The 288,358-nt window shown below is 43.0% G+C and overlaps 1 protein-coding gene across 3 annotated transcripts; it reads left to right on the top strand.

Moving 5' to 3' along the window:
- Positions 1–100,188: 100,188 nt before the first annotated feature.
- Positions 100,189–286,371, top strand: F13A1 (coagulation factor XIII A chain). Of its 3 annotated transcripts, XM_044294621.1 has the most exons (16): positions 100,189–100,335; positions 124,659–124,823; positions 126,749–126,937; positions 177,293–177,544; positions 180,153–180,271; positions 191,257–191,364; positions 195,335–195,509; positions 209,400–209,538; positions 214,004–214,107; positions 220,786–220,874; positions 225,304–225,457; positions 242,823–243,110; positions 257,464–257,624; positions 274,571–274,707; positions 285,022–285,194; positions 285,670–286,371. In XM_044294621.1, exons 2-15 carry the CDS (start codon positions 124,670–124,672, stop codon positions 285,170–285,172), a joined length of 2,220 nt encoding a protein of 739 aa, XP_044150556.1. In that variant the 5' UTR covers positions 100,189–100,335; positions 124,659–124,669; the 3' UTR covers positions 285,173–285,194; positions 285,670–286,371. The 3 variants fall into 3 exon arrangements, with proteins under 3 accessions (XP_044150556.1, XP_044150554.1, XP_044150555.1); XM_044294619.1 differs by having other exon boundaries at positions 285,022–286,371; XM_044294620.1 differs by having other exon boundaries at positions 100,230–100,370; positions 285,022–286,371.
- Positions 286,372–288,358: the final 1,987 nt, after the last annotated feature.

Raw genomic sequence — 288,358 nt, 5'->3', positions numbered from 1 at the left:
CCATCGACAGCCACCCTCCGGATCCAGCCTCAGGGAATGCCTAGACCGACAGGTGTCTGACTACATCGGGTTAACGGCCGATGTGGATGTTCTGAGAAGCGAGTAACCCCTGGACTACTGGGTGTGCAGGCTTGACCTGTGGCCAGAGCTGGCACAAGTTTCCATGGAACTGTTGGCTTGCCCCTCGTCCAGTGTCCTGCCCGAAAGGATGTTCAGCGCAGCAGGGGAAATTGTGACCGATAAGCGCACTTGCCTAGCTCAAGACAGTGTGGACTACCTCACATTTCTAAAAATTAATGAGGCATGGATCACGGAGGAATTCAACACCTGTGATGACCATGTTTAATTGAATTTCCTCATGACAGCCCACAAATATCCGCCACCACCCAGAACAAATAATGGTCCCTGTCTTAGGTAAATATAGTGGCATAAAAGGCCTTTTCTGTCCGGTGAATGCCTAATGTTTGGGACCTCGGAGGAATTTAACACCTGTGACAACCACGTGTTATCGAATTTCAACTATTATCATTTGTTTTTTTTTCAAGAGGGGGGATTTCGTTAGCCATGTTTTTAATCCAATTTTATATTTTTTGTTCTTTTAAACATATGTATTTGACATCTATTTGTACTGGCCTGCAGTAAAATGTATATCTAATGACTGTCTAATATATCTCCAGCCACATAATTACTTGTTCTTTTCTGTCCGTGTGAATGCCTAATGTTTGGGGCCTGTACTACACTGGCCTGCAGTAAAATTGATATTGAATGTCCGTCTAATATACCTCCAGCCACATAATCACTTGATCGTTTATGTACGTTGAATGCTTAATTTTTGGGGCCTGTAATCTAACTGGCCAACAGTAATATTGTTATATGGTGCCCGCCTAATGTACCTCCAGCCACATTATCTATTGTTCTTTTCTGTCCGGTGAATGCCTAATGTTTGGGGCCTGTACTACACTGGCCTCCACTAAAATTGATATTGAATGACCTTTTAATATACCCCCAGCCACATAATTACTTGTTCTTTTCTGTCCAGTGAATGCCTAATGTTTAGGACCTCGGAGGAATTCAACACCTGTTGATGACGACCACGTGTTATTGAATTTCAACTATTATCTTTTTTTTTTTTCCTTCCTAACCTATGTTATTTAACCCCAACATGAAGATGCGAAAAGAAGATAGATATTTCTAGATAACGTTACTTAGTTGTGAGAAGTTGGCATCATATGGTGATATCCTGAGTGATAAAATTCCACACATTCTTCTAAATGGGTACATTATGAAATACATCTATATTACAAGGTAATTTAAAACTACAGTAAAGGAGTTGTCCAGGATTTTGATACTGATGTCCTATCCTCAGCATAGGTCATCACTATCAGATTGACTTGGGTCTTACTCCTGACATCCCTGCCAATCTGCTGTTTGAAAAGGCTGCATCGCTCTCGTTCATTTGTCAAATTATTTAGATGCAGCTCAGTATCATTCACGTAAATGGGTCTGAGCTGCAATGCCAAGCACAGCTGCTATCCAATGGACAGCACTGTTCTTGGTAAGGTGAGAGCACCGTGGCCTCCTCAAACAGCTGATCGGGGGAGGCATTCCCAATAAAACATACATACTTACAGAATAAACTGAGGAAGCAATCTCATTGCATTTTAGCCTTCTACAGGACATTGCATCAGGGGTATACCTGAAAATGATATTCAGGGATATATACCCCAACTGGTAATGGGTTAAATGGAGTTCAAATTATTCATCTTTGGACTCTATTTGACCTGTTTTCCATCCAGCATTTTTGTCAAACAGAATAGCATGGTAGACTGTTCTATTCTGCATGGCAAAAAAGCTAGAAAGGAATGGAAAATAGGTCAAACAAAGTACAACGATGAATCCTTTGAACTTTGTCTAACCCATTAAAGTCAATGTACCTGTTGTGGTATAATTCTGGATACTGTTTTCAGATATTTAGATGCATACACTTGATGGAAAACCATGTGGAGGGCTAAAATGCAATGTGAATGCAGCCTAAGCCAGAGTCAAACACTCATTGTTCACGCCCCTATGCTACTGGGTTATTGTACTTTTAAGTATGACACACTGCAGTCAGAAGATGCATAAAATAATAAGGAAATATTGAGATGTTTAGTTAGAATAGACGCAGAGGAAATACACACAATTAACCATACTGTAGATTGTTGCACAGTGGAGATATGGATAAATAACTCAGACACTAAGCGGACGCCTGTACAATTAACACCTTATATACAGTCACATGCTTTCTAAGCCATAGACTATATAGAGTTCAAGTTAAAAGGAATGTGTCATCAGAAGATCTGTTATTAAAATCAATTTATTTTTATTTTTATCAAATCTCTTTTTATTTTCATTTTCAAAAGTGCACCAATTCTTACAATACACCATAAGAATTACAGTGGTTATAAACAAGAGATTTCAAATAAGTGATAGAGACAAAAACCACGTCTTGTGAAAATGGGAAGAAAGGTGGGAAAGGTAAGGTCCGGTGGGGGGGGGGGGAGGGAGGGAATGGGAGTAGAGAAGGAAAGGGAGTTAAAGGACGGAATGGAGGGAACATTTGATGACATCATAAAAAGAAAAAAAAATGCAGTACAAACATGTAGTATTACTGGTCCAAAATGTAAGCATTAATGCTCTACTAAAACAATGACCGCAGATTAAATGTAGAAAGGCAATTCCGATACTACTGCAAACATCTAATCAAATCAATTAGAATCCAATAGAATCAAATAAAATCAAATAAAATATTACCCTCTACGGGCAACATAAACGAAGGAAATATGCTTGGAACCCCACAAGCGATTGGGTCAGCAATAGGACCAAGCAAACATTCTGGTACAGCATTGAAGGGTCGAGTTGAATAATCTACCAGTTGCATAAATAGTGATAAAGCCTATCACATGAACATAAAGTTTTCTAGAAAACATTGTGCTGGACTATAGTTGACTAGGGGGGATTTCGATATAACTTCCAAGGTTTCCATAACCTAGTAAATTTTTCATGGGATCTGTTTGACCAGCTTACTAACTCCTCTATTAAGTAAATTTGGTCAACTTTTGTGTGCCATTGTTCTAATGTAGGGGACAGGGGACTAAGCCATTGAAGTGGGATTAAGAGCCTCGCCGCCTGGATCAATAAAGTGGCCAAATCACTTGAAGAAGGGTACCATTTGTCATCTGGTAGCCATAGGAGTACAGATTGGGGAGAGAAGTTCAGGTCAGAATGACATATTTTATTAATTTCCCTTCCAATTAGGTCCCAGAACTGACGAATCTGGGGACAGTGCCAAAATATATGACCCAGGGAACCCGTGTGGGCCGAACATCTCCAGCACACATCCAACTGAGAAAGACCCATTAAAAATAGTTTCTGCGGATCATTATACCACCTTGTTACTGTCTTATACGAGTGCTCCTGGATTTTTGCGCATCTCGAAAAACCATGAGCGTTTCGTTGGATGTGTATAATATCTTGATCGGAAATAGATATGTTGAGGTCTATTTCCCAGGATCTGATATAGGAGGGGACAACTGAATCCCTAGGGGTGATCAATGCTTTGTACAGGGTAGATATACAACGCTTCGGGCAGGAGTCAAGTGTGGTTAATCTTTTGAACCACGTGGGGTCTGTCTGGATCTTAGTGTTAGACAGTAAGGCCTTGAGGGAGTTCTGAAGCTTCTGATTAGCAATAAAGTTGCTAACAGGAATGACATGGGAACAAAAGTTTGGAATATTATCAGCTGAACCAATCTCCATCAGCAAGGAAGAGATCGGGACATCTTTCAGACCTTTCCAAAAATTGGGTAATTCCTGGGGGTATTTATTTAAGAAATAGGGTATAAACTTTGCAGGCAGGGTCTTAGGGGGGAGGAGAATATCCCCAATGTTGTGTGTAAAGACCTTATGGTCTGGTATACACCTCTCGTGAGGTTTTGTGGGATAGAAGAGGAAGTGTTCAATCCCCACAAACCCGCCACTTGAGCGTCCAACAGTAGGTCTGATTTAATATCCGATCCCAATATCTTATATTTAGATATGCACAACTGTAACCACCTTTTAAGTTGGATCGCATTGTAATATTGCTCCACATCCGGGAGGCCGAAACCACCGTGAGCTCTACTCCTTGCAAGTTTGAGGAAGGAAATCCTAGGCTTCTTACCTCTCCAAAGAAAATTCGTAAGGATACGTCTGATCAGTTTGAAGAAAGACTTTGGGAGAAATATAGGCACCATTTGTAATAGGTACGTTATTTTGGGTATAATATAAGTTTGTAAGAGATTTTTTTTTTCTACCTATCCAGGACAACCACGGCAGAGCAAGAGTACTATAAAGTTTTTTTTTTTAATAGAATTTCGCTGATTTTTGTTTTGACATTTCTTGTTACTGTCTATATTAAAAAATATCTAAAAGTTTTTTGGGGAGGCGCGGCAGCATGACGTAGGCAACGTGCGTGCAGCGGTCCGCCCTACCCCCAACGCCGGCTCCAGCTCTGACCCTCGATGCCGCCGCTAAGACACCGCTAAGCCCACCTTCCTTCTGTTGGATTCCGGACGCCGGGCTCTAAAGTACTTTACCGCTTTGCCACGCCGGCTCGGCCCTAGGCTGCACAGGGCACCGCGGCTACGCTTATTGAGCTGATACCTGATGCTGTCGTCCGGGTCCTTACCTGCTCCACGCTGCTCCAGGCTCTACATGCTCTCCATACCTGACGCTGCCGTCCGGGTCCCTACCTGTTCCATGCTGCTCCAGGCTCCACACGTTCCCCTTGTGCTGTGAAATCGAACAGTGAGTGATTGGTCGTCATCCCTGTCCCTCTGTCTCTGGGTACCTTGAGTGTCTTTGTGCCACTACCTTGGTGCGGCCGTTTGCAGAGTGTTTGTTTGTTTGTGTCCTGCTTTGCCCACCAGGGTTTGCTCTGCCTGCTGGGTAGTTGTGGGGAGTGGGGGAGTTGGCGGACTATGAAAAAGGTAGCTATTCGCTACTAATACTGCTGCCACGTCAATTCTCCTTCTTTCTCACTCTAAGCCGCTCTACAGATCGCAGTGGACGCCTTTGTGAAGCCACTTTGATTGCGATAAAGTCAAGAGGCATTACCCTGGATGCTATATGAGTAGATATTAACGTCATCTCCGTACTGTTTCTGGACTATGTACTGCACTGGATGATTTATATATTGAAAACCGCTCTGTCATCTCTTTGAGCTCCGGATACCCGAGTATATAAGATCCATTTAGCTGTTGGAGGACCGTTGAAGATCGTAGGCAGACTGTGCCAAGAGAGGGGAGGGGAAAAAAAAAAAAAAAAAAAAAAAAAAGGGAAAATGGCCCCCAAAATTCCCAATAGAAAATCTATTGGCACATCATCTCCCAAAGGGGGCACTGTAAGGACACAGTTAGATAAATATCTCAAATCACCACCCCCACCAACTAAAACGAGGAGTAACCAGAAACAAACACTACAAACGGAGGATTATGAAGAGAGTGGGAACTCTCTAAACAGGGCGGGAGAAAGTCAGCCATCTGAAGCAGATAACCAGATGAACAATATCGATCGCAAATTAGCGGGCATACTGGAGGCAGTTAGAACAACCAATCAATCATTAAACACGTTGACAACGACGGTGGCAGCAGTACAGACCGATATCTCAGTAATTCGAGACGACCTAAATAAAATGAGGCAACGTGTTAAGGAGTATGTAACCCTGACTACAGAGCTACAAAAAGAATCCACCCAGGTTAAAAAAAGGATAGAAATATTAGAAAGCGACAATAAGGCACTAAAGGGGAAAATGGCAGATCTGGAGGACAGATCCCGGAGAGATAATCTCAAAATGGTGGGCTTTCCGGAGGGAGTGGAAAAAGACGACCCCAGGGGCTTTATCCAAAAATGGCTATCAGATAATGTAACAACAGCAGAGGCAGCGGTAACACCAATAGTGGAGAGAGCACATCGCATCCCAACCAGAAAACCCCCACCAGGGTCAGCATCAAGGCCATTATTAATTAAGATGACCTCCTCGAGAGAGCGGGATTATATCCTTAGGTGGAAAAGAGAGATACAAACGGTGAAATATAGCGACTCCAATATAGAGATATACCCGGACTTTTCGAAGGTCACGCAAGATAAAAGAAGGGAATACAAAGATGTGAAAAAGAGACTGATACAAGCGCAAGTGAAATACTCCATGCTGTACCCCGCGAAACTACGGGTTGTATATAAAGAGGCCGTTCTTTTTTTTGTTAACCCAAATGACGCAACTGATTGGATGGACTCAAAGGGAATTAAATAATAAGCCGGTGATGCATCGAGAGGAAGCTGGGGGGGTCGACGGTGTGGGGGAGGAGGGAGGATAGTCTATGGTCAGAGTCCTATGAGTCACAGTTTGCGACTCGATGGACAGAATGGGTGGGGGGTTTGGGGAGGTGGGAGGGTCGGGGGGTCGGGGCTTTGGGGGGGGGGGGTTGGAGGAGGGGATTTCTTTCCGCGGGGGTCTGTCGTGGTGTTGAGGATATGTTGTTGGTGGCTCCCCTGCCCTTCCGCTCAGTGTTGCTATATTCTCTAAAATGTCTAGTATATTGACATGGAATATCCGCGGTTTCGCGGATAAAATTAAGAGGTGCGCAGTGTTCGATTTAGTCTCTAGACACTTACCAGCGATAGTGGCCCTGTTAGAAACACACCTTACAGGTGAGAAGGTAGCAACTCTGGGCGGAAGGAGATGGGCCTCTCATGAATATCACTCCTGCCACTCTATATACTCCAGGGGAATTAGTGTGTATGTTCATAGACAGGTAGACTATGACCCAATAGAACAGCTAATTGATCAAGAAGGCCGGTACATCTTTTTGCACTGCTATTGGCAGGGGCAAAGGATAATCATAGCATTTATATACATCCCGCCCCCCTTTACTACTACTGTATTATGTAAATTGATGGAATACATTGCAGCACGAGAGGAGTGCCCGGTGCTGGTGATGGGCGATTTCAACTCGGTCATGGACATCAAAAAAGATAGGATTTCCACCATAACTAATTATGAATCAAATCTGGGATCAAGTACAGTGCTATCTAGAATCTGTACGGAGATGGCACTGGTCGATATCTGGCGATCTCTCTACGGAAATAAGCAGGTATTTTCTTGCTTTAGTAACACATATAGGTCCATGTCTCGAGTTGATCTGGCACTCGCCAGCCCCGGGCTCATTAATAGGGTTAAAAAAATGAATTACGAATGTCATGGCATCTCTGACCATAGCCCGGTCATGGTAATACTGGACAGCCCTAAGAAACCAAACCAAAATAGAATCTTTAAACTCAACCCCCACTGGATGACATTGATAAGAGATCTAGATAAGATTAATGAAGAAATAAAACTCTTTTGGAGGGAGAATGTTAATTCAACACATATCCATATGGTTTGGGACTCGCTTAAGGCATACCTCCGGGGTATATATTCACATGAAATCAGGAAACAGAAAAATCTTTTCGCCCAAACCCAAAAAGAAATAGAAGGGAGGCTCAACCAGATAATGAATGAGATTATCTCTGTAAATACCATAGAAAAACAACTCCAACTTAAAAAGGTACAGGAGGAATATAAACAAAATTTATACAAAAAAGCACAAAATAAAATGTTCTTTTCAGGATTGAGGAGTTTTAGCGAGTCCGGCAAGCCAAGCAGATTATTATCTATGATAGTAAAAAATCAAAGGGGAGGTCCCAATATCACTGGAATTAGGACAGAGGCAGGGAACATCCTACGAGACCCTGATGACATCCTAAAGGAATTCACTAGGTATTTTTCTATATTATATCAAGCCGGGTCCCAAAATCAGGGAGGAAAAATAGATCAATATCTGGATAACATTGATATCCCTGAATTTGACCAACAAGACATTGACTGGTTAAATAGACCTATACAACTGACCGAGCTACAGACTACGTTGTACTCCATCAAGGGCAATACATCCCCAGGGGTGGACGGTTTCCCATTTGAAGTATATCGGCAACATGAGGGAACGATCCTTCCCCCAATGTTGGAGGTACTAAATCAATCTTGGACAATAGGTTCCCTACCCCCCTCATGGATGGAAGCCACCATCACATTGATCCCCAAAAAGGGGAAGGATCCGCTGTTAGCTGCTTCCTATCGCCCCATCTCCCTGTTGAACACAGATTATAAAATTCTTGCCAAATTGTTAGCCAACAGATTAAAAACTGTCATACATAAAGTTGTCCATGTAGACCAAACCGGGTTCATTCCCAAAAGAAATATACAGGACAATATAAGGCGGGCGCTCTTGAACATCCAGACGGGGGATGGGGGGGACTGCTCCATCCTGTCCCTTGATGCAGCTAAGGCCTTTGACAGGGTGGAGTGGCCCTTCCTTTGGAAAGTATTATCACGGGTGAGGATAGGCGAGTATTTCTCCAGATGGGTTCGCATTCTGTACCAAAACCCGGTATCGAGGGTCCGAATTAATGGTGAGTACTCTGCCCCCTTTCCCCTGACCCGAGGAACACGCCAGGGCTGCCCCCTTTCCCCTTTGCTCTTCTCGCTATTCCTGGAGCCAATTGCATGTAAAATTAGAACAGATGAGGAAATATCTGGCTTCGGGTGCGAGGGGGAAGCTGACAAAATCAGTCTATATGCGGACGATATGCTGCTCTTTTTGGGAAAGGGGTATATAAACTTGCCCAGGGTTATGGACAGTCTGGATGAGTTTGGATCACTATCTGGATACGACATAAATTGGGAAAAATCTAAATTTCTCCCATTGAGACGCCCGGTTCCACGGGGCCACAATTTTCGGGTTAGTATATTGACCCCAGCAGACTCCCTAATGTACCTGGGTATCCAGATAGGGACCAAACTGGAACACTATCTGAAACTGAACATACTCCCAATAATAGATAAAGTTAGGGAAAAAATTAGAACATGGCTAAAGCTCCCTCTGTCACAAATTAACCGAATAGCGCTTATTAAAATGACATTATTACCAATGTTACTGTATGTCTTTAATGCCAGTCCAATCACGATAGAAGACAAATTTTTCAATAAGTTGGAGACCCTCTTTAATGAATTGATTTGGGGCCGCAAACGAGTCAGAATTAAGATTCAGTATCTGTATAAAGAAGAGGGTGGAATGTCCATCCCTTTCTTAAAAGGATATTATTTAGCTGCCCAACTGAGATGGTGTGTGAGGAATCGGAGGAATAAATGCATCTGTCTTCTTTTTGGGGAGCATTGTAGACCATGGTCGGATCTTTTTCATATTCTTGAAACTGGTATTTTTAAGAAGAAAACAATAACAAATCCGTTTTGCAGAATGCTCGGGTATATCTGGCAACAAATTAGAGATATGGTGGGTGTATCTGAAGCAGTTCAGTACACCCCACTGTGGGGGAATGCACACTTACCACAAGTTATGCAACTAGGTCACGTTGAATATTGGGAAAAAAATGGGATATATTTAATTGCACAATTTTTTCATCAGGGACTGATTAAGCCCTTAAATGAAATATTACCAGACATTACATTAGGATTTACTGATAAATTTCGATATGAACAAGTACGTCACGCTATACAATACACGGAGAATAAGAATTATCTGAAGATAGTAAGGAATACTTTTTTAGATTTTTGTCTAGATACGACATTTAACACTTCCATATCACATATATACGCTAAGTTAAAATATGAACACACAAAATTGATCACATTTAGGGGCGAAGCTAAATGGGAAAGAGACCTACATAGAGGGGAACCTATTATTTGGAATACTGTGTATAGAAACATTAAAAGATCGACCGTCTCACCCGCTCATGCATGGATTCTTTTGAAAATTATACACCGTCTCTATTATACACCAGCATTACTGCATACCATTTATAAAGATAGGAAACAGAACTGCTATAAATGTAACAAAGACAGAGGAGACTATAAACATCTGTTGTGGGAATGCCCAGGGATAAATGAATATTGGATAAAAATATTTCGGAAATTGCAGGACCACTCCCCAATGAAATACCAGGCATGCATTGATTATGCCATTTTGGGTACACTCCCAAAGACAGATGAAAATAAAACAGAGCAGATACTGTGGTTTCGGGGCATTGCCCTAGCTAAAATAATAATTGTGAAACATTGGGGCACCATGAAGTACCCCAGTTTTCAGGAGTGGCTGGAGTGGATGAACAGAGTTAGGCAGTATGAATACACTCTAGCCCAAACAGCATGGAAAAAGGCAACCTGGCTGCGTATCTGGGGTAACTGGAAATAATGACAGTTTACGTGGGTACGGCGGCTTTGTGGAGGAGAAGAGGGGGTCACCGGCAATCGGAAATAATAATAATATTAAAGATGCAGATACGGCAGCCCCGTGGAAAGAAAAAGGAAAGGAAAAGGGGGGGAATGGAGGGAGGGATAGGGGGGGTTTATAATTAAAATGGAAACTTAATACAGGTCTAGATGAAACTATTACTGTACTCTCACTTTATCGTTGTTATATTGAAATAGAAGATTGCTGTATATAATTTTTTTTTGGGAAAAAAAAAAAAAAAAAAAAAAAAAAAAAAATCTAAAAACATGCAGTTTTCACACTGGCCACTAGGCCTAATAATATCTTGAGACTTTCTGTTCTGTACATGTAATTTTTCAGTAGCCATCGCATTATCACTGTAGGCAGAATTACATTGACAGCATGTATAGAAAAAAATGCCATACTGCAGAAGTCAATGAGGTCCTCTCTGTCCATTGTGTCTATAGCCCATTTGGCTGCTTTAAAAGAACAGAAAGTCTTAACATATTTTAGGTCTAGTGGCCAGTGTTAAAATTGCATGATTTTAGGTTTTCTTTTTGAAATGATGGTGACTGGAAAATTTACTATTTTTTTTTTACTAAAAATGAAATAAAAAAATAACTAAAAAAATGTTGAACTCGAAAACTTGATTCAAACCATAAGGTAATTTTCTGATGATACATTTCCATTTTAATGTCATTGTCACTGATCAAGCCCACTAAAAATAAAGTTCTTATAAGTTTATTCATATCAGGGTTTTATATTGCTTTTGTAGGATTTTATGTTTGCAAACATTCTTTGTTATCTCTCTTTATAAAATACACTTTTAACAAGATATGGTGCTTCTAAAAGACAGGGGATAGTAGAGTCATTCTCATTTTTCCAGTGATGTGGTGTAGATAATTGGATTCATGTTTCTGTCTTTTTCCCCTCATACAAAGTAATATAGCATGTGTTATTTTACCTGTGAAGAATTTATTTTTTGGTTTATTACGGCACTTCTAACTTAAAACTAAGAGCTGCATTTCATGTTCTTTACAATGTTCCAAACTACTAGAGGGCACAACCTTCCCGTTAAGTCTAGTTCCTTTTTACAGTTGTTGCTGACAGGCTTTCTGGATGCACTGTGTTTCTCTCGAAGCACTAAATGGTAAAGGTAGGTACCATGGGGGTCATTCACTATGCTGAAATACGCCTAAGTTAGGCGTATTTCAGTCGCAGATAAAGGCGCACTGGTTAGTTGCACCGCTATCTGCGACCTTGCCCCGCTCATGCCAGGTCTAAAATTGTGGATGTGGCGTGGGCAGGTAAGGGGACAGGCCATTTTCTACACCTGTTTTAGGAGTCTAAAAAGGTCTAAAAGTTGATTAAATCTGTATTAGTCCCTAAAATACTGTATTATATGTCGGTATTGCCCGTGCACCTGCCAAAAGTTTTCTTTGTCCAACTGAGACAATGTTTTTCGAGATTCCTTTGGAAAAAGGCCAGGCCCCGTATCCCTCATTCAATAATGATACAGCCAAACAAGCTAGGGGGAATGGGTCTTCCGGATATGGCAGAATATTACAGGGCTATTCAGGGAGTGAGATGTTTGGAATGGATTAGGAACCCAGAGAACAGATTGGATATTTTGGCAGATGCAGGGGACTCGAGACTTCATCTGAGATCCTTACTTCTCTTGCCTCCTAAAGATATGTCCCAACAGACCAAGTCACTTAGCAGCATGACCAGAAATACGTTGAAGTTATGGCATTCTGAGCTTTCCAGGGTGCTGCTCTCGGACCGCGAGGTGTCACCTGTGACTCAGGTGAGGGATGTTCTGTGGAGCTCTGGGGGAAATTTTGGTTCTACCTTACCAGGGGGAACTAGGGATATGTCCATTCAATTAGTAGATTTACTGGATCCTTCGGGATTTCTAAAAGACGGGTGGGACGAGCATCCTAAACTGCGAACGTTGTCCTTTATTCATAAACTATACATTAAGCAATATCTGGGGAAAAAGAAACTCTCTCCAGCTGCTTCCGTGACACTGTTTGAGAAGATGGCACTTTCCAAGGTGCCCCCTAGGAAAAAAGTGGCACAGCTATATTCGGTGCTTGTTTCCCAGACCAGACCTGACACATACAGCTTCGTACGTAAGTGGGAAAAGGAACTGGGAGTTCAATTCTCAGATAGGGAGGTGGCGCAAATATGCTCTAATACCCCCAGGGTATCTAGATGTGTGAAACTGCAGGAAAACCTTTACAAGGTCATCACTAGGTGGTATTACACGCCCCAGAAATTGCACATTATGTATCCGAATTGTGACTCTAAGTGCTGGCGGTGTCTAAAAGAAGAGGGCTCCATGCTGCATATATGGTGGTCATGCCCTATCATATCTGAGTATTGGAGGCAGGTCTGTTCAATCTGTTCTCAGATCAGTGGGGTACAGTTTGCGCCCACAGCTGAGGGTTGTTTACTGGGACTGATAGGAAAAGTTGGAGGGAACAGATACACCATATCCTTACTGAGCCATTTACTCGCGGCTGCGAGAGTTCTGATAGCATTCATGTGGAAAAATAGTAGGGCCCCACCCATCTCCCAGTGGATTGCAAAGTGTGATGCAATATACAGATTGGAACAGATTGCAGGGTGGGAAACCAAAAGGACTCAAGTATTTGAAGCCACATGGTCTTCGTGGAAAAAATATAGAGGTTTCTCATCATGAAGTGGATGGGTTTTAGGGGTCATTGACATAGGGAAAGTAGGATCCCCCCCCCTCCCCTCCCCTCCTCCATCCCTTCCTCCCTCTTTTATATTCTTATAATTTTTTCCTCTTCCTCACTATTGCTGGTACTTGAAAATGTTTGTATTCCACACTGACTGTAATGGAAATAAGTACCCTGTTGTGGGGTTGATGTATCTTATGTGTCATCTGCTTGAGATTCAGAATAAAGAATTTTCAAAACCAAAAAAAATAAAAAAAATAAATAAATAAAAAGGTCTAAAAGTAAGACTTCTCAAAAGCTGTCTTACATTTAGAACTGGCATTGGATGTGCCGAAGTTATAGAGAGGCCTGCGCCTCTTTATAACTTTGGCAGATCCACCACCAGTTTACGGGTTTATTAAGACCGGTGTATAGAATGTGCCCCCATATGCTCATCCACAAGTCCAGGTTTGCACCTCTCCATCTAGTTGCCTGGGTATCAGACCAGATCTTTCTCTAGTGTTCTTATAACTGCCTGTGATATTAGAAAAATCAGACTACATTCCTGTTCTCTAATGTTTAATTAAAATTAAGATGAGCAAATTAATTCTACTGAGTTGGAGTTCATCCCAAATTTCTTGTGATTGGTTTTGACAGAGAGACACATATGACAGTTCTCTGTGTGAGATGTGGAAGCCAGTTCTTCTTCCAAAAGCATAAGAGTACTCTGAATGACTCCAGAGAAAAATTCCCTGGGGGTTCTCTTTTTTTATTAGGAAACCACCACCGCCTATCTGGCTTAGTGTTCTTTTCAAGGTATGCAAATTAGCTTTCCTTCCAAAAAGAAAAGAACACTGAGTCTATCTGATGCAACATCTGTAAGATATGCTAATTTGCATATATTTTCCCCAGGAACTCAGAGCAATGTTGCCTGGCATACAATACTCATAATTAGAGTTGAGCGAACACCTGGATGTTCGGGTTCGAGAAGTTCGGCCGAACATCCCGGAAATGTTCGGGTTCGGGATCCGAACCCGATCCGAACTTCGTCCCGAACCCGAACCCCATTGAAGTCAATGGGGACCCGAACTTTTCGGCACTAAAAAGGCTGTAAAACAGCCCAGGAAAGAGCTAGAGGGCTGCAAAAGGCAGCAACATCTAGGTAAATCCCCTGCAAACAAATGTGGATAGGGAAATGAATTAAAATAAAAATTAAATAAATAAAAATTAACCAAAATCAATTGGAGAGAGGTTCCATAGCAGAGAATCTGGCTTCCCGTCACCCACCACTGGAACAGTCCATTCTCAGATATTTAGGCCCCGGCACCCAGGCAGAGGAGAGAGGTCCCGTAACAGAGAATCTGTCTTCATGTCAGCAGAGAATTAGTCTGCATGTCATAGCAGAGAATGAGGCTTCACGTCAGCCACCACTGCAACAGTCCATTGGCATATATTTAGGCCCAGCACCCAGGCAGAGGAGGGAGGTCCCGTAACAGAGAATCTGTCTTCATGTCAGCAGAGAATTAGTCTGCATGTCATAGCAGAGAATGAGGCTTCACGTCAGCCACCACTGCAACAGTCCATTGGCATATATTTAGGCCCAGCACACACACAGGCAGAGGAGAGAGGTCCCGTAACAGAGAATCTGGCTTCATGTCAGCAGAGAATCAGTCTGCATGTCATAGCAGAGAATGAGGCTTCACGTCAGCCACCACTGCAACAGTCCATTGGCATATATTTAGGCCCAGCACACACACAGGCAGAGGAGAGAGGTCCCGTAACAGAGGATCTGGCTTCATGTCAGCAGAGAATCAGTCTGCATGTCATAGCAGAGAATCAGGCTTCACGTCAGCCACCACTGCAACAGTCCATTGTCATAAATTTAGGCCCAGCACCCAGGCAGAGGAGAGAGGTCCCGTAACAGACAATCTGGCTTCATGTCAGCAGAGAATTAGTCTGCATGTCATAGCAGAGAATGAGGCTTCACGTCAGCCACCACTGCAACAGTCCATTGGCATATATTTAGGCCTAGCACACAGGCAGAGGAGAGAGGTCCCGTAACAGACAATCTGGCTTCATGTCAGCAGAGAATCAGTCTGCATGTCATAGCAGAGAATGAGGCTTCACGTCACCCACCACTGCAACAGTCCATTGGCATATATTTAGGCCTAGCACACAGGCAGAGCAGAGAGGTCCCGTAACAGACAATCTGGCTTCATGACAGCAGAGAATCAGTCTGCATGTCATAGCAGAGAATGAGGCTTCACGTCACCCACCACTGCAACAGTCCATTGGCATATATTTAGGCCTAGCACACAGGCAGAGCAGAGAGGTCCCGTAACAGACGATCTGGCTTCATGTCAGCAGAGAATCAGTCTGCATGTCATAGCAGAGAATGAGGCTTCACGTCAGCCACCACTGCAACAGTCCATTGGCATATATTTAGGCCTAGCACACAGGCAGAGGAGAGAGGTCCCGTAACAGACAATCTGGCTTCATGTCAGCAGAGAATCAGTCTGCATGTCATAGCAGAGAATGAGGCTTCACGTCAGCCACCACTGCAACAGTCCATTGGCATATATTTAGGCCCAGCACCCAGGCAGAGGAGGGAGGTCCCGTAACAGACAATCTGGCTTCATGTCAGCAGAGAATCAGTCTGCATGTCATAGCAGAGAATGAGGCTTCACGTCACCCACCACTGCAACAGTCCATTGGCATATATTTAGGCCCAGCACCCAGGCAGAGGAGGGAGGTCCCGTAACAGAGAATCTGTCTTCATGTCAGCAGAGAATTAGTCTGCATGTCATAGCAGAGAATGAGGCTTCACGTCAGCCACCACTGCAACAGTCCATTGGCATATATTTAGGCCCAGCACCCAGGCAGAGGAGGGAGGTCCCGTAACAGAGAATCTGTCTTCATGTCAGCAGAGAATTAGTCTGCATGTCATAGCAGAGAATGAGGCTTCACGTCAGCCACCACTGCAACAGTCCATTGGCATATATTTAGGCCCAGCACACACACAGGCAGAGGAGAGAGGTCCCGTAACAGACAATCTGGCTTCATGTCAGCAGAGAATTAGTCTGCATGTCATAGCAGAGAATGAGGCTTCACGTCAGCCACCACTGCAACAGTCCATTGGCATATATTTAGGCCCAGCACACACACAGGCAGAGGAGAGAGGTCCCGTAACAGAGAATCTGTCTTCATGTCAGCAGAGAATTAGTCTGCATGTCATAGCAGAGAATGAGGCTTCACGTCAGCCACCACTGCAACAGTCCATTGGCATATATTTAGGCCCAGCACACACACAGGCAGAGGAGAGAGGTCCCGTAACAGACAATCTGGCTTCATGTCAGCAGAGAATTAGTCTGCATGTCATAGCAGAGAATGAGGCTTCACGTCAGCCACCACTGCAACAGTCCATTGGCATATATTTAGGCCCAGCACACACACAGGCAGAGGAGAGAGGTCCCGTAACAGAGAATCTGTCTTCATGTCAGCAGAGAATTAGTCTGCATGTCATAGCAGAGAATCAGGCTTCACGTCACCCACCACTGCAACAGTCCATTAGCATATATTTAGGCCCAGCACCCAGGCAGAGGAGGGAGGTCCCGTAACAGAGAATCTGTCTTCATGTCAGCAGAGAATTAGTCTGCATGTCATAGCAGAGAATGAGGCTTCACGTCACCCACCACTGCAACAGTCCATTGGCATATATTTAGGCCTAGCACACAGGCAGAGGAGAGGTTCATTCAACTTTGGGTAGCCTCGCAATATAATGGTAAAATGAAAATAAAAATAGGATTGAATGAGGAAGTGCCCTGGAGTCCAATAATATATGGTTATGGGGAGGTAGTTAATGTCTAATCTGGACAAGGGACGGACAGGTCCTGTGGGATCCATGCCTGGTTCATTTTTATGAACGTCAGCTTGTCCACATTGGCTGTAGACAGGCGGCTGCGTTTGTCTGTAATGACGCCCCCTGCCGTGCTGAATACACGTTCAGACAAAACGCTGGCTGCCGGGCAGGCCAGCACCTCCAAGGCATAAAAGGCTAGCTCTGGCCACGTGGACAATTTAGAGACCCAGAAGTTGAATGGGGCCGAACCATCAGTCAGTACGTGGAGGGGTGTGCACACGTACTGTTCCACCATGTTAGTGAAATGTTGCCTCCTGCTAACACGTTGCGTATCAGGTGGTGGTGCAGTTAGCTGTGGCGTGTTGACAAAAGTTTTCCACATCTCTGCCATGCTAACCCTGCCCTCAGAGGAGCTGGCCGTGACACAGCTGCCTTGGCGACCTCTTGCTCCTCCTCTGCCTTGGCCTTGGGCTTCCACTTGTTCCCCTGTGACATTTGGGAATGCTCTCAGTAGCGCGTCTACCAACGTGCGCTTGTACTCGCGCATCTTCCTATCACGCTCCAGTGCAGGAAGTAAGGTGGGCACATTGTCTTTGTAGCGTGGATCCAGCAGGGTGGCAACCCAGTAGTCCGCACAGGTTAAAATGTGGGCAACTCTGCTGTCGTTGCGCAGGCACTGCAGCATGTAGTCGCTCATGTGTGCCAGGCTGCCCAGGGGTAAGGACAAGCTGTCCTCTGTGGGAGGCGTATCGTCATCGTCCTGCCTTTCCCCCCAGCCACGCACCAGTGATGGACCCGAGCTGCGTTGGGTGCCACCCCGCTGTGACCATGCTTCATCCTCATCCTCCTCCACCTCCTCCTCATCCTCGTCCTCCTCGTCCTCCAGTAGTGGGCCCTGGCTGGCCACATTTGTACCTGGCCTCTGCTGTTGCCAAAAACCTCCCTCTGAGTCACTTCGAAGAGACTGGCCTGAAAGTGCTAAAAATGACCCCTCTTCCTCCTCCTCCTCCTCCTCCTGGGCCACCTCCTCTTCCATCATCGCCCTAAGTGTTTTCTCAAGGAGACATAGAAGTGGTATTGTAACGCTGATAACGGTGTCATCGCCACTGGCCATGTTGGTGGAGTACTCGAAACAGCGCAACAGGGCACACAGGTCTCGCATGGAGGCCCAGTCATTGGTGGTGAAGTGGTGCTGTTCTGTAGTGCGACTGACCCGTGCGTGCTGCAGCTGAAACTCCACTATGGCCTGCTGCTGCTCGCACAGTCTGTCCAGCATGTGCAAGGTGGAGTTCCACCTGGTGGGCACGTCGCATATGAGGCGGTGAGCGGGAAGGCCGAAGTTACGCTGTAGCGCAGACAGGCGAGCAGCAGCAGGATGTGAACGCCAGAAGCGCGAACAGACGGCCCGCACTTTATGCAGCAGCTCTGACATGTCGGGGTAGTTGTGAATGAACTTCTGCACCACCAAATTCAGCACATGCGCCAAGCAAGGGATGTGCGTCAAATTGGCTAGTCCCAGAGCTGCAACGAGATTTCGCCCATTATCACACACCACCAGGCCGGGCTTGAGGCTCACCGGCAGCAACCACTCGTCGGTCTGTTGTTCTATACCCCGCCACAACTCCTGTGCGGTGTGGGGCCTGTCCCCCAAACATATGAGTTTCAGAATGGCCTGCTGACGTTTACCCCGGGCTGTGCTGAAGTTGGTGGTGAAGGTGTGTGGCTGACTGGATGAGCAGGTGGAAGAAGAGGAGGAGGAAGCCGAGAAGGAGGAGGTGGCAACAGGAGGCAAAGAATGTTGCCCTGCGATCCTTGGCGGCGGAAGGACGTGCGCCAAACAGCTCTCCGCCTGGGGCCCAGCTGCCACTACATTTACCCAGTGTGCAGTTAGGGAGATATAGCGTCCCTGGCCGTGCTTACTGGTCCACGTATCTGTGGTTAGGTGGACCTTGCCACAGATGGCGTTGCGCAGTGCACACTTGATTTTATCGGATACTTGGTTGTGCAGGGAAGGCACGGCTCTCTTGGAGAAGTAGTGCCGGCTGGGAACAACATACTGTGGGACAGCAAGCGACATGAGCTGTTTGAAGCTGTCTGTGTCCACCAGCCTAAATGACAGCATTTCATAGGCCAGTAGTTTAGAAATGCTGGCATTCAGGGCCAGGGATCGAGGGTGGCTAGGTGGGAATTTACGCTTTCTATCAAATGTTTGTGAGATGGAGAGCTGAACGCTGGCGTGTGACATGGTTGAGACGCTTGGTGACGGAGGTGGTGGTGGTGGTGTTGGTGGTACATCCCCTGTTTGCTGGGCGGCAGGTGCCAACGTTCCTCCAGAGGCGGAGGAAGAGGCCGAGGCGGCAGCAGCAGAAGAGGCCGAGGCGGCAGCAGCAGAAGAGGTAGCAGGGGGAGCCTGAGTGACTTCCTTGGTTTTAAGGTGTTTACTCCACTGCAGTTCATGCTTTGCATGCAGGTGCCTGGTCATGCAGGTTGTGCTCAGGTTCAGAACGTTAATGCCTCGCTTCAGGCTCTGATGGCACAGCGTGCAAACCACTCGGGTCTTGTCGTCAGCACATTGTTTGAAGAAGTGCCATGCCAGGGAACTCCTTGAAGCTGCCTTTGGGGTGCTCGGTCCCAGATGGCGGCGGTCAGTAGCAGGCGGAGTCTCTTGGCGGCGGGTGTTCTGCTTTTGCCCACTGCTCCCTCTTTTGCTACGCTGTTGGCTCGGTCTCACCACTGCCTCTTCCTCCGAACTGTGAAAGTCAGTGGCACGACCTTCATTCCATGTGGGGTCTAGGACCTCATCGTCCCCTGCATCGTCTTCCACCCAGTCTTGATCCCTGACCTCCTGTTCAGTCTGCACACTGCAGAAAGACGCAGCAGTTGGCACCTGTGTTTCGTCATCATCAGAGACATGCTGAGGTGGTATTCCCATGTCCTCATCATCAGGAAACATAAGTGGTTGTGCGTCAGTGCATTCTATGTCTTTCACCGCTGGGGAAGGGCTAGGTGGATGCCCTTGGGAAACCCTGCCAGCGGAGTCTTCAAACAGCATAAGAGAGGGACAGATTTAGCGGGATATAAATTTGAGGCCTAGTATTTAGGCGCTGGGTGACAGGTATGGGTTTAGTGCCAGAATTAAACTTGGAAATACACAGTAGCGGGTGTGTGTGAAGTTATTCTGAATGACCCAATGTGCACCTTGAATATTATATACCCTTTTAGGGATAGATTTCAAATAGCTCTGATATAGCAGAAACCACTAAATTATGAAATTGCTAAATTGGGAATTGTATTTCAACCCAGAACAAGAAATGTGCTTGAACGGACACTAAATAACTCGCCCAGCTACAGCACTAAGGACAGATTTAGCGGGATATAAATTTGAGGCCTAGTATTTAGGCGCTGGGTGACAGGTATGGGTTTAGTGCCAGAATTAGACTTGGAAATACACAGTAGCGGGTGTGTGTGAAGTTATTCTGAATGACCCAATGTGCACCTTGAATATTATATACCCTTTTAGGGATAGATTTCAAATAGCTCTGATATAGCAGAAACCACTAAATTATGAAATTGCTAAATTGGGAATTGTATTTCAACCCAGAACAAGAAATGTGCTTGAACGGACACTAAATAACTCGCCCAGCTACAGCACTAGGGACAGATTTAGCTGGATATAAATTTGAGGCCTAGTATTTAGGCGCTGGGTGACAGGTATGGGTTTAGTGCCAGAATTAGACTTGGAAATACACAGTAGCGGGTGTGTGTGAAGTTATTCTGAATGACCCAATGTGCACCTTGAATATTATATACCCTTTTAGGGATAGATTTCAAATAGCTCTGATATAGCAGAAACCACTAAATTATGAAATTGCTAAATTGGGAATTGTATTTCAACCCAGAACAAGAAATGTGCTTGAACGGACACTAAATAACTCGCCCAGCTACAGCACTAAGGACAGATTTAGCGGGATATAAATTTGAGGCCTAGTATTTAGGCGCTGGGTGACCGGTATGGATTTAGTGACAGAATTAGACTGGGATATGGCCAAAAAATAAACAGACTATTGCTGGTTAAATGCACTTGGTGTGACAGCTTCACCCTGATGTAGGCTTTAGCCAAAAAACAACCACACCATTGAGGGTTAAATGCACTTGGTGACAGGCGCAGCTTGCCCCTGATTTAGTATATGGCCAAAAAATGAACAGACTATTGCTGGTTAAATGCACTTGGTGTGACAGCTTCACCCTGATGTAGGCTTTAGCCAAAAAACAACCACACCATTGAGGGTTAAATGCACTTGGTGACAGGCGCAGCTTGCCCCTGATTTTGTATATGGCCAAAAAATGAACAGACTATTGCTGGTTAAATGCACTTGGTGTGACAGCTTCACCCTGATGTAGGCTTTAGCCAAAAATCAACCACACCATTGAGGGTTAAATGCACTTGGTCGCAGCTTGTGCTGGCGCACCACAAGACACAAAATGGCCGCCGATCACCCCAGAAAAATGTGACTGACAAACGGTCTGGGCAGCCTAAAAACAGTGAGCAATTGAGGATCAGCAGCTCAATGATCCACAGCTGCAGATCGATCAGTTAATCAAGTCCTTTGGAGGAGTTAATCTGCCTAATCTCGCCCTACTGTCGCAGCCGCAACCTCTCCCTACGCTAATCAGAGCAGAGTGACGGGCGGCGCTATGTGACTCCAGCTTAAATAGAGGCTGGGTCACATGGTGCTCTGGCCAATCACAGCCATGCCAATAGTAGGCATGGCTGTGATGGCCTCTTGGGGCAAGTAGTATGACGCTTGTTGATTGGCTGCTTTGCAGCCTTTCAAAAAGCGCCAAGAAAGCGTCACAAAAGCGCGAAGAAAGCGACGAACACCGAACCCGAACCCGGACTTTTACGAAAATGTCCGGGTTCGGGTCCGTGTCACGGACACCCCAAAATTCGGTACGAACCCGAACTATACAGTTCGAGTTCGCTCATCCCTACTCATAATGCATATTAAGAAGTCTCTAAGCCTAATGATGGTGGTCTCCTTAATGAGAAAGAGTACTGTTGAGGAAGGGTTGAGACGTATGCATATATATCCATGCATACCCGCAAACACGTGCGGGCATGTATGGTATATATGCATACATTAACCAATGCACCATGGGATGATGTGCGCAGATATTGCCCAGCATCTGCGCACGTCTGCCCATGGTGATCCCCAGGGGCTCATGGTGGCCCCTGTGGGAAATATGTGCCCCCTTATAATGTAGGGGCCTTGGGCCCCCTTATATAGTAGGGGCCTTGTGCCCCCTCATATAATCACGTGCCCCCTTTCCGTGTCACTAATATTAATGTATACATGTGTATGGATGTGCCCCAAGCATCCATACGCATGTATATTATATATATCTTTCCCCCCCTCCTACACCTGAAACCAGGTGCATCGGTGTGAATGTGCCCCAAGCATTTGCACCGATGCAATCTGGCTAATTACATCAGAATGACCAGACAAGGGTCCGGTCATCCTGATGGATACAAAGAGCTCAGAATCAACAGAATCTGAGCCCTTTGTTGTAATTGTCTCCAGCGCCGCTGGAGATAATTACGCATGATAGAAGAAGGGGAGAAGCCTTCCCTCCTCCTATTATGCGCATTCCGACAGTGCCATTACTATCGCACTGTCCGGAATGCTAAGTGCAGCAGGCGGGAGATCAAAGGCATCTCCCGCCTGTCTGCAGCGTGTCCCCGATGTGCTGGCCGGCGCAGTGACGTCATATCACTGCGCCGGCCCATGTGGATGATGGGGGCGCGCGCCACCCCCTGGTGGGCGGCGCGGCGTGGGGCGGGAGTGCGGGCGGCTGGGTTTAAATATCTGGCAGCCCGGCACACAAGTTAGTTAGGGTTAGGACCAGACCCCCACCTGAGAGGAGCGCGTCCTGCGCTCCAGAAGAACCGGGACCCCCCCCCCTTCCCCTTACCAAGAGTGAGAGCAACAGACGCTGAGCCCAACCGGACCCCGCTCAGCCTGACCGGAGCCCTGTCGCCCCCACCTAAGAGGAGAGCGCATCGCGCTCAGGAAGAGGACCCCTGTCGCATCCCCAGAGGAGAGTGCGATCGGCGCTCAAGACGGAGCGCCCCCCCCCCCCCCTGGCTGGACTAAGTATCACCCCACTTAATCCCCTATTATCCCCTTGTTACCCCTGATTTACCACTCCTGATCTCTACCCCACTATCCCACCAACGAACCCCCACTTCTCCCCATTGACCACTACCATATAACCCCTGGTTATTCCTCAACCCCTTCCCTGCCAGAACCCCAGCTCCCCTGCTGGTATTTTGTGTCCCTGCCCCTGATTTAACCCTTTTCCTGCCAGGCCTTCCCCTGCTGGGTCACTGATACCCCTGAATCGCCCCCTTCCTGCATCCCCTGGTTAACCCCTGCTCTGTTGAGCATGCAGCTGCTCTACAAACAATCTTACATGGCCTGCAGGTATTAACCCCTGTAGAGCCATTGTTGTGTTTAACCCTCTTGTAACCCTGTAGGGACAGTGAGTAGACAGACGGGTGGGTTATTGTCAATATACTTGTATGTGTGTATTGTATAGTTAGTTTGTGGGTGGAATTTGGGAACGTGTAGTGTAGTTATTGTATATGTGTAGTGCTGTGTATTGTTAGTGTATTGCGTGCTTAGTGTGTTAAATAAATACCGGCAAAAGGGCCAACAAGTGCTAAGCATCTCTGGGAACTCCTTCAAGACTGTTGGAAGACCATTTCAGGTGACTACCTCTTGAAGCTCATCAAGAGAATGCCAAGAGTGTGCAAAGCAGTAATCAAAGCAAAAGGTGACTACTTTGAAGAACCTAGAATATGACATATTTTCAGTTGTTTCACACTTTTTTGTTATGTATATAATTCCACATGTGTTAATTCATAGTTTTGATGCCTTCAGTGTGAATCTACAATTTTCATAGTCATGAAAATAAAGAAAACTCTTTGAATGAGAAGGTGTGTCCAAACTTTTGGTCTGTACTGTACATCTGGGAAACTTTGTCATAAGTCTTATATACTGCCAGAGACGGCCTGGCCATATATCCTACCAGTGGGCTGATGCCCAGGGGGTCATCGGTGCCATTCTCATGGCTGCTGGCCAGGTACATAATGATCAGATGTTCTCAGCCTTAATTAATGATAGGAGCATAAGGTTCAACTATATCACCATGCTTAGTATGGTCACTTTATGCTACATTGTGTTATTTGGTTTTTCTGGGGTGGCATTTTGTGGTACGTACACTAAAATATTACTGCCCCCACCTACTTTTGTTGTCCCTGCCTACTTGTGTTTCTCCACCTTCTATCAATTTGGACTCACCTACAACTTGGGCGCAATTTTAGTTATTTTTTTCCAGGGCCACTTTAAGTTCTCAGTCTGCCCCTATACACAGCTTATATTGTTATATTGAAAATGTTCTAAAACCTGCTTATAGCTTGTCTTTAGTAACAGAATAACTGAATAACTCGCTACCTCAGCCTATATGGGGTTTTCAAATTACGGATAAAGAGAGAACCATGAGTTGCTGACTGGGTAACTGTTCTCAAGCTTTAGACCAGGAGGGGCTCACCCACTCAGCACAGTTTTAAGCTGGCCAGACACATTCAGCTGATAGCTCTCTCCAGACTCGCCTATACACATAAACATTCAATCTGATGATTGTATATGTGTTGTCACTAGGGAGATAGAGGTGTTGCCAGACACCTCTGGCAGCTTATCTTCTGACATCACCTGTCTGGGAGAAAGTTGGGAGCTCTCTAGTAGGTATGACCACAAGTCTTGATGTGGACATGATGCAGTTAGGAACCATGGCATCTCATTTTCTAAGAGAAGTCAGTGGGAAAATATGTTTCTGAGATAGACCTGGCATCAAGTTGTGATGACTGCACATAGACATGTCCTGTTGCTTGTGGCTGCTGACTGCATGAGATATACAGTTGAGTAGCTGCTTGCGGAATATTATAATGGGGAGAATAAAATAGCAGGCTATATCTTTCTACAAAAGCAGAATACAACCTATTTAACCAATGGTACTAACATCCCTTAGAAATCCAAATAAATATTAACAGAAATATTTCTCTATAATTTTCTGGAACAATGGTGTAACTTGATTTGATATATAGATTTTACAATATAAAATCCACCAAAGCATTATAATATTCAGTCTGTATGATTTATTATTAAGGATGCACAACCCACTAGATTGTATTATAATAGATAGATGATATTAGCAGAGCTGTCCATCACCAGCAATAGTAATATACCAACACACTAATAATTATTAGTGTGTTGGTATATTACTATTGCTGGTGATGGACAGCCCTGCTAATATCATCTAAATTGCATTTTCTGTACTTATACAGTGCAGAACGTTGGCCTTTGTCCAATTATGCCAAATGTCTGCAATCTAAGCAGGCTAAAGGTAAGTATGCAAATTGACAGGAAAATAAGAATGAAACTTTATTATGTGTATGTTTAGCTTTTTGCACGTAAAACAAGATATTCACTGTTTTCCTTTGGTTCTATTTGTATGAATTGTAATTCTCTCATGAATATTTCAAGACTTTTGCTTTTCTATATCAGCTTGTTAAAAATGTTTTTACTTGACACAATAGCAATTATTTTTGTTTGGAAATGACTCTTTTTACATTTTTGCGTCTTTAGATAATGCATTATTGAAAAAGATGAAATCAAGATTAGGTATCTCTGTATGCTTGTAAAAAGATAACAATAACCTTTTTGTGTGACTTCTTCTTTGTTACCCCCCCCCCCCCTTGTGGTTACTTAATTTCCCTTTTACTTTGGTGTTTTGTTCGATGGGCCACTGAAACTGAGGCTGGCGTTGGGCATTTACAGAATGGAGAAGGCTATTGTCAATGTAGGCTCTATAGATAGGCCATACATTTTTTGCCCTAAAAGAAAATTTCAGTCAAAAATAAAACATTAGCTGTCAGATGGTGTTCAATGTGTTCCCTACTTTTACACTTTAAAGGCTCGTGCTTCTGGACCAATCATTTGTTGTTGCTACAAATACTCACCTTTTTTTTTGGGGGGGGGGGGGGGGGCAAGTAGTTGAAAAGCTGTATGTGAATGGGGTATTCCAGTTTCATGATACTGATGACCTATCCTCAGGATAGGTCGTCAATGTTAGATTGATGTGGGTCTGACTCTCAGCACCCTCATGATCATGTGTTTGAAGGGGCCACGGCACTTGTGCACTGCGTCCTCTTCAATGCCATCTACATTGTGGTGGTGGTGCAGTGTAATTACAGCTTTCTCTCCCATTCACTTGAATGTAGACAACATGCAGGTAAACAATGAAGAGGACCAGCGCTTACACAAGGGCCATGGACTATTCAAGCATCTGATAGGCAAGGGTGCTGATGATCTGAAATTGATGCCCAATTCGGAGGATAGGCCACCATTAGTGTTGAGCAAAACAAGGTTAACCAAGTGGAATTCAATCCAAATGTCAGGAAAAATTTGATTTGTAGGGGCACTACAGGAGGGCAATTATAAATACTGGGGGCATTAAACATACTAGGGGCATTACTGGGGCATTACAAATACTGGGGGCACTACAGTGGACCATTATAAATACTGGGGGTAATACAGGGGGCAATTATAAATACTGTTATGGGGGAGGGGGCCAAATAATTTGGCAGGCGGGGTGGGGGACCATTTCAGTTTACACCTCCGGTGGCAGAAACATGTGCTCTGGCCACAACTTTCAACTGTATCTGTATCCTAACTGCAGACATAACTTTGCTTGGGGCCTCAGAAATGCCAAGTCTGCCTATGCTCAACTCCCATTCATTTAAATAGGAGTTCAAACTACAATACCAAAGAATGGCCACTACTAGGTGTATGAAGCTGTGATGTTCCGGCTCCATACACGTCTTACTTTATGAAATTGCAACTGCAGGTAACAGTTAATTGGTTGGGATACCAGGTGTTCAACCCTCACAGATCTGATATTGATGGCCTATCCTACAGAGAAGTCCAAAAAAAGGGCGATGGCAGCATCTCCAATCCAACGAGGTTTATTCACAAGTGGTGCATGAGACAGTACAAAAGGTCCAAGAATGCAACGTTTCGGCTACATGGTAGCCTTTTTCAAGCATGAAAAAGGCTACCATGTGGCCGAAACATTGCATTCTTGGACCTTTTGTACTGTCTCATGCACCACTTGTGAATAAACCTTGTTGGATTGGAAATGCTGCCATCGCCTTATTTTGGACTTTATCATACTTACCCCTATGGATCTCGGGCCTTAGATTGGCTGATACATTCCTAGAGTTCCATACAAAGGTACTGTTGTGCTGCTCTACATATATAATTTTTCTACCCTACGGAGAAATCATTAATATCTAAGTCCTGAAAAACACCCTGAATTGTTTTTCCCCTCTCCTCATACTCACCCAACTTGCTACCACGACAATCTAATGCTGGGTGGTGATATTATCTCTATCAATCCCCTTAAATGTCACATTTGCTATTGGCTGTGGCATCTAGGACTTAAATGATCAGGATCTGGGTTATCTCTGATGTCAGCAGGGTGTCAGTCCACAATGTAAATTTACGTCATGAATAAAAAACTTAGATAACCCCAATAGGCAGGCCACAGATATAGGATAGGATAGCTATTGGACAAACAGTTGAGATTTCAATAGGGACACACACCTTTGTGTAATGAATGGATTGTAACTAGTGATGAGCGAGCATGCTCGGCCGAATACCTGTTCGGCTCAAGCATCGCTATGCTCGGCACATGGTGATACTCGGCCGAGTACCACATGTGCTCGAGCTCCATGCTCGAGTCTTCTTCCTGCACTTTTGCAGCTGCTAAGCAGCCAAAAAACATGCAGGTAAGTACTGCCATCACTGTAATGCCAGTAGCCATGTTGGCTACTGGCATTACAGTGATTGGCTGGCTGGAACGCGTCATCGCACCCGATCACGCTGGTTCGGCTCATTGTGAGTCAGGGAGAGCTGCGCTTAGGAAGAGACAGATAGGGTAGGAAGATTGTGATTGCAAAATATATTCCAGTGAATAATGTTTCAAAGACCGTTTTAAGGACTATTGTTTGTAGTGGCAGCAATTCAATTGTGCGAAATAGCGATTCTTTTGCTATATAGAAGGTGTCTGCAGTGACTTGTGACATCTGTGCAGCAATACCTTCTGTGTGTCAGGGGCAGAGTTAGGAAGAATATTAGTGAAAACAATAATTTTTTTCCCATAATCTATCCACATTTTTGCCGTCAATGGTGTAATCCATGAATTGTCTGATCTGCTCTTCAATACCTTGTGTGGTTGTCAGGCCCAGATATAGGGAAAAAATAAAAATACAGAAAACTATTTTTCTTCCATAATCTGTCCACATTTTTGCTGTCAACGGTGTAATCCGTGAATTGTGTGATCTGCGCTTCAACACCTTGTGTGGTTGTCAGGCCCAGATATAGGGAAAAAATGTAAATACAGAAAACAATTTTTCTCCCATAATCTGTACACATTTTTGCTGTCAATGGTGTAATCCGTGAATTGTGTGATCTGCACTTCAACACCTTGTGTGGTTGTCAGGCCCAGATATAGGGAAAAAATTATAATACAGAAAACACTTTTTTTTCCCCCATAATCTATCCACATTTTTGCTGTCAACGGTGTAAGGCCTCATGCACACGACCGTTGTGTGCATCCGTGTCCGTTGTTCTGTTTTCCGTGATTTTCTGAGGACCCATTGACTTTCACTGGGTCCGTGAAAAACTCGGAAAACGCACAGTTGTTCATCCGCGTCCGTGATCCGTGTTTCCTGTCCGTCAAAAAAATAAGAGCTGTCCTATTTTTTTGACGGACAATGGTTCATGGACCCATTCAAGTCAATGGGTCAGTGAAAAAACACGGATGCACACAAGATTGTCATCCGTGTCCGTGATCCGTGTCCGTAGGCTACTTTCATACAGACGGATGACAGGGGGCTGTGATCCGCACATTGGTGACCAGTGTGCGGCCTCCCCCCGGCCCCCCCTCCCTCCCTCTATTGTATTAATTTCATTGGTGGCCTGTGTGCGGCCTCCCCTTCCCCCCGATCAATGGTGGCAGCGGAGAGTTCCGATCGGAGTCCCAGTTTAATCGCTGGGGCTCCAATCGGTAACCATGGCAACCAGGATGCTACTGCAGTCCTGGTTGCCATGGTTACTTAGCAATATTAGAAGCATCATACTTACCTGCTGTGCTGTCTGTGACCAGCCGGGCGCTCCTCCTACTGGTAAGTGACAGATCATTAAGCAATGCGCCGCACAGACCTGTCACTTACCAGTAGGAGGAGCGCCCGGCCGGTCACAGACAGCGCAGCAGGTAAGTATGATGCTTCTAATATTGCTAAGTAACCATGGCAACCAGGACTGCAGTAGCGTCCTGGCTGCCATGGTTACCGATCGGAGCCCCAGCGATTAAACTGGGACTCCGATCGGAACTCTCCGCTGCCACCAATGATAGGGGGAGGGGGGAGAGAGGGGAGGCCGCACACTGGCCACCAATAAAATTAATACAATAGAGGGAGGGAGGGAGGGGGGGCCAGCGGGGGGCCGCACACTGGCCACTAATGAAATTAATACAATAGAGGGAGGGAGGGGGGGCCGCACTGGCCACCAATGAAATTAAAACTGGGGAGGGAGGGGGGTCTGCCCCCTGCTGCCTGGCAGCCCCTGATCTCTTACAGGGGGCTATGATACGCACAATTAACCCCTCAGGTGCCGCACCTGAGGGGTTAATTGTGCGGATCACAGCCCCCTGTAAGAGATCGGGTGCTGCCAGGCAGCAGGGGGCAGTCATGTGCACAGTTTGAAGTATATTCTAACTTGAAGCGTCCCCATCACTATGGGAGCGCCTCTGTGTTAGAATATACTGTCGGATCTGAGTTTCCACGATCTAACTCAAATCCGATGGTATATTCTAACATAGAGACGCTTCTCCGATCTGATAGTATAATAGGGACTCCTGACTTTACATTGAAAGTCAATGGGGGACAGACTTGTTTGCAATTGCACCATATTGTGTCAACGTCAAACGGATCCGTCCCTATTGACTTGCATTGTAAGTCAGGACGGATCCGTTTGGCTCCGCACGGCCAGGCGGACACCAAAACGACTTTTTCATTCATGTCCGTGGATCCTCCAAAAATCAAGGAAGACCAACGGAAGAAAAAACGGACACGGATCACGGAACTACGGAACCCATTTTTGCGGACCGCAAAAAAAAACGGTCGTGTGCATGAGGCCTAATCCGTGAATTGTGTTTCACGGATTCGATACCTTGTGTGGTTGTCAGGCCCAGATATAGTGAAAAATATAAATATAAACTACATCAGAAAACAATGTCTGTATCGCAGATTCCAATAATCTGGGCCTAAAATAGTGTCCATATTCTGTTGTGTTCTGTGACATATACAGTACTCCATCCGAAAACTGTTTCTTTAGTGTAAATTTAAATAATCAGGGGCCAGTCCTCATCTACTGTATCTGTAGTGTGTGCGTGTAATACACATCCATAAATCCATAACATATACAGTACTCCATCCGAAAACAGTTTCTTTAGCGTAAATTGAAATAATCTGGGCCTAATCTAGTGTCCATATTGTGTGGCTTTCTGTGACATATACAGTACGCCATCCGAAAACTGTTTCTTTAGTGTAAATTTAAATAATCTGGGCCTAATCTAGTGTACATAGTGTGTGGCTTTCTGTGACATACACAGTACGCCATCCGAAAACTGTTTATTTAGGGCAAATTTAACTAATCTGGGTCTAATATAGTGTCCATATTCTGAGTGTTTCTGTGACATATACTATCCTGCATCCAAAAACTGAGTTTGTATTACAAATTCCAAAAATCTGGGCCTAATCTATGGTCCATAGTGTGGGGCTTTCTGTTACATATAGAGTAATCCATCTGAAAACTGTTTCTTTAGGGCAAATTTCAATAATCTGGGCCTAATATAGTGCCCATAATATGTGTGTTTCTGTGACATATACTATCCTGCATCCGAAAACAGTTTCTTCAGAGCAAATTCAAATAATCTGGGTGAAGGATGTGAAGGAAAGACAGCTCCCTTCGACTGAGGTGGTGGAGCCTTGACTGCAGGAAAAGGGGTGCTGCACCACTACATTGGAGCCACGGTTCTCCCAGGCCACTCTATGGTGGCGCTGCTGTCCCAATGTAGGGGAGGAGAGGAACACCAAAATGACAACAGAAGGAAAATGACCCTAAACTAGGCTTCACGGCTAGGGAAAGGAAAAGGTCACCACCTAGGAAAACCCTAAACCTAGCCGTGACACCTGTCAGTATGAAAAGACCTTGAAGGTGGGAATATTCATACACCATATACCTAGGCCCTAGATACCCTGAAAATCCCTAGGTGTAGTGACAGGGTCTGAGACCACTGGTTCCTTCCCAAATGAATAAACCAGCGTCTCCCTGAGGCCTAGGAAACAATGAGCAAAAGGGGAAAACAAAATACAAAGGGGAGAACACTTATCTTCAATAGAAAATGGATGACCAGGAACTCAGAAGAGGACAAAACACCAGTTCTTCCAACTCCAGGCAGATAATATTAACCGCATGGTAGGAAGTCCATACTAAATAGAGGAATAGTAATGACCACAAGTTACACCTGAAACAAGAGGTGAGGTCATACCAACAACAGCACTGCAAAGTGAAACCGAGAGGCTGTCAGATAACCTCACGTGATGCAAGTCTCTCAGATCTTCTAATTTCTGTCATGGGAGGGATTGTGACAGCTGCATGTGTTGACGCAGGGTGGTGGTGCCAACATTGGCACCCTCCCCACTCTTCACCTTCTGCCCACAAATTTGGCAAATGGCCATGTCCACCACCTCCAGCGGCTTAACAAAAAATTGCCACACCACTGAGTATGCCATTTTTCCCCCAACTGTATGCGCTGACTGCCTGCTCCTGCTTCCTCCGTGAACCCCTGCACCGCTACTTTCAGGGCATGTAGGCTAACGTGAAGCGTGTGGTCTTCTCTAGGCACGTTTGGGTCCCGATCTCTCACTGCTGACACCCTGCTGGCTCACGGCCACGCTGCCACCTTGCTGGCTCAGCTGCTGCCTCACACACAAGCTGCCACTCTATTCTGATGATGATGATGATGAATCCCTCTCTTCACCCAGCTCCCAAGTGCGATCAGCTACATCATAATCCACTACTGTCTGAATGTCACTGATGTCACCCTCAACGGTCTCAGGAGCCTGACTGCTCGCAACACCAGCTCCCATGAGACTCTCATCAGCACTACTTGCCAGATCTTGGCTGGGCAGTAGCTGCTGACTGTGCTCTAGAAGTTCGTCCTCGCTCAGGGTTCTCGCTGCGACTTCTGCTGCCACCCCCTCTTCTTCTGCTATTTCTGTCTGCACCACAAACGCTTTGCCCACTGCTCATTCCTTTTGAAGGGCCTGCCACTTGTCTGTCTGACATACTGTAAAATAAATTAATTAAATTAAATTAAAAGTATATTAATAAACCCCAAAAATGGCTGTATAACAATGTAAGTTCGCCGCAGAACGGCTAATAGATGTACTTAGATTTCATATAAATACACCCCAAAACAGGCTGTATCCCAAAAAAAGTTTCACCATAGAACCGCTAGTAGACATACCGTACTTAGATTTCATATACATACACCCCAAAACAGGCTGTATCCCAACAGAACGGCCGGCTAATAAACAATTCAGAAGTCCCTATGGAAAAAACTCAGCATTCACTGGGCAATTTGCGCAAAACAGGCTATATCCCAAAAAATTGTCATCACAGAATGGCGAATGGACGTACTTATAGTTCCTATAAATACACCTCAAAAATGGCTGTATAACAATGTAAGTTTACCGCAGAATGGCTAATAAGATGGGCTCATATTTTCTATAGATAACCCAACAAAATGGCTGTATAACAATGTAAATTCACTGCAGAACGGCTAATAAGACATACTTGTTTTTACTATAAATAAACCTATAAAATGGCTGTATAAAAATGTAAGTTCACCCCAGAACAACTAATAAGATGTACTTGTTTTTACTATAAATAAACCTTTAAAAGTGGCTGTATAACAATTTAAGTACACCGCAGAAAGGCTAATAGATGTACTTAAAATTTCACCACAGAACGGCTAATAAACGATTCAGCCGTCCCTATGGAAGAAACTCAGCATTCACTGGGCAATTTGCGCAAAACAGCCTGTATCCCATTAGACAACAATCCTTTATGTATTTAAAAGTTTCTATCATATCCCCTCTGTCTCGTCTTTCTTCCAAGCTCTTCCTAACAATGTAAGTTCACTGCAGAATGGCTAATAAGACGCACTTGTATTTACTATAAATAAACCCCCACAATGGCTGTATAACAATGTAAGTTTACCGCAGAACGGTTGATAAGACGTGCTTATATTTCCTATAAATAAACCCCAAAAATGGCTGTATAACAATGTAAGTTTACCGCAGAATGGCTAATAAGACGTATGTACATTTCCTATTAATACACCACAAAAATGTCTGTATAACAATGTAAGTTCACAGCAGAACGGCTAACAAGACGTAGTTAGATTCCCTATTACTACTCCCCAAAACTGGTTGTATCACACAGCACTTTCACCTAAATAACAAGAAAGATTTGCTGTAATTACTAAGCTATTATATAGTGCAATTTGGATCCCCAATTAGTGCAGCAAGGTGTTATAGTAATCACTCCTGTTACCCAGGCTTTACACTCCCCTATTGGACCCTGCTCTCTCCATATAGTGTGGATAATGCCTCCCTATCCTTTCCCTACACTTTTAATCATCTTTCCCTGAACTTCAAAATACATTTTTTTGCAGAATAAAGTCTTTCTTAACACTGTCCCTAGCTCTTGTCACGTCTCTTCCTGCACTAAGTACACTGGAAAATGGCAGAATCCAAGATGGCTGAGCCACAGGGGCTGGCTGGCTGCTGATTATCTGCATGCATAGCATTGTGGGTGATCCCTCATTGCCAGAGTTCTTAGCTCCATGTTCTAACATGTGCAGCAGCCAGTTTAGGAAAAAATGTGATTCATTAACACGAAGTGTGAGTAGATTCGACTATTCGACTTTGCTGTGAATATAATTTTTCCAGAAATTCGGATCGAATTCTACTTCGTCAACTTCAATTCGCTCATCTCTATTCATATTGTCCCCACACCTAACCAGCCAAACCCCATACCAGCAACTGTTTGAAGGTGCTGAGCGGCCATTAACAATGAAGACGGACTATACAGTGCTGTCTTCATTATTAAATGAAAGGCAGCTGTGGGCTAATTAGCTGAGCAGTTCTTTACTGCAGCATGGTCACAACCTGCCCACAGCATGGCCGCTCTGTGTGGCGATTCGTGATGAATTTATTCGTAACAAATAAAATTTCTTGGCCAACTTTGGCAAAGTTGCCAAATCAAATTTTTCAAAACTTCACTCATCTCTAACAGCAATGCTTCCTAATGTCTACAGTTATCCTATTAAACCTGTTAGGTCCTGCATGTGCAATGATAACAATTAGTTAAAAGTAGACTTGCTCATGTCTTGTATACACAGAGGAAAGGCCTTCAGAATCATTTCCTCTTGTGCTCCAACCCTGACTGCAGCTATGTATAGAAGTTTCAGTAATTGTATTTGAAGCCAGAAGAAGACATAGTACAGTATTTAGGCCATTATGCTATGTCAGATAGACCTGCTCTGTTCACCAAGCCATCTTTCATGTGGGCACGCAAATGAAGAATTAGACAACAGGCTTCTTCAGAGTCAGACAGCCCTGCAGATAAGAGACTCTCATGGAGCTGTGTATTACGCTATCTGTTCTGCACACTGCAAATCACCGGCTAATAAACTACTCGAGGAGAGAAAGGCCTCTCAATTATGTAACTTCTTCTGCTGCTGATGCATATATCTCCACGACTGAATTAATTTCACATGGTTAAGTCTCTGTGGAACTAAGAAGATGAGAAATGATTCTACATTATAGCTATAACCACGGAATGATTATAAATTATAAAGAAACAATTAGAAGCATATTTTGTGATTCACCACCTAAGAATGCTTCCTGACAAATTGATGTAGATGGCCACATTAAAAATATTTTCATACTAAATGCCATAATAAGTCATTGTAAGAAATACATTTTTCAAAATATACTATATATTAAGGTCTGCCTTAAAATTTTACTTTGATGCCTCTGGCAAATTTCCCTAGCTTCTAATGCCTCTACACACTTCCTCCTTTCACTAGTTTTTTAAGTCATGATTGAGTCACACTTGTTACATGGGATTGTTTTAAGCATTCATCAGGCAGCTCCTTGCAGGTTCTTATAAGAACTAAAGGTGTTGTCCTATGAAGACAATTTATCCTTTATCCACATCCATGGGATGGTGAATAAGTGACCGGCAGTCCGATTGCTGGGGCCCCCTGCTGATCATGAGAATGGAGCCTGTGTTCCCCATTTGAAAGGAGCAGCAGGCACAAGTGTGTCCACTGTAACATTAAACTTTATGGGATTGTCAGAGATAGCCGAGTACAAGTTCTTGGCTATATCCAGCAAACCCATAGAGCTGAATGGAGGAGCAGGGTTCATGGGCAACTGCCACTCCGTTCAAATGGGAGAGCATAGAAACATAGAATGTGTCGGCAGATAAGAACCATTTGGCCCATCTAGTCTGCCCAATATACTGAATACTATGAATAGCCCCTGGCCCTATCTTATATAAAGGATGGCCTTATGCCTATCCCATGCATGCTTAAACTCCTCCACTGTATTTGCAGCTACCACTTATGCAGGAAGGCTATTCCATGCATCCACTACTCTCAGTAAAGTAATACTTCCTAATATTACTTTTAAACCTTTGCCCCTCTAATTTAAAACTGTGTCCTCTTGTAGCAGTTTTTCTTCAAAATATTCTCTGCTCTTTTACCTTGTTGATTCCCTTTATGTATTTAAAAGTTTCTATCATATCCCCTCTGTCTCGTCTTTCTTCCAAGCTATACATGTTAAGGTCCTTTAATCTTTCCTGGTAAGTTTTATCCTGCAATCCATGTACCAGTTTAGTAGCTCTTCTCTGAACTCTCTCCAAAGTATCAATATCCTTCTGGAGATATGGTCTCCAGTACTGAGCACAATACTCCAAATGAGGTCTCACTAGTGCGCTGTAGAGCGGCATGAGCACCTCCCTCTTTCTACTGGTAATTCCTCTCCTTATACACCCAAGCATTCTGCTAGCATTTCCTGCTGCTCTATGACATTCTCTGCCTACCTTTAAGTCGCCTGAAATAATGACCCCCTAAATCCCTTTCCTCAGATACTGAGGTTAGGACTGTATCACTGATTTTATATTCTGCTCTTGGGTTTTTACGCCCCAGGTGCATTATCTTGCATTTATAAACATTAAATTTTAGTTGCCAGATTTTTGACCATTCCTCTAGTTTTCCTAAATCCTTTTCCATTTGGTGTATACCTCCAGGAACATCAACCCTGTTACAAATCTTTGTGTCATCAGCAAAAAGACATACCTTACCATCGAGGCCTTCTGCAATTTTGCTGATAAAGATATTAAACAGAACAGATCCCTGAGGTACCCCACTGGTAACAAGACCATAGTCTGAATATACTCCATTCACTACAACCCTCTGTTGTCTGTCCCTCAGCCACTGCCTAATCCATTCAACAATATGGGAGTCCAAGCCCAAAGACTGCAATTTATTGATAAGCCTTCTATGTGGGACAGTATCAAAAGCCTTACTAAGGTCCAGATAAGCGATGTCTACTGCACCTCCGCTATCTATTATTTTAGTCACCCAATCAAAAAAATCTGATTAGTTTGACATGATCTCCCTGAAGTAAACCCATGCTGTTTTTCATCTTTCAATCCATGGGATTTTAGATGTTCCACAATCCTCTCCTTAAGTATGGTTTCCATTAATTTCCCCACTATTGATGTCAGGCTTACTGGCCTATAGTTGCCCGATTCCTCCCTACTACCTTTCTTGTGTATGGGCACAACATTTGCTAATTTCCAATCTTCTGGGACGACTCCTGTTACCAGTGATTGGTTAAATAAATCTGTTAATGGTTTTGCTAGTTCACCGCTGAGCTCTTTTAATAGCTTTGGGTGTATCCCATCAGGCCCCTGTGACTTATTTGTATTAATTTTAGACAGCTGACTTAGAACCTCTTCCTCTGTAAAGACATGCATCAAAATATTCATTAGTCTTCTTTCCTAACTGAGGTCTTTTTCCTTCATTTTCCTTGAACAGAAGTATTCATTGAGGCAGTCAGCTAGTTTTTTATCTTCTTCCATATACCTTACTCCTTTTGTTTTTAATTTTGTAATTCCTTGTTTTAGTTTCTTTTTTTCATTTATGTATCTGAAGAATGTCTTATCGCCTTTTTTCCCTGACTGGGCTAATTTATCTTCTGCCTGTGGTTTGGAAGCTCTTATAACTTGTTTGGCCTCTCTCTGCCTAATCTTATAAATTTGCCTGTCATCCTCGTTTTTTTATTTTTTTTATAATTCCTAAATGCTATCTATTTGATTTTGGCCACTTCTGCTGAGTACCACAGTGATCTCTTCCTTTTTTTTTGCTTTTACTGACAAGCCTGATGCAATTTTCGGTTGCCTTCAATAGTGCCACTTTTAAGTAGTCCCATTTCTCCTGGACTCCAATGAAGCTGTTCCAATCTGATAGGGACTCGTATACCACTAATGTAATTTTAGAAAAGTCAGTTTTTCTAAAATCTTAAACTTTTGTTTTTGTGTGGTGTGACTCAGTCACTGTACTTATAGTAAACCACACTGACTGGTGATCACTAGATCCCAAGCTTTCCCCTACAGTAATATCAGATATCAAATTCCCATTTGTGAATACTAAATCTAAAATGGCCTATTTCCAGGTTGGCTCCTCAACTACTTGCTGTAGAGATAATCCCAGTAGTGAATTTAGAATATCTGTACTCCTGGCAGAACTAGCTATTTTGGTTTTCCAGTTTACATCAGGAAGATTGAAGTCTCCCATAATGATAACTTCCCCCTTCAATGTCATTTTAGCTATTTCCTCAACTAGTAGATCATCTAATTCTTTGACTTGGCTAGGTGGTCTATATATCACACCTACACGAGTTACCTTATGATTATTAAGCTGCAAGGTAATACAAACTGACTCTAAATTGTTCTCGCTAACGTGTATCAAATTAGATTTTATGCTATCTTTCACATACAGGGCCACCCCTCCCCCTTCTTGCCTTCTTTGTCTTTCCTGTATAGAGAGAAGCCTGGTATCGTTATATCCCAGTCATTACTCCCATTGAACGACGTCTCAGTAACAGCCACTAAATCTATATTCTCAGATTCTATTATAGCCTCAAGTTCATTGATCTCATTCCCTAAACTGCGAGCATTTGTAGACAAGAATCTGAGCTTGTCATTTCTTAACCTTTGTGCTACTGGCATCTTCTGGCATTGTTCCGGGGGGCAGTTGGACTGCTGGATTATCACTCTTTTGCCCCCATTTCCTATTTTAAATGCTCCTTAGTAGAGTTGAGCGAACACCTGGATGTTCGGGTTCGAGAAGTTCGGCCGAACTTCCCGGAAATGTTCGGGTTCGGGATCCGAACCCGATCCGAACTTCATCCCGAACCCGAACCCCATTGAAGTCAATGGGGACCCGAACTTTTCGGCACTAAACGGCTGTAAAACAGCCCAGGAAAGGGCTAGAGGGCTGCAAAAGGCAGCAACATGTAGGTAAATCCCCTGCAAACAAATGTGGATAGGGAAATGAATTAAAATAAAAATTAAATAAATAAAAATTAACCAAAATCAATTGGAGAGAGGTCCCATAGCAGAGAATCTGGCTTCCTGTCACCCACCACTGGAACAGTCCATTCTCAGATATTTAGGCCCCGGCACCCAGGCAGAGGAGAGAGGTCCCGTAACAGAGAATCTGGCTTCATGTCAGCAGAGAATCAGTCTTCATATCATACTAGAGAATCAGGCTTCACGTCACCCACCACTGCAACAGTCCATTTTCATAAATTTAGGCCCAGCACCCAGGCAGAGGAGAGAGGTCCCGTAACAGAGGATCTGGCTTCATGTCAGCAGAGAATCAGTCTGCATGTCATAGCAGAGAATCAGGCTTCACGTCAGCCACCACTGCAACAGTCCATTGTCATAAATTTAGGCCCAGCACCCAGGCAGAGGAGAGAGGTCCCGTAACAGACAAACTGGCTTCATGTCAGCAGAGAATCAGTCTTCATGTCATAGGAGAGAATCAGGCTTCATGTCACCCACCACTGTAAGAGTCCATTTTCATAAATTTAGGCCCAGCACCCAGGCAGAGGAGAGAGGTCCCGTAACAGAGGATCTGGCTTCATGTCAGCAGAGAATCAGTCTGCATGTCATAGCAGAGAATCAGGCTTCACGTCACCCACCACTGCAACAGTCCATTGTCATAAATTTAGGCCCAGCACCCAGGCAGAGGAGAGAGGTCCCGTAACAGACAATCTGGCTTCATGTCAGCAGAGAATTAGTCTGCATGTCATAGCAGAGAATGAGGCTTCACGTCAGCCACCACTGCAACAGTCCATTGGCATATATTTAGGCCCAGCACCCAGGCAGAGGAGAGAGGTCCCGTAACAGAGGATCTGGCTTCATGTCAGCAGAGAATCAGTCTGCATGTCATAGCAGAGAATCAGGCTTCACGTCACCCACCACTGCAACAGTCCATTGTCATAAATTTAGGCCCAGCACACAGGCAGAGGAGAGAGGTCCCGTAACAGAGGATCTGGCTTCATGTCAGCAGAGAATTAGTCTGCATGTCATAGCAGAGAATGAGGCTTCACGTCAGCCACCACTGCAACAGTCCATTGGCATATATTTAGGCCCAGCACCCAGGCAGAGGAGAGAGGTCCCGTAACAGACAATCTGGCTTCATGTCAGCAGAGAATCAGTCTTCATGTCATAGCAGAGAATCAGGCTTCATGTCACCCACCACTGTAATAGTCCATTTTCATAAATTTAGGCCCATCACCCAGGCAGAGGAGAGAGGTCCCGTAACAGAGGATCTGGCTTCATGTCAGCAGAGAATCAGTCTGCATGTCATAGCAGAGAATCAGGCTTCACGTCACCCACCACTGCAACAGTCCATTGTCATAAATTTAGGCCCAGCACCCAGGCAGAGGAGAGAGGTCCCGTAACAGACAATCTGGCTTCATGTCAGCAGAGAATTAGTCTGCATGTCATAGCAGAGAATGAGGCTTCACGTCAGCCACCACTGCAACAGTCCATTGGCATAAATTTAGGCCCAGCACCCAGGCAGAGGAGAGAGGTCCCGTAACAGACAATCTGGCTTCATGTCAGCAAAGAATTAGTCTGCATGTCATAGCAGAGAATGAGGCTTCACGTCAGCCACCACTGCAACAGTCCATTGGCATATATTTAGGCCCAGCACCCAGGCAGAGGAGAGAGGTCCCGTAACAGACAATCTGGCTTCATGTCAGCAGAGAATAAGTCTTCATGTCATAGCAGAGAATCAGGCTTCATGTCACCCACCACTGTAAGAGTCCATTTTCATAAATTTAGGCCCAGCACCCAGGCAGAGGAGAGAGGTCCCGTAACAGAGGATCTGGCTTCATGTCAGCAGAGAATAAGTCTGCATGTCATAGCAGAGAATCAGGCTTCACGTCACCCACCACTGCAACAGTCCATTGTCATAAATTTAAGCCCAGCACCCAGGCAGAGGAGAGAGGTCCCGTAACAGACAATCTGGCTTCATGTCAGCAGAGAATTAGTCTGCATGTCATAGCAGAGAATGAGGCTTCACGTCAGCCACCACTGCAACAGTCCATTGGCATATATTTAGGCCCAGCACCCAGGCAGAGGAGAGAGGTCCCGTAACAGAGGATCTGGCTTCATGTCAGCAGAGAATCAGTCTGCATGTCATAGCAGAGAATCAGGCTTCACGTCAGCCACCAGTGCAACAGTCCATTGGCATATATTTAGGCCCAGCACACAGGCAGAGGAGAGAGGTCCCGTAACAGAGGATCTGGCTTCATGTCAGCAGAGAATTAGTCTGCATGTCATAGCAGAGAATGAGGCTTCACGTCAGCCACCACTGCAACAGTCCATTGGCATATATTTAGGCCCAGCACCCAGGCAGAGGACAGAGGTCCCGTAACAGACAATCTGGCTTCATGTCAGCAGAGAATCAGTCTGCATGTCATAGCAGAAAATCAGGCTTCACGTCAGCCACCACTGCAACAGTCCATTGTCAGATATTTAGGCCCAGCACCCAGGCAGAGGAGAGAGGTCCCGTAACAGAGGATCTGGCTTCATGTCAGCAGAGAATTAGTCTGCATGTCATAGCAGAGAATCAGGCTTCACGTCACCCAACATTGGAACAGTCCATTGGCATATATTTAGGCCCTGGCACCCAGACAGAGGAGAGGTTCATTCAACTTTGGGTAGCCTCGCAATATAATGGTAAAATGAAAATAAAAATAGGATTGAATGAGGAAGTGCCCTGGAGTCCAATAATATATGGTTAAGGGGAGGTAGTTAATGTCTAATCTGGACAAGGGACGGACAGGTCCTGTGGGATCCATGCCTGGTTCATTTTTATGAACGTCAGCTTGTCCACATTGGCTGTAGACAGGCGGCTGCGTTTGTCTGTAATGACGCCCCCTGCCGTGCTGAATACACGTTCAGACAAAACGCTGGCTGCCGGGCAGGCCAGCACCTCCAAGGCATAAAAGGCTAGCTCTGGCCACGTGGACAATTTAGAGACCCAGAAGTTGAATGGGGCCGAACCATCAGTCAGTACGTGGAGGGGTGTGCACACGTACTGTTCCACCATGTTAGTGCAATGTTGCCTCCTGCTAACACGTTGCGTTTCAGGTGGTGGTGCAGTTAGCTGTGGCGTGTTGACAAAAGTTTTCCACATCTCTGCCATGCTAACCCTGCCCTCAGAGGAGCTGGCCGTGACACAGCTGCCTTGGCGACCTCTTGCTCCTCCTCTGCCTTGGCCTTGGGCTTCCACTTGTTCCCCTGTGACATTTGGGAATGCTCTCAGTAGCGCGTCTACCAACGTGCGCTTGTACTCGCGCATCTTCCTATCACGCTCCAGTGCAGGAAGTAAGGTGGGCACATTGTCTTTGTAGCGTGGATCCAGCAGGGTGGCAACCCAGTAGTCCGCACAGGTTAAAATGTGGGCAACTCTGCTGTCGTTGCGCAGGCACTGCAGCATGTAGTCACTCATGTGTGCCAGGCTGCCCAGGGGTAAGGACAAGCTGTCCTCTGTGGGAGGCGTATTGTCATCGTCCTGCCTTTCCCCCCAGCCACGCACCAGTGATGGACCCGAGCTGCGTTGGGTGCCACCCCGTTGTGACCATGCTTCATCCTCATCCTCCTCCACCTCCTCCTCATCCTCGTCCTCCTCGTCCTCCAGTAGTGGGCCCTGGCTGGCCACATTTGTACCTGGCCTCTGCTGTTGCCAAAAACCTCCCTCTGAGTCACTTCGAAGAGACTGGCCTGAAAGTGCTAAAAATGACCCCTCTTCCTCCTCCTCCTCCTGGGCCACCTCCTCTTCCATCATCGCCCTAAGTGTTTTCTCAAGGAGACATAGAAGTGGTATTGTAACGCTGATAACGGCGTCATCGCTACTGGCCATGTTGGTGGAGTACTCGAAACAGCGCAACAGGGCACACAGGTCTCGCATGGAGGCCCAGTCATTGGTGGTGAAGTGGTGCTGTTCTGTAGTGCGACTGACCCGTGCGTGCTGCAGCTGAAACTCCACTATGGCCTGCTGCTGCTCGCACAGTCTGTCCAGCATGTGCAAGGTGGAGTTCCACCTGGTGGGCACGTCGCATATGAGGCGGTGAGCGGGAAGGCCGAAGTTACGCTGTAGCGCAGACAGGCGAGCAGCAGCAGGATGTGAACGCCGGAAGCGCGAACAGACGGCCCGCACTTTATGCAGCAGCTCTGACATGTCGGGGTAGTTGTGAATGAACTTCTGCACCACCAAATTCAGCACATGCGCCAAGCAAGGGATGTGCGTCAAATTGGCTAGTCCCAGAGCTGCAACGAGATTTCGCCCATTATCACACACCACCAGGCCGGGCTTGAGGCTCACCGGCAGCAACCACTCGTCGGTCTGTTGTTCTATACCCCGCCACAACTCCTGTGCGGTGTGGGGCCTGTCCCCCAAACATATGAGTTTCAGAATGGCCTGCTGACGTTTACCCCGGGCTGTGCTGAAGTTGGTGGTGAAGGTGTGTGGCTGACTGGATGAGCAGGTGGAAGAAGAGGAGGAGGAAGCCGAGAAGGAGGAGGTGGCAACAGGAGGCAAAGAATGTTGCCCTGCGATCCTTGGCGGCGGAAGGACGTGCGCCAAACAGCTCTCCGCCTGGGGCCCAGCTGCCACTACATTTACCCAGTGTGCAGTTAGGGAGATATATAGCGTCCCTGGCCGTGCTTACTGGTACACGTATCTGTGGTTAGGTGGACCTTGCTACAGATGGCGTTGCGCAGTGCACACTTGATTTTATCAGATACTTGGTTGAGCAGGGAAGGCACGGCTCTCTTGGAGAAGTAGTGGCGGCTGGGAACAACATACTGTGGGACAGCAAGCGACATGAGCTGTTTGAAGCTGTCTGTGTCCACCAGCCTAAATGACAGCATTTCATAGGCCAGTAGTTTAGAAATGCTGGCATTCAGGGCCAGGGATCGAGGGTGGCTAGGTGGGAATTTACGCTTTCTCTCAAATGTTTGTGAGATGGAGAGCTGAACGCTGGCGTGTGACATGGTTGAGACGCTTGGTGACGGAGGTGGTGGTGGTGTTGGTGGTACATCCCCTGTTTGCTGGGCGGCAGGTGCCAACGTTCCTCCAGAGGCGGAGGAAGAGGCCGAGGCGGCAGCAGCAGAATAGGCCGAGGCGGCAGCAGCAGAAGAGGTAGCAGGGGGAGCCTGATTGACTTCCTTGGTTTTAAGGTGTTTACTCCACTGCAGTTCATGCTTGGCATGCTGGTGCCTGGTCATGCAGGTTGTGCTCAGGTTCAGAACGTTAATGCCTCGCTTCAGGCTCTGATGGCACAGCGTGCAAACCACTCGGGTCTTGTCGTCAGCACATTGTTTGAAGAAGTGCCATGCCAGGGAACTCCTTGAAGCTGCCTTTGGGGTGCTCGGTCCCAGATGGCGGCGGTCAGTAGCAGGCGGAGTCTCTTGGCGGCGGGTGTTCTGCTTTTGCCCACTGCTCCCTCTTTTGCTACGCTGTTGGCTCGGTCTCACCACTGCCTCTTCCTCCGAACTGTGAAAGTCAGTGGCACGACCTTCATTCCATGTGGGGTCTAGGACCTCATCGTCCCCTGCATCGTCTTCCACCCAGTCTTGATCCCTGACCTCCTGTTCAGTCTGCACACTGCAGAAAGACGCAGCAGTTGGCACCTGTGTTTCGTCATCATCAGAGACATGCTGAGGTGGTATTCCCATGTCCTCATCATCAGGAAACATAAGTGGTTGTGCGTCAGTGCATTCTATGTCTTTCACCGCTGGGGAAGGGCTAGGTGGATGCCCTTGGGAAACCCTGCCTGCGGAGTCTTCAAACAGCATAAGAGACTGCTGCATAACTTGAGGCTCAGACAGTTTCCCTGGTATGCATGGGGGTGATGTGACAGACTGATGGGGTTGGTTTTCAGGCGCCATCTGTGCGCTTTCTGCAGAAGACTGGGTGGGAGATAATGTGAACGTGCTGGATCCACTGTCGGCCACCCAATTGACTAATGCCTGTACCTGCTCAGGCCTTACCATCCTTAGAACGGCATTGGGCCCCACCATATATCGCTGTAAATTCTGGCGGCTACTGGGACCTGAGGTAGTTGGTACACTAGGACGTGTGGATGTGGCAGAACGGCCACGTCCTCTCCCAGCACCAGAGGGTCCACTAACACCACCACGACCATGTCCACGTCCGCGTCCCTTACTAGATGTTTTCCTCATTGTTATGGTTCACCACAACAACAAAAATATTATTTGGCCCAATGTATTGTATTCAAATTCAGCGGGATATAAATTTGAGGCCAAGTATTTAGGCGCTGGGTGACCGGTATGGATTTAGTGACAGAATTAGACTTGGAAATGCACAGTAGCGTGTGTGTGAAGTTATTCTGAATGACCCTATGTGCACCTTGAATATTATATACCCTTTTAGGGATAGATTTCAAATAGCTCTGATATAGCAGAAACCACTAAATTATGAAATTGCTAAATTGGGAATTGTATTTAAACCCAGAACAAAAAATGTGCTTTGACGGACACTAAATAACTTTCCCATCCACAACAGGACAGCGGTAACGAGAGATTTAGCGGGATATAAATTTGAGGCCTAGTATTTAGGCGCTGGATGATGAACGGTATGGATTTAGTGACAGAATTAGACTTGGAAATGCACAGTAGCGTGTGTGTGAAGTTATTCTGAATGACCCTATGTGCACCTTGAATATTATATACCCTTTTAGGGATAGATTTCAAATAGCTCTGATATAGCAGAAACCACTAAATTATGAAATTGCTAAATTGGGAATTGTATTTCAACCCAGAACAAAAAATGTGCTTTGACGGACACTTAATAACTTTCCCAGCCACAACAGTACAGCGGTAACGAGAGATTTAGCGGGATATAAATTTGAGGCCTAGTATTTAGGCGCTGGGTGACCGGTATGGATTTACTAACAGAATTAGACTTGGAAATGCACAGTAGCGTGTGTGTGAAGTTATTCTGAATGACCCTATGTGCACCTTGAATATTATATACCCTTTTAGGGATAGATTTCAAATAGCTCTGATATAGCAGAAACCACTAAATTATGAAATTGCTAAATTGGGAATTGTATTTCAACCCAGAACAAAAAATGTGCTTTGACGGACACTAAATAACTTTCCCAGCCACAACAGTACAGCGGTAACGAGAGATTTAGCGGGATATAAATTTGAGGCCTAGTATTTAGGCGCTGGGTGACCGGTATGGATTTACTAACAGAATTAGACTTTGAAATGCACAGTAGCGTGTGTGTGAAGTTATTCTGAATGACCCTATGTGCACCTTGAATATTATATACCCTTTTAGGGATAGATTTCAAATAGCTCTGATATAGCAGAAACCACTAAATTATGAAATTGCTAAATTGGGAATTGTATTTCAACCCAGAACAAAAAATGTGCTTTGATGGACACTAAATAACTTTCCCAGCCACAACAGTACAGCGGTAACGAGAGATTTAGCGGGATATAAATTTGAGGCCTAGTATTTAGGTGCTGGGTGACCGGTATGGATTTAGTGACAGAATTAGACTTGGAAATGCACAGTAGCGTGTGTGTGAAGTTATTCTGAATGACCCTATGTGCACCTTGAATATTATATACCCTTTTAGGGATAGATTTCAAATAGCTCTGATATAGCAGAAACCACTAAATTATGAAATTGCTAAATTGGGAATTGTATTTCAACCCAGAACAAAAAATGTGCTTTGACGGACACTAAATAACTTTCCCAGCCACAACAGTACAGCGGTAACGAGAGATTTAGCGGGATATAAATTTGAGGCCTAGTATTTAGGCGCTGGGTGACCGGTATGGATTTACTAACAGAATTAGACTTGGAAATGCACAGTAGCGTGTGTGTGAAGTTATTCTGAATGACCCTATGTGCACCTTGAATATTATATACCCTTTTAGGGATAGATTTCAAATAGCTCTGATATAGCAGAAACCACTAAATTATGAAATTGCTAAATTGGGAATTGTATTTCAACCCAGAACAAAAAATGTGCTTTGACGGACACTAAATAACTTTCCCATCCACAACAGGACAGCGGTAACGAGAGATTTAGCGGGATATAAATTTGAGGCCTAGTATTTAGGCGCTGGGTGAACCGGTATGGATTTACTAACAGAATTAGACTTGGAAATGCACAGTAGCGTGTGTGTGAAGTTATTCTGAATGACCCTATGTGCACCTTGAATATTATATACCCTTTTAGGGATAGATTTCAAATAGCTCTGATATAGCAGAAACCACTAAATTATGAAATTGCTAAATTGGGAATTGTATTTCAACCCAGAACAAAAAATGTGCTTTGACGGACACTAAATAACTTTCCCATCCACAACAGGACAGCGGTAACGAGAGATTTAGCGGGATATAAATTTGAGGCCTAGTATTTAGGCGCTGGGTGACCGGTATGGATTTACTAACAGAATTAGACTTGGAAATGCACAGTAGCGTGTGTGTGAAGTTATTCTGAATGACCCTATGTGCACCTTGAATATTATATACCCTTTTAGGGATAGATTTCAAATAGCTCTGATATAGCAGAAACCACTAAATTATGAAATTGCTAAATTGGGAATTGTATTTCAACCCAGAACAAAAAATGTGCTTTGACGGACACTAAATAACTTTCTTATCCACAACAGGACAGCGGTAACGAGAGATTTAGCGGGATATAAATTTGAGGCCTAGTATTTAGGCGCTGGATGACCGGTATGGATTTAGTGACAGAATTAGACTTGGAAATGCACAGTAGCGTGTGTGTGAAGTTATTCTGAATGACCCTATGTGCACCTTGAATATTATATACCCTTTTAGGGATAGATTTCAAATAGCTCTGATATAGCAGAAACCACTAAATTATGAAATTGCTAAATTGGGAATTGTATTTCAACCCAGAACAAAAAATGTGCTTTGACGGACACTAAATAACTTTCCCAGCCACAACAGTACAGCGGTAACGAGAGATTTAGCGGGATATAAATTTGAGGCCTAGTATTTAGGCGCTGGGTGACCGGTATGGATTTACTAACAGAATTAGACTTGGAAATGCACAGTAGTGTGTGTGTGAAGTTATTCTGAATGACCCTATGTGCACCTTGAATATTATATACCCTTTTAGGGATAGATTTCAAATAGATCTGATATAGCAGAAACCACTAAATTATGAAATTGCTAAATTGGGAATTGTATTTCAACCCAGAACAAAAAATGTGCTTTGACGGACACTAAATAACTTTCCCAGCCACAACAGTACAGCGGTAACGAGAGATTTAGCGGGATATAAATTTGAGGCCTAGTATTTAGGCGCTGGGTGACCGGTATGGATTTACTAACAGAATTAGACTTGGAAATGCACAGTAGCGTGTGTGTGAAGTTATTCTGAATGACCCTATGTGCACCTTGAATATTATATACCCTTTTAGGGATAGATTTCAAATAGCTCTGATATAGCAGAAACCACTAAATTATGAAATTGCTAAATTGGGAATTGTATTTCAACCCAGAACAAAAAATGTGCTTTGACGGACACTAAATAACTTTCCCAGCCACAACAGTACAGCGGTAACGAGAGATTTAGCGGGATATAAATTTGAGGCCTAGTATTTAGGCGCTGGGTGACCGGTATGGATTTAGTGACAGAATTAGACTTGGAAATGCACAGTAGCGTGTGTGTGAAGTTTTTCTGAATGACCCTATGTGCACCTTGAATATTATATACCCTTTTAGGGATAGATTTCAAATAGCTCTGATATAGCAGAAACCACTAGATTATGAAATTGCTAAATTGGGAATTGTATTTCAACCCAGAACAAAAAATGTGCTTTGACGGACACTAAATAACTTTCCCAGCCACAACAGTACAGCGGTAACGAGAGATTTAGCGGGATATAAATTTGAGGCCTAGTATTTAGGCGCTGGGTGACCGGTATGGATTTACTAACAGAATTAGACTTGGAAATGCACAGTAGCGTGTGTGTGAAGTTATTCTGAATGACCCTATGTGCACCTTGAATATTATATACCCTTTTAGGGATAGATTTCAAATAGCTCTGATATAGCAGAAACCACTAAATTATGAAATTGCTAAATTGGGAATTGTATTTCAACCCAGAACAAAAAATGTGCTTTGACGGACACTAAATAACTTTCCCAGCCACAACAGTACAGCGGTAACGAGAGATTTAGCGGGATATAAATTTGAGGCCTAGTATTTAGGCGCTGGGTGACCGGTATGGATTTACTAACAGAATTAGACTTGGAAATGCACAGTAGCGTGTGTGTGAAGTTATTCTGAATGACCCTATGTGCACCTTGAATATTATATACCCTTTTAGGGATAGATTTCAAATAGCTCTGATATAGCAGAAACCACTAAATTATGAAATTGCTAAATTGGGAATTGTATTTCAATCCAGAACAAAAAATGTGCTTTAACGGACACTAAATAATTTTCCCATCCACAACAGGACAGCGGTAACGAGATTTAGCGGGATATAAATTTGAGGCCTAGTATTTAGGCGCTGGATGACCGGTATGGATTTAGTGACAGAATTAGACTTGGAAATGCACAGTAGCGTGTGTGTGAAGTTATTCTGAATGACCCTATGTGCACCTTGAATATTATATACCCTTTTAGGGATAGATTTCAAATAGCTCTGATATAGCAGAAACCACTAAATTATGAAATTGCTAAATTGGGAATTGTATTTCAACCCAGAACAAAAAATGTGCTTTGACGGACACCAAATAACTTTCCCAGCCACAACAGTACAGCGGTAATGAGAGATTTAGCGGGATATAAATTTGAGGCCTAGTATTTAGGCGCTGGGTGACCGGTATGGATTTACTAACAGAATTAGACTTGGAAATGCACAGTAGCGTGTGTGTGAAGTTATTCTGAATGACCCTATGTGCACCTTGAATATTATATACCCTTTTAGGGATAGATTTCAAATAGCTCTCATATAGCAGAAACCACTAAATTATGAAATTGCTAAATTGGGAATTGTATTTCAACCCAGAACAAAAAATGTGCTTTGACGGACACTAAATAACTTTCCCAGCCACAACAGTACAGCGGTAACGAGAGATTTAGCGGGATATAAATTTGAGGCCTAGTATTTAGGCGCTGGGTGACCGGTATGGATTTACTAACAGAATTAGACTTGGAAATGCACAGTAGCGTGTGTGTGTGAAGTTATTCTGAATGACCCTATGTGCACCTTGAATATTATATACCCTTTTAGGGATAGATTTCAAATAGCTCTGATATAGCAGAAACCACTAAATTATGAAATTGCTAAATTGGGAATTGTATTTCAATCCAGAACAAAAAATGTGCTTTAACGGACACTAAATAATTTTCCCATCCACAACAGGACAGCGGTAACGAGAGATTTAGCGGGATATAAATTTGAGGCCTAGTATTTAGGCGCTGGATGACCGGTATGGATTTAGTGACAGAATTAGACTTGGAAATGCACAGTAGCGTGTGTGTGAAGTTATTCTGAATGACCCTATGTGCACCTTGAATATTATATACCCTTTTAGGGATAGATTTCAAATAGCTCTGATATAGCAGAAACCACTAAATTATGAAATTGCTAAATTGGGAATTGTATTTCAACCCAGAACAAAAAATGTGCTTTGACGGACACCAAATAACTTTCCCAGCCACAACAGTACAGCGGTAATGAGAGATTTAGCGGGATATAAATTTGAGGCCTAGTATTTAGGCGCTGGGTGACCGGTATGGATTTACTAACAGAATTAGACTTGGAAATGCACAGTAGCGTGTGTGTGAAGTTATTCTGAATGACCCTATGTGCACCTTGAATATTATATACCCTTTTAGGGATAGATTTCAAATAGCTCTGATATAGCAGAAACCACTAAATTATGAAATTGCTAAATTGGGAATTGTATTTCAACCCAGAACAAAAAATGTGCTTTGACGGACACTAAATAACTTTCCCAGCCACAACAGTACAGCGGTAACGAGAGATTTAGCGGGATATAAATTTGAGGCCTAGTATTTAGGCGCTGGGTGACCGGTATGGATTTACTAACAGAATTAGACTTGGAAATGCACAGTAGCGTGTGTGTAAAGTTATTCTGAATGACCCTATGTGCACCTTGAATATTATATACCCTTTTAGGGATAGATTTCAAATAGCTCTGATATAGCAGAAACCACTAAATTATGAAATTGCTAAATTGGGAATTGTATTTCAACCCAGAACAAAAAATGTGCTTTGACGGACACTAAATAACTTTCCCATCCACAACAGGACAGCGGTAACGAGAGATTTAGCGGGATATAAATTTGAGGCCTAGTATTTAGGCGCTGGGTGACCGGTATGGATTTACTAACAGAATTAGACTTGGAAATGCACAGTAGCGTGTGTGTGAAAATATTCTGAATGACCCTATGTGCACCTTGAATATTATATACCCTTTTAGGGATAGATTTCAAATAGCTCTGATATAGCAGAAACCACTAAATTATGAAATTGCTAAATTGGGAATTGTATTTCAACCCAGAACAAAAAATGTGCTTTGACGGACACTAAATAACTTTCCCAGCCACAACAGTACAGCGGTAACGAGAGATTTAGCGGGATATAAATTTGAGGCCTAGTATTTAGGCGCTGGGTGACCGGTATGGATTTACTATCAGAATTAGACTTGGAAATGCACAGTAGCGTGTGTGTGAAGTTATTCTGAATGACCCTATGTGCACCTTGAATATTATATACCCTTTTAGGGATAGATTTCAAATAGCTCTGATATAGCAGAAACCACTAAATTATGAAATTGCTAAATTGGGAATTGTATTTCAACCCTGAACAAAAAATGTGCTTTGACGGACACTAAATAACTTGCCCAGCCACAACAGTACAGCGGTAACGAGAGATTTAGCGGGATATAAATTTGAGGCCTAGTATTTAGGCGCTGGGTGACCGGTATGGATTTGGTGACAGAATTAGACTGGGATATGGCCAAAAAATAACCACACTATTGCTGGTTAAATGCACTTGGTGTGACAGCTTGACCAACCACACTACTGAGGGTTAAATGCACTTGGTGACGGGCGCAGCTTGCCCCTGATGTAGTATATATATGGCCAAAAAATGAACAGACAATTGCTGGTTAAATGCACTTGGTGGGACAGCTTCACCCTGATGTAGGCTTTAGCCAAAAAACAACCACACCATTGAGGGTTAAATGCACTTGGTGACAGGCGCAGCTTGCCCCTGATGTAGTATATGGATAAAAAATGAACAGACTATTGCTGGTTAAATGCACTTGGTGACGGGCGCAGCTTGCCCCTGATGTAGTATATGGCCAAAAAATGAACAGACTATTGCTGGTTAAATGCACTTGGTGTGACAGCTTCACCCTGATGTAGGCTTTAGCCAAAAAACAACCACACCATTGAGGGTTAAATGCACTTGGTGACGGGCGCAGCTTGCCCCTGATGTAGTATATGGCCAAAAAATGAACAGACTATTGCTGGTTAAATGCACTTGGCGTCACAGCTTGACCAACCACACTACTGAGGGTAAAATGCACTTGGTGACGGGCGCAGCTTGCCCCTGATGTAGTATATGGCCAAAAAATGAACAGACTATTGCTGGTAAATGCACTTGGTGACGGGCGCAGCTTGCCCCTGATTTAGTATATGGCCAAAAAATGAACAGACTATTGCTGGTTAAACGCACTTGGTGTGATAGCTTGACCAACCACACTACTGAGGGTTAAATGCACTTGGTGACGGGCGCAGCTTGCCCCTGATGTAGTATATGGCCAAAAAATAAACAGACTATTGCTGGTTAAATGCACTTGGTGTGACAGCTTCACCCTGATGTAGGCTTTAGCCAAAAAACAACCACACCATTGAGGGTTAAATGCACTTGGTGACAGGCGCAGCTTGCCCCTGATGTAGTATATGGCCAAAAAATAAACAGACTATTGCTGGTTAAATGCACTTGGTATGACAGCTTCACCCTGATGTAGGCTTTAGCCAAAAAACAACCACACCATTGAGGGTTAAATGCACTTGGTCGCAGCTTGGATGCACTTGGTCGCAGCACCGCACAAGACACAAAATGGCCGCCGATCACCCCAGAAAAAAGTGACTGACAAACGGTCTGGGCAGCCTAAAAACAGTGAGCAATTGAGTATCAGCAGCTCAATGACCCACAGCTGCAGATCGATCAATTAATCAAGTGCTTTGGAGGAGTTAATCAGCCTAATCTCGCCCTACTGTCGCAGCCGCAACCTCTCCCTACGCTAATCAGAGCAGAGTGACGGGCGGCGCTATGTGACTCCAGCTTAAATAGAGGCTGGGTCACATGGTGCTCTGGCCAATCACAGCCATGCCAATAGTAGGCATGGCTGTGACGGCCTCTTGGGCCAAGTAGTATGACGCTTGTTGATTGGCTGCTTTGCAGCCTTTCAAAAAGCGCCAAGAAAGCGTCACAAAAGCGCCAAGAAAGCGACGAACACCGAACCCGAACCCCAAAATTCGGTACGAACCCGAACTATACAGTTCGAGTTCGCTCATCCCTACTCCTTAGCAAATACTTGGAACTGTTCACCGAGGACATTCGTTCCCTTGAGAGAAAGATGCAAACCATCTTTCTTGTACAGTCCTTTTCTATTCCAACAAGAGCTCACATGAGACACAAAGCCAAACCCTTGGTTCAGACACCATTCACCAAGCCATACATTGAATTCCTTAATGCGCATCTTCCTGTCATGCTTAAGGTTATGCATAGGCAAAACTGCAGAGAATGAAACAGTTGATGCAACCTCTCGTATATCCTTTCCAAGTGTGTGAAAAGCTTCTTTCACCTTTGAAACCTCATTGCAAGCCAGATTATTTGTCCCAAGATGGACAATAACATTCACCTCCCTTTCCTGCTTTGCTTGCCTAACAATATTAAGGATCCATCGTCTATCCCTGCTAGCGGTAGCACCAGGGAGACATCTCACAACACCATTCTCCTCAAACTTCACACCTCTTATGATGGAATCGCCCACCAACAGCTGCTTACTATCAGTCCTCACCTTCTCCTTTTTGTCTTTGGCAGCAGTCTTGCATACTTTAGGCATGGGAGATGATTGTTCCTCACCCACAGTGCTTGAGCCATCCTCCATGTTGCTCTTGCACTCTGAAAGTGCTGCAAATGAATTATGGAGAGCCACAGACTGTGGGACATGTCTTCTATCCACAACTCTCAGTCTACCAGAACCTGCAGTAACCCATCTTCCATTTCTAGGAGCATTGCAACGTTCTCAGCCTGAGTTTGTTTAACGGTTAATTTACAAATCTCCGATTTCAAAAAGGCAATTTCCTGCTGCATTATGGAGAGCTGTCTACAGATCAGACAGTATTCAAACCTCCGAAGAGTGGAACCTGAAATGAAAGCACAACAATTCCTGCACAGAACAGGTCTGCCACCTCCAGATTACCTCCTAAGTATCTCCAATGCACTTATAAAAATCAGCACTTGAAAAATTCAGCAAGCTATAATTAGGCAATCTAATACTATGTTGCTATATATTGTATACACACACTCCCACAAAAGCTCCTCCCCAACAGCAATTTAACACCTTACTCGCCTATGCTCATTTGCAATCAGACAATAGTGATGACCTGTCTAACAAATTCCTTACCTGTTTTAAAACACAGTGTCTGAGTATCCACCAGAAACACCACTGAAGTTCTGCTACAGTGGAAAAGCTCTGAGTTAGACTAAGTTAGTCTCCTGAATATCTCTAATGCACTTATAAAAATCAGCACTTGAAAAATTCAGCAAGCTATAATTAGGCAAGCTAATACTATGTTGCTATATATACACACACTCCCACAAAAGCTCCCCCCCAACAGCAATTTAACACCTTACTCGCCTATGCTCATTTGCAATCAGACTATAGTGATAACCTGTCTAACAAATTCCTTACCTGTTTTGAAACACAGCCCACACTGTGGATAAGCCATTTAAGAAGATTAATTCCTAGCTGATGGCTACTGACATACACTCATATACTCATGAGTGCATATACTAATGCACTCATATGCTATCAGACTTGATTATAGTAAAGATCAAAGGTTTGAGCAGCTCTCACCTGCCGAGGATTCCACTGTGTAGCACGGAACGACTCCTTCACCCGGTTCAGGAGAAATACGGAAGTATGAAGAAAAAAGGGGTTTTGTCCAGCTTGTAGTTGTGGTAATCCAAAGGCTTTATTCAATAATCACATAGGTATAAAATCCAGGTACAAGAAAGCAGGTCTACATGTTTCGGGCACAATTAAATTTTAGCCCTTACTCATGACAAATTTCAAATACACTGTGAGTTGTTCTTATAGAGAGGAGGGGGAGGCTCCCACACCTTAAGCAATCAGGCTGAGAGTCAATCCCTCCTCTCCACAAGTGTGCACATAGATAAAAACATACCAAAATTAATCAATATAGTCTATATAAAACAAAAGTTTAAAGGAATAGAACAAAACGGAGAAGGAAGGAAGAGGAAGAAAAGAGAAAAAATTAAATAAATAAACAAAAAGCTGGATATACAATTAATACCGTAGAATGAGATACAGCCTTTTATTTAGGCCTTATGGTTGGCGACTTTCTAATCGGAAAATCCAATAAGATTCTCTATTTAAGAGTTTCCTTTTTCTGTCACCACCTCTTATTGGTTTTTTAACCTTTTCAATACCCTGTACTGACATATAGGAGACATCACCACCATGTATTATAGAAAAATGAAGGCTTGCCGCAGATATATTGCGGCTCTCATGGTGCGGTATGTCTGATATATGTTTTCTGATGCATGTTTTTATTGCATTAGTCGTACATCCTACATATTGCAACTTGCACCTTGTGCATGTTATCCAATAAATTGCATAGGTAGTATTGCAGTTAAGGAAAGATTGTATTTTAAAAACCTGGCCATTAACGCTGGACTCAAAACTTTGACAGATTTTCATATGTCTACAGCAAGTGCAAATGGAATGACCACATTTATAATTCCCTTTTGTTGACAACCAGGTATTCTGAAGTGTACGGGACTTATCATTTTTGAAGAGAGATGGACTCACAGAGCTGGCTATGGTAGGTGTCTTTCTGGCTGCACATTTTATGCCTTTTTGTGCCATTACTGCCCATTGTTTGTCACACGCTAGCACTGGGATTATCTAGGGTACAATCACAAAGGTCAGGTTTCCTGATGCGGGTTTAGAAGCCAAATCCAGGAGTGGATCTAAAAGGAAAGAAAGTATAAAGGACAGATGCAACTTCTCCCCTCCTGTCTTTGGTTTCCAAAACTGCATCAGAAAACTTGAACCTGTCACTGTACCCTGATTGTGGCACTGATAAAAACAGTGAAATACATTTTTAAGTAAACCGATATGCTGCAAAATCTGTTCTGAGACAGCAGTGTCATTGCTGTGCTCTGTGCTTTGCTGTGTCATTACATTAGTTAGTTAGTTAGTTAGTTAGTTAGTTAGTTAGTTAGTTAGTTAGCTTATATATATAATACAGATAGTAAGTGGGCGATAGTCAGTGTAGGTTAGATAGTGATATAATGTAGCTGATTCTACAGCAGGTTCTGCTGTCCATACATAAATGCTACAGATATAGTCCGATATCACAAGTTCACAACAATACTTAGTGCACCAATCAGTAATATGTAGTAATACCTGCTAAAATGTGAAGTTGCACATATTGCGCCAAAATATTATTATTGATTGCCGATTTGAGCAATCGCAAATATATTGGAGCACTCATTCTGCATATAAAGCTATTGTAATGTTCTGCTGTGCCAACCATTTTCTTCAGTCTCAGGAAACTTCAAGCAACTTGAAAAATGTAGCAAAAGTGACCCATACCTGTATTGCATGTACAATATGCGCATATTACATTGCCAATTTTTGCAATCAAGAAAATAATTGCGAATTTGAGAATTTGCGAATTTATGATGAATATTTACCCAAATATTTGTGAAATATCGCGCTTTTGAATATTGTCCCTGCCACTCATAACTACCTGGCAGCAGGTGTGTGGCATCAGGGGGTGGCAGCATCTGAATAGTAGCTGAAGCAGGTAGTCAAAAGAAACAGGTATCTTTCGACAAAGTTTAGATGCGGCACCCTGGATGATCTAGTCTAATGTATCAGGCACTGGTGTGTGGAAATCCTGGCTGATCCACGCCTGATTCATCTTCACAAAGGTCAGTTTCTCCACATTTTGAGTGGACAGACGAGTTCTCCTTGGGGTAACTATGGCCCCCGCCGCACTAAACACCCACTCTGATGCCACACTCCTGGCAAGCCAGAAAGGCTTGTCCAGGTCAAACTCGGCTAGTTGCAGCTACAAATCGAGTTTGGCTTCCCAGCAGTCCAGGGGATCTTTGATGTGGGGTGGCAGGATGCATTCCAAGTATGCCACAACCTGCTGTTTCAGGTTCTGATCTATGTCTACCTGCTGCTGCTGGTGAGTAGTTTCTTCAGTAGGACGGTGAAGAAAGCTGCTCATCAGCGACTCTAGACTTAAGTTGCTGCTGATGGAGCTGGTACTGCTCTTGCCCCCCCCCCCCCCACCCCCAGCAGCCATGGCATTAGAACATGAGCGCAGAGGGCCCCCACCAGTCAGACCTGCATGAGGATGGGCGATGGCGCACATAGGCAGTGGCCAACTGACTACATTGGATGTCTCGATAGTAGTTCAGTTTTTCCTCCCTCTCATCGGGTGTAAAAAAAGGCCCCCATTTTGGACCAGTAGCGAGGGTCTAACATGGTGGAGAGCCAGTAATCATCCCTCTGCCGAATATTGGAAATTCAGCTGTCACTACGTAAGCCACTGAGCATGCATCAGGCCATTTGTATAAGTGACTCAGAGGAACTCCCGGCCTTCACTGCATACTGCCACGGTGTGTCTGGGTCCTCTGACTCCTCTTCCTGATCACCCTGTAGCTCCTATGGCTGCTCCTGCTCCTTCTCTCCTGTCACCTGTGTAGAAAACGACCCATTTCTCTATGCCTTGCTTGTGCTCGAATGTCCTCCTCTTCCTCTAGTTCAGCCCCCACAAGGCTTATGTGGCCGTGAGATCTAGGTGCCACGTCTCCTGTCCCCTGGCCAGCCAGATTTAGCAGCACCTGTTCCAGGACATGTATCAGTGGTATGATGTTCATCCTGTAGTAATGGTGACTGACAAATAAAGTGACCTCCTCAAAGGGCCCGAGCAACCGGCAGGTGTCACCCATGAGCTGCCACTAGCTAACATCGAAGTTACACAGGGGAGTACCTCTGTCTGCCTGTATAATCAAGAATCATTTATGGCCTATCTCTGTTTATATAATTGGTCCAACAAATGGAGGGTGGAATTCCAATGGGTGGAAACGTTGCATATCATCCTATGTTAGAGGACGCCATTTTGCCTTTGCAGCTCAAGGAGGGTGAAGGATGGTGTACTGCGGTGTGCAAGTGGCTGAAGTGCATGCAAAGTTTCCTGGCTATTTTCAGGATGTCTTGCAGATGGTGGAAGACTTTACAACCAGCATAAACACGTGCGCCATGCAGGGCGCCTGGCTCAGCCCTCCTTGATGCAGCGCTGACACCATGTTCTTTTCGTTGGTCAGTTGCCATGGTTACAATTTTGAGATGTTGAGGAGAAAGCCAGGATTCGATTTCTTGATGAAGGACAAGGAGCGGTTCCTCCCATGTGTGACTCCGTTCGCCCAGGCAAACTAGGTGCAGAACAGCTTGACACCACCGTGCCCTGCACATGTGGTATGCTGGAGGAGCACTGTGAATTGTCCCTGCAGTGGAGGCTGAGGTCACGGTGGAGGATGAGGAGGCAGAGGCAGACATTGTTGCACTACCAACACCATTAAAGCGTGGAGGTGAAAGCAGTGTCAAATGGCCAAGTTGCTGGTGTGGCTGGGCAGGAACCACATTTACCCAGTGGGCCATAAAGGACATATACAATACAGACCAAAAGTTTGGACACACCTTCTCATTCAAAGAGTTTTCTTTATTTTCATGACTATGAAAATTGTAGATTCACACTGAAGGCATCAAAACTATGAATTAACACATATGCAAAAATATACATAATAAAAAAGTGTGAAACAACTGAGTGCACCCGTGGCCGTTGTGCCGTTAGACGTTTTTTTCTGCGGCTCCATTGACTTTCAATGGGGCTGTTGAAAACTCGGCTTGTGCACCGTTTTTACACCGCGCCCGTGACCCGTGTTTCTAGGCCGTGAAAAAAATATGACCTGTCCTATTTTTTTCACGGCCAACGGTTCACGGGCCCATTCAAGTCAATGGGTCCGTGAAAATCACGGATGCACCCAAGATTGTCATCCGTGTCCGTGATCCGTGTCCGTGATCCGTGTCCGTTTTTTCCTATCATTTCAATGGCAAACTTGACTTAGAATTTTATTTCATTTTTCATGTCCGTGGATCCTCCAAAAATCACGGCAGACCCACGGAAGAAAAAACGGGCACGGATCACGGTACAACGGAACCACGTTTTGCGGGACGTTAAAAAAAACGGTCGTGTGCATGAGGCCTTATGGCAAGAAAAAAGCAGCTAAGTAAAGAAAAACGAGTGGCCATCATTACTTTAAGAAATTAAGGTCAGTCAGTCCGAAAAATTGGGAAAACTTTGAAAGTGTCCTCAAGTGCAGTCACAAAAACCATCAAGCGCTACAAAGAAACTGGCTCACATACGGACCGCCCCAGGAAAGGAAGACCAAGAGTCACCTCTGCTGCGGAAGATAAGTTCATCCGAGTCACCAGCCTCAGAAATCGCAGGTTAACAGCAGCTCAGATTAGAGACTAGGTTAATGCCACACAGAGTTCTAGCAGCAGACACATCTCTAGAACAACTGTTAAGAGGAGACTGTGTGAATCAGGCCTTCATGGTAGAATATCTTCTAGGAAACCACTGCTAAGGACAGGCAATAAGCAGAAGAGACTTGTTTGGGCTAAAGAACACAAGCAATGGACATTAGACCAGTGGAAATCTGTGCTTTGGTCTGATGAGTCCAAATTTGAGATCTTTGGTTCCAACCACCGTGTCTCTGTGCAACGCAGAAAAGGTGAACGGATGGACTCTACGTGCCTGGTTCCCACCGTGAAGCATGGAGGAGGAGGTGTGATGGTGTGGGGGTGCTTTGCTGGTGACACTGTTGGGGATTTATTCAAAATTGAAGGCATACTGAACCAGCATGGCTACCACAGCATCTTGCAGCGGCATGCTATTCCATCCGGTTTGCATTTAGTTGGACCATCATTTATTTTTCAACAGGACCTCCAGGCTGTGTAAGGGCTATTTGACCATGAAGGAGAGTGATAGGGTGCTGCGCCAGATGACCTGGCCTCCACAGTCACCGGACCTGAACCCAATCGAGATGGTTTGGGGTGAGCTGGACCGCAGAGTGAAGGCAAAAGGGCCAACAACTGCTAAGCATCTCTGGGAACTTGTTCAAGACTGTTGGAAGACCATTTCAGGTGACTACCTCTTGAAGCTCATCAAGAGAATGCCAAGAGTGTACAAAGCAGTAATCAAAGCAAAAGGTGGCTACTTTGAAGAACCTAGAATATTACATATTTTCAGTTGTTTCACACTTTTTTGTTATGTATATAATTCCATATGTGTTAATTCATAGTTTTGATGCCTTCAGTGTGAATCTACAATTTTCATAGTCATGAAAATAAAGAAAACTCTTTGAATGAGAAGGTGTGTCCAAACTTTTGGTCTGTACTGTATTGTCCTTGACTGTAGTTACAGCTCTACATGTCGGCGCTCCCGTGAACTTTAGCGGATACCGACAGGCTTAAGGACTGGCCCGCTTTCTGTTCAACATATGTGTGCTAAAGACTGGCACTCAATTATGTGGATCACATAGAACGCGGCAATTTATTGCAGTAATAATTAAAACACATATATCAGTATACAATAAAATACAATAATAAAAATACAATTAAATAATACAAATAATCGCAGATTGTATGCACACTGGCGCAAGCTGCATGGGGTGCATATATGTCTGGTCCTTCAGCTGGTTGGCTTATAGAATCACATAAAGTTCATAGAGAATACATCCAGGTATAGGACTGGAAGGATTAGGCTTGTATATATCAGTTATGCGAATGTCACTGCGTACCCTTGATGGTATTCCCTAGAATAGGGACAACACGGACGATGAATATAGTCGAGGGCGAGACCTTAATATGCCGGTTTGTATAGTTATTGAGTGTAGTTGGTGGATAGGGCGTGAAATAGTTCCTTACCCCTGTTGCATCAGGAACGCCACTAAGATTTCCACTCACCACCTCGTACCGGCGTCTTCTCCTCCCGCTTGGCGTCCTCGTCCGAGACTTCCGCGTCACGTGATATCTGTCTCGTGGGACTTGCCTGTTTGGTCCGGTCTTTCGTAAGAATATCGATTTGAAAGATTTATATGGAGCGCTCCGCAAGTAATGTAGTCCTCAGTCCTGTGCACTAGATCCGGATCTTTCTTTATGGGGGTGAACTCTTCCAGACGCGTTTCAGGGACCTCTCTCCCCTTCCTCAGTGGCTCAACCCCCATTGGAATGTTACTTCCTTTTATAGTTCAAATGGATTTGACGAAAATCTGGACAGGAATCCGCTTTTTTCAATTTCCTGAACATCAATGCGTTTTGTGTGCGGTTTTTCCTGTCTTTCTGCGTTTTTTACATATTCTTTCCATCTATTTGCAATTAGATCATATACTAAAGGAGACATCTCTGCGGTATTGCTATCTCATAAGACATTAAAAAGATACACTAAAAAGATATATATCAGTATATAGACATATACAAATAGCTATATAATTATTCCAAAAGTGGGCCTGGGTATAATGCCCATATATAATTTTAGATCCACATTCTCATAAATACATCTGCGATAAAGGGTATAAAAGATTTATATCATACAACAATACAAATGTATAATATTTAAAAATTCTAAAAAAGACAAAAATATAAACCAATAAAAGTTACTGCCAATAATCGATTATAGATGGAGATGAGGTGTCCTACAACAAAAGGACAGGAGTCATGGCATAATTCAATCTATCTTGTCTCTTATTTGCAATCTTTCTAATTCTATCGTAGGAGAGGGGGGATGGGCCCGCCTCCAAGGGGGAATCAGAGTGCCAGTAAATGGCCGATATGTGTGGCCACTGATATGTGTGCTAGTTACATATGTGTGCTGGGCTTGGAAAGGGAGGGACTGCAGCACCAGCAACTTGGCTAGGAGCACGTTCAGCTTCTGCGTCGTTGGATGAGTGCACGCATACTGCTGTCTTTTTGCAATCGCTTCGGTGATCCTTTGCTGATGAAATGAGGAGGAGGAACAGGAGCATCAGGACCAGTAGATGATGGGAAGAAAAGACAGCTCCCTTTGGCTGAGGTGGTGGAGCCCTGACTGCAGGAAAAGGGGTGCGGGCCACTTGGTGATGCAGCGGTTGCTTCGGCAGGCTGCACCACTACATCGGAGCCACGGTTCTCCCAGGCCACTCTATGGTGATGCTGCATGTGTTGACGCAGGGCGGTGGTGCCAACATTGGCACCCTGGCCACGCTTCACCTTCTGCCTGCAAATTTGCCAAATGGCCATGTTCACCTCCCTCGGCAGCACAACAAACAATTGCCACACCACCGAGTATGCCATTTGTCCCCCAACACTATGTGCTGACTGCCTGCTATCGTTTCCTCCGTGAACCCCTGCACTGCTACTTTCCGGGCAGGTAGGCTCCTGTTAAGAGAATAGTCTTCACTGGGCACGTTTGGCTCCCGACCACCCACTGCTGCCACCCTGCTGACTCACAGCCACGCTACCACCTTGCTGGCTCAGCCACTGCGTCACACGCAAGCTGCAACCCTATTTTTCTGATGATGATGATGAAGTCCCTTCTTCACCCGACTTCCAAGTGTTATTGGCTACATCATCATCATCCGCTACTGTCTGCACATCACTGATGTCCCCCTCAAAGGTATAAGGGTCAGGAGTAGAGTTGAGCGAACACCTGGATGTTCGGGTTCGAGAAGTTCGGCCGAACATCCCGGAAATGTTCGGGTTCGGGATCCGAACCCGATCCGAACTTCGTCCCGAACCCGAACCCCATTGAAGTCAATGGGGACCCGAACTTTTCGGCACTAAAAAGGCTGTAAAACAGCCCAGGAAAGAGCTAGAGGGCTGCAAAAGGCAGCAACATGTAGGTAAATCCCCTGCAAACAAATGTGGATAGGGAAATGAATTAAAATAAAAATTAAATAAATAAAAATTAACCAAAATCAATTGGAGAGAGGTTCCATAGCAGAGAATCTGGCTTCCCGTCACCCACCACTGGAACAGTCCATTCTCAGATATTTAGGCCCCGGCACCCAGGCAGAGGAGAGAGGTCCCGTAACAGAGAATCTGTCTTCATGTCAGCAGAGAATTAGTCTGCATGTCATAGCAGAGAATGAGGCTTCACGTCAGCCACCACTGCAACAGTCCATTGGCATATATTTAGGCCCAGCACCCAGGCAGAGGAGGGAGGTCCCGTAACAGAGAATCTGTCTTCATGTCAGCAGAGAATTAGTCTGCATGTCATAGCAGAGAATGAGGCTTCACGTCAGCCACCACTGCAACAGTCCATTGGCATATATTTAGGCCCAGCACACACACAGGCAGAGGAGAGAGGTCCCGTAACAGAGAATCTGGCTTCATGTCAGCAGAGAATCAGTCTGCATGTCATAGCAGAGAATGAGGCTTCACGTCAGCCACCACTGCAACAGTCCATTGGCATATATTTAGGCCCAGCACACACACAGGCAGAGGAGAGAGGTCCCGTAACAGAGGATCTGGCTTCATGTCAGCAGAGAATCAGTCTGCATGTCATAGCAGAGAATCAGGCTTCACGTCAGCCACCACTGCAACAGTCCATTGTCATAAATTTAGGCCCAGCACCCAGGCAGAGGAGAGAGGTCCCGTAACAGACAATCTGGCTTCATGTCAGCAGAGAATTAGTCTGCATGTCATAGCAGAGAATGAGGCTTCACGTCAGCCACCACTGCAACAGTCCATTGGCATATATTTAGGCCTAGCACACAGGCAGAGGAGAGAGGTCCCGTAACAGACAATCTGGCTTCATGTCAGCAGAGAATCAGTCTGCATGTCATAGCAGAGAATGAGCCTTCACGTCAGCCACCACTGCAACAGTCCATTGGCATATATTTAGGCCCAGCACCCAGGCAGAGGAGGGAGGTCCCGTAACAGACAATCTGGCTTCATGTCAGCAGAGAATCAGTCTGCATGTCATAGCAGAGAATGAGGCTTCACGTCACCCACCACTGCAACAGTCCATTGGCATATATTTAGGCCCAGCACCCAGGCAGAGGAGGGAGGTCCCGTAACAGAGAATCTGTCTTCATGTCAGCAGAGAATTAGTCTGCATGTCATAGCAGAGAATGAGGCTTCACGTCAGCCACCACTGCAACAGTCCATTGGCATATATTTAGGCCCAGCACCCAGGCAGAGGAGGGAGGTCCCGTAACAGAGAATCTGTCTTCATGTCAGCAGAGAATTAGTCTGCATGTCATAGCAGAGAATGAGGCTTCACGTCAGCCACCACTGCAACAGTCCATTGGCATATATTTAGGCCCAGCACACACACAGGCAGAGGAGAGAGGTCCCGTAACAGACAATCTGGCTTCATGTCAGCAGAGAATTAGTCTGCATGTCATAGCAGAGAATGAGGCTTCACGTCAGCCACCACTGCAACAGTCCATTGGCATATATTTAGGCCCAGCACACACACAGGCAGAGGAGAGAGGTCCCGTAACAGAGAATCTGTCTTCATGTCAGCAGAGAATTAGTCTGCATGTCATAGCAGAGAATGAGGCTTCACGTCAGCCACCACTGCAACAGTCCATTGGCATATATTTAGGCCCAGCACACACACAGGCAGAGGAGAGAGGTCCCGTAACAGACAATCTGGCTTCATGTCAGCAGAGAATTAGTCTGCATGTCATAGCAGAGAATGAGGCTTCACGTCAGCCACCACTGCAACAGTCCATTGGCATATATTTAGGCCCAGCACACACACAGGCAGAGGAGAGAGGTCCCGTAACAGAGAATCTGTCTTCATGTCAGCAGAGAATTAGTCTGCATGTCATAGCAGAGAATCAGGCTTCACGTCACCCACCACTGCAAATGTCCATTGGCATATATTTAGGCCCAGCACCCAGGCAGAGGAGGGAGGTCCCGTAACAGAGAATCTGTCTTCATGTCAGCAGAGAATTAGTCTGCATGTCATAGCAGAGAATGAGGCTTCACGTCACCCACCACTGCAACAGTCCATTGGCATATATTTAGGCCTAGCACACAGGCAGAGGAGAGGTTCATTCAACTTTGGGTAGCCTCGCAATATAATGGTAAAATGAAAATAAAAATAGGATTGAATGAGGAAGTGCCCTGGAGTCCAATAATATATGGTTATGGGGAGGTAGTTAATGTCTAATCTGGACAAGGGACGGACAGGTCCTGTGGGATCCATGCCTGGTTCATTTTTATGAACGTCAGCTTGTCCACATTGGCTGTAGACAGGCGGCTGCGTTTGTCTGTAATGACGCCCCCTGCCGTGCTGAATACACGTTCAGACAAAACGCTGGCTGCCGGGCAGGCCAGCACCTCCAAGGCATAAAAGGCTAGCTCTGGCCACGTGGACAATTTAGAGACCCAGAAGTTGAATGGGGCCGAACCATCAGTCAGTACGTGGAGGGGTGTGCACACGTACTGTTCCACCATGTTAGTGAAATGTTGCCTCCTGCTAACACGTTGCGTATCAGGTGGTGGTGCAGTTAGCTGTGGCGTGTTGACAAAAGTTTTCCACATCTCTGCCATGCTAACCCTGCCCTCAGAGGAGCTGGCCGTGACACAGCTGCCTTGGCGACCTCTTGCTCCTCCTCTGCCTTGGCCTTGGGCTTCCACTTGTTCCCCTGTGACATTTGGGAATGCTCTCAGTAGCGCGTCTACCAACGTGCGCTTGTACTCGCGCATCTTCCTATCACGCTCCAGTGCAGGAAGTAAGGTGGGCACATTGTCTTTGTAGCGTGGATCCAGCAGGGTGGCAACCCAGTAGTCCGCACAGGTTAAAATGTGGGCAACTCTGCTGTCGTTGCGCAGGCACTGCAGCATGTAGTCGCTCATGTGTGCCAGGCTGCCCAGGGGTAAGGACAAGCTGTCCTCTGTGGGAGGCGTATCGTCATCGTCCTGCCTTTCCCCCCAGCCACGCACCAGTGATGGACCCGAGCTGCGTTGGGTGCCACCCCGCTGTGACCATGCTTCATCCTCATCCTCCTCCACCTCCTCCTCATCCTCGTCCTCCTCGTCCTCCAGTAGTGGGCCCTGGCTGGCCACATTTGTACCTGGCCTCTGCTGTTGCCAAAAACCTCCCTCTGAGTCACTTCGAAGAGACTGGCCTGAAAGTGCTAAAAATGACCCCTCTTCCTCCTCCTCCTCCTCCTCCTGGGCCACCTCCTCTTCCATCATCGCCCTAAGTGTTTTCTCAAGGAGACATAGAAGTGGTATTGTAACGCTGATAACGGTGTCATCGCCACTGGCCATGTTGGTGGAGTACTCGAAACAGCGCAACAGGGCACACAGGTCTCGCATGGAGGCCCAGTCATTGGTGGTGAAGTGGTGCTGTTCTGTAGTGCGACTGACCCGTGCGTGCTGCAGCTGAAACTCCACTATGGCCTGCTGCTGCTCGCACAGTCTGTCCAGCATGTGCAAGGTGGAGTTCCACCTGGTGGGCACGTCGCATATGAGGCGGTGAGCGGGAAGGCCGAAGTTACGCTGTAGCGCAGACAGGCGAGCAGCAGCAGGATGTGAACGCCGGAAGCGCGAACAGACGGCCCGCACTTTATGCAGCAGCTCTGACATGTCGGGGTAGTTGTGAATGAACTTCTGCACCACCAAATTCAGCACATGCGCCAAGCAAGGGATGTGCGTCAAATTGGCTAGTCCCAGAGCTGCAACGAGATTTCGCCCATTATCACACACCACCAGGCCGGGCTTGAGGCTCACCGGCAGCAACCACTCGTCGGTCTGTTGTTCTATACCCCGCCACAACTCCTGTGCGGTGTGGGGCCTGTCCCCCAAACATATGAGTTTCAGAATGGCCTGCTGACGTTTACCCCGGGCTGTGCTGAAGTTGGTGGTGAAGGTGTGTGGCTGACTGGATGAGCAGGTGGAAGAAGAGGAGGAGGAAGCCGAGAAGGAGGAGGTGGCAACAGGAGGCAAAGAATGTTGCCCTGCGATCCTTGGCGGCGGAAGGACGTGCGCCAAACAGCTCTCCGCCTGGGGCCCAGCTGCCACTACATTTACCCAGTGTGCAGTTAGGGAGATATAGCGTCCCTGGCCGTGCTTACTGGTCCACGTATCTGTGGTTAGGTGGACCTTGCCACAGATGGCGTTGCGCAGTGCACACTTGATTTTATCGGATACTTGGTTGTGCAGGGAAGGCACGGCTCTCTTGGAGAAGTAGTGCCGGCTGGGAACAACATACTGTGGGACAGCAAGCGACATGAGCTGTTTGAAGCTGTCTGTGTCCACCAGCCTAAATGACAGCATTTCATAGGCCAGTAGTTTAGAAATGCTGGCATTCAGGGCCAGGGATCGAGGGTGGCTAGGTGGGAATTTACGCTTTCTATCAAATGTTTGTGAGATGGAGAGCTGAACGCTGGCGTGTGACATGGTTGAGACGCTTGGTGACGGAGGTGGTGGTGGTGGTGTTGGTGGTACATCCCCTGTTTGCTGGGCGGCAGGTGCCAACGTTCCTCCAGAGGCGGAGGAAGAGGCCGAGGCGGCAGCAGCAGAATAGGCCGAGGCGGCAGCAGCAGAAGAGGTAGCAGGGGGAGCCTGAGTGACTTCCTTGGTTTTAAGGTGTTTACTCCACTGCAGTTCATGCTTTGCATGCAGGTGCCTGGTCATGCAGGTTGTGCTCAGGTTCAGAAAGTTAATGCCTCGCTTCAGGCTCTGATGGCACAGCGTGCAAACCACTCGGGTCTTGTCGTCAGCACATTGTTTGAAGAAGTGCCATGCCAGGGAACTCCTTGAAGCTGCCTTTGGGGTGCTCGGTCCCAGATGGCGGCGGTCAGTAGCAGGCGGAGTCTCTTGGCGGCGGGTGTTCTGCTTTTGCCCACTGCTCCCTCTTTTGCTACGCTGTTGGCTCGGTCTCACCACTGCCTCTTCCTCCGAACTGTGAAAGTCAGTGGCACGACCTTCATTCCATGTGGGGTCTAGGACCTCATCGTCCCCTGCATCGTCTTCCACCCAGTCTTGATCCCTGACCTCCTGTTCAGTCTGCACACTGCAGAAAGACGCAGCAGTTGGCACCTGTGTTTCGTCATCATCAGAGACATGCTGAGGTGGTATTCCCATGTCCTCATCATCAGGAAACATAAGTGGTTGTGCGTCAGTGCATTCTATGTCTTTCACCGCTGGGGAAGGGCTAGGTGGATGCCCTTGGGAAACCCTGCCAGCGGAGTCTTCAAACAGCATAAGAGACTGCTGCATAACTTGAGGCTGAGACAGTTTCCCTGGTATGCATGGGGGTGATGTGACAGACTGATGGGGTTGGTTTTCAGGCGCCATCTGTGCGCTTTCTGCAGAAGACTGGGTGGGAGATAATGTGAACGTGCTGGATCCACTGTCGGCCACCCAATTGACTAATGCCTGTACCTGCTCAGGCCTTACCATCCTTAGAACGGCATTGGGCCCCACCATATATCGCTGTAAATTCTGGCGGCTACTGGGACCTGAGGTAGTTGGTACACTAGGACGTGTGGATGTGGCAGAACGGCCACGTCCTCTCCCAGCACCAGAGGGTCCACTAACACCACCACGACCATGTCCACGTCCGCGTCCCTTACTAGATGTTTTTCTCATTGTTATGGTTCACCACAACAACAAATATATTATTTGGCCCAATGTATTGTATTCAAATTCAGCGGGATATAAATTTGAGGCCTAGTATTTAGGCGCTGGGTGACCGGTATGGATTTAGTGACAGAATTAGACTTGGAAATGCACAGAAGCGTGTGTGTGAAGTTATTCTGAATGACCCTATGTGCACCTTCAATATGATCTACCCTTTTAGGGATAGATTTCAAATAGCTCTGATATAGCAGAAACGACTAAATTATGAAATTGCTAAATTGGGAATTGTATTTCAACCCAGAACAAAAAATGTGCTTTGACGGACACTAAATAACTTTCCCAGCCACAACAGGACAGCGGTAACGAGAGATTTAGCGGGATATAAATTTGAGGCCTAGTATTTAGGCGCTGGGTGACAGGTATGGGTTTAGTGACAGAATTAGATTTGGAAATGCACAGTAGCGGGTGTGTGAAGTTATTCTGAATGACCCTATGTGCACCTTGAATATTATATACCCTTTTAGGGATAGATTTCAAATAGCTCTGATATAGCAGAAACCACTAAATTATGAAATTGCTAAATTGGGAATTGTATTTCAACCCAGAACAAGAAATGTGCTTGAACGGACACTAAATAACTCGCCCAGCTACAGCACTAAGGACAGATTTAGCGGGATATAAATTTGAGGCCTAGTATTTAGGCGCTGGGTGACAGGTATGGGTTTAGTGCCAGAATTAGACTTGGAAATACACAGTAGCGGGTGTGTGTGAAGTTATTCTGAATGACCCAATGTGCACCTTGAATATTATATACCCTTTTAGGGATAGATTTCAAATAGCTCTGATATAGCAGAAACCACTAAATTATGAAATTGCTAAATTGGGAATTGTATTTCAACCCAGAACAAGAAATGTGCTTGAACGGACACTAAATAACTCGCCCAGCTACAGCACTAGGGACAGATTTAGCGGGATATAAATTTGAGGCCTAGTATTTAGGCGCTGGGTGACAGGTATGGGTTTAGTGCCAGAATTAGACTTGGAAATACACAGTAGCGGGTGTGTGTGAAGTTATTCTGAATGACCCAATGTGCACCTTGAATATTATATACCCTTTTAGGGATAGATTTCAAATAGCTCTGATATAGCAGAAACCACTAAATTATGAAATTGCTAAATTGGGAATTGTATTTCAACCCAGAACAAGAAATGTGCTTGAACGGACACTAAATAACTCGCCCAGCTACAGCACTAAGGACAGATTTAGCGGGATATAAATTTGAGGCCTAGTATTTAGGCGCTGGGTGACAGGTATGGGTTTAGTGCCAGAATTAGACTTGGAAATACACAGTAGCGGGTGTGTGTGAAGTTATTCTGAATGACCCAATGTGCACCTTGAATATTATATACCCTTTTAGGGATAGATTTCAAATAGCTCTGATATAGCAGAAACCACTAAATTATGAAATTGCTAAATTGGGAATTGTATTTCAACCCAGAACAAGAAATGTGCTTGAACGGACACTAAATAACTCGCCCAGCTACAGCACTAAGGACAGATTTAGCGGGATATAAATTTGAGGCCTAGTATTTAGGCGCTGGGTGACAGGTATGGGTTTAGTGCCAGAATTAGACTTGGAAATACACAGTAGCGGGTGTGTGTGAAGTTATTCTGAATGACCCAATGTGCACCTTGAATATTATATACCCTTTTAGGGATAGATTTCAAATAGCTCTGATATAGCAGAAACCACTAAATTATGAAATTGCTAAATTGGGAATTGTATTTCAACCCAGAACAAGAAATGTGCTTGAACGGACACTAAATAACTCGCCCAGCTACAGCACTAGGGACAGATTTAGCGGGATATAAATTTGAGGCCTAGTATTTAGGCGCTGGGTGACAGGTATGGGTTTAGTGCCAGAATTAGACTTGGAAATACACAGTAGCGGGTGTGTGTGAAGTTATTCTGAATGACCCAATGTGCACCTTGAATATTATATACCCTTTTAGGGATAGATTTCAAATAGCTCTGATATAGCAGAAACCACTAAATTATGAAATTGCTAAATTGGGAATTGTATTTCAACCCAGAACAAGAAATGTGCTTGAACGGACACTAAATAACTCGCCCAGCTACAGCACTAAGGACAGATTTAGCGGGATATAAATTTGAGGCCTAGTATTTAGGCGCTGGGTGACAGGTATGGGTTTAGTGCCAGAATTAGACTTGGAAATACACAGTAGCGGGTGTGTGTGAAGTTATTCTGAATGACCCAATGTGCACCTTGAATATTATATACCCTTTTAGGGATAGATTTCAAATAGCTCTGATATAGCAGAAACCACTAAATTATGAAATTGCTAAATTGGGAATTGTATTTCAACCCAGAACAAGAAATGTGCTTGAACGGACACTAAATAACTCGCCCAGCTACAGCACTAAGGACAGATTTAGCGGGATATAAATTTGAGGCCTAGTATTTAGGCGCTGGGTGACAGGTATGGGTTTAGTGCCAGAATTAGACTTGGAAATACACAGTAGCGGGTGTGTGTGAAGTTATTCTGAATGACCCAATGTGCACCTTGAATATTATATACCCTTTTAGGGATAGATTTCAAATAGCTCTGATATAGCAGAAACCACTAAATTATGAAATTGCTAAATTGGGAATTGTATTTCAACCCAGAACAAGAAATGTGCTTGAACGGACACTAAATAACTCGCCCAGCTACAGCACTAAGGACAGATTTAGCGGGATATAAATTTGAGGCCTAGTATTTAGGCGCTGGGTGACAGGTATGGGTTTAGTGCCAGAATTAGACTTGGAAATACACAGTAGCGGGTGTGTGTGAAGTTATTCTGAATGACCCAATGTGCACCTTGAATATTATATACCCTTTTAGGGATAGATTTCAAATAGCTCTGATATAGCAGAAACCACTAAATTATGAAATTGCTAAATTGGGAATTGTATTTCAACCCAGAACAAGAAATGTGCTTGAACGGACACTAAATAACTCGCCCAGCTACAGCACTAGGGACAGATTTAGCTGGATATAAATTTGAGGCCTAGTATTTAGGCGCTGGGTGACAGGTATGGGTTTAGTGCCAGAATTAGACTTGGAAATACACAGTAGCGGGTGTGTGTGAAGTTATTCTGAATGACCCAATGTGCACCTTGAATATTATATACCCTTTTAGGGATAGATTTCAAATAGCTCTGATATAGCAGAAACCACTAAATTATGAAATTGCTAAATTGGGAATTGTATTTCAACCCAGAACAAGAAATGTGCTTGAACGGACACTAAATAACTCGCCCAGCTACAGCACTAAGGACAGATTTAGCGGGATATAAATTTGAGGCCTAGTATTTAGGCGCTGGGTGACCGGTATGGATTTAGTGACAGAATTAGACTGGGATATGGCCAAAAAATAAACAGACTATTGCTGGTTAAATGCACTTGGTGTGACAGCTTCACCCTGATGTAGGCTTTAGCCAAAAAACAACCACACCATTGAGGGTTAAATGCACTTGGTGACAGGCGCAGCTTGCCCCTGATTTAGTATATGGCCAAAAAATGAACAGACTATTGCTGGTTAAATGCACTTGGTGTGACAGCTTCACCCTGATGTAGGCTTTAGCCAAAAAACAACCACACCATTGAGGGTTAAATGCACTTGGTGACAGGCGCAGCTTGCCCCTGATTTTGTATATGGCCAAAAAATGAACAGACTATTGCTGGTTAAATGCACTTGGTGTGACAGCTTCACCCTGATGTAGGCTTTAGCCAAAAAACAACCACACCATTGAGGGTTAAATGCACTTGGTCGCAGCTTGTGCTGGCGCACCACAAGACACAAAATGGCCGCCGATCACCCCAGAAAAATGTGACTGACAAACGGTCTGGGCAGCCTAAAAACAGTGAGCAATTGAGGATCAGCAGCTCAATGATCCACAGCTGCAGATCGATCAGTTAATCAAGTCCTTTGGAGGAGTTAATCTGCCTAATCTCGCCCTACTGTCGCAGCCGCAACCTCTCCCTACGCTAATCAGAGCAGAGTGACGGGCGGCGCTATGTGACTCCAGCTTAAATAGAGGCTGGGTCACATGGTGCTCTGGCCAATCACAGCCATGCCAATAGTAGGCATGGCTGTGATGGCCTCTTGGGGCAAGTAGTATGACGCTTGTTGATTGGCTGCTTTGCAGCCTTTCAAAAAGCGCCAAGAAAGCGTCACAAAAGCGCGAAGAAAGCGACGAACACCGAACCCGAACCCGGACTTTTACGAAAATGTCCGGGTTCGGGTCCGTGTCACGGACACCCCAAAATTCGGTACGAACCCGAACTATACAGTTCGAGTTCGCTCATCCCTAGTCAGGAGCATGATCGTTCGCAACACCAGCTACCACGAGACTCTCATCATCACTATTTTTCCTATTAATACACCCCAAAAAAGGCTGTAGTACAATGGAACTTCACCGCAGAACGGCAAATAAAATGTACTCCCCCCCCCCCTATTAATACACCCAAAAAAAGTCTGTAGTACAATGTAACTATACCGCAGAACGGAAAATAACACATAGTTTTAGTTCTCCTATTAATACACCCCCCAAAAAACTGTAGAACAATGTAAATTCACCGCAGAACGGCTAATAGGACCTATATTTCCTATTAAAACACCCCGTAAATGTCTGTATAGCAATGCAACTTTACCGCAGAAGGGCAGATAAGACATACTTTTTTCCCTTATTAATATACCCCAAAAAAGGTTGTAGTACAATGTAACTTCATCCTAGAAAGGCAAATAAGACGTACCTTTTTTCCCCTATTAATACACCCCCCAAAAAAATGTAGAACAATGTAAATTCACCGCAGAACGGCTTATAGGACGTACATGTATTTTCAATTAATACACCCCATAAATGCCTGTATAGCAATGTAACTTGTAACCGCAGAACAACAAATAAGACGTATTTTTTTTCCCTATTAATGCACCCAAAAAAGGCTATGGTACAAGTAACTTCACCACAGAATGGCATAAAAGATGCATTTTTTTCCTATTAATACACCCAAAACAAAGTAGAACAATGTAAATTGACTTCAGAACGGCTAATAGGATGTACGTATATTTCCTATTAATGCACCCTGTAAATGGCTGTATAGCAATGTAACTTCACCGCAGAACGGCAAATAATACATATTTTTTCCCCCTATTAACATACCCCAAAAAAAGCTGTAGTATAAATGAAACTTCACAGCAGAACGGCAAATAACACATTTTTTTCCTATTAATACACCCCCCAAAAAACTGTAGAACAATGTAAATTCACAGCAGAATGCTTAATAGGATGTACGTATATTTCCTATTAATACACCCCGTAAATGGTTGTATAGCAATGTAACTTCACAGCAGAATGGCAAATAAGATATTTTTTTTCTCCCTATTAATACACCCAAAAAAAGCTGTAGTATAATGTAAATTCACAGCAAAACGGCAAATAAGACATATTTTTTTTCCTATTAATACACCCCAAGAAAACTGTAGAACAATGTAAATTCACAGCAGAACGACTAATAGGACGTACGTATATTTCCTATTAATCTACGTAAATGGCTGTATAGCAATGTAACTTCACCGCAGAACGGCAAATAAGACGTATTTTTTCCTATCAATACACCCCCAAAAAAACTGTAGAACAATGTAAATTCACCGCAGAACGGCTAATAGGATGTACGTATATTTCCTATATATATAATTTTTATTTTCTCTATTAATACATCCGAAAAAAAGCTGTAGAACAATGTAAATTCACCGCAGAACGGCTAATAGGACCTATGTATATTTCCTATTAATACACCCTGTAAATGGCTATATAGCAATGTAAATTCACAGCAGAATGCTTAATAGGACGTACGTATATTTCCTATTAATACACCCCTAAAAAAACTGTCGAACAATGTAAATTCACAGCAGAACGACTAATAGGACGTACGTATATTTCCTATTAATCTACGTAAATGGCTGTAACAATGTAACTTCACCGCAGAACGGCAAATAAGACGTATTTTTTTCTATCAATACACCCCAAAAAAACTGTAGAACAATGTAAATTCACCGCAGAACGGCTAATAGGATGTACGTATATTTCCTATATATGTAATTTTTTTTTCTCTATTAATACATCTGAAAAAAAGCTGTAGAACAATGTAAATTCACCGCAGAACGGCTAATAGGACCTATGTATATTTCCTATTAATACACCCTGTAAATGGCTATATAGCAATGTAAATTCACAGCAGAATGCTTAATAGGACGTACGTATATTTCCTATTAATACACCCCCAAAAAAACTGTCGAACAATGTAAATTTACTGCAGAATGGTTAATAGGACGTACGTATATTTCCTATTAATACATGAATACACCCTGTAAATGCCTGTATAGCAATGTAAATTTACCGCAGAACAGTTAATAGGAAGTACGTATATTTCCTATTAATATACCTGGAAATGGCTGTATCACACAGCACTTGCATCCCAATTAAAATTACTGAGCTATCATATAGTGCAAACCTAAAAGCATATATAGTGCATTTAGGTAGTCCAGCATTTGTTTGCAGTTTAGCTGCGTTAGCACAAACGCCATTGGAACAAATCATTTCTACTGGTGTGATATACCAGTTGCCCCCCCAAAAAACTGATTGCCCTGGGGTGTTATATACCAATTATATACTTTCTATATAGTGCAGTTGGGTAGTGCAGCATTTTTTTGTGGTTTAGCTGCGTTACCTCAGCTACAGATAGTGACAAACGACATTGGAACAAATAATTTCTACTGGTGTGATATACCAGTTGCCCACCCAAAAAAGTAAAAAAGTGAGCTACAGTAAAATTGTTATTCAGTGAACGCATAATGTACCTAGAGCCACATAATCCCAATTTGTTTTATGTTAGGCCCGTACTCCTGTGCCCTAAAATAAAAAATTTCTAGGCTCCAACAGGGCACATTTCAGAGAATTTAAGACGCATAACAATGTCCCCTGATTAAGATACATATTTTTGGTTGGAATTTTTGTCATTGATCCCCCTCTAGTATGTTACTGTCCATGTTGTGGGACTACAGTTATGTGTACACTTCTGGTGGCTGCACATATGAGCTGAAGGTTTTTCAGGTTCTCCTGCCATTAAAGTGAATGGGGCCCGCCATGAACTTGCGGTTCGCGAACCGTCCTGGCCGATGTTCGTCCATCACTGATTCTCATGATATAGAATGTAGTCTTTCCAGAAGACATGCCTCCATAATTATAACTAGAGTTGTATAACTACAGCTAAAATTGATTGTGGTTTATAAGTAACACTTTAAATACTGAACCCTGGAAGATTATATTTCATATTACTATATACGTTCCTATATTACTATATACGTCCTACACCTGTATTTATTTTCTCTAGGGAAGTCACAGTTAGTTTTCCTTTCTCTTTTGTGTGGTTTATGCTCAATATCTGTGTTTGCACACAGCTTTCTTTTTTTGTCTGATCGGTGAGGTGGCTGTTTGCTCTAGATTAGGAAACATTTGCTATCATTTCCTATCAACTTTCACTTGTCACTTCCTTTCTTCCTTCCTTTTTTGCAGACCAATCCTCTCAAATAAGAGAGCTTATATACATAGGAAATAATGGAATTAAAAACACATCACATAATATCTGGTGTAGATCATAATTCTATATGCCCCCCTTGTACTGCCAAACAGCTGTGGCCTGTAGAGGCATGGACTCCTTAAGACCATAAGATCTCTCCTGCTGTCCTGTTGTCTGGCACCAATATGTTAAGGCAAATATTTAACGCCAACAGATCTGTCAAATACTCAATCACATTGACTGGAATTTCAAGACCAAGTCAACATCTTGGGCTCTTTGTTATGTTCCTCAAACCATTCCTCAACAGTGTGGAAGGGCACATTATACTGCTAGAATTGCTCCATTAGGAATTACTGTTACCACAATGAGGTGTACTTGGTCTGCAGCAATGTTTAATTGTGTATAACATGACAGCCACGTGAATGGCAGGACCCAAGATTTACCAGTAGAACATTGCTCAGAGTATTCATACTGCTTCCATTTCCCATAGTGCATCTGGCACCATCTCTTCCCAAAGTAAGCGATGCACAAGCACGCAGCCATCGATATGATGAGAGATGAGTAAAGTATTAAAAAAATTGATTTGGCTGCTTCACCAAATTTTTAAAAAAAATTTACTTTTTGACTAGAGTTGAGCGAACACCTGGATGTTCGGGTTCGAGAAGTTCGGCCGAACTTCCCGGAAATGTTCGGGTTCGGGATCCGAACCCGATCCGAACTTCGTCCCGAACCCCATTGAAGTCAATGGGGACCCAAACTTTTCGGCACTAAAACGGCTGTAAAACAGCCCAGGAAAGGGCTAGAGGGCTGCAAAAGGCAGCAACATGTAGGTAAATCCCCTGCAAACAAATGTGGACAGGGAAATGAATTAAAATAAAAATTAAATAAATGAAAATTAACCAAAATCAATTGGAGAGAGGTCCCATAGCAGAGAATCTGGCTTCCCGTCAACCACCACTGGAACAGTCCATTCTCAGATATTTAGGCCCCGGCACCCAGGCAGAGGAGAGAGGTCCCGTCACAGAGAATCTGGCTTCATGTCAGCAGAGAATCAGTCTTCATATCATAGCAGAGAATCAGGCTTCACGTCACCCACCACTGCAACAGTCCATTTTCATAAATTTAGGCCCAGCACCCAGGCAGAGGAGAGAGGTCCCGTAACAGAGGATCTGGCTTCATGTCAGCAGAGAATCAGTCTGCATGTCATAGCAGAGAATCAGGCTTCACGTCAGCCACCACTGCAACAGTCCATTGTCATAAATTTAGGCCCAGCACCCAGGCAGAGGAGAGAGGTCCCGTAACAGACAATCTGGCTTCATGTCAGCAGAGAATCAGTCTTCATATCATAGCAGAGAATCAGGCTTCACGTCAGCCACCAGTGCAACAGTCCATTGGCATATATTTAGGCCCAGCACCCAGGCAGAGGAGAGAGGTCCCGTAACAGAGGATCTGGCTTCATGTCAGCAGAGAATCAGTCTGCATGTCAAAGCAGAGAATCAGGCTTCAGGTCAGCCACCACTGCAACAGTCCATTGGCATATATTTAGGCCCAGCACACAGGCAGAGGAGAGAGGTCCCGTAACAGAGGATCTGGCTTCATGTCAGCAGAGAATTAGTCTGCATGTCATAGCAGAGAATGAGGCTTCACGTCAGCCACCACTGCAACAGTCCATTGGCATATATTTAGGCCCAGCACCCAGGCAGAGGAGAGAGGTCCCGTAACAGACAATCTGGCTTCATGTCAGCAGAGAATCAGTCTTCATGTCATAGCAGAGAATCAGGCTTCACGTCACCCACCACTGCAACAGTCCATTGTCATAAATTTAGGCCCAGCACCCAGGCAGAGGAGAGAGGTCCCGTAACAGACAATCTGGCTTCATGTCAGCAGAGAATCAGTCTTCATGTCATAGCAGAGAATCAGGCTTCACGTCACCCACCACTGTAAGAGTCCATTTTCATAAATTTAGGCCCAGCACCCAGGCAGAAGAGAGAGGTCCCGTAACAGAGGATCTGGCTTCATGTCAGCAGAGAATCAGTCTGCATGTCATAGCAGAGAATCAGGCTTCACGTCACCCACCACTGCAACAGTCCATTGTCATAAATTTAGGCCCAGCACCCAGGCAGAGGAGAGAGGTCCCGTAACAGACAATCTGGCTTCATGTCAGCAGAGAATTAGTCTGCATGTCATAGCAGAGAATGAGGCTTCACGTCAGCCACCACTGCAACAGTCCATTGGCATATATTTAGGCCCAGCACCCAGGCAGAGGAGAGAGGTCCCGTAACAGACAATCTGGCTTCATGTCAGCAGAGAATCAGTCTTCATGTCATAGCAGAGAATCAGGCTTCATGTCACCCACCACTGCAACAGTCCATTGTCATAAATTTGGGCCCAGCACCCAGGCAGAGGAGAGAGGTCCCGTAACAGAGGATCTGGCTTCATGTCAGCAGAGAATCAGTCTGCATGTCATAGCAGAGAATCAGGCTTCACGTCACCTAACATTGGAACAGTCCATTGGCATATATTTAGGCCCCGGCACCCAGGCAGAGGAGAGGTTCATTCAACTTTGGGTAGCCTCGCAATATAATGGTAAAATGAAAATAAAAATAGGATTGAATGAGGAAGTGCCCTGGAGTCCAATAATATATGTTTAAGGGGAGGTAGTTAATGTCTAATCTGGACAAGGGACGGACAGATCCTGTGGGATCCATGCCTGGTTCATTTTTATGAACGTCAGCTTGTCCACATTGGCTGTAGACAGGCGGCTGCGTTTGTCTGTAATGACGCACCCTGCCGTGCTGAATACACGTTCAGACAAAACGCTGGCCGCCGGGCAGGCCAGCACCTCCAAGGGATAAAAGGCTAGCTCTGGCCACGTGGACAATTTAGAGACCCAGAAGTTGAATGGGGCCGAACCATCAGTCAGTACGTGGAGGGGTGTGCACATGTACTGTTCCACCATGTTAGTGAAATGTTGCCTCCTGCTAACACGTTGCGTATCAGGTGGTGGTGCAGTTAGCTGTGGCGTGTTGACAAAAGTTTTCCACATCTCTGCCATGCTAACCCTGCCCTCAGAGGAGCTGGCCGTGACACAGCTGCCTTGGCGACCTCTTGCTCCTCCTCTGCCTTGGCCTTGGGCTTCCACTTGTTCCCCTGTGTCATTTGGGAATGCTCTCAGTAGCGCGTCTACCAACGTGCGCTTGTACTCGCGCATCTTCCTATCACGCTCCAGTGCAGGAAGTAAGGTGGGCACATTGTCTTTGTAGCGTGGATCCAGCAGGGTGGCAACCCAGTAGTCCGCACAGGTTAAAATGTGGGCAACTCTGCTGTCGTTGCGCAGGCACTGCAGCATGTAGTCGCTCATGTGTGCCAGGCTGCCCAGGGGTAAGGACAAGCTGTCCTCTGTGGGAGGCGTATCGTCATTGTCCTGCCTTTCCCCCCAGCCACGCACCAGTGATGGACCCGAGCTGCGTTGGGTGCCACCCCGCTGTGACCATGCTTCATCCTCATCCTCCTCCACCTCCTCCTCATCCTCGTCCTCCTCGTCCTCCAGTAGTGGGCCCTGGCTGGCCACATTTGTACCTGGCCTCTGCTGTTGCCAAAAACCTCCCTCTGAGTCACTTCGAAGAGACTGGCCTGAAAGTGCTAAAAATGACCCCTCTTCCTCCTCCTCCTCCTCCTCCTGGGCCACCTCCTCTTCCATCATCGCCCTAAGTGTTTTCTCAAGGAGACATAGAAGTGGTATTGTAACGCTGATAACGGCGTCATCGCCACTGGCCATGTTGGTGGAGTACTCGAAACAGCGCAACAGGGCACACAGGTCTCGCATGGAGGCCCAGTCATTGGTGGTGAAGTGGTGCTGTTCTGTAGTGCGACTGACCCGTGCGTGCTGCAGCTGAAACTCCACTATGGCCTGCTGCTGCTTGCACAGTCTGTCCAGCATGTGCAAGGTGGAGTTCCACCTGGTGGGCACGTCGCATATGAGGCGGTGAGCGGGAAGGCCGAAGTTACGCTGTAGCGCAGACAGGCGAGCAGCAGCAGGATGTGAACGCCGGAAGCGCGAACAGACGGCCCGCACTTTATGCAGCAGCTCTGACATGTCGGGGTAGTTGTGAATGAACTTCTGCACCACCAAATTCAGCACATGCGCCAAGCAAGGGATGTGCGTCAAATTGGCTAGTCCCAGAGCTGCAACGAGATTTCGCCCATTATCACACACCACCAGGCCGGGCTTGAGGCTCACCGGCAGCAACCACTCGTCGGTCTGTTGTTCTATACCCCGCCACAACTCCTGTGCGGTGTGGGGCCTGTCCCCCAAACATATGAGTTTCAGAATGGCCTGCTGACGTTTACCCCGGGCTGTGCTGAAGTTGGTGGTGAAGGTGTGTGGCTGACTGGATGAGCAGGTGGAAGAAGAGGAGGAGGAAGCCGAGAAGGAGGAGGTGGCAACAGGAGGCAAAGAATGTTGCCCTGCGATCCTTGGCGGCGGAAGGACGTGCGCCAAACAGCTCTCCGCCTGGGGCCCAGCTGCCACTACATTTACCCAGTGTGCAGTTAGGGAGATATAGCGTCCCTGGCCGTGCTTACTGGTCCACGTATCTGTGGTTAGGTGGACCTTGCTACAGATGGCGTTGCGCAGTGCACACTTGATTTTATCGGATACTTGGTTGAGCAGGGAAGGCACGGCTCTCTTGGAGAAGTAGTGGCGGCTGGGAACAACATACTGTGGGACAGCAAGCGACATGAGCTGTTTGAAGCTGTCTGTGTCCACCAGCCTAAATGACAGCATTTCATAGGCCAGTAGTTTAGAAATGCTGGCATTCAGGGCCAGGGATCGAGGGTGGCTAGGTGGGAATTTACGCTTTCTCTCAAATGTTTGTGAGATGGAGAGCTGAACGCTGGCGTGTGACATGGTTGAGACGCTTGGTGACGGAGGTGGTGGTGGTGTTGGTGGTACATCCCCTGTTTGCTGGGCGGCAGGTGCCAACGTTCCTCCAGAGGCGGAGGAAGAGGCCGAGGCGGCAGCAGCAGAAGAGGCAGAGGCGGCAGCAGCAGAAGAGGTAGCAGGGGGAGCCTGAGTGACTTCCTTGGTTTTAAGGTGTTTACTCCACTGCAGTTCATGCTTTGCATGCTGGTGCCTGGTCATGCAGGTTGTGCTCAGGTTCAGAACGTTAATGCCTCGATTCAGGCTCTGATGGCACAGCGTGCAAACCACTCAGGTCTTGTCGTCAGCACATTGTTTGAAGAAGTGCCATGCCAGGGAACTCCTTGAAGCTGCCTTTGGGGTGCTCGGTCCCAGATGGCGGCGGTCAGTAGCAGGCGGAGTCTCTTGGCGGCGGGTGTTCTGCTTTTGCCCACTGCTCCCTCTTTTGCTACGCTGTTGGCTCGGTCTCACCACTGCCTCTTCCTCCGAACTGTGAAAGTCAGTGGCACGACCTTCATTCCATGTGGGGTCTAGGACCTCATCGTCCCCTGCATCGTCTTCCACCCAGTCTTGATCCCTGACCTCCTGTTCAGTCTGCACACTGCAAAAAGACGCAGCAGTTGGCACCTGTGTTTCGTCATCATCAGAGACATGCTGAGGTGGTATTCCCATGTCCTCATCATCAGGAAACATAAGTGGTTGTGCGTCAGTGCATTCTATGTCTTTCACCGCTGGGGAAGGGCTAGGTGGATGCCCTTGGGAAACCCTGCCAGCGGAGTCTTCAAACAGCATAAGAGACTGCTGCATAACTTGAGGCTGAGACAGTTTCCCTGGTATGCATGGGGGTGATGTGACAGACTGATGGGGTTGGTTTTCAGGCGCCATCTGTGCGCTTTCTGCAGAAGACTGGGTGGGAGATAATGTGAACGTGCTGGATCCACTGTCGGCCACCCAATTGACTAATGCCTGTACCTGCTCAGGCCTTACCATCCTTAGAACAGCATTGGGCCCCACCAAATATCGCTGTAAATTCTGGCGGCTACTGGGACCTGAGGTAGTTGGTACACTAGGACGTGTGGATGTGGCAGAACGGCCATGTCCTCTCCCAGCACCAGAGGGTCCACTAACACCACCACGACCATGTCCACGTCCGCGTCCCTTACTAGATGTTTTCCTCATTGTTATGGTTCACCACAACAACAAAAATATTATTTGGCCCAATGTATTGTATTTAAATTCAGCGGGATATAAATTTGAGGCCTAGTATTTAGGCGCTGGGTGACCGGTATGGATTTACTAACAGAATTAGACTTGGAAATGCACAGTAGCGTGTGTGTGAAGTTATTCTGAATGACCTTATGTGCACCTTGAATATTATATACCCTTTTAGGGATAGATTTCAAATAGCTCTGATATAGCAGAAACCACTAAATTATGAAATTGCTAAATTGGGAATTGTATTTCAACCCAGAACAAAAAATGTGCTTTGACGGACACTAAATAACTTTCCCATCCACAACAGTACAGCGGTAACGAGAGATTTAGCGGGATATAAATTTGAGGCCTAGTATTTAGGCGCTGGGTGACCGGTATGGATTTAGTGACAGAATTAGACTGGGATATGGCCAAAAAATAACCACACTATTGCTGGTTAAATGCACTTGGTGTGACAGCTTGACCAACCACACTACTGAGGGTTAAATGCACTTGGTGACGGGCGCAGCTTGCCCCTGATGTAGTATATGGCCAAAAAATAAACAGACTATTGCTGGTTAAATGCACTTGGTGTGACAGCTTCACCCTGATGTAGGCTTTAGCCAAAAAACAACCACACCATTGAGGGTTAAATGCACTTGGTGACAGGCGCAGCTTGCCCCTGATGTAGTATATGGCCAAAAAATGAACAGACTATTGCTGGTTAAATGCACTTGGTGTGATAGCTTGACCAACCACACTACTGAGGGTTAAATGCACTTGGTGACGGGCGCAGCTTGCCCCTGATGTAGTATATGGCCAAAAAATGAACAGACTATTGCTGGTTAAATGCACTTGGTGTCACAGCTTGACCAACCACACTACTGAGGGTTAAATGCACTTGGTGACGGGCGCAGCTTGCCCCTGATGTAGTATATGGCCAAAAAATGAACAGACTATTGCTGGTTAAATGCACTTGGTGACGGGCGCAGCTTGCCCCTGGTTTAGTATATTGCCAAAAAATGAACAGACTATTGCTGGTTAAATGCACTTGGTGTGACAGCTTCACCCTGATGTAGGCTTTAGCCAAAAAACAACCACACCATTGAGGGTTAAATGCACTTGGTGACAGGCGCAGCTTGCCCCTGATGTAGTATATGGCCAAAAAATGAACAGACTATTGCTGGTTAAATGCACTTGGTGTGATAGCTTGACCAACCACACTACTGAGGGTTAAATGCACTTGGTGACGGGCGCAGCTTGCCCCTGATGTAGTATATGGCCAAAAAATGAACAGACTATTGCTGGTTAAATGCACTTGGTGTCACAGCTTGACCAACCACACTACTGAGGGTTAAATGCACTTGGTGACGGGCGCAGCTTGCCCCTGATGTAGTATATGGCCAAAAAATGAACAGACTATTGCTGGTTAAATGCACTTGGTGACGGGCGCAGCTTGCCCCTGATTTAGTATATTGCCAAAAAATGAACAGGCTATTGCTGGTTAAATGCACTTGGTGTGATAGCTTGACCAACCACACTACTGAGGGTTAAATGCACTTGCTGACGGGCGCAGCTTGCACCTGATGTAGTATATGGCCAAAAAATAAACAGACTATTGCTGGTTAAATGCACTTGGTGTGACAGCTTCACCCTGATGTAGGCTTTAGCCAAAAAACAACCACACCATTGAGGGTTAAATGCACTTGGTGACAGGCGCAGCTTGCCCCTGATGTAGTATATGGCCAAAAAATAAACAGACTATTGCTGGTTAAATGCACTTGGTGTGACAGCTTCACCCTGATGTAGGCTTTAGCCAAAAAACAACCACACCATTGAGGGTTAAATGCACTTGGTCGCAGCTTGGATGCACTTGGTCGCAGCACCGCACAAGACACAAAATGGCCGCCGATCACCCCAGAAAAAAGTGACTGACAAACGGTCTGGGCAGCCTAAAAACAGTGAGCAATTGAGTATCAGCAGCTCAATGATCCACAGCTGCAGATCGATCAATTAATCAAGTGCTTTGGAGGAGTTAATCAGCCTAATCTCGCCCTACTGTCGCAGCCGCAACCTCTCCCTACGCTAATCAGAGCAGAGTGACGGGCGGCGCTATGTGACTCCAGCTTAAATAGAGGCTGGGTCACATGGTGCTCTGGCCAATCACAGCCATGCCAATAGTAGGCATGGCTGTGACGGCCTCTTGGGGCAAGTAGTATGACGCTTGTTGATTGGCTGCTTTGCAGCCTTTCAAAAAGCACCAAGAAAGCGTCACAAAAGCGCCAAGAAAGCGACGAACACCGAACCCGAACCCGGACTTTTACGAAAATGTCCGGGTTCGGGTCCGTGTCACGGACACCCCAAAATTCGGTACGAACCCGAACTATACAGTTCGATTTCGCTCATCCCTATTTGTGACGAATTACAGCAAATGGAGATGTAAGTATAATTATTTTTTTTTGTTCGTTTTTTTGCACTGTTTCAAGTAAAATTGTAACAGCAACTGCTGTGCGACGCTGTTCCCCTGCTTACCGCCACGGTCCTGGGTGCAGTGCTCTTCTGTGATCGGTGGCCAGTGCTTCCCAGTTACCGCTGCAGTCTGGGACACTCTGTTTGTGTGAGTGATGCTGCTTCTGAGGATTGGATTACGCTCCACAGCTTCCATTCAGCCCTGGACACAGCATGAGTTTGGCTGCTTTCATGTGTCACTGCTCTAAGGGCGGTACGCATCACTCCCTGGGCTAAGCTGGGTCAGGTGACCTCATTAACCAACCCTGGCTCTCCTACACATACTTAAGGGGCTCAGACCTTTTTCCAGATGCCTGGGTGTCAAGGTCCTAGTATGTTGCTAAAGAGCTTCATAACCACTTGTGTTCCTGACCTATACTTTGTCTCTGGACTCTCCTTATCGTCTGATCCCTGTCTGCTTGCTTTGTCTCTCCCGTTTCTGAACCAGGATTGCCTGACCTGTACCTGTGCTGTCTGCCTGTCTGACTACGCCTCTGCCTCATCCTTCAGTTCATGCTTTTTTGCTCCTGGTAACGACCCTGCCTGCTACCATGCCTGTACTGCTGGTACCTATCTCAGGTATCTTCTGGTCTGCCTGGAATATCTGCTACTGACTCTGGGACTGCTCTGGAGTGGCACCTGGCAACTACCCTAATGGCCCAAGTCTATCCTCACCATCAGGGGCTCTAGCAAAGACTAGGTAGTTGCTTAGTCACGTCCCTCCAGGGTACAGCCAGTCAGTAGCACAGTGGGTTTACATCCGCTGATCCATGACAAAAATGAATTTGCTGCCACAAAGCACAAGGAAATTTGACTTTTCAGGGGATTGAAATTATCCTGAAATTTGGATCGAATTCCACTTCGTCGGGTTTGATTCGCTCAACACTACATATGATGTAAAAAACTAAAGAACAAACAGAACAGAGCACCTTCTTCCATTTCTCCATAATCCAGTTCTGATGCTCATATACTCATTGTAGGTCCTTTCAGTGGTGGGCAGGGGTCAGTTTGGCACTGCCACTACACATCCCATATGCAGCAAGCTGTGATGCACTGTGTTTACTGACATAGCCAATATTAAAGGGGTTGACCACTTTTTGACAAGTTGAGACCGACATATATGTAAGATTTAACTGTATGACATTATATGACTATAGCCTTCGATGGTATTCTGTGCCATGTGCTACATTTTATAAGCTATTTCATGCTTGTTAGGCAAATCTTCTGTGCTGTCCACACAGAGGTTCTGTCCACAAGATGGCTGATGATCAAGGAATTAGTGACCAGACAAACTACTTATATATGATGTCTCCTCTATTCAAATGCACTGCACCTGCACAAAACTCCCTACAGAACAAGTATAGATGGTAGGTGCAGTGCATTTGACTGTAGAAGGTTGAGTAAGATGTCTTGAGTTATTTTTGACCAGTCACATGATCCTCGATCAGCAGCCATTTTATGGACAACAGGATCTCTGTGTGGACAGCACAAAAGACTTAGCAAATAAGTAAGCATACCTTATGAAATATAGAAAATAGTGCAGAATAGCAACAAAAACTATATTAGTAAGTGCCATATCATCTCATTACAAACATGATGATCAACACTAACTAGAAAGTGGCCAACACCTTTAACATTTTCAGCAATCTGTGCTACAGTAGCTCTGAGGGATCAGACCTGACAGGTTAGCTTTTATTCCCCATATACAGTACAGACCAAAAGTTTGGACACACCTTCTCATTCAAAGAGTTTTCTTTATTTTCATGACTATGAAAATTGTAGATTCACACTGAAGGCATCAAAACTATGAATTAACACATGTGGAATTATATACATAACAAAAAAGTGTGAAACAACTGAAAATATGTCATATTCTAGGTTCTTCAAAGTAGCCACCTTTTTCTTTGATTACTGCTTTGCACACTCTTGGCATTCTCTTGATGAGCTTCAAAAGGTAGTCACCTGAAATGGTTTTCACTTCACAGGTGTGCCCTGTCAGGTTTAATAAGTGGGATTTCTTGCCGTATAAATGGGGTTGGGACCATCAGTTGCGTTGTGGAGAAGTCAGGTGGATACACAGATGATAGTCCTACTGAATAGACTGTTAGAATTTGTATTATGGCAAGAAAAAAGCAGCTAAGTAAAGAAAAACGAGTGGCCATCATTACTTTAAGAAATGAAGGTCAGTCAGTCTGAAAAAATTGGGAAAACTTTGAAAGTGTCCCCAAGTGCAGTCACAAAAACCATCAAGCGCTACAAAGAAACTGGCTCACATGTGGACCGCCCCAGAAAAGGAAGACCAAGAGTCACCTCTGCTGCGGAGGATAAGTTCATCCGAGTCACCAGCCTCATAAATCGCAGGTTAACAGGACAATGACCCTAAACACACCTCCAGGCTGTGTAAGGGCTATTTGACCATGAAGGAGAGTGATGGGGTGCTGCGCCAGATGACCTAGCCTCCACAGTCACCGGACCTGAACCCAATCGAGATGGTTTGGGGTGAGCTGGACCGCAGAGTGAAGGCAAAAGGGCCAACAAGTGCTAAGCATCTCTGGGAACTCCTTCAAGACTGTTGGAAGACCATTTCAGGTGACTACCTCTTGAAGCTCATCAAGAGAATGCCAAGAGTGTGCAAAGCAGTAATCAAAGCAAAAGGTGGCTACTTTGAAGAACCTAGAACATGACATATTTTCAGTTGTTTCACACTTTTTTGTTATGTATATAATTCCACATGTGTTAATTCATAGTTTTGATAAGTGTGAATCTACAATTTTCATAGTCATGAAAATAAAGAAAACTCTTTGAATGAGAAGGTGTGTCCAAACTTTTGGTCTGTACTGTACATCTATGAGTCTTGGGCACCCATAACCCTGTCACCAGTTCACCACTTTTGGTAACTACCACTGTATACTGGTAAGCACTGCACAAGACCTACCATTTTGTAGATTTTCTGGCCAAGTCACAATTTGACCCCTGGTTTTAATTGTATGGCTGATTCTGTGTCAAGTGACATTGTCAATACAGTTTTAACTCAGAGTTGCGACATGTAGTTGCATTGGAAGTAAAAATGTGTATTAATAACCACAAGACTTATTGCTCAATGCTTCCTTCTTACACCATCCCTTAAATTGAAAAGCAACATTGAGAAAGGAGGAAATCGTGAGACATTACTGGTTGCTTTTGAAAACCAGAAATTTGTCATTAATCTTTCACATTCAGGAAACAATTGTCACATTTTCTTGTTGACTTTTTCCCTATATTCCTCCGTAATATAAAACATAATTCCAAATGTAATTGTATTATGGTTTTAGTTTCTTACCTACAATGAATACATTGGTGCGCACTGGCTAGCTAGAAATTCCGCAGGAGCAGACAGTAAACTAATATCATTGCAAAAAGTAGCAGCCATGTGTTAAATTGAAAACCGACCAAAAGGAGTGGGTCAATGGAGTACAAAAAACACTTATAGTACCGAGGTAATCCAAAAGTAACATAATTTTATTAGAAAATCACAACAAGACATGATTGACACACGTCACAGAAGAACATTTAACACAGATCACAGTACATGAACATATTAAAAACCAAGAGGACCGATGGTGGACTGCTGGTATATATTTAAAAAGTGCACGTGCAATAATCTCGATTGGTCATCAGTAAAAAGGTGTGTTACACCTAACCACTATGGCTCCAAACTACATAGTACAACCCATATGCATATATTGTACAACAGATACCAAAATTTGGGGGTGGAAATACACACCACAAAAGGCTGACTGAAGCAATATGGTGACTAGAATTATAATAGGCACATAGAAAATACTGACCAACCAGCTTTAGTATACCACACAGGAACACCACCGGTCCGCTCCCCGACGCACGTTTCGCGTTTAGCTTTTTCAAGAGGTACTTGTCCTGCCGCAGAATTTACGATTCCTTATTCCAGTTGTGAAAATGCCAAACAGCTCTATCATTTATTCTGGAGAAAAAAGATTAGCAACACAAACATTTTTCTCACTTTGGTTGTGAAACAGACCTGGGAAGGAGGTCGGCCATTTGGAAACTTAATTAAGGAGTGCCTAATTCAAGAAAAATGTTCAGTATGTAGAATTCTGTTACAGTGTGTGTACCTTTTGACTAGAGATGAGCAAATGTTTCTAAAATTCAATTCGCCAAATTTTATTTTTATTTTTTATTCAGTTTGATCCAACTATATTTGCAGCGAATTACGTAAAAAAATTGCTATTTCCTGGCTGCAGAGAGCCTTTATAGTGGTGTTGAACACTGTGCCTTGCAGTAACAAGCATAGGGAGTCTGCTTTGGTAGTGAAATAATACTGTGAGTCCGTATGACATGCAGATGACATTCGTCGCTCTTAGAATCACTGCACACTTCACTTATTTGGGCAGTCACGGGCCATAACTGACCAAATAACTCAATTATGAACTCAGCCTTACAAGTTAATGTTAGCGCAAAGAAGAAGCGCACTCATTTTACACCATTGCCAGCTGATCCCACATAGATGTCTACAGAACGTGTTCTATTTAACGCTTATACAAGTAGAGCCCCCCTGAGTGGAGAGGGTGTCAGCAGTAAGTTTGTGTTAATGTCACTGATTAATTTGCCCTTCCTCTGATCCATACGAAGAGAAAAAAATATAAAATTGGCAAAAAAGGGAAACTGGACGAATATATTTGGGTAGGGAAATTTTGGAAAGAAAGGAGGGAGGGAAAGTAGATTAGGAAGCGCCAGGGGATGCACCAGATGGTGGTAGTTGATGATGGAAGTAATAAAAGAGGTAGATACAAAAACAAGCAAACAAAACAAACACTAATGCTGGTGGTGAGGCAGCTCCCCAAGCCCCCCAAAAAAGGAGAATCAGAGCACAAAAAAAAGGAGAATCAGTACACAATTGTGGACTGTTAGGCAAATATGAGTGAGAGAATGGTCTCAGGGGGGATCCTGAGATTACCGAGGGGGCTCCACAAGGACAGTTTAGGATGGAGATGAAAAAATGATAATTGTCAACGATTATTGACAATAGAGGGTAAGGCGAGAATCTATAAACCAATCAGGATACTTGGATATAAATAAAAGGAGGTATATATATATTTTTTTATAAAATATATATGAAAACATGCACGTAGTTCCTTCTGTATACACCACTATAAAGCGATCGATGATCGTTGGTGTGTAGAAGGATTTTCATAAAATGGTAAAGGACTTACTTTTCTGGGGAGGGAGGTATAGGATAAACTCAAGACACCTATACCTCAGCCTTCCCCACCCAGGTTGCTTGTAGATGGTAGGTCAGGCTTCTTGGTCCCAAAAGGATGGTACCGAGGCTCCAAGGTAAATTAGAAATCTTTTTAATGACAAATAAAAGCTTGACGCGTTTCGGGGTGAAATCCCCTTTTCAAGAGCAAAGCGACATAACAGAGATAGGTACAATAACATTTATATAGGCATGGAAAAAGCACATGGTCAGCAGTTATCAGATGAGGGGTGGGGGAGGAATTGACATCACTTCCTAGTCATCTTTTTTCCACTTGATGATGCCTGTCTTTACTGTGTGCCATGGTATATCTAATGCCTTGGAAATTCTTTTGTACCCTTCTCCTGACACCTGATACCTTTTAACAATGAGATCCCTCTAATGCTTTGGAAGCTCTCTGTGGACCATGGCTTTTGCTGTGGGATGTGACTAAGAAAATTTCAGGAAAGACCAACTAGAGCAGCTGAACTTTATTTGGGGTTAATCAGAGGCACTTTAAATGATGGCCGGTGTAAGCTGACTCCTATTTAACATGATTTTGAATGTGATTGCTTAATTCTGAACACAGCTGCATCCCTTGTTATAAGAGGGTGCGCACACTTATGCAACCACATTATTTAAGTTTTTTTTTGTTTTCTTCCCTTCACCTAAAAGATTTAACCTCTTAAGGACACATGGCGTACCGGTACGTCATGATGTCCTGGTACTTAAGGACACATGACGTACCGGTACGTCATGTATGGTTCCGATCACCGCCGCGCGGCGGGCGGTGATTGGAACCCGGTGCCTGCTCAGATCATTGAGCAGGCACCTAGGCTAAATGCGCCTGGGGGTCTTGTGACCCCCCCATGTCGGCGATCTCAGAAAACCGCAGGTCAATTCAGACCTGAGGTTTTCTGCGTTTCCGGGTCATTCGGGTCTCTGAAGACCCAATAACCCGGAACAGGATGGTGATGGTGGTGTGATTTCATCCCACCAATCACCATCCAGCGATCCTGAGTGGTGATGGTGACATCACCACTCAGGATCGCTTCTGATTGGTCTGTGGGTGGGCAGATTCAAAAGAGGCAGACGCTCCTCTCCTCCTCCTTTTGTGTTCCAGAGCCGGAGGAGAGAGGAGCTGCCTGCACGTGTCGTCCGTCGGTGCCAGCATCACCCCTGTGCCTCCCAGGTCCCGATCTGTGCCCCAGCACCCTCCATCTGAACTTCAGGTACATAGGGAAAGTAATAGGGAAAGTTTGGGTTAGGCAGGGGAAAAAAAGGGAAAGTTAGCTTTGATTGCATCACCCTAAGTTAGGGGTTCTGGGGTCCACAGCACAGCTGTGTGACCCTAGACCCCCCAGGGGTGCTGCCGCTTCTTGTGTGCGCTGACTGTGGCCGGCACTCTTAGCGTCCGGCCACTGTTAGCGAATCGCACACCCCACTGCTGATCAACTTCGGACGGTTGATCAGCGGTTTTTTTTAAAAAAATAACAATTTTTTTTGCCCTTTTTTAGTTAGTTTTTTTTTTTCTGTTAATTTTAGGGTTAAGTCCACGAACACCCATGCCCCCACACACACGCACACCAAATAAAGATTTCCACACACGCACATACACACGCAGACACACACTCCCCTATGGCCTGTCGGATGTTCTCGGCCGAGGAGGCATACGCCCAGATTGCCTCTGACTCTGAGAGTCCCAGTGAGGACGAGGATGACCCCACATTCCTGTTGTCATCCGCATCCTCCTCATCATCTAGCGATGATGATGAGCCTCCAAGGTGGCGGAGATGCCGCCAGGCGGAGCAAGGGGACCGCCATGTTAGGGACCCTGTGGCCCAGCCTAGTACGAGCAGCTCTGGGGCTCGTACTGGTTTCCCGGCCCACCAGTTAAATCCACCGGAGCACCCTGCCGGTGAACTAGTCTGGTGTAGCCCAGAGCGATACGAGCCCGTGATTCCTGATTTTATAGGCCAATCAGGAATCCAGATTTCCACAGTGGGCTACACTGAATATGACTTTTTTTGTCATTTTTTCAGTGACCCACTGGTAAATCTGATGGTGGAGCAGACGAACCTGTACGCCCAACAGTTCGTTGCTCAACACCCAGGCTCATTTTTGGCCAGGCCCGGTGGATGGACGCCAGTCAGTGCAGCCGAAATGAGGACATTTTGGGGCCTAGTGCTGCATATGGGCCTGGTCAAGAAACCCAGTGTCAGGCTGTACTGGAGTGGGGACGTCCTATACCAGACCCCACTTTACAGTACGGCCATGACACGCTCCCGGTTTGAGGCCATCCGGAAATGTCTGCATTATTCCGATAATGCAGCATGTCCACCCCGAGGTGATCCTGCCCATGACCGTCTGTATAAGATACGGCCGTTCATTGATCACTTTGGGGCCAAATTCATGGAGGCCTATGTACCTGGAAGGGAGGTCGCGGTTGATGAGTCTCTCATTGCGTTCAAGGGGAGACTCATTTTCCGCCAGTATGTGCCCTCCAAGCGGGCGAGGTATGGCGTGAAGCTATACAAAATTTGTGAGTGTACCTCAGGGTACACTTACAAATTTCGTATATACGAGGGGCGAGATTCCCGGATTCAACCCCCAGAATGTCCCCCCACTCTGGGTGTTATCGGGAAACTTGTGTGGGACCTTATGCACCCACTGCTGGATAAGGGTTACCACCTGTACGTGGATAACTTTTATACCAGTATCCCCTTGTTCCAGTCCCTTGCCGCCAGATCCACGTCCGCTTGTGGGACTGTGCAGAAAAATCAACGCGGCCTCCCTGCCGTCCCCCTCCAGGTACCTATCCCCAGGGGTGAGAACCGTGCCCTTACCACTGGAAACCTGTTGCTGGTCAGGTATAAGGACAAGAGGGATGTCCTTATGCTGTCCACAATTCATGGTAACGGCATCACCCCTGTCCCTGTGCGAGGTACCGCGGCAACGGTCCTCAAGCCCGATTGTATCGTCGACTACAATCGGTATATGGGAGGAGTTGATCTCTCTGATCAAGTCCTCAAGCCATATAACGCCATGCGCAAAACCCGGGCATGGTACAAAAAAGTTGCGGTTTACTTGGTACAGGCTGCCATGTACAACTCTTTTGTGCTGTTCCGGAGCGCTGGCAACACAGGGACATTCCTCCAGTTCTATGAGGCAGTCCTCAAGGCCCTGATCTTTTCGGACCGGGAAAGAGCAGGCCGGAGTACCTTGGGAACTGAAGTCACCCGGATCGCCCCTGGCCAACACTTTCCAGGTGTGGTCCCCTATACTGGAAAGAAGGGACGAACCCAAAAAAGGTGCAGAGTGTGTCACAGGAGGGGGATATGGAAGGACACCACAACTCAATGTGACACGTGCCCCAATCTTCCGGGCCTCTGCATTATTGGTTGCTTCAGGGAGTATCACACTTCCATGGAGTACTAAATTTATATCCCAATTTAGCACTGACATCAGATAAAAAAACTGGTTCTCAGACTTGAGACACCCAAAAAAACTTAAATAATTTATTAAAAGTAGACATATTAGGTATCACCGAGTCGGTAATAATCTCCTCTATAAAAATACCCCATGACCTAACCCCCCAGATTAACACGGTCCAGAAAAAAAAAAAAGGTGCAAAAAATATATTTTTTTGTCAACTTACATAACAAAAAGTTTAATAGCAAGCGTTAAAAATGTAATATAGCCCCCAAAATAGTGCCAATAAAACCGTCCGCTCATCCGGGCAAAAAATGAGCACCCACATAAGATAATCGGATAAAGAAAAATAAAGAAAATGACACTTAGACTTTAGAGATACAAAAAAAAAATGTTGGGTATCAAAAAGGATAAAATAGTCAAAAACCTAAATAATTGTAAAAAATAAGTTGACTTATTAGGTATCGCCGCGTCCGTAAGAATATCCTCTATAAAAACATCCCAGGACCTAACCCCCCAGATTAACACGGTAAAAAAAAAACAAAAACTCTTTTTTTGGCACTTTCCCATTTCAATCCATTTTTTTCCGGTAACAAAACAAGGGTTAACAACCAAACAAAAGTTAATATTTATTACCCTGATACTGCAGTTTACAGAAATGCCATATTTGTGGTCATAAACTGCTGTATCAGTAAAAGGGAGGCCGCAAAAGGAAAGGACCGACATGGTTTCTGGAAGGCCGATTTTGATGGCCTTTTTTATTGACACCATGTCCCTTTTGAAGCCCCCCTGATGCCCTCCTAGAGTAGAAACTCCATAAAAGTGAAACCCATCTAAGAAACTACACCCCTCAAGGTATTCAAAACTGATTACACAAACTTTTTTACCCCTTGAGGTGTTCCTTAACAGTTAATGGAAAATGGAGATGAAATTTCAGAATTTCAATTTTTGGTAACCTTGCCTCACAAAAATGTAATGTAGAGCAATCAAAAATCATATGTACCCTAAAAATAGTCCCCCAAAAAAGGCCACCTTATCCCGTAGTTTCCAAAATGGGGTCACTTTTAGGAAGTTTCTACTGTAGGGGTGCATCACAGGGGTTGAAACAGGACACGGTGTAAATAAACCGGTCCATAAAAATCAGCCCTCCAAAAACCAAACGGCGCACCTTTCACTCTATGCCCCGCTGTGTGGCCGTACAGTAGTTTGCGGCCACATATTGGGTGTTTCTGTAAATGACAGAGTCAGGACAATAAAGATACAGTCTTGTTTAGCTGTTAACCCTTGCTTTGTTTGTGGAAAAAATGGGTTAAAATTTAAAATTTGGCAAAAAAATTAAATTTTCAAATTTCATCCCCTTTTGCCAATAACTCTTTTGCAACACCTAAAGGGTTAACGACGTATGTAAAATCAGTTTTGAATACATTGAGGGGTGTAGTTTCTTAGATGGGTTCACTTTTATGGAGTTTCTACTCCAGGGGTGCATCAGGGGGGTTGAAACAGGACACGGTGTAAATAAACCGGTCCATAAAAACAGCCCCCCGAAAACCAAACGGCGCACCTTTCACTCTACGCCCTGCTGTGTGGCCGTACAGTAGTTTATAGCCACATATTGGGTGTTTTTGTAAACGACAGAGTCAGGGCAATAAAGATACAGTCTTGTTTGGCTGTTAATCCTTGCTTTGTTAGTGGAAAAAATGGGTTAAAATGGAAAATTAGGCAAAAAAATGTGTGCAACACCTAAAGGGTTAGCGACGTATGTAAACTCAGTTTTGAATACCTTGAGGGGTGTAGTTTCTTAGATGGGGTCACTTTGATGGATTTTCTACTCCAGGGGTGCATCAGGGCGGCTTCAAATGGGACATGGTGTAAATAAACCAGTCCAGCAAAATCAGCCCTCCAAAAACCAAACGGCGCACCTTTCACTCTACGCCCCGCTGTGTGGCCATACAGTAGTTTACGGCCATATATTGGGTGTTTCTATAATCGGCAGAGTCAGGGCAATAAAGATACAGTTTTGTTTGGCTGTTAACCCTTGCTTTGTTAGTGGGAAAAAATGGGTTAAAATGGAAAATTTGACAAAAAAATGAAATTCTCAAATTTCATCCCCATTTGCCAATAACTCTTGTGAAACACCTAAAGGGTTAACAACGTATGTAAAATCAGTTTTGAATACCTTGAGGGGTGTAGTTTCTTAGATGGGGTAATTTTTGGGTGGTTTCTATTATGTAAGCCTCGCAAAGTGACTTCAGACCTGAACTGGTCCCTAAAAATTGGGTTTTTGTAAATTTCAGAAAAAAATCAAGATTTGCTTCTAAACTTCTAAGCCTTGTAACATCCCCAAAAAATAAAATATCATTCCCAAAATAATTCAAACATGAAGTAGACATATGGGGAATGTAAAGTCATTACAATTTTGGGGGGGTATTACTATGTATTACAGAAGTAGAGAAACTGAAACTTTGAAATTTGCACATTTTTCCAAATTTTGGGTAAATTAGGTATTTTTGGGTGCAAAAAAAATAATTTTTTTTTACTTCATTTTACCAGTGTCATGAAGTACAATATGTGACGAAAAAACAATCTCAGAATGGCCTGGATAAGTCAAAGCGTTTTAAAGTTATCAGCACTTAAAGTGACACTGGTCAGATTTGCAAAAAATGGCCTGGTCCTTAAGGTGAAATAAGGCTGTGTCCCTATGGGGTTAAGATGGAAAAAGTTCTGAAATGATTTATCTTTGTCTCATGTTTTTACATCACAGAAACCTGACATTTTAACAGGGGTGGGTAGACTTTTTTCATTTCCACTGTAAATGTTGTTGTGCCTATCTCTGTTATGTTACTTTGCTCTTGAAAAAGGGATTTCACCCCAAAACGCGTTAAGCTTTTATTTGTCATTAAAAAGACTTCTAATTTACCTTGGAGCCTTGGTATCATCCTTTTGGGACCAAGAAGCCTGACCTACCATCTACAAGCGACCTGGGTGGGGGAAGCTGAGGTATAGGTGTCTTGAGTTTATCTTATACCTCCCTCCCCGGTAAAGTAAGTCCTTTACCATTTTATGAAAATCCTTCTACACACCAACGATCATCGATCGCTTTATAGTGGTGTATAAGGAAGACACTACGTGCATGTTTTGTATATATATATTTTATATATATTTTTTATATATACCTCCTTTTATTTATTCCCAAATATCCTGATTGGTTTATAGATTCTTGCCTTACCCTCAATTGTCAATAATCGTTGACAACTATAATTTTCTAATCTCCATCCTAAACTGTTCTTGTGGCACCCCCTTGGTACTCTCAGGATCACCCTGAAAGAGCACCGCAGACCATTCTCTCACTCATACTTCCTCTGATACATCAGAACAATAACCCACAAAAACTGATCCAGTCTGTAGAGCATACGCCTTCACTCGGTCAGCATTTGCTCAATAATCCATCAGTATTGCTAATGCCCCAAAAAAAACAGGAGTGGATCTAAAACAGAGATGACACGTGAATGGAATATTTGCATGTCTTCTGTGTTTTGTACCCACTGTTGCTTTTGGCTACCAAACCATAAGCCAATTTTGATGCAACCATAAGGCCTTACAGCTGCTACACAGATAGGATCCGTTGTGTGTCTCATTATTCCTTCCTTCTGACAGATCAGAAGAAAGGTGAAATAAATGATGATGTCTGCCAGGCTGAAAGCCAAAATAGTGGCCCAGTCATGAAGTGGGGAGATGCGTTTTTTTAGGACCGCACGTTCCCCACCCAATCAGGAGAAAACCTCTTTAAGCTCAAACCATCCACTTCAATGTATATAGGCAAAACATCAGGTCCCACAAGTATCCTTTTTCACCAGATATTCCTGTGAGATATTAGAAATTGCACTAATAGTGAAGCACTGTGACTCAATGTCACACCCCTGATAAGGCTTGGAGCGAAACCCGGGTCAGTCAGGATCGCTAGACTGGTCTTTATCTTGTTTGCCTGTTTTTTACGTGTGCTTAGTTATGTTGAAGAAAAAGAGGAAAACGAAGAAAGAAAAAATGAGGTGTTTCGATTAACCTGATGTGCCTGTATTATCACCTGCACTCGTGAGTATAATAATACGAGTGTTTGTGAGCATTGTTCGGATAGGGAACGCGCGGTCCTACAAAACACATTGACTGAACTGTGAATTGTGCCCACTTCACCTTTGGTACCTGCAGCGGCAAATGTTTGAGACAATGTACTGAAGTTTTATTTTAAGCCTCATGCACACAGCTGTTGTTTTGGTCCGCATCCGAGCGGCCGTTTTGGCGGCTCCATTCACATGGATGCCGTTGCTCCACTCCGTGGCCCCGCTAAGAAAATATAACATGTTTTTCATGACATTCGGATAGAATTCCACTTCGTTAACTTCAATTTGCTCAACACTAGTATACACAGCTGCAAGTGCATTATGGATTAATCATATATGTAGAAGGATGGTCACATACACAGTCTTTGGACACTATGTGCTGTATAATATTTCCATTATAAGGTATTTTGTACAATCATGTTAATTAACCAATTAATAATTGGTTCACTAGTATCTATACCTCACTTTGGCACATTGCACGAGAAAGGCCTCATTGAGCTGGACTGAAAAAATGTCTGTCTATCTATCTATCTATCGTATAGTACTCCAGACCTGGGGGTACAAAAATATTGTATGTACACTATTGTACACTATATTGTATGTACAAAACAAGCAAAAAAAGATATAATAATGTACATTCCGTAGTAATTCATATAGTCTCAGCCTGATAGAACGTTGAAACAAAAAATAATAAAGTTTATTAAAATTACTTATTAAAAAAAGATTCAGGTATATCAAACAGATTAAAAACCAGGCAAACAGGAGACCTCAATGTAGAGAGGGGTTTGGAATGATTACCATCTACATATAGGATGTCCTGACAAACAGCCTAGAGTTTGCTTGCACAGAGTGTGCTTATTGGGATATCCGCAAACTCAGGCTGTCAATCACACCCACTGGGGGCAGGGACTAATAGTCACAGGCTAGTTCCTCTCATGTATCCATACCCTATACTTGTGTACTTAACGATAGTTGGAAAGAAACACTAGTCTGATTAGTCAAGTCAGTACATAGCAATGGAGCAATACCACTGAATACTAAATCCTATCCTGCCTAGTGAGCTAAATAGCTGAATGTCTAAACGGCACATACACTTAACGCGTTTCTACATGGATTACACACCCCACGTTTCATCAGGAGCGGTCAAAGTTAGACATAAGTGCCAATTGAAACAATATTGCCGCACTGTTGCATGCAAGCATTGGCTCTGTGATGGCATCCCAATAAAGCACACTCGGTGCCAGCAAACTCTAGGCTGTTTGTCAGGACATCCTATATGTAGATGGTAATCATTCCAAACCGCTCTCTACATTGAGGTCTCCTGTTTGACTGGTTTTTAATCTGTTTGATATACCTGAACCCTTTTTTAATAATTTATTTGAATAAACTTTATTATTTATTGTTTCAACATTCTATCAGGCTAAGACTATATACTATATTGTATGTATACTATATTGTATATATAGTGTATGGCTGTTATTTCCAGAAAGATATGGATGGCAAGTAATTGGCAAGGAACAGGGCTAACCACCCTGTTCCTCACCTCTTGGTAGGAGTGAGCTGGTCCTGTTTCCTATGCTATGGAGGGGTGAGGAAGGTCAAGTCAAGCCTCTTGTTCCTGTTACAGATTCTCCAGAGAGATCAACTTACTCTAATCCAAAATGAACTACTGTAACCAGCCTGTACAGTGAACTGCTGCAAGTCGAGGGACTACAGCAAAGACACCCATCACTCAGAGCTTTACTTTGCCATTATGACCCAAGTGCTACAATTGCCGCCATCCAACCTACCTTCATTATCCTTACTAGTGCCAGAGAAGTGTTGCACTTGAAATCTGCTGCTATTAGAAATATTTTATAGTTCTGTTTCAAATTGCATTTAGTAAAAAGACTTTGTTACATTTAATTCTGGGGTCATTCTTCAATACTACAATACTCAATACTTCCATTTTACCAATCCCCAGGGAGCAACAGCCTGAGGGAGTACACCGTGACAAAATACTGTATTAGGGCCACTACCACTCCTATCTCTGCACCGGCTCCTCCAGGGTTCACTGTATATTCTTTCTGTCTTTCTATCGGCTTTTATAAAATAAATGTAAATTAAACAGACAGAATGTAAGGTATTGTTAGAATGGATTCCATGCCAGAGCACTGGATGTGTCCTATTAAACGCAAAGTCTTTAGGAATTTACTTGTGAAACATCAGTTCCTCTGTTTTTTGGCTTAATGATTGTCATCTGTTTCCTTTTTGCAGGCAAGGACCACTTTTGCACAGATAACTTTTTTGAAAGTCCTGCAATGTGATAATAATTAGTCAGCTGGAATGGGTGGAGATGACAGAAAGGAGAAACCAATGAGGGCATTGTTAGAGTTGGGGGTGGAAAGGCATTTTTCACTGAAAAGAGAATTTTACAAGACGGTGCAAATTCTTGTGGGAGAAAAAAACTAAATCAACCAGTGGAAGACAAGGTATTACTACTCTTTTACTACTTTAAACCCTGCAGGTATGAATATCCTTTATGTCCCTTTATTACTAACACTTTTACTAATAGAAATTGTATAATGTCCTTCTTACAGTTAATTAGAAAAACATGAAGGCACCAGGAAGCTTGGTGACCATAGAAAAGCAGAAGGGCACAGGCTAAGTGTATTTATAAAGCTGCTGAACTTAGAGATAACATCTAAACATTCTTCAATTTATAGTAAGGGGTGCAATGTTCCTTAAAAAACACTTCAAGTGCTGCGGATCTTCTTTAATAAAGAGCAAGATGCCTGTCGACCATTGAATGATTGGTATGAAATAACCTGCAGTCTGTAGCATCTGGTGAAATCATATGTTGTTTTGCAGCAGCAGAGACCTAGAACTGTAGCATATACAATGTAGCTGCTGAGGAATCTCTTTTTTTAAAAGATGTCCTGGCTGTCTAGCTCACAGAGCATTGTCTGCTCAATCAACTTCTCAAGTGAGGGCAGTAGAGATGAGCAAATTGATTGTAAATTAACTGGATTTGACCCAAATTTTGTACAATTGCAAGTTGCATCTCCTGAAAAGCTTAGTGACCATTTGTAGCTTGAATGTTTGGTTTATAGGAACATGTTACTGCTGTTTATTACAGGAGTAGATTTTTTCACACCATCTCACATGTTCAGGATAAAAAGGGCAAGAAGCAATTATAAGAAAAGGATAGGAGCAGATGTGTACAGACAGTCTGTTTCAAACGAATGCATTCTGCAACACGTACAGGAAATGTAATGTCAAAATAGTCAAAAATATTTGCATTACTTTATGAGTAGTAAACAGACAGTTGCAGAAAATGTCCGTGGGTTTTGTTAAAGATCCCATGTTTAGAATTTAGTAGCCACACAAAAAAAAAAAAAAAAATTGTTGGTGACTGGACAGTTGTCTTCCACATGCTTATCTTGACAGGCAACATTTCTGCATGCTAATTGTATATCCATACATTCAAGTTACTTGATGCAGTTCTGGAAGCCAAAATCAGGAGTGCATCATAAAAGAAAGGAAAGTATAGAGTAGCAATGAGTGAACCACTTGAGATTCGGTTTGGTTCAAGTACGCCAAATTTTTTATAAAGTTCAGTTCAGACTCAAATCAATGCAGACAAAAACAAAGTTGTTCCAATTGCCCTGAAAATTGGTATACAACACCCTGTGCTGCAGGTTGCCCACCTTGCCCTATAGCCTCTTAAGACTCAGAATTTTAAGGAAAACGTGTTATCTTTTTTCATTTAATTTTTTTTATGATTTGTTTTCTTTTTCCCTCCCTCCATCACCCTCCCCAAGCTCTCGAATGCAATGACAACAATAGTAAATGATGTTTGAGTGACACTGACATACATAGCTACGGGCAAACGCATGTTTTACTACCTTTTTTGTCACCCCCAACATCCTCATAGATTGTAAGCTCTTGCAAGCAGGGCCCTTACTCCTAGTGTTTTAGTTGTGTATTAACCTGTAACTTTGTGGTAACTTGTTTTGTACATGAACCCTCTGAATTGCAAAGCACTGCGGAATATGGTGGTGCTATATAAATAAATATTATTATTATTATTATTGACTGCGTTAACATACAGCACACCTGCCCATGTGTTATGCATTTTCATATTCCAAGGCTTCCAAATATTGTCCCTTATGCGGGCAAATGATGTTTAAACACACATGGTGTAATAGCATAAAAAAATAAAAATAGTTGCTTGGGGGACCAAGCGACCAAAAATGATGCCTTGACAGGGTCAGAATTACTGCCCGTATGACATGCAGAAATGTTGATTGTCAGAAGAAAAAGTGGCTGGTTGTAAACGAGCCTAGAAAAATTCTCCCTTTTTTTTTTTTTTAATAAATCTTGATTAGTTATGACCAAATACATATATAACATATACGCATATTAAAACATATAATAAAAGGGGCATAACATGTTCTAGCAATATATTTATCAATTCCTATAAGCTTCCTATCCGGATGGTTCTTCAGATAGAGCTTGTGATGCATTCTGTCATCCCGATAATAGTATTACATTTACATCCCCCCTAACCCATTCCCACCCTTGTCCCCCTTGTCGTCGCTGGAGCCACAGGAGTCAATCATGACACAGCCTTAGGCCCCATGCACACGGCCGTGTTTCACAGCCGTGTGCGGGCCGTGGAACCGCGGCCTGGATCCCTCCTGAGAGCAGGAGCGCACGGCGTCACTGGTTGCTATGACGCCGTGCGCTCCCTGCTGCCGGCACAGTACAGTAATACACTGGTATAGATCATACCAGTGTATCACTGTATTGCGGCGGCAGCAGGGAGCGCACGGCGTCATAGCAACCAGTGACGCCGTGCGCTCCTGCTCTCAGGAGGGATCCAGGCCGCGGTTCCACGGCCCGCACACGGCTGTGAAACACGGCCGTGTGCATGGGGCCTTAAAACTAGTTATTCCAGACCTGATACCAGGTCTGCATTTGCCCCCTTCCCTGATACCATATTCGCTCGTATTCTCTAGTTTTGTCCATGAACTCCTTCCATTCTTACAATTTGGGGTATTTAACTGAGCCCCAATTCTTTACAATGATAGCCTTGGCCAAAGACAACCTCCTTAACCACAATAATTTATACTTTTGACCTTTCTTTATATTTGGAAAAATACCTAAGATTGCAATTTCTATTTTTGGAGCCAATTTTAAGGAAGAACTACTTCCTAATTTATCACATATCTTTAACCAATACTCTGCAATAATTGGGCATTCCCATATTAAATTGATCCAGCATCTTCACTGTGACATTTAAGACACTTATATTATTTAACCTGATAGATCTTAGATAGGAGCTGGGGAGTATAATATAGACGGTGTATTATCTTAAACTGAATTAATCCGTGTGTGTTTTAAATGGAAGATTTTTTTATATTTTTGAAAATTTCTTCCCTATTACAGCCCAGTTCTTCTTCCCCATTTGGACTCGCTCTTAAATTTGATATTTTTTGATAATTCTTTTATCAATCTGTGATATACTGTATTAGGGAAATTGTAAGTCTAGTCTGTGACACCCTATAACAATAATCTAAAAAAGTTCTAGTAGGCCTGAGGCCTATGCGGTAGTAAAATCCCGGCATAGGCTTGCGCGATGACGTCATCGCCTGTGTCGGGACGCAGCAGCACAGTGAAGTCTGCATGCCTTCCTCTGCGAGCAATCGCCTGGACATAGGCGAGAATTTTTTATTTATTTTTTATTTTTTTTATTTTATGTGCCAACTTTGGGGAACACTGAAGGACATGTGAGGGAAAAATATTATGGACGGGATACTGTGTTAGTGTGGGGGCAAATTATTATGCAAGGGATTACTATGTGGGGGCAGTAATTATGGGAGGGAATAGGGATTACTATGTGGGGGGCAAATTGCTATATGGGGTAGTGGGGGCAGTGCATGGAAAATTACTGTGTGGGGGCAGTGTGGGGGACACTACTGTGTGGGGGCAGTGTGGGGAACACTACTGTATGAGGGTAGTATGGGGGGACATTACTGTATGGGGGCAGTGTGGAGGAAATTACTGCGTAGGGGAAGTGTAGAGGAAATTACTATATGGGGGCAGTATGGGGGAAATTACTGTATGGGGAAGTGTGGGGGAAAGTACTGTATGGGGCAGTGTGAGGGAAACTACTGTATGGGGAAGTGTGGGGGAAATTATTGTATGGGGCAGTGTGGGGGAAATTACTGTGTGGGAGCAGTGTGAAGGAAATTACTATATGGGGGCAGTATGGGGGAAATTACTGTGTGGGGGCAGTGTGGGGGAAAGTACTGTATGGGGGCAGTGTGGGGGAAATTATTGTATGGGGCAGTGTGGGGGAAATTATTGTATGGGGCAGTGTGGGGGAAATTATTGTATGGGGCAGTGTGGGGGAAATTACTGTATGGGGCAGTGTGGGGGAAATTACTGTATGGGGCAGTGTGGGGGAAATTACTATATGGGGCAGTGTGGGGGAAATTACTATATGGGGCAGTGTGGGAGAAATTACTATATAGAGCAGTGCGGGGGAAATTACTGTATGGGGAGGGAGTGGGGCAAATTACTGTATGGGGGAAGTGTGGGGAAAATTACTGTGGGGGCAGTGTGGGGGAAATTACTGTATGGGGCAGTGTTGGGCAAATTACTATATGGGGGCAGTGCGGGGCAAATTACTGTGTTGGGTTAGTGTGGGACAAATTACTATATGGGGCAGTGTGGGGGAAATTACTATATGGGGCAGTGTGGGAGAAATTACTATATAGAGCAGTGCGGGGGAAATTACTGTATGGGGAGGGTGTGGGGCAAATTTCTGTATGGGCGAAGTGTGGGGAAAATTACTGTGGGGGCAGTGTGGGGGAAATTACTGTATGGGGCAGTGTTGGGCAAATTACTATATGGGGGCAGTGTGGGGCAAATTACTGTGTTGGGTTAGTGTGGGACAAATTACTATATGGGGCAGTGTGGGGGAAATTAATGTATGGGGCAGCGGGGGGGGGGCGTTGCTATTGGGGAGGCACTGTAGCGGCAATTCTATTATTTCTGGGGACATTAAACAGGGATTATTGCCTGGAGCACAATATAGGGTGTTATTATTACTGGGGGCACTCTAGGGGACATTATAGCTGCTGTGGACACTATAGGGACATTTTGGGTAATTTATCAAACTGGTGTAAAGTAGAACTGGCTTAGTTGCCCATAGCAGCTAATCATATTCTACCTTTCATTTTTGACAGCTCTTTTGGAAATCCAGTTCTACTTTACACGAGTTTGACAAATGACCCCAATTATGTCTACTGGGGTCACTATTTTTTCAGCAGTATAGTACCTGGAGCATTGGCGGGCACAGTATTGGGGGTGGCAGCAGGATGACACTGTGGGGACACCAGGATGGGGAGGTTGATGGAAAAATTTAGAAATCGAATGTGTCTGTGTCAGGAGATGTCCCTGGATGTAAGAGGTATGTGGTCAAGTATTTGGGGGGGGGGAGGGGCCAGAGAAAGGACCTGCCCTGGGTGCCAAACACCCTAGGCACACCACTGCACTCTATCCATTCCAAGTTCCATTACCGAATTGAAGTCGCCCATCACCATTACTGGACATTCATTCTTCATAGAGATGAAATGTGCCAATTTGCCCATCACATATGACGAGAAGGGGGGCAGAATATAAACAAATGCCAATATGCACCATTCCAACTGCAGTATAGGAAAACATATCTACCTTCCTTATCAATAAGTTGTTCTATTGGGTCGTAATCAATCTGTTTGTGAATATAAACACTAATACCATGGGAGTATGTAGAGAAGTAGGAATGATATTCATATTGAGCCCAATTCTTTTGCATGATCTCAATTTTCTCAGTTGAGATATGGGTTTCCAACAAAGCAACTATTGCGGGTAGATGCTTAATAATCAAATCAAATACTGCTCTTCTTTTTACATTATCAGCAAGTCCATGGACGTTCCAAGTTAGAATCCTGTATGTCATACAAGTTGTAATGAAGAAAACAAAAAGGGAAAAAAAAAGAGAAGGAACGGAAAAGAGAGAATAAAAAAAAGGAGAAAAAGAACTAATCGCCTCACCCGTCCCCGTCTACCACCAACTCCTCAAACCCCCCCCCCCCCCTCTAGATCCTAATATTGATATTGATATTCTCTCCTTTTATACTGGGATTCTTTAGAAAAGTCTCTATATCTCTATTTTTTGCCCATTATATTCTATATTTTGTATTTCTCTTTTGCGTCTTAATATATAGTCCCGATCTTTGGAGCACAACATTTTAATTAGAAACGATCTGGGGGAGCTTCCGGGGGGGGGGGGGTTTCCTATTAGGGATCCGATGATCCCATTCTACCAGCAGGAATGTTGAAGTCAATAATTCTGATCCCAAGCTTTTTTTATACCCCCTCAGGAAAACCCACCAGTCTTAAGTTATATCTTCGCGATCTGTCCTCTAGATCCACAAATTTATCTTTCACTAGTTTACGATCTGAATCTATGTCTTCAGTTCTTTTATTCATTTTGGTTACCTGTTTTTTAAGCTCCACAATGGATAATTCTGTATCCTTAACCCGTAGTCGCATTTTGTTTAATGAAATATCCGTTTGCACTGTAGCTGATAATGTCCCCAGGGATTGATTAGTCATTTTAACAGCTTCTAGGATACTTGCGAGCTTCTGCTCAATGTTGCTCATGTGATTATCGACATCCACATAGCCTCCCACTCCTGTTATCTCTACTTGTGAATCATTTTCCTCACGCCCTTCTGTTGAGGGTTATTGTTTCTCGTCCCCCCCTAAATTTTGCAGGAGGTGGAGATTTGAGGAATCTCTCCATTCTGGTTAAGGGGCTTCGGGCACCACTCCCTCTTGGAGATGTAGCCCCTATAGATTTCCTGTTATGTGTTTTTGGGGGAATTATATAGTCTGGGATACCACACTATACTTCACAGAACCCCTGATCCCTCTATCCAGGCAAACCCTTAAAATGTCAATATAGGGTAACCCAAGGGGTAAGAGAAATCAGAGTCTTTTAACATTCACAGCTAAAGATTCACCGGCTGAAATAACTCAAATATGGGCTAACTGTACTCGTATATCCTCTCAGTTCCTATACAGTTTAGGTAGGGACTCGGGAGATTGCTACAGTCGAACGGATCTCATCAAATATATGGTAATGCATTAGAGGACAATGATTCAAACAATAGCTATGATCTTCTTTAAAGTAATAATCCAATTGTGAGATATAACATATAGTTAGATAGTTCAGTTAATGAAACTTAGTTAATGGATTCTGATAGTAACAGTTAATTGGGTTAGTTAGTGGTTATATCCAGCTTCTTCACCGCATGGATACCCATACATTCAGCTACTATTACTCCCAAATAATTCCAGGGGTTAATTCCGCCTTCAACCAGCACGATTTTCCCCAGTACAGGTATATACCCAGGACAAGTATATGCCCAGGACCTCCCGTTAACGGCAGTTTCACAAACACCTTTCCAGATACCAGCCTCAATAACCCGAACCGAAAATGTTATTATCTCACATGTCCTGCAGCTTCTAAATGAAGGTCGGGCTGCTTCTGGTTGATGCCAGACAGCAGGGGGGGGGGCTGAAGGTTCGTAATTCAATGTGTAGATGCGACACCGAGAGTGCTCGATTCAGGGGCGTTGCTAGGTCAAAACATTCAGGGCCTGGGCCCCTGATGTTTTGTCCCAGGCTCCGAATGTCTTGCCTGCCTGTTAGATATAACTGTATTGCCGTCCTTAGGACAGCAATACAATTGAATTTAATACACTGCAAGAGCTGAAGGACCTGTAATGACCTCACAGGTCATGCGATAAGTTCTAAATGCAGCAGCTAAAAGGACCTGGGATGATGTCATCATCATGTGACCAGAGCAGGAGAGGACGGCTTAGCAGTGAAGAGAAGCCCTGGGAAGAGGCTGAGGTGAGATCTGCTACATGAGGAGAGGTAAGTGTGAGAGGCAGAGCAATGTTGGGAGTTGTAGTTATTTAACTGGGACTGTATGTTAGGGTTGAAGGGAGGGAAATAATTTACATGGGACAGTGAGGTGGAGTGATGTTAAGTACATGGGGCTGAAATTTGGAAGTAGCTGGGGTAGGGTGATGTTATTTATATGGGACTTATGTTGAAGGCAGCTGTGGGAGGGAGTGATATCATTTACATGGGATTGAATGTTAAGGGGTAATGTTATTTACATGGGACTGCATGTTGGAGGTGGCTGGGGAGGGGGTGATTTTATTTACCTGGGACTGTATGTTGAAGGTGTCTGGGGGAGGGAGTGATGTTATTTATATGGGACTGAATATTGAGGAGGTAAAGTTATTAACATGGGACTGTAAGGCGGAGGTGCTGAGGAATTAGAATTTCTGAGGACACTAAAGGGAGGAATATAACTACAGGGGCACTGCAGGGGGCATTATAAATACTTGGGGTGATTCAGGGCGAGCATTATAACAGTAGGGGGCGATATAAATACTGGGGGCAATGTGGGGGCATTTTAAATCCAGGGGACATTAAGCATTCTTATTACTACTGGAGGCTCTATAAATGTCACGGATGGTGTAACAGAAAACAAGAAGTTACAAATAAGGATCTGACTAGATCTCTATGATAGAAAATTGCATGCCCTCGTGCCTCGACTGTATGACACCTGAAAACCCTATAATAGTGAGGGGACACGACCACCGGCTCCCTACACTTAATACGGAGGGAGTCAGGGTCACCTAGGATCAAGCAAACAGGAAAACACAAATAAATGAACAGACTTGTCTGTAGACGCATCAGTTGTAGCATCCAGCATGTACACACTCCAGGAAGTTGTATAAACCGCAAAGTGATGCAGTATGGGAGGGGATTTAAAGGGATGCAATCAGTGCAGCTAGATGACAGCTGAGAGAGGGAAACGAGATGACAAAACGAAGGCAAAACAAAAGAACCTTAAGCAGGAGGTTCTGAAGAACGTCTGTCAGAGCTTCTCAGATGTCTGGCGGTGACAATAAGAGGGATCAATATTATTTGTACTAAGAGCACTATGGGGGCTTATTACTACTGAAGGGTCTGTAGAGAGCTTTATGCCACTGGGGGGACAATAGGGGGCCTTATTTCTACTGGGGGCTCTGTAAGGGCATTATTAATACTGGAGGGCTCTTCTACTAATGGAGGCACTCTTGTGGAGCATTATCACTGTTGGGTCCAGTAGGGGGCAGCATTACTAATGAGAGCATTCTAGAAGGGAATTACTATTGGTGGGACTATGAAGAGTACTGGGGGTATTTAGGATAGTATTTGGGGGTACAGAAAAGTAAGGAAGCTAAGATGTCTGTGCATCACACTCTGCAGAGGCGAGGTGCGTCTGAGAGAAGTGTCCGGATCGAATGGAGAAGATGATGACAGAGAACCTGGGAGGCCCTAGATGTGAGAGGTATGTGCTGCTGTATAGCAAGTACAGAAAAATGTCTTCAGTGCTTGTGCGGTTGTTCAACTTACAGGATTGGGCCATATGCATTGGTGCTTGGGCCCCGGATCTTTTGAGACACTAGCAACGCCCCTGGCTCGATCAATCACTTCGTCTCCTGGCGTTACCGGGTATTGCTGGAACTTCTTCTTATCTTGCGTGGTAAACAGTCTACCCTGTTTTACAATACTCCTCGCGACGTAGGCATTAGCATTAGCAGCATTAGCAGAGTGCAGACCTGCAAACACGGGTGACCAACCGCTCACCTCCCAGTCCGCCAACTGCCACGTTGCGACAAGTGGAAAAAATCTGTGGAAAATCAAAAGAAACAGTGAGGGCAGGCAGGTCAACGCTTGTAGCCCGGCGTGCGTTCCCGCATCTCACACGAGGATGTGCCAGAGTGGGCAAATCGAGGCGGGCCGTGGCATGTCCACGTAACTACATCATGCCGCTACGCCATCTCCATCTCCATCTCCATCACCATCTCCAAAGTTCTCCTGTTTTGATTGGGAGCAGCAGCAGTGTGGTCCGGGTGTCGAAAGGGTACTGTACGGCTGTAGTGGCATGCGGCTTAAATAGTAGCAGCAGCAGAAGCAACATAGCCTGGAGCATGAAAGGTAGTAGGTTGTCTGTCTATGGGTAGTAGTAGTAATAGTAGTAGTGGTAGTAGTGGCAATGCTTTGTATTAATAGCAGTGGCAGTGGGAAATTAGCAGCAAGGAGTAGCAGCAGTTGTATGGTACATGTTTAGAGGCAGGCAGTAGGATGATGGAGGCAGCAGCAGCAGCCTTACGGAAGGTGGTGGTTGCCGACCGCAGCAGTGGCATGATGGAGGCAGCAGCAACAGCTGTACAGAGCATGATAGTCAGCAGGCCGCAGCAGTGGCATGATGGCCATGGTGGTATGTTAGAGGAAGCAGCTGTAGCCGTACAGAACATAATGGTCTGCAGGCTGCAGCAGTGGCGTGATAACGGCAGTGGCATGATGAGTCAGTAGCAGCAGCTGTAGCTGTACAGAACATGATGGTCAGCAGGTTGTAGCAGTGGCATGATGGCTGTGGTAGCATGGTGAAGGCAGTAGCAACAGCTGTAATTGTGAAAAACATGGTGGTTGGCAGGCCACAACAGTGGCATAATGGTGGCGGTGACATAATTAAGTAGGCAGATATGAATACAGTAGTAATTTGGGTGAGATAAAGTTTGGCTCCACAGAGCCAATACATTTTAATGCTGTACGGAAACAGCATTAACATCTAAGTTTTTGAACAAATCACCTTCGGATCTATGCGAAGGTCGATTCTCTGAAGCCTAGTCAGCGGCATCACCAAATCCCAAAGCAGATGTGGCCCTGGGTGTTTTATGGGAGGTACGTCGCCTCTTCCCTTTATTACTGCCACTGCCACCAACACCTCTATCAGACTGTGAGATATCATGGTGTGCTCCTGGGCCCTCTCCCCTGCTCTGCGTTTTCCCTGACTGCCACTGTCACTTGCCGTGGATACAGGTGGCACGATTACCACCACCATCAACACAGATATACATGGGGCCTCCAGCCTCTTCCCCAACCTCCTCCTCAGGGCAGCCCAAATGGTGATAGCTCTCACACAAGTTATCAACAAGGAGACTATCTGCCGTAGGGCATGGTAGGGTTTTTGCAGCTTCTTATGAAAGAGGAAGGCACCCCACTTGGAACGCTGTGACCCATGGTTCCACAGAACGGTGTCACCTCCACGTCATCCTGGTGCTACTGAGAGGAGGACTGAGCCATCCATTTAACAATCTCATCTTCTTTATTCTCAACGATAATGTTGTGCCTTTCTGAAGCCAGCAGGGACAACTACGGCCTACTGCTACTACTATTACTTCTAGACAGATAGCTGGTGCTGCTAATACCCACTTTGTTACCACATGGCTCTGGGTCATTCGTTGGATACCCTTCAAGAGCCGTAACATATTTGGGCCTAACAGATAATGTTATGTGTTACCATGTGTATTTGTGTAGTAATCACGTATATATGCTGGTTTTAATAATTTCCAACAACCCACAAATAAAAATTGATTGGAAATGTGTGGAGACAGAAATAAATGGGAATGGATTTAGGCCTAAATTCTCTTTCACTCACAGATACTTTTGTGTGCTACCCTGTGTATTGGTGTAGTAATCACGTATATACTGGTAATTAAATTGAATATCCCCCCCAAAATAATTTTTGTGTTGAACTGTGTTGAGAAGGAAATAAAAGGAAATGGATGTTTGAGGTCTGATGCTTAATATCATGTTATCACTCATAGATAATTTGGTGAAATACCCTGTGTATTGGTGTAGTGAACACCTATTTGCTAGTTTAATTCAATTGTACAACCCCCAAAAAATTGGAACCATGTTGAGAAGGAAATAAATGGAATAGGATGATTGAAGCCTGACTCTTAAAATCAAGTTATCACTCACAGATTATTTTGTGCGCTGTTCTGCGTATTGGTGTAGTGAACACTTATATGCTGGTTTAATTCAATTGAACAACCCCAAAAAAATTTGAACCATGTTGAGAAGGAAATAAATGGAATAGGATGATTGAGGCCTGACGCTAAATATCACATTATCATTCACAGATAATGTGGTACACTACCATGTGTGTTGGTGTAGTGAACACGTATATGCTGGTTTAATTCAATTGAACAAACCCCCCAACAAAACAAAAAATTGGAACTCTGTGAAGATAGAGAAATAAATGGATTTAGCCTTGATATGTTATCAATCACTGATTTATATGGTTTTTCAAACTATTTTTATTTTTTTTATTAACTATGTGTGATGCTCTGACATGGAGTTTGCACTAGTATTCTATATGCTATGCAAGATTGATTGATGGTAGAACATATGTTGTACAGTTTTACGCTTATTCCATCCCCACCAGCCCAAAAATAGATTTCTGTTAAAATAGGAAAAATGAAAGTATTGTCCTTGCAGGTAGGTGCTTTTCAGGTTTTCCGCAGCTGTAGTTGTGCTAGGAGACAAAGCCAGATTCAGCTCCTCACTTCTCCAGCTTTACCTGCTTGTCCCTATTCTAAACACACAATTCCTCTTGTTTCTAATTCTAGCCTTTCCTTCAATGTCCCTGGCAGTAGAATATGACAAGCTTGATTTATTTTTCACTGTCCCTGACTCTCTAAGATTGTTTTTCTGGCAGACACTGTAAGACCCATTCACCCTCATTCACAGCCCAGCACTGAATGATGTTCTGCTCATTCTGTTAGGGCACTTACCTGCCCGCTGCAGCACTGATTGGCTCATGTCAGACTGGAAGCCAATCAGGGTAATCCCTCCCCCCACACACACACACACACACACACTTCTTCTCAGGGTCATGTAAGCATTCTTCTTCCTCCCTATGAAGGAACTGGTTCACTCGTCTTTAGTATAGAAAACAGATACGACTTTTCTTTTTTGAATTCACTCCTGGTTTTGGCTTCTAAAACTGGATCAGAAAAAAATGACTGTGTGGCCGTACAATCTTTGTTATGTTATTTAAAGGGAATCTGTCACCACTTACCTCCATAATAATCCAAATGAATAGTTGGAGGTACGCTTGTCTACTGATTGAAATGCCTTTAACCCATCCCAAACAGTGCTTGTATTCCAGAGAAATGCATGCTTTTATTATATACAAATGATCTTCTTGGTGCAAAGAGAGTGTTATCGTTGCTCCTTGTTGCAACAAAAGTTCTGCTCCTTGATGGGACCATGCAGTCAGGGCCGGCTCCAGGTTCATGTAGGCCCTTGGGCGATAAAGCCTCAGTGGGCCCCCTTGTGGAATTTTGCACAACACACAACACAGAAAATAAATTCTGCCTGCAGATTACCTTAATAAATGGAAACACCAAATTAGACCCCTAAATTCAGAACCTTATATTCAGACCCTAGATTAGACCCCTAAATTAGTTTAGACCCCAGACTAGATCCTAAATAAAATCTGAGCCCCAGACGGGACTCCTAAATTCGGAACTTAGACCAGAACCCCTAAATTAACTCTTACCCCAGTCTTCTAAATTCAGACCCCCAGACCATGTATAGATAAATTATTCAGACCCCAGACCAAATAAATATAAGTTATTAGGACCCCAGACCAGAATCATACAGGAGTTTGCATGGTGTGTGTGTCTGCTACCAAATACCACGTACTAATGCTACATGGTGTGGTGTTTTGGTGTTTTTGGGGAGGGATCCCCCCCAGCCTCCACTAATAGGAGAATAATAAGCAACAAACATCTTTGTGGGGGAATTCCTTAGAACCCCCCAGGTATAGCTTAGGCTACCACATACTATGTACATATGATACATGTATATGGATGAGGAAAAGAAATGCACAGCAAGCAGTAAAGCAAATATTCCTAAAGGCTCAGTCAGCAGTGAGTCTGTCATTACTGATAACATATCTGCTGACTGAGGCTGGACAAGTGGACATGCTGACTGAACCTTTAGGAATATTTGATTTACTGCTTGCTGCGCATTTCTTTTCCTCATCTATGTACATAGTATGTGGTAGCCTGAGGTATACTGGGGGGGAGGGGTCTGAATTGCCCCACAAAGAGGTTTGTATTTTGTTGCTCATTATTCTCCTATTAGTGGAGTGGAGGCTGGGGGGATCCCTCCCCCCAAAAAAACACCACACCATGCATTAGTCAGTAGCCCCACGGCCACCCCCTCATATTACTGGCACCTGTCTAATCTCCTGGTTTCTTCTTTGGCTCGGCTGCTATGCTGTGCTGTCTTCTGCAGCTGCACTGCTGATCAGCTCCGCTCCGCCCCTGCTGTGATCCGTGACCACGGTACTCCAGTCCTCCTCTGATCTGTCTCGCAGGCCTGGAGATCCTGTGAGATGGCAGCAGCGCAGCAGCAGTAAAGTATGTAAAAATGTTTGGGACCGCGGAAACGAGTGGGCCCCCTAAGGAACAGCACTTGCCCGGGTTTGCCAGGTGCTGACGCCGGCCCTGCATGCAGTGGTTATGTAATGGTGCCTGGTCCTGAACTCTTTTTGTTCACCTCAGGGGTCGACACATGTATAGTACAGGTGTAATGCTTGTGTAATGCCTAGGGGGCATTACCACCTTTGTGTGCCCCCCACTATCTCTTTTTTGGGTGATTTTGTGTCATCTTATACACCAACTTCCATGTCCTGCAATAATGTGTATTTCCTATGTTTTCAAATGTAATGTTCATGTAAGGTGCCTGGTTTACCAGCAGATGGCGGCAATCTTGGCAGAGCTAGTTTGCGTAGAGTGGAACTTGTCTTTCTATTCTAGCACTCTCTAGAGAGGGAGGAGTTCAATGTTAGTGAAAGTCAGTTCAGAGGAGCCCCTGTATGGGGAAGCAGCAGGCCCTAGTCCCTGCTGGATGAGCCTGCAGAAGTTAGTCTCAGAGCATCCCCTCCTTGGGGAAGGCTGTGTGCCAGCCAGCAGAGACTGTCTGCTCTGTTGGGCCCAGAGGCCTAAACTGAGTGCCTCCAAAGTCAGGAAGAAAGAGAAAGACAAAGAGGAAGAGAAAGATACTATCACGATCGGTGTAACTGTCACATACGTGACACGGAGGGAGGAAAAGAGGGAGGCCCTGCCCTAGTGAGAGGGAAGGTGGTGACCCCTGACTCACCTTGCGGCTGGCGCCTGGCTGCCCTGTCGTCCCTAGACGGGTTCCTCACCCGTACGCCGATCACGTGCCTAAAACCCTGGCTTTCCCTAGGATGAGCCCTAGATAGTGAACAGGGCGGTGGGAACACTAGTCCACACCACTAGCTCTAAAGGAAAACACCAAGGGGCGGACAGACAATACAAACTAAACATATAATCCCAGGTGGGCAACAACAGGAGACAACAAAAGCCCAACAGGGATCCGGAGGGTAGCACTCTGGAACAACAACCAGATTCTCAGCTCCAGTGGGTCAGCATAGATGTCCAGGCAGGAAGCTCTATAACTGGCAACAAGAGAAGTGTGAGAGGAGAATATAAGGAGTTTGGGAGTGGCAGACAAGAAACAGCTGAGGAGGAGAAGCTACGGATCCCTGAGTGAGACAAAAAGGATAGCAAGGCAAACACAGAAAACAAACACTAAGAAACACCATGATCTTTAGACATAGAGCGCGCAGCCACCCGCTGCGACTTCCTGACCCCGGGTATAACGGAGTCAGACGTGGCTCTTGACACCCTCGTGACAGTACCCCCCCTTTCACGAGGGGCCTCCGGACACTCAGGACCAGGTCTCTCCGGATGAGAGACATGGAAAGCCTGAATCAACCTGTTGGCGTTTACCTCTGACGCTGGAACCCACATTCTTTCCTCGGGACCGTAACCCCTCCAATGCACCAGATACTGAAGAGAGCGGCGGACCCGACGAGAATCAACAATTCTGGATATTTGAAACTCCAGATTACCATCCACAACAACAGGAGGAGGTGGCAGCGGTGATGGTTCTAGAGGTGGAACATACTTCTTGAGCAACGACTTATGGAAGACGTTATGGATCTTAAAAGTCTGAGGTAGCTCCAGGCGAAAAGCCACAGGGTTAATGACGGCTACAATTTTATAAGGACCAATGAACCTAGGACCCAGTTTCCAAGAGGGAACCTTCAACTTAATATTCCTAGTAGACAACCACACATAGTCATTCACTCCTAGGTCCGGACCTGGCGACCGTTTCTTATCGGCCATGCATTTGTATTTACCACTCATATTTTTCAAGTTAGCTTGCACCTTCTGCCATACCGATGAAAGAGATGAAGAAAACCGTTCCTCTTCGGGAACCCCAGAAGACCCCCCCTCTTTGAAAGTACAAAATTGGGGATGAAAACCGTATGCACCAAGAAATGGTGACTTGCCAGTGGATTCCTGACGGCGATTATTTATGGCAAACTCGGCTAACGGTAAATATGATGACCACACCTCTTGGTTTTCAGACGCAAAACACCTTAAATATGTTTCTAGGTTTTGGTTGGTATGCTCAGTCTGTCCATTCGACTGAGGATGGAAAGCTGAGGAAAAGGATAAGTGTACTCCTAAACGGGTACAAAAAGCTTTCCAAAACTTAGAAATAAACTGGGTTCCCCGATCCGAAACAACATCGGAAGGGACCCCGTGAAGCTTCACGATTTCACTGATAAACACCTGAGCAAGAGTCTTAGCATTAGGAAGTGCGGGTAGCGCAATAAAGTGTACCATTTTGCTAAACCTGTCTACTACTACCAAGATAACTGTTTTACCCGCAGACAAAGGTAAGTCAGTGATGAAATCCATTGATAGATGTGTCCATGGTCTATTGGGGATGAAAAGTGGCAATAAAGACCCTGCTGGACGTGTATGAGAGACTTTCGCGCGTGCACAAGTAGAACAAGTAGACACGAAATCTATTACATCCTGACGCAACCTTGGCCACCAAAAACGACGAGACAATAGCTCCAAGGTTGCTTTACTACCCGGGTGCCCAGCAAGTGCCGAATTATGATGTTCCTTCAATAACTCAAGACGCAGGTTTAACGGTACAAACAATTTCTCTGAGGGGCAAGAGGCCGGGGCGTCCCCCTGGGCCTCTAACACCTTTCCCTCTAGAACAGAGTGTACAGCAGAGACAACCACTCCTCTTTGTAAAATAGGTACCAGATCACTAACATTACCCCCTCCAGGGAAACTACGAGACAATGCGTCTGCCTTGGTATTTTTTGCCCCAGGACGATAGGTGATTACAAAGTTAAATCTGGTAAAGAATAGCGACCACCTAGCTTGTCTAGGGGTGAGACGCTTAGCCGATTCTAGGTACAGAAGGTTTTTGTGATCCGTAATTACCGTGACGGGGTGGATTGCTCCCTCTAAGAAGTGACGCCACTCTTCAAACGCCAGTTTAATCGCCAACAGTTCCCTATTTCCAATATCATAGTTCTTTTCTGCTGCAGATAATTTTTTGGAAAAGAAAGCGCAAGGACGCCATTTGCCAGGAGACGGACCCTGAGACAATACAGCCCCCACTCCCACCTCCGACGCATCAACTTCAACAATAAAAGGCTGGGAGACATCAGGTTGAATTAGGACAGGTGCCGAGGTAAATCTCTCTTTTAGAGAGGAAAATGCAATTTTAGCGGCGTCAGACCATTTAGAAAAATCAGTCCCCTTCCTAGTCATGTCAGTAAGGGGTTTAACGATCACTGAATAATTTTTAATAAACTTTCTGTAGAAATTTGCGAAACCCAAAAACCGTTGTAGAGCTTTAAGGTTCTCAGGAAGATCCCAATCTAAAATTGCCTGGACCTTCCCAGGATCCATACGGAAACCTGAAGCAGATAATAGATATCCCAGGAATTGTATTTCCTGAACGGCGAAGACACATTTTTCAATTTTCGCATATAATTTATTCGTCCGTAGGACCTGCAGTACTTGCCTGACATGTACTTCATGTGTTTTCAGATCAGCCGAATAAATTAAGATATCATCTAGGTATATGACTACAAACCTGCCGATGAGATGACTAAAAATATCATTAACGAAATGTTGGAAGACAGCAGGGGCATTGGTCAGACCGAAAGGCATGACTAAATTTTCGTAATGCCCCTCAGGGGTGTTAAAAGCTGTCTTCCACTCATCCCCTTCCTTGATACGAATCAGATTGTAGGCCCCCCTAAGATCAAGTTTGGAGAACCACCTAGCACCCGCAATCTGATTAAAAAGGTCAGGAATGAGAGGAAGAGGGTATGGGTCTCGGACGGTTATCCGGTTTAGCTCACGGAAATCTAGGCAAGGACGCAGGCCCCCATCTTTCTTTTTAACAAAGAAAAACCCTGCAGCCACGGGTGAAGAAGAGGGTCTGATGTGTCCCTTGGCCAGACTCTCGGAGATATAATCTTTCATGGCTTGTCTCTCGGGACCCGAAAGATTATACAACCTGGACTTGGGTAATTTTGCACCGGGAATCAGGTTAACCGGGCAATCATAAGGACGATGAGGTGGTAGCTTCTGACAACCCTTTTCAGAAAAAACGTCCTCAAAGTCCGAAATAAATGTAGGTAGGGAAGCTATGGAGGCGATTAAGCAATTGTTATTTAAGCAATTCTCTCTGCAATGCTCACTCCACTCCAATATCTCCCTGGCCTGCCAATCCACCACTGGATTGTGCGCTACCAACCAGGGAAGACCCAATACCACAGGAGAGGGAAGGCCCTCCAGAACGTAACATGAAAGACGCTCCTTATGGTGGTCCCCTACCCGAAGATGTAAGTTATGGACAACGTGAGTGAGGTTTCTCTGAGACAGAGGAGCAGAGTCAATAGCGAATATGGGAATGGGTCTCTGCAGCGTACAGAGAGACAAACCCATAGTGCGGGCAAAATGGGCATCTATCAAATTTACCCCTGCACCACTGTCTAGAAAAAAAGAAATAGACTCCGTCTTAACACCAAAAACAATAACCGCTGGCAACACAAATTGAGATGTTCGTATGGAGGAAACGTATACCCCCCGGCTGACATCCTCCGCACAGCCTGGGGTTAGTAGTTTTCCGACGGTCTTTTGTTTTTGGGAAAGGAGGGACAGACATTAATGAAATGACCCTTCCCCCCACAGAAAAAACAAGCCCCCCACCTACGGCAAACCTCAGGAGGACGGACCTGACGAGAAGTTCCTCCTAGCTGCATAGGCTCATCCAAGTCAGTACAGACTAACTGCTGCTTGGGAGAGGTTACCGATTGCTCAGGAATTTTCGATCTCTCCCTAAGACGTCTATCTATCCTGATAGAGAGGGACATAACAGCATCAAGGGAAAGGGGGGTCTCATACAGCGCCAGCGCATCCTTAACCCTTTCAGATAACCCAGAGCAGAACTGACTCCTGAGAGTCGGGTCGTTCCACTGAGTATCCGTAGCCCACCTGCGGAACTCTGAGCAATATTCCTCTGCTGGCCGATCTCCCTGTAGGAGTCTCCGTAACTTCGACTCAGCCAGGGCGACACGGTCAGGGTCATCATATATGAGACCCAAAGCCCCAAAAAATCCCTCCACTGACCGGAGAGCCTGGGAACCAGGGGGTAACGAGAACGCCCAGGATTGCGGGTCCCCCTGAAGCAGGGAAATAACAATCCCCACCCGCTGTTCTTCATTACCTGAGGAGTAAGGGCGCAGCGTAAAATATAATTTGCAGGCCTCACGGAACAACACAAATTTCAGGAAGAACAACCTTGGGTTCTGTAACAACCTGGTTACCCATAGCAACCGCTGGGCTTACGGTCTGCTGCATTTGCTGCTGCTGTTGGAGGACAGACGCCTTCAATCCTGCCACCTCCAAAGACAGGTCTTGAAGCTGTTTTGCCAAAGCAGCAATAGGATCCATATTGGATTCTAAGTAGAGAAAAAAAAAAAATTATATATCTTTTTTTTTTTTTTTCTAAAAAAAAAAATAAGGGCCAGTTATAATATCACGATCGGTGTAACTGTCACATACGTGACACGGAGGGAGGAAAAGAGGGAGGCCCTGCCCTAGTGAGAGGGAAGGTGGTGACCCCTGACTCACCTTGCGGCTGGCGCCTGGCTGCCCTGTCGTCCCTAGACGGGTTCCTCACCCGTACGCCGATCACGTGCCTAAAACCCTGGCTTTCCCTAGGATGAGCCCTAGATAGTGAACAGGGCGGTGGGAACACTAGTCCGCACCACTAGCTCTAAAGAAAAACACCAAGGGGCGGACAGACAATACAAACTAAACATATAATCCCAGGTGGGCAACAACAGGAGACAACAAAAGCCCAACAGGGATCCGGAGGGTAGCACTCTGGAACAACAACCAGATTCTCAGCTCCAGTGGGTCAGCATAGATGTCCAGGCAGGAAGCTCTATAACTGGCAACAAGAGAAGTGTGAGAGGAGAATATAAGGAGTTTGGGAGTGGCAGACAAGAAACAGCTGAGGAGGAGAAGCTACGGATCCCTGAGTGAGACAAAAAGGATAGCAAGGCAAACACAGAAAACAAACACTAAGAAACACCATGATCTTTAGACATAGAGCGCGCAGCCACCCGCTGCGACTTCCTGACCCCGGGTATAACGGAGTCAGACGTGGCTCTTGACACCCTCGTGACAGATACATATCAAGATAAAGACAGAGTCAGACTACAGAAAGCTAAGTTTCAGCCTACAGCAGAAATCAGAAAGGAAAATGTTTCTATTTAATCCAGCCAACATAGCAGAGCTGAAAGAGTACAGATATAGCAGATTGTGTTTGCCTGCCAGAATTAATGCATAAATCTGCTGATAGCCAAGATAAAGTTGGATGATTGTTCCCTGATTAAAGTTTATGCCAAGTAAAGCTGTTAAATACTTCAATAAAAGTCTGGACTCCAATCATTTCTACAAATCCCTCAACTGTTAACCCTATTATTATTGCTGCGGACGACCATGCTTGGGGTTCCCGTATATCCAGGTAGGAGCACCATGACAAGTGCACAGCCACACCTAAAGGGACACTGTAGGCAGCCCTTACACCACTCTGGCATTCCTACACCTGGGTTCCACTATCACCTTCTACTTAGGGGGATTTAGTTCCTCGTTGCTGAAATGCAACTGGTGTCACAACAAACTCTTATAACATCATAGAAGAGACCCCTGGCGCGGGACTAGCCCGCTGCACTTGCCAGGCAGAAGGAGTCTGTACTGCGCTTACGCTGATCCCCAAGGTGAATGCGTAACCACAAGAGTGTCACTCAAAGATGGGGCATGCAGCCACCTATGAAAGAGAGTGGAGTTTTTGTGGGAACATCTGATAATTCAAGACAAGACAAGCACACATCTGACAATTCATTTGGATTACTATGGGGGTATGTGGTGACAGGCTTTTTTCAACCCCTTTGTGTAGCACTGTCTTTCATCCCTAGGTCCTTGATTTTAATCTAAAAAACAAAGTTAGACCATCCCCTCCAAACAATATGAAAAAAAGAGGTTCAAGTGCATGCTTCGATGGCTGCAATGTAAATGCGAACAAGGACTACAAATATCAGCACACTACCATGTGCAAAGACACATGCAAACACTAGAAATGTGAATAAATGTAAACTGCATTACTGTTATAATTACTATACAAAAATGAGAATCTCCTTGGGCACATTTTTTATAAAAAATGTTGTCAGGCCCATCTATGGATGTGGAAGCCTGACTGTGTAGCTGTACCCTTACTGTTAGGTAATTTAAACCACATACCTCCATAATAATCTAAATGAATTATTGGATGGGCGCTTGTCTACTGATTGAAGCGCTTTTCATCCATCCCGATTGGCATCTGCATTACAGATAAATCCTTGCTTTAATTATCTGTAAATGACCTGCTTGGTGCAACAACAGCATCAGTTACATCTCATTGCACCAAAAGCTCTGCTCACTTTCTCTGTTGACCACTCCCCCAAATGTAAGTGACAGGGCCAAGCAGCGATGAGGTAATGACACCTGGCCCTAAGCTCTTGTGCCCGAGTGTTCACCTGAGAGATTGGAGCATGCACATTACAGGCCTAATGCTTATCGGACAGAAGGAGTCTGTACTGTGCATGTGTTGTTCCCCAAGGTGAACGCGCAGCCACAAGAGTTACATCACCACTGCCTGGCCTAGTCACTCTAAGCTACAAGGATGTGGCCAACAGCTAAAGGAAATGGAGTTTTTGGTGCAAAGAAGTGCAAGCCCACTGACAATTCATTTGCATTACTATGAAGATATGTGGCGACAGGTTCTCTTCAAACCCCCTTTGTGTAGCACTATCTTTCTTCCCTAGGTACTTGGCTTTAATCTATTTGCATGGTGTTTCTATGTTTGCTCTGTGCCTACAGTTCCCTGGGTACTTTGTCTAATTTAGTCTAGGGTTCTTAGTGTAATAGTGTACAGTATATTAAAGTGGTATCAAGTGATAGTTTGCGATCACATGCTGATCAAGGTTTAGTCTGACTGCTTGGACACCCGCTCATTACTAGCGTTACTTTGTGCCAATAGTGGCTAATCATTGGGGGATCGTTGTCTGATGCCTTATGGATTTGTAGAATGCAGTGGTACTAGAAAAATCCCTTTCTCTCTGCTCCTCTTTTTTGGATGACCCATTCTAGTAAATAGCTGATCTTATGGCCTTCAAAAAGGAGATGACAAGAACCTTGTGACTGGAGCCAGACTGCATGTGATGCTTAGAAAATGGAAAGAAGCACCAGAATGGCCATCATGTGGGATACTACTGTTCTATTCTGTATTTTTTTATAAGTGATCCCCTTCTTCAAGGTCTATGGCTACTTACTATAGATAAGCAAAACTATTCAAAAATTCTGGAATTTGACATGAATTTTCCAACAAAGTTTGGGTTCAAAAGTGAGGAAGGGAGATAGTGTTCCAGGCAATCTGGGAACTTGTGACTCAGGATAAATGTATTTGGACTTGGATCAAATTGGACAACCAATTTTAAGAAATGTGCTAATTTCTTCTACTTACTGTATGGATAGCATGACCTTTACTCTTTTTATTTATCCCTTTAATGAACAAAGAGCAATTTTCATCTAATTTTTTTTTTTTTCATTTATTAGGGTTAATATGTATGAAAAAAAGTATATTTTTTACATTTACAGTTCTAAATATACAAAATTACACTGAAATATATTATCTTTTTTTTTCAGGAGCTTTAATATGTAATATAAACAGTCTTGGATTACGTGGGGGCAATGGTGACATTTGCTTTACTTATTTTTGTATATAAATTTTGACATAACATGTCCCCCACAAAGTCATAAAAGACCTCCGGGAGACATTCACTGCTGTAATGCCGTGGGGTCCTATGATCAGTTTTGAAGAAAGGCAGGGACACAACAAAGTCTCTTCAACTCTTTATTGCTTGTTCCAGCCAACTTACAGTTCAGTTACAGCCAGATCGCAGCCGGGTCAGGTAATCAGTCCACAGGCCAGTGTTTGCCTCACACGTGCCTTGCAGGGTGTGATCTGCAGCCTCTCATTCAACAGACACACCCTGCTTCCTGCTGCTGACTTTTAAAACACAATCGTGGACATGAGCCACGTATAAACCCTGTGGTGGATAGTGGGGAGTAAGCACCCACCCAGCTCTTTGCTTACTCCCAGTAAAAGCTAGGCCCGAATTAGCTGTTACCAGCTATACTAGGTAACAACAGTGTCCACTATCTATCTTAGTGGACACTCTAGCCTCTGGCTTCCACTCCACCAAGGCCAGGTACCTTGGTGGCATGTCTCAGGTGCACCACAGCAAACCACAATATGTATCTCCTTAATAGGTTTCCTGCACCATTCTGGGAGATACATACGTTCCTTCATTTATGAGGCCTGTCACTGCCTCACACTGTTTACTATTTTTTTTATTTTGCAGCTTTCTTCTGTAGCTGACACATCCATAGGAGCCCCAAGTTACAGGTGAAAACAGTCTCCAGCAGTGACATTAGTCAGTGATGTAGATCTGCCAACACTTAGCAGCTCTACCATACCAGAGCGGACCTGCTGATCACATGATCGCTTGTCTAATAGAGAGCTAAGCTACAGTAGAAACATTAGAAGCAGTTACAAGCCACTTATGTTTTCCCATCATGTTCCCCGGCTATCTCTAACAGTTGGGGACCCAACATTCTGTTGTTACCATGCAGTGGAAATGTATGGTATGTGGTCGTTATCGGGGTACAATATCCTGACTGATACCTTTTATCAATAAGATCCCTCTGATGTTTTGGAAGCTCTCTGTGGACCATGGCTTTTGCTGTGGGATGCGACTAAGAAAATTTCAGGAAAGACCAACTAGAGCAGCTGAACTTTATTTGGGGTTAATCAGAGGCACTAAATGATGGCAGGTGTATGCTGACTCCTATTTAACGTAATTTTGAATGTGATTGCTTAATTCTGAACACAGCTACATCCCCAGTTATAAGAGGGTGTGCACACTTATGCAACCACATTTTAGTTTTTTTTTGTTTTCTTCCCTCTACCTAAAAGATTTCAGTTTGTTTTTCAATTGAGTGGTACAGTTTATAGGTCACATTAAACGTGGAAAAAGTTCTAAAATGATTTATCTTTGTCTCATTTTGTACAGCACAGAAACCTGACATTTTAACAGGGGGGTGTAGACTTTTTATATCCACTGTATATATATATATATATATATATATATATGTAAAAAATAAGGGTTCTGTTTACATCTTGTTTAAATTCCTCTGTAATGTATCCCTAAATTTTAGTTTTCAGTTACATTCCAGAACAATTGATATTAATGAGAGCATTCGTTCATTGTATGATTGTTTGTGCTTTTTTTCATCAGTGTCTGCAATAATGTCAGGGTCAAGGGGGACTAATGTGGAGAAGTCAAAAGCTCCAGCCTATACAGGGAGATTTTCAGTCCCAAGAAATGCATCAAATGCAGAAGAAGATGAAATCCCCCTCATGGAAACTTTTGGGATTGTCCCAAGAACTTTCAACAAGAAAGGTATGAACTTTAAAAAAAAAAAATTATTTTCTTTTTCAAAGAAGACAAGAAAGACAAGTAAATACAGGACACGACAAAGCAAGAGATAGAAATAAAAAAGAGTGATTTGGATATTGCAGTACTTAAAGGGGTTGTCTCACTTCAGTAAGTGGCATTTTTCATGTAGAGAAAGTTAATACAAGCCACTTCCTAATATATTGTTATTATCCATATTGCTTCCTTTGCTGGCTGGATTCATTTTTCCATCACATTATACACTGCTCGTGTCCATGGTTACAAACCACCCTGCAATCCATCAGTGGTGGTTGTGCTTGCACACTATAGGAAAAAGCATCAGCCCCTCTGGTGGCCGGGACCATGGGAGCACACACAGGGTGGTGCTTTTTCCTATATTGTGCAAGCACGACCACCACTGATGGATTGCAGGGTGGTCTGTAACCATGGAAACGAGCAGTGTATAATGTGATGGAAAAATAAATCCAGCCAGCAAAGGAACCAAGTGGCTTGTATTAACTTTCTCGATATGATAAATGCCACTTACTGAAGTGAGACAATCCCTTTAATTAAAAAGAAAATTGTGTTACACAGTACGTAGGTGCAATAAAAGTAAAATTACAAAAAACACAATCGCCACCCACAGATGTAGCAGGGTTAACACTCAAACTCTTAACTCAAATTTCTTAACTCATCATGTTATCTTGAAACAAAAGCCATTGAAAAGCAATTGAAGGTGTTTGCGTAACGCATTCAGTTTAGATAACACATCTCATAAAGTATGAGTGTTAACTCTACTACATCTGTAGGTTAAAGTTATCAGTGGTAACAAAAATCCAATTAAAACTATGAAAATAGATCATGGGTGAATATGATAGAAATGGATAAAGCTGTAGACTATACCAGATAGCAACCTCTTCAGCAAAAGACATCCGTCACATAGGTCTGACTTTTCATACTGTTGACTTTATCATCTAAGAAAGCTATGGTAATGTTCAAAATGTCTAATATAATTTAGTTTTACAAGAGTTTTTTCTCAACTGAATTAACCAGAACTTTCTCAGCTACTTGCAATAATTTACCTTGTGCTGGAGAGGATATGAACCTACACGGGTCCCATAATCACCTCGAAGCATTACATTCAGACCGGTGGTATCTGTGGTGGCGCTCAGCAAACAGGCATCCAGCAGTATATATCCACATTAGAATATTGAAAGATGCTGGATCTTTCAATAACCTATTGTGAATATATATTGTATTAAGTAATGCTGACCATGGGGATAAGCTGATATACAGGTCTGGCTTGAGAATGTTCTGTAACTTTAATTTGGGAGCAGAGAGAGAGGCAGGAGGAGATTAAGCAAAATTAGTCTAATTTAGCTTATCTTGTTTTTCCCCATAAAATATACTTGTAATAGTTACCCTACAAAACATTTATACAGCTGGCAACCACCATAAGAACCAAACGCCTAAAATTACTAGATCACTCTTTCCATTCATCAGGAAAGTACAACATATGACATAGTGATACTAATGGCAGTTACGATATGACATATGTATTCAGAACATTTCTTTGCAGCTAACACACGCTGCAGATGTAATGAGTGATTCATTTAAACTTATTACTGAAGATAATTTGCCTGTAAAATATATTTTTTTATGGGGTTCTAATGTCATCATTCATACTGTATGTGAATATTTGATGAGCTGAATTTTTGGCTTAATATATTACAATAGGTGTCAAGTCTAAATGCAGTTTGGGGCTGTAAGTCTTTGATTTGTGATACTGAACCTCTAAAACTCATCACAATGACTTGACAGCTGCAAGCTGAGGGGTGCATTGTAGCATGGCTCCAAAAATAAAGATATTTGCAGAAATTCATATATTTACATGACCAATTACTACAATCCATTGCACTCTATTTGCATAGATTACCTGGAAGTTCAGAACGTAGAGCTGTTCAAGCAGCAACATGAAAAAAATAAGAAAGAACATCACACGGATAGATACTTTAACAACAAACTCATCATACGGCGTGGACAGACCTTCAATGTTAGAATTGACTTTAATCGTCCATATAATCCAGAGAAAGATCAGTTTTGGCTGGAATATCTTATTGGTGAGTAACCAGTATAAAGATATTTGCTGACATTCATATTTGCTTGCAATTTCTCACTACAGTTGGTTTTGTACTATTTGTGTCATCGTGCTAAGAGTTCTGCCATGGAAAATAATTTATGAAGACAGAGCTATTTTATGTGTTCAACAAGGCCACATTAATGATACCACAATCCATAGGTTGTGCAGTCATTAAGGGGCCCACCTAAACTTTAGAATTTAAAAGGAAGTTATAAAACCATAAACATGTCCAGGATTAGCAACACATGGCTATGTGTGACATTGCGCTCAGCCCAATTCACTTCAACGGAGCTCAGCTGCAATACCGGACACAACCCATGTTCAAGTGGCAGGGGTAAATTTATCATACAGGGAATTCATAGTTATTTTTGCTTTGAGTCTGCGTCGGCATAATCTTCATGCATGCTTAAACATAACACTTGTGTCTAGAGGTGTTACTCCAGTTGTTGTATAACTCTCCCCTACAAGAGTGAGATTACCCCTTTTTTGAGACTTTTAAAAACTCGCAGGTAATAAATCTGGCATATACCTCTTTAACATAGCTAACCATTGCCGCTTTTCCACCCACGTTTTAAAAGTTTCAAGAGTAACGTCAAAACTCAAAGAGTCACAACATTTTTGCGCAAACATGGCATGCACCAAAAATTGCAACAGTTTGATGCCAGTTTTCTGGCATCAGTGGAAAGATGTATTCCACCAAGGGTATTCAACTAATTAGTCTCATTGAGGATCCACCTAGAAGACCTCAATAATGAGAGCTGAGCTCTTCAGGCTTGGTTCCAGCAAGTGACAGCCATAATAATGGTATCAATAATGTTTTGAGGTCCTTGACAGTGAGAGATACTTAAAGAGGATCTATCTCCTCTCCTTCCTAACATGTCTCTTTTAGCAACTACTTGCATATTACGGTGTTCACTTGTTGAGTAGTGATAGAAGAACATCTGCCGGGACGGTTTGCGAACACAAACAAATGTTCGCGAACCACAAGTTCACGGCGGGTCCCATTTATTTTAATGGCAGGCGAACCTGAAAAACCTTCAGCTCATATTTGCAGCCAAGAAATAATTACTAGAAGTGCACAAATAGTCCCACAACAATGGACAGTGACATACCAGACGTTTCGGTCACATCAGACCTTCATCAGCGGTCACATTTTTTATCTGTTCTGAAGGGAAGAATGGGTCATCAGGGCTCGGATGTGCATCCGAGCCCTGATGACCCATTCTTCCCTTCAGAACAGATAAAAAACTTGACCGCTGATAAAGGTCTGATGTGACCGAAACGTCCGGTCTAGATATTCTGTTTGTACCTTGAAGATAAATATTGGGCAATTGGATGCAACTACTGCGAAACTGAATAAATAATTTAATTGCAACACTAAAAATCTGTGTGCCTCAACTTCACTATATGTACATTGGCTGGTTTCAGCTGATGATTGGCACCAGAGTCCATTGAACAGAATGCGGTTCTCCACTTCATCATATACATCATAACAGTGTAAACTTCCATCTAGAAGAGCAATCGAAGAGCAAACCTAAATCATATGGCAGAAATTGGCACACTACTCATAGCATCTGGGGCAATTAGAAGTACAGTACTGAGAGGTTCCACTTTATAGACCATGCAGGGAGTTACAGTATGCCTGATAAGTAAAATTAAGTTGTGTAAGCCTATTATTAGTATACAGTCCTTCCATCTACCTTTGGCCACAGGGCTTGAGTGCTTTTGCATCACATACAGTACTTTATATGTGGTGACATATATACTGGACACCATGCCTGATTTATTGGAGCTTGTAGTCAGTTCGAATAGCTGTGGTGACTACAGCGAGTTGACAGTATAATCTCAAAATTGGTCTCTAAAGGTTTGTTTTATTTGGAGGAAATGATAAAAAGAAACTCCATGGTATGTCATATGTATGTTGAATCTGTTTAAAATTAAGCCATGTCTTTTGCCCCAGTAAGTGTTTCATCTGTGTGATACCTATAGAAATCCAATATTTGTAGCCCTAATGCAGTTCACCTACAACAGTTTTTTTTAGCATGTCAAGGCTTTCTTAATATTGAAGATTTAATTAATGGTTGCCCAAACGTACTTAATTAACAAGGGCAAGGGGTAATCAATCCCACTAATGCTTAAGGACCTACCTCCACATATAAAGTGATGTGAAAAAGTATTTGTCCCTTGTAGATTTTTGTTTTTGTACATTTGTCCCCATGAATTAACTGTGATTAACCACAGCTTTTGGAAAGCTGAGTTCAATTTCACTAGCCACTAGGCCTGTTTACTGTGATTGTGGGGGACTTCAACTACCCAGATACAGACTGGGAAACTGAAAGCTGTACACCACATAAAGAAAACAGGTTCTTGGCAATATCCAAAGACAATTACCTCTCCCAACTGGTTCAGGACATGAACTAGAGGGACGGCCATACTGGACTTATTATTAACCAATGGGCCTGACAGAACAACATACGTGCAGATTGGGGGACACTTGGGAAAAAGTGACCATAAAGTAATAACCTTCCAATTATCATTCAAAAGAGCGTTTCTACAGGGAGAAACAAAAATACCAAACTTAAAAAAAAGGCCAAATTTAGCTAACTAAGAGAGGCCATAGGCCTAACTAACTGGGACAAAGTCCTCAAAAATAAAAATACAGCCACAAAATGGGATATCTTTAAAAACATCTTAAATCTCATTGTGAGAGGTACATACCGTATGGAAATAAAAGGTTAAGGAACAAAAAGAAACCATTGTTGATAAATAGAACTGTAAAGAAAGCAATAAATTAAAAAAAGAAAGCATATAAATCACTAAGCGCAGAAGCACTGAAAAACTATAAGGAAAAAAAATATAACATGTAAAAAACAAATAAAAGCGGCCAAACTAGAGACCGAGAGATTAATTGCCAAAGAGAGAAAAACTAACCCTAAAATGTTTTTTCAATTATATAAATGTTAAAAAGTATAAATCTGAAGGTGTCGGCGCTTTAAAGGGCTTCTGTCACCCCCCAATTTGAATTGCAGACAGGGCCATCCGGAAAAGGGGATCGCTCGCTGGCCCTGTGAATCAACAGAAGGAGGGGGTGTTTTTTTTAAAGGAGGATGCGGCGGCTACCAGCAAGTAGACACCCTACTTGCTGGTAGTGAAGTCATTTGCATATTTTAAAAGCTCGATTTTTTGTGAAACCAAGCCACAAGGTAAGAGCCCTATATAAGGAATAGTCATCCAATAAGGATTTTAATATGCCCAAAAATGAAAAATTAGTAATGAGGGGGGAGTCGCAGAAAGCGACGAGGAGAAAGCAAAGCTGTTAAATATTGTCTTCTCCAATGTATTCAATGAGGAAAATAAACTGTCAGATGAAATGCTGAATGTAAAAATAAATTCCCCATAAAAAGATTAAAATAGACAAATCGCCAGGATCGGATGGCATACACCCCCGTATCCTAAGGGAATTAAGTAATGTCATAGCCAGACCCTTATTTCTGATATTAGTGGACTCTATACTGACATGGAATGTTCCACAGGATTGGCGCATGGCAAATGTGGTGCCAATATTCAAAAAGGGTCCAAAAACAGAGCCTAGAAACTATAGGCCGGTAAGTTTAACATCTGTTGTGGCTAAACTGTTTAAAGGTTTTCTAAGAGATCCTATCTTAGAGCATCTCAACGGAAATAAGAAAATGACATCATATCCGCATGGCTTCATGAGGGATCAGTCATGCCAAACTAATTTAATTAGTTTCTATGAGGAGGTAAGTTCTAGACTTGACAGCGGCGTATCAATGGATGTCGTATATCTGGACTTCTCCAAATTATTTGACACTGTACCACATAAAAGGTTAGTATATAAAATGAGAATGCTCGGACTGGGAGAAAACGTCTGTATGTGGGTAAGTAACTGGCTGAGTAATAGAAAACAGAGGGGGGTTATTAACGGTACACACTCAGATCGGGTCACTGTCACTAGTGGGGTACCTCAGGGGTCAGTATTGGGCCCTATTCTCTTCAATATATTTATTAATGATCTTGTAGAAGGCTTGCATAGTAAAATATCAATTTACTGCAGATGACACTAAACTGTGTAAAATAATTTACACTGAAGAGGACAATATACTGCTACAGAGGGATCTGAACAGATTGGAGGTTTGGGCAAATAAGTGGCAGATGAGGTTTAACACTGACAAATGTAAAGTTATGCACATGGGAAGGAATAATGCAAGTCACCCGTACATACTAAATGGTAAAACACTCGTTAACACTGACATGGAAAAGGATCTAGAAATTTTAATAAACAGCAAACTAAGCTGCAAAAACCAGTGTCAGGCAGCTGCTGCCAAGGCCAATAAGATAATGGGTTGCATCAAAAGGGGCATAGATGCCCGTGATAAGAACATAGTCCTACCACTTTACAAATCGCTAGTCAGACCACACATAGAGTACTGTGTACAGTTCTGGGCTCCTTTGAACACGGCAGACATAGCAGAGCTGGAGAATGTCCAGAGGAGGGCAACTAAAGTAATAACTGGAAAAGGGCAAATACAGTTCCCTGAAAGAGTATCAAAATTAGGGTTATTCACGTTAGAAAAAAGACAACTGAGGGGAGATCTAATTACTATGTATAAATATATCAGGGGTCAGTACAGAGATCTATCCCATCATCTGTTTATCCCCAGGACTGTACTGTGACGAGGGGACACCCTCTGCGTCTGGAGGAAAGAAGGTTTGTACACAAACATAGAAGAGGATTCTTTACTGTAAGATCAGTGAGACTATGGAACTCTCTGCCTGAGGTGGTAATGGTGACTGGTGAGTACAATAAAGGAATTCAAGAGGGGCCTGGATGTATTTCTGGAGTGTAATAATATTACTGATTGCCTGATTGGAGTCAGGAAGGAATTTTTTATTCCCCTAAAGTGGGGAAAATTGGCTTCTACCTCAAAGTTTGTTTTTTTGCCTTCCTCTGGATCAACTTGCAGGATGAAAGGCCGAACTGGATGGACAAATGTCTTTTTTCGGCCTTATCTACTATGTTACTATATTACTACAGCTTCTACTACTGTAGAATAAAAAAAACCTTCCTGAGAACATAAAGTAGGCCCAAAGATCACATCATGCCCTGATTTAAAGATATTCCAGAACATAGGAGAAAGAAAGTCATTGACATCTATCAAGCTGGAAAAAGTTACAAAGCCATTTATTTTGGAGTCCAGTAACCACAGTGAGAACTATTATCCACAAATGGCGAACCTTCCCAGGAGTGGCCTGCCTACAAAAATTACTCCAAGAGCGCATTAATGACTCATCCGGGAGGTCACAAAAGATCCCAGAACAACATCTAAAGCACTGCAGGCCTCACTTGCCTCAGTTATGGTCAGTGTTCATGATTTAACAACAAGAAAGAGACTAGGCAAAAACAGTATCCATGGGAAAATTCCAAGGTGAAAACCACTGTTGATCAAAAAGAACACAAAGACCCGTCTCACATTTGCCAAAAAAAAACATCATGATAATCCCCAAACCTTTTGGGAAAATATTCTGTGGACTGACTAGACAAAAAGTCGAAATTTTTGGAAACTGTGTGGCCCATTACATTTGGCGTAAAACTAAAACAGTATTCCAGAAAATGAACATCATACCGACATCATACAGAGTGTGATGTCTGCTTTGCTGCATCAGGACCTGTATGACTTGCTGTAATTAATAGAACCATGATTTCTGCTCTCTACCAGAAAATCCTGAAGGAGAATGTCCAGCCAGAAGTTTGTGACCTTAAGCTCAAGAGTACTTGGGTACAGATAATGATCTGAAGCACACCAGCAAGTCCACCTCTGAATGGCTGAAAAAAAAAATGAAGGTTTTGGAGTGGCCTAGGCAAAGTCTGCACTTAAATCTGATTGAGATCAGACCTTAAACAGGCTGTTCATGCTCGAAAAACCCTCCAATGTGGCAGAATTAGAACAATTCTGCAAAGAAGAGTGGGCCAAAGTTTCTCCACAGAGATGTGAAAGACTCATTGCTAGTTTTTGCAAATGCTTGATTGCAGTTGTTGCCGCCAAGAGTGGCACAACCAGTCATCAGGTTTAGGGGGCAATTATTTTTTCACATAGGACCAGATTGATTTGGATAGCTTTTTAAATTAAATAATCATTTAAAAACTGCATTTTTGTATTTCCTCAGCTTACCTTTGTCTGATATTCAAATTTGTTTAATAATCTAAAATGTTTAAGTATGACAAATGTGCAAAAACAAAAAAAATCTGCAAAGGGGCGAATACTTTTTCACAGCACTGTACCTGGAGAAAAAAAAAAAAAACTTCTGGGACCTTGATCATACAGAGGACCATAAGTCCAAGTATTTAATTTGTGAGGCTAGATAGTGGTTAAAGAAGTTGAGGAGTGTTAGGCCTTCCAGACTTTGAGCATCTCAAGGTGTTCAAGTTTAATTCCTATACCAGACCACAGGAACAAAACCAGAAGGCTATCCAGTCTATGGAAGAAGGTATACACAAGTGTGTTGGGAAACATATAGCAATTTCCCCATCTTACTATTAAATAAATGCACATATGATTGAGATATCTAATGCATCATGAATCAAAGCTGAAGAAGTGGAATTCGATCCGAATTTCAGAAAAAATTTGATTCTCAACGAATGCAAATTTCCTCGTGCTTTGTGGTAACGAATCACATTTTTCCTAAAATAGTGGCTACACGTGTGATGACTGAGGACATGGGGCAAGGAACTCTGGGAAGGCGGGATCACCCAGATTGACATGCCTGCATGCAGCCAATCAACAGCCAGCCCTGTGATGTCACAGCCCTATAAATACGGCGGCCATTTTAAAGTCAGACATTTTACAGCGTTTAGAAGGCAGGGACAGATATGTGAAGGCGCTAGTGACAGCAATTGGAAAAACCTGATTGTGGTTAAAAAAAAGACAGAAAAAAACTATTAATAAGTGCAGGGAAAGAATATGGAGGAATCATTTCACAGCATCTTAGTGCAGACGTCAGAAGGCATTGATAGGAAAGCAATTTACAAGTGCAGGGAAAGATTATTTGGGGATCCAAATAGCCATTAGACAGCTCTATCATTCCAGCTATTTGTTATTGGGCTGCAAACGCTATGTTGAAAAGCCTTTAGTGGCTTATATCTTAGTATCTTTAGTATCTTATATGAATACTACAAGAAAAATATATACACAATTCACTTCTGCAGTTATTTTTGGTGAAAGCGTATAGTGGCGTATTTTTAGTAAAAAAAAGAAATAAATATTCTCAGTTCACGTCTGCAGTTATTTCTGTTGAAAGCGTATAGCGGCCTATTTCAGTCCAACAAGAAAAATATTTAATATATATACACGCACTGCACTGTTGCAGTTATTTCTGTTGAAAGTGTATAGAGGCGTATTTCAGTAAAAAAAAAAATATATATACACACTGCACTTTTTCAGTTATTTCTGGTGGATAGGGACATATTTCAGTACTGCAAGAAAAATATTTACGCGCTGCATTGTTGCAGTTATTTCTGGTGAAAGTGGATAGGTGCGTATTTCACTAAAAAAGGTAAAATATGTACACACTGGACTGTTGCAGTTATTTCTGGTGAAAGCGTATAGGGGCGCATTTCATTAAAAATAAAAAAATTTATACGCACTGCACTGTTGCAGTTATTTCTGGTGAAAGCACATAGGGGCGTATTTCAGTAAAAAAAGAAAAATATATATGCACTGCACTGTTGCAGTTATTTCTAGTGAAAGAGGATAGGGGTGTATTTCAGTACTACAAGAAAATGTATACGCACTGCACTGTTGCAGTTATTTCTGGTGAAAGCATATAGGGGCGCATTTCATTAAAAATATAAAAATGTATACGCACTGGACTGTTGCAGTTATTTCTGTTAAAAGCGTATAGGGGCGTATTTTAGAAAAATGTATACGCACTTCACTATTTAAGTTTTTCCTGGTCAAAGCGTATAGGGGTACTGTTTCAGTACAACAAGAAAACTATATTCTCATTGCATTTCTGCAGTTAATTCTGGTGAAAGCATATAGTAGCCTCTTTTAGTCTAACAAGAAAAATATATTCTCAGTTCACTTCTGCAGTTATTTCTGTTGAAAGCAGATAGGGGCGTATTTCAGTAAAAAAAATATAAATATGTATGCACTGCATTGTTGCAGTTATTTCGGGTGAAAGCGTATAGGGTCGTATTTCAGTACTACAAGAAAAATATATACGCACTTCACTCTTACATTTTTTTTCTGGTCAAAGCTTATAGTGGCCTATTTCAATCCAAACAGAAAAATATATTCTCAGTTCACTTCTGCAGTTAACTGTGGTGAAAGAGTTTAGTGGCCTATTTCGACATAAAAAGAAAAATATATTTGTCGCTTTTAGGGGTAGTTTAATTTCTGTTTAATTTGTTTAGTTCAGCTACAAGTATGTCAGGCAGAGAAGTGCCAGGCCATGCACAGAGGAGTGGTAGAGGCCTAAATGTTTCTGACGCAAGCAGAGGTTGCAGCAGAGTAAGGGTGCGTGGCAGCAGGAGTCGCAGCGAGAGGCCTGAGCTCCCAGTGTCATCTAGCAGTCTTGTCTTGACTAACAACCAAGTGGTTCTTGATTGGTTAACTCGGTTATCCACGTCATCACAAGGGATATCAGACACCACCAGCCAACAGTTGGTGGGTTCGTCAGACACAACCCTTAGTTGGCATGGTCCGGGAGCAGGCCCTGTACCCTCACAAGTCCTCAACCTGCCTCTGTCCTATTCTGTTCCCTCACCGCAATAAGTACTATATGATGTTGGCTCAGCTCCACTTTTCAGCGGGGAAGGGCTACTAGAGAACAGTCAGCAGCTACTGACCAGCCAAGATCTGTAGGAGACATCCACTGCTTCCTCGGCTAGGCGGGCAAGTAGTGATGAGGAGAGTGGCGCAGGAGCTTCTGTTGTGAAGCGGTGAGGCTCTTGACCCAGAGACCATTGAGAAGGACATCAGTGACGTGCAGACACTACTTGATGATGATGAAGCCGATTGCACTTGGGAGTCGGGTGCAGAAGGGGCTTTGTTATCATCATCAGCATGGCTGTGAGTCAGCAGGGTGGCAGTTGCAGGTAGGGAGCCAAACGTGTCTGGGGTAGACCACCTGCTTCGCAGCCTACCTGCCCTGGAAGTAGTGCTGCAGGGGTTCATGGAGGCAGAGGCGGTAGCAGTCAGTCAGTGTGGACTGTTGGAGTGAAAGTTACCTACTCGGCGGTGTGGCAGTTTTTTTTATTAAACTGCCAGAGGAGGTTAACATGGCCACATGTAGAATATGTGGGCAGAAGGTGAAGCATAGCCAGGGTGCCAATGTTGGCACTACGCCCTGCTGTCAACATATGCAGCGTCGCCATGCAGTGGCCTGGGAGAAACGTGGCTCCTAAGTGGCGTTCCAGCCTGCCACAGCTACCGCTGCATCACCCAGTGGCACACATCCAGTTTCCACCACCTCAGCCGAAGGGAGCTGTCTGTCATTCCCATCTTCTGCTGGTCCAGATGGTCCTGCTCCTACTCCTTGTCAGTCATTCCGTCAGCAATCGATCACCAAAACGATTGCCAAGAGACAGCAGTATGCGTGCACGCATCCAACGGCACAGAAGCTGAACGTGCTCCTGTTCAAGTTGCTGGTGCTGCAGTCCCTCACTTTCCAAGTGGTGGACTCTGCACCTTTCAGAGAACTGATGGCTTGAGCGGAGCTGGAGAGTCCCAAGCCGTCATTTCTTTGCGAAAAAGACAGTACCAGCCCTGCACAAATATGTCGAACAGAAAGTGGGCCAGTCCTTGAGCCTGTCGGTGTCTGCCAAGGTGCATGGCAACGCCGACGTGTGGAGCTGTAACTATGGTCAGGGACAGTACATTTTCTTTACGGCCCACTGGGTAATTGTGGTTCCTGCACAGCCACACCAGCAACTTTGCCAGGTGCCGTCGCTTCCACCTCCACATTGTCACGTCGTTGCAACCTCTGCCTCCTAATCCTCCACCATGTCCTCAGCCTCCACTGCAGGGACAAGTCACAGTGCCACTCCAGCATACCACATGGGCAGAGCACAGCGGTGTCACACTGTTATGCACCTCGTTTCCCTGGGCAAACAGAGTCACACAGGGAGGAACTGCTCCGTGTCCATCAAGAAATCGAATCTTGGCTTTCTCCCTGACAACTGAAAATCGGAACCATGGTGACCGACAACGGGAAGAACATTGTGTTGGCGCTGCATCAAGAAAAGCTGAGCCATGTGCCCTGCATGACACACATGTTCAATCTGGTTGTCAATGCGGTTTCTGAAGTCTTCCACCCATCTGCAAGACATCCAAAAAATTACCAGAAAACTTTGCATGCACTTCAGCAACTCGTACACCGCAAAGCACATCCTCCTTGAGCTGCAGTGGCAGAACGGCATCCCCCAACATAGGCTGATATGCGACAATTCCACCCCTTAGAATTCCACCCTCCATATGTTGGACCGACTATACGAACAGAGAAAGGCCATAAACAATTTCTTGATTATGTAAGCGGATAGGCGTACTCCCCTGTGTAACTTCGATGTCAGCCAGTGGCAGCTCATGCGTGACACCTGTCATTTGCTCAGGCCCTTTGAAGAAGCCACGTTATTTGTCAGTTGCCAGGACTACGGGATGAACGACGTCATTCCACTGCTTCATGTCCTGGAACAGATGCTGGTAAATCTGGCTGGTCAGAGGACTGAAGATGTGGCGCCTACATCTCACGGCCACATGAGCCCTGTGGGGGTTGAACTTGAAGAGGAGGAGGAGAAGAACATTGGAGCACAGGAAATGTGTAGCCAAATGGGTGGATTTTCTACTCAGGTGACAGGAGAGGAGGAGCAGGAGCAGCCATAAGAGGTCCAGGGCGATGAGGAAGATTAGACAGAGGACCCAGACACACCGTAGCAGTATGCAGTAGAGATGGAGGCAGGAAGTCTCTCAGAGTCACTTGAGCAAATGGCTCAATCCATGCTTACTTGCTTGCGTAGTGACAGTTGAATTGTCACCATTCGGCAGAGGGATGACCCTCGCTACCGGTCCAAAATAGGGGCCTTTTTTACACCCACTGAGAGGGAAGACAAACTGAACTACTACAGAGACATTCTGTGTAGTCAGTTGGCCGCTGCCTATCTGCACCATCCTCTCGCAGGTCTGACTGGGGGGCCCTGTGCGCTTACGTTCCACTGCCATGGCTGCTGGGGAGGGGTGCGGTGGCAGGAGCAGTTCCAGCTCCATTAGCAGCAGCCTCAGTCTACAGCTGCTAATGAGTAGCTTTCTTTACACGCATAGTAAAGAAACTACTCACCAGCAGCAGGTAGACCTGAAGCAGGACCTGAACCAGTAGGTGGTGGCATACTTGGACAGCACCCTGCAGATCCGCTGGACTACTAAAAGAGTCTGCCCTGCAAAAGCTGTCCTGCCCGGCCAGTAGTGTGGCATCAAAGTGGGTGTTTAGTGCGGCGGGGCCATAGTTACCCCAAGGAGAACTCGCCTGTCCACCCAAAATGTGGATAGACTGACCTTTGCCAAGATGAATCAGGCGTGGATCAGCCAGGATTTCCAACCACCAATTGCTGATGCATCAGACTAGATCATCCATGGTGCCACACCAACACTTTGAGAAAATAAACTGGTTTCTTCTGACTATCTGCCTCAGCTACTACTCTGATGCAGCCACCCGCCTGATGCCACACATCTGATGCTAAGTGCTCCTTCCTTCAGCCACCTTCATCAGTGGGTACTGGTATTACCACCCACCGCCCCACCTTGTCACCGGGTCACTTTGTGGTCTCCTGATGCAGATGATGCTGCCACCTCCACACTATGTCACCTTGCCACACTGTGGTATCCTCCTGCTGCTGCTGCCATCTCAGCACTATTCACCTTGCCACTCTGCGGTCTCCTGATGCTGCTGCCATATCCAAACTATGTCACCTTGCCACTCTGTGGTCTTCTGATGCTGCTGCCATATCCAAACTATGTCACCTTGCCACTCTGTGGTATCCTGATGCTTCCACCTTATCAATATGTCATGTGGCCACTCTGTGGACTTCTCATGCTGTTCCCACCTTCCCCACTTCATGACTGGGCCACTATTTGGCCTTTTGGCCTGGCTGACATCATGATTTGATCTATCAGAAGGAAGTAAAAATGAGAGGCACAACGGATCCTGTCTGTGTAGCAGCTGTAAGGCCTGTATAGTCCCATCAGAATTGGCTTATGATTTGGTAGCCAAAAGCAGGGGTGGGTCCAAAACACAGAAGACATGAAAATATTCCATTCACGTGTCATCTCTGTTTTGGATCCACTCCTGTTTTGTTTGGCATTAGCAATACTGATTGATTATTGGGCAAATGCTGACCGAGTGAAGGCTTATGCTCCACAGACAGGATACGTTTTTTGTGGGTTATTTTTCTGATGGATCAGAGGAAGGTCAAAATAATCAGTGACGTCTACACAAACTTACTGCTGAAACCCTCTCAACTCTGTCTGGGGGAGCCCTACTTGTATACGTGTTTAATAGAAAAGGTTCTGTAAGGCTGAGTTCATACTTGAGTTATTTGGTCAGTTTTGGCCCCGTGATTTTAAGAGCGACTCCTGTAATCTGCATGTCATACCATCTCACAGTATTATTTCACTACCAAAGCAGACTCCCTATGCATGTAACTACAAGGCACAGTGTTCTACACCACTATAAAGGCTCTCTGCAGCCAGGAAATATTATTTTTTACGTAATTCGCAGCAAATATATTCGCATCGAACCGGCGAATCGAATTTAAAATTTTTTTGCTCATCTCTAATGGCTGTATTTAAAGCAACCCTAGTAACATAGAAACATAGAATGTGTCAGCAGATAAGAACCATTTGTCCCATCTAGTCTGCCCAATATACTGAATACTATGAATAGCCCTTGACCCTATCTTATATGAAGGATGGCCTTACGCCTATCCCATGCATACTTAAACTCCTTCACTGTATTTGCAGCTACCACTTCTGCATGAAGGCTATTCCATGCATCCACTACTCTCTCAGTAAAGTAATGCTTCCTGATATTACTTTTAAACCTTTGCCCCTCTAATTTAAAACGATGTCCTCTTGTAGCAGTTTTTCTTCTTTTAAATATTATCTCCTCTTTTACCTTGTTGATTCCCTTTATGTATTTAAAAGTTTCTATCATATCCCCTCGTCTCGTCTTTCTTCCAAGCTATACATGTTAAGGTCCTTTAATCTTTCCTGGTAAGTTTTATCCTGCAATCCATGTACCAGTTTAGTAGCTCTTCTCTGAACTCTCTCCAAAGTATCAATATCCTTCTGGAGATATGGTCTTCAGTACTGAGCACAATACTCCAAATGAGGTCTAACTAGTGCTCTGTAGAGCGGCATGAGCACCTCCCTCTTTCTACTGGTAATGCCTCTCCCTATATACCCAAGCATTCTGCTAGCATTTCCTGCTGCTCTATAACATTGTCTGCCTACCTTTAAGTCTTCAGAAATAATGACCCCTAAATCCGTTTCCTCAGATACTGAGGTTAGGACTGTATCACTGATTTTATATTCTGCTCTTGGGTTTTTACGCCCCAGGTGCATTATCTTGCACTTATCAACATTACATTTTAGTTGCCAGATTTTTGACCATTCCTCTAGTTTTCCTAAATCCTTTTCCATTTGGTGTATCCCTTCAGTAACATCGACACTGTTACAAATCTTTGTGTCTACAGCAAAAAGACACACCTTACCATCACGGCCTTCTGCAATTTCTCTGATAAAGATATTAAACAATATGGGTCCCAGTACAGATAACTGAGGTACCCCACTGGTGACAAGACCATGGTCTGAATATACTCCATTGACTACAACCCTCTGTTGTCTGTCCTTCAACCACTGCCTAATCCATTCAACAATATGGGAGTCCAAGCCCAAAGACTGCAATTTAATGATAAGCCTTCTATAAGGGACCGTATCAAAAGCCTTACTAAAGTCTAGATAAGCGATGTCTACTGCACCTCCGCCATCTATTATTTTAGTCAACCAATCAAATAAAAAATAAATAAGATTAGTTTGACATGATCTCCCTGAAGTAAACCCATGCTGTTTTTAATCTTTCAATCCATGGGATTTTAGATGCTCCACAATCCTCTCCTTAAGTATGGTTTCCATTAATTTCCCCACTATTGATGTCAGGCTTACTGGCCTATAGTTGCCAGATTCCCCCCTACTACCTTTCTTGTGAATGGGCACAACATTTGCTAATTTCCAATCTTCTGGGACGACTCTTGTTACCAGTGATTGGTTGAATAAATCTGCTAATGGTTCTGTTAGTTCACTGCTAAGCTCTTTTAATAGCCTTGAGTGTATCCCATCAGGCCCCTGTGACTTATTTGTATTAATTTTAGACAGCTGACGTAGAACCTCTATAGTGTTCATATATGGCTTTACAAACTATAAATAAGTCTTAGTCTATTTCTCATTTCTATCCATTTACTTTATAATGCATGGCCAAATGTTCATTTGCCTCTAAATAGGCTTGAGACAGCCTGACCGCTTGTATTTCTTATTCTAGTCCCCATAATGTGTGATAACATAAATCAGAATATGAGATGCTTCTTTTCTACAAGTTCATTTTTGTTTAATCACTAGTGATCACTGTCTTGAGTGCAGAGCTGTCATGTACTGAATTACAAAATCTATATAAAAAATTATGTTTCGTACCGGGCAGTAAAATTGAAGACATTTAATGAAGTTACATAAGTGACTAATGGAGCCCAACAACCTATTCCTACTGAACTAAAGATTAGTAATAATATCCCTGCTGAATATAATAGTCCTAATAATGACAACAAGGAAATTGTGTGATAAGATCTGATAATGTACCCATTAATCTCTGTTCTAATGGTGGGATGCTACAAACATCCATAAATAATAGCTAGTGTTCTTCTGTCTTGAGTTAATGGTATACACAGTATCTGCATAAATCTTAAAAACAGCAGAACACAACTGATTTATAAAGAATGTATGTAGTAGCTTAGCCAGAAAAAAATCATTACAAACCACTTAGTCACTGGTAAATGCAATTGGCTTTTCCAAAATAAATAAATTTGGTATTTGTATTTTCATTTTCTTTTGACTGAAGCAATACTTTTTAATATTATCCATGTGGCCAGAGGAAATTCAATGCAATTTGAGATCAGTAGGTGAATACGGCAAATATTTTAGAGCTGTCCAATCTCCAACATTACTGACCGGCCTGCCATATTCTAGTGAGACCTTGCATTGTCTAAAAATAAATTAACCTGTTGAAGCTGGAGGACACTATGTAAAATGAACAGAACTTTTCTAGTAGCATTGTTTGTGCTGTAAGGAAGACCAGACTACAGCCAAATTGAAATGAAGCTGGCTCTTTGGTTAAGAAACCTAAATTTCAAACACTCTGTGATTTCAATGTGATTTCAATGTGCAGAGAGATTTGGCATTTCTGGGACCCGAAGCAAACTTACAGGGCATTTGAAAAGTTTTTAGACCCTTTTTTTTTTTTACATTTTTAAATGTTGCAGCCTGGTGCTAAATTTAAAAACTAAATCATGTTTTTTCCCCATCAATTTGTATTCAATACCCCATAGTGAGAAAATGAAAACAGAATTTTAGAAATGTTGTCAAATTTATTAAAAAGGAAAAATTTAAATTTCACTTTGACACAAGTATTCAGACCTTTTGGTGTGACCAGTGGCGTACTGCCAGAATAGGCAGACCACACAGTTGCTACGGGGCCCGTGGCACAGGGGGACCCAGAGCGCATGGAAGGCCCCGCCCCTTACATCTACTCTGCACAGACAGTTTATTCATTATAGTTAATATGGGCCGGCAATGAGGCCCACCCACTTCTGTTCCTTCCCACAGCTGTCTGCGCGTGTTCCTGCCCTGTGATCAGATACCCACTCACTTTTAAGTTGCTGTCTGCTGTGGCCAAGACATCTAAGGCAGAATTGGGATGCTGCTTGCTTGCAGCCAGGATGCGCTCCCCGCCCGCCCTGTTATCTCCGCTGGACTGGCGGGTCACATGACAAGCACACTTACCTGCTCACCAAGAGTGCCGCCATTAGGGAGACTTCATGGGAGAGTGCAGAGAGTCTGAGAGCATCTGAGCAGTGAGCAAACCGCATTGCATGCCATCAGTACTACTAGTGCCAGTAAGTTTTGGGGGTAAATAATGATGGGCTGTTGCTTGGACATAACATAAGATGAACTAGAAGATGGTGTCATTTCTGAAGAAACCACAGGATGTTGGCTTGAAATCTGATTGGCTGTTTGTGGCTCCACCCACTTTTTAAAATTTGAACCCAAGTCACCCAATTACTAACTGTGCCAAATTTGAGATTCCTGCCATTAACAGTCAAAGAGCAGCAGTAATTTAAATTTTCCAATATAAAACGAATAGCTGAAATGTGATTAGCTGTTTAGCTGACTTTAAATATTCCTCTCATGATAAATTCCCCTCAATGAATTTGTATGAGTACAAGCGATAGCCATAGCCATAACTTCTCGCCATACAGTGGAAGCGATTACTGCAAGTAAAGCAGCTCTTTACCGCTCCACTGATGAGCAGTCGTTATCGCGAAGGAACTGTCTATAATTGCTTACCGAGTCATCCCATGTAAATGCACCTTTAACCACTTCAGCCCCGCTAGGTGAAACCCCCTTCATGACCAGAGCACTTTTTACACTTCGGCACTACACTACTTTCACCGTTTATCGCTCGGTCATGCAACTTACCACCCAAATGAATTTTACCTCCTTTTCTTCTCACTAATAGAGCTTTCATTTGGTGGTATTTCATTGCTGCTGGCATTTTTACTTTTTTTGTTATTAATCAAAATGTAACGATTTTTTTGCAAAAAAATGACATTTTTCACTTTCAGCTGTAAAATTTTGCAAAAAAAACGACATCCATATATAAATTTTTCGCCAAATTTATTGTTCTACATGTCTTTGATAAAAAAAAAATGTTTGGGCAAAAAAAATAAAATGGTTTGGGTAAAAGTTATAGCATTTACAAACTATGGGACAAAAATGTGAATTTCCGCTTTTTGAAACAGCTCTGACTTTCTGAGCACCTGTCATGATTCCTGAGGTTCTACAATGCCCAAACAGTAGAAAACCCCCACAAATGACCCCATTTCGGAAAGTAGACACCCTAAGGTATTCGCTGATGGGCATAGTGAGTTCATAGAACTTTTTATTTTTTGTCACAAGTTAGCGGAAAATGATGATGATTTTTTTTTTTTTCTTACAAAGTCTTATATTCCACTAACTTGCGACAAAAAATAAAAAATTCTAGGAACTCACCATGCCCCTCACAGAATACCTTGGGGTGTCTTCTTTCCAAAATGGGGTCACTTGTGGGGTAGTTATACTGCCCTGGCAATTTAGGGGCCCAAATGTGTGAGAAGAACTTTGCAATCAAAATGTGTAAAAAATGACCGGTGAAATCCAAAAGGTGCACTTTGGAATATGTGCCCCTTTGCCCACCTTGGCAGCAAAAAAGTGTGACACATCTGGTATCGCCGTACTCAGGAGAAGTTGGGGAATGTGTTTTGGGGTGTCATTTTACATATACCCATGCTGGGTGAGAAAAATATCTTGGTCAAATGCCAACTTTGTATAAAAAAATGGGAAAAGTTGTCTTTTGCCAAGATATTTCTCTCATCCAGCATGGGTATATGTAAAATGACACCCCAAAACACATTCCCCAACTTCTCCTGAGTACGGCGATACCAGATGTGTCACACTTTTTTGCTGCCAAGGTGGGCAAAGGGGCACATATTCCAAAGTGCACCTTTCGGATTTTGCAGGCCATTTTTTACACATTTTGATTGCAAGGTACTTCTCACACATTTGGGCCCCTAAATTGCCAGGGCAGTATAACTACGCCACAAGTGACCCCATTTTGGAAAGAAGACACCCCAAGGTATTCCGTGAGGGGCACTGCGAGTTCCTAGAATTTTTTTTTTTTTGTCACAAGTTAGCGGAAAATGATGATTTGTTTTTTTTTCTCTTTTTTCCTTACAAAGTCTCATATTCCACTAACTTGCAACAAAAGATAAAAAATTCTAGGAACTCGCCATGCCCCTCACGGAATACCTTGGGGTGTCTTCTTTCCAAAATGGGGTCACTTGTGGGGTAGTTATACTGCCCTGGCAATTTAGGGGCCCAAATGTGTGAGAAGTACCTTGCAATCAAAATGTGTAAAAAATGGCCTGCAAAATCCGAAAGGTGCACTTTGGAATATGTGCCCCTTTGCCCACCTTGGCATCAAAAAAGTGTGACACATCTGGTATCGCCGTACTCAGGAGAAGTTGGGGAATGTGTTTTGGGGTGTCATTTTACATATACCCATGCTGGGTGAGAGAAATATCTTGGCAAAAGACAACTTTTCCAATTTTTTTATACAAAGTTGGCATTTGACCAAGATATTTTTCTCACCCAGCATGGGTATATGTAAAATGACACCCCAAAACACATTCCCCAACTTCTCCTGAGTACGGCGATACCAGATGTGTCGCACTTTTTTGCTGCCAAGGTGGGCAAAGGGGCACATATTCCAAAGTGCACCTTTCGGATTTTGCAGGCCATTTTTTACACATTTTGATTGCAAGGTACTTCTCACACATTTGGGCCCCTAAATTGCCAGGGCAGTATAACTACGCCACAAGTGACCCCATTTTGGAAAGAAGACACCCCAAGGTATTCCGTGAGGGGCACTGCGAGTTCCTAGAATTTTTTTTTTTTTGTCACAAGTTAGCGGAAAATGATGATTTGTTTTTTTTTCTCTTTTTTCCTTACAAAGTCTCATATTCCACTAACTTGCAACAAAAGATAAAAAATTCTAGGAACTCGCCATGCCCCTCACGGAATACCTTGGGGTGTCTTCTTTCCAAAATGGGGTCACTTGTGGGGTAGTTATACTGCCCTGGCAATTTAGGGGCCCAAATGTGTGAGAAGTACTTTGCAATCAAAATGTGTAAAAAATGGCCTGCGAAATCCGAAAGGTGCACTTTGGAATATGTGCCCCTTTGCCCACCTTGTCTGCAAAATAGTGTCACACATCTGGTATCGCCGTACTCAGGAGAAGTTGGGGAATGTGTTTTGGGGTGTCATTTTACATATACCCATGCTGGGTGAGAGAAATATCCTGGCAAAAGACAACTTTTCCAATTTTTTTATACAAAGTTGGCATTTGATCAAGATGTTTATCTCACCCAGCATGGGTATATGTAAAATGACACCCCAAAACACATTGCCCAACTTCTCCTGAGTACGGCGATACCAGATGTGTGACACTTTTTTGCAGCCTAGATGCGCAAAGGGGCCCAAATTCCTTTTAGGAGGGCATTTTTAGACATTTGGATCCCAGACTTCTTCTCATGCTTTAGGGCCCCTAAAAAGCCAGGGCAGTATAAATACCCCACATGTGACCCCACTTTGGAAAGAAGACACCCCAAGGTATCCAATGAGGGGCCTGGCAAGTTCATAGAATTTTTTTTTTTTTGCATAAGTTAGCGGAAATTGATTTTTTTTTTTGTTTTTTCTCACAAAGTCTCACTTTCCGCTAACTTAGGACAAAAATTTAAATCTTTCATGGACTCAATATGCCCCTCAGCAAATACCTTGGGGTGTCTTCTTTCCAAAATGGGGTCAGTTGTGGGGTGTTTGTACTGCCCTGGCATTTGAGGGTCTCCGCAATCATTACATGTATGGCCAGCATTAGGAGTTTCTGCTATTCTCCTTATATTGAGCATACAGGTAATGAGATTTTTTTTTCCGTTCAGCCTCTGGGCTGAAAGAAAAAAATGAACGGCACAGATTTCTTCATTCGCATCGATCAATGTGGATGAAAAAATCTCTGCCCAAAAAAAAAAATGGAGGGGAAAGGCGTCTGCCAGGACATAGGAGCTCCGCCCTACATCCATACCCACTTAGCTCGTATGCCCTGGCAAACCAGATTTCTCCATTCACATCAATCGATGTGGATGAATAAATCATTGCCGGGATTTTTTTTTTATATATATATATACAAAGTGTTTGCCAAAGCATAGGAACGCCGCCTCCTCCTCAGCTCGTATGCCTTGGCAAACGTATCTGTCACTGCAGAGGAGAAAATCCCGTCTTGCAGCGCCGCATACACCGACTTGCGTGTAATCTGACAGCAGCGCAATGCTTCTGTCAGAATGCACATCGGTGCTGCAGCTAGTCAATCGGTTGGTCCACCTGGAAGGCCGCAACGCAATAATTTTATTAACTTTGCAACAGAACATATAAACGTTAACTTTTTTAACTGAACATTAACGTGTTTGCTTACTGGTGTGTTTATTTTTTTTATTTTTTTTACCTTTATAGAACAAACCTCTCCTTCCCCATGGGTCAATGTGCAAAGCGCAAATCGCCCAAAGATGTGGCGAAGTGCGTTATGCACTTTGTCCCATGTGAAAGGAGACGTTTGCAGCAGCAGTGAGTGAATGGGCCCTAATAGCCCTGTGTGCCTGTCCTGGTGAGATGATCCCTATGCTAATAGTGTACCTGTGAGTGGTACTTCTGGAAACACTCTCCAAAGCATAGGGCAGGGTGGTCCGGACAGTCAGGACAGAAATAGCGGGTGTCACGCCTTATTCCACTCCTGCTACAGACACAACATCTTTTTCGGGGTGACTGTTGGGTTGAGGTACCAGGAACGACATTGGGGAAATGTCGCTCGTGTAGACGGCTAACTACACTGGTGGTTGGGGCCACGGAACCTCCTGGATACAGGAGGTTCTCGATGATCTCTTCCTGAAATTTGAGGAAGGATCCAGTTCTCCCAGCCTTACTGTAGAGAACAAAACTATTGTACAGAGCCAATTGAATTAAATATACAGACACCTTCTTATACCAGCGTCTGGTGCGTCGGGAAACTAAATACGGAGACAACATCTGGTCATTGAAGTCCACCCCTCCCATGTGGAGGTTATAGTCGTGGACTGAGAGGGGCTTTTCAATGACACGGGTTGCTCGCTCAATTTGTATTGTCGTGTCTGCGTGAATGGAGGAGAGCATGTAAACGTCACGCTTGTCTCTCCATTTCACCGCGAGCAGTTCTTCGTTACACAGTGCGGCCCTCTGCCCCCTTGCAAGACGGGTGCTAACGAGCCATTGGGGGAAGCCCGCGAGACTAGTTTGCGCGGTACCACAGGCGCCAATCCGTTCTAGAAACAAATGCCTAAAGAGGGCCACACTTGTGTAAAAATTGTCCACATAAAGATGGTACCCCTTGCCGAATAAGGGTGACACCAAGTCCCAAACTGTCTTCCCACTGCTCCCCAGGTAGTCAGGGCAACCGACCGGCTCCAGGGTCTGATCTTTTCCCTCATAGACACGAAATTTGTGGGTATAGCCTGTGGCCCTTTCACAGAGCTTATACAATTTGACCCCATACCGGGCGCGCTTGCTTGGGATGTATTGTTTGAAGCCAAGGCGCCCGGTAAAATGTATCAGGGACTCGTCTATGCAGATGTTTAATGAAAGAAATGACTGGGACATAACCATACCAGGGTACTCTTTATACAGAAGAGACAGAGAAGGCAAGAAAGGAGGAGGAGTGGCCCTGTATGTGAAAGATAGCATTAAATCTAACCTAATACAAGTTGGTGAGGCCAACATAGAGTCAGTTTGGGTTACGTTGCAGTTTGCTAATCATGCAGTAACTCGTGTAGGTGTGATATATAGACCACCTGATCAAGTTAAAGAACTAGATGATCTACTAGTTGAAGAAATAGCTAAAATGACAATGAAAGGAGAAGTTATCATTATGGGAGATTTCAATCTTCCAGATATAAACTGGAAAACCAAAATAGCAAGTTCTACCAGGAGTACAGATATTCTAAATTCCCTACTGGGGTTATCCCTACAACAAATGGTTGAGGAGCCAACCCGGAGGGAGGCCATTTTGGATTTGATATTCACAAATGGGGATTCGGTATATGATGTCATTGTAGGCGAAACCTTGGGATCTAGTGATCACCAGTCAGTGTGGTTTAATATAAGAACTGTGAAAGAGTCCCACCACACAAAAACAAAAGTTTTAGATTTTAGAAAAACAGACTTTTCAAAAATGAAATTAGTCATAAATGAGTCCTTATCAGACTGGAACGGATTACATGGAGTCCAGGAGAAATGGGACTACTTAAAAGGTGCATTATTGAAGGCAACAGAAAATTCAATTAGACTTGTCAGTAAAAGCAAAAAAAGGAAGAGACCACTGTGGTACTCGGCAGAAGTGGCCCAAATCATTAAAAATAAAAAGCTAGCATTTTGTAATTATAAAAAAACCCAGAGCAATGAAGATAAGGAAATCTACAAGATTAGGCAGAAAGAGGCCAAGCAAGTTATAAGAACTTCTAAAGCGCAGGCAGAAGAAAAACTAGCTCAGTCTATGAAAAAAGGGGATAAGACATTCTTCAGATATATAAATGAAAAAAGGAAATTAAAACAAGGAATAACTAAATTAAAAACAAAGGACGGAAGGTATGTAGAAGAGAATAAAGGGCTAGCCGACTGCCTTAATGAATACTTCTGTTCAGTTTTTACAAAAGAAAAAGAAGGAGAAGGACCTCCACTAGAAAGGATGACTAATAAATCGTTTGATGCATGTGTCTTTACAGAGGAAGATGTTCTAAGTTTGCTGTCTAAAGTGAAGACAAATAAATCACAGGGGCCTGATGAGATACACCCAAAATTATTAAAAGAGCTTAGTGGTGAGCTGGCAAAACCGTTAACAGATTTATTTAACCAATCATTAGTAACAGGAGTCATCCCGGAAGATTGGAAATTGGCAAATGTCGTGCCCATTCACAAGAAAGGTAGTAGGGAGGAATCGAGCAACTATAGACCAGTGAGTCTGACATCAATAGTAGGCAAATTAATGGAAACCCTATTAAAGGATAGGATTGTGGAACATCTAAAATCCCATGGATTGCAAGATGAAAAACAGCATGGGTTTACTTCAGGGAGATCATGTCAAACAAATCTTATAGATTTTTTTGACTGGGTGACTAAAATAATAGACGGTGGAGGTGCAGTAGACATCGCATATCTAGATTTTAGTAAGGCTTTTGACACTGTCCCACATAGAAGACTTATCAATAAACTGCAGTCATTGAGCATGGACTCCCATATTGTTGAGTGGATTAGGCAGTGGCTGAGTGACAGGCAACAGAGGGTTGTAGTCAATGGAGAACATTCAAAACAAGGTCATGTTACCAGTGGGGTTCCACAGGGATCTGTACTGGGACCAATTTTGTTTAATATCTTCATAAGTGATATTGCAGAAGGCCTCGATGGTAAGGTTTGTCTTTTTGCTGATGACACAAAGATATGTAACAGGGTTGATGTTCCTGGAGGGAAACGCCAAATGGAAAAGGACTTAGGAAAACTAGAAGAATGGTCAGAACTCTGGCAACTGAAATTTAATGTGGATAAGTGCAAGATAATGCACCTGGGGCGTAAAAACCCAAGGGCAGAATATAGAATATTCGACACAGTCCTGACCTCAGTATCTGAGGAAAGGGATTTAGGAGTAATTATTTCAGAAGACTTAAAGGTGGGAAGACAATGTAATAAAGCAGCACGAAATGCAAGCAGAATGCTTGGATGTATAGGGAGAGGTATAAGCAGTAGAAAGAGTGAAGTGCTTATGCCGCTGTACAGAACACTGGTGAGACCTCACTTGGAGTATTGTGCGCAGTACTGGAGGCCATATCTCCAGAAGGATATAGATACTCTAGAGAGAGTTCAGAGAAGAGCTACTAAACTGGTCCATGGATTGCAGGATAAAACTTACCAGGAAAGGTTAAAAGACCTTAATATGTATAGCTTGGAAGAAAGAAGAGACCGAGGGGATATGATAGAAACTTTTAAATACATAAAGGGAATCAACTCGGTAAAGGAGGAGAGCATATTTAAAAGAAGAAAAACTACCACAAGAGGACACAGTTTTAAATTAGAGGGGCAAAGGTTTAAAAGTAATATAAGGAAGTATTACTTTACTGAGAGGGTAGTGGATGCATGGAATAGCCTTCCTGCAGAAGTGGTAGCTGCAAATACAGTGAAGGAGTTTAAGCATGCATGGGATAGGCATAAGGCCATCCTTCATATAAGATAGGGCCGGGGCTATTCATAGGATTCAGATATATTGGGCAGACTAGATGGGCCAAATGGTTCTTATCTGCCGACACATTCTATGTTTCTATGTTTCTATGTTTCTATGCTCTGGGGTATAAATATCTGCAAATTTCTGGTTGAAATGGTCTATGAGGGGCCGAATTTTGTGGAGCCGGTCAAAAGCAGGGTGGCCCCTGGGACGGGAGGCGGTGTTATCACTAAAGTGCAGGAACTGCAGTATGGCCTCAAAACGTGCCCTGGACATGGCAGCAGAGAACATGGGCATGTGATGAATCGGGTTCGTGGACCAATATGACCGCAATTCATGCTTTTTTGTCAGGCCCATGTTGAGGAGGAGGCCCAGAAAAGTTTTAAGTTCGGAAACTTGGACTGGTTTCCACCGGAAAGGCTGGGCATAAAAGCTTCCCGGGTTAGCGGTGATAAATTGTGTGGCATACCTGTTTGTTTCGGCCACAACTATGTCTAAAAGCTCCGCAGTCAAGAACAGCTCAAAAAATCCTAGGGCCGAACCGATCTGAGCTGTCTCAACCCGAACTCCAGACTGGGCAGTGAAAGGGAAAACTACAGGTGCGGCTGAAGTTGGGGACTGCCAATCAGGGTTTGCCAGCACCTCTGGGATTCTAGGGGCTCTACGGGCACGTCTTTGCGGTGGCTGCGACGGGGTCACTACTGCACGTGCCACCGTACCAGCTTCAACTGCCCTTCTGGTGCTCGCTACTTCACCAGGTTGTACGGCAGTGCTGGTACTAGGTCCAGGGAGGGCTGGGCTGCTGGTGTATGACTCACCACGTAATCCGACAGCACCAGCCCCACTCTGCTGCTCTTGAAGCGGATCCTGCGCAACCTGCGGTCTAGCGACACGGGGCCGGGTACGCCTGGTGGTATCAGGGACCTCAGCCTCCTCGTCCGAACTTTGGGTCAGAGAGCCACTGCTTTCTACAGGTTCGTATTCTGACCCGCTGGATTCATCAGATGAGGGTTCCCACTCCTCATCCGACTGGGTCAGAAGCCTGTAGGCCTCTTCAGAAGAATACCCCCTGTTAGACATGTGGGCAACTAAATTTAGGGGTATTCCCTGAGACTACCCAAGAAAAAAAAAGCAAGCCTGTCTTACAAAGGGGAGGCTAGCGAAGTACCGGAGGCCGCTGCGGTTGATAAAAAATATCAAAACTGATTTTTTTATCGCCGCAGTGCGTGTAAAGTGAATGTGCAGTGATCAAAAAAAATTTTTTTTTGTCACTGCGGTGGGGCGGGTGTGGGCGAACGCACGTGTGGGCGACCGATCAGGCCTGATCGGGCAAACACTGCGTTTTGGGTGGAGGGCGAACTAAAGTGACACTAGTACTATTATAGATCTGACCGTGATCAGTTTTGATCACTTCCAGATACTATAAAAGTACAAATGCTGATTAGCGATATGCTAATCAGCGAATAATGGACTGCGGTGCGGTGGGCTGGGCGCTAACTGATCGCTAACTACCTAACCAAGGGACCTAAACTATACCTAAAACCTAACGGTCAATAACAGTGAAAAAAAAAAGTGACAGTTTGCACTGATCACTTTTTTCTTTTCACTTGTGATTGACAGGGGTGATCAAAGGGGTGATCAAAGGGTTAATTGGGGTTCAGGGGGGTGATCAGGGGCTAAAGTGTAGTGTTTGGTGTACTCACTGTGTAGCCTGCTCCTCTGCTGGATCCAACCGACGAAAAGAACCAGCAGAGGAGCAGGCAGCCATATATCAGATCATATTTACTAATATGATCTGCTATCTGGCACTTTGATTGGCTTTTTTAAAAATCAGCAACCTGCCAGCCACGATCATTGGCTGGCAGGTTGCTGACAAAATACTTCTCGACGAAATGCCGGCGCGAACTGCGCACGCGCGGGCGCATACTCGCGTCATCTCGCGTCTCGCGAGATGACGCGTATATGCGTGACTGTGCGCAGCGCTGCCACCTCCGGACCGCACATCTGCGTTAGGCGGTCCGGAGGTGGTTAAGTGCATTTCAACTCCTTTGTGATATAACTAATATAAGTAATTTTAGAAGTAAATCCCCCCCACCTTCGTGTTCTAGCGTTTTTTTTTTTTTTCTTCAATTTAGCAGTATGAGACCTTGAATTTTTCAGGGCAAGCTGCAGCTTTTATAGGAACCATTTTTAGGTAACATATAACTAATGAATAACTTTTATTATTTTCTTGGTAGGGGACGATAATAGCAATTTCAAGATTGTTTTTTGGGATTTCTTTTTACAGCTTTCAATGCGTGGTAAAAATAGCATGATCATTTTATGCTCTGGGTCAATACAATTATGAGGATACCAAATGTACAGTATATCACATAAGTGAGCACACCCCTCACATTTTTGTAAATATTTTATCATATTTTTCATGGGACAACACTAAAGATATGACACTTTGATACAATGTAAAGTACTCTGTGTACAGTTTGTATCCATGTAAATTTGGTGTGCCCTCAAAATAACTCAACACACAGCCATTAATGTCTAAACTGCTGGCAACAAAAGTGAGTACACCCCTAAATGAAAATGGCAAAATTGTGCCCAAAGTGTCAATATTTTGTGTGGCCACCATTATTTTCCAGCACTGCCTTAACTCTCTTGGGCATGGAGTTCACTAGAGCTTCACAGGTTGCCACTGGAATCCTCTTCCACTCCTCCATGTCGACATCACGGAGCTGGTGGATGTTAGAAACCTTGCGCTCCTCTACCTTCCATTTGAGGATGCCCCACAGATGCTCAATAGGGTTTAGGTCGGGAGACATGCTTGGCCAGTTTTGGAGTTGTGTATGGGGTCATCATATTGGAATACTGCCCTGCGGCCCAGTTTTCTAAGTGAGGAGATCATGCTCTTCTTCAATATGTCACAGTACGTGTTGGTATTCATGGTTCCCTCAATCAACTATCGCTCCCCACAGCCGGCAGCACTCATGCAGCCCTAAACTATGACACTCCCACCACCATGCTTGACTGTAGACAGGACACACTTTGTCTTTGTACTTCTTACCTGGTTGCCACCACACACGCTTGACACCATCTGAACCAAATAAGTTTATCTTAGTCCCATCAGACCACAGGACATGGTTCCACTAATCCATGTCCTTAGTCTGCGTGTCTTCAGCAAACTGTTTGCAGGTTTTCTTGTGCATCATCTTTAGAAAAGGCTTATTTCTGGGATAGTGTACAGGATATAGGGTATTATATCTGAAGTGTTGAACAGAAGATCAGTCACTTGCAATATAGACCCCAAGGGGAAAAAAAGGGAAAGAGAGCGCCAATCCCCGTTAAAAGACACAGTGGTTAAGAAATGTAGAGAGTACCACCCAGCGTGATGGTGATGTGATACTCTCTACATCACACTGGGTGATACTCTCTACATTTCTTAACGACTGTGTCTTTCAATAGGGATTGGCGCTCTCTTTCCCTTTTTTTCCCCCTGTGGTCTATATTGCAAGTGACTGACCTTCTGTTCAACACTTCAGATATAATACCCTATACCCTCCTGTACACTATCTTCTCAAGTGTCTGTAGCTACAAACACTTTGTTGAGCTGCCTTCCCCTCTCTTTCTCCACGACCTGAACCACCTCTGTCGGCGCCCAGATCTTTCATTCCTTTGGGATACGCTGTGATCCCTAAGTGTCTGAATTAACTTCTGTTTTTTTCTGTTCTATTTTCCTTCTGGGATGACAGCCATGCAGACCAATTTAATAGAGTGTGCAGTGTATTGTCTAGCACTGACAGGTTGACCCCCCCACCCTTTTAACCTCTGCAGCAATGCTGGCAGCACTTATATATCTATTTTGAAAAAACAACCTCTGGATATGATACTGACCACATGCACTCATGGTCGACCATGGCAAAACCTGTTCTGAGTGGAACCTGTCTTGTTAAACCGCTATGGTCTTGGCCACCGTGCTGCAGCTCAGTTTCAGGGTGATGGCAATCTTCTTATAGCCTAGGCCATCTATATGTAGAGCACCAATTCTTTTTTTTCAGATCCTCAGAGAGTTCTTTTCCAAGAGTGCCATGTTGAACTTCCAGTGACCAGAGTGTTAGAGCGATAACACCAAATTTAACACACCTAACGAGTCACATGACACCAGGGAGGGAAAATGGCTATTTGGACACAATTTGGCCATTTTCACTTAGGGGTGTACTAACTTTTGTTGCCAGCGGTTTAGACATTATTGACTGTGTGTTGAGTTATTTTGAGGGCACACCAAATTTACACTGTTACTAAAGCTGTACACTGACTACTTTACATTGTATCAAAGTGTCATATCTTCAGTGTTGTCCTGTGAAACTATATAATAAAATATTTACAAAAATGTGAGGGGTGTATTCACTTTTGTGAGATGCTGTATATACTTTTTATTACTATAATACTTGCACAATAAAATACCTATTTTTACAAGACAAAAAAAATAAATTATCACCAGATTCTAAGATCCATAACATACTGTGTGAGAGCTTGTTTTTTTATGGGATGATTTGTAGCTTTAACTGATTATTTTTGCTGGGTGATATGAATAGAAAGTGCCATTTCTGGTATTGTTTAGCAGTATTTTTTACTATGTTTCCTGTGATCCAGAAAAAATGTATTAAGATTATAATTAGAGATGAGCGAATATTTTAAAAATTAGATTCGCTGGTTCGCCAAATTTGTGGGAAAAAAATTGGGTTCGATCCAAATATATTTGCGGTGAATTACGTTAAAAAACTGCTATTTCCTGGCTACAGAGAACCTTTATAGTGGTGTAGAACACTGTCCCTTGCAGTCACACGCATAGGGTGTCTGCTTTGGTAGTGAAATAATACTGTGAGTCCGTATGACATGCAGATGACAGGCGTCGCTCTAAGAATCACTGCACACTTCACTTATTTGGGCAGTCACGGGGCCAAAACTTATCAAATAACTGAAATATGAACTCAGCCTTACAGGTCGATGTTAGCGCCAAGAAGAAGCACACTCCTTTTACACCGTCGTCAGATGATTCTACACAGATGTCTAGAGAACCTGTTTTATTAAACGCATATACAAGTAGAGCCCCCCACCCGACAGAGTGGAGAGGGTGTCAGCAGTAAGTTTGTGTTGACGATGATTATTTTGCCCTTCCTCTGATCTGTCAGAACAATAACCCACAAAAAACGGATCCTGTCTGTGGAGCATCCGCCTTCAGATCAGAAGAAGGGTCAAATAAATGATGATGTTAGCCAAGCCAAAAAGGCTAAATAGTGGCCCAGTCATGAAGTGGGGAGGGTGGGAACAGCATGAGAAGTCCACAGAGTAGCCCAATGACAGAGTGTGGAGGTGGCGGCAGCATCAGGAGGCCACAGAGTGGCACAATGACATAGTGTGGAGTTGGCAGCAGCATGAGGACACCACAGAGTTGCAAGGTGACATAGTGTGGAGGTGGCAGCAGCATGAGGAGGCCATTGAGTGTCAAGGCGACATAGTGTGGAGGTGGCAACAGCATCAGAAGACTACAGAGTGGCAAGGTGACATAGTGTGGAGGTGGCAGCAGCATCAGGAGGTGTCACGGTGGGGAGTAGGGGAAACCCCCCACCGTACAATGAGGAGCCAGACTAAAAAAGCAACTAGGCCAGAAGCTGGTATAAGGGAGCGGGTCACCTCCTATTGCTTCCCTAACCCTCGCCTTAACTCCTACGGATATGAGCAGACCTGGATGGTAGGACATCGCATACCCAGGAACCTAGGACCCTGAGTCACCCTGATAATCCCTCAAAAAATAGGGAAAGGGCTGAGACAACCTGTTCTTCCAATACACGGAAGCACAGGAGTCTCAACCAACCTAGAAGCCAGGAAAAAGTATAGACCGCATACAGCTACTGGATAGGCAGGTAAGCACACAGAACACACTTACCTGCCGCAGCCACAACAACTGAAACCCGAGCATGAGTACTGGTGCCCACACACCACACAGGACACAGTTCAAACTACCATACCCAGGTATCCAGCATACCAGTTACTGCCTGGAACCCCATGCAAACGGGATGCATGGTGGCCCCAGGAAGAGCTGCATACAGACTTGTTACGCCCTTCCAGAGGACACACCGATAAACAGGACGATGTCTAGCAAACATGCTGGACAACAAACACCACCAGACATATAACATGAACCAGATATATCACCTACTCATACAAACGACACAACAAATAAAGTAGGGTAGTAAAGGGAAGGAGACACCGGGAAACATTGGGATGACATTGATGTCCCACTAGGAGGCCCTCACACTGGAAGATGGCAAATCCATACCAGCAGCATAACTCCAACACACACCAAGGCTGGAGTACAACTGACTCCTGGCCTCCAGCCACAGGCATAAGAAGCACCTGACCACACCCAGCCAGTTGGTTAACCCCTCATGCACCAGCCAGGGAAGGGACAGGGGAAACAGGAGCAGATCACACACATGCAAATAACCACACATTGCCCATGGCAACGGCATGCACAGCAATGTGTCATGGCGCACCAAACCGAGACAGTGACACAGCTGTGACAGGAGGCCACAGAGTGGCAAGGTGACATAGTGTGGTGGTGGCAGCAGCATGAGGAGACCACAGAGTGGCAAGGTGACATAGTGTGGAGGTGGCAGCAGCATCAGGAGACCAGAGAGTGGCAAGGTGACATAGTGTGGAGGTGGCAGCAGCATCAGGAGGCCACATAGTGGGAAGATGACATAGTGTGGAGGTGGGTGGCAATACCAGTACCCGCTGAAGATGGTGGGTGAAAGAAGGAGCACTTGGCATCACATGTTTGGCATCAGGAAGGTGGCAGCATCAGAATAATAGCTGAGTCAGGTAGCCAGAAGAAACCAGTCTCTTTTGTCAAAGTGTAGGTGTGGCACCATGGATGATCTAGTCTGATGCATCAGGAATTGGTGGGTGGAAATCCTGGCTGATCCACGCCTGATTCATCTTGACAAAGGTCAGTCTCTCCACATTTTGGGTTGACAGGCGAGTTCTTCTTGGGGTAATTGTGGCCCCCACCGCACTAAACACCCACTCTGATGCCACACTACTGGCCAGGCAGGACAGCTTTTCCAGGGCAAACTTGGCCAGTTGCGGCCACAAATCCAGTTTGGCTGCCCAGTAGTCCAGCGGATCTTCAATGACGGCTGGCAGGGTGCACTCCAAGTATGCCACCACCTGCTGGTTCAGGTTCTGCTCCAGGTCTAGATGCTGCTGCTGGTGAGTAGTTTGCTCACTAGGCGGGTGAAGAAAGCTGCTCATCAGCAACTCTAGACTCAGGCTGCTGCTGATGGAGCTGGTACTGCACCTGCCACCCCACCCCTCCCCAGCAATAATGGCAGTGGAACGTGAGCACAGAGGGCCCCCCTGGTCAGACCAGCGAGAGGATGGATGATGGCGCAGATAGGCAGCGGCCAACTGACTACATAGGATGTCTCTATAGTAGTTCAGTTTGTCCTCCCTCTCAGCGGGAGTAAAAAAGGCCCCCATTTTGGATCGGTAGCAAGGGTCCAACAATGTGGAGAGCCAGCAGTCATCCCTCTGCCGAATGGTGACAATTCAGCTGTCACTACACAAGCAAGTGAGCATGAAGCGGGCCATTTGTGCAAGTGACTCGGAGAGATTCCCTGCCTCCATCTCCACTGCATACTGTCACGGTGTGTCTGGGTCCTCTGCCTCATCTTCCTCATCGCCATGTAGCTCCTTTGGCTGCTCCTCCTCTCCTGTCACCTGAGTAGAAAAGCCACCCATTTCGCTACACATTGCTTGTGCTCCAATGTCCTCCTCCAGTTCAGCCTCCACAGGGCTCATGTGGCTGTGAGATCTAGGCGCCAAGTCTCCAGTCCCCTGACCAGTCAGATTTACCAGAAGCTGTTCCAAAACATGAAGCAGTGGAATGACATTGTTCATCCCGTAGTCCTGGCAACTGACACGTGGCCTCCTCAAAGGGCCTGAGCAAACGGCAGGTGTCACGCATGAGCTGCCACTGGCTGACATCGAAGTTACACAGGGGAGTACTCCTGTCCGCTTGGATCATCAGGAATTCGTTTATGGCCTTTCTCTGTTCAACATATGGAGGATGGAATTCCAACGGGTGGAAATGTTCCATACTAGCCTATGTTTGGGGATGACGGTCTGTCGCTAGAGCTCAAGGAGGGTGTGCTTTGTGGTGTACGAGTGGCTGAAGTGCATGCAAAGTTTCCTGGCCATTTTTAGGATGTCTTGAAGATGGGTGGAAGACCAGATTGAACACGTGTGCCATGCAGGGCACATGGCTCAGCTTTTCTTGATGCAGCGCCAACACAATGTTCTTCCCATTGTCGGTCACCATGGTTCCGATTTTCAGTTGCCACGGAGAAAGCCAGGATTCGATTCTTGCTGAAGGACACAGAGCAGTTCCTCCCCTGTGTGACTCCGTTCGCCGAGGCAAGCGAGGTGCAGAACAGCGTGACACCGCCGTGCCCTGCACATGTGGTATGCTGGAGGGGCACTGTGAATTGTCCCTGCCCTGGAGGCTGAGGACACAGTGGAGGATGAGGAGGCAGAGGCGGACATTGTCGCAGGACCAATGGCGTGACAAAGTGGAGGCGGAAGCAGCGTCACCTGGCCAAGTTGCTGGTGTGGCTGTGCAGGAACGACATTCACCCAGTGGGCCATAAATATGTATAGTCCCTGACCGTATGCACTTTGGCAGACACCGACAGACTCAAGGACTGGCTCAACTTCTGTTCTACATGTGTGTGCAGGGCTGGTACTGCCTATTTGGCAAAGAAATGATGGCTTGGGACTCTCCACCTTGGCTCGGCACAAGCCATCAGTTCTCTGAAAGGTGCAGAGTCCACCACTTGGAAAGGGAGGGACTGCAGCACCAGCAACTTGGACAGGAGCACGTTTAGCTTCTGCACAGTTGGATGAGTGCACGCATACTGTTGTCTCTTGGCATTCGCTTAGGTGATCGATTGCTGACGGAATGACTGACGAGGACTAGGAGAAGGAGGAGCAGGGGCATTGGGACCAGCAGATGATGGGAAGGACAGACACCTCCCTTCAGCTGAGGTGGTGGAGCCTTGACTGGCTGAAACCAGGTGCGTGCCACTAGGTGATGCAGCGGTTGCTGCGGCAGGCTGGACCACCACATCGGAGCCACGGTTCTCTTAGGCCATTATATGGCGACGCTGCATATGTTGACGCAGGGCCGTAGTGCCAACATTGGCACCCTGGCCACGCTTCACCTTCTGCCCACAGATTCTACATATGGCCACGTTCACCTCCTCCGACGGCTTAACAAAAAAACTGCCACACTGCCAAGTAGGTGATTTTACCCCCAACACTATGCACTGAGTGACTGCTACCGCTGCTTCCTCCATGAACCCTTGCACCGCTACTTCCCGAGCAGGTAGGCTCCCTCGAAGCTGGTGGTCTTCCCCAGGCACGTTTGCCTACCGAACTCCCACTGCTGCCACCCTGCTGACTCCCAGCCACGCTAGCGACTTGCTGTCTCCGCTGCTGGCTCACGGGCAAGCTGCCACCCTCTTCTCCCAATGATGATGAAGCCCCTTCGTCACGCGGCTCCCAAGGGTGATCAGCTACATCATCATCATTGAGTACTGTCTGCACGTCAGTGATGTCCTCCTTAACCGTCTCTGGGTCAGGAGCCTGACCGCTCGCAACACCATCTCCCACACCACTCTCCTCATCACTACTTGCCCATCTAGTGGAGGGAGCGGTGGTTGTCCACTACAGATCTTGTCTGTAGCTGCTGACTGCCCTCTAGTAGCTTGCCCTTGCTGAAAAGTGGAGCCAAGCCTATGACATATAATACTTCTTGTGGTGAGGGAACTGAAAATGACAGAGGAAGGTTCAGGAAAGGTGGGGGCACAGGGCCTGCTCCCACTCTTGGCTGGGGGTGTCTGATGTCAATTGGGACGAAGTGGATGACCGAGTCAACCATTCAAGAACCGCTAGGTTGCTGGTCAATACACCGCTAGATGACACCGAAAGCTCAGGCCTCTCGCTGAGACCCCTGCTGCTGCGCCCCTTACTCCACTGCGACCTGTGCCTGTGCCAGAAACATTTAGACCTCTGCCAATTCCCTGTGCAGGGCCTGACACTTTTCTGTCTGACATACTGTTAGATCAAATAAATAAAAAGGAAATTTAAACACCCCAAAAAACTCTGTAATTTTCTCACTACAGCACACAACAGCTAATAAGCCCTTTTTTAACCACTAATACACACCAAAAAGGGCTGCAATTTTCTCACTTCACCACACAATGGCAAATACTTTTTTGTGCCACAAATACATGCCAAAAAGGGCTTTAGAACATATAACTGCACAGCTGAACTGCAAATAGGTCCTTATTGTTTTCCACTCATACACGCCACAAAAGGCTTTAAAAAAAAGATAACAGCACTGCTGAGTGGCAAATATAATTTTCTCTTTTTCCACTAATACACGCCACAAAAGGGTTTAAAACAAATAACTGCACCACTGAGCAGCAAATATATTTTTGGTTTTTTAACTAATACACGCCACAAAAGGGTTTAAAACAGATAATAGCACCGTTGATTGGCAAATATATTTTTTCTTTTTCCACTAATACATGCCACTAAAGGCTTTAAAACAGATAAATGCACCTCTGAGCGGCAAATATATTTTAGGTTTTTCCACTAATACACAGCACAAAAGGCTTTAAAACAGATAACTGCACCGTTGATCGGCAAATATATTTTTTCTTTTTCCACTAATACATGCCACAAAAGGCCTTAAAACAGATAACTGCACCGTTGAGCCGCAAATATATTTTTGGTGTTTCCACTAATACACGCCACAAAAAGCTTTAAAACAGATAACTGCACCGCTGAGCGGTGTTGAGGAAGGGTTGAGACGCATGCATATATATATGCATGCAAACACGTGCATGCATGTATGATATATATGCATGCATTAATCACGTTATAGGAGGATGTGCACAGATGTTCCCAGCATCTGCACATATCTGCCCTTAGTGGCCCACAGGGGCTCATGGAGGCCCCTGTGGGATACATGTGACTAGTTTTAATATATGTAGGGGCTTGTGCCCCCTTATAATGTAGCAGCCTGTGCCCCCTTATATAATCTGTGCCCCTTTTAGATGTCCCTAATATTAATGTATACATGTGTATGGATGTGCCCCAAGCATCCATACGCATGTATATTATACAATATTCCCCCTCCTACACCTGAAACCAGGTGCATCGGTGTGAATGTGCCCCAAGCACTCACACCAATGCAATCTGGCTAATTGCATCAGAATGACCGGACAAGGGTCCGGTCATCCTGATGGATACAAAGAGCTCAGATTCAACAGAATCTGAGCCCTTTGTTGTAATTATCTCCAGCGCCGCTGGAGATAATTATGCATGACAGAAGAAGGGGAGAAGCCTCCCCTCCTTCTATTATGCGCATTCCGACAGTGCGATTACTATCGCACTGTCCGGAATGCTAGGTGCTGCAGGCGGGAGATCAAAGGCGTCTCCTGCCTGCAGCGCGTCCCTGATGTGCTGGCCGGCGCAGTGACGTCATATCACTGCGCCGGCCCACATGGATGATGGGCGGCGCGGCACGGGAGTGCGGGCCGCCGGGGTTAAATATCCGGCGGCCCGGAACTCAAGTTAGGTAGGGTCAGGGCCCCCCACGTGGAGGAGAGCGCGTCCTGCGCTCAGGAAAAGGCGGCCGACCGGACCCCCCCTTCCTGATACCCCCCCCCCACAGAGAAGAGAGCGCAGGCAGCCACCTGGGTTGTGCTGCGCTGTGCTAATACAGAGGATCGGGACCCCCCCACCTGAAAGGGAGCGCATCCTGCGCTCAGCCGGACCGGACCCCTGCCGCCCCTACTCCCCCAGGAAGAGGAGAGCGCGATCGGCGCTCTGTACAGAGCGGCCCCCTGGCTGGCGAGGATCTCCCTAGAAGAACGAGCAGAAGGATTAAGTATCCCCCCTACCACTATCCCACCAACGTTTCTGCCCCTTTATTAACCCCCACTCCATTAACCCCCCACTATCCCACCAACGAACCCCCACTTAACCCTATAACCCCTGGTGAACCCCTTTCCCCTGATTTACCCTGTTAACCCCTGGTGGACAACCCCTGTTTCACCACCTCCCCTGATAAACCCTTTCCCTGCCAGGCCTTACCATACCCCTTAACCCCTGCTATGACCCTTAACCCTTCCTGATTCCCCTGAGTTAACCCCTGATCCCCTGGTTACTACATTTGCAGGGAATTAACCCTTGCATTACTGTGTAGCTGTATTTGTGTCGGTGGCCTGCATACACCCCTGCAGTGCCACCATTAACCCTTGTCGTATCTTAGGGATAGAATTAGGTGGGGTGGGTTGTTATATACTTGTATGTGTGAATTGTATAGATCGTTTATGGGTGGAATTAGGAACGTGTAGTGTAGTTTAGGATTGTATATTTAGTGCTGTATTGTTAGTGTATTGCGTGCGTAGTGTATTGTAAGTAATAAATACTGTGTTACTTGTAACTATCTGTGTAACGTGTAGTTATTAGCGATAGTTAGTTCAGTAAGGCGCATGCAGCTAGCATAGCGATTAGTGTAAAGCATAGAGAAGGTATTGTGTAATTATTATATAAAGGCATAAATAGGCGGAGTCATCACTAGACGGCTCCTCCTATTTAGGAATATTAATTATCAATATTTGCATAAATATTGGTGATTAATATTCCCCCTTTACAAGCGGCAAATATATTTTTTGTTTTTCCACTAATACATGCCATAAAAGGCCTTAAAATAGATAACTGCATCGCTGAGCAGCATATATATTTTTGGTTTTTCCACTAAGACATGCCACAAAAGGCTTTAAAACAGATAACTGCACCGCTAAGTAGCAAATATATTTTTGTTTTTTCCACTAATACACACCACAAAAGGCTTTAAAACATAACTGCACCGCTGAGCGGCAAATATATTTTACTTTTGCCACTAATACACGACAAAAAGAGCTGTAATTTTAGCACTTCCCCACACAACAGCTAATAAGCCCTGTTTTTCCCACTAATACAAGCCAAAAAATGCTTTAGAACATATAACTGCACTGCTCAAGGGCAAATAAGATATAGAAATATTGCCTTGTAATAAACCCTGTTAATGCCTGTTCCAATAAGCACTTGCACCCTAATAAGAAAGGTTTGCTGGAATTACAGAGCTTTATAATGGCAATTTGGATCCTCAGTCAGTGCTGCAAGGTGTAAGAGGAATGTTCCCATTACCCAGGCTGTAACCTCCCCTACTGAACCATTTTCAACATTAAATCTGTGGAATGGGTCCCCCCTATCCTTTCCCTACACCTTGAATAATTTTTCCCTGCACTTGTAAATAGTTTTTTTTAACACAAACAAGTTTTTTCTAGCACTGTCCCTAGCGCCTGCAGACGTCTCTCCCTGCACTAAGTACACTGGTAAATGGCAGAATCTAAGATTGCTGCCGCTATTTATAGGGATGCTGGCTGCTGATTGGCTGCATGCACGGCATTATGGGTGAACCCGCCTTCCCAGAGTTCTTTTCTCCATGTCCTTACACTTGCAGCAGTCCTTACACTTGCAGCAGCCATTTTTGGAAAAAATGTGATTAATTAACACAAAGCTCGAGGAAATTCATCTTCGGTGCGAATCGAATTTTTCCTGAAATTCGGATCAAATTCCATTTTGGCAGCTTCGATTCGCTTATCTCTGCTTAGAGATGAGCGAATTTATGAAAAGTTAGATTCGGCTGATTCGCTGAATTTTACGAATAAATTTGCTTCGTGACGAATAACTTCATCACGAACTGCATTTTTTTGTAAGTTGCAGGTGCAATGACAGAAAGCTGCGATAGCGCCACCCCCGTTATTGTACCCCTCAGATTCCGCGTTTATACATGATTGCGGCATCTGAGTGTAAAAACTGTGTAAAATGAACATACATTTTTTTTTTTAAATCAAAGTTACCGCCTCTATTTGCTCGCGACGGGTCGGTCGCAGCCATCTTGCTTGAAGATCTGGAGTAAAATCTCGCTTAGCGCGAGATTACTTCATCACAAAGGCCGGCGATCTTCTATCAAGATGGAGGCTGGCAGCCTGTCGCGAGTAAATGGAGGAGGCAAGTATGATTTTTTTTGTTTTTTACACTATTTCAGGTTAAATCGATTCGTTAACACAAAGCATGAGGAAATTCGGCTTCGAGTCGAATCAAATTTATACTGAAATTTGGATCGAATTCCACTTCATGGGATTCGATTCGCTCATCTCTACTTAAAATACTGTTTGTTATGGACGCAGCGTATCTAGGGCTGCCATCTTTCCCAACAAAAAAATGCTGGCCAAGTTTACGATGGCAAAAACAGCATGTGGCTTCAGGGCACAGCTGTACTCTAGATTTTATTTGGCACCAGTGCTTTGGTAATTTTTTGAGGTTTGTGACATTCTCGTTTTTTTATTTTGTTCCATTTTTAAAATAATATACAGTCAAAAATGATGCAAAGGTATAAAATGTGAACAGATGTTATAGACTGAGCTCTTATTGAGAAGCAAATAACCATAAAGGCAGGAAATATATCCTATACCTATTTCAGTACTGCCTTCCAGTGTCATGCCAATCTCAGCTTACACTAGTTTGCCATATGGTTTGTTTTGAAAAACTGAATGAATACTAGTTGTTTACTGCGACAATGATTGAAAATATTTTTTCTATCAGTTAAAAGTTCAAAGAAGAAGTATAAAAAAGAAACATATTAGACATTTTCCCTAGTGATAATCTTTATCACTATTAGGCCTCTTGCACACCACAGTATGTATTTAGCGGTCATCAAAAAATGGATCCACAAAAAATACGAATGACATCCGTGTGCATTCCGTATTTTGCGGAACGGAACAGCTGGCCCTTCATAGAACAGTACTATCCTTGTCTGTAATGCGGACAATAATGGGACATCTTTTTTTTTTGCGGAACGAAAAATGCAGCATACGGTTCGCAAAAAAACCCAGAACGGAAACGGAAATAAAATACGTATGTGTGCAAGAATCCTTATTGTAGCGTGTTATGAGTATTACTAGAAAGGAAGCCTGTATGTTTTGTGGTAATGATCAGGTATAGCTAGGATAGGATAAACATATAATGCAAACATTATTGCTGTTTGTGTGTGGCGAAGAATTGTTTGGTGTAACTTACTTGACGCTGTGATTCAGACACTGGTAAACGTCTGGGTCTTGGAATCAATGAATGGCCTAATTAGATGCATTGGAGTGATTAGATGAGCAAGAGCTCATCTTCTTACTCCTTTTCTGGAAAAAAGATTCCTCATATGGGACAATCAGAGAGCAAGTATTCTCTCTGATTAATAGGGGTAGCGGGATTGATAACATGCACAGACATCCATGTTACCCTTCCCCTTGCGGTCATACATTTATACAGGGAGACAGGATCTGTGTCTTTTATCTTCTACTTACAGCCTATCAGCATGTCCCCACTGTCTCCTTCCACTTTCTCTTCCAGGCTGTCTGAGATCATCACCAGCTAACGGGAGAGGACTGCTTTATCTGTTACTATCTCAGGATCCAATTGAGCTAGAGCACCATGATCAAGATACAGTATTTATAAATTAGGTCAGCAGTGAGAGCTGCAGGATTATGCAGCTCTCACCTTTTTTAAAGGCCATAAATCTAGTGGCATGGCACCCAATCCTGGTCTTCTTTTAAAGCTAAAATTCTTAGCTTTCATTACAGATCTAGCTCAATAGTAGTCCAATAAAAAGCCCTCAGAAGTAGCTCACACTCTACTGTCACACAGCCTGAACGTAGTTCATTCAAAACAGTATTATCATTTCCTGCCTGAGTGAACTGGTTTTGGGATGATCAGTGGGGGGTAGATTAAAGCTGGCCATGCATATTAGATGTATTTTAGCCACACCTTCATATTCCAACTGGACCATCTAATGTGTACGGGGATGTCCTGACTTTCCCTCAACGGTAGAAATCAGGGAAATATGGATCGGGCTGTTTATTGTATTCTTATGTCAATGTTATTTTAGCAGGAGCAGTTTCCCAGAAATGCCAATTGGCACAGATCAATTGTGTCTACAGGTAAATTTGGCTCTAATTGCTGGCATCATAATAAAGGTTTAACGTGAATTTAAATAATAAATAATAACAGAACAAAGGTCATACAGTAATGAATCAAAATTAAAAATATTCCATCAATATTTCAGTGTTATTTCTGTTAGCATATTAAATTAACTCTGATGAGAGTCTAGAATGCTTCATTTATTTTACCAGTTTGTACAGTTTTGCTTTGTGCTTAATAATAAATGAGAAGGTTCCCAGGCTTACGGCTTGGACACAGTACTTATCTCAGTTTAATTCTCCAATATTCCTAGATTTACACATTGGTGCTTGGCTTATGATGTAGTAGGCTCTGTAAACAATTCATAAAAAGTGCTTTAGGATGTCAGCTCAAGTCAGAATATGAATTCAGAACTTCTTGAAATGTTTTTCATGTCCACATTTCTTTCCTTCAAGGATTGCTGATGCTTTATTGATCAGATGCAATAGACCAGTGAGAGAAAAAAATATAAATCATTATTACCAACAGTGAAAAATATATTTCAGGCAAACTGGCAGCTAAGATCTTTGTCCGTAAACCTGTATCCATCATTTCATTGTAGTTGTTGTCAATAGTGTTCAGCGAAGCATTAAAATCAGAATTCGGTCCAAAGTTTAGGGAAACTTTGATTTGCAATGAATCAGAATTTTCTCGCACTTCGTGGTAACGAATCAGGTTTTCCTAAAATGGCAGTTGTAAGTGTTACAAAGTGAAAGTAAGTATAGAGGAGACAAGTCTGGGAACGCAAAATCACCCATAATGCCATGCAGCCAGCCAATCTGCGGATAGCCATCCCATGTCACAGCTCTATAAAACCCTCATCCTGCACGGTATCCACTATTGTTCTGTAAGCTGAGCATAGTGAGACATGTGGAAGCGCCCATGCGCTAGGAACTGTGCGGCTGAAAACGATTAATAGAAGAATATTGGATAGGGAGAGTGCAGGTAGACTTATTCTGCATCAGTTTTATTTATTCCTACATTTACTTATTCCTACATCAGCTGTGAACTAAGATATATAATTTAATACTAGTAATCAAAGCCTTTATTATTCCACTGCTACAGCGTGTCAACCAATACCATCCAGTCAGCACCCCTTAGGGGGGCCAGCTCTTAATGATGACTATCCTCATCTTTTGCTGGCTTTACTTCTTCCAAATCATCCTTCAAAGTCTCCACGTCCTAGAAAACTCAGCAAGATGCAGCGAGAGGAGGAGCTGGATGTTCCTGATGACATATACTCATCAATATTAGATGATGTGGAAAAGGAGGAAAAGCAGAGGGCAGAAGAAGGGCTCTCAACTGTAGGACAGGAGAGCGCTGGGGTTGAAGAAGTGATAGCTAATATTTGCTAGGGCATTATGACCCAGGGCTGAGAGCTCATTAATCAGATTTAGCTGTCCTTCATTCTGCAAGATAAGAGGTGTTTTCCAGGTGTTTAATACTGATGAGCTATCCTCAGTATAGGTAATCAATATCAGATAGGTAGCCACCCACCACCCCTGACAATCAGCTGTTTGAGGTGACCACAGCACTCCTGTGACCTACTGGCAGCTTACTACGTACAGTGCCGTCCTTTACATAGTGGCTATGCTTGGTATTTCAGCTTAACCACATTCATTTGAATGTGACTGAGCTGCACTTAGGCAACATGACTAAGGAACATGACGTCAGTGGCCTCTTCAAACAGGGGAGAGGAGGGATGCCTGGAGTTGGACCCCCTTTGATCTGATACAGATGACCTATCCTGTGGATAGGCCATTTGTATCAAAATCTCACACAACCCCTTTAGCCCCATTCTTTATATATGTGAGTGCTCATTTCTGATCCTTTAGTGGAGAAGAATATATCCCAACAAATGCCTTTTCTTGAGGCTAATAGTACCTGCCTTACTTCACATATCCAAGCACTCTTTCTAGTTACAATATCTGGGTAAAGAGATGAGTTTTCACCACCTATGTACCAGAAAAGTTATATTGTGCTAATCTCTAAACTACTGACAGCCATAAGTAAATCTATTCAGTTTGCAATCATTAAAACTACTGTGTTGTTGGTGGTACTAAGTTGTACTCCATAAATATACTGCTATAGTTATTCTGGTAATAAATCCAACCCTTACAGTGTTTGAAGCTACTCCCAATAGAGATACTTATTCCTACTGTGCTTTTATGTCTGTTTGACCGTTTTGCAATCTTTCATGACAAAACACACTTTTCAACGATGAATGTCTTTTAATTTAATTTTATACGCAATGCTTTGCATTATTTCCAAAGTAGCGTTATATCCACATGTTATTAGGGCCGGTTCTTATGACTATTTTTAAAAAACATACGCACATTTCTTTCGCCAGGAAAAAATTTGCATTTTTCATGCGTTTTTTAATGCTTCTTTGAAGTGTCTTTTCTTAAACTAATGGGTGTTCACTTCATTACAAAGCTGATTTTCTGCTTGAGGTTTTTGAAGCAGATCTGTGCAGATCTGTGCCAAAAAAGTATGGGAAAATGAAAAAAAAATAAAAAACACATGGACTTATTTTCAGCTTCCTATTAATTTAAATTAATTTAAATAGGAAGTTCAGCACTGATTCTTCCCCAAGATACAGTATGCTTCTTTTTTTTCCATGCTTCTATTTTACATGTGTAAAAAAAAAAAAAAAAAAAGAAGTGCTGCTTCCCATTGAAATGAATGGGAAACAGTTTTGAGGCGTTTTTGGAGCTGATTTTGAGGCAGAGACGGTCAAAATCAGTGCGAAAAAACTGTGTGAACTGGCCTTTACAAAACTAATATACCACAACTTTGTGAACATTATATTTATTTTGCACCATGATGCTGTATTAATCATTTTTTATTTTCTGCTTTCTCTCTCTGTGTACTTTCCATTCTCAAATCATTCTCTTCACATGACACAAGTCTTGAATGCTAAGATAGTAAAGCCAAGTAGATGCTAATTCTCCGGGAGAAGCAGCAAAATGAAATAATTCTTGATAAAATAATCCCTCTAGTATACTTTTTGTAAATGAGTTCTAATACTTTCTTTGTCTAATCTGTTTCAATAAATGAATAATGTAGAATAGCTCTTAATAGACATTCATATTGTGAACATATAGTAAAAAAAAAAGGAAAAAAAATGACATGAACATCCTGATATACCCAGGGACCCCTGGCTGGTGAAGGATTAGGAAGCGTGAGCACTGGCCTCATAAGAGTCTGTAAGACCCTGCATGTGTCGTAAGGGGATAAAGGCTGGAGCACTAGGCAAAAGCACGGATGCAGCAATATGGTTAGTAGCTCGGCGTCCATGCCCACAGGGGAGAGCAGGGCAGCGGTGGCCATGGGCAGCTGTCCTAACAGTATGGCACTGGGGGAGCTGATGGCACTAGGGGGAAATGATGGCATTGGGGAAGGTGATGACACTGGAGGGAGCTGAGGACGCTGGGGGGGGGGAACTGATTTTGCTGGGGGGAGCTGATGGCGCTGGGGGGGCTGATGGCATTGGGGGAGCTGATGCCACTGGGGGAACTGATGGCATGGGGGAGCTGATGCCATTGGTGGATCTGACAGCACTGGATGGAGCCTGATGGCATGGGGGAGCTGATGGCACTGGGGTAAATGAAGGCACAGGGGAACTAACAGCACTGGGGGGAGATGATGGCACTGGGGAGGAGCTGATGGCATGGGGGGTATGATGCCATTGGCGGAGCTGATGCCCCTGGGGGGAGCTGATGGCATGGGGAGCTTATGGTACTGCCAGGAGCTAATGGCATGGGGGAGCTGATGGCATGGAGGAGCTTGTGGCACTGGGGGGAGCTGATGGCACTAGGGTAGCTGATGGTGCTGGGGGGAGCTGATGGCATGTGGGAACTTATGGCACTGGGGGGCTGATGGCAATTAGTTTGTTTCTTATTAGAGTACTCGATTAATCGGTAGAATACTTGATTACTAAAATAATCTATAGCTGCAGCCCTAGTTTCTTCTTTTGTGCAGTAAGATCAGGGACCAGAGGCTAGAGTACTAGATAGAAGCATGGAGACAGCAGCATGATGAGTAGAGCAGTGTCTGTGCCTGCATTGAAGAGCAGGGCATCAGCAGCCATGAGCAGCTGTCCTAAGACATCCTCCTCTTCATATTAACAATTATTTTATGTTGTCTCCTTGGCCTATAGGCTTTTAGAGGAAAAGATGACAAATACCCTAACTCTATTAATTGAGGGGAAAGGCTCTATTAATTGAAGGGAATTCTGTCCAGCCAGTTGTTTTATGCCAGAGCTGGGCACAAGGGATATATACTAATGCAAGAAGCCTGACTAATAAAACCGGTGAACTGGAATTAGTCATGTGTGAGGAGAACTACGACATAGTGGGAATAACTGAGACATGGCTGGATGATAGCTATGACTGGGAAGATAATGTACAAGGTTACAGTCTGTTTAGAAAAGATCACCAAAACCAGAGAGGGGGAGGGGTCTGCCTTTATGTAAAGTCCGGTCTAAAGCCCACACTCTGCGAAGATATAAGTGAGGGCCATGAACATGTGGAGTCATTGTGGGTAGAAATACATGGAGGCAAAAACAATAATAAATTACTAATAGGAGTTTATTATAAACCACCTAATATACCAGAGTCCACAGAAAATCTGCTACTAAACGAGATAGACGAGACGGCAAATCATAATGAGGTGGTTATTATGGGGGACTTCAACTACCCAGATATAGACTGGGAAACTGAAACTTGTATATCTCATAAGGGAAAAAGGTTCTTGGCAATAACCAAAGACAATTACCTCTCCCAACTGGTTCAGGACCCGACTAAAGTGGCGAATCAATGGATGTCGTATATCTGGACTTCTCCAAAGCATTTGACACTGTACTACGTAAAAGGTTAGTATATAAAATGAGAATGCTCGGACTGGGAGAAAACGTCTGTATGTGGGTAAGTAACTGGCTCAGTGATAGAAAACAGAGGGTGGTTATTAACGGTACACACTCAGATTGGGTCACTGTCACTAGCGGAGTACCTCAGGGGTCAGTATTGGGCCCTATTCTCTTCAATATATTTATTAATGATCTTGTAGAAGGCTTGCATAGTAAAGTATCAATTTTTGCAGATGACACTAAACTGTGTAAAGTAATTGACACGGAAGAGGACACTATACTGCTACAGAATTCCTTCCCGACTCCAATCAGGCAATCAGAATAACTCCCTGGATCAACGACCCCTCTCTGGTAGCTATAGCCTGTAATATTATTATGCTCCAGAAATATATCCAGGCCCCTCTTGAATTCCTTTATTGTACTCACCATCACCACCTCCTCAGGCAGAGAGTTCCATAGTCTCACTGCTCTTACCGTAAAGAATCCTCTTCTATGTTTCTGTACAAACCTTCTTTTCTCCAGGTGCAGAGGATGTCCCCTCGTCACAGTCACAGTCCTGGGGATAAATAGATGATGGGATAGATCTCTGTACTGTCCCCTGATCTATTTATACATAGTAATTCGATCTCCCCTCAGTCGTCTTTTTTCTAAAGTGAATAACCCTAATTTTGATAATCTTTCAGGGTACTGTAGTTGCCCCATTCCAGTTATTACTTTAGTTGCCCTCCTCTGGACCTTCTCCAACTCTGCTATGTCTGCCTTGTTCACAGGAGCCCAGAACTGTACACAGTACTCCATGTGTGGTCTAACTAGCGATTTGTATATCAGAGAAAATGTATTGTTCTACATTTACCAGCTCTTTTCTACCTCCCACCACACACACATACACACACACCTTTCTAAACTAATTTGCTCTTGGAAATTCGTGAGAATCCATGTTGTGAGGCCAAGATGGGCACCCTGCTCACTGAAGGATCAGATTACATTATCAAATAATTCTATGGAGAGGGAATGGTGTGGAGGAGGGATGAAAGTTATAGGAAAGGATAAATGTATTCCACAATGGTCCCATTGACAAATACAACTTGTATTTCAAAAAACAAGTTCTCCTGTGGTTACGTTGATAGAAAAAAAGGATATGGCTGTCAGAAAACAGTGACGTACAAGTGAAAGAATGTGGTATGCCCATATCACCATTCAGTTGTAACTGGCTGCATTCTTAATGGGTTAACTATTGAAAACTGTTAACAGTTCAATTGACTTTGTAGTATTGAAGTGTTAGACCCCCTACACATATGTCCGGCTATCCATCTCTGTTCCCCTCTGGCATGAAGCAGAAAACTTTTGAGGGGATCATGCACATACTGTACATCGGAAGCATCGGTTGTAATGCTGGATGCTAAATAGTGCCGGAAACAAAAATTCAGCATATTCAGTTTTTTGTCTGGTGCTATCACTGTACAGATGTTGGATCTGTGTGCTGAAGTACACTTATATCAGTTGTGACCAGCTCCAGCATAAAAAAACTGGCTAGGCACAACTGATGTGAACCTAGCCTTGGTCTCTAGTGCACTATTATTACAATCTCCACAGTATGCATTGCAATCTTATATATATATATATTTTTTTTTTTGTTTTGTTTTTAATGAAGATAATTTATGAAAAATATCAGCAATAAAAACATTCAGAAGTAGCTAAACAAGCAGAAAAAGTGTAGTCAAATTCTCAAGACTAGCTAACTAAACTGAAATGATGTAAGAAAAAGGCACACAGCCACAAGCTACAGTATGTGTATCATGGTCATGCATCCTATTATTCATGATTTACGCATTTTATTGCATTTTACACTATTTGTTTCCTCACTGCTTTCAAAATGCTTTGATGACAAGTTATATTTTTGTAAGCATCTATCTTCTGAAGTCAGTTTATGTTCATCTTTTGACAAGGCATCTTCCATACAATGGCTGTTATTTCATCCTACAATATCATATTTCTTTGTCATCCATGGAAGATGATTTATTTCCCTTTATCCACAAATTGTTTCTTTAATCTAATTCATATTAATGCTGCTGGGAGGAAGTGATATATAAAATGGTATTAGCTATTTTTAGGCTACATTGTGCAACAGGAATTTTAAAAATCCATCATTATTGATCAGGGTCATGTGCATTTCCTAAGACACCAAATCTAATCATGAATGAAACAACCACAAACTATGCATAAATACTGTAAATGTGTTTCTAAATATACTGTAACTCAGTACCAGTATGATAGATGCTCTTCAGTGCTATATGCAAGCATCTGGTGTCTAGAAATGACGTATTAGTCTTTAAACACTTAGACTATACTCAAACTATAGATGGAAGTTCAGTTTGGAGACTCCATTATTTATTTATTGCCTTATGTGATGGCAAGAATAGCCCAGCATGCAGCTCCATTATGACAGACACCATAGCAAAGTCACAGAAAATAATGCACTAGAACAATAGATGCAAACATAATACATTGACTCTAATGATAAAATATGAGATTCTTAGCCAACATATTTTGATCAAAACACATCTGTGCCCATCTACCCAGTGCCATGGTAGTCTCAGGTCAGGCAGGTCCTACTCTAAACCTACCTATGCCGTTGTGCATCTATATTCAGGAGAGCAGACCCTGCACATATAGTGTGTTGCTCCTAGTTACCTCTACGTGCTTCAGCAACCAATGAGAAGTGGAGCACACACAGCTATATGTACCACCTTAATCAAGGTCGCCTATTAGAAAGTGCACATGAATGCTACTCCCAGGATAGAAGCGCATTCACACCTGAAGGTGCCACTCCTTCAAGACAAATTGAAAAAAAAACAACAACATAGCAAATCATAATGGAACCCTGATAGACCCAATAGAACCTATGCCATTAGGATCCCTTATTTGATTAATTAGACACAGTGTGGAGAATTGCATTATAAACTCAACATTACTTGGATGCTATTTGGGTGGTCAGATTTTAGCCATTCATCCTTGAACTAGAGAAAATAATAACATTATCCAATGTTCTTTAATAGTTTTATGACTGTAAATTATAGACATTATATCTGATCTTTGATCGGGGATGGGCATTTTGTGCTGTTCTTAGTGGTAGTAAGCGAGCAAGCCCATTCAATGGATGATTGTTTTAAATGATGGGGATATGCAAGCGATTGGGTAAGTAGAGAAAATAGGAAATGCATAAATCAACTCTCCTTTTATGATGTTTACCTCCATAAAGTATTTCTAAAAGAATAAAGTGTAGAAAGACAGCATTTTAGAAGGAGCAACCAAGTGGGTCATACTTGCCCATGCTTGGAGGCCTACTATGCCCTTATCTGGGGTGTATTATCTGTAAGTGGGAACTATGACGTTGTTGCTCATTAGAGAGAATTTTCTTTATTTTTAAAACCTCATTCTTTTTTGTCAATGAAAGGATAGCATAGTATTGCCTTTGTATATGACACCAGTGGAGTGTATGAAATCTTGTAACATCATTTCTTAGATATCAGAGTTCCTAAGAGGCAATATGAAAAAAAAATAAACTGGAAAAAAGGGCCAGCACTGATAGGAATGTGTAATAAAAATACATATTGTTTATAGAAAGTGGCAGCAGTTTAGTTGTGGCATCACATCTTCATCAGGCATGTGATACTCACATTGAAATGTGTTGCTTTTTACTTTCTATATCCAATTTGTTTCTATGTTTATTACACATTCATATTGGTGCTGGCTCTTTTCTCCTGTTTGTTTATATTGCATCCAAGCCAGCGGTGATCTTTGGATCTCCTACTCCATGCCAAGCTGTAGCTGAGGAAACATTAGATGCCATTATCAGTGTTGGCCCTGGTTTGTACAACACTATAAGGTGGGCGGATTTCCTTTAGTCTCCCTCGCCTCTTGTTCAGTTTAGTGGTCATGCTCTATGTGGTACAGAGTTCATAAGATCCCTCAGCTGCCACATCATTTCTCTCTGATGTTGTGTGGACCCTCTGCGTACATTCTTCACATCACGTTTTTCCTACCCTTTTAATGAATACATTGTAATAAAAAAAATACAAAAGTGCAGCACACCACAATTTTGTATCCTGCAGAGTCCGGTTAAAAAATGTATATGTTAACATACAAATTTTCTTTTACTATGGAACTCTATAGTGAACAGATCCCACTGTATGACATGCATCTGAAGCATCCGTTAACATGTACGTTTTTTGCATACGTTAAGCCACTGGAAAAAAAACTTGATGTCAAACCCAGCCTAAGCCATGTGTGTCTTTTTCCAGTGTGTCTGCATCAAAACCAACTTATGTTTTTAACAAATGTCCAAACCAAGCCAGGTATATGACCCGTAGGAAATTTCATTCAAAAGCTAGCAGTGCTAAATGGAAGAACTTGATGACTTCCAAAAGAAGAAAACTCAACATACAGGGCCATATCTCGAAGTTCCTGGCCCACACACCTTATTTGTTATTATGCTGTCCAGGATCTATCTATATTATAATAGTAAAGTAATTATTAATATAATCAGTGTATTCCAGAGATGTATCTGTTGGTGGTGAATGGGGTTGCACCAAAGCCCTGGAGTCTGGGGGTCAAAAGGCTCTGTGCCCCTAAGGAGTCAAATAAGCAAGATTCCAGCTCACCACTACTTGATGGCCTCCATTCCCATGCACAGACTTCATGCCAGCTACAGATAATACAAAATATGAGAAGTTATGAGACCAGGAGACCAGTACTATAAAGTATGTGTGATAGTTGTGGGAGACCTGTGAAAGATACTGCATTAGAACTGAGAAGATTCAAATTATGCCTCTTGTACTGTCTACACTATATCATTACAATCAGGCTTATAGGTTCACCCAGGAACTAGGGATCACAAGTGATGGCAACCCTTCACCACCAATATCTGCACCACCGTCAGCACCTGACAACAACTAATATAGAATTTAACTAATTTAATATAGAAATGCTTGTTATTGATCTCTTATTTTGGAAAATGTATTTTCATGACAATTTTTTCTATTTTCATAAAATTTTAAGGCCGTACCCCGCAACAAAGCAAAGGCACATATATACCGATTGCTATCACGGAAGAACTGGAAGAAGGAAAGTGGGGAGCCAAAATTATACTCAATGATTACAACTCTGTCACTTTATCGATAACGTCTGCTCCAAACTGCATCATAGGCAAATTCCGTATGTATATTGCTGTGTTAACACCTCACGGAATACTAAGGACACCCCGAATGTCCAACACAGATACCTATATTCTCTTCAACCCATGGTGCAAAGGTAAGGCTATTGCCTTCTGGAACATTTCTATACACATGTGTCGGCTTCTCTATGCAACACTTCTTGGATGTTTATAGACAGAGGGGGCAAGGCTTCAGCAAGTGTGAAAACGGCACAAAACTTAGATAATTTAGATCTTCTAGTAAGCTGACGATTTATGCAGGTTTCTAACACATTTGCCAGCATTATATGTAGAGCAGCCAACCCATTTAAGGAGAACAAATAGAAGAAGAAAAAGGGTAAAAATTTTGGAAAAATGCCCCTTTAACAGAGGTCGCATAATTTTGTTCAGTAAAAAAAAGGAATAGGTTCTCATTTACAACCAACCACCTTTCATGTACAGTATAATGCAGACTAGTGACTTGAAAGAGTTTCCTTTTAAACCTCTTTATAAATAAAACCCTATGGGGTAATTTATCAAACTGGTGGAAAGTAGAACTGGCTTGGTTACCCATAGAAAACAATCAGATTCCTCCTTTCATTTTGGACAGCATCTTTGGAAAATGAAATTAGAAATCCGATTGGTTGCTATGGGCAACTAAGCCAGTTCTAATTTCCACCAGTTTGATAAATGACCCCCTATATTTTTTTCATCAGCTACACATACGTGTCTTTCAGTCATATAATTTTATTTGCATTTATTCCCATATTCATTGTTACATTTTGATTGGACCATCCTCTGGAAACAGCCTACCACAGCAGACAAACTGAATTTACACTCATACAAGGGGCACAATAAAAAAAATAAAAAAAAATAAAAAAAAACTGTTTTATCTGTTTTGATATAAGTGTAGTTGTGGGTGAATATTGTGGTTATGGCGAAAATTTGGTTTGTCGGCTGCAGTGCACATTGTAATTTTATTTGTATATCTTTACACAATATTTAGCTGCAGAGGTCAAAAAAGATCTTTGTGGGACATATACATTTTATATATCTATTTTTTTAAGTTGTTTACTATTCACCAGTAAGTGAAGCTTCCATAGGAGCTCCATTTGGGTGTTCACTGTGCGCTGTGTAAGCTGCAGTAGAGAAGACAGAAGCATTTACAAACGGCTTGTGTCTCCTCATCAGGTTGGCCATTAATAATTATTAATCTAATTACTGCAGCCTGCCTTCTGAAACTGAAAATGTATACTTACCTGCTCTCTGCCGCTCCGTTCATTCTTACTGGCTGTCTCCACTGAGTCCCTGTTCCTGCCCCTGGAGTGTTCACATTTGACGCTGCATGGGCATGGTCGCATGCTCTGCTGCAGCCAGTTACTGGCTTCAGTGGTGATGTGCTGTTTCTGGACACATCACTGCTGAATCCAATCATTGGCTGCAGAGGAACATGTGACCATGCCCATGGAGCACCAGATGAAAACTCTTCGGGGACCAGAACATGGACATAGCAGAGGCAGTGAAGACCGGTGGTGAATAGTTAAGTATGAATTTTTTTGTTTCAGGAGGCAGGATGCAAGCATTATATAAAAAGATAACCATTACTGGAAAACCCCTTAATGAGTAAGCTGCAACCAGGAAATGCACTGATAAACCAGATGCAATGTCTTGTAGGGCTAGCTCAGCTGAAAGTAATCATGGTTTTCACTTAGCCACCTGTTGCTTTTTTCTGGAAAAAAGTACTTTTAATCCATAGGAAAATGAAGAGTTACTGTAAGTTCACCGAAGACGGGCCCAAGACACCCTATGCACCCTTGCTCCTCCTACTTCCTCTGTTGCCCCTCTCTCACCAGCAAAACCAGGAGGGGACTGTGCAGGAACCTGGCTATGTCAAGAAGGAGGAGGGGGGCTGGTAAAGGAAGCAGGAGGGGCAAGGGGCACAGAATGACTTGGGTCCACCCTTAGTGCATGTAACAGCTCATTTGCATATTGATTAAAAGTACTTTTTCTCCAGAAAGAAGCAATAAATTGCTAAGTAAAATATTATTATATTCAGCAGAGATAACCCTACAAGGCATTGTGCCTGGTTTAACAGTGAATTTCCTGGTGACTGACTCCCTTTAAACCCAGGTCATACATTAACAGTTACACAGGTTTAGGCCAGGTTCAGGCTCAGGACAGTGCACCATTTATGTACCGTATGGTGCATGGAAATAAACTTTTTATTGGAAACTGTAGCCTTGCTTGCCATAGCCACCACTGAACTTTAATTTTCTAAAGAACACAATAAAAAATAAAAAGTGAACCCTGGTGCCATAGACAAGGCCACTTTTTTTATATATTAGGTCATTTTTAACAAATCGTTCATTACAGTAGTCTAATCCCATGTCATTCGCTTATGAGAGGCCAAAAATCCTAAGATTTTAAAGCAAAATGGACGCTTTCAGATAGTCCTGTTTAATTTTCCAGCTTTTCCCAAGGTGTTGCCAATTATCCATTTTTATCTCTTAGTTTTTTATATTATGAATGTTTTCTTTTTAGCAGCAAAGAAGTATATGGGCTTGTCAATGGAAATGATCCTTCAGTTTAATTTGTATTTGCATTTTTATTCTTATTATACCTTTAGTTTATATATATCTTGTTTCCATAGATTATACTACTGATCATTTAACCTCAGTATTTATAAAAAATGTTTTAATCATATTCATATTTCTGCTATTACAATAGACGATGCAGTTTACATGGATGACGAAAAAGAGATAGAAGAATATGTCATGAATGATATTGGTGTGATTTTTCATGGAGAAGTAAACAATATAAAGACAAGAAGCTGGGAGTATGGGCAGGTGAGATCTTCTTTGCAACGTAGTTTTCCTAATGACTTATTATATATAGTGTTGGGAATGCTCCACTTAATGAGCAGGTAATTGGTCAGATTCAAGTATGCATTTTAATTGATGACCCATCCTTTGTATAGGTCACCAGTATCTGATTAGTGGGGGTCTGACACCCAGGACCCCAACCAATCAGCTGTTTGTGAAGGGCACTCGTAGTAGATTTGCTTAGGCGATGTTATGTCATGTTTATCGGTCATATGGCCTAGGCGCAGCCACGATACCAAGCACAGCCACTATACAATGTACGGCGCTGTGCTTGGTGAACAGGAAGAAGGCCACTGCGCTACTGCAAGCACCAGTGGCTTCTCAAATAGCTGATCAGAGGGGGTCTGGGTGTTGTATCCCCACCCATCAGATACTGATGACCCAGTCAGAGGATAGGTCATCAGTAAAAAAAAAAGTTTCATTAAACCCCTTTAACCACTTCAGCCCCCCTAGCTTAAACCCCCTTAATGACCAGACCACTTTTTACAATTCTGCATTACACTACTTTCACGGTTTATTGCTCGGTCATACAACTTACCACCCAAATGAATTTTACCTCCTTTTCTTCTCACTATTAGAGCTTTCATTTGGTGGTATTTCATTGCTGCTGACATTTTTAGTTATTAATCGAAATTGACCGAAATTTTTGCAAAAACAATGACATTTTTCACTTTCAGTTGTAAATTTTTTAAAAATAAAACACATTTCTATATAAATTTTTCTCTAAATTTATTGTTCTACGTGTCTTTGATAAAAAAAATGCAATAAGTGTATATTTATTGGTTTAGGTAAAAGTTATAGCGTTTACAAACTATGGTACAAAAATGTGAATTTCCGTATTTTGAAGCAGCTCTGACTTTCTGAGCACCTTTCATGTTTCCTGAGGTTCTACAATGCCCAGACAGTAGAAACACCCCACAAATGACCCCATTTCAGAAAGTAGACACCCTAAGGTATTCGCTGATGGGCATAGTGAGTTCATAGAAGTTTTAATTGTTTGTCACAAGTTTGCGGAAAAATATATATATTTTTTTTCTTACAAAGTCTCATATTCCACTAACTTGTGACAAAAAATAAAAACTTCCATGAACTCACTATGCCCATCACGAAATACCTTGGGGTGTCTTCTTTCCAAAATGGGGTCACTTGTGGGGTAGTTATACTGCCCTGGCATTTTAGAGGACCTAAAGCGTGAGAAGTAGTTTGGAATCCAAATGCGTAAAAAATGCTCTGTGAAATCCTAAAGGTGCTCTTTAGAATTTGGGCCCCTTTGGGCACCTAGGCTGCAAAAAAGTGTCACACATGTAATATCGCCGTACTCAGAAGAAGTAGGGTAATGTGTTTTGGGGTGTATTTTTACATATACCCATGCTGGGCTAGAGAAATATCTATCTAAAAGTCAACTTTTCCAATGTTTTTATACAACGTTGTCATTTTACAGAGATATTTCTCTCACCCAGCATGGGTATATGTAAAAATACACCCCAAAACACATTGCCCTACTTCTCCTGAGTACGGCGATACCAAATGTGTGACACTTTTTTGCAGCCTAGGTGTGCAAAGGGGCCCAAATTCCTTTTAGGAGGGCATTTTTAGACATTTATATTCCAGACTTCTTCTCACGCTTTAGGACCCCTAAAATGCCAGGGCAGTATAAATACCCCACATGTGACCCCATTTTGGAAAGAAGACACCCCAAGGTATTCCGTGAGGGGCATTGTGGGTTCATAGAAGTTTTTTTTTTTTTTGGCACAAGTTAGCGGAAATGGATTTTTTCTTTTTTCTTACAAAGTCTCCCTTTCCGCTAACTTGTGACAAAAAGTTAAATCTTTCATGGACTCAATATGCCCCTCAGCGAATACCTTGGGGTGTCTACTTTCCGAAATGGGGTCATTTGTGGGGTATTTATACTGCCCTGGCATTTTAGGGGCCCTAAAGCGTGAGAAAAAGTCTGGAATATAAATGTCTAAAAAAATTACGCATTTGGATTACGTGAGGGGTATGGTGAGTTCATGTAAGATTTTATTTTTTGTCACAAGTTAGTGGAATATGAGACTTTGTAAGAAAAAATAAATAAATATCAATTTCCGCTAACTTGTGCCAAAAAAAAATAAAAAATCTTCTATGAACTCGCCATGCCCCTCAAAAGTGATCTTTTTATAGCGCCGCAGCGATTTTACGGTGCTTTTGCAGTGATCAAAAAAATTTCTTTCACTGCGATGGGGTGGACTGAACGCAAGTGAGAGCACAAGATCAGGCCTGATCGGGCGAACACTGTGTTTTTTGTAGAGCCTATAGAACATGTCCTATTCTTGTCCGCAATTACGGACAAGAAAAGGCATTTTCTATATAGTTCTGGCAATGTGCGGATCCGCAAATGCGGAAAGCACATTGCCGGTGTTCGTGTTTTGCGGATCCGCGGTGTCTGTGTTTTGCGGATCCGTGGATCCGCAAAACACATACGGACGTCTGAATGGAGCCTTACAGGGGGTGATCAATGACAGGGGGGTGATCAGGGAGTCTATATGGGGTAATCACCCCCCTGTAAGGCTCCATTTAGACGTCCATATGTTTTTTGCGGATCCGCGGATCCGTGGATCCGCAGATTCGTAAAACACATACGGACATTTGAATGGAGCCTTACAGGGGGGTGATCAATGACAGGGGGGTGATCAGGGAGTCTATATGGGGTGATCACCCCCCTGTCATTGATCACCCCCCTGTAAGGCTCCATTCAGACGTCCGTATGTGTTTTGCGGATCCTCGGATCCCCCAAACACATACGGACGTCTGAATGGAGCCTTACAGGGGGGTGATCAATGACAGTGGGGTGATCATGGAGTCTATATGGGGTTATCAGGCGTTAATAAGGGGTTAATAAGTGACGGGGGGTGTAGTGTAGTGGTGTTTGGTGCTACTTACAGAGCTGCCTGTGTCCTCTGGTGGTCGATCCAAGCAAAAGGGACCACCAGAGGACCAGGTAGCAGGTATATTAGACGCTGTTATCAAAACAGCGTCTAATATACCTTTTTGGGGTTAAAAAAAATCGCATCTACAGCCTGCCAGCGAATGATGCACTCGTTTACCTCAAGTTCCTGTGAACGCGTGCTCCTGTGTGCGCGCGTTCACAGGAAATCTCTCATCTCGCAAGAGGACGCGCCGGCGCGTCCAGGAGGAATAACAGGCCCGCCGCCAGGACGCAATCCTGCGTTCAGCAGTCCTGGGATGGTTAATAGGTCAAATATTAGTGATAAAATGACCTTTTACTGTAGAGAGAAAGGTTTATGCGACTATGAAATTGATGAAAGATTTCTGCCACATTGTGATATGCAAGCCTGAATCTTTTGATTGATCACATTATAAAACAGGTAAACAAAAATGAATTTAAAATGATTTTTATTAAACAATAGCAATGTTTGTAAATGCTCGTCGGTAATCATTATAAGATCACTTACAGTAATTGTATCCGTAATCACTAATAGTGATGCGCGGCAGGGGCAATATTCGAATTCGCGATATTTCGCTAATATTTGGGCGAATATTTGCCATATATTCGAGAATTCGAGAATTCATGATCTCTAAGCATAATTTTCTTTATTGCGAAAATTCGCATAAAAATTTGCATGAACTGGTAAAAAAAATCAAATATTCGCGATTACAAATATATTTAGCGATATTCTAAATATTCGCAAATTCTCGAAGTGCCGATATTCGCGATTAAAATTTGCAATTTGAATATTTGTGATCAACACTAATCAGTAATAGAAATTTCTGCATGTGTAAATAGGCCTTCATGGAGCATGAGCTTGCATAGTAAGTGGAGATGAGCAAAGTATTCAAAAATTCGATTAGGCTGCTTCGTCATAAAAAAAAAGGCATTTCTTTGTAAGTAGTGGGTGCCATGACATAGAGCAGAGTTTGCACTGCTCCCCATCATTGTACCCCTCAGATGCCGCGATCATGTATGTGTACACAATAATCGGGTGTAACATAAAAAAATAAATTAATTAAATCATATTTACCTGAGCCAATTGCCAGTGACAGGCCAGCTGTCGCCATCTTGATTGAAGATCTAGCGCAAAATCAAACGCAAAATCTTGCGTTTCCCGTGATGACGGTATGGTAACATCATTAGTCATTGCACATGGGATTTTGTGTGAGATCTTCAATCAAGATGGCGGTGGCAAGCCAGTCGCAAGCAAATGGATGATGTAAGTATGATTTTTTTTTATTATTTCAGGAAAAATCTATTTGCAACCACGAAGCATTTGTGGTGAAAATGCTGGCAGGAGATTACAGAAAAAAATTAAAAAGATGAAATATTGCTGCATGTGGCGGTATTTTGTCTGGCAAAACGTGGATATTCATACTGGAAATCCAACTTACCCCATTGTAGTGAATGGGATCAGTATGCCGGATCTTGTGCCAGAAAAGAATACTGGAATCTAAGAGCAGATGTGGACTCAGCCTTACACAGTTATAGGGCTGGAAAAAGACTCAGGTCCATCAAGTCTAACATATAATCCTAATGTATTATAGATAAAAAGACTGGGCACACCTAGGATATGAGGACAAATGCTTTAATTGGTAAATATTCTGATAAAACAAAATTGAATAAAATTATGTTGAATAAAATTACAATAGGGTATAGACCACAGTCTAGATTAATTTAGGACATTTCAACAACAGTACTCTAAATTGTAAAAATAGCAGCAATATAAAGAACAAAGTTCATTAGTGACAGTGGAGGTAATAGCGGTTAGAGATGATATAGTCTATAGCTTCCGCAATAGTGATATATCCACTTGAGAGAAAATAAATAGACTCTGTTACTTTGTAGCATACATAGTGTTTGTGGATCCACCTGTGGAGAATAAGATAATTTCTAGCCAGCACAGTCCTAAGTTAACCCTCGATATATCCAAAGAGAGGGGGATTAAAAGTGCCGTCAGTAAAGTCCTTCAATATAGTATTTGTTGGATACTAGTAACCCGTACACTGTGCATTTCGTAATCAATAGATGTTTATGAATATGTCCTCGACACTAAGTGCACACCGTATACCTAACCCGGCGGCGTCCCGCTAGCGATCAGGGTTTAGGTTAGAGTGGTGTGCCAACCTTGGCTGGATTACTATACCGGTTTTATAAATAAGAACAGTCTTACCGGTATATTGGATCTCCGGTCTCGACTGCGGATAGGTTCTTCTGTCCAGGAGAGGCTTGCTCAGATTAGTCTTTTCAGTTAGGGAGATATCGTCTTCACCGCGTTAGATGTTTGCTCCACGTGGGTTAGCTTATATAAGCGGTGACGCTTTACTCCCTTCACCTTACGAGCTAGAGCCTCTCACTGGATTGTCGCGATGTCTTTAGATAGGTCCGGAGATGTGGTGCACTCACATAGGTTCGGGGGTCTGACCAGACGCGTTTCGGGGTTGGGGTATCCCCTTCCTCAGTGGTAACCAGACCACCCGAACCAGCTCTCTTTTATACCTAAAAAGGTGTTGGTTGCAAGACCCGAAATGGATTCCGTTCCGGAAGTCAGCTAATTTTCTTCATCGTGTGTAGTTATTTGGGTTTTCATTTTATTTAGTCTGGCTAAGATAGTTATCTGCACAGGTCATTGCGCTAGTGTTTTCACTATGTCAATTATAGTGGATTTGTAATTATCTTCTTGCTGCAACAACCGCAGTTGTGTACATTCTTGATATTTTTGCATTTCCATTGCGTTATAGTATGCCGCTTCACCTTCCACAATTTATTGGGGTATAGTCTATATAGTGTAGTGTGTTACTTATCAGTCATGCACTTTTGTTCACTAATACCAGAAATTGGCTAATAAACATAATAGTAGAAATAGAAATGTAGGAATAGGCAATAAAATACAAATAAATATAAATAGTGAATATATAAATAGTGATGGATGTCTAAAAATAGTGACAGATAAAATGTTAAAAATGACAATAATGTTTCTAATATAGGTAATATCGATTAGAAATATAGCCTAAAAATATTAATGTTATCCAGTGTTCAAGATAACATTATGAAAGTGACTTTTAATTCCATTTAATATAGCACAGGATTAAGAATTATGCAGATGGGCATGTGATGCCTAATAGGCCACAGTTACAGAGACATCGCTAATATTAAAATGTGAATGGACAAAAGGATATGCAGAAAAAAGAGTCGGGAAATTCACACAATATCGAATTGCAGTGGTGGGTCTCATCTTGAAATATTTAGTTATGAAATATTTATTTTTCAATCAAAAATTTTTCTTTAATTTTTTTATTATTAAATAAGGTTTTCTGTTCTAAATTTGTGAATAAAAATGTTAGTATTATATTGTCGATAAAAATATATAAGTATATTGTCTACAGAAGTTTTTATATTTATTATTTTTAGGTTTTTAGATTTTTTAAGATATATATGTCTGTGGATTTTTATATCTTAAAAAACTTTTAGATTTTTATATCTTAAAAAATCTAAAAACCTAAAAATAATAAATATAAAAACTTCTGTAGACAATATACTTATATATTTTTATCGACAATATAATACTAACATTTTTATTCACAAATTTAGAACAGAAAACCTTATTTAATAATAAAAAAATTAAAGAAAAATTTTTGATTGAAAAATAAATATTTCATAACTAAATATTTCAAGATGAGACCCACCACTGCAATTCGATATTGTGTGAATTTCCCGACTCTTTTTTCTGCATATCCTTTTGTCCATTCACATTTTAATATTAGCGATGTCTCTGTAACTGTGGCCTATTAGGCATCACATGCCCATCTGCATAATTCTTAATCCTGTGCTATATTAAATGGAATTAAAAGTCACTTTCATAATGTTATCTTGAACACTGGATAACATTAATATTTTTAGGCTATATTTCTAATCGATATTACCTATATTAGAAACATTATTGTCATTTTTAACATTTTATCTGTCACTATTTTTAGACATCCATCACTATTTATATATTCACTATTTATATTTATTTGTATTTTATTGCCTATTCCTACATTTCTATTTCTACTATTATGTTTATTAGCCAATTTCTGGTATTAGTGAACAAAAGTGCATGACTGATAAGTAACACACTACACTATATAGACTATACCCCAATAAATTGTGGAAGGTGAAGCGGCATACTATAACGCAATGGAAATGCAAAAATATCAAGAATGTACACAACTGCGGTTGTTGCAGCAAGAAGATAATTACAAATCCACTATAATTGACATAGTGAAAACACTAGCGCAATGACCTGTGCAGATAACTATCTTAGCCAGACTAAATAAAATGAAAACCCAAATAACTACACACGATGAAGAAAATTAGCTGACTTCCGGAACGGAATCCATTTCGGGTCTTGCAACCAACACCTTTTTAGGTATAAAAGAGAGCTGGTTCGGGTGGTCTGGTTACCACTGAGGAAGGGGATACCCCAACCCCGAAACGCGTCTGGTCAGACCCCCGAACCTATGTGAGTGCACCACATCTCCGGACCTATCTAAAGACATCGCGACAATCCAGTGAGAGGCTCTAGCTCGTAAGGTGAAGGGAGTAAAGCGTCACCGCTTATATAAGCTAACCCACGTGGAGCAAACATCTAACGCGGTGAAGACGATATCTCCCTAACTGAAAAGACTAATCTGAGCAAGCCTCTCCTGGACAGAAGAACCTATCCGCAGTCGAGACCGGAGATCCAATATACCGGTAAGACTGTTCTTATTTATAAAACCGGTATAGTAATCCAGCCAAGGTTGGCACACCACTCTAACCTAAACCCTGATCGCTAGCGGGACGCCGCCGGGTTAGGTATACGGTGTGCACTTAGTGTCGAGGACATATTCATAAACATCTATTGATTACGAAATGCACAGTGTACGGGTTACTAGTATCCAACAAATACTATATTGAAGGACTTTACTGACGGCACTTTTAATCCCCCTCTCTTTGGATATATCGAGGGTTAACTTAGGACTGTGCTGGCTAGAAATTATCTTATTCTCCACAGGTGGATCCACAAACACTATGTATGCTACAAAGTAACAGAGTCTATTTATTTTCTCTCAAGTGGATATATCACTATTGCGGAAGCTATAGACTATATCATCTCTAACCGCTATTACCTCCACTGTCACTAATGAACTTTGTTCTTTATATTGCTGCTATTTTTACAATTTAGAGTACTGTTGTTGAAATGTCCTAAATTAATCTAGACTGTGGTCTATACCCTATTGTAATTTTATTCAACATAATTTTATTCAATTTTGTTTTATCAGAATATTTACCAATTAAAGCATTTGTCCTCATATCCTAGGTGTGCCCAGTCTTTTTATCTATAATACTTTACTCTATTCAACAGTGGGGTGACACTGTAGGACTGTGAGCACCCTTGGTTGGAGGATCAGCATTCCTGTGCATCTCCTTCACTATTGCTATATAATCCTAATGTGTAGATCCAAAGGAAGGCAAAATTCCTTCTTGTTTCTTACTATGGGAATTAGAATAAATAGCGGGACCAACCTCAGCTTGCTTACTCTATACAAATGTATAGGATTTGTCTGGTTTATAAAAGACGACCTATTTTTAAATACCCAGTTAGGGTATTATGACTTCATAGAGGGTAGTCTTCTATTTAGGAACATCATCTATTAGGTAGAATGGAGAGGGGCTTCAAATCAAGTGTGTAATGATCTGCCCTATGGTGGTAATATAGGAAATTTGTCCACTTGCCATTTATCCTTACAGATTAAGGTCTATGTAATGAATACGTCATGGGGTGGTCACCCAGGGATACTTCAGGCAAAATTAAATTGTCCAATGCAAAAAAAACCTTTAGAGCAGGTTCAGACATAGCAGAAATGCTACTTCCAGACTTACGGATGGAAAATTCACAGCAGCATACAGTTGCAGCAAAGTGGATGGAATTTTAACAAATTGCTGAAAATTTCTGTGCATAAATTGACACGGAAATTCCTAACATGCCGATTCTTTCTGCATACTGTGCCCTCATATTTCATTCTTTGTGATCCATAGGGGGGGACCCACTGCAAATCCATGACCAAAATTTTTGATGTAGACATGTCACAGACTTTTTTGGTCCTGTATGGACAGACCCTTAGACTGGAAAATCAGAGGTTTTGATGCAGTTTGATGGGAGGTTTTTATGAGTATTTTTGAGTCAAAGCTAGGAGTGGCACCAGCAGAAAGGAAAAGTAGTCCTTCTGTTATATTTCCCATTCATATCCATTCCTGGCTTTGGCTCAAAACCTGCATTATAAACTGCATATGTGATTCTATCGTTTATGGAGTGGTGTAGCATGGAGAGGGCCAGAGCCAAGCTAAAAGGGGCACCCGGCCACTAGAGCACTGTAAAACATTGGGGTTCAAACAGTGAATGCATGCAGTGCACTAAGTGCTGGGCGAGCATGCACTGACCAATCATCAGTTATCAGGCCCTGCAGATCAGGCCTAAAACATGCTGGCTGTGCGCCGCTCAAGTGGTCAGCAAGATCAAAAAAGCAACCAGAAAGGGCAGAGAGAACGAGGTTTTTTGTTTTTTTTTAAGTTTAAAGGGGGTGCATTGGGTGATGCGATGCAGAAAGGGACTTTTAGTAAGAGGAGGAGGGAAGGGGGTGCCAGTGCCCAGCTATGGCCCATGGGAATTTTGTATGATAAGTCTCAGTGGGGATGGCTGGGCTGGGGGCCCCACAGTGGAACACCGCCCCCATGTGACCTCCAGCCTGGCCATCCCCATGAGGGGGCCTAAGATGGCTTATAGGTGGTGTCCAGCTTTTTTTAAGTAAAGGCCACAGTGATAGGCTATGACTAGCTGATCGGCAGAGGTAAGACACTCTGCATCCCTGCCCATTATTTGTTGCTGGAAGTCGCTGCTAGAGCTACAGAGCATTGTAAACATCATAGTGGACAGCGCTCGTCACGGCAGTGCTGTTCCCATTGATTTCAATGGAAGCAGTGCTGTAGTGACAAGCGCTGTCCATTACAATGTTGATGTTGCAGTGTAGTTCTGCCACGACTTCTCATGAAGGAGCTACACAAAACAACTGATCGGCGGGGTTGCGAGGTGGACAAAATATTTAACAGAGGATTATTACTTACTTGTTATTCTCATGGGCCTGCTGTGCAGATTCCACTTAGGTTTCCAGAGTAATAATCCTCCTTATTATACACACAACCGTACTGCCTCATTGCCCATGCTGTGGACCACAAATAGTGCATTCCGTATTGTGGTGCGGGCCCGTTGACTTGAATAAGTCAGCAATCTGCAAGCTATGGGCAAAGACAGAATACATTCTATCTTTTTGCGGTGTGGAGGCACAGACCCGAAAGCCCACGGAAGCGCTTCCAATCCGTGCCTTTGTTGCGCAAAAGATAGGTGATGTCATATCTTCGGTAATATCTTGTGAATGGCGGACCCATTTAAGTCAATGGGTCTGCACTGCCATAAGGAGTGCACACAGCCAGTATATATTGCGGACTCACTGTTTAGGGTCCACAATACGGGCACTGAGCCAGTACAGTATGACCCCCTAGACCATAGACCATTCCCAATTCCCATTTAGGCCCTCGCCCAGCCTCACTGACAGTCAGAGTGGTAGGTGAAGGGGTGCAATACTTGGCTTGGGCCGGGCGCTGGCCACCCACACTACGTCACTGCCTTTATGTTAACACGGTTTAATACTTCAATTCTGCCACTGAATCTGCCACAAGATCAGCTTGTTTTCCAACCTGATTTTAGAGGCAAATCTTTATATCACAAACTATTTTTGAAGCTAATTTTGAAATGGATTAAAACGTTAATTTTCCACAATAAATCTTGCAAGGCATTACATTTTTTTGCAACATGTTATTTGTTACTGGGAGTCACAACTCTATTCAAATATTAAAGACGACTTTCTTGTAATTCTAGTTTGAAGAGCAGATACTTGATGCTTGTCTTTTTTTAATGGACAAAGCTCAATTGGATCTTTCTGGAAGAGGAAATCCTGTAAAGATCAGCCGGATTGGATCCGCAGTGGTATGGGCATTCATTTATTTATTGCATTATTCTTTATTATTTCTATCATCATTTCTACCCAATATTTATTCAGCTGATAATTGCTGATTGCAGATATTTGTGATACAATTAATATAGCATACTGAATATTACTAGCAATCGTTTTTTTTTATAAATGGGTTGTGAAGTTTTAGTCTGCTTTGTCATGTCCATATGTTTAAATCCATCTGCTAAAAGCATTTCCCAGGATACCATTTTTGACAAAACCGTATAGCCACTTTGTTCAACACTACAAAACAAACAGTATCCAGTTGTTTAAATGTCAAAATGTTTGGCGCATGGATTTCTAGGTGTACAGTCATACTGTCAGTGCTGATTACTGCAGCGCTGTTCTCCTCTGTCTTTGCTGTTCTCCTCTGAGCCTGGTGCTCACTAACTAAATAGGGAAATGCTGGGATGATAGAGGAGAATAGCACTGCAGCATGACAGATAACTTGCTAAAATAGTCTTTTAATAATATATCCAAAATACAGTACATATGAGGAAGTAGCGCAGGGCAGAGAGTCCAGAGGCAGGCTGAGAAGCTTGCCTCTGTGTGTTGCACATAGCTGTCTTCCGCACTCAGTAGTAGAGCAATGCTAAGTTAGGGTAGCTAAAGAGACACTTTACTGCCAATTTTTAAATACAAGTACAACTATTTCCCTAATATTTCCCTACACCTTTAAAAAGTATAACTTTAATTTATTCAGCCATTTGAGAAACAGTAGATCTCCTATTGGGATTAGACCACACTTGTTTTGGACATGATTTGACCAAGTCATTTAGCCATCACTACTTAACTCTTTTCAAAGTCACTCAGATCTTTACGATTGACTATCCTTCCTGATTTTCAACACATCAAGGTCAAAACTGACTTGTTCATTTGCTTCCAACATATCGCACCCACTGACAGTTGCTGTTATTTTGATAATCAATGCTATTCACATCTACTGACAGTGGTTTCAATGTTATGGCTGAACAGTGTACTTTCTGTTACAAGATATAATTCTCCCATATTGCAAACTTTCAAGTAAAAAAGTGGCATGGAATGAAACCTGTTCTTACACTTCTATTGCTGAAAAGATGAATCACGATTTCTTTCTTTATGAGAGGTGTATTATTATACTTTTAGTCTGGTGTGATGAAAAGTGGCAGGCCAATATCTGATGTTCAGCAATAAGTCATTTATAGTCGTTGACTGAATAATAACAGAATATAATTGCCCATGGCATCAAAGATATAGTGAAGCTCTTGGGAAGCCATATAACTTGACTTCAGACCTAATTGAGGGTAGCATCGTAACACTATTTCAAACGTATGCAAAATGAGAAAATGTAATTGTAGCTGAGAATGTCAAATTGTGTAACTAATGGGGGAGACTGACACTCACAAAGAAATGTATAGCGATACGTGATAGCTTGAATGACCTTATATTTTAATATTACATGTATGCATTTATAACAAATTATTTGTAAAGTTTAACCATGGACAGCATCAATTCAGTATAAGTCCAACCTAAACTGATAACAAATGAGACCTACCAATAAACAGGAACGATCATATAAATGTCAAACAAGGTAAAAAGAGGAGAGAATATTTAAAAGAAGAAAAACTGCTACAAGAGGACATCGTTTTAAATTAGAGGGGCAAAGGTTTAAAAGTAATATCAGGAAGTATTACTTTACTGAGAGAGTAGTGGATGCATGGGATAGCCTTCCTGCAGACGTGGTAGCTGCAAATACAGTGAAGGAGTTAAGCATGCATGGGATAGGCATAAGGCCATCCTTCATATAAGATAGGGCCAGGGGCTATTCATAGTATTCAGTATATTGGGCAGACTAGATGGGCCAAATGGTTCTTATCTGCCGACACATTCTATGTTTCTATGACAATAAAGCATGGTGACAGCAACAGAGCCAACAGATCAAGGGCAAATTGGATTGTAAGATTGCACTTAAAGGAGTTGCCTGAAGTTTTGATATTGATGGCCTCTCTGTCACGGCCTATGGTCTGCGCTGTAACACTGTTGCCACACTTGCGGTTGCCCGCGGCAACGTGTTGCTGTGAGAGCATGCGGTGGCAGTGTCTCGGCCTTCTGGGTGATTGCCGTGACATGGTTGCCACGCATGCTGTTGCCGGTGGTTACGTGTGGCTTAGTTTGCTTGTGTTTGCACTTTCGCTTTAAGTGGCTTCCTTCCTTTGTCTGGTGTTGGAAGGGTTAACTCCACTGGGTTTTTGTGTTTGTGGGTGTGGCTGCTTGGGCTATTTAGTCTCTGCTGGAAGCCTGTAGCTTGGGGGTACTCCAGCCTTGGTGTGTGCTGGAGTTATGCTCTGTCTGGTTGTTCCATCCTTCCAGTGAGGGCCACCCTTGTGGTCATCGATGTTCTTATGGTGTCTCACGTTTATTGCAGCTATGGGTGTCCTGGGTCCCTGTGTGGTTTTTGGTGTGTGCTGTGTCCTTTAATGTTGGTGTGGTCACCAGCACTTGTGCACGGGTTCCAGTCAGTGTGTCTGTGGCAGGTAAGTGTGTTACTGGTTTCACTTACCTGCCATCTCCTTTAGCTGTATGTGTTTCCCCCTCCCCCTTGCAGCCTGGCCTTAGATAGAGACTCCTGTTCCTCCGTGTTGTGGATGAACAGGTAGTCTCTTCCCTGCTCCTAAGTGAGGGATTTCCAGGGCAACTCAGGATATTAGGTATCCAGTGTATGAGCCGTCCCACCATTGGGGTCTGCTCATATGGTGAGGAGTCAGGGAGAGGATTAGAGACGCGGTAGGAGGTGACCTGCTCCCTTATCACTCCTTTTGGCTAGGCTGATCCCCTTTTTGCCTCCTCACCGCATGGTGGGGGGTTTCCCCCACTCCCCACCATGACACTATCCTTAGGATAGATTATCAATATCTGATCAGTGGGTGTCCGACTCCCGGGACCCCAACCAATTAGCTGTTTGAAGAGACCACAATGCTAAGCAATGCTACCTCTACCACGCCAGTGACATCATGTTCATCGGTCACATGGCCTAGGCACCACTCAGTTCTATTTAAGTGACTAAGCACTGGCACTGTGCTTGGTAAGCTGTGAGGAGGGTGCAACAACCACCTGAGCAGCGCGGCCTCTTAAAACACTTGATCGCGGGAGTGTCGGGAGTGGGACCTTCACAGATTAGATATTGATGAACTGTCCTGAGGAATAGACCATCAATATCAAAATCTTGGACAACCCCTTTAAGGTAAGTAACCTTATATAGGTAAAAGGCAACATGGGAAAAGTGGAGTAGAAAGGATCAAGCTGTCATAAGATGAAAATGATATTAAAGGAGTTTTCTGGGATTTTTTAAATGATGACCTATCCTCCGTTGGCTGCTCAAACAGCTGATCGGCAGAGGTCCCAGATGTCAAATTAGATACTGATGACCTATGCAGAGGATAGGTCATCAGTTAAAAGAATCCCAGAAAACCCTTTTAAATTTCTTTGACTGCACAACACATAGGGCTGTCTCGCTGATTGGATATGTGTGTTCAGTTGTGAAAGTATAGGTTCAGTATATTCTTCATTAGAGGGATCATTTTATATATCCAGTTAGTCTATGGTTCATAAACTAGCAGAGAGCCGGTAAAAACCATTTACTTGCATCACAATTATTTCAATGAGCACTGTGTAATACTTAATTTTCCCTGTGGAGGTGCTGCTGGGGAATTAAACACTTGCTGCTGTGTTCCTTTGAAAATTACAGCTGACTGCTTGGGGTCCAAGCACTAATATCAGCTTATTTCAAGGGACACATGTAACAAAAAAAAATTATTCTCAGTATTGATCAACAATTTTACTGTCAAAATAAAAATAAGGAACTGCCATGATTATTATTTTTTTTTGCCTCACATTGGCAATGTGAATATGTAAATTTTTATATTTGATGAATAAAAAAGTAATTGTCTTTTTTTTGCTATTGTATAGATAAATGGCAAAGATGATGATGGTGTGCTGGCAGGAAACTGGACTAATGATTATAGTTATGGAGTATCGCCATCTGCTTGGACTGGAAGTATAGAGATCTTGCTAGAATACTATAGTTCTAAGATACCAGTAAAATATGGCCAGTGCTGGGTCTTCGCTGGTGTATTTACAACATGTAAGTATTAAATGCTGTGTTTGCTAGGATACTGCCAACTAATAATTAGCAATGAGTGGGATGAGCAGACTTTTTGGTGCATTCTAGCACGATCCAACCAATTTATCTCTAAATGCAAGGTCCAACTGAAATGAGTCTAGAAGATACTTCTGGAAGTACAGCAATGGTAAAGGGATAAGTACATAGTGGAAATACTGACTCTAAATGCTGCTATAGTAGTTTATTATGTTAACTGCTATAGAGAGGCTATGTCTGGTTATCTGGGTTAAAGACCTGGTTTATCTTTTCTGAGTATGGCGTTATCCTCTCACAGGGGCGTAACTACCATAGTGGCAGACTATGCGACTGCTATGGGGCCCAGGGCAAGAGGGGGCCCAGTCTTAGTTGGGATTATCTCCTCTTCTACTGGAGGTGAATACTTGGTAAGAGCTCTACTCTCTAAAGGAACAACCCATGGGGGTTAGGTTTTGGGAGAGGGTTTAGGCAGAAACCTTTCTGTCCTGTGTGGGGGGCTTGGTTTGATCCTTGCTATGGGGCAATTGCTTCTCTATGTACACCACTGATTCTCCCCTTAGGACTTTTCCACATCTCAGCATCATTTTCAAGTCCTTGAAAAAAGCGTCCTTGTTTCATCCTTGCAGATGTCCATGACGGATCTGTGTTTGGTCCATGTCAATTTTTACCATCCATGTGTCATCCATAATCCACAGATGTTTCTCAGTTGAAAATTTATTTCAAAAGCATCTTCTATCAGTCTTTAACAAAAAATGGACGCATCACGGAAGCCACACAGAGGCCATCAGTGTTGTGTCTGTGATTTTCACAGACCCATAGACTTCAATGGCCGTGCTTGACTGCATCACGGACCAAAGTGGTGCATGTCTCTATGTTTTTTTTTACTGATCCATGGTAGGTTAAAAAAAAAAAAAAAGACTGAAGTGTGAACAGACACATTTAAATCAATGGGTACGTGTGCTGTTCGCAGAAAATGCGGACAGCACACATCAATGAAAAACAGAAATAAGGACGAGGCCTTAGTTCACAACTTGTGGATTCAGTTTATGGGCTCATGCACACGACCATATGTATTTTGCGGTCCGCAAAATATACAGAAGACGTCCGTGTGCACTCCGTATTTTCTGGAACGGAACTGCTGGCCCTGAATAAAACAGTCCTTTCCTTGTCTGTGATGCAGACAATAATAGGACATGTTCCTTTTTTTTGCAGAACGGAAATACAGACATAGGAAAACAGAAAACACACAGAGTAACTTCCGTATTTTTTTTGCTCACCTATTGAAATAAATGGTTCCGTATACAGTCCGCAAAAAAAACTGAATGGACACAGAACGAAAATACGTTCGTGTATATGAGCCCTACAGCAGATTTGTTTCAGCTGGCCACTGTAGGGGCAGGGGTGCGGAACATGTTTGTGATGGGAAATATTTAACCTTCTGAGATTTTGCGTGCATTCAAATTGAGGTACATAAGTGCTCTGCCAAGGATCCCTCACAACATGACCAATTTTTTTTTCCCCTGGTATAAAAACACAATGTTGACTTAGCATTTCTGCTGAAGCAATGCAGTTAGCCTTAGGTGTATGATTCCTGGCTGAGCAGATGAAATGAATCTAGTTGCCTGATGCTATAAAGTGAGACTCTGACTTATCTGTCAATATCCTTTTATAAAATCAGTAGTGCTCAAATTCCATTTCTTCACCTATAATTTTTTTCTTATATTTTTTTCTGAGCAAGATCACGATGGCAGCCATCTTGCCTGAGCTGTTCATAACATGTGTGTGTGTGTGTATATATATATATATATATATATATATATATATATACTTATGATGGAAGAAGTGATGTCTATTATTAGGCATAGTGGCAAGTGCAAAAACTGCAGAAGTTTAAGGATACTTTTTTTTTTCATTTTTTATTATAGATAGTAACAGGGAAAATTAAAATAACATCATTAAATGATTTCAAAATATATTTAACCCCTTCAGCCCCAGGTGATTTTCCGTCTTTTACATGTTCATTTTTCACTCCCTGCCCTCTTGGTGTCAAAACTTTTTTTTTTTTTTTCCATTCATACAGACATATAGAGCTTGTTTTTTGCAGTACAAGATATACCTTCTAATGGCACCATTCACTATTGCATAAAATGTTGTGGGAAGCAGGGAAAAATGTCTGATTAGAATTGAAAAAAAAAAAATTCACCACCGTTTTATGGGTTTTGTTTTTACAGAATTCCCTATGCGGTAAAACTAACACGTCAGCTTCATTTTGTGTTTTTTTTCATACTGAAAAAAAATAATAATTTGGAAATAGTTTTTCCTTTGCATCGCCATATTCTGAAACACCTAACTTTTTTTTATAGTTACGTCTATGGAGCTGTGTGAAGGCTCATTTATTTGTGGAGCAGGCTTTATGTTTTATTGATACTATTTTGGAGTGTGTTTGACTGTTTGATCACTTTTTATTACACTTTCTGGTGGGGGAAAGTAAAGCAACAAAAAACTGTGAATTGGCCATTTTAACTGCACTAAATGTTTGGGATAAATACATTTATATTTTAATAGTATGGGCATTTTGGGAAGCGGCAGTGCAAATGATTGTATTAGTTTTTTATTTTTAATAAGGGGAAAGGGGGGTGATTTGAGTTTGAATTTTTTTCTTACCTTTAAAAAACTTTTTTTAAACTCCTTTTTTCCCTTTTTTTTTTTTTAAGTCCCCCTTGGGAACTTTAACATGCAATTATTAGGTAGGTACTCCCATAGACTGCACTTATTTCAGAATGCAAGCTATGGGAGATTCAACATATTCCTGTGGATCACTGCCACCTGCAGGCCTCCATAGGAATATACCTATGAGCCATATTCAAAGACCCGACTTCTGCCGTACATGTATGGTGGCAGGTGGGAAGGAGTTAACATAAAACTTGATTTAAACAATAGGTCATTGTCTGACACATTCCCTTTAAATGGCCACTACATACAGTATGTGCACCTCAGATAAAGAGAATAATTTTAGAAACTTTTTGTTTTCAATCTGTTCCCTCGCTCCTCAGGTCAAGTAGGAAAGGGATAAGAAATTGTGTTCCTCGTATAAGCTGGGGGGGATAGCTCTTCTCCAGGGGTCATTCACACAAGTATCTTCGCCAGACACAAAGTTTAAGGTCCAAACATCGCTTTTATTTGGCACCTAAAGCATCATTCACACACGGTTATAACATGCGGCTTTCCCAGCCCAATGTCCATCAGCCTCCTGGCTGTACTCAAGTCCAATACCTTTATGGGGGAGTTTGGCCGAGTAGTCCTCCCGACTCCGGCCTCGTCACCCTCGTGCCCAGGCGTCACGGCGTCCCCCAATGTTCTGGATAGCAACTAGCCCCGTGGCCCCTCAGCCAGCCCAGCTGAGACCACTCATACAGAGCCTCCAGCAGGACTCTGTTTCAAAAAGACTCTGGGCCAGATTTATCATTAGCTCAGGTCAGAATAATGGAGTGAAAAAGTCCCCAAAAAAGTCCCAAACGCTAAAACTGCGCACAAATTTGCGACTTTTTTCTGCTCTGCACTATGCTCGTCAGTTTTCTAAAAGTGGGCATGTTTTCTTATGTAAATGAATCTCTAGACAGATTTACTATTGGGACTATTTAAAAAGTCGCAAAAAAGTTGCAATTTCACTCCAGTGAAGACCATGCTTATCTTATGAGACTTTTTAATAGAACATGCGACTTTTTCATAAAAACGTGCGACTTTTTCATAAAAACGTGCGACTTTTATAAAGCTGATTACTGACGGATAAACTGCTACCGTCAAACCACATTTATTACAGTCTTAAAGGGCCGATCATAAATCTGACTTGGCTAAAACTGATTTTAGCCATATGTTAAAGTAAAGTGAGCGGTCAGAGTAGTGATAAATCTGGCCCTAACGCTGGGTTCAGACCTGAGCGTTCGCGATGGAGCGCTCTGTATGCGCGATTGTACGGGCGTTTGCAATCGCGCATACAGAGACAAGCGAACGCCCATTGTCGCGCGTTCCCGCTGAAGTCTATGTAAGGTGAGAACCATTCCCATAGGGAATCATTGGTTCTTGCCTGTTGAGCGTTTTACAGCGCGTAGGGAGCCACACCCAAGACTGGGAGCCACACCCAAGTCCAGCAACAGGATTAAATAGCATCCCTGGACATGAGCATATTCCCAAATCCCGGACTGGAGCATGGTGAACAGGCACCCACCCTGCACATTGCCTGTTCCCAGTAAAAACCCACTTTTTCATGCTTCCCCGGGACTTTACTGCATCCATCACTATTCACATTGCCAAGCTGATATTTTCTCACAATAATTTGGAAAATTAGAGACATAGGCTTAAAAAGATAAAACTGACGGCTTGATAAAGAGGGGGAAAAGTCTTGTTTTCCAAAATCATTAAATTATCTAACTCCAGTAAAAGTACATTAAATAAGCTCCTACTAGCTTCTTATGTAACCTGAACCTGTTTCCCAAGAGATCCTATTATTAGCTGTATGAACGTATTCATTCTCAGTGGTAACCTGCTGGGAGGTTGGTGGAGATGACTTGGAACTGTCAACAGTCTAGGCATATTGTAATGCGATGGCCACAGAGTGACCTTACTGCGCATTTCATTCTGTAAGTGCAATATGGGTAAACAATACTGTGTTTATTGAGCAGTATATCCGCCTACTCGCTCTCCATGTCATCTCACTTTTTTTCCCTATAAATTTACGGCTATGGCTGAGCCTGAGAAGGAGTCATTAGCGTCATGTGTGTTTATGCTATTGCATGACATAGTTATGTTTCATTTGTCACATAAGAAGCTCAAAGTGCTCTGAGAATAGCTCTCCTGCAACATATTTAATTCTTATTACATCAGAAAAAATGTGCAGCCGAGTTTATTTTAACAGCGCACATATGTTTTCACATGTTGAAAAAGGATTTGGGGTCCCTGATATTAAATCACTGTATAGGTTGAGTTTAAAAGGATTTAAAAGCCAGAACAGTGTCACTCTTGTTCAAAGGTTGTCCCAGGTATTGCAGGTTGATCCCAATCAATTGATCTACAATGAAGTTTATAATTTTCCCTTGGCAGTTTTCTAGAGTAAAAAAAGTTGCAAACCCTGTGTTTGCAAGTTTTTAAATGCCATTGCATCTAAATCTAGTTGCAAGTAGCGTTTCTATACCACCATCGCAATTTTTTTTATGAAAGGGGGAGTGGCAATAATGAGAAAGGGGCAGGGGCAGTGGCCCCAGCACATTTATGTTCTTTTGCGCCAATTTTCGGGTGTAAAATATAAAAAATATGTCAGCCTTGATCCAAAAATTAGGTGCATCCTCCAGCAGTGCAGGGGATATCATAGACCGGCGTAAAACGCTGACCAATAATGAACCCCCCTCCCACAGTGCATGGACAACAGTGGCACTGTCCCAACATAATGAAGGTTTTCTTCTTTAGTTTTTTTCTTGGTAAGGGAGGGTTAGAATAGATCTGTTATGACTGGACTGGTCCTTATTTTTTGCTATTTATGCCAACAGTATCTGATGAGTGCCAACCACACTAGAAGTTTTAAAAAAAATTGATGAAAATAAAAAATAAAATGCCACTGTGGGCAGAGTAAAGGCTTCATTCAGCATCACAGAACTACATTGTCTTGAGTTTTATTATAATTTTTTTATCTGCGTTCAACAATGGCAGATTTTTTTAAATTCATTTTTGATTAACAATATAATGATACAACTAGAACTGCTACCAGCAGAGGGCACTGCGGTTTGGAACTATATATGGTCTTTTTAATGATAGCAAAATACTGTGAGCTCAAAATGAATCAGTGCCCTAACTTCTTACCACCATTGCCAGTATCTCTAGTAAATGGATATTTAAAGTTATTTTCCCACTTGTCTACCCAAAAAGTTCTATCTGTGTCTTCTGTATGTGTACTTATAGCACTTGGACATTAGCCTGCCCCTTTTAAATGATCCATGGCAATATTTTCTGACTTACAAAATGTATAATTATTTGTATAAAAATGTATTCAAGTGATTAAACCTTCTTTGTAAAGTTCATGATCGTTTGCATGCAAATATATCCAGAGAACAATGATTATGCCGTTGTATTTATGCTTAAAAAGGGCAAATTTGTATTATCTTTTTTTAAGTTCTGTTTGTACATGTAAAGCTGGGCACTCTATAATATAGAGAAGAAAACGTCTGATTGCACCATAATTTGACGTTCATATGCTTGATAAGACAAAAATACTATGGTTGTCTTTATGAGAAAATCCCTTTAACTGTGAAGGGAAGTAAAAATAGCTTTAAAATATTGAGAAATCTAGTAATAAGCAAACTGCATGCACAAAAGGATAAGTCGACGCTCCTGGGCCTCAATGCAAAATCTTTCATATGCATAATATTGGTGTCTTCTCATGTGGCAAAGGGGCCTTTGGGCTCCCAGATGCAGATGCTACAATTGCACCCCCTCCTCCACTGTCTATAACATAGGCATTGGATCTTTCATTTTTTACATTATGCAACCTGAAACAATGTCCATGAGATTGACCTCCTGTTGCAGCAGCAGATTTCCCATGTTGTACGGGACTTCTAAGTAGGTCCTACATAATCATTCCACAACATTTATGTAGAACAGGGTTTAGTAGGGGAGGTTACAGACTGGGTAATAGGAACAATCCTATTACACCTTGCTGCACTGACTGGGCACCCAAATTACCATTATACAGCTCTGTAATTCCAGCAAACCGTTCTTGTTATTGGTGTTACAGCCATTAACAGAGTTTATTACAAGGAAATATTTCTACGTCTTATTTGGCCTTGTGCAGTGCAGTTATATGTTCTAAAGCAGTGTTTCCCAACCAGTGTGCCTCCAGCTGTTGCAAAACTACAACTCCCAGCATGCCTGAACAGCCTTTGGCTGTGCGGGCATGCTGGGAGTTGTAATTTTGCAACAGCTGGAGGCACACTGGTTGGGAAACACTGTTCTAAAGCATTTTTTGGCTTGTATTAGTGGGAAAGAAAAGGCTTATTAGCTGTTGTGTGGTGAAGTGCTAAAATTACAGCCCTTTTTGTCGTGTATTAGTGGCAAAAGAAAAATATATTTGCCGTTCAGCGGTGCAGTTATATGTTCTACAGCAGGCATGTCCAAACTGCGGCCCTCCAGCTGTTGCAAAACTACAACTTCCAGCATACCTGGGTAGCTTACAGCTATTAGGGCATGCTGGGAGTTGTAGTTTTGCAACAGCTGGAGGGCCGCAGTTTGGACATGCCTGTTCTACAGCCTTGTATGGCGTGTATTAGTGGAAACAATGGTCAGTGGTGCAGTTATATGTTCTTAAGCCCTTTTTCTTGTGTATTAGTGGCAAAATAAAAATATTTTTGCCGATCATCTGTGCAGTTATATTTTCTAAAGCCTTTTGTGGCATGTACTAGTGGCAAAAGAAAAATATATTTGTCGTTCAGCGGTGCAGTTATATGTTCTAAAGCCTTTTGTGGCATTTATTATTGGCAAAAGAAATATATAATTGTCGTTCAGCGGTGCAGTTATATGTTCTAAAGCCTTTTGTGGCGTGTATTAGTGGCAAAAGAAAAATATATTTGCTGTTCAGCAGTGCAGTTATATTCTAAAGCCCTTTTTATCATGTAATAGTGGCAAAATAAATATATATTTGTTGTTTAGCAGTGCAGTTATATGTTCTAAAGCCTTTTGTCGCATGTATTAGTGGCAAAAGAAAAAAATATTTGCCATTCAGCTGTGCAGTTTTATGCTCTAAAGCCTTTTTTGTCATGTAATACTGACAAAATAAAAATATATTTGCCATTCAGCGGTGCAGTTATATGTTCTAAAGCCTTTTGTGGTGTGTATTAGTGGCAAAAGTAAAATATATTTGCCGTTCAGCGGTACAGTTATATGTACTAAAGACCTTTTTTGTGTGTATTAGGCCTCATGCACACGACCGTTGTGTGCATCCGTGTCCGTTGTTCCATTTTCCGTGATTTTCTGCGGACCCATTGACTTTCAATGGGTCAGTTGAAAATTCGGAAAATGCACCGTTTGTCATCATCGTCCGTGATTCGTGTTTCCTGTCCTGTCATGACCTGTCCTATTTTTTTGACGAACAACGGTTCGCGGACCCATTCAAGTCAATGGGTCCGTGAAAAAACACGGAGGCACACAAGATTGTCATCCGCGTCCGTGATCCGTGTCCGTTTTTTGCCTATCATTTTCAAGGCAAACTTGACTTAGATTGTTTTTTCACTTTTCTGGTCTGGTGATCCTCCAAAAATCAAGGAAGACACACGGAAGAAAAAACGGACATGGATCATGGAACAACGGAACCCCGTTTTGTGGACCGTGAAAAAATACTGTCGTGTGCATTAGGCCTTAGTGTGAAAAAAAGGGCTTATTAGCCGTTGTGTGGTGAAGTGAGAAAATTACTGACTTTTTTGCGGTGTTTTAATTTCCTTTTTATTTATTTGTTTGATCTAACAGTGTCAGACAGAGAAGTGCCAGGTCCTGCACAGGGGGCTGGCAGAGGCCTAAATGTTTCTGGCGCAGGCAGAGGTCGCAGCAGAGTAAGGGGCCGTGGCAGCAGGGGTCACTTCGAGAGGCCTGAGCTCCCAGTGTCAGCTAGCAGTCGTGTCTTGACCAGCAACCCAGCGGTTCTTGAATGGTTAACTCAATCTTCAACTTTGTCGCAAATGACATCAGACATCCCCAGCCAAGAGTTGGTGGGTTTGTCAGACACAACCTTTAGTTGGCATGGCCCGGGAGCAGGCCCTGTGCCCTCATCTGTCCTCAACCTGCCTCTGTCCTTTTCTGTTCCCTCAGCCAGAGAAGTATTGTATGCTGTGGGCTCAGCTCCACTATACAGTGAGGACAAGCTACTAGAAGACAGTCAGCAGCTACTGGCAAGCCAAGATGTGGAGAAGACATCAGCCGCTTCCTCCAATAGGCGGGCAAGTAGTGATAAGGAGAGTGGTGTGGGATCTGGTGTTGCAAGCGGTCAGGCTCCACCACCTCAGCCGAAGGGAGCTGTCTATCCTTCCCATCATCTGCTGTTCCTGATGCTCCTCCTCCTCTCCCTCCTACTCCTCATCAGTCATTCCGTCAGCAATCGATCAACAAAGTTATTGCCAAGAGACAACAGTATACGTGTACTCATTCAATGGCGCAGAAGCTGAACGTGCTCCTGTCCAAGTTGTTGGTGCTGCAGTCCCTCCCTTTCCAAGTAGTGGACCTTGGAAAGGGAGGGACCTTTCAGAGAACTGATGGCTTGTGCCGAGCAGAGGTGCAGAGTCCCAAGCCGTCATTTCTTTGCCAAAGTACCAGCCCTGCTCACACATGTAGAACAGAAGGTGGGCTAGTCCTTGAGCCGGTCAGTGTCTGCCAAAGTGCACGGCAGCGCTGACGTGTGAAGCTATAACTACGGTCAGGGACAATACATGTCCTTTACGACCCACTGGGCGAATGTGGTTCCTGCACAGCCACACTAGCAACTTGGCCAGGTGATGCCACTTCCTCCTACACGTTTTTACACCGTTGGTCCTGCGACAATGTCCGTCTCTGCCTCCTCATCCTCCACCGTGTCCTCAGCCTCCACTGCAGGGACAATTCACAGGGCCCCTCCAGCATACCACATGTGCAGGGCATGGCAGTGCCACGCTGTTCTGCACCTCGTTTGTCTGGGCGAACTGAGTCCCACAGGGGAGGAACTGCTCCGTGTCCTTCATCAAGAAATAGAATCCTGGCTTTCTCTGCGACAACTCAAAATCGGAACTATTATGACCAACAACGGGAAGAACATGGTGTCGGCGCTGCATCAAGAAGGGCTGGGCCATGCAACCTGCATGGCACAGGTGTTCAATCTGGTTGTCAAGCGGTTCCTGAAGTTTTCCACCCATCTGCAAGACATCCTAAAAATGGCCAGGAAACTTTGCATGCACTTCAGCCACTTGTACACTGCAAAGCACACCCTCCTTGAGCTGCAGCGGCAGAACGGCATCCCCCAAACCGTTGGAATTCCTTTATATGTTGAACCAACTATATGAACATTAGAAAGGCCAGAAACTATTTCTTGATGATCCAAGCGTACAGGAGTACTCCCCTGTGTAACTTCGATGTCAGCCAGTGGCAGCTCATGCATGACAACTGCCATTTGCTGAGGCCCTTTGAAAAGGCCACGTTATTTGTCAGTCGCCAGGACTATGGGATGAACAATGTCCTTCCATTGCTTCATGTCCTGGAACAGATGCTGGTAAATCTGGCTGGTTAGGGGACTGGAGACGTGGCGCCTAGATCTCATAACCACATGAGCCCTGCGGGGGCTGAACTGCAGGAGGAGGAGGACATTGGAGCACAAAAATGTCTAGAGAAATGGGTGATTTTTATACACAGGTGACTGGAGAGGTGAAGCAGGAGCAGTGAGAGGAGCTACAGGGCAATGAGGAAGAGGAGGCAGAGGACCCAGACACACAGTGGCAGTATGCAATGGAGATGGAGGCAGGGAGTCCCTCCAAGTCACTTGCACAAATGGCCCGCTGCATGCTCAGTTGCTTGGGTAGTGACAGCCGAATTTTCACCATTCGGAAGAGGGATGACTTCTGGCTCTCCACCTTATTACTGGTCCAAAATGGGGGCTTTTTTTACACCCACTGAGGGCAAGGACAAACTTAAGAGACATCCTCTGTAGTCAGTTGGCTGCTGCCTATCTGCGTCATCGTCCATCCTCTTGCAGGTCTGACCAGGGGGGCCCGCTGCGCTCACATTCCACTGCCATGGCTGCTGAGCAGGGGTGGGGTGGAAGGAGCAGTACCAGCTCCATCAGAAGCAGCCTGAGTCTACAGTCGCTGATGAGCAACTTTCTTCACCCGCATAGTGAAGAAACTACTCACCAACAGCTAGACATAGAGCAGGACCTGAACCAGCAGGTGGTGTCATACTTGGACAGCACCCTGTCACCCCACATTGAAGATCCGCTGGACTACTGGGCAGCCAAACTGGATTTGTGGCCGCAACTGACCGAGTTTGCCCTGGAAAAGCTGTCCTGCCCGGCCAGTATTGTGGCATCAGAGAGGGTGTTTAGTGCAGCGGGGGCCAAATTTACCCCAAGACGAACTTGCCCAAAATGTGGACAGACTGACCTTTGTCAAGATGAATCAGGCGTGGATCAGCCAGGATTTCCACCCACCATTGCCTGATGCATCAGACTAGATCATCCATGGTGCCACACCAACACTTTGACAAAAGAGACAGTTTTTTTTATGGCTACTTGCCTCAGCTACTATTCTGATGCTGCCACCCGCCTGATGCCACACATCTGATGCTAAGTGCTCCATCTTTCACCCACCATCATCAGCAGGTACTGTTATTGCCACCCAACTCCCTACTCTGTCACCTGATCACTCTGTTGTCTCCTGATGCTGCTGCCATCTCCACACTTTGTCACCTTGCCACTCTGTGGTCTCCTTATGCTGCTGCCACCTCCACACTATGTTGCCTTGCCACTATGTGGTCTCCTCATGCTGTTGCCACCTCCACACTATGTAATCTTGCCATGCTGTGGTCTCCTCATGCTGCTGCCACCTCCACACTATGTTACCTTGCCACTCTGTGGCCTCCTGATGCTCCTGCCACCTCCACATTCTGTCACCGGGTCACTCTGTGGTATCCTCGTGCTGTTGCCACCTCCACACTATACCACCTTGCCACTCTGTGGCCACCTGATGCTGCTGCCACCTCCACACTATGTCACTGGGTCACTCTGTGGTATCCTCATTTTGCTGCCACCTCCACACTATGTCACCTTGCCACTCTGTGGCCTCCTGATGCTGCAACCACCTCCACACTCTGTCATTGTGCCACTCTGTGGCCTCCTGACGCTGCTGCTTCCACCTCACCACTATGTCATAGGGCCACTCTGGGACTTCTCATGCTGTTCCCACCCTCCTCACTTCATGACTGGGTCACTATTTTTCCTTTTGGCTTGGCTGACATGATCATTTATTTGACCCTTCTTCTGATCTGTCAGAAGGAAGGAAAAATGAGATTCACAACAGATCCTGTTTGTGTAGCAGCTGTAAGGCCTTTATGGTCCCATCAGAATTGGCTTGTGATTTGTTAGCCAAAAGCAGGAGTAGATACAAAACACAGAAGACATGCAAATATTCCATTCACGTGTCATCTTTGTTTTGTATCCACTCCTTTATTTTATTTGCATTAGCAATACTGATGGATTACTGACCAGATGCTGACCGAGTGAAGACGGATGCTCCACAGACAGGATCCACTTTTTTGGGGGTTATTGTTCTGACGGATCAGAGGAAGGGCAAAATAATCAGTGACGTCAACAGAAATTTACTGCTAACACCCTCTCCACTCTGTTGTGGGGCTCTACTTGTATAAGCATTTAATAGAACAGGTTCTTTAGACATCTATGTGGAATCAGCTGACTACTGTGTAAAAGGAGTGTGCTATTTCTTGGTGCTAACATCGACCTGTAAGGCTGAGTTCACACTTGAGTTATATGGTTAGTTTTGGCCCCGTGACTGCCCAAATAAGTGAAGTGTGCAGTGATTCTAAGAGCGACACCTGTCATCTGCATGTCATACGGACTCAGTACTATTTCACTACCACAGCAGACTCCCTATGCGTGTTACAGCAAGGCACAGTGTTCTACACCACTATAAAGGCTCACTGCAGCCAGGAAATAGCCTTTTTTTTTCATCGCGATTCGCCGTGAATAAATTTGGATCGAACTGAATTTTTTTCTGAAAATTTGGCGAACCGGCCGACAGGCCACTCCAATGGAGAACCAATGTGTTTTCTCTGTTGTGGGCAGAATTTACATTGTTCTGCGCATTCTGCAAATCCGGATGTTCTCTCAAGCTACATTGTGTTGCAAATGAAAAAATAAATTATATTGGGTCCAGTACAGAACAAAGTTTATTCTTCTGCATGCAAAGGGGAAAACATACTGCTAATGCACTGGAGAAGACTGTTGATGATGGTGGAGGCATTATTCATGTAAAGCAACAGAATAGGGGCTGGCTTAGAGCTGATTCACAAGGACACTAGTGGACACTTGAGACCTAATTAACCATCTGCCTCCTAAGTTTTTTAAACTGTGGTGGTTTATAAGTAAGGCTACTTTCACATCTGCGCTTTCCCTTTCCACTATTGAGATCAGTCATAGGATCTTAAGAGCAGGGAAAATGCTTCCATTTTGTCCCCATTCATTGTCAATGGGGACAAAACTGAACTGAACAAAACAGAGTGCACCAGAATGCATTCCCTTCCAATTGGTTGTGTCCCCATCGCGGACAGAATAAAGCTGCAAGCAGCGTTTTTCTGTCCGCGATGTAGTGCGGAGCAAGAAGGATCTGTCATGACTCACAATGTAAATCAATGGGGACGAATCCGTTTTCTCAGACTTTTAGTGGTGTTCATGACGGATCCGTCTTGGCTATTTTAAAGATAATACAACAGGATCTGTTCATAACGGATGCGAATGGTTGTATTGTCATGACGGAAGCGTTTTGGCTAATCCATGACGGATCTAGCAAAAACGTTGATATGAAAGTAGCCTAAATCTGTTGACCAGTTTCATATTTCCCATAGACCTTTAGCTAACATCTGGAGCTGGCATTTATACTACAAAAGTGATGCAAAAAATTCAGAAATAATTGCAAATTAATGCCACTAAAACTACTTGTGAAAGCACACTTATAGCAAGAATTTAGATGAATGATTTCCAATAAATATTCCCACAGTGGGACTAATATGGGTGATGTGTGAGCAGAGCAATGTAGCATCTATGAATATCTAGTTTATTAGTCACAAAACTATGCTTTCATCTTGCAGTCCTGCGATGTCTTGGAATTCCTGCACGGCTTGTTACCAATTATTTTTCTGCCCATGACAAGGATGCCAATCTGCAAAGTGATGTCTATCTAGATGAAGATGGTAAAACTAACACCACACTTACAAAGGACAGCATCTGGTAGGTTGGATGGTCTGTATATGTATCCTGGTCTTAAAGGGGTTTTCTAAGATTAAACTGATGACCTATCCTCTGGGAAAAAAAGTCCTTGTGCATCCATACAAACTATTATCCAGCAGCAATTCCACAAATGGTATTGGCCTCATTATGCTTACAACATACACAAATACAGTACAATACATTTCTATCAGAGTGCGGTCCAAAATAAATAGAGCATTTCTCACTGTGCCCAATGTGCCTCACCTGCTTCCATCACATCTTTCCAAGGTAATATGACCCCCCCCCCCCCAGAGTGGTGACACATATCTTTCCCATCATCAACATTCCCCACCAGCAAACAGCTATGTCCAGGGCCTGTGTACATGGGGCATTTCAACCACCAGTATATTTTTGAAGTACCCACACTGTTGTTTCCTCAGTGGTACCAAGCCACCATTAGCATATTATCTTGCTGGCACCTCACATCTGCTTAAAGGTGCAATACACGTAGTGTATCTAACATGCAGACATGGCATGCTTAAATGCGCATGCAATAAACCATAACATTTGTATGGTGTTCTCCTCAGTAATTTTGCATGTTGCAATCACTTAAAGGGGTTTTTATGAGATTTTGATACTGATGACCTATCCGCTGTGCTTGGTAAGCTGTGAGAAGGCTGCAGCGCTCACAGGAGCACCAGTGCCTTCTCAAACAGCTTATCTGCGGGGTCCCGAGTGTCGGACCTCCACTGATCAGATAATCACCTATCCAGAGGATAGGTCATAAGTATCAAAATCTCGGAAAACCCCTTTAACGGTTCAACAGTTGTCACCTAAAAAAGGTTTTTTTAGCAGCAGGTTTAACCGTAAAGGTAACAGTTTCTTTGTAAAAAGGGGTGCACTTGTGTTTCAGCCCTCTTACTTGAGCAGAATGACGATGAAGATACAGATTAGAAGTACTTCAGGAGTGTTTAAAGGGGAGCTGTTACCACAAAATGCAATGCAATATGAAAGCACCATGTTATAGAGCAGGAAAAGCTGAATGGATTGATCTATATTTTTTGTGGGAAAAGATTCAGTAAAAACTATCATTTATACATTTATACATCTTTGGATTTTAGTAGCCTAGTGAACAGCTATTGGTACAGGAGGGAGGGATTATCAGAGATTGATAGTATTGTGTGTATAAGTGTACATACAGCGAGAGCTATCAGTTACCGATAACACCTCCTCCCTGTACCAAAAGCAAGGATATAAATAATAGGAAATAAAAATTACAGGTTTTACTAAATCATTTCCCAAAAAAATATATATCAATCTGTTCGGCATCATCTGCTGTATATTTGTCACGTTCGGGTGTGGGAGGGAAACACCACACGAACATAGGAGGGAAAGGGGTGAGGGAAAAAGGCCTGGAAACTAGGGAAATGAGATGGACACCTCCTAGTAAAACCCTAATCAAAGTCCTGACTAACTACCAGTATGAACAGACCCCAGAGGAAGGTGAGTTCATACACTGTATACCTAGTGTCCTAAATCACCCTATAGGACCCTGGTACTAATGTCAGGACTGAGACAACCTGTTCCTCCAAAAGGAAGAGCAAACAGCAGTCTCCATCAGGCCTTAATACAAATGAAAGGGAAATGCAACACACAAAATAACCCAAACAAATTACAAAAGGGAAAGAAAATACTTTACTTCAAGTGGCTATGGCAGCATCAGGAACTCAGCCAAGATCCACACACCAGCTATCCACAACTCCAACAGAAGCTATAAACCGCATAGCATAGTGGGAGAAACGACAATAATTAGAGAAGGTTAAATGACCATAATAGCCACACCTGGGGAAAGAAGGTGTGGCAAGCACCAGAAACAACACAGCCGTCATTTGATCCAAACGGAAAACATGTCAGATCAAACCACGTGTTGCCAGTCTCACCGATCTCCTGCCACCTGTCGCAGGAACGTCCGTGACAATATCATAGTGCTGGCAGATTGCATTGCATTTTGTAGTGATGGTTCCTCTTTTAATAGATTAAATAGGTTGTGTTGTAGTTTCCATTTACTGTATAAAGGAAGCCACAAAGCATTGTCGGATACATTGCATGATATATGTCAACAGTGCCTAATGTACTCTGTTGATTTACAGTGGGATCCAGAGGGTTCTGTTGGGAATCCACTATTTATAATAACGCTGCATGCAGTGGCACACTTCTTGCCAAATGTGACATCACTGCCAACAAAAGACAGTGTGAACAGAGCTTTAGACCCCTTTTTATGTTGTCTACGACTGTCCTCAGTAAAGTGGAACTTGTTAACTTTTCTTTACTCAAAACAAATCTCAACAGCATTTTTGAAGATGCAAGATACATATCACTTGTATAAATGAAACCTATGTACTTTGCTCATGCGAAATAATTGTTCTTTCCCTCAATGGAGAACATCTTATTATATTCCATCTCATGCATTCTGAAGAGTCATTTTTGAGCAAAGCAGTGTTCTTGGACTGTTTAAAAAATGCAAGATTTGTGGATAGGTTTCCTTGAATAATTCTTTTCGTATGCTTGTGCCTCATTATATTTCTCCATTGACAAGTTTTCCTTGATCCGAGATTTTATTCTTGCTTTGAAATGGCTTGTTAGACAAGCTTTAGATCCTCTCGGCTTCTTACAGTTTCTGTTTTTGCCCATTATTAATGAAATGGTCAGAGTTTAACTATTATGTTCTTTTTTTTTAACTGACATTTTATTGCTGGTAAAAAATTTCAGATCAGGGATGCAAATCAGTTTCTTCACACTTGGCAGGTAGCAGATTATTTAGAAAAAGCAAAATTAAGCAGACCTTGTAATGGAATCTTTCATACATGAAAGCTTCATCTTTCATAACCCTTTCCCTTCCCCCTTTTTGATTTAAGAGAACTATGATTTGCTTTACGTCTTGCTGTAAAAATATATAAAACCCTAAATCTAAAAGGGGCCCTATACCCATAAAATTAAAAAGGACATCCTATACTAACCTCTGCCCTTTGTATGCATAATTGCAGTGGTGATATGCAGGTACATGGTAAGTGAGCCCAGCAGCCAATCACTGTCCTCAGTGGTATACTGTGCAAAACACCTGAGGACAGTGATGGGCTACAGCGGCCATGTGCCCTATTACATGTCACTGGAGCTGCAACTCAGAAAACCCCTTCAACACCATATAATAATCTAAATTTGTAGTTTAATATTATATGGTTTACTATGGTGAAGGGGTTAACAACAGTGAGCAAGAAAGAACATATAATTTAATTTGATGTTTTCTAATTTGGGCCAGAATTCTTTATAGTGCAGTGTGTTCTGTTTTTCTGGTACAGAGCCCCCCCTAATAAATAATTTTTTTTTTCTTTTACACAGTCATTCAGTGGAATGATAAGATTCTGTCTTTGTGTAGCTGCCACTAGAGGGAGCTCAATGCATAGGGATTTATATAGCTCCAGCTGAACTGAATAATAAATCATTTAGCTGTGAAATCCTCCAAGGGGGTTTCTCAGGTTCTAGGAAACTCTTTGAGTTTACAAAAAATGAAGCAACACAGTAAATAGTCATGATTAAAAGGATCCTAAGATCTATGCAGACCTATGTGTCTCCATGGCTGCAGGTTACACACAAAACCTAGCTTAGCCTGTTTCTGCAGTGATGCATTCCTCATTTCAATGTCTCTAATTCTTGCTAATCTACAGTCTACTTATTAAGGAAATGTGTTGTGCATAAGTCAGAAATCATTCTCTAAAACTGATTTACACTTACCGCAATGTTCCACATGAAATCTAATATACAGTAATACAAAAGGAGAGCTTATGGCCTTTATATTTCCGAAAGAAATGGTTCAGAACAAAGGTCAACCTGAAGTCATCATCAAAAACACATTTATTTAGGAACATTTATGAAAGGTTTCACACCACTATTGAGGGGGGGGGAAAGTGCATACCATAATTGAACAATAATTTATGTTGTTTTAAGTTTATCAGCACTTTATAGCCATCTGGATTTATTATAGCTTTCACCAGAAAATGGTGTAAGTTATATTTGAAGTCCAGGCCAGTCTGTAGCTGGCATGGACTTCAGTATCTGGTTCATGGCAGGGATGACATGAGCCTAATTTATTAATTTATTAATATTGGCTGGCTTATTTTGAGACAGATTTTTATGCCAGAATTGTGGTACAATTTTGGCACAAAATGATGTGCATTAGGTCTGCCCATTTCCAGTGAAGCTCCACCCTTTCTGCTAAGTCCCATGCCCTTGTGGCGCATGTAAAAATTATTGTGTAGAAACCCTAGATGAGCCAAATTGTGCCAATTTGACTCTCTTTTTAGACAGATTTTTGGCTCAGACACATTAGTAAATCCGGACCAGTGTAACTGGGCTCTGAATGTTGTGGTAATAAAATCCTAATAATAACAGTAATTATCATCATCATCACACATTTTTTTGTTTCACCAAGGAATTATCACTGCTGGAATGAGGCCTGGATGACCCGACCAGATCTCCCAGTTGGATTTGGAGGATGGCAGGCTGTAGATTCCACACCTCAGGAGAACAGTGACGGTAAGCATTATCTTTCTGAATAGTTGTGGTATTGGCAAATATAGAATGTAGGGGTCATTTATTAACTTTTTTGCTGTGCTTTTTGGCGTATTTATGTCACAGATTTTGTCACAAAGGACTTTTGCGGTGAAATCTGGGACTTTTTCCCGCTCTTGCCACTTTAGCAAAGTGCCAAAAAAGGGTGTGTGGTGTGGGCAGGAAGAGGGCGGACTGGCAGGCCCGTCTCATTCATCATTTTCCATGCCAGTTTTTGCCAAGAAAAATGATCTTAATCTATGCCAGCAAGGGAGTTGTCGTAGATTAAAGCATTTCTCATGGCCGGAGGCAGCAAGGTCCAAAGTTACGTAGAGGCCACGCCTAAATATAACTTTGCCACATCCACCGGCAGTACACAAGGATTAAGTATGTTATATAGTACATAACATAGTACATTAGGCCGAAAAAAGACATTTGTCCATCCAGTTCGGCCTGTCATCCTGCAAGTTGATCCAGAGGAAGGCAAAAAAAAAAACCTGTGAGGTAGAAGCCAATTTTCCCCACTTATAGGGGCATAAAAAATTCCTTCCCGACTCCAATCAGGCAATCAGAATAAATCCCTGGATCAACGACCCCTCTCTAGTAGCTATAGCCTGTAATATTATTACGCTCCAGAAATACATCCAGGCCCCTCTTGAACTCTTTTAGTGAACTCACCATCACCACCTCCTCAGGCAGAGAGTTCCATAGTCTCACTGCTCTTACCGTAAAGAATCCTTTTCTATGTTTGTGTACAAACCTTCTTTCCTCCAGATGCAGAGGATGTCCCCTCGTCACAGTCACATTCCTGGGGATAAATAGCTGATGGGAGAGATCTCTGTACTGACCCCTGATATATTTATACATATTAATTAGATCTCCCCTCAGTCGTCTTTTTTCTAAAGTGAATAGCCCTAATTTTGATAATCTTTCAGGGTACTGTAGTTGCCCCATTCCAGTTATTACTTTAGATGCCCTCCTCTGGACCTTCTCCAGCTCTGCTATGTCTGCCTTGTTTACAGGAGCCCAGAACTGTACACAGTACTCCATGTGTGGTCTGACTAGCGATTTGTAAAGTGGTAGGACTATGTTCTTATCACGGGAATCTATGCCCCTTCTGATGCAACCCATTATCTTATTGGCCTTGTCAGCAGCTGCCCGACACTGGTTTTTGCAGCTTAGTTTGCTGTTTATTAAAATTCCTAGATCCTTTTCCATGTCAGTGTTACCGAGTGTTTTACCATTTAGTATGTACTGGTGACTTGCATTTTTCCTTCCCATGTGCATAACTTTACATTTATCAGTGTTAAACCTCATCTGCCACTTATCTGCCCAAGCCTCCAATCTGTCCAGATCCCTCTGTAGTAGTATACTGTCTTCATCAGTGTAAATTACTTTACACAGTTTAGTGTCATCTGCGAAAATTGATACTTTACTATGCAAAACCTTCTACAAGATCATTAATAAATATATTGAAGATATATTTATCAAGACAGGCCCTACGCTGCTGGAGAATGCATTACATTTATGACGAAGCACAGTCCAGTACTAGTCTGATGGCTGTATTGAGCAGCAAAACAGAGCAGAGAAGGCAGCACTGCTTTCTCTTCAAACAGTTGATCGGTAGGGGTGCTGGTAGTCAGACCCCCACCAATGTGATATTGATGACATATCCTGAGTATAGAGCCAAACAAGACTACCATGTTGCCGAAACGTTGCTATTTGGCTTTTTCTGTACACACTCGTAGCAATACGAAATAAAGGATCTACTGGAGACACTGCCGTAACCTTCTCTTTGTTCACTATCCTGAGGATAGGTCACATCAATAGTAAAAAGTGGACAACCCCTTAGTTCATAGCTGGTATAGATATATATATATATTTTTTTTGTTGCAAAACCAGGCTTTGTGACTTTTGTATGCCAAAAATAAGGTGTAGGGGATAGTACATCTTCCCCTTAAGTGTCTATCATGTTATAATGTGACACTGTAATGTGCTCCCAATGAAATTGTAAGTTACTCTAGGAGCAATTCACCCCTTGAGTGTATGTTTTATAATGTTACTTTTCTTCAGTACAGAACAAAATGTTACAAGTTACTAGGAAGTCAATTACTGATATTTTCGGCAAAGACAATGAAAAGTAATTAAAATACACAAAATGTCCTTCAGTCTTGCATATATTCTTGTCAAACAGTATTTTTGTCTAGGTTGAATATGGTTTCATTATGTTATTAATAATTCTGTAGTTAATTGACACCATTGACATTTTGGTTATTAATTATTCAATTAATGTTTGTCCTGAAGGAAATTTTCATACAACATAAATTTAGGGACTGAAATTATATTGTTAAAGGGATAACATTTTATGTTTTTTTGGGTTCTCTCATCAAAACAATTCATATTAAGGGCATTACATGGTCATTCATTCATTCATATGAATGGCCTCTATGTAACACTACATGACTGATTTAAGGGAAAATGTACAGTATGGCAGTATGGAAATTCTTCCAGTGAAAATTCTTCTGGTGATAACTAGGGTAGCAGTGTGCAAAGAAAAGTTTTACTTAGCCCATTTGTAGATTAGTGTTTTGACTTAAAGGGGTATTCCGATCACAGACAATTGTCTGATAGGTGCGGGTCCCACCTCAATGCGGGACCAGCACCTACAATGAGAATGGAGCAGGGAGAGCTGTGGCTGGAGGACCCCGGATTTCCCGGGGTCCGTCCACTATCAAGCGCTGCTCCCCGCTGCTCTCATAGAAGTAAATGGGAGCGCACCGCGCTTATTTTTGGCAGCCCCATAGAAATGAATGGAGGGTCCACGCTCTGTTCCACGATATGCCCCCATTGTCTGTGATGGGAATATCCCTTTAAAGGGGGTTTCCCATCTCAACTTCTGTGGCATATTGCTAGGATATGCCATAAATGTCAGATATGAGTGGGTCCTAACTCCAAGACTTTTTGGCTATTTTTGAACGTCCCATAGCAGTGAATGAAGAGCAAGCATGGCCACCTCTCTATTAAACACTATTGACTCAGAGGTCGGATTGAGAACTTAAAATGGCCCTGAAAAACCCCCAAAAGTGGCCCCAATTTTGTAGGTGGGTCCAAATTGACAGAAGATGGGGCAGCACAAGTAGATGGTGCCAACACAAGCAGGTTAGTAGGTTTAGTAATAGTGATGCCAGCAAATTAAGCCTTTCACATGCCGTGGTCAGCGCTGGCCGCGGCACGTGCAGGGTTTACAGAGGGAGGAGGCTCCCTCTGATTCCATCTGCCCCCCGCTCTGCGCTGACAGGGGGCTGATGGTTGCCATGGCAGCCCCGATGCCTTCCACAAGCATCAGAGCCTGTCAGCAGAGTGCTGGGTCTCTTAGGCAACGGTCAGCGTATTACTGTGTAATGTATTGTACTGAATTAAAATAGGGATAAAACCCTGAAAAGGTGAAGTCCCACAGTGGGTCAAATATAAAAATAAAAAAAGTGAAAAAATAGTTTTTTATAATAAAAAAAATTAAAGTTTCAAGTAAAAAAAGCATCCTTTTCCCAAAATAAAGTAAACAAAATTAGTAAATAAAATAGGGAAAATAAGAAATGTAGACATATTAGGTATCGCCGCGTTCGTATCGACCAGCTCTATAAAAGTATCATATGACCTAACCTCTCAGATAAACACCGTCAAAAAAATAAAATAAAAACTGTGTTAAAAAAATAAAAATTTGTCACCTTACATCACTAAAAGTGTAACACCAAGCGATCAAAAAGGCGTATGCCCCCCAGAATTTTAACATCTAACCATAACCTCATCCTGCAAAAAATGAGCCCCTACCTAAGACAATCACCCAAAAAAAAAAAAATATGGCTCTCAGAATATGGAGACACTAAAACATGTGCAAATGCTTCTATTGTGTTAAATGTAAAAAAAATAAAAAAGAGTAGACATATTAGGTATCCCTGTGCTCTATAAAAATACATGACCTAACCCCTAAGTTGAACACCGTAAAAAAGATAAGATAAAAATGGTGTAAAAAATAACATTTTTGGTCACCTTACATAAAAAAGTGCAATAGCAAGTGATCAAAAAGTAATACGCACCCCAAAATCATACCAATCAAACCGTCATCTCATCCCACAAAAAATTTGACCCTACCTAGGACAATCGCCCAAAAAAAAAAAAAAACTATTGCTCTCAGAATATGGAGACACTAAAACATGATTTATTTTTGTTTCAAAAATGCTGTTATTGTGTAAAACTTAAATAAATTTAAGTATACATATTAGGTATCGCCACACCCGTAAGAACCTGCTCTATAAAAATATCACATGACCTAACCCCTCAGATGAACACCGTAAAAGTAAAAAATAAAAAAGTTGTAAAAAAAAGCTATTTTTTGTCACCTTACATTGCAAAAAGTGCAATACCAAGCAATCAAAATGTCATACGCACCCTAAAATCATACCAATCAAACCGTCATCTCATCCCACAAAAAATTTGACTATACCTAGGACAATCGCCCCAAAAATAAATAAAAAATATGGCTCTAAGGATATGGAGACTCTTAAACATGATTTTTTAGTTAAAAAAATGCTGTTATTGTGTAAAACTTAAATAAATAAAAAAAAGTATACATATTAGGTATCACCACATACATAAGAACCTGCTGTTTAAAAATATCACATGACCTAACCCCTCAGGTGAACACCATAACATTTTTTTATCAAATGTGTGTCAAAAAAAGCCATTTTTTGTCACCTGACATTACAAAAAGTGTAATACCATGCGATCAAAAAGTCATATGCACCCTAAAAAAGTACCAATCAAACCGTCATCTCATACCAAAAAAAAATTGCCGCTACATAAGACAAAAATAAAAAAAATATGACTTTCAGAATATGGAGACACTAAAAAATCATGTTTTTCAAAAATACTTTATTATGTTATGTAAAATTGAAACAAACAACCAAAAATGTAATATTTGGTATTGTCGCGTCCGTAACAGCCTGCTCTATAAAAATACCACATGATCTAACCTGTCATATGAACATTGCAAATAACAAAAAACAAACACGGTGCCAAAACAGCTATTTTCTGTTACCTTGCCTCACAACAAGCGTAATATAGAGCAACCAAAAATCATTTGTACCCTAAAATAGTACCAACAAAACTGCCACCTTATCCTGTAGTTTCCAAAATGGGGAAATTTTTTGGGAGTTTCTACTCTAAGGGTACATCAGGGGGTCTTCACATGTGACGTGGCAACTTATCCCAGTGAAATCTGCCCTCCAAAAACCATATGGCGTTCCTTTCCTTCTGCGCCCTGCCGTGTGCCCATACAGCAGTTTACGATCACAAATGGGCTGTTTCTGTAAACTATATAATCAGGCTGATAAATATTGAGTTTTATTTAGCTTTGTTACTGGAAAAAATGAATTAAAATGGAAAATCTGCCAAAAAGTTAAATTCTGAAACTTCATCTACATTTTCCTTTAATTCTTGTGTAACACCTAAAGGGTTACCAAAGTTTGTAAAATCAGTTTTGTATACCTTGAGGGGTGTATTTTCCAAAATAGTGTCACTTTTTTGGAGTTTCTACTCTCCAAAAACCATATGGCGTTCCTTTCCTTCTGCGCCCTGCCGTGTGTCCGTACAGCAGTTTATGACCACCTCTGGGGTATTTCTGTAAACTACAGAATCAGGGCAATAAATTTTGAGTTTTGTTTGGCTGTTAACCCTTGCTTTGTTAGTGGAAAATGTTTTATTAAAATGGGAAATCTGCAAAAAAAAGCTAAATTTTTTAATTTCATTCCCATTTTCCTTTAATTCTCGTGGGGCACCTAAAGGGCTAACAACATTTGTAAAATCAGTTTTTAATTGCTTGAGGGGTTTAGTTTCTAAAATGGGGTGCTATAAGGGTGGTTTATAATATGCAAGCCTCAGAAAGTGACTTCATAACTGAACTGGTCCTAAACAAATTGGGTTTTGGAAATTTTCTTGCAAATTTTAAGATTTGCATCTAAATTCTAAGCCTTCTAACGTCCCAAAATAATAAAATGTCATTTTCAAAATGATCCAAACATGAAGTAGACATATGGGGAATGTAACGTAATAACTATTTTGGAGGTATTACTATCTATTATAAAAGTAGAGAAATTAAAATTTGGAAATTTGTTAATGTTTCAAAATTTTGGGTAAATTTGGTATTTTTTTATAAATAAAAATGAAATATTTTGACTCTATTTTACCACTGTCATGAAGTACAATATGTGACGAGAAAACAATCTCAAAATGGCCTGGATAAGTTAAAGCGTTTTAGAGTTATCACCACTTAAAGTGACACATGTCAGATTTGCAAAAAATGGCCTGGTCCTTAAGCTGAAAAATGAATGTGTCCTGAAGGGGTTAATGATATCCCATCTAATGTACATTTTAGCTGGGGATACAACTGCAAAGATGCCTATGCAATGAAAATACTGACAGCAGTGATAAAAGCACAATAGGGCCATGAATGGTGACTGATGTCCATCCTTAGAAATTAGTGTTTATTCCACAAAAAGTTGCATAACTTTCTTACATTTCAGTGTAATGAATGAGACACTTTCTACTTTATCGCATTGATAAATATGAGTAGAGTCCACTAACATATAATATTGGTCATCATTCTAGGAATGTACAGATGTGGCCCTGCCTCCGTCCAGGCTATTAAGCATGGTCATGTTTGTTTCCAGTATGATACACCTTTCCTTTTTGCAGAGGTAAGATTACATTTTTTCTAAAGTGTCTTGAAACTATGTTCACTTTGAAAATGGCAATGCTTTTTATATCATTATTGTTATCACTTTTTATCATTCGGAACTGGGTTGTGGGACTGACAGTAAAGTATTCAGAGCCACCTATTTATTATTGTCCTACTATATCCTCGCTTTCACACCCAAATAATAAAATTATAATTAAAGAGGTTATGCCATGATTGATGTTACAAATGAAAATCAGACATTATATAGCAAATGACAATCTCTAACAAAGTTAGAACCAGTCCTGTATCTCCCATGGATTCAGAGCTCTCCCCATTTATTGCTCCAATTGTCCTGCTAGATTTATTTCAGGCTGGACAACTAGGGAGCATGTTCTTTCTCAGGGGGTGTGCCACTTCTGCTGTAGCTCTTTCCCTGTAACTGCCACAGCCTCTAATAGAAGATATGACTTGTGGCAGTTGAAGATTTAAACTGTGTGTGTGTGTGTGTGTGGCCAGTGAGGTGGACAAGAAATAAGGAAAAGAACAACCAGAAGGTGGCGCTAGATTTAATTGAATAACTCAGTGGCTACGCAAATTTTTCCTTTACATGCAATTAGAAAAGTATTCACATCCAGGCGCTGGTTTGAAAACTGTAGAATATTTTTCATGGCACAGCCCTTTTTAACCACTTCCCGACCGCCCTAAGATATAAACGTCCTATGGGCAGTTGTTTATCTCTAAATGGATGTTCTAAAACGTCCATTCAGAGATGGAAGCTGCACACTAATCGTGCAGCGGCCGAGCGGTGGGGCCGCTGTCAGTGCAACCCAGAAGGAAGGCAGGGACTATTCCTCGGTGTCCCTGCCTTCTAGATCACTGAATACAGATCATGTGACCGCCAAGGCCGGTAGAGTGCAGGAGCTGTTGGTTCTTCCTCAGACCTCTATCAGCTCTGCACTGAGGCTGTACAACGTTGTATTCTGCTGTACAGCCTCTCTGGGGGGTGTATTTCCCCTGTAAATGGGGCTACTATGTCAGCCCCAGTTACAAGAGAAATGAATAGTGAAAAAAAAAGTGAAGTTAAATGTCCCCCAGAGGTCTTGTATGACCTTATGGGGCATACAAAGTGTAAAAAAAAAAAAAAATGAAAAAGGGTTTATAAAAAATAAAAAAGGTTTCACAAGTAAATAAAAAAATTCCTCAATTAAGTAATAAGAAAAATGCTAAAAATAGAAAAAATAGACATATTTGGTATTGCCGCATCCGTGACGGCCAGCTCTATAAATATATCACATGATCCATCCCGTCCAAAAAACACCATAAAAAATTTAATAAAAATTGTGTAAAAAAAAGCCAATTTGTCACCTTACCCTACATCACAAAAAGTAAAAAAAGGCATATGTCCCACAAAATGGTACCAATGAAACCGTCACCTCATCCTGCAAAAAATGAGCCCCTACATAAGAAAATCGCTCAAAAAACTATATCTCTCAGAACATGGAGACATTAAAACATCATTTTTTGTTTCAAAAATGCTATTATTGTGTTAAAGTGAAATAAATAAATAAAGTTTACATATTAGATATCGTCGCGTCTGTAGCAACCAGCTCTATAAAAATATCACATAACCTAACCCATCACGTGAACACCGTAATAAAAATAAAATAAAAACTGTGCCAAAAAAGCGATTATTTTTTTTGTCACTTAACATCACATAAAGTGCAAGACCAAGCAATCAAAAAGGCATATGCCCCCCAAAATAGTACCAATCAAACCATCACCTCATCCAGCAAAAAATTAGACCCTAGCTAAGACAATTGGTCAAAAAATAAAAAAGCTATGGCTCTCAGACTATGGAGACACTAAAACATCATTTTTTTTTTTTGTTTAAAAAATGCTATTGTGTAAAACTTAAATAAATAAGAAAAAGTATACATATTATGAATTTCCACGTCCGTAACAATCTGCTCTATAAAAATGTCACATGACTTAACCCCTCAGATGAACGCTGAAAAAAAAAAAACGGTGCTAAAACAACCAATTTTTTGGTCACTTTGCCCCATAAAGTGTAACAATGAATGTTAAAAAAATCATATGTACCCATAAAGGGTACCATTAAAAACATCAACTCTTCCTGCAAAAAAAGAGCACCCGCACAAGACGATTGGCCGAAAAATTCAAAAATATATGGCGTTCAGAAAATGGAGACACAAAAATGTATTTTTTTTTCAAAAATGCTTTATTATGTAAAACTGAAACAAACAAATAAAATAGACATATTTGATATAATTACGTCTGTAACAAACTGCTCTATAAAAATAGCACATGATCTACCCTGTCAAATGAATGTTGTAAAAAATAATAACAGTGCCAAAACAGCCATTTTTTTGTTACTTGCCTCACAAAAAAAGTAATATAGCAATTAAAAATCATATGTACCCCAAAATAGTACCAATAAAACTGGCACCTTATTCCCTAGTTTCCAAAATGGAGTTAATTTTGGGGAGTTTCTACTTTAAGGGTGCATCAGGGGACTTCAAATGGGACATGGTGTCTAAAAACCAGTCTAGCAAAATCTGCCCTCCAAAAACCATATGGCTCTCCTTTTCTTCTGCACCCTGCTGTTTTCCCTTGCATCAGTTTACATGTGGGGTGTTTATGTAAACCGCAGAATCAGGGTAATAAATATTAAGTTTTGTTTGGCTGTTAACCCTTGATGTGTTAAATAAAAAAAGTATTAAAATGGAAAATCTGCCAAAAAATTGAAATTTTGAAATTTCATCTAAATTTTTCTTTAAATCTTGTGGAACACCTAAAGGGTTAAAAAGTTTGTAAAATCCGTTTTGAGTAACTTGAGGGGTGCAGATTCTATGGGGTCATTTATGGAGGGTTTCCACTGTGTAATCCCCACAACGTGACTTCAGACCTGAACTGGTCCTTAAAAAGTGGGTTTTGGAAATTTTCTTAAAAATGTAAAGAATTGCTTCTAAAATTCTAAGCCTTCTAACGTCTTAAAAAAATAAAACAACATTTACAAAATGATCCCAACATAAAGTAGACATATGGGAAATGCTAAGTAATAAATATTTTATGAGGTATCACTTTCTGTTTTAAAAGCAGAGATATTCAAATTTAGAAAACAGTAAACTTTTGGATAGTTTTTTTATAAATAAAGGTAAAACATATTGACTCAAATTTACCATTAACATGAAGTACAATGTGTGAGAAAACAATCTAAGAATGGCTTGGATAAGTAAAAGCGTTCCAAAATTATTACCACATAAAGTGACACGTCAGATTTGCTAAATTAGGCCTGGTCAGGAAGGGGGTAAATGGCCCGGTATGGAAGTGGTTAAAGAAATGTTCAAGGAAGTGCTGTTATGCCTAGAAGTGGAGCATGACACAGAAATTCTCCCATTGAATACTATATTATCCACTGCTTTGCCTCCATACACTGCTTGAGAAAGGTTACAGTGTGTGAACCGAAACGTTGCTACTGGTAAATAAACCTACACTTTTTTACTGAAGGAAGTGCCATGGATATAATTGATTGTTTATCTTGGAGGAGAGGATCGCTCCATCGGCCGCTGGCACTCGTCTCTCTACATCTCTGCTGTGCAGTTCACATATTTGGGACTTTGCTGCATACATTGCACTAGATATAACATGCAGTGTAACTTCCCAACCACACCATATAAATTTACAGGCTGACCAACTGGTTCCTGTATTGGCAGCATAGTATTGTGGTAAACTAACTATGAGACTATAAATATTAGTGAGGTCCTAGGTTTGAATCCAACTAGGGCAATTTACCAATGCCAATATTCAGCCGAATGAAGGTTCATAAGAACAATCATTCCCAATCATTGGCCTATGCAAGTATGGCAGTGATCAGCAAATACTCGTTTTCTCATCAGATCCCATCTTTTATGTGGGCCTAAAATAATTTTTGTCATCAACACATCACACCATGTAAACAGGAGGCATTCTGTCGACAACATGAAAACTGTAGGAGGGCCAAACAATCTCATTCATCCTTATACAGTTTGCATTGGTTAGTGAAAAAAGGCCTTAAAATGAGCACTGAGACAGTTATCTCTTCAGTTGGTACTCGTTATTGCAAGGGATTGACCAGTATAAAAGGAACCATCGGCCAGTTTCACACAAGCAGATTCAGTCCAGAAAACATGCTCCATTTCCTGGACTAAACATTGCTCCTCTGACCCAAAATCAAGGCATCAAAATGATCCTACCAGATATCACTTCTACTCTACTGTACTCACATAATGCCATTAGTACAATACAGTCAGGCAAGAACTCATAGCATCATAATTCATGATCAGGGAAACGGGGCTAACGGAAGGAGGGTGTTTCCCAGACCGAACAAGTTTGTGTGAAATAAGCCTTAGTTTTAGAGAGATGGCCTAATACTTATTTTGTATTTGCAGGTGAACAGTGACATTGTATATTCCAAGGTAATGAAAGATGGAACAAGAGAGGTTCAGTATATTGACAAAACTCATGTGGGACAGAAATTATTAACTAAGGAAATAGGAGGAAATGGCCCACTTGATATAACTGATCTATACAAGTTTTCAGAAGGTAATTACAAGTTTTGGAACTTTTCAGAAAATGATATTCGATTGTCATCTTCAAGTACCTCAGAGAGCAGATTATTCCATGAATAAGACTCGGTACTGTGAACATGTCTTGTGCTGTACAATTAATGTATTTATACAAATCTAGAGAAGCTGTTTAATTTGATGTTCAATACGACCTGCTGCTGGAATGTAAGTAGTATATTTGGTCAGTGACCAGAACCTACCTAGACGTTAGTTGCCATAGATATCTTGTTCTGAAGGTGATCTTATGTTTATTTGTATGTAATATTTAATTTATAATTGCTAATTATATGTCCCATTTGTGTCCAGTACACTTGAGATCTTATAGTTTGAATAGTTGTACATTTATATGTATGCTGTGTATCCTTCCTTCAATAAAATAAATGATGATGCTGGTAGCCACTAGCATGATTTTGGCACCAGGCAGCAGATATCATGCCAACTTTTAGACTACATCTTCCTTCCAGTGCCAATATAAGGTAAGTGGTAGTCTGAGACTGAGATGTTCCTCTATAGTGTGATGATTCTTGGATAGTTTGTTAAATACAATGCATAATGGTTTTAATGGGGTTTTCCAGCAGTTCGATATTGATGGCTTATCCTATCCAATATCGATGAGGGTCCACTGATCAGCTGTTTGAAGGATCTGCAGTGCTCGAAGGGAGTGCAGCACCTCTCATTAGGCAGGTGACATCACCTTCATTGGTCACATGGCCTAATTGCAGCTCCGTCCCATTCAAGTACATGGGCCTTGGCTGCAATACCAAGCCACTATACAATATATACTGCTGTGCTTGATAAGCTATGATGAGACCACATCGCTCACTAGAGCACCACAACCTCTTGAAACAGCTGATCATCTGAGGTGCCAGAAGTCATACCCCCATCAATCAGGTATTGTTGACATCTTGATGCCATATCCCCTTTGAGACTGAGTAACTGCATAGTTATGCATGTTCTTACAAAAGGAGCTTTTTGAAGCTATTTCTCATCAAATTTAAACTTTAAGGCTCATTAGTTGCTTCTTCATTTAATTGGTATATGAAATCTAGTAATGATCTGCTTATATGCATAGCAATCTCTACCCTTGTCAACTTAAGCTTGAGTTTTCCAACATACTAGATAATTATGCAACCCTTGAATGACAAGGAAAAAAATCTGTATATTCAGTGTGCTGTTTGTTGTTGAAGAATGTATGATTGCCATTCTAATCCATCTGCTTTCTATATTTTTATTTTGTGTTCTGCTTATTGGCATGTTGACATTGAATTTTAAAATCTCTTCTTGCTGTCAGTGCCCAGCTGTTTCCATAATGCCCATAGACTATAATAAAGAGAGCTGCACGCTCGTATGATTGGTCCTCCTAAGCTATTTTTGATTTTTTTTTTAAGGATAACTGTCATATTTTCATCAAAAAATCAATTTTACCATATGTTACTGCTGCAGCAGCATTATGCATAAAGCAATCTTTAATTTCTTCACTTACCACTGTTTTCCTTGAGTTTGCCCCTCAGCTACAGCTGTTTTGAGTCCTACATTATGAGGATCTTCTCAAGATGGCTCCTCTGCCAGTTCTCTGAGGCCAAAACTGCATTCCCTCAGGTCACATACAAACTTGCTGTAGCCAGCAGATTCCTGCCAGCCAATCAGATTGGACTACTGAGAGACACGCCTCCTCACTCTGGAGCCCAATGCAGGCATGTAGTGTGAAGGACCGCCCCTCTGTCTTCCTAGCCGGACACAGATGAGCCATAGAATAAAATTGATATCCAATGACCGTCTAATATACCTCCAGCCACATAATTACTTGTTCTTTTCTGTCCGGTGAATGTCTAAAGTTTGGGGCCTGTACTTCAGTGGCCTACATTAAAATGTTTATCCATTGACCGCATAATGTACCTCAAGCCACATAATCACAATTTCTTTTATGTCAGGTGAATGCCTAATTTTCTCCCGTGGCCTAAAATAAAAAAATTCTAGGCTCCAGCAGGGCACATTTCTAAGAATTTCTCTTTAAGACGCATACAAATGGCCCCTGATTAAAATACATATTTTTGGGGGGAATTTTTGCCATTGATCCCCATTTGGTATGTCACTGTCCATGTTGTGGGATGATTTGTTCACTTCTTGTAAGTATTTGGTGGCTGAAAATATGAGCTGAAGGTTTTTCAGGTTCGCCTGCCATTAAAGTGAATGGGGCCCGCCGCAAACTTGCGGTTGGCAAACATTTGATCGCGTTCGCGCATCGTCCCGGCCGATGTTCATCCATCACTAGTGTAAAGGTCAGAGCCACAAAAAAATTCTCAGGACAGATATCAGTGGCATGTAGCACTGCAGCCAAACCTCCAATCCAACCTAATCTTCTTTCTGCTGACCACACCATAAGGGTCCATTCACACGTCCGTAGAATGGGTCTGGATCCGTTCCGGAACGTTGCTGAACGAATTCAGACCCATTAATTATCTATTGGGCCGGAAGAGATGTGGACAGCACATAGTGTGCTGTCCGCATCCGCATTTCCGGAGCGTGGCCCCGATCTTCCGGTCTGTGGCTCCCGGAAAAAATAGAACATGTTCTATTCTTGTCCGCAATTGCGGACAAGAATAAGCAGTTCTATGGGGGTGCAGGCCGGGTGTATTGCGGATTCGCAATTTGCGGATCCGCAATACACCACTGACGTGTGAATGGACCCTAATAGTGTTCCCTTAGTGCCTTTCCACCCAGTCATAATATCCTCTGAGTGACACATAACAATATTGATGCCCCTCAGTGCCCCTTGGACACTATGATATCCCTTTAGTGCCCCCCGGGTGCGTTGCTAGGGTCTCAAAAATCCGGGGCCCAAGCCCCATTGCATATGGCCCAATTCTCTAAGTTGACCAACTGCCCAACTTCAACCCCCCCACTCCACAAACACCAGCAGTGAAGACATTTTACTGTACTTGCTATACAGCTACAGTGCCCCCAATAGTGATAGCGCTCCCCAAGAGTGCCTCCATTAGTAGAAGAGCCTTCCAGTATTAATAATGTCCTTACAGAGCGCCCAGTAGAAATAATGTCCCCCTATTGTTCCCCCAGTGGTAATAACACTCTCTACAGATCCCTCAGTAGTAATAAGGCCCCATAGTAAAAATAATGTGGATCTATAAGTCCCTCCTATACAGCCCCCAGTAGTAATAGGAAAGCCTATAATGTCCCGCGGATTTAAAATTCCCCCCAGTATTTATACTGCCCTGTACTGTTATAATACTCTCCCTGAAGCACTCCCAGTATTTATAGTGCCCCCTGTAGTTATATTCCTCCGATTACTGTCCTCAGAAATTATAATTACTCAGCCCCTTCACCATACAGTCCCACGTAATTAACATGATTTCCCTCCCTCACACTGAGTAATCTACCCCTTCACTTACCTCTCCTCATGTAGCAGACCTCACCACAGCTTCTTCGCAGGATTTCTCTTCACTGCTGAGCTGTCCTTACCTGCATTGGTCACATGATGGTGACATCATCCCAGGTCCTTTTCAGCTACTGCATTTAGAACTGATCACATGGACTGTGATGTCACCACAGCTCCTTCAGCTCTTGCACGGCATTAGATTCAATTGTATTGTTGTCCTGGGGATAGCAATGCAGTTGTATCTATCTGGCAGGCAAGACATTTGGAGCCTGGGACAAAACATCAGGGGCCCAGGCCCCAAATGTTTTAATCTAGAAATGGCCCTGGTGCCCCCACAGAAGATGATGCCACCTTATTGCCCACCTCACAGTAGAAGGTCCCCTAAGTTTCCCTCACAGTAGGATATCCCAAAAGTGCCCTCTCACACAGTATTATGCCTCCTTAGTGCCTCCCCTCACAGTGGGATGATTCCTTAAGTTGCCCTCGAGTGCCCCCAGCACAAAGTGATGTCCTCTAAGATCCCCTTGACACAGTATGATGCCCCATTAAGTGAACCTCACACAGTTATCCTCCCTCAATCAAGTTCACTCAAGACAAATACCAAACCTCAAAGAAAGAAGGAGGCAAATTGTCTAAAACTGTTTAGGACCATAAGGCCTTGCTTGTGGATTGCTTAGACAGCCACCACACTTCTTTAATGGACTGCCTTTCTGGATTTAAGTTTCTACACCCATAGCCTGAATATTGCAGTGTGATATTCTGAGAGGTTTGCATGCCTTTGGTCAATGTGAGAAAATGTCGGAATTTAATAGGAAGAGACTCAGAGTCAGCCATCTTACAGACTGCTATCCCATATTCAGCTTTGGAACAATTGTGTGTGTACTTTGGAGAAAAACTGAACTCATTACAGCCAGTGACTTTGTTTATGAAGTGCCAAAACTACCTCAGTAAACTTCCTTGGATTTGTTTTCCCCAAATATGGCCTGTTTATTGTCTATCACCACCATCAGCCACTATCTGGTATACCCTCCCTCCTTGCACCCCATCACCACCACCATCAGGGAGGAGCCCCCCAATACCAGGGTGTGCCCTGAGGTAAAAAAAAAGGTGCGCCTTCCATTTAATGTATGGCCCCAGGGAGAGTTGGAATGAGGACAGCCACCGTGAATCACCACCACTTCTATCAGTACCACGACTACCATTTCCTTACTCCCCGCTGACTTTTCAGTTTTCATTAGCTGTACGCCATAATCATCTACATTATTATAATGAAATAGATCACTCTGTGTGTAATGGATCTATACCAGGGATGCCCAACCTGTGGCCCTCCAGCTGTTGCAAAACTACAATTCCCAGCATGCCTGGACAATCTACAGCTATCAGCATACTGCAGGGCATGGTGGGAGTTGTAGTTTTACAACAGCTGGAGGGCCTCAGAGTTTTCAGCATCCCTAATCTATACAATATATAAGTTTCACTTTTTGAATTTAATTACTGGAATAAATTAACGTTTTGATGATATTCTAATTTATTGAGATGCACCTGTATGTTAGGTGTCTTTATATTAAAAATAAGTCCAACAATAAAGTACTGATGTTTATTAACGTCTTTTTAAAACTTTGTTTATGCATTTCACTATTCATAAATTCATAGAAATTAAATGCTCTTGTGCACCCCCAATTTAAAGGGAACCTGTCACATTGAACACAATTTTATGGTAAAAAAATCTAGTAAAATCTATCATTTATACATTTAGATTCCTGATCATTCTGGACTTTGAAGTCAAGATGGAGGTCCTCTCAGTGATTGACAGTTATCTCTGTATACACAGTCATAGAGGAAAGGCTGTCAATCACTGATAGGGCCACCTCCTTGACTTCAAAGCCCAGAATAATCAGGAATTTAAATATATAAATGATAGATTCTACTAGATCTTTTTTCCCCATAAAATTATGTGCCAATCAGCTCAGTTCCTCTTGCTCTATAACATGCTGCCTGTATCTTACATTGCATTTTCATGGGGACAGGTTTCCTTTAAGCCTAATAAATCTACAACTTGTCTGACTAAAAACAAGTTCTGAGACATAGATAAATAAATGTAATCGCTTATGTAATGCAAAGTACAAATTAAACAATCCCCTTGGTCCTATAGGCCATAATTAGCCTGATCCATAAGGGGCTAACGATAATAACTACATGGCGGTTTTTAATAATGTATACTAATGGCTAAACTAAAGAATGACCATCTCAGTTGCCACTCTGCAAACAGTGGAATGGAGAGAGTCCTAGTAGTGATAGCCCATTTGATCTGTAAATTGGACTGGAGCTGTGTTATAAGAATGGATTGCATGTATCAGATAAACTTATTCGATATTTTCATTAGGCCAGTCCTAGATGGACCCCTGTGGTTCTACTGAATCATGATTTAGATCAATATAGAACTCTGTAGTGATGTATGCTTTATAATAGTCTTACATTATCCTTATTATTATGACGTTTTCATGCACAGGTTGCTCCTGTCTAGATAAACTGTTGGTTTATCTAGACCAGAAATTCATAATCCCTTTATTATGGGTGTCTGAAGCCCTGGACAATTCCCAACCTTTCTCCTCTCTGGGAACCCTTTATCCTGTGTAGAAGTTGTTGTTTTCTAGGGAAGCCCTAACCAGGTTGCTAAGAACCTTAGTTGAAACCTATCTGGACCAGTACTATCATATAGCACTGATACTAACAATGCAAGCAACAATCAGGTACAATTCTTAGCCACCTAATGAGAGACACAGAGGGTCATTTATGAAGACCAGCGTATTAGACACCAGTCTTAATAACTCCTATAGCTGGCAGTGGATCCGCCGAAGTTATGAAGAGTCGCTGTCCTCTACATAACTTCTGCGCATCCAGTGCCAGTCTAAATGTAAGCCAGCTTCCTTGCGTAGAAGATAATGAAGAAGACGGGCCTGCTGGCCTGTTCCCTTCCCTGCCACGTCCATTTTTTAGACCTGGCATAAGCGGTAAAAAGTCACAGATTGTAGCACAAATAACCTTTGCACCTCAATCTGTGCTAGAAATACGCCTAATATAGACGTATTTCTGGATAGTAAATGACCCCCATAGTCCATAGATGAATAGTAACCAATATTTAAAGGGTTTTTCCAGGATTTTGATACTAATGACTAATCCTCAGAATGGGTCATCAGTATCTGATCAGTGGGTGTGCGACACCCGAGAACCCGGCGGATCAGCTGTTTATGAAGGAACCGGCGCTCCTGTGAGCGCTGCTGCCTTCTTCGTGCTTACCAAGCACAGCACTGCACATTGTATAGTGGCTGTGCTTGGCATCACACTCTGCCCCATTTACTTCAATGGGGCTGAGCTTGATACCAAGCACAGCCGCCATACAATGTACAGTGCTGTGCTTGGTAAGAACGAAGAAGGCCGCAGCGCTCATAGGAGCGCCGGTGCCTTCTCAAACAGCTGATCGGCAGGGTTCTCGGGTGTCGGACACTCACTGGTCAGATACTGATAACCTATCCTGAGGATAGGTCATCAGTATCACAATAACGGAAAACCCCTTTAATAATTCAGATGCAGACCACTACTGGTCTCTGTGGGCTCCCTGCATTGATCCTTCAGTAGGCTGGATACACATAAATAATGTATAGTTTCCTCAATCCATCAGAGTAATATATTGCAAAGCAAACATTAACTCATAATCAATGTCATTATTTATGCTAATATTTTAAGGATTACATTAATTACAAAGAAAAGTTTATTCATCATCAGAGGACATAGAGCCACTCACTGCTGAGAATGCATTTTCTTTGTGTGGAATTCTGTTGTCTGTGTACAGCGGCTATTGTTACTCTTCCAGCCTTTTAGTAAAAAAAAACTGCATCTCTCGAAAGCCCGAAACGCAAGTCTGTGACAAAACATATGCAGTTTTCTTTACTAAAATGAATTCAGAGCAAAGGCTCTTTGAATCATTGAGATGTCGTCAGTGTATGTCTGCAAAAACATGTTAATGAATGGTATAGTAAATATTTTTGCATTTATTGCAGTTTTGGATTGAAAGTAAAAAGAAAAGGAAATTGGGGGAAAAAAAGTCTAGTAAAAAGAAAGCATGTCAGTGATCACCATTAAGGTTTTTCAATATTTAATGGGAGGGCTATTTGCCATGCAATCCCTGGGAGATTTGTAGTGTGAGTACTGTGTGGTTGCTTAGTTACTGGATCCCAAGAGGATGGATGTGAGGAAAGGTTGTAGAAAGAAAACCAAGCAGTAACAAGAGAGTGCAGCAATGACATCCAACAAGAAAGCAGAAAGTGTCACATACAATCCCGCGTCCTAATAAAACCTAAGTCATAGAGTGTGTAATATTACTAGGGCGTCTGGTTAGAAGAAGAAAGGAAATAAATAAAAAAAACTGTCATTACAACTAGATGCAATCCGCATTCATTGCTTGATGGCACTATGGATGCAACAAAAATGTGGACTATTAGTCTGATAAATTATTTTACCGGCATTGTTCCTAATATTCGCAGGTTGGAAAAGTTTTTGTGGTTTAGGAAGTGCAATGTATCTATACAGCTTCCCTTCACACAAATATTAGATGATAATATCTGACTGTCTGCATCCACCACAGGCCGCGCTGCTTGACATGTTGATGGGCCACCAGTATTGGCCCCTTTAATCTGTATAATTTACTTTACTTCTTTTGGTTATGCTGCGACTGCTGCTGTTCTCTCATAATTCTAACTTCAGAACTCCTCCCCCTTTACAGCCCTGGTGTTGGCCAGTTCTTTGTGAGAGGAGCTAATGCTGCATACTTTGCTTGCTAGTTAGCTCCACCTCCCGTGTCACCCATGTTCACCACTCCAGCACTTAATTTCAGCAACCTCCAACTCCTGTGACGGTCTCTCCCGTTACAGGGGTCAGAAGATCTTAGAGACTGGCTGTACGTGATGTGATCTGACAGCCTCTTTGGTTTCACTTGATTCTGTGTTGTTGCTGGTTATGACTACACCTCTTGTCTCAGGTGTAGCTTAAGTGGTCATTCCAACTTCTCTATTTAGTCTGGTCTCACCCATCATGCTATGTGGTTGATAGCTCCTTTCTGGTTTTGGAAGTGCTGGTGTTTGTTTCTCCACTTGTTCCTGCTCATCCGCGTACTTCGGAGTTAAGAGTCTTTTCCTATTTTCTAGTTTATTGTATTCCCCTATCTTTTGGTATTAGGCCTGAGGGAGTCTCCTGTTCTTTCAGCTGGTAAGGAACAGGTCATCTTTTGTCCCGACACTATCTTCAGGTCAGATAGGGCTCTAGGTTCTGGTGTATGAACATTCCTACCATCGAGGTCTGTTCATACTGATAGTAGTCAGGGCTCGGTCTAGGGATTCACTAGGTGGTGACCTTTCCTCTTTCCATAGCTTCCAGGCCTAGTACCTTTTCCCTCCACTCCTGTGTTCGGTGTGGCGTTTACTACCCACACCGTGCCGTGACAACTCCTAGCAGCTAGGCCTGCTCACTCCCTCTGGCAGGTGTGCTCAGTAAGTAGCACCACATTGATGGTGAGATGAGTCCAATGCTGCAGCAGCTATTTACTAGTTGAATATTTTGGGGAAGGCAGTGTGAGGCTGCCATCTGCTAGAATGAGACTGTGACCATCAGTAACTGGGGGGGTTATTTAGGGCCTACTGAAATAAGACAGGTACAATCAGTAATTAGAGGTGGAAGCATGGGCCTACTGGAATGAGACTATGACCCTTAGTAACTAGGGGGCATTTAGGGCCTACTGAAATGAGACGGGTACCATCAGTAATTGGGGGGTAGTGACAGACTGCTGCAATAAGAGTGTAACTATCAGTAATTGAGGGGACAGTGAGGGACTGCTGGAATGTGAGTGAGTATCAATATTAAAGGGACTTCTCTAGTTAGGGATCATTGCTGGTCCTTTACCCAGGGCTGACTACAAACTCTGACTCTATACAGGTATTTTGTTCGGCAAGGTGGTTTTCATTTGGCATTGCTGGGGCGGTATTTTGTGCTGCACTGTGGTATCTGTTTGCTATTGTCGGCATTTTGTGCTGCACCTTGCTATGTGGTGCTCCTATAGTGGTTTGGTGCTGCTAGGGAGCTATTTTGTGTCGTGCTTCTATGTGTATTATGTGCCACTATTTTTCTAAACTGAGGGGTAGGCAGTAATAATGTGTGTATGGGCTGGTGGAGTCTGTGGGCCAGTACTGCTTTTTATTGCCAGTCCAGCCCCGATCCACCTCTAACCAAAGTTTATTATATATGATGTATACAGGATACCCAACTAATAGTAGTTGCTGACAACCAGAATTTTTGGTATTAGAAGCCAAGAATTAAGACATATGATGTGTTTTAGCTTTGGGTCTCCCTACTGCTCTAGACCATCATAGTTGGACAATCCCATATGGCTTGAACAGTCAGTCTAACCCAGATGTAAATTAGACAAAAGATGCCTTATTTAATTACTAAAGGATCCCAGGAATGCTGCCAACATTTCTAGTTTATTTTCCTAGATTAGAGAAATTAAGTTACTAGGAAAATATGTGCCATGAAGACACTGGTGACTCTGTGATTTCTGTGTTCTGCATAACCCTGTATGGTGGTACACAGAATGCCTATGGGTCCAGATAACAGTCATGTGATAAATCCATGTGCTATTGTATGATGTCTACATAAGGTATTGGATATAGAAAATAATTATTCCATAATACCACAAATACTGCTTGCCACTATTTTTATTACAATGGTTTTGCAGCGAATCTGTCAGATGAAAAGCATGATGTGCTTCCATAGAAAATCAGGTAATGATATGCAAAAATGATACAAAAATAAAATATTTTTTTGTATACAGAAATCAACTTTTTATTCTTACATTTATTCAGATTTATTTTACACCGGATCAGTTTACCAATTCATGTATTGACACTGTTGCAGTATTATTATATTACTATATCAGGGTTATTATTTCCAAATGTTTGGCACCTGGCATTGGAGGTGTTCAGTATTTTGATATTGATGTCTAATCCTCGGAATATGTCATCAATATGAGATTAGCAGGGTTTCAACCCCAGGCAGTCTTGCCAATCAGCTGTTTGAAGAGACCGCAGTGTTCTGGTGAATGCTGAGGGCTCTTCCTAGGCCGGTGACTTCACATCCATCTGTCACATGGCCTAGATGCAGCTCAGTCCCATTCAAGTGAATGGATCTAAGGGCTTGTTCACATCACCACTATGTATTCCATTATGGCTTTTCATTATAACATGGTTATAACGGAAAATAACGGAATCCATAAGATGGAAATCAAAATGGAAACCTTTAGAGGCATTCTGTTTTGATCCGTCATAATAGAAGTATATGGGCAAGCATAACTAATCAATTTGGTTTCCGTTATGCTGGATGGAAAACAAACAAAGCTATAGCAGTGATATATTAGCGCATAAAATCAATAAATATACATATATATATATATATATATATATATATACACACATGAATCTAGGAGTACCTTTCACATAATTGCTATTGTGGAGATATCTCATTATAGTTTGTCTTTACTTCCAGTGTGGTAGCCGTGATCCAGTCCATCTATCTCTCCCTTAGAATAATAAAACATAAATTCGTGAGACACCAGTAACCCTAAAAACACATTAAAAACATATCTACATTTATAAATCTTTACAGATGAGGTATATACTGTGACACAGTGAGGGGTTGTGCCTGGCATGGCAGGTATTTTCCTCCCAGCATGTGAGGTCAAATAATGGACCGGAGTTTAAATGCCGGTCCAGGTTTAGGCAGCAACTGGCTGTCCTTAAATAGGCAGCTGGGATCAGCAGAGATGTCTCTGTTTTTGGGATCTGAGGCTTTGTGCCATGCTGGAGGGCTGAGAGCCGCATGCTGGGAAAACAGGCCCCCTTTTCATTGTGTGTTCAAAGTTACATGCTGTTTTGTGCAATTGCCTTAAGTGTGAATAAATACTGACATTTTGAGTTAAGAACTTGTATTTTGTCTCTGTACTGCGCCCGCTTACCCGGTCTACCAGAGCGAAACCCCAAAATACGTACCGATACATTACTCAATACCACTTACATTGAATTCATTGTTTAATCTCTACGGTTGTAAGGATTTCAGAGTGAATATCTATTTTAACTCTATTTTTTTGTAGAATTTCCTCCTCTCCTCAAATTACTTACTGAGTCGATCACCCCAAGTCTCAATTGATTAATCGATTGTCCTGCCTCAATAAAATGTTTTGCCACCGGTAATTCCATTATAGCCTTTTTTTATAGTACTCCTATGTTTACCGTATTTATTCTTTCCCTTATTTCCATTGTTCTTTCCCCTACATATATTAAGCTGCAGAGGCATTGAATCATGTACACCTCATCTCTTGATCGGCATGTACAGTACAGACCAAAAGTTTGGACACACCTTCTCATTCAAAGAGTTTTCTTTATTTTCATGACTATGAAAATTGTAGATTCACACTGAAGGCATCAAAACTATGAATTAACACATGTGGAATTATATACATAACAAAAAAAGTGTGAAACAACTGAAAATATGTCATATGAAATGGTCTTCCAACAGTCTTGAAGGAGTTCCCAGAGATGCTTAGCACTTGTTGGCCTTTTTGCCTTCACTCTGCAGTCCAGCTCACCCCAAACCATCTCGATTGAGTTCAGGTCCGGTGACTGTGGAGGCCAGGTCATCTGGTGCAGCACCCCATCACTCTCCTTCATGGTCAAATAGCCCTTACACAGCCTGGAGGTGTGTTTGGGGTCATTGTCCTGTTGAAAAATAAATGATGGTCCAACTAAACGCAAACCGGATGGAATAGCATGCCGTTGCAAGATGCTGTGGTAGCCATGCTGGTTCAGTATGCCTTCCATTTTGAATAAATCCCCAACAGTGTCACCATCATAGCACCCCCACACCATCACACCTCCTCCTCCATGCTTCACAGTGGGAACCAGGCATGTAGAGTCCATCCGCTCACCTTTTCTCACCAAAGACACGGTGGCTGGAACCAAAGATCTCAAATTTGGACTCATAAGACCAAAGCACAGATTTCCACTGGTCTAATGTCCATTCCTTGTGTTCTTTAGCCCAAACAAGTCTCTTCTGCTTGTTGCCTGTCCTTAGCAGCGGTTTCCTAGCAGATATTCTACCATGAAGGCCTGATTCACACAGTCTCCTCTTAACAGTTGTTCTAGAGATGTGTCTGCTGCTAGAACTCTGTGTGGCATTGACCTGGTCTCTAATCTGAGCTGCTGTTAACCTGCGATTTCTGACTCGCAGCAGAGGTGACTCTTGGTCTTCCTTTCCTGGGGCGGTCCGCATGTGAGCCAGTTTCTTTGTAGCGCTTGATGGTTTTTGTGACTGCACTTGGGGACACTTTCAAAGTTTTCCCAATTTTTGGGACTGACTGACCTTCATTTCTTAAAGTAATGATGGCCACTCGTTTTTCTTTACTTTGCTGCTTTTTTCTTGCCAAAACACAAATTCTAACAGTCTATTCAGTAGGACTATCAGCTGTGTATCCACCTGACTTCTCTACAACGCAGCTTGATGGTCCCAACCCCATTTATAAGGCAAGAAATCCCACTTATTAAACCTGACAGGGCACACCTGTGAAGTGAAAACCATTTCAGATGACTACCTCTTGAAGCTCATCAAGAGAATGCCAAGAGTGTGCAAAGCAGTAATCAAAGCAAAAGGTGGCTACTTTGAAGAACCTAGAATATGACATATTTTCAGTTGTTTCACACTTTTTTGTTAGGTATATAATTCCACATGTGTTAATTCATAGTTTTGATGCCTTCAGTGTAAATCTCCAATTTTCATAGTCATGAAAATAAAGAAAACTCTTTGAATGAGAAGGTGTGTCCAAACCTTTGGTCTGTACTGTGTATCGTTCCTTGATGTGGTAAATTTCCACAATTACAACATCTCAAACAATGGAAATTGATCATCTTGGGAGGGGCTAAACACCATGGTCCCTCTTTCTTCTTACTACAAAAGTATGATTTTACTCATTTATCCCTCAAGTTCGTATTCCTCCTATAGGACATCAATGGAGGTACCTAAAAATCCACAACAGAGGGTAGTCCCTTTTGAAGGATTGTCCACTGTCCAATGTCAACATCATTGCTATTTGTTTAAAGGTCCCATATGTAGATATAAAAGGGATTCTCTGTTGTCTCACATCTTTCTGCACTGCCTGTAATATAGTTTCCCTATTCATTTGTCTTATTTTTGTACTGCCCCTTTGTACTATATATATGTGAAACATTCACTCTATATATATATGCTTGAGAAAGACTATGTATTAGTCGAAACATTGCACTTTTCCTACATTTTATGAATCTATTTAATTAAAGAAACTATTGGAGGATATTCAATGTTATTTTTTGGAATCTTGCTGAACACTTGATGTGGATCTTATTGGTGAGACGGACTGTTGTATTCTTGGTGGATAAGTCAGAAGGATGTTGGAGCTGCTGTCACATTTATATTGAATATCCAGAGGATAGGTCATCAATATTAAACACCTGGAAACCTTTTTATGCTCCTTCCTCCATTATTTAAATTATTTTATTTTGCCTATGACAGTGAATTTTTAGGTGGATATACAGGTGAAACTCGAAAAATTTAAATATCGTGCAAAGTTCATTTATTTCGGTAATGCAACTTAAAAGGTGAAACTAATATATGAGAGAGACTCATTACATGCAAAGCAAGATATTTCAAGCCTTTATTTGGATGATTATGGCTTACAGCTTATGAAAACCCCAAAGACACAATCTCAGGTACCCTTTGCTCAGGGGGTATGGATTAATTAGCTGACTAGAGTGTGACACTTTGAGCCTAGAATATTGAACCTTTTCACAATATTCTAATTTTAAGTTGCATTGCTGAAATAAATTAACTTTTGCACAATAGAAAAAGAGGAGTGTAGCAACTCTCACCTGCCCTTCCTTTGATTGTGAGCACGGACAGCCCGTGTCAGGTGCGGGCGACAATGGAAAAAAGAAGTTGAGAAAATCCAGCTCCACTTAGATAAAGGAATATGCGTTTATTCAGCTTGCGGTTAAAAACTCATCCACGGATTACAAAATAGCAGTCTTGTCTAAGCTTTTCGGGCTACCAGAGACAATTCCAGCCCTTCTTCGTGTCATGAAGAAGGGCTGGAATTGTCTCTGGTAGCCCAAAAAGCTTAGACAAGACTGCTATTTTGTAATCCGTGGATGAGTTTTTAACCGCAAGCTGAATAAACGCATATTCCTTTATCTAAGTGGAGCTGGATTTTCTCAACTTCTTTTTTCCAACTTTTGCACAATATTCGAATTTTTCGAGTTTCACCTGTGTGTAATAGAGTTCATTTTGTATCCATTTTAATTATGTCTTCTGGGCCTAATGCAAAATCTATACCAAACCACCCCAACCATCATATGTCAGTTATAGCAGTGTGGTCCTCTTATGTGCTAGCGGTGCCTTTAAAGGGGTTGTAATGTATCCCGCCCAACAAATATCACTGTTATATCACTTTCCCCAGATGTCACGAGGGTGTCAAGAGCCACGCCTGACTCCGTTGTACCCGGGGTCAGGAGGTCGCAGCGGTTGGCTGCACACTCTATGTCAGATAGGGAAGTTTCCTTATTGTAGCTTTCTGGGTTTGCTTTACAAACCCTTTTGGCTCACTCAGGGATCTGTAGCTCCTTCTCTCAGCTGTTCCTTGTCCAGCACTCCCAATCCTCCTTATATTCCCCTCTCACACTTCTCTGGTTGCCAGATATAGAGCTTCCTGCCTGGACATCTATTCTGACCCACTGGAGCTGTGTTGCTGCGTTCTCTGAGTGTTGCCTTAGAACGCTACCCTCCGGATCCCTGTTGGACCTTTGTGGACAATTGTTGCCGTCCACCTGGGTGTTTGTGTTTGTCTGTGTTTGTCTGTCCTCTCCCTGGTGTTTCCCTCTTAGTGCAGTGGTGAGGACTAGCGATCCCACCGGCCCGTTCATTATCTAGGGCTCATTTCAGGGAAAGCCAGGGTTTAGGCACGTGATCGCCGCACGGGTGAGGAACCCGTCTAGGGACGTCAGGGCAGGCAGGTGCCAGCTGCAAGGTGAGTTAGGGGTCACCACCTTTCCCTCTCCCTTGGGCAGGGATTTCCCTGTTTTCCTCCCTGTGCGTGTTGCCGGTCATTACACCAGATCCCACCATTTTTCAAAATTGCCATATTCTAAAGTTATGAGCCTACCAATGCACCCTGCGGCAAATCTGTTTTGATATTCAGTTCTTGTAGGTTACATCCTGCATTGGAGCCTTATAATGTAGGACAGACAAACACCATTAGAAATAACAAGGTGTGTGATTAATGTCACATGTCCTGCTTATGTCAGGACTCGTATCACTGCCCTAAGGCATGATGGGACAGTGGACACATGACAAATCAGGAAGTAGGATTCAATATGGGGGATAAGCGAAAACTGCTAATGTGGCAAATTTGAAAACTAAAAAAACAAACATTCCAAGTAGGAATACGAGCTAGAGTAATTGAAAAATTTTGAAACTTTAGAGTGAAAAATAGTTTATGGCACAACCCCTTTAAAGAGGACCTTTCATTACAATACAAAATCTAAACTAAGTATACAGACATGAAGAGCGGCACCCAGGGATCTCCCTGCACTTACTATTATCCCTGGGCGCCGCTCCATTCTCCCGGTATAGGCTCCGGTATCTTCAGATTTTCGGCTCAACCGGGAGGAGCCTGCTCTTGTTCTCCTGGGCGTCTACTGAGAAAAATACCTCTCAGCGCTACATTCTGGGAGAAGGAGACACCCAGGAGAACAAGAGCAGGCTCCTTCCGATTTGAGCCGAAAATCTGAAGATACCGGAGCCTATACCGGGAGAACAGAGCGGCGCCCAGGGATAATAGTAAGTGCAGGGAGATCCCTGGGCGCTGCTCTCCATGTCTGTATACTTAGTTTAGATTTTTTATCGTAATGAAAGGTCCTCTTTAAGTCCACCAAGACAATGTGTAGCAGTAGGGAGTTTAGAAGTAGTAGTTGCACCTGAGTCCCAGTGCCTGAGGACCCTCAAAGCACCCTTTGTCACACAAGAAGGCACAAGTATAATATAGGACAAAGTGGAGAAGGGAATCCTGTTACGGGTTTTCCATTTAGGCCTCGGAGCGTTAAGATATGCTATTAACTTTATTTTGTTGAAAGTATTTGGAAACTAATGGCTTATTCACACAGTCAGTGTTCGGTCAGTGATTTGCATCAGTGATTCTGAGCCAAAACAAGGTGTAGGTTTAAACACAGAACAGCAGATCTTTCCCTTAGACCTTATGTCTGTGGAGGCTCCAATTCTGGTTTTGGATCACAATCACTGATGGAAATCACTGACCAAAACACTGACGTGTGACTGAGGCTTAACTGGAAACAATTTCATTTACCAAAAGAAGCCTTTGTGGTACCAGTAGTTCTATATTATATTGGGGAGTTTATGATAATGCTGAGTTGAAAATTTTTACATTTTAACCAGAAGTGTAGCCTTTAGAAGTTTTTTGTGAAAAAATGTAATATCAAAGCTATACTTTAAAAAGTTGTACATATATGAGGTGCTAATCAAATAATTTGCAAGCACAATAAGTAGATTTCGCCTTTGGCATAGACAACAAGAAGCACACATCAAACTGATTTCTTAATGTTGTTCTAGCAGAAGTCCCCTGAGATACGGAAGAGCTTTTGCTGGGATTTTTGCTAACTAGCCAGTAGTCCCCCTTTAGGTTAAATATGTTTCAAATATACAAATGTAGCAGAGCTGAATTTGTCTAATTTGACAGCAGTGAGTTTCAGCTTTATTTTATTTTTTTACAACCTTTGTTCTTGATTGTCTTTTTCTTCTGTAACAGGTACTGAAGAAGAAAGACTGGCTCTTGAGGCTGCACTCATGTATGGTGTCAAAAAAGAATTTCGAGATGAGGAACAGTTTTTATCTAGTTGTGACACTACAATGGAATTTCAAGAAGATAACGCTGTATTTGGCAGTGACTTCAAAGTCACTTTAACATTCAAGAACCAAAGTTCTAATCGTTATACAGCATCCGCCTTCCTAACAGGACATGTTGTGTTTTATACTGGAGTCTTCAAATCAGAATTCAAGAATAAGACTATCCAAGTGACTATGGACCCATTATCTAGTAAGATATGTCGACATCTAAAAATAAATACTTTTCTTATTGTGCTGTCTTTCATTTGGCATTAGTTATAGATATGTTTTCATTGAGAACTGTAGCTGATTGTTAAGTATATGGTCAATTCTCACTGCCTTCCTGCTGTTTCCTGTGGGTGAGGAGAGACTTGTGGGTATTGATCCTGGTCTCCGATCTCCTCTTTATTCTGCTGCTTCCATGATCCTGCCTGATGGCTGAGAGTCCCTGAGTATTTAAGGTACCCTTTCCAGTAGAAGGGTGTCTGAGCTTTAAGTTCCATTGGTGACTAGAAAAGGTGTTTGATAGTCTAGTGCTATTGCAATGTGCTTGTATTTATACTGCATTTTCTCCTGCCTCTATTCCTGCCATGTTTCAAGTGTGTTCCTTCCTGCCTGTGTGCCCCTGCACGTTCAAGTCCAAGTTCAGTTCATGTTTAAGTTAACCCAGTCTGTCTACCCTTACTGTGCCCAAGTCAAGTCCCTAGCCTGCATGCCTCTTGTTTGCTTCATCAATAGTCTGCCCACAAGGCTTTCCTGTGTCTTCATTAACTGTGTGCTGCATGGATCTAAAAAACAAACCAGTAATCTAGTCTGAGTGACTGTTCAGACTATACTTGTGGTTTTCCTGTGTTTTAATGCGTTTTCTGTACTTTGAGCTTCTGGTACTTGCAGCGTTCCCATCCTTAGTGGTTCAGCTGCCAAAAACACCGGGACTAGCCCAGGAGATAGCAGACCAGTTGCTTCCCTGCAACGAAGTCTAGATGCTTGTATAGGGGTTAAAGAGTGAATACCAATATTTTTCACAGTTGTACAAACCATCAGGCCCCTTACTGCAAAAGGATTCTTGTGCTTTTTAGTCAGACATTCTATATAACTTTGCAGGCATCTTATATGAATGACAATTTTGGATTAAAATAATATTCCTACACATTAAAATGAACCGACAACATAAATTGAAAGGTTTTATTGTAGGACAGCATAATCAATGTTTATAGCTCACTATGTAATACATTTCTATGAAAAAGCATGTTACTTTCTTCTCACGTGGATAAAATAGCGTTCACTTCCTTGTGACCCTCAATCTCTGTCACAGAAAATCCCTTTCCTGATTACCTCAGGGAGACAGGGTTACTGGCAGGTCTTGTTGGATTTATGGAAAATCCTAGCATGTTTCAATCATTTAGCTTTTTCCTTGTTACTATAAAATGTGGTAAATTATCAATGACATGCCAAGCAAGTGTAAGAACTCAATGTAACATAAAAAGATAGAAAATAGAAAGCAAATAACTAAAGTGTAATAATTCTATACAGCATTCCATGGCTTTAATATTATCACATCAGAGCTAACAGTGGTTGGACCCCTACCGATTGGACACTGATGGCTTGGCTTGCTCGGCTCTTTATAAATTCCTTAAACGTCAATAGAGGGACAAAGATACATGCACAGACACCTCTCTATTCACCCCCCACAGCCAGAGGCTCCCTCACCGGAAAGGATAGGGGGTGGGGAACCAGTGTTCTAGATATAGGTATGGGTCCTAGAGGTAGGCTGTCAGATATTGAAAGTAGAAGATAACCCTAGTGCACACCTCACATGATATGTAATACTACATTGCATAAATCTGTACGATATATAGAAAAAATTTAGTTTCCTTTGTGCATGGTTAAAATACCCTTTAGAAATTTCTTTAAAAAAACTACTTGATGTAAAATAACTAAAGAAAAAAGTAACAACAAAATATTTCATTTTAAACCCTTAGTGACTAGGGATGAGCGAACTCGAACTGTATAGTTCGGGTTCGTACCGAATTTTGGGGTGTCCGTGACACGGACCCGAACCCGGACATTTTCGTAAAAGTCCGGGTTCGGGTTCGGTGTTCGTCGCTTTCTTGGCGCTTTTGTGACGCTTTCTTGGCGCTTTTTGAAAGGCTGCAAAGCAGCCAATCAACAAGCGTCATACTACTTGCCCCAAGAGGCCGTCACAGCCATGCCTACTATTGGCATGGCTGTGATTGGCCAGAGCACCATGTGACCCAGCCTCTATTTAAGCTGGAGTCACATAGCGCCGCCCGTCACTCTGCTCTGATTAGCGTAGGGAGAGGTTGCGGATGCGACAGTAGGGCGAGATTAGGCAGATTAACTCCTCCAAAGGACTTCACTTGATTAATCGATCGATCTGCAGCTGTGCATCATTGAGCTGCTGAAATTCAAATGCTCACTCACTGTTTTTAGGCTGCCCAGACCGTTTGTCAGTCACTTTTTTCTGGGGTGATCGGCGGCCATTTTGTGTCTTGTGCGGTGCTGCGACCAAGTGCATCCAAGCTGCGACCAAGTGCATTTAACCCTCAATGGTGTGGTTGTTTTTTGGCTAAAGCCTACATCAGGGTGAAGCTGTCACACCAAGTGCATTTAACCAGCAATAGTCTGTTCATTTTTTGGCCATATACTAAATCAGGGGCAAGCTGCGCCTGTCACCAAGTGCATTTAACCCTCAATGGTGTGGTTGTTTTTTGGCCATATACTACATCAGGGGCAAGCTGTGCCTGTCACCAAGTGCATTTAACCCTCAATGGTGTGGTTGTTTTTTGGCTAAAGCCTACATCAGGGTGAAGCTGTCACACCAAGTGCATTTAACCAGCAATAGTCTGTTTATTTTTTGGCCATATACTACATCAGGGGCAAGCTGCGCCCGTCACCAAGTGCATTTAACCCTCAGTAGTGTGGTTGGTCAAGCTATCACACCAAGTGCATTTAACCAGCAATAGTCTGTTCATTTTTTGGCCATATACTAAATCAGGGGCAAGCTGCGCCCGTCACCAAGTGCATTTAACCAGCAATAGTCTGTTCATTTTTTGGCCATATACTACATCAGGGGCAAGCTGCGCCCGTCACCAAGTGCTTTTAACCCTCAGTAGTGTGGTTGGTCAAGCTGTGACACCAAGTGCATTTAACCAGCAATAGTCTGTTCATTTTTTGTCCATATACTACATCAGGGGCAAGCTGCGCCCGTCACCAAGTGCATTTAACCAGCAATAGTGTAGTTATTTTTTGGCCATATCCCAGTCTAATTCTGTCACTAAATCCATACCGGTCACCCAGCGCCTAAATACTAGGCCTCAAATTTATATCCCGCTAAATCTGTCGTTACCGCTGTACTGTTGTGGCTGGGCAAGTTATTTAGTGTCCGTCAAAGCACATTTTTTGTTCAGGGTTGAAATACAATTCCCAATTTAGCAATTTCATAATTTAGTGGTTTCTGCTATATCAGAGCTATTTGAAATCTATCCCTAAAAGGGTATATAATATTCAAGGTGCACATAGGGTCATTCAGAATAACTTCACACACACGCTACTGTGCATTTCCAAGTCCAATTCTGTTAGTAAATCCATACCGGTCACCCAGCGCCTAAATACTAGGCCTCAAATTTATATCCCGCTAAATCTCTCATTACCGCTGTCCTGTTGTGGCTGGAAAAGTTATTTAGTGTCCGTCAAAGCACATTTTTTGTTCTGGGTTGAAATACAATTCCCAATTTAGCAATTTCATAATTTAGTGGTTTCTGCTATATCAGAGCTATTTGAAATCTATCCCTAAAAGGGTATATAATATTCAAGGTGCACATTGGGTCATTCAGAATAACTTCACACACACCCGCTACTGTGTATTTCCAAGTCTAATTCTGTCACTAAACCCATACCTGTCACCCAGCGCCTAAATACTAGGCCTCAAATTTATATCCTGCTAAATCTCTCGTTAACGCTGTCCTGTTGTGGCTGGGAAAGTTATTTAGTGTCCGTCAAAGCACATTTTTTGTTCTGGGTTGAAATACAATTCCCAATTTAGCAATTTCATAATTTAGTGGTTTCTGCTATATCAGAGCTATTTGAAATCTATCCCTAAAAGGGTATATAATATTCAAGGTGCACATTGGGTCATTCAGAATAACTTCACACACACCCGCTACTGTGTATTTCTAAGTCTAATTCTGTCACTAAACCCATACCTGTCACCCAGCGCCTAAATACTAGGCCTCAAATTTATATCCTGCTAAATCTCTCGTTAACGCTGTCCTGTTGTGGCTGGGAAAGTTATTTAGTGTCCGTCAAAGCACATTTTTTGTTCTGGGTTTAAATACAATTCCCAATTTAACAATTTCATAATTTAGTGGTTTCTGCTATATCAGAGCTATTTGAAATCTATCCCTAAAAGGGTATATAATATTCAAGGTGCACATTGGGTCATTCAGAATAACTTCACACACACCCGCTACTGTGTATTTCCAAGTCTAATTCTGTCAGTAAACCCATACCTGTCACCCAGCGCCTAAATACTAGGCCTCAAATTTATATCCTGCTAAATCTCTCGTTACCGCTGTCCTGTTGTGGCTGGGAAAGTTATTTAGTGTCCGTCAAAGCACATTTTTTGTTCTGGGTTGAAATACAATTCCCAATTTAGCAATTTCATAATTTAGTGGTTTCTGCTATATCAGAGCTATTTGAAATCTATCCCTAAAAGGGTATATAATATTCAAGGTGCACATTGGGTCATTCAGAATAACTTCACACACACCCGCTACTGTGTATTTCTAAGTCTAATTCTGTCACTAAACCCATACCTGTCACCCAGCGCCTAAATACTAGGCCTCAAATTTATATCCTGCTAAATCTCTCGTTAACGCTGTCCTGTTGTGGCTGGGAAAGTTATTTAGTGTCCGTCAAAGCACATTTTTTGTTCTGGGTTTAAATACAATTCCCAATTTACCAATTTCATAATTTAGTGGTTTCTGCTATATCAGAGCTATTTGAAATCTATCCCTAAAAGGGTATATAATATTCAAGGTGCACATTGGGTCATTCAGAATAACTTCACACACACACGCTTCTGTGCATTTCCAAGTCTAATTCTGTCACTAAATCCATACCTGTCACCCAGCGCCTAAATACTAGGCCTCAAATTTATATCCTGCTAAATCTCTCGTTAACGCTGTCCTGTTGTGGCTGGGAAAGTTATTTAGTGTCCGTCAAAGCACATTTTTTGTTCTGGGTTTAAATACAATTCCCAATTTAACAATTTCATAATTTAGTGGTTTCTGCTATATCAGAGCTATTTGAAATCTATCCCTAAAAGGGTATATAATATTCAAGGTGCACATTGGGTCATTCAGAATAACTTCACACACACCCGCTACTGTGTATTTCCAAGTCTAATTCTGTCACTAAACCCATACCTGTCACCCAGCGCCTAAATACTAGGCCTCAAATTTATATCCTGCTAAATCTCTCGTTACCGCTGTCCTGTTGTGGCTGGGAAAGTTATTTAGTGTCCGTCAAAGCACATTTTTTGTTCTGGGTTGAAATACAATTCCCAATTTAGCAATTTCATAATTTAGTGGTTTCTGCTATATCAGAGCTATTTGAAATCTATCCCTAAAAGGGTATATAATATTCAAGGTGCACATTGGGTCATTCAGAATAACTTCACACACACCCGCTACTGTGTATTTCTAAGTCTAATTCTGTCACTAAACCCATACCTGTCACCCAGCGCCTAAATACTAGGCCTCAAATTTATATCCTGCTAAATCTCTCGTTAACGCTGTCCTGTTGTGGCTGGGAAAGTTATTTAGTGTCCGTCAAAGCACATTTTTTGTTCTGGGTTTAAATACAATTCCCAATTTACCAATTTCATAATTTAGTGGTTTCTGCTATATCAGAGCTATTTGAAATCTATCCCTAAAAGGGTATATAATATTCAAGGTGCACATTGGGTCATTCAGAATAACTTCACACACACACGCTTCTGTGCATTTCCAAGTCTAATTCTGTCACTAAATCCATACCGGTCACCCAGCGCCTAAATACTAGGCCTCAAATTTATATCCCGCTGAATTTGAATACAATACATTGGGCCAAATAATATATTTGTTGTTGTGGTGAACCATAACAATGAGAAAAACATCTAGTAAGGGACGCGGACGTGGACATGGTCGTGGACATGGTCGGACATGGTGGGTGACGTGAAGCCTCATTCTCTGCTATGACATGCAGACTGATTCTCTGCTGACATGAAGCCAGATTGTCTGTTACGGGACCTCTCTCCTCTGCCTGTGTGCTAGGCCTAAATATATGCCAATGGACTGTTGCAATGGTGGCTGACGTGAAGCCTCATTCTCTGCTATGACATGCAGACTAATTCTCTGCTGACATGAAGCCAGATTGTCTGTTACGGGACCTCTCTCCTCTGCCTGGGTGCTGGGCCTAAATTTATGACAATGGACTGTTGCAGTGGTGGCTGACGTGAAGCCTGATTCTCTGCTATGACATGCAGACTGATTCTCTGCTGACATGAAGCCAGATCCTCTGTTACGGGACCTCTCTCCTCTGCCTGGGTGCTGGGCCTAAATTTATGACAATGGACTGTTGCAGTGGTGGCTGACGTGAAGCCTGATTCTCTGCTATGACATGCAGACTGATTCTCTGCTGACATGAAGCCAGATCCTCTGTTACGGGACCTCTCTCCTCTGCCTGGGTGCTGGGCCTAAATTTATGAAAATGGACTCTTACAGTGGTGGGTGACGTGAAGCCTGATTCTCTGCTATGACATGAAGACTGATTCTCTGCTGACATGAAGCCAGATTGTCTGTTACGGGACCTCTCTCCTCTGCCTGGGTGCCGGGGCCTAAATATCTGAGAATGGACTGTTCCAGTGGTGGGTGACGGGAAGCCAGATTCTCTGCTATGGAACCTCTCTCCAATTGATTTTGGTTAATTTTTATTTATTTAATTTTTATTTTAATTAATTTCCCTATCCACATTTGTTTGCAGGGGATTTACCTACATGTTGCTGCCTTTTGCAGCCCTCTAGCCCTTTCCTGGGCTGTTTTACAGCCGTTTTAGTGCCGAAAAGTTCGGGTCCCCATTGACTTCAATGGGGTTCGGGTTCGGGACGAAGTTCGGATCGGGTTCGGATCCCGAACCCGAACATTTCCGGGATGTTCGGCCGAACTTCTCGAACCCGAACATCCAGGTGTTCGCTCAACTCTATTAGTGACCACTAATATGCCTTAGGCTAGGCCACTACCTTTTTATAGTAGCCTATTAGACGAACTGTACAGACCTCATGTGCAGAGCACAGCTGGAGCTCGGCTGCCTTATGAAAGCCGAGCTTCTGCTCTAATGGTCAAGACTGGCAGATTCAGTCATCTCAGCTGCTTAACTCCTTAGATGAAACTGGCAAGAGCAACCATGGCATCTGAGTGGTTTCAGAGGGAGGCGGGGGTCCCTCTGTCAACTATCAGCACCCCCAGAATTAGATGGAATTAGATGGTGGGGTGCTGATGTCTGTATATCGCAGCTGGAGGTCCAATGTAGGTCCCCAGGCCTGCCCTCTGTGCATGCCTATTAGGCTGTGCCTCCGGCACGGAGATAAGGTGTAACAGAGATAAGGTGTAATAGAAAGATATGCACCTTTTCTGTGTTTTTGACCCGCACCTGGTTTTGGTTCAGAAAAACTGATGGAAATAACTGATCAAATAATGGTAGTGTGAACTCCGCCTAATAAGTGTAAAATCAAGAATCTTGTGAAGTTTTCTTTAAAAAAAAAAAACCTCTTTAAAATACACCTGTTTCCTTTTAAAAATACTTTTCAAAGGAAAAATAATAAACCTTCCACATATTTGGTATCGCATCCTTAGCCCCTTCAGGACCCTGCCATTTTTCACCTTAAGGATCAGGCCATTTTTTGCAAATCTGACATGTCACTTTAAGTGGTGATAACTTTAAAATGGTTTTACTTATCCAAGCTATTCTGAGAATGTTTTTTCGTCACATGTTGTACTTCATGACAGTAGTAAATTTGAGTCAAAATATTTAATTTTTATTTATAAAAAAATGCAAAATTTACAAAAAATTTAGAAAAATTCACAATTTAAAAAAATTTACATTTCTCTGCTTTTAAAACAGATAGTGATACCTCCTAAACTAGTTATTACTTTACATTTCCCATATGTCTACTTCATGTTTTGATTGTTTTGTAAATTACATTTTCTTTTTCTGGGACGTTAGAAGCAAATCTTGAAATTTTTCAGGACCATGCTCATTTTCACCTTAAGGACCAGGCCATTTTTTGCAAATCTGACCAGTGTCACTTTAAGTGCTCATAACTTTAAAATGCTTTGACTTACCCAGGCCGTTCTGAGATAGTTTTTTCGTCACATATTGTACTTCATGACACTGCTAAAATTGGGTCAAAAAAGTTAATTTTTTTGCATAAAAAAATACATTTTTTACCAAAAATTTTGAAAAATTAGCAAATTTCAAAGTTTCAGTTTCTCTACTTCTGTAATACATAGTAATACCCCCAAAAATTGTGATGATTTTACATTCCCCATATGTCTACTTCATGTTTGTAGCATTTTGGGAATGATATTTTATTTTTGGGGGATGTTACAAGGCTTAGAAGTTTAGAAGCAAATTTTGAAATTTTTGAGAAATCTTCAAAATCCCACTTTTTATGGACCAGTTCAGGTTTGAAGTCATATTGTGAGGCTTAGATAATAGAAACCTCCCAAAAATGACCCCATTCTAGAAACTACACCCCTCAAGGTATTCAAAACTGTTTTTTCAAACTTTATTAACCCTTTAGGTCTTCCACAAGAGTTAATGGCAGATGGAGAAACAATTTTGAAATTTCTATTTTTGGGAAAATTTTCCAATATAATACATTTTTTCCAGGAGTAAAACAAGGGTTAACTGCCAAACAACACTCAAAATGGGTTGCCCTGATTCTGTAGTTTGCAGAAACATTCCATATGTGGTCGTAAACTATTGTTTGGCCGAACGGGAGCACATAGAAGGAGGGGAACACCATATGGGTTTTGGAAGGCAGATTTTGCAGGACTGGTTTTGTTTATACCATGTCCCATTTGAAGCCCCCTGTTGCACCCCTAGAATAGAAATTTAAAAAAAGTTACTCCATCTAAGAAAGTACACCCCTCAAGGTATTCAAAACTGGGTTTACAAACTTTGTTAACCCTTTAGGTGTTCCACAAAAGTTAATGGCTGATGGAGAAACAATTTTGAAATTTCTATTTTTTGGAAAATTTTCCAATATAATCAATTTTTTCCAGGAGTAAAACAAGGGTTAACTGCCAAACAACACTCAAAATGGGTTGCCCTGATTCTGTCGTTTGCAGAAACACCCCATATGTGGTGGTAAACTACTATTTGGCTAAACGGCAGGACATAGAAGAAGGGGAACGTCATATGGTTTTTGGAAGGCAGATTTTGCTGGACTGGTTTATTTACACCATGTACCCTTTCAAGCCCCCTGATGCACCCCTAGAGTAGAAACTCCATAAAAGTGACCCCATCTAGGAAACTACGGGATAAGGTGGTTGTTGTTTTGGGACTATTTTTGGGGTAAATTTGATTTTTGGTTGCTCTATATTACTCTTTTTTGAGGCAATGTAACAAAAAAATTAAATTCTAAAATTGTTTCTACATTCGCTATTTAGTTTTGTGGAACACCTAAAGGGTTAACATAGTTTGTAAAGTAACTTTTGAATACCTTGAGGGGTGTAGTTTCTTAGATGGGGTCACTTTTTTGGAGTTTCTAGTCTAGGCTACATCAGGGGGGGCTTCTAATGGGACATGGTGTAAAAAAAAAAACTGTCCATCAAAATCTGCCTTCCAGAAACGGTATGGAGTTCCCTTCGTTCTATGCCCTGCCGTGCGGCTATATAGCCATTTACGACCACATATGGGGTGTTTCTGCAAACTACAGAATTGGGGTAATAAATGTTTAGTTTTGTTTGGCTGTTAACCCTTGCTTTATTACCGGCAAAATGGATTTAAATTTAAATTTTGCCCAAAAATGTTGGTGTTTTGGCACCGTTTTTATTTTATATTTTTAACACCGTTCATCCGAGGCGTTTGGTAAAAAGTTATTTTTATAGCGACGACTTTTACGCACGCGACGATGCCCAATATGTATGGCTCTCAGACTTTAGAGACACTAAGCAGGCATCCTAAAACTGCGGCCCTCCAGATGTTGTAAAACTACAATTCCCACCATGCCCTGATGATGGCTGTAGGTTGTCTGGGCATGCTGGGAGTTATAGTTTTACAACATCTGGAGGGCCGCAGTTTGAGGATGCCTGCACTAAAACTAATATTTTTTGAGGAAAGAAAAATAGTTTTCGTGTCTCCAAAGTCTGAGAGCCATAGTGTTTTATGTTCTCTAGTGAACTGTTGGGGATTATAAAGATTTAGTACTCCATGGAAGTGTGATACTCCCTAAAGCAATCGATAATGCAGAGGCCCGGATGATCGGGGCACGTGTCACATTGAGTAGTGGTGTCCTTCCGTATCCCCCTCTTGTGACACACTCTGCACTTATTTTGGGTTCGTCCCTTCTTTCCAGTATGGGGGACCACACCTGGAAAGTGTTGGCCAGGGACGATCCGGGCGCCTCCAGTTCCCGAGGTACTCCGGCCTGCTCTTTCCCGGTCCGAAAAGATCAGGTCCTTGAGGACTGCCTCATAGAATTGGAGGAATGTCCCTGTGCTGCCAGCGCTTCGGGATAGTACAAAAGAGTTGTACATGGCAACCTGCACCAAGTAGACCACAACTTTTTTGTACCATGCCCGGGTTTTGCGCATGGCGTTATATGGCGTGAGGACTTGATCAGAGAGATCAACTCCTCCCATATACCGATTGTAGTCGACGATACAATCGGGCTTGAGGACCGTTGCCGCGGTACCTCGCACAGGGACTGGGGTGGTGCTGTTACCGTGGATTGTGGACAGCATAAGGACATCCCTCTTGTCCTTATACCTGACCAGCAACAGGTTTCCACTGGTAAGTGCACGGGTCTCACCCCTGGGGATAGGTACCTGGAGGGGGTGGGCAGGGAGGCCGCGTTGATTTTTCCGCACGGTCCCACAAGCGAACGTGGATCTGGCGGCAAGGGACCTGAACAAGGGAATGCTGGTATAAAAGTTATCCACGTACAAGTGGTAACCACTATCCAGCAGTGGGTACATAAGGTCCCACACGAGTTTCCCGCTAACACCCAGAGTGGGGGGACATTCTGGGGGTTGAATACGGGAATCTCGCCCCTCGTACACACGAAATTTGTAAGTGTACCCTGAGGTAATCTCACAAATTTTGTATAGCTTCACGCCATACCTCGCCCGCTTTGTGGGAATATATTGGCGGAAACTGAGTCTCCCTTGAACGCAACGAGAGACTCATCAACCGCGACCTCCCTTCCAGGTACGTAGGCCTGCTGAAATGTGGCCCCAAAGTGATCGATGACCGGCCGTATCTTATACAGCCGGTCATAGGCAGGATCACCTCGGGGTGGACATGCTGCATTATCGGAATAATGCAGACATTTCCGGATGGCCTCAAACCGGTGACGTGTCATGACCATACTGTACAGTGGGGTCTGGTACAGGACGTCCCCACTCCAGTATTGCCTGACACTGGGTTTTTGGACTAGACCCATATGCAGCACGAGGCCCCAAAATGTCCTCATTTCGGCTGCACTGACCGGCGTCCAGCCATCGGGTCTAGCCAAAACTGAGCCTGGGTTTTGAGCGACGAACTGTTGGGCGTACAGATTCGTCTGCTCCACCATCAAATTTACCAGTGGGTTACTGAAAAAAACCCTAAAATAGTCTATTTCAGTAAACCCCACTGTGGGAATCTGGATTCCAGGATTGCCAGCGAAATCCGGAATCTCAGGCTCAAAGTCCAGTGGGGGACACCAGCTAAGTTCATCGGCAGGGGGCTCCGGTGGACTTATTTGGTGGGCCGGGAAACCAGTACGAACCCCAGGGCGGCTCGTACTAGGGTGGGCCACAGGATCCCTAGCAAGTGCGGCCCCTGGCTCCGCCTGGCGGCATCTCCACCGCCTTGGTGGCTCATCGTCATCCGATGATGATGAGGAGGATGCGGATGATAAAAGGAATGTGGGGTCATCCTCATCCTCACTGGGGCTCTCAGAGTCGGAGGTAATCTGGGCATATGCCTCCTCGGCCGAGAACACCCGGCGGGCCATGGGTGTGTGTGCGTGTAGGTGTGCGTGTGTGGAAAACTTTATTATATGTGCGTGTGTGTGGGGGCAACGGGTGTTCGCGTAATAAAAAAGGCAAGAAAAAAAGGGCAAGTGTTAGGAAAAAAAAAAGTTAAAACTTGCTGATCAGGGGTACAACGCTGATCAGCGGTGGGGCGGGTGATGCGGACGGACGCTAAAAAGTGCGGCCAGTCAGCACACGCAGAAAAAAAAAAGTGGTGGTGAGGGGGAGGCTTGTGGGGGCTGGTGGGGGGTGGGGGGTGCTGGTAGGGGGTGGGGGGGCTGGTGGGAAGGGGGGGCAAGTGGCAGGGGGGGTCGGGTTAGGGTTAGATGGATAGATGGAAGTTTGGAAGTTTGGAATAAAAGTACTTTTTTTTTTTTTTTTTTTTCCTAACTTACTTTTCCCTTCTTTCCCTGCCTAACGGTGCCTCTCCCTCACTGACCCTAACCTACCTGGGTGGCGATGGGTGCAGGAGGGTGATGGATGCCGATTAGGGGGACACAGGAGCTGGTGCTGGACGATGCTGCACGGTCAGGGTGCTGGACAGGAAGAGGAGGGGAGAGAGGAGCGCAGGAAGTTTGAATCTCGCGCCTCTCTCCCCTGCACCAATCAGCACCCTGGACAGCAGTGTTCAGCACCAGGGCCAGCACCGCCTCCTCAAATCCTCGGACTGGGATTGGTGGTGTAAAATTACGCCACTGATCGCAGTCTTTTTCCGGTTCATCGGGTCACAGGACACCCGAATGGACCGGAAACGCAGAAAACCGCAGGTCTGAATTGACCTGCGGTTTTCTGCGATCGCCGATACGGGGGGGTCCAATGACCCCCCCCCCCCCCGCGTTGTTACGGGATGCCGGCTGAATGATTTCAGCCGAAATCCCGTTCCGATTAACCCCCGCGGCGCCGGAATTACATTTTTAAGTCAGGACGTACCGGTACGTCCTCGGTCCTTAAGGACTCGGGAAATAGGGCGTATGTCCTTAAGGGGTTAAAGGGCCGGTTTAGGTCTGAAGTCACTTTGTGAGGCTTACATAATAGAAACTACCCATAAATAGCCCAATTTTAGAAACTACACCATTCAAGGTATTCAAAACTGATTTTACAAACTTTCTTAACCCTTTAGGTGTTCCACAAGAATTAGAGGAAAATGGAGATGAAATTTCAGAATTTCACTTTTTTGGCAGACTTTTGATTTTAATAAATTTTTTCCAGTAACAAGGCAAGGGTTAACAGCCAAACAAAACTCAATATGTATTGCCCTGATTCTGTAGTTTACAGAAACACCCTATATGTGGTCGTAAATAGGGATGAGTGAATCGACTTCAGATGAAACATCCGAAGTCAATTCGCATAAAAATTTGTTCTAATACTGTACGGAGCAGGAGCTCTGTACAGTATTAAAATGTATTTTCTCAGATAAGCCGAAGTTATTACTTCGCAAAGTCTCTCGTGACTTCGCGTAATAACTTCATAGATTAATTTTTTTACTGTATATTTCCCAAACTCGGGTTCGGTTCCAAGTGGTACCTTTCCTGCCATTGGGTCCCCGTCACAGCAGCGAGGAGACCCGATGGCCATCCCGCATCCGGCATGATCCTTCACGTGCCGCGGTCAGCACTGACAGCGGCAGTGTGATGTTTAATCAGTGTTTTCACCGATGCCGGCGCATACAGCAGGGATCCGGCTATCAGTGACTGCCGGACCCCTGCCGCTGATCGGCGCTGGTCCTTAAGTCATGTCCACCAGGGGTTAATGACCTGAACTACACAATTATCACGCCTATCCACCAAAAAATTGAATAAAAAGCTATTAAAAGGTATAATGTATCCCAAAGTAATACCAATGAAAACCAAGTCATCCAGGAAAAATCAAGCCCTCACACAGTTCCGTAGGGAAAACTGAAATATACAAATGTTATGGGTCTTGGGATAGAGCGATGCAATGTATTATGTTCCTCTTCTTTGTAATGTCGCCAACTCTGCTTTCAAGTGCTTTACTGTACATCAAAGTCTATTTATTACCTGTAGATTATATCCTTGACGGCTGGGAAGAGCTACAGCTAGATACTCTAGTCAAGCACATATATTCCCTGCTGGTGTATTGAGTGTGAAGAGGTGGAATTTATGCAAATTACCATTTAGTTACTTGCAACAAACAAGATGCGTGTGCGCATATTAGACAATACTTGTAAATTCAATTCAAATGACCACTTCAGAATGTAAATGGCATTTTCTCTCCTCCATTTCACTTTTCCATTAGCTAAAACTGTGGATGTTCAAATAAAGGCCGGGGAGTACATGACCAATATCGTGGAGCAGGCATCTCTACATTTTTTCGTCACGGCTCGCATTAATGAAACCAAGAAGATAATGGCCAAACAGAATATTGTAGTATTGCAGGTTCCAGAACTCCGCATTAAGGTAAGAGGCAGAAACCTTCCCATTCTGGCATCTACTTCAACCATGATTTTTCTATGTGTTTTTGTAATGAGAATTCACAGTCATTAATACAATGTATATGATGGGGTACCCGTCCTGAAGTTCAATTAGATACTTCAGCTCTAGATGTGTTATACAAGACTCTAGTTGGCACAGAAAAGGAAGCTTAATTACAAAGAATAAATCGGATGTGGCACTCCGGAGAAGATATTCTACGTCTCTGATCAGTCATGTGCAAGACAGGATCTATTGCAAATTAGTAACTTTTCACATTGGATGAAGGTTGGACATGGTGCATGGGAGCACTCACTGCGCATTTCAATACTGTTGACTCGCCAGTGTGGCATCTTATCAGCTATCTGATAAAATCTGGAGGTATTATTCTCGAATGGAGCTCAAAGCAAGAACTAAACACAAGCAAATGCATGATCTCACCCAGCTGGAAAAAAAAACTTACGTAGACTCCTGGAGGGGGAACCTCGAAGCAATGGAAATCTAAACTTTAAATTATCATTTGTTAAAATATACAGCTCCATGAATGACACCGTTAAACAGTCAACATGTTTCAAATCAACGGGTTCTTAATCATAATTACGAACTGGTTGGTTTGAAATGCATGTCATTCATGGAGCTGTAAATGTTAATGGATGCTAAAGGTGGGTTCACATCACGTTTAGAACAAAAAGGATACAAAAAGGCAGCACGCCACGTTCTTGTATCCTGCACAGTCCGGTAAAAAAATATATATATTTTTTTTGCAATGGTAAAAAATCTGTATAGGTTTTTTTTTACAATGGAACTCTATGGTGAACGGATGCCACTGTGTGGCATCAGCCTGGGGCATCCTATTAACGTATACTTTTTTGTATACAGTATGTTAACGTATACTTTTTTGTTAAATGGATGGGAAAAACATGATATAAACCCAGCCTAATAAATTCAAGTTTTAGGAGATTTCCATTGCTTGACATTTTTTCTTCACTCAATGCAAGAACTGCTCCAAGGTAACTTATTCAACCTGAAATGACTGAATAACCAATCCTTAAAGAGGTTGCCTCACTTCAGCAAATGCCATTTATCATGTAGAGAAAGTTAATACAAGGCTATAAAACAAATGTATTGTGATTGTCCATATTGCCTTCTTTGCTGGCTTTATTAATTTTTCCATGGCATTATACACTGCTCGTTTCCAGGGATTAGGACCACCACTGCAGCCCATATACAAGATGGCCGGGACAGGAGCTGCTGCGCACACCCATGGCCCCATGCACCAAATTTGGCACATAGGCACATCAAGTGTCCGGGAAGGTTTTTGTAAGGGTCTCAGTTCTCTAGGACAGCACTGTGGAGGTCACTGTTAAGGGGCGGGCTGCTGTGGAGGGTCACTGCTAAGGGACAGGCCGCTGTGGAGATCACTGTTAAGAAGGCAGGGTGCTGTGGAGGTCACATTTCAAGGGAGCTATTTCACTCATATCCTAACTGACATACACACGATCACATGACCCTTATTGGCCAATAGTCTTTGCCTCACTGACATACACAGTTTTACACCAGTTTTCCATAACAACTCTATTTTTCTTGATTGTTATAAGGCCCATAAGGAGGCCACTGTTAAGAGGGCTGGGGGCGCTGTGGAGGTCACTGCTAAGAGGGCATGGTGCTATGGAGATCACTGATACAGGGGCCAGGGTGCTGTGGAGGTTGTTATGCAAGTGGGTGTGGACCCACTGCGCCAATGACTGGGTATACTCTGGAGGGGCACAACTAAGCCACTACCTGGTCTTCACTAGAGCCTCTGATGGTGTGAATAGGCTTGGGCCATTAGGGTAGTTGCCAGGGACTACTCCAGAGCAGTCTCCGAGTCAGTGCCAGCTGACATGGGGGTCAGAGTACCGAGTGGACTTGCGTGGCCAGGAGGTTCCAGGTCAGCACAGGCAGCAATCAATCAAAGTCAGTAAGTAAAGTCTGAGGTCAGAGGCAGGTGGTAAACAAACAAAGTCCATAAACAAGATCTGAGGTCAGGTGCAGGCGGCAAACAGGCAAAGTTTATAAATGAAGTCCGAGGTCAGACGCAGGCGTCAAACAGGCAAAGTCCAGGAGTTCAATAAGCAAGGTCCAGTACACAGCGAAGCAGACAAGGGGGCAGGGTGCTGTGTAGTTCAATGGTATTAGGACCACTGTGGATATCACTGTTATGGAGGGCACTGTGGATATCTTTTAACCACTGTCAGGGATTCCCTATGGTAGGCAAGGCTTGTCACCGAGCCTCAGGCATCCGGTACGACTTTAACCGGACTATCGCCTGGGGCTTTGTGACAATATCATGGTGGATTACGGAAGTACGTCCAGGGAGGTGTGAAAACACATCCATGTCCCGACTAACAAACTCCCTGGCCTCCTGAGCCTGCTTAGAGGAAAGGCTGTCAGCAAGATGTACTGTGGAAGCCGCTTCACCTGCAACAGACAAAGATGCAGGAATCTCTTCCCCAAGACAAACTGGCTGTGGGGTGTTCTCAGTACAGGTCTCCCTATCCTTCCAGGGTTTCAGTAAATTGACATGGTAGACCTGCTCAGGCATCCGCCAACCTGGCTGGCGTACCTTGTAATTTACGTCGCCTACTTTCTCTAGTATCTCGTAGGGCCCCTGCCACCTAGCAAAGAACTTACTGTCCACGGTCGTTACAACAACCAAGACCCGATCTCCCGGGTCAAAGTTACGGACCCGAGCCGTTCGATTATAGACCTGACTCTGGGCTCGCTGACCTGCTTCCATATGCTCCCTAACAAGTGGCAACACTGTGTCTATCTATTCTTGCATTTTGGTGACATACTCAATGACACTTTTATGCTGAGTGGGCTGTTGTTTACAAGCCTCTTTGGCTACGTCCAACAGCCCCTTGGGATGTCTGCCATATAGCAGTTTGATGGGCGAGAACCCAGTAGAAGTCTAGGGCACCTCTCGCACTGCGAACATTAGATAGGGCAGGAGGAGGTCCTAGTCCCTCCCATCTTTCGACATCACTCTTTTTAGCATTTTTTTTACGTTTAGTTAAATCACTCCATCGGACCGTCTGTTAGCGGATGGTAAACGGACGTCCGTAACTGTTTTATGAGCAGTAATTTACATAGTTCCCTCATGACTTTCAACATGAAAGGTGTCCCCTGGCCTGTCAGAACCTACTCAGGAAAGCATCTCCATTAACTCCTTTGCTATGAGTTTGGCAGATGTATGATGCAGTGGAACCGCCTCCGTGTACCGTAGTCAAGGATGACTAAGATGTGTTTGTGACCCCGAGCGGACTTAGCTACAGAGTCTGATCCCTGTGTTGTGCCGTGCCAAAATTGTCACCTGGGACATTCAGGTCTGCCAATTCAGGGCCCCGGCGGCAAGTCCTCCACCTCCCCAACCATCACATTCAGCGGGGTTGTCTTCCCACTGGAGTGGCGGTCACCCCTACCACTGACCCTTCTGCCTCAGGTTCCCAGGGTTAAGACACCCCGTCTGAGCAAGGCCAATCTGACAGAACTATCCCTGACTCTTGGGGATCGGGAAGTATAACCGCTGGCCACTAAGCAAGGAACTATGAAAAGTCTCTTCCTAGTATTAACTCATAGTGCAGGTTCATGGCCACTGCCGCCTCATGGATGCGCCTGCCGGCAACTGTGTTTAGAGACACCAGAGAGGTGGGGTAGTCCATGTATACATAACACGTTGACTTTCCAGTCAGTAAACTCGTGGGTCTCACCAGGGTCACTAGTCTCCCCGAGTCTAGCAGAGCCACCGTGACTCCTACATACACCTGACACAAATGTTTGTTATAGAGAGTCTCTGGCATACAGCAACTATCGGTACCTAAAGTTTGTGTCCATGGGCTCAGCAAGGTGGGGACAATCGACCCTTACATGGCCTGGCTCATGACACTGCCAGAAGATTATCGGGGCCGGATCCCCACAGGGTATGTCCCGCGTGGTCTTTCTTGACCCTGACTGCCGGATCTGGGATGGGGATTTCCAGGGTTTTATTGCTCCCTTCCCTAGAGACCCACCCTGAAGTTCCTCGGTAGCGCCATACCACTCTACCAGGTCCACTATTTCAAGGGCAATAGCAGGGGACACCTGGTCGAGCCAACGCTGGAGGGGGGTGGCAAAGCTCATCTCTAGCCATCACGTGTTGCAGCAGCTGCTGGTTTGTTCTTGCTGTCACTGATTAGCCTCTAGCAGTTGCCGATTAGCCTCTAGCAGTTGCCGGTTAGTCTCCTGCTGTTGCTGGTTAGCCTCCATCTTGTCCAGTGACACTGGTTAAAATTAAGCTGGCTTAATCCAGGACATACGACAGTGCCCGGAAAAAAATAAAAAAATAAAATTCTGGTTTTGTGTTGGCCTCGCTGCGTATGCCCGCTCAAAGCCACCAATTGGTGGGGATTCGCTCTGGTAGGCAAGGTAAGCGGACGCAGTACAAAGGCACAAAACAGTTCTAAAACACACTGTAAAATGTAAGAATGAAACTGTATCGCACATCCTCAATACTATGCTTTAATCTATTAACTGCTTCTCAGCATAATTAACATCACTTCTCAGCGCAATATATAGTACACCTGCCCCTATGTTGCATGCTGTATATGATGCATCGGTATACGACTTGATCAAAAAGCATAGACCCACTCACCATGACAAGGTTGCCTCTTTGATTGGGACCCTACTCTAAATTTGGCGCAGTGCTGTGTGGCGACCGGCAGCCGCAGGTTCGCACCAGCAGGCAGCGGGACCCAGCAGTCAAACAGCGCCCCCGCTGTCTGGCAAAGCCACCCTGGCACTGGGCCTCACTAACCCACCAGCATAGCACCAAAGCAACAATGGCCGCAACGCAGCACTGCACCATGTGAACAGGTGTGAAACTCACCTTATCACATACTCTTAGGAACTCCAACTGAGAGGAGGTAGGAATTTATATACCCTTATGCAGACTCCTGCTAATTAAAAGCACCTGGGCCGAATGGGGAGGAGTGCTAATACCGGAGGGAGAAAAAGCATAGATTCTACAGGAACTGTAAAATATAAGAATGAAATTGGAATGCATCACTTCTCAGTGCAATATATAGTACACCTACCCCTATGTTGCAAGTTGTACATGAGGCATTGGTATACGATTTAATCAAAAAGCATAGGTCCACTCACCACGACAAGGTTGCCTCTTTCAATGGGAAACTCTAAAACACAAGTTCAGTGTTTATTCACACAAGCAGTTTAACAAAAACAAAAGTCACCTTAGATTTTAAATTCTGGTGCTCAATTCACACTGTGCCGCGTGGACCACTTAAGAAGGTCCAGTCCTGGTGTTTAGCTTACACCATGCCTCGGGTACCATGGAAGAGGGACAAGTCCATGTGTTCGCAGACCTCTCCTCCCAGACAGGCCACAAGCCGACATCCAGCCACAGGCCTCACAATCCTACTGCCGTCCAGCTGGCCTTTTTAGACAGTCAGCAAAGCCCGGACCGGCATATGTGATCTGGTCCGGTGCTTGACCTCACCTGAGTGTCAATCAGTCCAACAGCACATGCTTGGAGGGAAATACCTTCCTCTCCACACCAGACCTTTCACTGTGTCACACCACATATACAAACAACAAAAGAAATACACCCATGCAAGGCCAGTCATTCTGCTAGTACTGTATATATTCATAGTACAGTATACAGCATTTTCATAATTTTACATTTAGTCTGTGAAATCCCCATAGGCATAATAATGGATCTTTAAATGCTAGTCTGATGGACGGATCTGTCACTCAGTAATTTAATAAAGGAGGACATCAACTCCTGCTAATACAGATGTAATGCATCTCAGTGCAGTAGGATGCAAACAGTGAAGCAGATGAATATTCTAATGGCAGTAATTATGATTGAAGTGATGATGGCATTCTTCGCTCTGCACAGGAGATATTTAATATAAATATCACAAACACAATAGAGCACATTAGTGAACCAGCTGTTAATGTCATTTAGTTTTTCTATAAACAATATGTATATCTATAAGTAATTAAGAGCCCGTATACAAGTATCATCATACTTATCACTTATACCATTAACCCTTTGCTGACTAATTGATTTTCCGTTTTTACTTTTTTGTTTTTTGCTCCCTGCCTTCTTGGAGCCATAGCTTTTTTTATTTTTCCATTCACATAGCTGTATGAGAAATTGTTTTTTGTGGAACAAGTTGTACTTTCTAATGGCACCATTTAATGTTGCATAAGATGTAGGATTGCGGGGGCGATGTGCAGTTTTTATTGATACCATTTTGGGGTGTGCATGATATTTTGATCACTTTTTATTACATTTTTTGCAGAGATGAAAAAATGGCAAATTGGCTATATAGATTATTTTCCCATTATTACATTTACCATATGGGATAACTTTTTTAATATTTTAACAGTACTAGTACGGGCATTTTCAGACAAGGCGATGCCTAGGTTGTTGATTTTTTTTATTGTTTATTAATTTTTTTATTTTTGTGAAAGGGAGGTGATTTGAATTTTTAGATTTTTTTATACTTTTTTAAACTTCTTTAACTTTTTTTTTTTTTTACTTTTTTTTGGCCCCCAAGTGGACCCCAACGTGTAATCATTAGATTGTAATTCGTATAAAGTGATGGAATTATATATACATATGGAATTACATATACAAAGATTGGTATATTACAATTCAGTGTTGCCACCTGCTGTCCTGAATTATAATATACAAGTAATAAGCCTAGAAGCCTACTACAGGCTCTGGCTTATTACTTTAATGAAACACATTCCATGATCTCCACCCGGAGGAGGCATTTCTCCCCAGAAAGTGCATGCTTCCAGGTTTTCGGCCTCTCAGACGCCATGGTCACAGCATCTGAAATTTTAAATGTCCACGATCGGCATTACCGCTGATTGTGAACATTAGGCCGGGGTGTGCGACATGTGGCGTACTATTACATCACGTGAAGGGGTTAAAACTACCTTCCTAACATTGTGCCTACAAAACAGTTTGATCCTTTGAGGCATGAATCCATGGAAACCAAGGTATCTGGCACTAAGACGTTAGCAACAAATTCTTTATCCTCGAAATTTACAAGGGGGTTTTCATGGAATAGAGTTGTTTTGCCAGTATATCACACAGACACTTCATCTGCTAGAGATCAGGGGACAATGGAGACCAAGTCAACACCTTGAACTTGATTTTAAGTTCCTATTAAAAAAGCCACTGTCACTAGCAGATTGCATTGCCACAAAGGGGTGTACTTGGTCTGTAACAATGTTTAGGTAGGTGGTACACATTAAAATAAGCACCAAATGAATTCCAGAACCCAAGGTTTCCAAGAGAACATTGCTCTGATATACTCTGATATATTGCCACCTTCCCATAGTACATCCTGGTGTGGCACATGCACTCAGCAATGAACATTGATGTTAACCACTTGCTTACCGCCGCACCACTTTATAGGTAAGGGTGGTAAGATGTTAACTATAACCTGCTGTATAAAAGCGGCGGATTGCATAATGATCTGTCAGTGCCCTGTGGATTGCAGTGACCACGCTATCATTAGACATCTGGGGTCACATTGAAGACCCTGGAGACCAGTCAAAGTGGTCTCCAGGCACGAGAACACAGATCCAGGCTCAACTAAGATATTTGATGTGAGCATGACCCCTGCTGGTTATATGTCGTTGTCCTGCTGTCTGTAAATTAACCTCTTTCCACACTGACTTTGGCATACTTAAAAAATATTAAAAATAAAAAGTCAAATATAACAAAAAAAAAGTTATACTTCTAGTTATTAGTTATAGCAATAGTATAGCAGTCTATGTACATACAGGCACAGATTTTTCCCCTTTTTCTTTAAAAAAAAAAAAAGACTTTTGTGGGGTGACAGAAGCCCTTTAAATTTACCGGTACAACGAGTCGGGCAAGTATAGAATATTTAGATTTGAACATTAGCATTCAAAATGAAAATATAATATGTAGTACCTTCACTAAGCCTACCGCTAGGAACAGCTACATATTATTTGATAGCTGCCACCTTCCAAGCTGGTTAATAAATATACCACAGGGACAATTTCGAAGGGTAAAAAGGAATTGTACTCTAGACAAACAATTTGTCATTTTTTTTTTTTCTGGCTAGTTACATTCCTTATAGCGCGATATATGAGAAAATAATGTTGTCACTTACTTTCATTCGGCCGTTTCTTGAGAAAACGAAGTTTTATAATATGCAAATCTGGTCTCTACCAGCAAGTAGGGCGTCTACTTGCTGGTAGCCGCCGCAGAAAACCGCCCCCTCGTCGTGTTGATTGATAGGGCCAGCCGTGATCTCCTCCTCCGGCCGGCCCTGTCAGTATTTCAAAAATCGTGCGCCTCTGTTCATTCGGCGCAGGCGCTCTGAGATGAGGAGGCTTGTCTCCTCAGAACTTCCTCAGTGCGCCTGTGCCGATGACGTCTTCTCTTTCGGTGATGTATTTTTGAGAATTAATTTTATTATTGAACAACAACCATGTTCTCAATGAACCCAAAAAACTCATTAATATCAAAGCTGAATATTTTTGGAAGTAGTTTTTAGTTTGTTTTTAGTTTTAGCTATTTTAGGGGGATATCTGTGTGTGCAGGTGACCATTACTGTGCATAATTATTAGGCAACTTAACAAAAAACAAATATATACCCATTTCAATTATTTATTTTTACCAGTGAAACCAATATAACATCTCAACATTCACAAATATACATTTCTGACATTCAAAAACAAAACAAAAACAAATCAGTGACCAATATAGCCAGCTTTCTTTGCAAGGACACTCAAAAGCCTGCCATCCATGGATTCTGTCAGTGTTTTGATCTGTTCACCATCAACATTGCGTGCAGCAGCAACCACAGCCTCCCAGACACTGTTCAGAGAGGTGTACTGTTTTCCCTCCTTGTAAATCTCACATTTGATGATGGACCACAGGTTCTCAATGGGGTTCAGATCAGGTGAACAAGGAGGCCATGTCATTAGATTTTCTTCTTTTATACTCTTTCTTGCCAGCCACGCTGTGGAGTACTTGGACGCGTGTGATGGAGCATTGTCCTGCATGAAAATCATGTTTTTCTTGAAGGATGCAGACTTCTTCCTGTACCACTGCTTGAAGAAGGTGTCTTCCAGAAACTGGCAGTAGGACTGAGAGTTGAGCTTGACTCCATCCTCAACCCGAAAAGGCCCCACAAGCTCATCTTTGATGATACCAGCCCAAACCAGTACTCCACCTCCACCTTGCTGGCGTCTGAGTCGGACTGGAGCTCTTTGCCCTTTACCAATCCAGCCACGGGCCCATCCATCTGGCCCATCAAGACTCACTCTCATTTCATCAGTCCATAAAACCTTAGAAAAATCAGTCTTGAGATATTTCTTGGCCCAGTCTTGACGTTTCAGCTTGTGTGTCTTGTTCAGTGGTGGTCGTCTTTCAGCCTTTCTTACCTTGGCCATGTCTCTGAGTATTGCACACCTTGTGCTTTTGGGCACTCCAGTGATGTTGCAGCTCTAAAATATGGCCAAACTGGTGGCAAGTGGCATCTTGGCAGCTGCACGCTTGACTTTTCTCAGTTCATGGGCGGTTATTTTGCGCCTTGGTTTTTCCACACGCTTCTTGCGACCCTGTTGACTATTTTGAATGAAACGCTTGATTGTTCGATGATCACGCTTCAGAAGCTTTGCAATTTTAAGAGTGCTGCATCCCTCTGCAAGATATCTCACTCTTTTTGACTTTTCTGAGCCTGTCAAGTCCTTCTTTTGACCCATTTTGCCAAAGGAAAGGAAGTTGCCTAATAATTATGCACACCTGATATAGGGTGTTGATGTCATTAGACCACACCCCTTCTCATTACAGCGATGCACATCACCTAATATGCTTAATTGGTAGTAGGCTTTCAAGCCTATACAGCTTGGAGTAAGACAACATGCATAAAGAGGATGATGTGGTCAAAATACTCATTTGCACTCCCTGTATATTTGTCTCAGCTGGACGCGGTTATTTCCACCTGTATAGGCTGGACGCCGCCGCTAATAAGTGCGGGACATTAGATTTCTGGTCCACATCAACCATACTCAGGTATTCATTTTAGACTGCACTTAATCATTGGATTGAACTTTTAGGTATTGCGATACCGTCCTATATACTGGCCACAACACCAAGTTCCGCCTGGATCCCTTTTTAAACCAAGTCACTATTACCGTATTTTTCGCCCCATAAGACGCACTTTTCCCCCCAAAAAAATCGGGGGGAAATGCCCCTGCGTCTTATGGGGCGAATGCTGACAATTTAACATCGCTGGATGCGATGTAGCGTGAGCTGGGGCCGGAGGAGGGACTGGGAGGAGGAGCTGGGGGCCGGGAATAGCGGCGGGGCGGTGCAATCAGTGTAGTATAGCACCGCCCCGCCGCTCTGGTATACTAATATTAAATGTCTTAGTCGATTAAAATGTATTATATATGCCCCCTCACTCCTATATTGCTAATCGTACCTTAAATCCTATTCCTAGGTGCTGTAATGCAGGCTGGGCGGGCGGCAACGTAACTCCCTGATGTCACGTGCCTGCGCCGCCTACTTTATGAATGAAGCAGGCGGCGCAGGCAAGTGACGTCAGCAAGTGACGCGCCGGCCGCCCGGCCTGCATTACAGCACCTAGGATGAGGATTTAAGGTTCGATTAGCAATATAGGAGTGAGGGGGGCATATCTAATGCAATTTAATTGAATAAGACAATTAATATTAGTATACAGGCGGCGGCGGGGGGGGGGGGGGGTGTGCTCTATTGGATGATCGAGCTGATGGCACAGTTAAGGGGGGGGGGTCTGTGGATGCCACTGTTATGGGCTGGGGGGCTGTGGATGGCACTGTTATGGGCTGGGGGGCTGTGGATGGCACTGTTATGGGGTGGGGGGTCTGTGGATGGCACATATGTAACAGTGCCACCCACAGATCCCCCCTGTAACAGTGCCATCCACAGATCCCCCCTGTAACAGTGCTATCCACAGATCCCCCCCCTGTAACAGTGCCATCCACAGATCTCCCCCTGTAACAGTGTCAGTCATCCACAGATCCCCCCCATAACAGTGTCCGTCATCCACAGATCCCCCCCATAACAGTGTCCGTCATCCACAGATCCCCCCATAACAGTGTCCGTCATCCACAGATCCCCCCCATAACAGTGTCCGTCATCCACAGATCCCCCCATAACAGTGTCCGTCATCCACAGATCCCCCATAACAGTGTCCGTCATCCACAGATCCCCCCCATAACAGTGTCCGTCATCCACAGATCCCCCCCATAACAGTGTCCGTCATCCACAGATCCCCCCCATAACAGTGTCCGTCATCCACAGATCCCCCCATAACAGTGTCCGTCATCCACAGATCCCCCCATAACAGTGTCCGTCATCCACAGATCCCCCCCATAACAGTGTCCGTCATCCACAGATCCCCCATAACAGTGTCCTTCACAGATCCCCAGTAATAGTGCCACCCACAGACCACCATTAGTTCCAAACCCACCAAAAGCACACCTTTTGGTTAAAAATAATTTTTTTCTTATTTTCCTCCCCAAAAACCTAGGTGCGTCTTATGGGCCGGTGCGTCCTATAGGGCGAAAAATACGGTATATAACATGTATTAATTGTATTAACAGTGTATCTATATGCAGCGGATTTTATAACTTGAATAGAGTGTTATTACTATATAGGATGAATTAATTGTGCATTTTTATACATCAGATTGTACTTTTTTCATTATTTTTTTTACCATATTCTATTTGGTTTTATCAGATTTAGCATTAATAAAATTTATCTGTTACAACCACTTGGTCACGGTCTCTTGAGTGCCCTGTATTCTACTTAATTACCCTATACCATATATTGAGAGAGTGGTCTCAATTTTACAGGAGCACCATTTGGTTCCTATTTTTCCTAGTGCGACATCCAACTATATATTTATTGATATAAATATTAAAAGTTGGCACCTCCACATCATTGCATTCAGTATTTATTCACGATTTGTATAGTGTCCCAACTTTTTGGGAATTCGGTTTGTATAAAAAAAAAAGCTAAAAGCTTAAAATGTCCAAATTTCCCCAAGATGAATATCTTAGGGGGCCAGCATTTTAAAAAGTAATTACTTTGTTGGTGTTTCTAATGTTTTGGCACTGTACAACATTGTGATTATGGCATCTGAAATGTTTAAAACCGGGAAGCGTGCACTTACGGGCCAAGCGTGCTTTTCCTCGGTAGAGAGCCAGGGCCTGTACTAGGCTTCCAGGCTCATTATTAGTATACCCCATTTCAGGGCAGCAGGTGTAGTAATTTCTGTACAGAATAATGGCCCATTTTACATTATTCTGTACAAGTTGCAGTCTGAGGATTGCAAGTTGTGGTCCACTTGGGAACCTAACAATGGGCCAGATTTATCATTAGCTCAGGTCAGAATAATGGAGTGAAAAAGTCCCAAAAAAGTCCCAAAAGCTAAAACTGCGCACAAATTTGTGACTTTTTTCTGCTCTGCACTTATGCTCGCCAGTTTTCTGAAAGTGGGCATGTTTTCTTATGTAAATGAATCTCTAGACAGATTTACTATTGGGACTATTTAAAAAGTCGCAAAAAAGTCGCAATTTCACTCCAGTGAGGACCATGCTTATCTTATGAGACTTTTTAATAGAACATGCGACTTTTCATAAAACGTGCAACTTTTTCGTAAAGATGTGCGACTTTTGTGAAGCTGCTTACTGACGGATAAACTGCTACTGTCAAACCACATTTATTACAGTCTTAAAGGGCCGATCATAAATCTGACTTGGCTAAAACTGACTTTAGCCATATGTTAAAGTGGAGTGAGCTGTCAGAGTCGTGATAAATCTGGCCCATACGTTTTTTTTTTAAATCAACAAATGTTTAAAAAAAAATGAAAAAATTTAAATCGCCCCCTTTCCCAAAAATGTAGCCCACACAACGAATTGTGTAAAAAAAAAAAAAATTTGAGATTTGCTGTTTTTTTTTTTATTGCTTTATCGCTCCAAAAAATTTAATAAAAAGTGATCAAGAAGTCATACACATCCCAATGGTATTATCAAAAACTACAGATCGTCCCGCAAAAAATGAGCCCCCACACATCTCCATAGACATAACTATAAAAAAAAAATATTGGGGTCCGGTGTTTTGTTTTTTTTAAGTATTAAAATGCAAGAAAAACTATACATATGTGGTATCACTGGATTCGTACTGACCTGGAAAATAAAGAGCACATAGTGCATAGTGAACACCATAAAAAAAAAACTAATGGAAAACTGAGGCGTAATTGAATTTTTTTCCAATTCTACCCCATTTGGAATTTTGTTACACTTCCCACTACATACTATGTTATATTAAATGGAGGCATTAGATAGTACAGCATGTCCTGCAAAAATCAAGCACTGATACAGCTATGTGAATGGAAAAAAAAAAAGTTATGGTTCTGGGAAGGCAGGGAGCAAAAAATGAAAATGCAAAAATGGAAAATCACCATGTCAGAAAAGGGTTAATATTATATCTCTCTACTAATGGCACAAAAGAAAGGTATAATGTGTCCTGTTAAAAGTAATATCAAATACATGTAGGTAGGCTCAAAAATTAAATAGTTATTTGCAATTAGATATTCCCAATAGACCTAATATAGGTGTATATCTGGATAATAAATGACCCCCTATGTTCTTTAGGGGGTTAGAAGACAAGTTCTCCAGGTCTGAATGACTCCATCATACTGCTCCATGGCTAGTGAAGATCAAGAATGAAAGGCCCACCTTTTTCCATAAGAACAACAAATGGGAATGGGTGCAAACAGTCATACTACAAAAGGATGAAACAACACTCTTGAGCACAGAATAACCAAACTGAATTGCACATTTCACCTTTTCACCTGTAGGGTCCTCTTTTCCTGTGATTTTGAATAAAAAAACTGAATCATAGTTGTAAAATCAAGAGTCAACAACAATTAGACAACACAGTGCCATAGCAATCCATTTCTCAATGACTTTTTGGTAATCTCTAGCCCCAGAACTTCAGCACATGAAGATTCTTTGAGGTTAACAGGGTTTTCTGGGATCAGGCTACTGATGGCCTATCCTTAGGATAAGTCATCAATATCACATTAGTGAGGGCCTGATTTTCAGCATTCCAGATTAGCTGTATGGGACGAAGCTACCATACCCTGCACCTCCACTACTAAGTAGACAGTCAGTTTCGGACTGAGGATCCTTGGGCCCACCATGGGAAATTATTCACAGAGCCCAACCACCATAACATCAATTAAATCTAATAGGTTTTGATTCAAAGAAACAAACCATAGTGGCAAGTGATTGGCTCCAAAGATTGATCTATATTAGCAGCAAGGCCAATTATTCCTCTTGTATATTCATTATGTTCATTAGAAGTCTTGTTTTTTACATGTACAGTATTATGTACTTAAATGTGACCTCAAATGCCCTAAGGATGATGTCTAGAAAAATAAAGTAAATAAAGTGGGGACCCACTTTAACACCGCTTGCTAATTCATAAATTGTTAGCTTAGAATCAGAAAAGATAATTCAGGCCAAATAAAAAAAAAACACACTAAATTAGGTCAGGATGGATTTCATGCTACCTAAGGCACAAATTAAAAAGCATAAATTCTGCACTTGTACATTTTTCATTACCTTGTTTAGTTTAATATTGGAAAGAATTAAGTTAGGGGCGATTTTCCAAGGATAGCAAACATGTTTTTAAATTGACTGTTTATTCCATTCTCCTGCAGTTTTGCAGAAAAGACTGATGTAAACTACAAGATGATTATGCAACACATTTGAGGTTACAAGGCAGAAGAAACTATTAGATTAAATGTACCTGCTGACATGCTGAGTTCCAGACATCACTGACAGTGTTTCAATATTTCCATCAACAGAGTTTAGTTGTAATATCCATATTTTTACATGATGGATAGAATGAAAAAAACAAGAACAGAATTATCCTATAAAAAAAAAAAGTAAAACGATTTGCCTAAAGATTGGAAAGTACTAAAATGCCACTCCCTGCTGTCAGACAAGGGTGCTACTGCCAAAATATTTCACCTAAAATCATGAATGGTGCCTGGTAGTGTTTAGCCTTCATCATACTGTTTGGAGATTAAATCCCTACTAACCAAAATTTATCAGCAGTCTGAGCAGTGGTGAATTATAGAAATGCACATAAATCAGCGGCCCAGGGGCCTCTTCCACCTTGGGGACCTAGGAACCTTCAACACCACCTTTCCTCAATCTACTCACCCTGATGGGCTGTTTGGTGTTCAGCTGAAATCAGTGGGAGGTGGCCATAAATGTGTGTGGCTCTCCATTTTGAACACCAATGGAGGTGCTGGCTCAATGGTCTCCAGAAGCACAATTAACTTCAGTCATACATATGCATGGCCATCTCCGTTATAAACTGTATGGCTATGATAACAGCTCAGGTATGTGATAAGGGAACTCCCACCAACCTAAAAGGGGTTTTATGAGTGTTTGATACTGATGACCTATCTTCAGGACAGATTATCGGTTTGTGATCATTGGGGGTCTAAAACCCTGCATCACCAATCAGTTGTTTGAAGTGGCTGCGGCACTCCAGTGAGCACCACAGCCTCCTCACAGCTTACCAAGCAGAGCGTTATCTCTTGGATAGCACCAGTGCCTGGTATTGCAGCTTAGCCCCATTTACTTAAATGGGACTGAGCTGCTCCTAGACCATCAGACTGATGAACTCAAGGTCACAGGCCCAGGAAAAGCCCTTAGAGCTCAATAGAGCGCCACAGTCTCTTTAAACAGCTGATCAGCGGGGATGCCAGGTGTCAGACCCCCACAGATCACATACTAATGACCTATCCTGAGGATAAGTCATCAGTATTAAAAACTCAGACAACCCCCTTAAAGGGACACTGACAGGCCCAATAACCATAATTAGCTGTACATATCCATGCAGAGGTCATAAATGTGCATTAGAAACATATAAGTATCCCACCTGTCCACATTATGAATACAGTTAACTCACGTTTTATAACCTGAACTAATCGCTGTTCTTTCTGCCCAAGGGGCGGGGTTTCAGCTTCTCTTGCGCCCAGCCAGCATCAGCCCAACCGCCGTTTTTGAAGCACCGCCCAGCTCATCAATATTCACTTAGCTGGGCGGCTTCTGCAGTCCCCGACCTTCCGAGATCCGGCGCATGCCCAATAGAAAGCTATGGGTGCCGGGCGCATGCTCAGAAGCTAAAAGCGAGTCTGATGCCCATAGCTTTCTATTGGGCATGCGCCGGATCTCGGAAGGTCGGGGACTGCAGAAGCCGCCCAGCTAAGTTAATATTGATGAGCTGGGTGGCGCTTCAAAAACGGCGGTTGGGCTGATGCTGGCTGGGCGCAAGAGAAGCTGAAACCCCGCCCCTTGGGCAGAAAGAACAGCAATTAGTTCAGGTTATAAAACTTGAGTTAACTGTATTCATAATGTGGACAGGGGGGATACTTATATGTTTTTAATGCACATTAGAAGACCTGTGCATGGATATGTACAGCTAATTATGGTTATTGGGCCTGTCAGTGTCCCTTTAATCTAGCGCAGAATCTCAATTTGTTCTCTACTTCAGATTACACCATAACCAAAATAGAGAAGGATATTAATGTTTTTTTTACATGTGGGTTGATTCTAAATAAAATCAAAACAATATAAAAGAATACAGAACAACTGGTGTAGACTTAAGTTATAATATACAACAGGTTCTAACATAAGTGGGCAAATGTTACACATTTTTGAGCAAATGAAGAGTGCACCAAAATTTTTAACTTTTGTAGGACATTAAATTGCACCCTATAGTATTTTAAAAATCACACTGTTCTGTTATTTTATACAATTAGACAATTGGAGAGAAGATGGTCGGAAAAGAAATGACAGTGGTTTTAGAGTTCACTAATCCACTGAAGAAAAAACTCCAGAACGTCATTTTACGTATTGGAGGTCCAAGTCTTATGAAAACAAAAACTCAGATTTACAGGTAAGTGTTATTTTTTCCATGGCATAGCACACAATTTTGTAAAAGTAAACTGTTAATGAGAGTTCACATCACCATTATTTTGCCATTCTTCTGATCCGTCAGAAGAACAGAAAAAAAAACAAAAAGGGATTGTCTGCATCAGTTATGCACATTTGGAATCCGTTTGAGCCATTTCTGTCTGAAATCCATTTTTTTAGAAGGGAAAAAAAGTATTGCATGCAGGACTTTTTTTTACATCTTAGGGTACTTTCACACTAGTGTTTTTCTTTTCCCATATAGAGTTCCATCACAGGGGCTCTAATAACTAAATAACTAAATAACTGATCCGGCATATCCCCATGCATTCTGAATGGAGAGTAATCCATTCAGAATGCATCAGGATGTCTTCAGTTCAGTCATTTTGACTGATCAGGCAAAAGATTAAACTGTAGCATGCTGCGGTTTAATCTCCGGCAAAAAAAACTGAAGACGGCATTTTTCCCCATAAGAATGTATTAGTGCCGGATCCGGCATTCAAAATACCGGAATGCCGGATCCGTCCTTCCGGTCTGCGCATGTGCAGACCGGAAAAAATTTGAACTGCGATGGACGATGGAACTGCTTGCCCGATCACACTGCCGCAAGTGTGAAAATAACCTTAAAAAAACAATCTCAGATGGAAATGGCTCAAATGGATGCCAAATGTGCATAACTGATGCACGGGATCTTTTTTTTTTTTTTTTACAGGATCCTACAGGATCCTTTTTTTCTTTATTTTTCTGTTTTTCTGACGGATCAGAAGAAAATGAAAATAACGGTGATGTGAACTCTCCGTGATATGAAGACCTATGGGCAGAATCTTAGACAGAAGTAAAATTCCATGCACTGCATATGGCTGTTTAAATAGAGCATTACTGAAGTACTGGTCAAGAAAACATTAAAAATTGGTTGCAGATTGATGTCCCAATGTAAAGGATGAAGACATCTGCGCCCACCAGTTCCTCAACACCTTACCATTTACTGTGACCAACTAATGGTAGATACCAGTCCTACCAAGGACACCATCATGATAAGGACTCATCTCTGCAGAGTTCACTGCCCAAATATCTTTCCCTTTTCCCTTTACCAGTACATACTTGGCTTCTACATAAACTTCCCATTTCGCATTGCCCTCCTGCAGAAAGAATTGTGGCACAAAAAAACAGCCCCAAAAAAATAACAGTGGCAAACATACAGTAACCCAGATGGTAATAGTGCCCTACTTAGTGCTCCCTTAAGTGCCGTACACTGTATTAGTTCCCACACACATACGCAATAATAGTATATTCTTTTCTTCCGCTGTAATTATGCCTCCATACTGTAGTGATAACCCTAATACTATAATAGTTTCCCCTTAGTGCTCCCACACTGCAACATGGTCTCGACTGGGCCCTACACAGAAATACTGCCCCCTTACTACCGCACACACAGCAGGATTGCCCCTATGTACCCCACAGTAAAATTGGCCCATTAGTGCCCCACACTCTTTGGTGACCCTACAGAGCAACAGCACCACCTTTGTGGCTTATGCAGTAATCTGCCCCTTTAGTGCCCCCATACAGTTATGATGTGCCCTTATTGCTCTCACACCATATTGGTACCTCCTTAGTTTTGGTATACTCACTTAGTGCCTCCCACAGTCTTGGTGCTCCCACAACATACTGAAGTTGATTTAATGTCTGCCACAAACTAGTGGTGTCCCCTTAGTGCCCTCCCACAGTAATAAAGTCACTTTAGTGTTCCCAACAAAGTAAAGGTGTCCCATTAGTGCAACCGTCCCCCACCCCCAGAATACTGGTGTCCCAAATAACATAATCAAGACACTTTAATGTCTCCCACAAAGTAGCATTTTACATACCTCTTCAGCCTTCATCAAAATGCAATCCCAATCCACTCTGGTGCAATAAAGTGAGATAATCACACCTGCCTGTTAGTGATGGACAAAAATCATCCGGGATGGTTCACGTTCGCGCGTTCGCAATCAAATGTTCGCAAACCACGCATTTGTGGCGGGCCCTATTGACTTTAATGGCAGGCGAACCTGAAAAACCTTCAGGTCATATTTGCAGCCACCAAATACTAGAAGTGCACAAATAGTCCCACACCATGCACAGTGACATACCAGAGGGGGATCATTGGCAAAAATTCCCACAAAAAAGATGTATTTTAATCAAGGGCCATTTTTATGCGTCATAAAGGGAAGCATTCAAAAATGTGGCCTGCTGAGGCCTTGAAAAATTTAAATTTTAGGCCATGGGAGTACAGGCCCCAAAAATTAGGCATTCACCTGACAGAAAAGAACAAGTGATTATGTGGCTGGAGGTACATTAGGCGGTCACTGGATTAAAATGTTACTGTAGGCAAATACAGGCCCCAAAAATGAGGCATTAACCTGACAGAAAGGAACTTGTGATTATGTGGCTGGAGGTACATTAGGCAGTCACCGGATAAAAATGTTACTGTAGGCCAGTACAGACCCCAAAAATTTGGCATTCACCTGACAGAAAAGAACTTGTGATGATGTGGCTGGAAGTACATTAGGCGGTCACTGGCTAAAAATTTTACTGTAGGTCAGTAAGGCCCCAAATATTAGGCATTCACCTAACAGAAAAGAACTTGTGGTTATGTGGCTAGAGGTTCATTAGGCGGTCACTGGATACAAATTTTATTATAGGCCAGTACAGGCCCCCAAAATTAGGCATTCACCTGACAGAAATGGATTATGTGGCTGGAGGTACATTCGGAGGTCACTAGCTAAAAATTTTACTGTAGGCCAGTACAGGCCCCAAAAATTAGGCATTCACCTGACAGAAAAGAACTTGTGATGATGTGGCTGGTTGTATCATAGGCGGTCACATGCTAAAAAATTTACTGTAGGCCAGTAGAGGCCCCAAAAATTAGGCATTCACCTGACAGAAAAGGCCTTTTATGCTGCTGTATAAGACAAGGCGTATTCTTTGTTCTGGGTGTTGGCAGATATATGTGGGCTGGCATGAGGAAATTCAATTACGCGTGGTCGTCACAGGTATTGAATTCTTCCGAGATCCATGCCTCATTCATTTTTAGAAATGTGAGGTAGTCCACACTGTCGTGAGCTAGGCAAGTGCGCTTATTCAGCCAGTCTCTTCGAAGTGACTCAGAGGGAGGTTTTTTGCAACAGCAGAGGCCAGGTACAAATGTGGCCAGCCAGGGCCCACTACTGGAGGACGAGGAGGACGAGGATGAGGAGGAGGTGGAGGAGGATGAGGATGTAGCATGTTCACAGCGGGGTGGCACCCAACGCAGCTCAAGCCCATCACTGGTGCGTGTCTGGGGGGAAACAGAGGATGATGACGATATGCCTCCCACAGAGGACAGCTTGTCCTTATCTCTGGGCAGCCTGGCACACATGAGCACTACATGCTGCAGTGCCTGCGCAATGACAGAACAGTTGCCCACATTTTAACGTGTGCGGACTACTGGGTTGCCATCCTGCTGGATCCCCAGTACAAAGACAATGTGCCCACCATACTTCCTGCACTGGAACGTGATAGGAAGATGCGCGAGTACAAGCGCAAGTTGGTAGAAGCGCTACTGAGAGCATTCCCAAATGTCACAGGGGAACAAGTGGAAGCCCAAGGCGAAGGCAGAGGAGGAGCAAGAGGTCGCCAACGCAGCTGTGTCACGGCCAGCTCCTCTGAGGGCAGGGTTAGCATGGCAGAGATGTGGAAAAGTTTTGTCACCACGCCACAGCTAACTGCACCACCACCTGATACGGAACGTGTGCATACCCCTCCACGTACTGACTGATGGTTCGGCCCCATTCAACTTCTTGGTCTCCAAATTGTCCACGTGGCCAGAGCTAGCCTTTTATGCCTTGGAGGTGCTGGCCTGCCCGGCGGCCAGCGTTTTGTCTGAACGTGTATTCAGCACGGCAGGGGGCGTCATTACAGACAAACACAGCCGTCTGTCTCCAGCCAATGTGGACAAGCTGACGTTCATAAAAATGAACCAGGCATGGATCCCACAGGACCTGTCCATCCCTTGTGCAGATTAGACATTTATAACTACCTCCCCTTAACCATATATTCTTGTACTCCAGGGCACTTCCTCATTCAATCCTCTTTTTTTTAATTTTACCATTATATTGCTTATTTACAGATGCCTATGCAGGCGTTGAACCTGTCTTGTCCCAGGTGAAAATGTTATACTTCACTTTTATTATTATTTGGATTAAAATACGTGCTTTATACCGTTATTTAATTTTACTTGATGAACCAAAAATTGGAAAAAGATTAAAAATACAGTAAACACTCCACTGCGTGGTCAAATGATGCTCAGTGAGTCAGGAGGGAGAGCACGTGCACTATCCATCACCCCTGTCACTTATAGGCAGTTAGCTGCCTTCATGTCGCTTGCAGTGACACCTTCATCTAGGCTAAGTTGTGGGAGCTGAACTCACTCTTTCCATTTCTAATACAGCACATGGATAATACCATATGTTACCTCTGTCTATCCCTTTGGTGGTGCACACTGCGTACATAACATTCACGGTTTGAATACTGTATCACACTGCTAAACTACTGAGGGCTAGCAGGGATTATTAGGTTCCGGTGTATGAGCACTCCCACCATCAGGGTTGACTCATATGGTTAGGAGTCAGGGTCAGATTAGGGATGCGATAGGAGGTGACTTGCTCCCTAATTCTGTTGTCCTGGCCGAGCAGCCATTAACATCTTCTGGCATCGCACGGGGGTTTTCCCCATCCTCAGCCATGACATGGGCCCTCTCTTCTCTGTCTGGGTGACGGGGCCTAAAAATATCTGAACAGTGGCCTGTTCCAGTGGTGGGTGACATGAAGCCTGATTCTCTGCTATGACATGAGGCCTGATTGTCTGCTATGGGACCTCTCTCCTCTGTCTAAGTGCCGGGGCCTAAATATCTGACAGTGGGCTGTTCCAGTGGTGGGTGACATGAAGCCTGATTCTCTGCTATGACATGAAGCCTGATTCTCTGCTATTGGACCTCTCTCCTCTGTCTGGGTGCCGGGGCCTAAATATCTCACAGTGGCCTGTTCCAGTGGTGGTTTACATGAAGCCTGATTCTCTGCTATGGGACCTCTCTCCAATTGATATTGGTTAATTTTTATTTTATTTTTTATATTAATTTTCCTATCCACATTTGTTTGCAGGGGATTTACCTACATTTTGCTGACTTTTGCAGCCCTATAGCCCTTTCCTGGGCTATTTTACAGCCTTTTTAGTGCCGAAAAGTTCGGGTCCCCATTGACTTCAATGGGGTTTGGGGGCGAAGTTCTGGGGTTTGGGGGCGAAGTTCGGGTCGAGAACGGATCCCGAACCCAAACATTTTTGGGAAGTTCAGCTGAACTTCTCGAACCCGAACATCCAGGTGTTTGCTCAACTCTAGTTGTTAGTTGAAGCTGGTATATCACCCTCAAGCAGTAATTTTGTGGTTGCAGGTATATGGAAAACCTCTATCACTCTTTTGTGGAAGCTGATATATGGCACGCCTCAATCAGTTGTTAGTTGAAGCAGGTATATCAAAACCCGCAATCTGTATTTTGTGGACGCAGGTATATAGAAAACATCTATCACTATTTTGTGGAAGCTGATATATGGCACGCCTCAATCAGTTGTTAATTGAAGATGTTATATCACCCTCAAGCAGTAATATTGTGGATGCAGGTATATGGAAAACCTCAATCACTATTTTGTGAAAGCTGATAGATCGCAGCCCTTAATCAGTATTTTCTGGAAGCATACAATTGCAATATAATATACTTTCTATGTTAGAAAGTATATCATAAGTACAAACCGGATTCCAAAAAAGTTGGGACACTATACAAATCGTGAATAAAAACTGAATGCAATGATGTGGAGGTGCCAACTTCTAATATTTTATTCAGAATAGAAAATAAATCATGGAACAAAAGTTTAAACTGAGAAAATGTACCATTTTAAGGGAAAAATATGTTGAATCAGAATTTCATGGTGTCAACAAATCCCAAAAAAGTTGGGACATGGCCATTTTCACCACTCTGTGGCATCTCCCCTTCTTCTTACAACACTCAACAGACGTCTAGGGACCGAGGAGACCAGTTTCTCAAGTTTAGAAATATGAATGCTCTCCCATTCTTGTCTAATACAGGCCTCTAACTGTTCAATCGTCTTGGGCCTTCTTTGTTGCACCTTCCTCTTTATGATGCGCCAAATGTTCTCTATAGGTGAAAGATCTGGACTGCAGACTGGCCATTTCAGTACCCAGATCCTTCTCCTACACAGCCATGATGTTGTGATTGATGCAGAATGTGGTCTGGCATTATCTTGTTGAAAAATGCAGGGTCTTCCCTGAAAGAGATGACGTCTGGATGGGAGCATATGTTGGTCTAGAACCTGAATATATTTTTCTGCATTGATGGTGCCTTTCCAGACATGCAAGCTGCCCATGCCACACGCACTCATGCAACCCCATACCATCAGAGATGCAGGCTTCTGAACTGAGCGTTGATAACAACTTGGGTTGTCCTTGTCCTCTTTGGTCCGGATGACATGGCGTCCCAGATTTCCAAAAAGAACTTCGAATCGTGACTCGTCTGACCACAGAACAGTCTTCCATTTTGCCAGACTCCATTTTAAATGATCCCTGGCCCAGTGAAAACGCCTGAGCTTGTGGATCTTGCTTAGAAATGGCTTCTTCTTTGCACTGTAGAGTTTCAGCTGGCAACGGCGGATGGCACATTGGATTGTATTCACTGACAATGGTTTCTGGAAGTATTCCTGAGCCCATTCTGTAATTTCCTTTACAGTAGCATTCCTGTTTGTGGTGCAGTGTCGTTTAAGGGCCCGGAGATCACGGGCATCCAGTATCGTTTTACGGCCTTGACCCTTACGCACAGAGATTGTTCCAGATTCTCTGAATCTTCGGATGATGTTATGCACAGTTGATGATGATAGATGCAAAGTCTTTGCAATTTTTCGCTGTGTAACACCTTTCTGATATTGTTCCACTATCTCTCTGCGCAACATTGTGGGAATTGGTGATCCTCTACCTATCTTGGCTTCTGAGAGACACTGCCACTCTGAGAAGCTCTTCTTATACCCAATCATGTTGCCAATTGACCTAATTAGTGTTAATTGGTCTTCCAGCAATTCGTTATGCTCAAATTTACTATTTCCAGCCTCTTATTGCTACTTGTCCCAACTTTTTGGGGATTTGTTGACACCGTGAAAATTTGAATCAACGTATTTTTCCTTTAAAATTATACATTTACTCGGATTAAACGTTTGATCTGTCATCTACGTTCTATTACAAATAAAATATTGACATTTGCCATCTCCACATCATTGCATTCAGTTTTTATTCACAATTAGTTTACTGTCCCAACTTTTTGGGAATCCGGTTTGTATATCACACCCCTCAGTATATCACACCTATCGATAGCACACCTATACCAGTCCTTAAAAGGACATTTGTGGCCCTATTAGCTAGCGTTTGGTGTCCCTAATAGCCTGTCCCTGCTCCACAAAGCAACCTCTCCCTACACTGGCAAAACACAGAATGTAAAATGGCTGCCAGATCGGGTTCTGTTATAGGGTGGGGGTGTGCCATGTGCTGAAACGTCTTAATTGGCTGTCCTGTCCCACCTGATGGATGTGTCATGGGTCAAAGTTCGGCGCAATGCAAAAGAATATGGTGCCAGTGGACATCGCCATATGTTCGGAAAACGCGCAAAGTTCACTGTGAAACGACCGCCAGGCAAACCGCAAGGCCATCTCTACTGCCTGTGCAGAGCTACTGACACCAGAAGCTGACAATTCCTTATCACCATAGTATTTAATATTCTGTGGATGCAGATGTGGTTGACAGAGATGCTGTTGAGGGAATTGGGTCCAAAATCATGGGCTTATATCATGGATACTTAGTGCATGCTACACCCCTGGATATGATATTGATGGCTTATCTTGAGGATAGATCATCAATATCCTCATCACATAAAACTCATTTAAGCATCCAAGTTCACTTTTTTACATAAAGCTTTAGACACTTTCAATGCAAGTGAAGAATCGCAGGATAGCAGCAGTTTATTTTAATAATAATCTCATTTGTGTCTAGGTATTCAAGATGATAAATAACATCTGCCTTATGATGGCTCAGCACATTATTTGGAAGTATTCATCACTATGTTTTCTTCCAGGCAGAACATTTTTTTTTTCATATATAAACCTTTTTATGAAACAGATTAAATATTTTATATCTTTCTTTTTCTCTATCTTCACTTGACGTTTTGTTACTATTTTCCCCTTTGTGTTTCCCCTCCTGTGTTATGGGTACATTTCCATGATATTAATACCTTAGCAAGTAAAGCTTTAAAGTAGTGTGCAATAACAATACCTTCTACTGGTGATGAAGTAGAAGTCATGGCCCCTTTTTACTCATTTGGAAATGTAGTTTGAGTTGGAAAAGGGAGCCTGATAGATATGCCACACATAACAACATCCGTTTTTAATGTAGTTCTGGCATCAAACTGGTAAAACATATAAATGTCCCCTCATTTTGTCCTAATTTGCAGCTCACTTGAACATTGTGGCTTCTTAAAGGGGTTTTCCCATCTCAGACAATGGGGGCATATCGCTAGGATATGCCCCCATTGTCTGATAGGTGCGCGTCCCACTGCTGGGACCCGCACCTACAATGAGAACGGAGCGGGGAAATGAACGCAGGGCAGACTGCAAATGCGCAGCTGCCCTCCATTCATTTCTATGGACTCGACTACTTCCGTCTGCCCCATAGACCATGGGAGCAGCTCTTGGTGGTGGACAGACCCCGGGAAATCCGGGGTCCTTCAGTGACAGCTCTCCCCGCTCCTTTCTCGTTGTAGGCGAGACCCGCACCTATCACACAATGGGGCATATACTAGTTTTATGAAAACTTCGATTCTCAATGAATTTCCTCTCGCTTTGTGGTAATTAATCATATTTTTCTAAAATGGCGGCTGCACTTGTTACAAAGCAAAACTAAGTGTAGAGGAGACAAGCCCGGGAACACAAGACCACCCATAATGCCGTGCAGCCAGCCAATCTGCAGATAGCCATCCCCTGTGATGTCAAAACTTTGCTCATCTCCAATTGTAATAAATACTTTGATCAACAACAAAAAAACTAAGGAATTCTCCACCAAGAATGTTTATTTCTTTCTATCAGTTTACCCCCAATTCATCTGAAACATATGCCACCAGTTAATGAAACCTCATGGTCACGGTGTTTCATTTCTGTTTGATCACACTGCAGGGGCCTCTATTATAGGTCACTTGAAATGTTGTATTAATGGAATAGATGATCAATAGATAGTGTTTTACCTCAAATTCTGAGATCCGGAAATAAGATAGGCTTGACAAGGCTTAGGTGCATAAGAAGTTTACAAAACAAAATATATATATATACAAGATATACATACAAAACATACAGAGTAAAGTAAGTAACCTTTACCTAAGCCATAATCAAATGAGCAAACTCCCCATCAACCAGTTCTCAACATGAGTTCTTGCCGATGACCATATGATACAACAACAAGACATCTAACCTGATCAAAATCATTAGAGGAACTGAGCTCTTTGCTACCTGCATAGAAGTTAGGAGTTGAGTTCTTGGCCCCTCCTAAAGGTCCTCAGTGTGCAGAATGTATGTACAGTTACCTCAGCCCTTATGAACACAGCCTGGTACCAGCTAACAGTCATGATAATTGTAGAACAACAGGAGGCTATATATACTCACTAACTACATTACAAGGAATATCACTTCATTTAAAGATCCTCTGTCAGCATGATCAACCCTATAAAACCAGGTATACTGCATGGTAGGACTTAATTTTTTAACAACAGATTCCATTTTAAGATAAAATTATTCATGCATTTTACATTCATGAATATTTAGAATATTAGAATATTTAATACTCATCCACACTGTGTGCTGCCATATGGTGCCATTTTACAGCATCTGATAGAGCTTGGATGGAGCCATAATTGAGTTAAAAAGACACACAAGTCTGTTGAGTTAAATACTATATACCCACCAAGTTGACCTAAAAGAAGAAAGAAAACACCAGTAAATGGGCAAAATTCTGCCTGGCCTTTCAACTGGCAAGTAGATCAATAGTCCAAACATGGTGTACTTTCTTACTATCCTCTTTAAAGAAAAGTGTTTATGGTAGAGAACCTCTATATGATCTGTTTAATGTCTACCATTATCATTTAATGAAACACATACTAACAAATATCATATGTATCATTTATTCTTTCAGAGAAGTCCCTGCAAATACAACTGTGACTTGGGAGGAGACCTGTACTCCAAAGCTAGCAGGCAAGAGGAAACTTATTGCAACTCTTGACTCAGAGACTCTTCGACATGTGTATGGAGAGCTGGACTTGGAGATCTTAGCTAGAGACAATTAGTAAAGGCTTTCTGTGTTTTCAGGTATTATTCATATCTATATACTAAAATATTATTAGTAAGTAAATAGGTATATACATAAGTCATATATACAGTCACGTATTCCAACAGGGGTCAGAAATGACCGAATTTTTGCATACCGCCATTGTTTTGTGCCAGTATCGAGTAAACTCATTATTGGTTAATTGTTGTTCAACCTTTTTTTTTACTTTTACATTATAACTACAACAATTATTTCAGTGCCGATGACAAATATGCAATGAATGCTACTATTTTGCACGCACAAACCTTGGACCTGATCTATAGAAGAAACATTAGTTTGTTTTTTAGCTTCCTCTCTAGTGCACCTCCGGTCAGTGCAGACAACAGAATAATCCGATATAGACAAGTACCATTTTTTTAAGTCTTTTGGCAATGTTTAAGATTATTAGAAATCAGAAACATTTAATTTTCTATATGTAAAATGTTTATCCTTTTTTCTATTGCGCACAAAAAAAAGAAAAGTGACAGGTCCGCTCTAAATCATTTCTCTAAACTGGCTTTTGTATGGAATAAATGGAACATAGAATTTTTCAATATTCAAGATTTTGAGAAAAAAAAAACACATGAAAGTCAAAAGGAGTCCAGATATACCAGAGATATTCAGAGTGGGATTTATATGCCAGGGGGACATAAATGCTGAGAAGTAAATATAAAGGTGATAAACCTCTTGCTCTGAGTCCCACTATGTCTGTACTTTCCTCCATGTTTTAATACAAATGACAAATACTAGAATTGTTTACATGCTATAGCATCATTTTGTCAGTGTATATGCATCTAACAATCTCATTTGTGATAGATTTGTTATTCTTCACTCTATAACCTGAAAGTGGTTTTCCAGGTTCTTCCAGATATTGATAACCTTTCCTCAGGATAGATCAATATCAGATTGGTGGGGCTCTGATACCCCCAAGATCAGCTGTTCCCTGGAGCTGGAAGCATAGCTCCATTCAGAGTGTAGTGGCCGTGCCTGGGTACTGCAGCTCAGCTCTCATACAAATAATAGGTCATCTATATCTAAAACTTGGAGAACCACTTTAATCATTCTCTTGACTATACTATGCATACTTTATGATGAAAACCTTTTTATTTGCTTTTAACTTTTTGTAATATTTTCAATATTGGTAATAAAGCACATTTCAATAAAAAAATAAAAAAATAACATTTTGTGTCCATTACTTGCACAGAAATATTTATTCTAATGTATGTGTCTATAGAATTGGACAAGACTTTATATCAATCAGCTTAGCTCCTCCTGCTCTATAACTTGCTGCCTGAATATTGCAATGCATTACCTGGTGACAGGTCCTCTTTAGGCGGAAACAATTAGAAAAGGCTTTCTGCATTTTCAGGGGTTATAATGATTAAAAATTAGCATGCTTACTAAGCTGGTCCTATATTCCTTAAGACTTAAAGGATTTATGCCATGATTGATATAAAAATGAAAATCAGACATCATACAGTACATGACAATCTCTTTCTAACAAAGCAAGAACCAGCTTTGTATCGCACATGGGTGCAGAGATCTCCTGCTTCAATTTCTCTGCTAGATTATGTTCAGCCTGGACACTCAGGGGCTATTTCCTTTCTCAGGGGACGTGTCCTTCCTGTTGCAGCTCCCTACCGGTAACTGCCACAGCTTCTAACAGAACATATGGCTGTTTGCAGTTGAAGATTTAAACTGAACACTTTCGACCAGCTCAGTGAGACGGACAAAAAATATGGAAAAGAACAAACACTAGGTGGCGCTATACAGATACATTTAATTGAATAGCTTACTGGCTATACTACATTTTTTTAAATAAAATTTACATGCAATTACAAAACTATTCAGATCCAGGTGCTGGTTTGAAAAATCTAGAATATGTTTCATGACACAACATCTTTAAATGGAGAGTGACTGTGCCACTAATGCCCCAGAAAATGTTACCAACCACACTGTTATCAGGAGTGCAAGAGCACCAAGCTGTCAAATATGCACCAATCAGCTTTTTATAGCATATCCAGTGGATAGGCCAGAAAATATTGTCATTGGAAGACCTCAGAGTCAGAGTGCCATATCTATTCATATCTGGTTATCTTTATTGGATCCATGGGTTGAGCTTGTGCAGCCATTAAATGGTTACCTTTTTTTCTATAATAATCTCACTTAAAGGGGGTTCTCTGGGTGTTTAATATTGATGACCTATCCTCAGGAGAGGTCATCAATATCAGATCAGCGGGGGTACGACACCCGACAACCCCGCCGATCAGCTGTAGGAAGGGATGGCGTGCGCAGTGTGCACATGCCGCTTCCGTTCTGTCTTCCTGTTCACTGCTGCTTTGCCATAGACATAGCAGCAGTGGACAGAAAGAGAAAAAGGGAGACGGCACGTGCACACTGTGTGCGCCTTCCCTTTATTCAGCTGATCGGTGGAGGTGCCGGGTGTCAATCGGCAACCCGCCGATCTGATATTGATGAACTATCCTGAGGATAGGTCATTAATATTAAAAGCCCGGAAAACCCCTTTAAGAGAGGCATTTTATATATATGTGTATATTAGGTGTTTAGGTAGAATAGAACTGTATGCAGAATATTTCTTATGCATTATCAATGAAATATTTAGTAGATATTTGCATTATACCTTATTGCTGTAGTTATTACCCCCTGCAAAAATAGTAATATAGTCTGAGTGATCAGTGATGCACAGTCATGTCAGCCATAAGGGTGAAAGAGAGTCAAAATGATGCTCTTATTGTCAAATTTTGTCAGTTCTTGGCATTTATCATGAACTTGTGCTACCTTCTACCAGCTGAGGAAAAGGTTAGAAAAAAGGCTGTTACCATTAGCTTTCTTTTACATTAAGGAGAAACATTGCATGGCAAAGTCTACGATGAGAAAAATAAATGCCTAAAACAAGAAATATTACCCCAAAATGAATAGTGTGAAACTAATTTACCTTATGTCTTCTGTAGTTTAATGTACATTTGAATTCTTAACAGCTGTCAAATGACAGTACATAGTCCAGCCTTCACGCTAATCTGTACCGCAACAGATGCATGTCCTACATGGATTATATCAAAATTTAAATATGCAGTATATGCCTACAATACTAGAATAGTATTTGTTAATTACTCTGTTATAAATAATAGCATTTCCCAAAATTTCA

Source organism: Bufo gargarizans, chromosome 5 (genome assembly GCF_014858855.1).
Source record: "Bufo gargarizans isolate SCDJY-AF-19 chromosome 5, ASM1485885v1, whole genome shotgun sequence".
NCBI classification, from domain to species: domain Eukaryota; kingdom Metazoa; phylum Chordata; class Amphibia; order Anura; family Bufonidae; genus Bufo; species Bufo gargarizans.
The sequence above is the reverse complement of the archived record's forward strand: the minus strand, read 5'-3'. Positions and strand labels throughout refer to the sequence as shown.

Excerpts from the sequence above, each read along its gene's own strand:
- F13A1 (XM_044294621.1), top strand. The coding sequence starts at position 124,670 with ATGTCAGGGTCAAGGGGGACTAATGTGGAGAAGTCAAAAGCTCCAGCC. Across the intron at positions 191,365-195,334 it reads GCCGGATTGGATCCGCAGTG|ATAAATGGCAAAGATGATGA; the intron begins GTATGGGCATTC and ends GCTATTGTATAG. Across the intron at positions 274,708-285,021 it reads ACAAAAACTCAGATTTACAG|AGAAGTCCCTGCAAATACAA; the intron begins GTAAGTGTTATT and ends TTATTCTTTCAG.